The 252151-nt window shown below is 31.9% G+C and overlaps 13 protein-coding genes and 2 non-coding genes across 17 annotated transcripts; 6 read left to right on the forward strand and 9 right to left on the reverse strand.

Annotated features, from left to right (window-relative positions):
- Positions 1-5428: 5428 nt before the first annotated feature.
- Positions 5429-242381, reverse strand: LOC125831618 (E3 ubiquitin-protein ligase BOI-like). 2 transcript variants are annotated; one of them, XM_049510787.1, is made up of 5 exons: positions 242376-242381; positions 6872-6931; positions 6678-6787; positions 6198-6550; positions 5429-6111 (listed from the first exon to the last, which is right to left on the reverse strand). In XM_049510787.1, exons 2-5 carry the CDS (start codon positions 6916-6918, stop codon positions 5590-5592), a joined length of 1032 nt encoding a protein of 343 aa, XP_049366744.1. In that variant the 5' UTR covers positions 6919-6931; positions 242376-242381; the 3' UTR covers positions 5429-5589. The 2 variants fall into 2 exon arrangements, with proteins under 2 accessions (XP_049366744.1, XP_049366743.1); XM_049510786.1 differs by lacking the exon at positions 242376-242381 and adding an exon at positions 139515-139521 and having other exon boundaries at positions 6872-6930.
- On the reverse strand, positions 43941-46076 carry LOC125831603 (cytochrome P450 72A397-like). The gene is made up of 5 exons (XM_049510773.1): positions 45716-46076; positions 45407-45624; positions 45079-45323; positions 44636-44981; positions 43941-44523 (listed from the first exon to the last, which is right to left on the reverse strand). The coding sequence occupies exons 1-5, from the start codon at positions 45987-45989 to the stop codon at positions 44104-44106; spliced, it is 1503 nt and encodes a 500-aa protein (XP_049366730.1). The 5' UTR covers positions 45990-46076; the 3' UTR covers positions 43941-44103.
- On the forward strand, positions 49906-50649 carry LOC125831070 (uncharacterized). Its single transcript, XM_049510262.1, has 2 exons — positions 49906-49978; positions 50192-50649. Exons 1-2 carry the CDS (start codon positions 49906-49908, stop codon positions 50647-50649), a joined length of 531 nt encoding a protein of 176 aa, XP_049366219.1.
- LOC125831602 (cytochrome P450 72A397-like) lies at positions 96760-98881 on the forward strand. The gene is made up of 5 exons (XM_049510772.1): positions 96760-97131; positions 97223-97440; positions 97524-97768; positions 97866-98211; positions 98324-98881. Exons 1-5 carry the CDS (start codon positions 96858-96860, stop codon positions 98741-98743), a joined length of 1503 nt encoding a protein of 500 aa, XP_049366729.1. The 5' UTR covers positions 96760-96857; the 3' UTR covers positions 98744-98881.
- Positions 159808-164654, forward strand: LOC125831593 (two-component response regulator-like APRR2). 2 transcript variants are annotated; one of them, XM_049510761.1, is made up of 12 exons: positions 159808-159937; positions 160332-160527; positions 161064-161143; positions 161286-161352; positions 161612-161658; positions 161747-161824; positions 161920-162465; positions 162717-162857; positions 163183-163458; positions 163585-163653; positions 163795-163872; positions 164270-164501. In XM_049510761.1, the coding sequence occupies exons 2-12, from the start codon at positions 160398-160400 to the stop codon at positions 164435-164437; spliced, it is 1680 nt and encodes a 559-aa protein (XP_049366718.1). In that variant the 5' UTR covers positions 159808-159937; positions 160332-160397; the 3' UTR covers positions 164438-164501. The 2 variants fall into 2 exon arrangements, with proteins under 2 accessions (XP_049366718.1, XP_049366719.1); XM_049510762.1 differs by lacking the exon at positions 159808-159937 and having other exon boundaries at positions 160269-160527; positions 164270-164654.
- Positions 166822-175880, reverse strand: LOC125831612 (ribose-phosphate pyrophosphokinase 1-like). The gene is made up of 8 exons (XM_049510781.1): positions 175746-175880; positions 174573-174749; positions 170548-170796; positions 168911-169054; positions 168663-168827; positions 167876-167945; positions 167530-167611; positions 166822-167013 (listed from the first exon to the last, which is right to left on the reverse strand). Exons 1-8 carry the CDS (start codon positions 175878-175880, stop codon positions 166833-166835), a joined length of 1203 nt encoding a protein of 400 aa, XP_049366738.1. The 3' UTR covers positions 166822-166832.
- Positions 185898-188899, reverse strand: LOC125831648 (tobamovirus multiplication protein 2B). Its single transcript, XM_049510821.1, has 5 exons — positions 188700-188899; positions 187844-187909; positions 187677-187741; positions 186867-186957; positions 185898-186287 (listed from the first exon to the last, which is right to left on the reverse strand). The coding sequence occupies exons 1-5, from the start codon at positions 188838-188840 to the stop codon at positions 186240-186242; spliced, it is 411 nt and encodes a 136-aa protein (XP_049366778.1). The 5' UTR covers positions 188841-188899; the 3' UTR covers positions 185898-186239.
- Positions 192423-193878, reverse strand: LOC125831616 (uncharacterized). Its single transcript, XM_049510783.1, has one exon. It carries the CDS (start codon positions 193795-193797, stop codon positions 192715-192717), a length of 1083 nt encoding a protein of 360 aa, XP_049366740.1. The 5' UTR covers positions 193798-193878; the 3' UTR covers positions 192423-192714.
- On the reverse strand, positions 215822-217682 carry LOC125831642 (glycine cleavage system H protein, mitochondrial-like). The gene is made up of 4 exons (XM_049510813.1): positions 217441-217682; positions 217194-217282; positions 216191-216361; positions 215822-216109 (listed from the first exon to the last, which is right to left on the reverse strand). The coding sequence occupies exons 1-4, from the start codon at positions 217544-217546 to the stop codon at positions 215984-215986; spliced, it is 492 nt and encodes a 163-aa protein (XP_049366770.1). The 5' UTR covers positions 217547-217682; the 3' UTR covers positions 215822-215983.
- Positions 227001-228984, forward strand: LOC125831619 (NAC domain-containing protein 71-like). Its single transcript, XM_049510788.1, has 4 exons — positions 227001-227484; positions 227964-228241; positions 228324-228629; positions 228712-228984. Exons 1-4 carry the CDS (start codon positions 227328-227330, stop codon positions 228982-228984), a joined length of 1014 nt encoding a protein of 337 aa, XP_049366745.1. The 5' UTR covers positions 227001-227327.
- LOC125831632 (uncharacterized) lies at positions 231467-232844 on the reverse strand. The gene is made up of 2 exons (XM_049510803.1): positions 232594-232844; positions 231467-232009 (listed from the first exon to the last, which is right to left on the reverse strand). Exons 1-2 carry the CDS (start codon positions 232775-232777, stop codon positions 231492-231494), a joined length of 702 nt encoding a protein of 233 aa, XP_049366760.1. The 5' UTR covers positions 232778-232844; the 3' UTR covers positions 231467-231491.
- TRNAC-GCA (transfer RNA cysteine (anticodon GCA)) lies at positions 233305-233376 on the forward strand. Its single transcript has one exon. It is a non-coding gene; the product is annotated as a tRNA-Cys (tRNA).
- On the reverse strand, positions 233693-236673 carry LOC125831597 (aluminum-activated malate transporter 12-like). Its single transcript, XM_049510766.1, has 6 exons — positions 236388-236673; positions 235876-236016; positions 235502-235774; positions 235248-235387; positions 235006-235140; positions 233693-234298 (listed from the first exon to the last, which is right to left on the reverse strand). Exons 1-6 carry the CDS (start codon positions 236653-236655, stop codon positions 233693-233695), a joined length of 1563 nt encoding a protein of 520 aa, XP_049366723.1. The 5' UTR covers positions 236656-236673.
- TRNAS-AGA (transfer RNA serine (anticodon AGA)) lies at positions 238420-238501 on the reverse strand. Its single transcript has one exon. It is a non-coding gene; the product is annotated as a tRNA-Ser (tRNA).
- Positions 238818-239380, forward strand: LOC125831650 (late embryogenesis abundant protein 6-like). The gene is made up of 2 exons (XM_049510823.1): positions 238818-238922; positions 239081-239380. Exons 1-2 carry the CDS (start codon positions 238836-238838, stop codon positions 239378-239380), a joined length of 387 nt encoding a protein of 128 aa, XP_049366780.1. The 5' UTR covers positions 238818-238835.
- Positions 242382-252151: the final 9770 nt, after the last annotated feature.

The raw sequence follows: 252151 nt of genomic DNA on the forward strand, positions 1-252151 counted from the left end.
CATAATATTATTATATGATATGACCAATTGGCCTACATAATTAAAAACTAATAAAAAAATATTAAAACTGTAGAGAGAAAATCTCCCCATAAACAAAACTCCTAACTGTCTACATTGTGGATTCTATTGTCGTTCTTGATATGAGAAAAGGATCTTCAATTTATAGATTTCCTAACTTTTCCTCTAAGGAAAGAATAAACCAACTATGAAAGAAAAATATATTTTTCTTTCATGAAAATTAAAAACATTTATGATAATGTTTTATCTTTTAGGAAAAAATAAACTTCAATTAAGTTAAGAAAATCAGGAAAAAACACTAACAAAAACTTGCTATGAAGTTAAATGGCTCCACGTATTTGTAGATTGTTAAAAGGTTAGTGAACAGTGTTGTTCAGCTCAATATCTTGTTACTTATCAATATTTGGTATATCTTGTTAAAACATCAAATATTTGAAATTATCACAAACAATTTATTCTTTCGATAATTCAGTGGCTATGATGAGGTTGGAAGATCTCAACAACTATTTGTCTTTCGTTTTTTTCACGTTTGATTGATTAATTTTTGAATTTTTTCTAGGAAAGTAAGTCCTTAAAAATGAAGAAATTGAACACTTTACATTGATTGTGTGCTTCTCATCCTTCAACACACATCGTTTTCATCTCACCTCTACCCCACATTTTATAGAATTTATTTAGGTTAAATATAAATATTTTTAGGATAATGTTTTTTATTTACAAACACAAAAAATAAGTTAAAAATCCTCTTATAAGAATATTCTTCATAAAAAAGATTGTTCCTTCGTACCGAAAACACCCTTAATCTGGGATGCTTGATGCCCATTTCCTTCTAAATTCTTTAATTACAGATTATGAAACAGTGCATTGATGAGAAAAACGAGTCTGGTTAATAATTCTCTAGATTATAGTATGTTTCAATGTTCATTTTTATTTTTATTTTATTGGTGTATGGGAACTGGAAAAGTTGCAAGATATTGAGCTGAAATGTAGTTACAATCTACAAATACGTGGAGTCTTCATAGCAAGTTTTAACCATGACAAAGAATTATTATTTTTTTAATTAAAGGGAAGGCGGGACTCCCATGCGCCTTACAAGGCGCAGGCTATCAGCGCCCTGTAAGACGCAAGACGGCTGTGCCTGTAAGGCGCATAAAAGTATGCGACTTGTTGACTTTAATCTGATTTGGACGGAGTTAATTTAGGCGTTAAAAATTGTCATTTTGATTCTAAAATCAATTTTATTGCCCTTTTGGAATTTTTGACAATTTTGTTTGCCCTTTTGACTCCGGACTCAATTATATACTCCCTTCGATACAGCCAAAAAAATATATTCTCAAACCATAAATTTAGTAGGCGTTAGGACATGCGATTTCATATCGTGATATGAAAATTATGAGATGAAATCAGTGTTTTGATATGCGATTTCATATTGATTTTATCTCATGATTTCATATCGTGATATGAAATCCCACATTCTCTAAAAAGCATGATTTGGGACTTTTCAAATAAGAAAATTTCCCCACAAGTTTATATTTTGTAAAACAACTTCACATTTATATCTATTCACCATTTATGTATTTCGTATGTAAATAAAATTTATAAATTATTTATTTTTACCAACATAAAAAATTTTAGTACTTCAAATCATTTCCTACTTAACCATTTATATTCACCAAATTTTTTATTTTTTATCAAATTTATTTATCAACCAAATTGAACAACAACTGGCTCAAATCAACAATGTTGGTTCGTCACTTTGTCCTCTCGGTCATATGATCGAGAAATGCAAGTTTAACGTGAGAACATTGTACATACTATGTGGGATGATTATATAAAAGACTAGTACGCTATAACTTAATTATATTTAATTTTATTGAATTAAAATTTGATCAATAGAATGTTGTACTTTTTAGAATAACTCTATGATAGTATATTATGTGATTTTATAAACTTTTACTTATTTGATAAGATTGTATAAAGAATTGAGACAATTTTAATAGTTTCACAACTTATGGGGTTTTTATGTTTATGAGAAAGGATACAACATAAAAAATCTAAATTCCATATTCAAACAAAACTATAATTTCATTTCATAATTTTATATCATGATTTCATATCGCATGGCTAAACGAGCCCTTAGTAAAAATTATGCCTCAAGCATAAGTTCAATAACATGTACAAATTATATTTTTTTCAGATAAGCTTAGTGGTATAAGTTATACTCAAGTTAAAAGAATTTTTGCCCAATTAATCAATTCAGCGACATAAATTATGTTTGAAAGCAAAAAAAAGTTAATCTCCAGACATAACTTAATTTCAAACATTAAATAACTTGGGGATAAATTAATATCTCAAATCAAACATAAAACAAAATTAATTTCAATTTTTTCTTTGAGATTATTATTTTTATCCTAGGTATCAAGCATTTTCTAACTTGGAGTTCCATTAGACAATGTGTTACGCTAACGATGTTAGCATAATAATAATTAGATTCCTAGTTATCCTATAAATTTTAGGAAAAATTGCAGAAATTTCATCTTTTAGTTTACTTATTACTATTATCCCCTATAAGTTTTACAAATCTCCAAAATCCCTCATTTTCTTGCATCAGATTAGTGTATCTCGCTCATCAGATAGTGTATCATGTATAAAATGTACATCCGATTAGTGTATCTCGCGCATCAGATAGTGTATCTTGTATAAAATGTATACCAGATTAGTGTATCATGTATAAAATATAATGTATCTTACTTAACGATTAATGTATCTAGCGCATCAAATTAATGTATCAGTGCTTATATTATTGTATCCGTTTTGAGGGATTTCTGTAATAATAAACTTTTAAGGAAAAGACTATAATTTTACCTTAAAAGTATGTGATTTCTGTAATTTGCCCTAAATTTTAATCAAAGCAGGCCGGCCGTATATATATTGACATTGCTATAATCTTTATTTGGTCCAAATTAATTAGTATTATTCAAGCTAGTTTTCCCCTTCTAAAATGCGTGAACAAGTCACTAACAGTCGTAGAAAGTAAAATTCTAGAGATCTTGTCATGTACCCTGACAATAATTAATATTATTTAAATTTTAATCACTTGCAAAAGAAGGGGAGGGAATTTGTATTTTTTTTAAAAAAATTGAAAAGCAAAAAATACTCTTTGGTGGTAGTTTTTAGATTTCGAGAGTAAAAAAAATAAATGTGACTGTTAATTTTTTCATACGTCTTTTAAATATTTTAAATTTTCAATTAATTATTATAACTATAATACTTTTTATGTAATTTTCAAATATGAAAATTTTATTTTTTAAAAAAATTAAAAGGTTCCATTTCCAAATTTACAGACTCTCAAAATTCGAACGGTAGAGAAAGAAAATAAAATTTTGAAGGTGGGGGCGGGGTGAACAAAAACGTCTAATTAGGTATTTTTATATTTGAACCGGATTCTTTTTTATTATACATGGAGTTGTAAGTCTTTGAAATATCTTTCACCTCAAAATGCATTAAGTTAATTAGCTAGCTTTTATTATTATTTTTTAATTAACTAAGGGAGACGTACAATATATCAGTGGGGATTAGAGACTTTGAGATTTGCATTATTCTAATCTTAGGTCAGCTAATTAATTGCTGACAAAACTATATTAAAATAGTACATATATCTTTTTTGTTTGCTTTGCTTTGGTGCCTATCTCTTGTATATTATACTATAAATAATTTAAAAAACAAGATGGTGGTGGCTGCTATAGTTAACAATATTGACTGGCAAACATGAATTAGGAACTTGTTATCTTCAACTTAATTACGCCCTGTTTGTATATATCTTCCTTAATTTAAGTTCTCTCTTAGCAATAGTGATTCAGCCATCATGTGACCTAATTAATCAGATTGGGATTTCTTTATTTCTTCTTTTACTCATCATATATAAATCTGGTCAAACTTATAATTAAGTAATTTTGTCATTGTCCTAATCTAATGTACCGTTTAGGTTGTACAAAGCATGTGGTTTTAGTTTTAGCTTAGACTTAATAATATGTTAGTCATGTGGTCAAATACGGTGAATAGTGGGATCCGATCCTGAGTAAGCCTTGAAAATCGTAATGCCATTATGCTTTTCAAATCCTCCTAGCTATTATCCTCACGGTACGATTCCTTACTATCCTAACGTGAGGATATATATATAAATGTTGTCATTTTGAGCTCCCTTTATTCTATTTTGAAATTCACAATAATCAGAGGCGTATCTAGAGGGGTTCCGTGGGTTCACGTGAACCCATGGTCTCCTCTCTAGATCATATATATAGTAGTGTTATATTTTTCAAAAAATATTTAAATATTGAGGTGTGAACCCACATTAAAAGTAGCATATAATTATACGATGATGATTGGGTGCACCTTTCTAAGCAAAAATATAAATTTAAATCTTATATCTATCTTACTTTTTTAGTTACACTCCTCCAAGTGGTTTTTCGGACACACTTTTGGCGTTTCAATCATTTTTTCTTTTATTTTTTGCTTTAATCTTTCAAAATTTTCAAGTGTGTTATATTGGAAATTCCTAAACAAAATAGAAATGTAATTGTTTTTTATAATTAAATCAAATGTGGATATTAAAATTAAAACTAGTAGTATTATATTTATTGGACCTATAATTTTGAAAATATAACGGTTCAATGTTAAAAATATAAAGATCAAATCGATTAAATTTATATCTTAAATTCATATTTTCGTAATAGTGCACCCATCCTTCCGAAATCCTCAATAAATTCACATGCAGGATATTTGATCATGTTGTATTGCAATTTGTAGGAGGACAGAATAGAGGATGTGAATAATTCATTTTTCCGATATATGCATGAATATTTTTTCTATATATCAGGAAAATCATATGATAGATCATATTGAATTAAAATAGGATGAAAAAAATGTTAATGTAGGAGCATTATGATTTATGGTTGTAGAGGAAATGAGATCTTTGGCATGTCTTCTTACAATTTGAATTATAAAAATTAGTAATTTTTTCGGATCTTTAATGTGTAAAAATAAAGATGTTCTTGCATGTCCTCTTATACAATTTAAATAGAAAAAGTAATCTTTTTGGATATCTTATATATAAAAATAATGATTATCTCTGGTTAAAAGGTCATAAAACTGAAAAAAAAAAGTTTGTAAAGATTTGGAAAACCATTTCTTCCACTTTTTTTTGTCCCACAAAAGTACTCTATGTTTACTAATTTTTCATAACAGTCTAAAAATGAATTCAAATCATATAAATGGACAAAAAGGAAGGAACAGAAAAGGACAATGCCTCTCCATTTTGAAATGTACATCACATTCACCTCTCCCCAAAAAATATTCAAAAAATAATAAAGATTTGTGTTTTGACTATGGAGCCAAAAGAAAAAGAAGAAGCTTTTGAATAAAGAGATATATAATTTTTTTTTTTTATCTTTTCTTTTATATTCATTTTTTTTTACTTAAAAGTACCATGAATACAATAGTTAATAAATCTTTTTCTTAGTTCATGATATTTGGGCCTGGGCTGCAAATAAATGGGCCAAAGATTGGGCTTTTCTAACACAGGAAGACTTCAACACTCGAGTTTCTAATGGAGAGACAGAGTGGACATGCTTGTACCACAGCGTCACAATCTGTACACACACACAAATGGCGGCACGGCAAAAGCACCACCGACGCAGCTCGCTTCCGGCAAGCCTTGCAACTCGGCCCGGTTGACTCCACGACTCGATCCGGATCGATGTAAGCCGATTCAGCATCCTCAGCTTCGCCGGCGCCGGCGATGTCTCCGTCCGGGAGGTTCGCATTGCACCCTCCGCCGTTCATCATCGCCTGCTGCAGCTGTGCCTGTAGCGTTGCTGCGGTGAATTCCTCCGCTCTAGCCCTTGCCTGCCAGGCTTGCGCCTCTGCACTCAGCTGCGCTGCACGCGCCTCTAACTCAGCGTTGCGCCGAACCGCTTTTCCAACCTCGGCTTCCTTTTCCTTCAGCTGCCGTGCCATTGATTCCTCGGCGGTTTCAATCAGAGCACGATAGTGTGTTCGCCTTTTATCCTCTAATGTCCGTCTTAATTGTTCTCTCTGTTAATACCAAACAGAATTATTATTCATTGTAATACAGCATACAAATAAAAAAAATGCCCTAAAATTTGTGGTACCATTTATACCTGAACATGGAGGAATTGTTCAATTTCATCGCGGTGTTGTTTGATTATAGTAGACATGTCTTCTGTGAATATGGAATAGAAAGCTGATGATTGAGAAGATTGAGGAGAAAGAGAGTGTTGGTTTTGTTGCTGCTGCTGCTTCTGATACTGTTGATGTAATTGGTGTTGCTGATGCTGTTGTTGTAACTGTTCTCCGGAAGCTAAACGGAGGCCGGTGGAGACAACATTTGGTTGCTGCGGATTTGTATGAAGCTGAGTGAGGTCAATCAGCTGCGGCTGAGATTGCATTGACGGATTCATTGCAGTGGTGGTGCTAACTTCTCTTCTTCTCTTACACGCATGATAAGAGCCAGCTGCCATAGCCAAAAACACAGTAATAAGGTTACTCCTCTGTTCCTAACCATTCAATTAATCAATCGCAGTATAAGAATAAGAATAGTTCGGATCGGTCAAAATTAATAATACATCCTCTGTTTTTACCTCCTGGATTGAATAGCATTTGTGTGTGATCAAGAATTGATCCTCCACCAGGTTGAGGTTGCAACGAATAATCATCGTTGCCAAGTGGGTTCTTTCGTTCTTGCACAGCTCTGCAATCAATGAAAAACCTTCATTAAGTTACTAGTAATGAGAAAAAGAAGAAGATAAATTTGAGAGGGAAGGGAGATGTGTACCTGTTAAAGAGGTGAGCGTTAGATGGGTATTGAGCTTGAACAGCCATTGAAGAATGATCAAAACAGAAAGATATGTATATATATATATATATATATAGAAGGGATTTTGATTGGTAAAAGAGAGTGTTGAGAAAGGGAAGGCCTAATTAAGGCAAACACATAAACAGCATGAATGAGAAGAAGATGCCCCAAACTATGGAAATATATCAACAAGTGAAGACAAGTATTCAAAGACAAGAAAGAAACTTTATTTGATTCTCGAGAGAGAAGAATGAATCTTTTTCTTTCTTCTTTTATGTTGGAGAAGAAGAAGCCAACCTTAACCCATTATGAAGAACACCAACATGACCATGCTACACCACACTAAGAAACTTTTTATGTTTTAGTAGTAGTTACCTTTGCTTCACCTAAATGCTTTTTATGGGAGAGAAAAGGAGATGCGATCAAAACGAATGAGTCCAAATGGGAGAGGGAGAGCCCCTCTTATTGTGGTTCCTTGTTTCCTTGCTCTTCTCTTGTTCTTTCGCGTGGGCTTTGTTTCTTTTGGCTTTTCTTTCAACACGGCAAGAGGGACTCTCGTGTTTCTCATCAATCTCCTCCTTTTTCTAATCCTAATATTACACTTGTCTTTTTTACTTTCACTTTTTTTCAAGGTAAAACGCTTTTCATCTTTTCCTCCCAATATTTATGGTATTTTTGTATCATCCATATACTACCGTACTAGTATTAGTTACATGTACTATTGTTTTATAACAATGGACACACATCCTTATAATTGTACATTAAAAAAAAATTAGAATTCTAAGTAAGTAGGTACGATATAGGTATAATCAATCAACATTTATATCTCTAACTTTGGATCTATACAAATAAATATTTAAATTTGTGTAAAATTGAACAAAAAGACACATGTCTAACGTGACATAAATACATCACACAAGATGTGAATTGTTACATAGAATGCATGTGTCTATTAATTTAACTTTATTCAAGTTAAATATTTACTTGTATACGGACATAAATATCAGTTGAAGTCAAGTTAGAAGACACGTTTATGTATTGTAAGGTGATGTGCGGTTCATTGTTGTGCGTGGAGAAGGTTAGGCGCTGCCGCAGGGATTGTTGTGTATGGAGCATGGCCCATGCATCCTCGCCACCTCTCTAGTTTTAAATAGCAAAAAATAAAAAAAATAAAAAATCAATTGAGGTCATTATTACCTCTACTACGATCTCAATTAATTCGAATTCATATTAAGACCCACTCAAGAAGGAAGCACTTTTTATATTTTAAAAAGATTATTTTTTTTATTTGAATTTGAGACTTCTGATGAAAAGGAACTTTGTTTATTTCTAATCCTCTCCCCCTACTAAAATAATCGTAAAAAGGAACCAAGCCTTCAATTTTAGGTTAAGTATATAAAATAAATTGTCTACAATTATATTGGTATATGGACCATTATTTAAAACGAAAAGAGGAGTTGTCCCTTTACATAGAGAAAGGGGATTGGTTTCACTTCCATTAGTAATAAATTTCGATGTGTGTGACGGAGGATCCATGGCTTAAAGCAAGATGCCTCTCTCTATAGATATCTAGTTGTGAAGGCTATGTCACCCTCAACATCATCATACAAAGTTTTGTTCCATTTTCCTCTTTCGTTTCTAGTCGTTATTTGCCAAAGTGGGGTCCATAAAATATTATGATTCTTATATTTGGAACTATGCTATTCGAGTTAATGACCTCCATTACTAATTATAGATTTCTTTTGCCTATTTCTTATCATTGAGATTTGATGGATGAGATTCATCTATTCGTATAACATTTAGTGATACATACATAAGTTAAACATTTCAAATTCAAAAACAAAAAAATATATTCCTATAAAATAAAATAATAAATCAAGACTATTTTATCGAGATTTTTCTTTGAGAGTTATTTTACACTTCCTTATTATCATTTTTCTATTGAAGCAATTATTTATTATCGAGCCGTTGAAAATGAATTTCTTTTTATTTGGAGCGCCACCTCAAAAATGAGTCCTAGAATATGCAAATCAGATTTTAGTCAAATTTCAATATAGATACTAAACCGTGAGTGAAAAATTTTAAAAAGTACATATTTGTTTAGTTTAACTCCTTAAAGTCCAAACAATAAGGCATCCTTGTCTTAAATCCTATGGTAGAGCTGCTCCCGGTTGATAGAATTGAAAAACTCAAAATTTGCTCTAAGGAAACTATTACTTGGTTTTCAAGTTCTTATTTTTATTTTTTTGGGGTCTTCAAGATTCAAGTACTAGTGGTTAAAATTGGTCAAAGTTTTTATAGTTGGACTCTAAAACAAAACTTGACAAGTAAAAGTGAATGCAATAAGTATTTATTTCTTGTCAAAATTCTAGATTAAAAAAAATGATAAATGAGATTCATTTGCTACTGAAAGAATAAAAAGGTAAATAATATTAACTAAAAAAGTAAAAATAAAAATAAAAATTAATGGAAGCAAAGGATTTTGATAGTTTGGAACTTTGAATTCATTAGTATAAAAAATTGTCTAGTACTATTATACTATATATAGACCTACACAATTTCAAAATTTTAGAATTAGCAAATATAATAGACATAATAAGGCTCTATAAGCTATAGTTATAGTTTCGCTAATTGCGTCTCATAACTATAATTTTGTTTGCTATGGAGGTTGCGGTTTGTATATTTATGTCCGTTTGTATATTTCACTTGCGATTATACAAATAGGGTAGGTATATATACAATTTTTATATTTATACATTTAAGAATTTTTCAGAACTTTGTTTGTATATTTCGCTTGCCAATATACAAACAGGGTAATTTATTATGATTTTTTCATAAATAGTATACAAATAGCTAGGGTAAGCATATACAAAATTCTGAATTTATACAATCAAGAATCGAATTATACAAATTCTGAATTTATACAAATCAGAGGAATAAAATTGGAGAAACTGTAGCCGCGAATTACAATTTTCTTAAACGGTAGCTATAGTACCTAATATAGGCTAAATGTTTACTATTATGCATAATTTTCCATTATAATAAATAGAGAATTGTAAAGAGTTTGAGAAAAGATTTTAAATGTGTTTGGATTAGATTAAAAGTTGGTCAAACCTACTTTTAAGTCAGTTTTTTTATTTTTGAAAGGTTTAGCAAATATAAAAAGGGAAGTGCTAAATGACTAGAAAATTAAAAAAACTGTAATATTTATTTTATTTTAAAATAAACAGATCTTTTTCCATTTTTCAGTTAAAATGTATTAAAGTTAAAAGGATAAAAATGATTAAAAAGATAAAATAACATATATAAAATACATTCTGGCCAAATTTTCTGGCCAAAAAGATTTTTCCTAGTATATAATTCTAAATATTTATTCTTCATTTTACTTCATATTTCCCTTCTACTTTTTACAAATACATCTATTTTATTTATAAATCTTTATATTTGTATGTTTACTTTTTTCTTACATTATTTTTGTGTTTTTTATTATATTTTTTTTATATTTAAATGCAGGTGAAGAAGTAATTGAAAAATTGAATATCAATGATCTTAGTCCTGGCAAGTGTTTAGGGATCCAACACAACGAGGATGGTGTTGTCTGACAACTTCAATTTGTTTTGTGCAACGAAATGTTTGTTTAGATAATTGTTCCCATTGGCCTCCTCTTATTTAATTAGTTAATTAAGAAATCCTCTTTTAAGAGTTTTGTTAAACATCTAAATTATGCACCATATATGATATTATTACAATAGTATTTCATTTTATCAATGTTTGTTACAATGCGGCAAGTCGTTATATTTTGCTAGCTCTGAATTTTGAATAATTTCATATCAATTTCTAGTTGATGAAAGTTCTATGAAAAGAGTTACCATTTTCTTTCTTTTTTTCTTCCGTTCGTAATAAATCATAACGTGTGCCCTAATAATCTTTTTAAAATGCATATTTATGCCTTGTATAACAATAATTAGCTCTATTTAATCTCTTTCATTTGCAACAATTAGTTGACCATAAAAAGTATCATAAAATTCTTGTTGATCGATATTTTATTATAATGATATTTATCGTAATAAAATTTATCGCGTATAATAATTCTCAAGATCTTATTTCATGTAAACATATGTTTAAACATATCACGCTTATTCATTTGTGGATGTTCTAGCATCAATTATGTTTGATTCAAACACTACATATATTTATATATGAAATCAGTAATAAAATAGAAAAAATAAATAAATAACCTAATTAGTTAAATTTGAAATCACGCTATATATACAAGAAAATGACAAAAATGATCTCGTATGTTTGAGGATAGATTTTGTGAACCACCGAGTCTTAGTTGTGCTCGAAGCAATTAGGTCGAGGACATGTCTGTTGAGGCATCATGCTTAAAAAATATTTTTTAACACAATATTTGAGGATAGAATCAAAATAGTTTCTTAAAAAAGCATTTAGCAATTTTGTTCTTTAAATTTGTCAAAAGTTTAGTTTTTAACTTCCAACAAATATTTATTAGACTCTACCTCCTACTATTTCCGCACCCTATTTAACTCAGCTTCAAGGTCTCAACATCATCATACAGAGTTTTGCTCCATGTCCTCTTTCGTTTCTAGTCGTTATTTTGCCAAAGTGGGTCCATAAAATATTATGATTCTTATATTTGATATTTTGCTATTCGAGCGCTAATGAGATCTTGAAATTTCAAATTCACAAACAAAAATATATTCCTATAAAATACAACAATAAATCAAGACTATTTTGTTGATTTTTTTTTTGAGAGAGTTATTTTACACCTCATTGTTCTCATTCTTCTATTGAAGCAAATATTTATTACCAAACCCTTGAAAATGTATTCTCTTTTTATTTGAAGCGTCAACTTAAAAATGAATCCCTCACTATGCAAAATTCAAGATTCAAGTACTAGAAGTTGTTAATTTATAAAATAATGCATAAATTACAATTTGCTCTAGGGAAACTTATGTTATTTACTTGAGAAAATGACATAAATAGTCTCTTAACTATAGGAGTATGTCTAAAATAGTCCCTTAACTATATACTTAACGGATTTAGTTCTTTAACTATTCAAAAACTTATCAGCTTTGGTTCCTTAACTATACACTTAGCGGTTTTAGTCTCTTAACTATAAACTTACCGAATTTAGTCCTTTAAGTATTCAAAAACTTATCAGGTTTGGTCTTTGTCCATTTTTAATACAAATAACTTAGGTTTATATTAACGGAATCCATGCCTCGAGAAATTAAATCCTTTAGCAATTTTTTCTGTTGTTTCTCTCTCTCTGCTATTTTTTCTTCAAATTAACCTTATGCGAAGAACCTTAACCTCAACGATTTAAAATAAAATTCACGAGGAAAGAAAATATAAGTCATAAGCTTATTGAACTGAGGATAAAATGAAGCATATTATTGCTACTAAGGACTTGAATATGCTAAACTTTATTATAAAAAAATAATAATTTATTACCCGTTAAATCCAAAGTTTGTACTCCAACGACTTCATTGAACGGAATTTGTTTAATTTTTCAGAAATTTAAATTTATCAAAAAGTAGATTTGCAATTTTTTTTAAATAGATCAATTTTATTTTTCTATTCATTTTATTTTACGTAAAGAAATTTGAGTAAATTAAATAAAATCCGCACTGATTAGCATATTCAAGTGCGAATTTAAGTCATTAACAATAATTATATGCTTAATTTTATCCTCCATTGAATAAAATTAGGACTTATATCTTCTTTCCTCATTAATTTTATTTTGAATCGTTGACGTTATTGTTCTTTTCATAAGAGTGGTTTGAAGGAAAAAGGCTGGGATAGAGAAACAACTTAAAAAATAGGTTAAAGATTTTATTTCACGAAGATTTTCATTAATATAAGCGTAAGCTATTTGTATTAAAAAATGGATAAATATCAAACTTGATAAGTTTTTGAATTCTTAAAGGACTAAAATTGGTAAGTTTATAGTTAAGGGACTAAAACCGATAAGTGTATAGTTAAGGAACCAAATCTGATAAATTTTTAAATAGTTAAAGAACTAAATCCGTTAAGTGTATAGTTAAGGAACCATTTTAGACCTACTCCTATAGTTAAATGACTATTTATGTCATTTTCTCTTATTTACTTGGTCTTCAAGATTATTTTTTTTGGGGTCTTCAAGATTCAAGTACTAGAAGTATTCATCATCAGAAGATGAGATGGGCATACTTCCGACCTAATTGCGTGGTTGTTGGTTGAATAGGATTCACCTTCTCTCGATGTTTGTGTTGGGTCAAACCTTTCTTCCCGTATATTTTCTCCGGTCCTCTTTATATGTCATTCTTATTATAAATAGTTGATCCGTAATATTTGTTATTTTATAAAATTAATGCATAAATTATAATATTCTTCATATTTTACTCATTAGTTGTTAACTTTGAAAATATACATTTGACTAACATAGAAAAACTAAGTGAATAATTAATATTCATTAGTCAAATCAATTAATCAAAATAAATTAATTCATATTCATTGATTGAAAAGTTAACTTAAAAAATATTATATAAGGGTATATCTTCTTTTTATAAAGCAAATGGACTTAAATAGTAAACTTACTTAATTTTTTAATGTACGTGAAATAAAAAATGATGACATATAAATAGGAACAGAGGAGTACTATTTTATCAGTGTATTTTTACTTTTATATTTTGAACTCTATCTGCATTTTATGTGAGGTAGTTTGACTCAACACAGAGTTAAAGAAAGAAAACAAGACTTTTAACACTTGTGCTCTAAATGAATGATACTAGAAATTTGTGTGATTATAAATTATTTCATTAAGGATAAAATTGATATTTTAAAGTTAAATTGTTACTTAATATAAAATGTGTCATTCTCTTTGAGATCGACTAAAAGATAGAAATGCGTCATTTTTTTTAGACTGACTATAAGGGAAAGTAAGTCATAAACTGAACAGAGAGAATATTTAATATTTAATATGAGATATATAATGTATAATAATCTTAAAATAAAGATGAAACATTTTTTTTATCCCGCACTTAATTTGAGGTATTAGATAATTATTAAAGTATTTATCCCATAATTTATACTAAATAATTTTTTCCATAATATGAATTGAACATTTCAAGATTATTAAGTTTTATAGCCCCGGAGAAAATATCCTCTCCCTTTAAATTAAATGGAAAACAAAATATGTATTTCTCCAATATTAATACATATCAAATTAATACATACCCTCCCTCAACATTTTTATTTTACTTTGCTTTTATATTAAAAAAAAATAGATTGTTATTATTTTTTTGCACATTTTAGTGAATTAAGATAAATTTATTATTTTCTTTCATAGCTATATCCTTATGTTATCACTAAATAGTTAGATAAAATAATAAAATTAATTCAATAAAACAAATTCCTAATAAGTACTTTTTAAAAATAAATTATCATATCACTATGAGGCAAGTAAAATGTTGCGAGGGAGTAAATTGTTTACGCTTAATGTTAACCATGATAAAAATCTCGTTTTCTTCGAGGTTACGTTGTTTGTTTTTTCCCCATATATTTTACGGGAGAAGAAGGAAATATAATTGAGCAGCCGTTGTCTTGAGGTGATCGCACTAAATTTTTCTGCTGAATCATATTATTTATTTATTAATAGTAATTTAATGATAAATGATAACAATATTTGTGAATACACGTTATGTACTTTTTTGAATTGGTATATACATTCATTATATTAGTACGTGTACATTTTTACACTAGATCAACTCATGTCTATTCATTTGAATTGTGACATTTTGGTCATATAATATGTTTTATTAGGTGAGAAATTTATTATTTGTTTATTTTGAACCCCCTATTTTGTTTCTGTTTTTTTCATTTTTTTTGTATCTTGTATTTTGTCATTTGGAGCCACTTCCCTATTTCACAAAGACGTGTGACACAGGTTATAATTAGTTGGAAAACTCCATAATAACGTCCCAATCATGCCACATATTTTACGTTGTTATAATTGATGAGAAGAAAGTAAAGAATAACATCATAATATAAGCCAAAGTGCACAAATACTTCATTTAGGGACAACTATATAAGTCTTATCTAGCGTGCGTATAAATTACTAACAGTTTATTCATTTAAAAATGATTTCAAATATGAAGTTCAAGCATGTATGATTGAAGTTCAAGCATGTATGATTGAAGCTAATTCATTTTTGTCAGTACTTTTAAATATAAGCTTGAATTTCAGTCACTTTTCCCCCAAATTTCAGTCATATGTTATTAATTCAATCATTTTATCTAAACTTTATCCAATTTTTTGCCTGAAGTTCATGTACATATGACAAAAGTTCAATTATTTGAATGCACAAATAATTTAACTTAAGTCATATGTATCTTGAAATTTTCTTGATAAATAAACACATATTAAATAACAGTGTCCAAATAAAATACTCGTCAAATTTTTACCATAAATCCTAATAATTAAAGCTCTCCTATATATTGATAAATGAGTTTCTATTTTACTACTCAAATAATAACAAAAGAAAAGAACACACACACAAAAAAAATCATACACTAATCCATTTCATTCATGAATCATTTGCCAACCCCAACCCCCAATTGTCTTTTCCATAGCTTAAACCAAGAAAGAACCGTTGAAGATAACAACAAATTAAATAAATGAAGCATGGGGTTGGAAAAATTTCTCTTTGACAAGACAAAAGGGATGGGAAGAAAGTTTTAGTTGGTATTGCTAATCTAATCTTCAAAACCAAGACTAAAGATAATTAATTAACTTTAATTATTGAAAATGGATGTGACGAAAAAGAAGGAAAGAGAGAAGCCACCACCCCAAAAAATAAAATAAAAAGTAGCTAGAAATGTGAAAGAGAGTTCTCGAATTGGTATCACCAAATAATTTGTCTTTGTTTTTGGTCCCACGATAAAGAGTCGCCTACACATTTTCTTCATAACTAATTAGTAATCCTAATTACTCCACGAGATCCCTCCCTATTTTCATGTGCTGGAAAATTGATGACATGAATCGTGATTGATGTAAATTTGTTTTCGTCTTTAAGAATTTCGTAAATCTCCTTACTAGTATTTGAACGATTGAAATACTATATGAAGGAAATCAATTTATTCAGAAAATAATAAATTAGAATGATTTCTATATTTCTCTCTGTTTTATAGAAAATAACTAGTAACGCCCTAATTTATTTTATTATGAAATCCACTTCTTGACGTTGGAAAATATATTTCAATATAATTTTAGCTATAAATTTTATTTAGACATGAATTAGAATAAACTAACAAATACCAAATTCTAAACAAATTGGTTTGTACAACTTTGAATTGTTCTTCAACATATTTGTTTGATTTAAAAAAAGAATAATATCTTCCTAGATTTAAAAACATTTTAATCTAAAATGTCATGTTATCCTTAATGATAATTTTTAGTCAAATTATTATGACAAGTTTAGAATTATAAATTTCATAAATTCTCTGAAAACACGAATATTATACTATATTTAGAAATTAGAATTACAAGTTAATTTTATCATCTTATTTTTAAAAAAACAATTATGCGTTTGATCAAATTATGTTATATAAATTGAAACGATTTTTTTATTCTCATTATTTATGTACATATATTATTAATAAAATTAGACGATGATGAGTTGAAGCCTCATATACTTTTCTCCCACTCAACTCTTTCAAAATCTTGATTTTTACTCTCTCTTTATCATCAAGGTCAAGACATGCACCCTTTCTTTTTCCATCTCTTTTCTACTTTATTCTCTTTACCGCTTTTCATTCATTTATTTATTTATTTTAAAAAAAGAATTTGTCTCAATGTAATTTGTCTAGCTTTACATTAGATGTTGGAGAATGATGACAAATATCTGTATTCATCGAAATGTCGCTTACACGATGGTGTAAAACAGTTTTGTGGGTGAAAACAATAAAGAAAAAGTCTTTTGTGTAAAAGCTCATCAAGGAGTCAAAAGATCACAAATTGAATCACAATGCACATGCCGCTATCCCTCTCAATTATGTCATTTGTACAACCTCTTACCTAAGTTTTAATTAAAACAAATCGAAATCTCTTTCCTATTTTATTGAATGAATGGAAAAGGGCTTAAAATACCCTTGAAGTATTGAAAATGGTACACAACTATCCCTCATCCACCTATTGGCTCCCAAATACCCTCCCCATCCACCTATTGGCCCACATAAATCCTCCCCATCCACCTTTGGGTCCAATTTTAGCCACTTCATTAACGGAACACCGTTTAAAATAATTAAATAATCTTTTTAATTACGTGGCGCTCAACCATTGGTTGCAATTTAATTATTTAATATAATTTAAACCCACCCATTTTTAACTAAACCCGCCCCAATACTTATTAAACCCACCCGCCCCAATACAAAAAGAACCCAACTAATAAAAAGAACCCTAAAACCTTCGTTCTCAAATTTTCGTATTGTTTTGGGATATTTAAATTTTAATTCTAAAATATTGATTTAATCTAATCAATATAGCTTCAAAGTTTAGCCAAATTGACTACCGAGAAGTGAAAAGTGATACATATTATGGGACAAGAGGAGTAATGATCTATTCTCGTGTTTAAACACCAAGAGTACAGGTTGCATAAATGCCTTTGTTTTACTCCCATGGCTGCCGAACAAGAAAAAATGGAAAACAATATAAAGAGTGGAAAAATAAGTAACTAACATAAGAATTCAATTTTAATTATCTCACGGCATTTCACAGGTGGTGCAGTGTTACATAATGTGGCTAACATGCATGTCCATCCAACTGTAGGACATTTAGCTATAGCAAATTCAGACTATGAAATTGATATTTTTATAAGGGACAATTTAACTGCAGAAAAAGACAACACAATTGATCTAGTAAGCATCAATTACATCTTCTAGAGCTTAACCATGAGGTCCCAAAAGTCCTTGGGTATGAACAGAAATGCAAAACGGGAACATGGAAGAAGGGTTGTGATAGAATGCATGCGTTCACTCTCAGTCAATGGATCAGGTCCCTTGACTCAGCAAGAATAATAATGAAGAGTAAATAATAATAAGAACACAACACAAGCAGTTTACGTGGAAACCTCTTTGCTCAAAGGAGTAAAATCACAACCCGTCACACAGGATTTTCAACTGTTTTCACTAATCTTCCTTAAGCAAAAGGAAACAACAGTTACAATCAACGTGAGAAAAAGTTATTAGTCTCACAACTAAGTAATAACTCTATTACTTGAAGAGCCTAAACAGATGTCACACTGCCCACTAAGCTATCACCTCTAGATAACTTAGGATTCAACTAAACAACACACAAGTTGCCCACTAAACCATCCACTCTAGATGACTTAGACTTTGACTACGCAACAAAATGGATGATGCCCATTAAATCAGTTACCCTTAACCGATTTAGACTTTTCAACCAAAACACAATAGCTGAATCCTTTATAGATTTAGGAACAAATTTACAATGTTCGTGCAGAAGAAATAATCCTAAGACAACTAAGCTTGCAGCTCTATCAGGTCCCTGTTGTTCTTGAGAATGATTCTTCACTTTTGTTAGCCTTTGCAAGAGTTCTTGAGAGTTTTCAAGTTGCAAAAACTAAAGTTATGACTATTGGATATAATCTTTATGAAGGATAGTTACAACCTTCGAAGCCAATGCATTGGCTGAGGTTTCTGCCACTGTTGGAGACTGTGTACCAACCAATTGTACTTTTTCCAGCGTGGCAGTTATGTGTATATTTTTGGCGTATCAGGTCCCTGGGTTTGTCAGATCATCAAAACTACAACTAACATTTTCTCCCTTTTTGATGACGACAAATTATACACATGGTGCCTGCACATTCTTCCCCCTACCAACAACTTTCTACTAGCCTTATTCCCTGTAAGTTCTTCCCCCTGTCAGCCAGACTTTCTACCAGCCTAAGCATCATATTCCCTCATATTCCCTGCAAGTTCTTCCCCCTGTCAACCAGACTTTCTACCAGCCTAAGCACCCAATGATTCCCCATTTTGGCATCATAAAAAAAGAAGTGCAGTAAACCAACAAAACAAGTAAGATTGTTAAGCAAGATCACAGCCAAGGGCAACACCAACAGGGTTATAAAAACAGGAAACAATAGAAATTAGTCACAACAAAATAGGAATCAATTTCATTGCACACAAGTCAACATTTAATACATTTAGTTTAAACTGAAATTGAGAACCTCAGACATTGTCCACATAAAAAGAAATGACACAGGAAGGAACAAAGAGGACTACGAAGAGGGAGGCTGATGGGAGAGGGAGTTGATAACAAGAGTGAACTTGGAATTTGTTGCATCATTATCCTTTATCATTTTCTCTTGGAGAGCACTAATTTTAACAAGGAGCTCCTTATTCTGCTTCTTCAGTTCCTTAACCTCTTCAGTACCAGGTCCCTCAGTTTGAGCTTTGAGCAGTTCAACCTTTAGTAAGGCAATTTCAGCATCTTTGTTGTTCACTTGCACGATCATATTTTCCAGTTCATGCTTCAACTAGTCTTGTTCCATAACCAACTGAGATACCTTGCTCAATGGATTTCCCTTTCCTTCTATACACTCACATTCCACCAGCGTACTTAGAGTGAATGATTGTTTAGCAGTTCCAATTTTACCAGCTCCCACTGGTATGTTCATATGATGAAACACCTTGGTTAAAAAGTAGCCATATCCCATGCCATGTTTGCCCTTGTGGTCAACCACAGTTTTGTACATGTGCTCTAGCATGAGGGCTGGAAGATCAATGGGATCAAATTTGCACAATGACTTCATGATGAACAGATCAGATGCAGAAGCAACAATGCGTTTTTCTGTTCGGGGAAGAAGTACCTTGTTGACAAACTCAAAGATAGCTGGTACTCACCTTTCATGAGTTTCTTTTGAATCCCAGCACGTCGTGTGTTAGGGATTTTAGAGCATTATTTGACAAACTCCACAGTGCAAGTTTTTCCAACGACGGACTTGATCCCTTCTCTCGGTACCCCCAGTACTTGCCCCAACAGTTCCTTAGTCATATGCAAACTTTTGTCCCCTACCCTAGTGTTTTTGCTACCATCCTCCTCAAACTCAATGTTATAGTAAAAGTCGCGTACCTCTTCCTCATGTAAAACGGGTGATTTGGTTTGTACTAAGTGAGTCCACGATTGGATTTCCACAAGATCATACAGAGAATTCATCCCATGCTTGGTGATGATGTCCGGGTCAAACACTCGACCTCCTAAAACCTTCTGGAGACGTAGGTTGTTGACAATTGACTGTGTGCTTTCTCCGGGGTCATCCTCACTTCCCATGGGACCAAGTCCCATTCCAGATGCTGGTTTGATGACAAGAGAGATTTCTCTCTTCCTCTTGTTCTTCCCCTTTTTGGACACAAACCTTTTTGTCACAGATGCTTTAGACTTTCCTTACCCGACCTCTTTACTTGTTTCTCCATCTTCGCTTCAGAACTTTTTCCCACTCATTCATGTTAAGAATCTTCAATCGAGACATCCACCACATAAATATCAGGTATCTTAAAGAGTACATTACCCGATTTTCTTTTCTTGCGCCTTTCTGCAGTCGTTGTTATACTAGATTTCATAGCATCACCCATCAGTTTCTTTGAATCAGATCTAGTAAAATGCCTTCTTTTAGGTGTCTCCTCTGAGACCTTCTCCTTTCCTTTTGTGGATATAGGGACCATTTTCGTTTGAACAATCCATCGGATGGGGCGATTATCCTTATCTGTGTCAATAGAATAGGACAAAGGGTACACACCAAAGTCAGGAATTACACTGGTTGAGAGCCCCCAAGCAAGTCGTCCACAAATTGTCCTCCTTCTTCACTTAGTAACCCTCCTAAGCTTTCATTGGCTAAGCTTTCATTGGCTGCAAGAATATTTGACTTAGACGATTTATTCTCGGGAAAGTCTCCTTCAAATAAGTGGTCTGACAACATAGCAGAATAGTGACCATGTTCGGGTGTTGGGTTATTGAGATCCAAGGGAGAATAGGGGTTAGTAGGACTGGTTTCATCAATGTTGACCAAAGAGATGGTCGACATTTTGGAAGGAGACAGAGCATCGAAAGATGTGTAGAATGTCATTGGGTCTATTTCATTCAGTGAGTCTAGCATTTTCTTTGAAGAAGATGGAGATTAAGACATTTCTTTTGAGAGAGAGATGAAGAGTAACAGAGAAAAAGCGAAAGAGAAGGAGAAATAAGGGTTTTTTGGCGGAAGGCTTTTTAGAGAGAAGGGGATTTGAAATGAGGAGAGATAGAGTGAAGAAAAGTCTTATAAAAAGAACTTGAAACGATGTGTCATGTCCCTGAGTAGACGTGTCGCTTGAACTTAAAGCGATAGGACAATGGTCAGAAGGACCGATGATTGACACGTGAAGATCTCAACGGTTCTCATTCAATCAGTTTAAGCAAAATGTACAGGATGCTAACCTTGAGAAGGACCAGGTCCTCAACTGCAGATGAGATTTGATTCCTGAATGGTTCTGACCATTCTTTGCTTTTGTGATTTTTCCATGAGTGTATACTGCAATAGGTACATAATTGATCTCACTTAAACAATACATTACTAGTAATGAGGATACCTACCCTCCAGATCATAGCCAAAACAAGGATTGGCTGCCTTTGGATAGGATTAGATCAGTGCATATTCATCATTCCCGACTTTAACCTGTTACTCTCAAATTGATCCTTGCTAAGAGCTTTGGTAAAAATATCTGCAATTTGATCTTTTGTCCTGCAATACTGCATGTTGATATTTCCTTTTTCAACATTGTCTCTCAAGAAGTGATATCTGACATCAATGTGCTTTGTTCTTTTGTGCTGAACTGGATTCTTTCCCATGTTGATTGCACTAGTATTGTCACACATGAGAGGAATAGTATGGATATGAACTCCAAAATTTTCAAGTTGTTGCTTGATTCATAGAAGTGGAGCACATCAAGATGCATCAGCTATATATTCTGCCTCAGCTGTTGAAAGAGCTACTGAATTCTATTTCTTGGTACCCCATAAGATAAGTGAGGATCCAAGAAAGTGTGCCATTCAAGCGGTACTCTTCCTGTCAACCTAATATCCTGCAAAATCAGCATTTGCATACCCTACCAGTTCAAGGGAGTCACCAGCTGGATAAAAGAAGACCAGGTCCCTTGTTTTCTTTAGATACATCAGAATCCACTTGGCTGCCTTAAGATGTGATTCCCTGAGACATGCTTGGAATCGTGCACACATTCCTACACTGAAGACAATGTCAGGTCTACTAAATGTTAGATATAACAGTGATCCAATAATCCATCTTCATAAGAAACAAGGTGTTGTATATCTTCCCCCTTTTAAAACCATTCTTCAGTAGGAATTTGGACAACCTTTCATACCAAGCTCTAGGGGATTGTTTCAATCCATATAAGGCCTTGTTCAGTTTGAACACATGATTTGGTAAGTCGGCATTCTCAAATCCATGTGCTGTTTCACATACACCTCCTCCTTCAGGACCCTATTAAAAAAGGCACTTTTGACGTCCATTTGGAAGAGCTTGAATCCCATGAAGGCTACAAAAGCTATAAGAATTCTGATGGCCTCCATCCGAGCAACATGGGCAAATGTTTCATCATAGTCGATCCTTTCCTCTTTATTGTACCCTTCAACAACCAGTCTAGATTTGTTTCTTATTATGAAACCCCCTTCATCAAGCTTGTTTCTGAAAACCCACCTGGTCCCTATGATAGTTCTGTCAGCGGGTTTGGGACCAGGTACCACAAATTACTCCGCTCAAACTGATGTAGCTCTTCTTACATTGAATTGACCCCGTCAGCATCTTTCAGGGCTTCTTTCACATTCATAGGCTCAATAGAAGAGATGAACGTTGAGAATGCAACCAGATTTCTTGATTTGGACCTGGTTTGAGTTCCAGAGTTTAATGGGGAAATGAGATTCTCAAGGGGCTGAGATGAACTGTGCTTCCATCCAGGTTTAGATACCAAAGGTTGGGACTGATTCGTCTGTTCTTCTTCTTCTTCTTCTTCTTTTCTTCTCTTCTTATTCTTCTTCTTCTTCTACTTCTTCTTCATTCTCAGGAGAATGAGTTTCTTCTTGACCTACAACATGAGGCGGACTAGGTCCCTCAGTAGGCTGGACATCTTCATTTATCTTTTCAGATGGACCAAGATCAGTGCTATTGAAATCTTGATTTCCTTCAGCTTCAGGCAAGATAACTTCATTATTCTGGATTTTGAATAGCTCATTAAGATCATCATTGTCCTTCATCTCCAAGCTTTTCAAATCACCATTTTCATCGAAGACCATATGAACACTTTTCTCAATACATAATGTTCTTTTGTTGAAAACCCTGTAAGCTTTGGTTGAGGATGAGTACCCCACAAACACACCTTCATCACTTCTGGGATCAAACTTTCCTAGATAATCCTTGCCATTGTTCAACAAAAAACATTTGCAACCAAAGGTTCTTAGATAACTGAGCTTGGGCTTCTTGTTGTTCAGTAACTCATATGGTGTTTTGTTCAAGAGAGACCTGATCAAACACCTGTTAGTCACATAACACGCAGTGTTGATTGCTTCAGCCCAGAAGTTTTGAGGCAGATTTGACTCGATGAGCATGGTTCTGGCAATATCAACCAGAGTTCTGTTCTTTCTTTCCACCACACCATTTTGCTGAGGAGTTTTGGAAGCTGAGAAGTTATGATTAATACTATTTTCTACACAGAAAACATCAAGCTTAACATTTTTTGAATTCCGTTCCATGGTCAGACCTGATCCCTGTAATCAAGCAATTTAGCTTGCTTTGGATCATTTTGAAGAAAATTATCAGCACATTAGCTGTCTCTGACTCTGATTTGAGAAACATAGTCCACGTGAACCTTGAGTAGTCATCCACTATCACCAGAATATACTTCTTTCCATTTCGACTTTGTATTTTCACAGGCCCACACATATCTATGTGCATCAATTCAAGAACTCTTGAAGAGCTTACTTGTTTCTTTGGTTTGAATGAGGATCTGGTCTGCTTCCCTTTGACACATGCATCACACACTGTGTTATGGCTGAACTTTAATTTTGGCAAAGCATGGACCAGGTCCCTAGAAACCAGCTTGTTCAGTAAAGACGAGCTCACATGACTTAGCCTCCTATGCCATAAGTTGGCATTTGCACTTTGAGCACCCAGGCATGTCTGATCATCTCCATGAACTGTTTCCAGTGCTGCCACATACATGTTTTTCTGTCTTCTGGCCGTTAAGATCACCTTATTGGAAGACAGGCTGGTGACGATGCAATTTTATGATGTGAACTTGACTTCGTTTCCCTTATCACATATCTGAGAAACACTAAGAAGACTATACTTTAACCCACTCATATAATACACATTTTCAATGGAGCTTTCAAGAGATTTTCCAACCCTGCCCACTCTAAGGATAAACCCCTTTTTACCATCGCCAAAAGAGACACCTCCGCCTTGAAGCGCCTTGAGTGAAAGAAAGTTTTTGGTGTTTCCAGTCATGTGCTTTAAGCATCCACTGTCCATGAACTAGCACTGACTTTTGCTTCCTTCACCCACCTGCAACAGAGATCATTTGTTAGACTTGGGAACCCACTTTAATCTGAGTTCCCAAAAGGGTGATAGGGGAGTAATAAGGATGTTTCTTGCCCAATGAGGCAGATTGGTTTTCTTCTTGTTCCAGGTCTTAGACATGGGAGCAGATCCCCCTTTTTGAACCTTTTTCTGTCTAGAATAGACTGAAATTTTTTCTTATGAAGCCTTCCAACTTGGGCAATCCTATTTCAGATGGCCATTTCGACCATAGTGAAGACACAGTAAATTGTTAGAAACAGATACATATTTACTATGAGGATTGTAAGGAGGATTAATGTTCAAACTACCTAATCCCTTTCTGTTGTAGTTGTTTTGACTTGTGATGTTAGAAAGTAGTTTGGTAGAACTGGTCCATTTTAGAGAAGTTTGAAGTTCTTCTTTAAGACGGACTAGGTCCCTCTCAATCTGATCATTTCTTTCCAAGGCTAGAGAAAGTCTGGTCTCAGCCGTATTCAGATTTGCTTCTAGCTCTGCTTGCAAACTAGTGGCCTTTCCTTTTCTTTTCCCAGATTTCTCAATCATTATGCTCAATTGATTTTTAAGTTATAGATTTTCAGCTTCAGAACTGTCAAATGTTCCTCAATGAGCGATATGTGAACAACTGTTACTGTCTTCTCTTCACCAAGAAGATCTAGGCTAATGATCATAGAGTCCATTTCAATAATTAACTCTATGATAGACTCAATCAAAACATTTGCTAGATTTCTCAACCTTCTAACAGAATAAGAGTTCAAGTTTTGTTTAATGTCGAGAAGAGTTACCTTATCTTCATCGTCCTCATCATCTGATTTTTCCATGAGGGCAAACAACCCATCAAACACGTTAGCATCATCTTGAACCGCCAGCATTGATGCGTCATCAGGGCATTCTGACTCTCCTGACTCACTTGAGGAGTCCCCCAAGCAGCAAGAGCTTTCTTCACAACATAGTCTGCTGCAACTTTTCTTGCATTCTTCTCAGGTACCAGGTCCCTCCTCTAATCTTTTTCACCTCCAGGTCTTTGATACTCTTTGTTTTCTACTTTAAGCATTGAGCAATCTCTTATGAAATGACATGTCTTTCCACACTTGTGACAGAGGTCACTTGCAGATGCAGCCCTACGAGGATTCCCTCATTTTCTAAACCCTCTGTACTTTCTTACAACTTTCTGAAATCTCTTGGTCAGATAGGCCATGCCATCCTCTTCACTTGAAGTTTCACCTGGTGTGATTTTGAGAACTAGGGACTTGTCTTTCTTAACTTCCTTCTTTGAAATGTCCTGATTTATATTCATTTCATGGGTCTTGAGGTTTCTAATGAGAGCATTCATTGTCAAAACCTTTAAATCCTTGGCTTCTGTGATAGCATCTACTTTGCTTGCCCAGGACTTAGGAAGTATTCGAAGAACCTACCTAACTTGCTTACTAGTGCTGATAAGCTCACCCAGACTTCGTAGCTCATTGGTTATGGAAGAAAGTTTAGTATGCATTTCATGAATGGTCTCTCCTTCCTTCATGGTGAAGTTTTCATATTGAGTGGTCAGCATGTCCACCTTCGATTCCTTCACCTGTTATGTTCCCTCATGAGCCATCCTTAGACAGTCCCAAATTTTCTTTGCAGACTCACACACAGAAATGCGATTGTACTCTTCAGCACCAATACCACATACTAGCAACTTTTTAGCCTTATAGCTTTTTTCGATCTTCTTTTTGTTTGCCTCATTGTACTGTTGGCGAGTCTTTGGAACAACTTTCGTGATTTCACCATCTTTCACTTTCATGGTTGGAATGAAAGGTCCATCCAGCACTATGTCCCATAACTCGTTGTCCTCAGCCATAAGATAGTCGTGCATCCTTGTTTTCCACCAACAGTAAAACTGACCATTAAAACGAGGAGGTTGTGTTCAAGATTATCCTTCTTCGAGGTTCAGTGGAGCAACCATTCTTTTGCAGAAATATCTCTCTTGGTGTTAACGAGCTAGAGAGTACCCGCTCTGATACCAATTGATAGAATGCATGCGCCCACTCTCAGTCAATGGACCAGCTCTCTTGACTCAACAAGAATAATAATGAAGAGTAAATAATAATAAGAACACAACACAAGCAGTTTATGTGAAAACCTCTTTGCTCAAGGGAGTAAAACCACGACCTGTCACACAAGATTTTCAACTGTTTTCACTAATCTTCCTTAAGCAAAAGCGAACAACAGTTACAATCAACGTGAGAAAATGTTATTAGTCTCACAACCAAGTAATAACTTTATTACTTGAAGAGCCTAAGCAGATGTCACACTGCCCACTAAGCTATCACCTCTAGACAACTTAGGATTCAACTAAGCAACACACAGGTTGCCCACTAAACCACCCACTCTAGATGACTTAGACTTTGACTAAGCAACAAAAGGGATACTGCCCACTAAATTAGTTACCCTTAACCGATTTAGACTTTTCAACCAAAACACAATATCTGAATCCTTTATAGATTTAGGAACAGATTTACAATGTTCGTGCAGAAGAAATAATCCTAAGACAACTAAGCTTGCAGCTCTATCAGGTCTCTGTTGTTCTTGAGGATGATTCTTCACTTTTGTTAGCCTTTGCAAGAGTTCTTGAGAGTTTTCAAGTTGCAAAAACTAAAGTAATGACTATTGGACATAATCTTTATGAAGGATAGTCACAACCTTCGAAGCCAATGCATTAGCTGAGGTTTCTGCCACTTCTGCCACTGTTGGAGATTGTGCACCAACCAATTGTTCTTTTTCCAGCCTGACAGTTATGTGTATATTTTCGTCGTACCAGGTCCCTTTACAAGGTCCATGGGTTTGTCAGATCATCAAAACTACAATTAACAGGTTGATTATTGCATCATTTTGTCCTCTAGGTTCCAATATCCTAGTTTCTATAAATGAGAATGAAAATTTACATGTAAAATATACGTGATTTTTAGGAAAAGGCCAAGTTGGAATGAGGATCATGAGAAATGGAGTGTAAATTTGGGAACGAAGGTTTTAGGGTTCTTTTTTATTAGTTGGGTTCTTTTTGTATTGGGGTGGGTTTAGTTAAAAATGGGTGGGTAATGGGTGAGTTTAAAATTATATTATATAATTAAATTGCAACCAATGATTGAGTGCTACATAATTAAAAGGATTATTTAATTATTTTAAATGGTTCTCCGTTAATGAAGTGGCTAAAATCGGACCCAAAAGTGGATGGGGAGGGTATTTGTGAGCAATAGGTAGTTGGGGAGGGTATTTGAGAGCCAATAGGTGGATGAGGGGTAGTTGTGTACCATTTACAATACTTCGAGGTAGGGATGTATATGACCGGGTTGGTTCGGGTTTTTCAAATATCAAACCAAACCACCACTTGTGTAAAATTTTTAAATTTATAAACCAAATCAAAGTAATAAAATTTGGATTTTTTCGGGTTTTTCAAACACCAAACCAAATCATTGTGTCGAATTTTTAAATTTATAAATCAAACCAAACTAATAAACCTCAGAATTTTTTTCTTCAGAGTTTTGGATTTTTTCGGTAAAGTTTGCATACAAACATATAATTAACTTGTGCTCCAAATATTTCTTTAGTCCAACCAAAATACAATTATCTAAGGTGTTTCTTAAGAAAATAACACAAAATATGAGATGAGTACTAATGACACTAAAATATTCAATAAAAAATAATAATGAAATCATCATATAAAATAAATATTGCAAAGTCATAATGAAAATGATCATAATTTAAAAGTACTAAATCATGCTAAAATAAGTTTAATAAGTATTGGTTACATTACTAAATATTTAAGAAAAATTAAAATTAGATTATGTATTTTAATTTTCTAAATCAATGTAAAACTACAGAACAAATATTCAATATTATTGTCATTCTTAGTGTTGAATTGATTTTCTTTTTGCATTAGTATTAATTTGATTTTGATTTTAAGTTTCATTATGATTATCAACATCTACGAACTATAATCTTTATTGGACCATTCCGAATTCTAAGTTTTAAACTTGAAATAATATATTAAAAGATAAAAACTATGAAATAGTATAAGAAATATTTTAAAATTATATCAAAGTAAATATTTTTATGTATAAAATAAAATTTTAAAATTACATATATAATGTCGAGTTGGTTTTTTTTAGTTAAAATCAAACCAACCCAAATATAGTCGGATTTTTTTTTAATACCAAACCAAGTCAAACCAAATCACTAGTCGGATTTTTTTCGGTTTGACTCGACTTGCGATTTGGTTCGGTTTTGTACACCCTTACTTCGAGGGTATTTTAGGCCCTTTTCCGTTGAATGTGATATGTTCGAAGTGTTTGATTATCACGTCTAAAAATTTAACTTACTATATATATATATCATATTTTTACTATTTAATTATATTTTTAATAAGTTTTTTATATGTGGACATGATACTTTTTCATGAGTAAAAAATATCAAATTTTCTTTTTTTATACATAATATAATGGGTAGTGGTGAGCTTCATCCTTTATCTACTTTGAGTCTCTAATATATGTTGAGAAATGATTTTTGAACGTAACTTAATTCCAAAAATTAGTTCATGAGGATATGATTGTTCAAGGTTATATAAGGAGTCCACTCATGATTCCTTTTTCATTTTCATCCGAAGTGGGACTTTCAACACCCCACCTCATCACGTTCAGAATTGGAGATTTGATGTGTGAGCAATTTATTCTAGGGTCCATCATCAATAAATATTTATTGGATATGAATCATGTTTTTGATACCATATTGAAGTTTGAGGTCATCTCATCTAATAAAAATACTTTAAATGAGATGATCACACGCTTTGACAGAAGTATACGACATACAAAATAAGTGACTGAATTTTTTTATTAACATTATAACTGTTTATTTTCGAGAGAAATGAAAATAGTGAAATATGATTCCCATAAAAGTATCCTTCGAGATCTTTAAAAAGAGTAGTAGGTGATTGAGTAACTTTGAAATTTGAATAACGTACGTACCCGTGAATTTAGTTATTGAAATTTAATTATATTGTGGAGGTAGCCTTTTTTTTTTGGTGGAGGTAGCCATTTAATTCCTTTCAGGTGTATATATACTCCATTCTTTCCTAAGAGTATAATTATTTTAGAATACTGGTTATTTTAGGAAATAAAAATAAAATAAAATCTCCTGATCAAATTTAAATTTATTATTTCCTTCGTTTTATATTATTTGTCCATTTTATAGTCTTTTAGAAATATTTTTATTGTTTACTTAGAAATTTATTCTTTTTAATACACTTTATTTATGTGTCTTATGATCTTATCCATCGATCAATACCAAAATTAATCATGGATGAACTTTTTTGAAACTTTATTATATTTATATTTTTAAAACGATTTTTTTTAACTAATTGTATCTTGATCTTTTTAATTGATAAGTAATTTGAGGCATATATTTTTATTTTTTAATAATGCAGATAAATAATATGGGACTAATTTCTTTGAATTTACTCTACTTATGTGTCCTTATCCTCAATTAAAGTGTCGTAGTCTTCAAGAATAATTACTATTAAGGATAAAATGAGAATTATGATTTTGAATAATTATTTTTAGAAAATCATAAAAAATAATTTGAGACGAAAGGAGTATCAATACTTTAATCTTAATTTAGCCATTCCCACTCCATTTTCCTCAACCTAAATACACTTTTCCAAACTCATTAATTTTCATATATTAACAATTATTTGGTCTAACTTGTTGAAATAGCACCATCCCCATTCCTACCTCCACAACCTACCCACTATCAATGCCTTTCCCTCAAACCAAAAGCAATTTTCAAACCAAACTTTGTTTCCAAAGTAAATGGGATCATTCATCTATTATAATTAATCTTTGCACTTAATTATGTTTCAATCCTTTTCACCAAAATAAAGGAAATTGCTTCAAGGAAAACCCTACCACTAGTTTTAAAAAAAAAGGAAAGGACTTTATTTTCAACACATTTGACATAGATGAGAGATCTACTATATATATAAACCAATCTTATTGATACAAAATACATCAACTTATATGGTGAATCAATCAAATTAATGAAAATATGAATTTATATATCTAGAAGTGGAGTATAAATAGTACTTGTGAGTTGTGAATATATATGTCACAATCCAGACCGTCGCGATTGACACTCACACAAACCCTCCGGTGGGAGAACCATATTACTACAACCCAAACAAATAAATTTTATGAAAACTAAGGCATTTAAAGATACGGAAGCAGGTTTAAATAACTATAAAAATGGAGTCCCCATAAACTCCAAGGTTTTAACAAACAGCTAATCAAACTAATGCGGAAAAACGACCCCTAGAACCTGAAAGTCATTGTACCAAAACTCTACTAACGACAAGTCTAAGAACAAGGGGTGCAACCCCGAAATTAAACAACACCTTAAACAAAAGTCGAAGTCCGAAAATAGTGGACTTAAACAAGAAAGATCCATGGCAGTCTGAAAGAACTGTCTCACCCTTGAATCCGGTCACGCTCAATAATCACCTAGCTGAGGTCTATCAATAGCCACCTGAAGATGCCCTATACTCAACAAAGAAAGAGCAAGTGCAGTATCAGTACACAACCATAGTGTACTAGTAGGATCACACGACTATCCCATTAAGTGCAACATACATAAGTCATTACAACAATATAATAACATGCATACACCGAATATACACAATATCAATATCATTTACGAACAACGAACAATTTCACATTTATCAAGATATACAGTTATGTCAAACCAATGGTCCTCTCATGGAATCCACACCCAAATTGTTAGCATACCGGGACGTGGTACCCGATCTAATATTTATGTCGAAACGTGGCGATCGATCCCATGATTATTCCGGAATGTGGCAATCGATCCAATGTTTATGTCGAAATGTGGCAACCGATCCAAGTTAGTGTGTCGGAACGCAACACCCGATCCATTTAACAAGCCACAATCACAATCACAAGTATATTCTCAAAATCATACAATCAAGTCATGATTCATGGCATTCATCATTCATCTATCCTCATCCACAAGTAGTGTGATCAATAGTGCAACACTCACATACATACACATATTATAATGGAGCAAGAACAAACACATATCACACAATCATGAAATCATAATCATCACCTACCTCGAATCCAAGCTTGAATCCCCTAAGGCACTTGAATCTTCTTTTCCGGATTCTTCTCGCTTGTTCCTGGTCTAAAAATATACAATTAACGCAAGGATCAACATTCAAAGGTCTAATTATCCGGATTATGACAAACCCAATCACCCTAGACCAAATCCAAGATCCTAATACCCAATTTAGGGTTTTTTCCACCATCAGTTTCAGATCAAAACCCTTTCCCCACAATAATTACCTACGAATTTACATTCTACGGATCGAAAAGCGAATTCGGGGACTGAAAACCTTACCTTTAGCCTCAAGAATGGTGGAAAACTGTCAAGAAAACCCCTGGGGTTGTTCCTTAGCTCTCAAAGTCGAAAAGTGCAGAATAAAATGTTTTTGGGGTTTTATTTCCGACTTAAGTCGCGTCTATCCAGCTATGGCGGGACCCATCCCGCTACAACGTCATGCACGGAGACAGAATGCTGGAATTTGAATTCCAAGCCCCCATTTCACAACACACCTTCAACCCTTGACATTCAAAAACCACCCGTTCACTCTAAGATCATTTTCGGGAGTTCTACTCGCCCGAATTCAATTTCGTAAAGTCGTACGGGTTCCTTAACGTCTTAGCTATCCTCACGTAATCAATTTCATTATTACACTTCTCATTCATTACCAAATTTCCCTAGACTCGCCTGACTCCGATTTTGTCCAAATCTAGACTGGGCTAGGAAATTTCAAGTTACTACTCAAAAGTTTTCTGACCTCAATTCTTTCTCCATTGACTTTTTCCTAACAACGGAATCAAGTCGTTACAATATAGAAGTGGAACAAGTACCTTTTTAGCTTATCTTAAATAGACAGATGGATGTAATTACCAAGCATACTAATATAATCAATAATCTTATCCAATCTTTGAAGGATTGATGAGTAAATGGAGGTGCTTAATTAATTAACAAGTTAGATAATGAAGTATTAGTATTGATAAGCACCATCTATTGGACAGCTCGAATGAATTATTGCATAAAATTAACATCACTTGCTTTCTGATTGCTTTATAGGTGTGCTAAGTGTTGTGGCAGGTGGATGATCATCACATCTTAATTTCTATCTCCTATTTTTTTCTCTCGCCAAACTTTCTCTTATATTTATAGGTCAAAAATATATCTAAAGTATCTCAATTTTTTTGAGTTTAATTTCATATCTGAATTATTAGGTGTGCAATATTTTTACCTGATCTATCACCAAATGTTTATCAAAACAACTGAACTATTAGTTGTTCACTTTTCCTATCTGACAGTTCAAGTGTGTGGTGATGAACATTTGATGATAGTTTAACTAGAAATTCACACCTCCAATAATTCAAATATGAAACTAAAAAATAAATAAAAATACTTTAGGTAATTATATTTTTGACTCTTTTAACTCTTCTCATTAGAATTATAAACCAATGTGTCGTCATGACAATAAATAATCAGTATGATTAGGCGCATATGCAAATTTTCTTTTTATAATTATATCATTCTTTCTGATCTAATCAGAAAAGAAAAAGGAAATCAAAACAAAGTCGGATTTTAATTATTTTGGATCCTGTAGAAATTACTGGGGTTCGAGATAAGTTGTATGACCGCACACATCGTGGTAAATTAAGTTGTCACGTTCTATTTATATATGGTTATTATATATTAAGATAAAGAAGAATTAGAGGGAAAATAACTAACACAATATATCTTTTAAAAATCGATATATAAAAAGATAATCAATTTATTAAAAGTCCATATTAAATTAATGTAATACGTATCTTAGTTCTTAACCATAGTACTAAAAGGATAAATTTTGAAAAAGCACTATTACATTTGATTAAAAAAAAGCTATCTCTCCACAATTTTATTGTAGCCTATTTGATTTGTTAGGTTGGAAATTTATTATTTGTATTTGCTTAATTAAAAAAATAAATTGTTATATGTACATGATGAGTCAAAATTATTAGATTCAAATGAATTTATTGTAGGAGAAATTATCTTATTAGACATACATACCCAATTTATATATACTTTTAAATAATTATATATTTTATCATTAATTAAGAGTTTTCTATCATATATTAAGGAAAATACACCTAAATACATGTATTTGTATGTATCTCGTGTTATTCACATAGATTTGAATAGTGTGAAAAGGTCATATACAATTATACATAACTAGCAAAAATTACTTACCAGACATTGTAATTTTTTAGGATGAGGATGGCTTCTGTCACACTTGCGCTATGAATGATAATGCATCTTTTACAGATTTCTTTTAATTTTAAACATTTTTTAAAAAAGCCTTTACAAAAAACATATAAAAAAAATAATGACTTAGCACACGATAAAGCACTAGACATGAAATATCACATTTTTTTGTCAGAATATCCACAGTATTGTCTCAGTCAAAGTAACCTATTCCTCCTCCTTGTTAATTTGCTAATGTAAACATTAATCTAGATAATTAAATAAGTAGTAGGTATTTTAACAATAAGTTCAGAAATTCTGAGCACTCATATCCACCACTCAGATGAACAGTAGAATTTAATAATATCGACCATATTTCCATCACATTCACTTATTTGGAATCACATGGATATCAAAGGCCCAATATGGCTCTTTGACTTCATATTAATAATGGTACCCATGAACATGAAGGGTACTTCAATTAAAAAAAAAAATCGACAAATTTGGAAATCAAATAACCGCGAAAGCTGTCCAAATACTATGATCATAAAAGAAAAATCAGTGGGTCTCCTAAAAAATATTGGAAATTATAGAGAAAAATGTAATGCTTTAGATAAATATTGGAAGCTTATAAATTATGAAGTCCAGAAAAGCAAGGTACATTCTGGGACCAACATTATAAATATCTCAACCAAAGCCAGAGTATGGAGCCTGGAATTATTATTTTATATATATGTAAGTGTAAAATTTCAACAAGTTCAATGAACTTTGATTCATATTCTTAATAATAATGCGCATAGTTAGACTCATTCCTTTTATTTGTTTTTATTAATGATAGACTCTTATATTAATTAGTTTGTCCACACTTCAAATATTGAGTCTTGTTAGTGAAACGATAATATTAGTCCCACATTGATTATAATCGTTTTATTACTCATGAGGTACTGAGGAATAACAAGAGATTTAGATGAAGCGGTTGCACCTATTAATCTTGCACGAGACTTGTATAATTAGTGATGACATCCCTTTCTTCTTAATGAATAAAATAAATGTGTAAGGACCAAATGCACAAACTCATGTCGTGATAAATGCATTTTGACTCTCACAGTTTTCTTGATAATTTGATGTATGATCATTATTGCCTGTTGCATGCATTAAACACAAGGAAACCAATAAATTCTTACACAAAAGACAAGTGAAAAAAAAGGGTACATTATTTTATGCTAGTATTCAATTTTCTAGACTTAATACTTTGGAGCTGCAACCAAGTCAGAGCGTTTGCCCCACTACTGGCCGGTCTAGTCATAATTAGAGAAAAGGTAGTGCAAACTACAAAGGCATAATATATTTTCTTCGTCTCAAAATAGGTATCTATTCATTTTTATTAAATTTGTTTTTGAATAGTTTTTTTTTCTCGCTAAAGCATCACTAATTTTGTGTTTGAGAAAATTTTCTCTATTAAATGAGTAATTTATAATTATAACCAATCCACTGCCATGATCTTGTAACAGGAAGGAAAAAAAAAAAGAGAATCAGAAATTCCCACAAATCCAGGCATTTGCTGGCCTATTCTAATTACATAATAATGTCCTTCTACCTTAGCCTTTTTTGGCCAGCAATATCAATGCTCGTAAAACTAATCAAAGTATATATTAAATATTTTAATTAATAAACATATCGATGTGATTAATAATGTCATCTAGTGGAATGAGTTCGATCATCTAAGCAATTAATTCTATTGGATTGTCGGTTTTGCTGATTAACATTTAGCTATCAGTATTACGTGTGCTAATTTTATTTTTATTTTCTATTTGAACAATTTAAGGTATTATTAGAGAGAAAAAATAATTTTGAATAATTTATAGAATATTCTCCTTGATAGGCACGAGGAATATAAAGAAAAAGTCATGGTTAATGAGTTGCAATGACTATGATGGTGAACCAACCATGAGCTCATGTTTTGTAAATTGTAACCACCCTATCTTTGTTCAAATTTCAAACCATTATTTGATTTTATAAGTTTGAATTCGAGAAGCTATTGCAATTGATTTATTTGATTTAATGGATTCTAAAATCAATTTATTTATACTTATTTAGTATTTTAAAAAATACACCGTCACATTCGAGTGAAAATTATTGAATTGTCCAACTGTGTATATATACTAAATATGGAATCCGTGTCATCACGAACCCAATACATGTTACTGAGTCAGTCTTGATTTGTGTGACGCAATTGAAATTTAGAGAATCATCCAAAAATAATTATGATTTTAAATATTCTAAGTGGTTAATTATTGTAATTTATAATAAATTTTACTTAATTTTTTAAAATAATATATATTACTCTCTATGTCCCAATTTATGTGGCACAAATAGAATTTAAAGAATCGATCAAATTTATATATGTTTTTTCAAATATTTCAAGTGATTAATTATTGTGATTCTAGTGTTTTTTTACGTCATTTTAAAACAATATATGTTACTTTTTATGTCCCAATTTATGTGGTATCGATAGAATTTCAAGTCAATTGAATTTTTTTGATATATCTTTGAAATTTAAATATTTTAAATTATTAATTATCATAATGTATAAGATTGTTTTTACATAATTTTCAAATATTCAAAATATTAGAATTAATTAAAACAAAAATAATATAAAATTATATAAATATCTTTGACTAAAAAGCAGACACATCGATCAAGAGATGCCTGCTTCTAGACTTAGTCGTAAAGCAATAATATGTGTATATGTATAACATATGTTGGTCGAACGGAAGGCCAGCAATGAGTTCGCAGCTGAATTATGTGTGTTATATACCCTAAAAATACACATGCATGTTTTGTTTTTTCAAATCCCAAGAATTTAACCACATGAAATGTGATATTCAATTAAAAATGGGAAGCTCTTAATGAAAAGATTTGATTTTATGTTTAATGAAATGATTGATAGTAACAAAAATAATATTTATAATATATTTTAGACCATAAATTCATAATTCTATGTTTTGTCAAATGCGTACATCATATAAATTAAGTCAAAGAGAGTGTTACTTATTAATATGCATGTATTTGATAGGCGTAGAAAGTAGTCGCTGAGCTACTTCTCACTGAGTTAGTTACGGAGGGACCGTCGAGAGAGATTTGCATGTGTTAGCTAGCCTCATATCTTTCTCAATGTCCGGACATCTATCCAATGCCTTCCTGCTTTTCGGCCTTTCACTTCCCGCTTGAGGAACCGTCTCTGGATGTTCCAGATGTAATTGCTATGTCCCCTCTTTCTGACTCTCTGTGCCTTTATACCATGTCCCCTTGGAAGGCATCTCTATCTTTTTAATCTTCTTTTTGATAGTTACACCATGTTATCCTTCGGCAGACTTATTTACCCATGGCCATTTTCAGCCGGTTTGACGCGACAATTCTTCTTCTTCGACTTTTCTCTGTACTGGGACTGTTTAGAGGTAATTTTGAGTTGCTCAGAGATTGAATAGTTAATATATATTTCATGTATAGTCAGTGTATACTTCAGGTATAGTTAAGCTATATTTAACTTTTCCAGTGTATCATAATAAATAGTCAGTGTATAGTTCATTTATAGATAAACTATACTATATAGTCACTATATACTTTTTATGACTTTTGACAAACATTATTATATAATCTTTGCACACTTTCTATGAGTTTTAGCTATTTTTATATCATTAAAATCATAATAATATTTATTGTAACCTAATTATTTAACGTATATATTTGAAATTAATTACCTTCAAGGAAAAACCAACAAAAATTCTGCTATTTGGTTCCGAAAAAGTTTGCTCCCTCGCAAATTTAGTCGGTAATTTGGTAGCAGTCTGTTGAGCAGGCCCATTTGGTTATTCATTCGACAGACTCAAGCTCAGGCCCAAGTACATGTTTTATTAATTGAGAAAATTTCAGATATAGCGAAGATAATAGATATAATATAGCTATAGTTTAGTAGTTGCGCTCCATATCTATAGTTTCGTAGTTGTGCTCCATATCTATAGTTTCGTTTGCTATGAAGGCTGCAGTTTGTATATTTCGCTTGCAAATATGCAAATGAAAGCTATGGTTTGTATATTTCACTTGTGAATATATAAACACAATAAGTATATACAAATTTTGTATTTTTATATATTTGGAAACTTCTTAGAACTCTGTTTGTATATTTTGTTTGCCAATATACAAACAAAGTAATTTATTATGAATTTGTCATAAATCGCATACAAATAGCTAGGGTAAGCATATAAAACTTCTGAATTTATACACTCAGAAATCGAATTATACGAATTCTAATTTATACAATCAGGGATAAATTATACAAATTCTTGATTTATACAATCATAAAATAGTAGTGAAATTTCGCGAAACTGTAGCCACAAGTTAAAAAATAATCGAAACTATATTATATAATATACTCTAGATGTTTGCTATTTTGTAATTTTCTCATTTAAATTTGGGGAACTCTAGTTTAAGAGCTAATTACTTAGATACACTTTAGTTTGTAATATTACGTATCTTACTAGATTTTGGTGTCTCCAAATACATATATCTCAGATATATGAGATCAAATTTAAGTGTAATTTGTTCTAGATACATTGTATCCAAGTGGATTCGCATAAATCTGGGATACATAGCAAATCTCGCTCGCCTCCCTCTCCCCTCTCCCATGTACTTGATATCCCAAATACATGTGAATCACTCGATACATACAAATACATGTATGTAGTGTGATTCCCATGTATCTGTGATACATACGAATCTTGCTCGCCTCCCTTCCCAATTTCGCTCGTCTCTTTCCCTATTTTTGTGTATCTAGTAGCAAATATACATATATCTAAGTATAAGATACGTACAAAATTCTTAATTAGTGATAAGATACGTAATATTTTAAAAGTTTAAATAATTATAGTATATATGGTAATAAAGTGTCTAATTATATAGTTTGCCATTTAAACTTTAGGTTGATTAGTCGGTTATACTTTAATTTGATCCATGTCCAATGAAAGTTGGAGAATTTACATACTAGAAGTTGATAATGAAAAAGTATAAAATACAACGAACGGCAAATTTAAATATTGAGATCTAATAAGCAAACTGTTCAGTTTTAGATAAAGTTAGGATGGGAAAAAGAGGGAAAAAGTGATACAATAACTGTATGTATCACTATATTCAGAGTATCACACTAAAATGTCATAATTATACTGACGAATGTTTATTTTATTGTATTTGTGTAGATTTAGGTATTCGTATTCTCTTCTATGTATGTATTTTTCATTATATTTCGTCATATGAGAGAGAATATAGTCTACTGAACTTAGCGCATACAAGCAAGTGTGATTGTATTCATTGATACAACGAAATCAAGTGAACATATACAATATGATAGCAATTAAATAGTAGTTATGAATGAATACAAGTGAAATTAGAGTAAATGAATGCAAGTGATACAAGCTGGTAACAATTGATATATAAGAGCGAATAAATACAACTAAAAATAGAATGAATAAACACATGTGATACAAGCCGATAAACAATTAATATAATAAAGTGAATGAATATAACTTAAGTTAGAGCGAGTGAAAATAAGTTATACAATCATTCAAGCAAATGGATATAACTGATACAAATTGGTAATAATTGCGATGGTATGCATGTATACACCTACTGAGTGAACAAATATAAGCTATTAACGAACAAATACATTTGCTATACCAAAATAGTAGGCCACGAATGGTAAATAAATTATAGCTTCTATTGATAATTATTTTCCAAATTATAGTTATTTAAGCAATTTCTCATATAAAGAAAACTTATTCTGAATCTTAGATAGTTTGAGAAGAAAAGACTCCCTCGCGTCATCATGACATTCCTCTCAAATTTCTGAATCAGATAAAAATATTGATTTTCGTTATTTCTATTTAAAAAATTTATTTATTTTATGAGGAATTTAATTTTAAAAATTTGTGGTATTTTTCAACAGGTCATTTTAGAAAGTGAAATTCAGATTCAAACAATTTAAATTTCTTTTAAAACACACCAATTACTTGTGATTTCGAAATAATTCTTCTACATTTATGTTCAAATGTTTTTTCTGATTATAAAAAGTAGAAATTGTTTTGTTGAATTATTGCCGTGAACACTGAATACGTATAATAAATATGACACTACTTCTGCCGGATGGTTTACCAAAGTAAAGACGATAACTAATTATGACAAGTAGGAGCAATTATTTCATAGTGGTAATGAGAGAATAAAGTTGTTACACATAGAAAATAACATGGTATTGAAATGCAGAATTAATAGTAGCAGAATACATCTCAACCTGATTTATTGAACTAGTACTAGTACTTATAATTGAAAGGTCAAAGCTTGTTGAGGATTATCTGAGCACCATACTGAGGCTTCATAACGAGTATTGCCTGAGGGGCATGAACATAGGAAGGAGAGAGCTTAAACCAAAAACGCTGCAGAATTTAAAATAAAATTTTACAATAATGCATTATTTATTATGTAATTGTATTTCATCAATGATTTCACTTTTATTTGAATTGTTTGTTAGTATGTATTATACATAATATTTGTTGTAATTTATTTTATTTAGAATTTTAGAATAAAATATAATTTTATATTTAATGAAAAAATTGAAAAGAACAAAATTTATATTACACGAAGATTATATAGATTATAGGGTAATTATTTGCAAAAAGAAGAAATGATTTATATTATGAAATAAGAAATAAAAATGAAATAGAAATAATAATATAATATTGAGGAGAGAGAAAAAGATTCTTTTTTAGAAAGTAAAATAAAGAATTGGGTTAGAGTTGGTTGTCTGAAAAAATAGAGAACTCTATATTTGAAGAGTAAAATAGAGGGTAGGGTTGGAAATGCCCTGAGTGGAGCTACCTATATATTGAGTTATTGACTAGGACACCATCATTTTTTTCATTTTTGGGCCTCGGCCCAATCCTTGAGGCTAATGGGCCAATAGAGAGTAAGAGAGCGGAAATGACATATATAGACAACTGCTAATAACTATAAGCAACATATAGCCCAACATTAATAAACATTAAATAAACAAATAAAGTATTAGCACAAATTGTCCCAAAACTAATTCGGCTTATTAATGGGCGTTTTCCTCCTCCATTATGAAACTAACGGTTAATGAATATCATAAATTAAGGAGACATGGGTTTTATTTTTTCATGGTATTATAACTCTTGAATTGATAAACATGGTCATTCAATTTCTATGAAATTCACCAATTCCAAATTAGTGTATCCAAAAAATAATAATCAACGCACTTCAATAACAAACAGAGAATGTCATAGTAAAAGTTATTTTGTTTATTCAATGGAAAGGGTGGTTATTACAATAAATATTAATTTCGATTGATTTCAACTCATCTAAATGTTGATATTTTCATCAATTCCTTTGAATTTCATTTAGATTAACAACGATTCAACACCGATATTGATATGCAACACTATGGGATTACACGTATACATCGAATTGGAAAAAATATATTTATTTCAATGGATTCATTTAATTGATATCAAATTATCTAAATGTCGATACTTCTATTAATTTCTTTGAATTTCATTATAAGATTGATGAAGCTTCAATACCAATGTTAACGTAAAACAATATGGGATTGCGAGTATACATAGGATTGGAAGGTGTTACTACAATTATACTAATAGAAAGTCAATTTTATAAGGAAAATGAGATTGTGTCGAGGTATAATTATTCTAAAATAATAGTTATGTATACATTATATATGTATCTTGTAAACTAAATAGTTTGTATAATTATATAATAAGTTTAGTTAACTAATGAATTCAATTAACTCTATTTGTATACATAATCTTTCATTCAAAGAATATTTATGAATTTATTATAATTTTATATTTACACTGTCGATTATGTATACATGAAACTATTTTGAATTCATTTATTTAGAAGTTGTATACATTTATGTATACTGTAACTACAGTATGTATACATTGGCCCGTATTCATTTTTGTATTCATCAGTCCCGTATTTACCTAAAAAATTTGTATATTTGTTTAAATCGAGATTGGTATACATTGATCAAAGTGTATTTACATGGATAGAATTTGAAGTTGTTGGTAGAGATTAAAAAAATCGAGAACATCATACCGTTTTTTTCTACAAAAAAATAATGTGAACCTTTCTTACCTATAGAATTTATACCAAAAAAATAAAATCTAGAATCAAAACTATTGCCCAGAAGAGTTGAAAAACATCAATTCCACAAATCACTAAATTTTCTAATGATTTGGGCAAGAAAACACGTATATATGAAAGAGAATTTATGAGAGAACAATGAATAAATATACAATTATATCTTGCATAATTAAATAGAGCAAATTAAGGAGAAGAAAAGAAAATTAAGGAGAAAAAAAAGAAGAAATTATCGAGATATTTAAAAAAGAGACAACAGAAAGAAAGAACACTACTTTAAAACAATTAACAAAAAAATAAGGAGAGAAAAAAAATAGGAACAGTAAAGCAATAAAATAGGAAATGGTTGAGTGAAAAATCAGATTTTTAATATATATATATATATATTTTGCCAATAAATTAAAAGTGGGCTATTTATTGCTAATTTAGTCTATAAGTTGTCATGTTGTGCCATTTTTTCGAGACGGAGCTATTGGGCATCACTTCTAATGAAGAGAAACTTTCATAATCAACGCTACTATATATTCTAATTACTCAATAAAATGATAGTTTCAACAATTATATAAATTGTCCAAAATTATTTCTAGATACATATATTCAGTGCGTTAGATTTCATGTATCTCAGATACATATGTTGTTAAATTTACATTATTTTTGTCAGTTTAAAATCTCCTATAGCCGAATTCCATAAAATAAGGAGACTAACGATTTTTGAAGATCCTATATGTATCTTAGTTATATAGTTTTTTCATTAATATGAATCTGATTCATAATTTCATAGTTTAAAAAATTGTATTTATATTACCTTTCCCAAGATTTAAACTTGATTAATTTATTGTATTACTTTTTAAAATAATAAACTCAAACTTTAATTTTTACTAAACAAATTATGATTTATAAGACGTAAAAAACTCAAAGCATCATATTTGTGGTTCACAATGATTCTTTTTATAAGTGTTTCACATTTTATTTATGTTTTACAATTTTGTGTATATGTTTGTATCTAGTATCAATTTATATAGTGTATTTAGATACATATATATGATATCAAAGATACACATATTTGGTGTCAAATATACACGGATTCATTTATCAAATAAGTCAACACTCAATGTATATTCGCATAATCAGATACTTAGAAGAAAAAGAAGAAAAGGAAGTATTCTTTAGGATGTAGTAATATTTATTTTAAACAGAATCCGTTGATTTAGATCCACAAAGCATAGTAAACTGTGACAATCAAGAAAAGAAGTATTTTTTAAAACACACAAGCAAAGAGTGATTTTAAAATAATTTATTAAATAGGAGTGACAATGGGTAGGTGTGGATACAGGCGGGGTCGGTTAAAATATATTTCTTCAAAATATAATGTACATTATAAGTTATCTTACTAATTAAACTAAATTTGGTAATTTGAGCTATAATAAATTCAATTTCTATTATATTTACTAGAACAACTTGTTACCAAGCTGCATTTACTAAAACAATTTGTCAACACTTTTTTGTACCTTAAAGTTTTATTATAGAGAATTGTAAAAACAACATGTAATCTAAAATAAATGTTTACATATTTGAGTGAATACTTAATTGCAATTACATATTTGTTGTATGTTTCCATAACCTAACTTTTCAAATGTGCATCCCAATTTTTCCTCACTTGCAAATATTGTATATTGCAAGTCATAAAGGTTCACAATAAGTTGTGGCATATTTTAGTCTAATACGAAGTCAGGTAGGGTGTTGAGGAGTTAGTTCGAAACACATTCTTTTCCTTGATGAAAATCCTGATTCTACCGGATGGTTTACCAAAGTAAAGACGATAACTAATTATGACAAGTAGGAACAATTATTTCATAGTGCTAATGAGAGAATAAAGTTGTTACACATACAAAATAACATGGTATTGAAATGCAGAATTAGCAGCAGAATACAACTCAACCTGATTTATTTAACTAGTACTTATAATTAACCAAACCACCAGCCGGAAAGGTCAAAGCTTGTTGAGGATTATCTGAGCACCATACTGAGGCTTCATAACGAGTATTGCCTGAGGGGCATGAACATAGGAAGGAGAGAGCTTAAACCAAAAACGCTGCAGAATTTGAGATAAAACGAGCTTGGCTTCTGCCATGCCAAAGTTATTACCAATGCACATTCGAGGACCCCAACCAAAGGGGAAATACAAGGGCTCTTTTGCAGCTTTGGATACCCCTTCTGAGAACCTATTTGGATTGAACATCAATGCATCGTCTCCCCATACTTGGGGATCGCGATGTGCTATATATATAGGCACAAATATTTGTACTCCTGCAGGAATTGTCATATCTCCCAATTTAGTGTTCTTTACGGTGCTTCGCATAAGGGTGAGTGCTGGATATAATCTCAACACCTCTTGGAAGATCATGTTCATCTAGTATTAATTAGCACAACACACACACAAATATTAATTAATGACATGTTTATATATAGTACTGATCAGTAGTAAAATTAGGACTCTGTATCATATCATAAAGAGAGCTTACTATTTTTAATTGATTCAAGTCCTCAAACTTTGGTTTGTTTTTTCCAAGGACTTGAAACACTTCATTTCTAGCTTTGTCTTGCCACTCAGGGTGCATACTCAAGGCAACCAATGTCCAAGAGAGCAAAGCTGTGGTTGTATCTTGTCCTGCAAGATAGAATTCCTTACATTCTTCAATTATTTCAGTGGTTGATAGTCCTCCTTTTAAGAGTAACCCTAAAATATCATCACTTTGTGAGACTCCTCTTTGCATAGAGTCTTTTTTCTTCTCTATTATTCCGTTAATCAATGATAACACTTTCTTGTAGATGTATCTTGCTCTTCTGTTTGATGCTGTTGGAAAGAATCTGCATGCGTAGTTAAAATCATATATGCAACATGTATGTGTTATAACATTAATGGATAGTATGTATACATATATATATTTTTGAAGAAATTACTCACCTTAGTAAGGGAAAGAAAAGAGTAAATGGAGAAGCCAAAATAAGATCGCACTGCTCTTTCTGAAGTATGAAAATAGTCCTTCCTTCTTCAATATTGCTACCAAAAGCAGCTCTAGATATAACATCTCCACCTACATTTAGGAATTCATCTGCCACATCCAACTCACAACTTCCACTTTTGCTAACCAATTCCTCCCATCTATTTATCATTTCATCACAACACTCACAAAATGCTGGGTACAACCTCTGTGAGTCACACATAAAAAAAATAGGAAAATGAATGGTCATCCAAAAAGAAGAGATGAAATAATAAGTAGTATAATACATACCTTAATCTTCTCTATATGAAAAGCAGGGTTTAGTATCTTTCTATGGTGGTCCCATTTTTGACCATTGTAACTAGCAAGTCCAGTAACAAACATGTCAATGAAGGCATTGGCTTGAGGCTTCTGAAATTCATTATGTCTGTTCACCACTTCTTTAATTAGCTTTGGATCTGATACTACAATCCGAGGTGTTGGTCCAGCCCACATCACAAATAATCTCTCTGCACCATATATACCTAATTAGTAAAGTTTTAACAAAATATATGGAATGTTAAAGAAATATATATACATGGCATGGCATGGCTGGCTTACCGTAAGTTTTAGAAAGACGAAGAATAAAAGGATTAACCCAAGGAACGATATCATGATTTACTAACGGTGTTTTCTTTGCTTCTCTAGACATTCTCGTCATCTCTTTCAGATTTCCAAACAGAAATTGGTAGGGCAGCCCATGAATACCTTCCTTCTTCAGCTTCTTTTCGATCATCTTTGGCCACCACCATAATGTGTAAAATGATTTTACACAAAAAATCGCTATCAAAATACCAATTGTTGCACCAATTAGTGTTGCAATTGCCATAGCCATAGCCTAGATATTTTCTATCAACTGATGAATTAATAGTGAGAGTATTCTGTTGAGATGTACAAGAACAGAGCAAAGGTTTATTGGACTAAAATTTCCTCTTTGCTTTCTAGTCCTTATATTTGCCAAAGTGGGTCCATCAAATATTATCATATTTGGATCTTTGCTAATCAACCGTATACTCTTTCTCCTAAATTCATCTCATTTTATTTTCTTTTATTCATTTAAAATATATGATACAATATGGTAAGAAGTACAAAAATCACAGAGTTACTCTCTCATCCCTTTTTGCTTGTTTAATTTTAACTTTTTATTTGTCTTTTTCTATTTATTTTTTTTGACAAATCAAAAAAAGATAGCTTTTTTTTCTATTATATCATCAATTTGTTTAAAGAATTAATATTTTTTAAAAGGTAAAATATTTTTAATAAGTAAATTGATTTTGAAATGCAATTGTAAAATGGACTAAATAAAAGGTATCAGGTAAAAAGATAAATAAAATATAGTACTACATAATAAAATAAATGCGTATGACAATGTCATTTACTGACGCAAATACCAAGAAATAAAAGTAACATGCAAATGGACACGTCATGGTAAATTAAGCTGTCCCGTTCTTCTATATTATATAAATATATAAAAATAAAAGAAAATGGTTTGATATATCTTATATTTAGTTGGTGACATGAAAATATTTGTTATTATTTGGTTAGTGAATGGAAAATATTTTTGAGAAAATTTCTCTTATCTTTTATAAGAGAGTAAAATATAATTTTCAGAAAAATAGTTTTTGACATAAAAATCAATCTCAATAATTGATTCGAGATCTGATCCCTAAGATCGATCCAAAATATGACTTTGATGATCGACTATGGATCCAACCCAAATCCTCGATTCTGACTCCCGATCCGAGATCCGACATTGGAAATGAGACTTGACCTCGATCCCAAAACCCGATTTAGTTACTATTCTAGCTCTCGACTTGAGATCCGACATTCAATCTAAAACCCGACCCCAACCTAACACCTGAATTGGGAATGAATCTCGAGGATCGACCCAAAATCCGACCCCAAAATTTGACCGATGACCTGACCCAACTCCGTCTGAGACCTGACATTTAAACTAGGACCCAACACCAACATTCGATTCGATCCGACTTGGGACCTGCCAGTAACTCCCAATCTGAGACACAATATTTGAATTGGGTCCCTACCCCACCCCGACCTCGACACTCAAATCGGACACGACATCGATGATTGATCCAAAATCCAATCCCAAGACCTATTCCAAGGCCTGATTCTGAAACTCGAACTTGGACACAATCGATCAATTCAGATTATGATTCCGACATTCGAATCGTAACTCAACATTCAAATCAGAACTCGATCCTGACACCCGACATCCAATGCAGAACCCAACTTTGAACTGAGTCCCAACTCGACCTCTGATCCAAGATTCAGCTTCAAAATTGGAACTTGACCCCGATTTACAAATCAAGACTTGACCACACGCGACTCGTAACTTGACTTCTAAATTGAGATTTGAATTATTATTTTTTTGGGTGGGGGGTGGGGGTTAGGGTAGAGCAGGGCCGACTCAATAAGATCGGGGGCCTAGAGCCAAACCTTAAAGAGAGGCCCTAATATTTTGAGAAGTATTTTGTTTTCTTAATCTCTTTAATAATTTTATTCTTGACTTCACTCGCCAATAAGTTTAATAATTCACTTTGTATATCATGTCCAAGGTAATGACTATGAATTTCATCATGCTTATTCTTCGAATATGTTCTTGCATAGTTGGATCAAATTTATTAATCATTTCAATTAGGGTTTAAAAATTACCGTTACTTTCTTGATAGATCTTTCCATTTGTTCCCCTAAATGCTAAATTAATTTTCCCAAGAATTTTGATCACGTCAATAATTCTTGACAATATATTTTTTCATTGCACCTTATCTCTATCAATTTGGTCCTGCACTGTTTTATTAATTGTTTTTTTAATGAAATCTCATTTCTAAATCAATACACGAGCTCATATTATTAATAGGCATAATACATAAATGACCCTTAACTTAGTTTCAACAGAAAACTATGCCCTCCAACTTTGAGTGTGCACAAGTAGCCGCTTAAACTTGTATAAAAGTGAACAAGTAGACACACATGTCCTACATGGCATAATACATGTAGGACGCCACGTAGGACACAAAATTTTCGTGTAGGGTTCCATGTAGGATGAATGTATCTATTTGTTCAATTTTATACAAGTCTAAGTGTCTACTTATGCATACCCAAAGTTAAAGGTCATAGTTGTCAGTTGAAGCCACGTTAAGGGTCATGTTTATGTATTATGCCTTATTATTAATAATACGTTCATTCAATTGGATTTGTTCTCTCTCTCTGAGCTAGGCGCACATTAGAGTGCACTAACTTGCACCTCGCCGGAAATGGGACAAGGACGACCACATAAACTTACGCAGAAAGATCGAGCGGAGGAAATACTGCATGTAATCTCTACTAGTTCTAATGGAGGGGAAACACACCAAGCTCCCCTGACTGAGATACAACTGAGCACGCCAAAGGGAATGACGGTAGTGGTTTCAGATATGGACAAAGGAAAACAAGGGAGAGAAGAAGAATGGCCGAAATTACCACATCAACGAGGATTTGGTGGGGGTACACAAAAAACCCTTGTTGAGGTCAATGGAATAGTAAATTGGGGGGAAATGTGGGTAATGCTCAAAGGAAGTTAAATCTTCCAGAGGTAACACCTGAGAAGCCTTGGGTTAATCTATTTTCCACAAATCGATTGGCTACAAGAGGTATGAATCTAAACTATATAGCCCCAATAATTGTTGAGGGGGGGGAGGTAGTACAAATAATGCTTGAAGATGTAGCTGAGGATGATATGAAATGGTCACCTTCGGTGGTTGTTTACTTTGTAGGAGTAACACCATCTATTGGAGCTATGGAAAGGTTTATTATAGAATAAGGGCCTTCTCTACTAAACCAGTGGTGTTATACCATTCTGATGGGTATTTTGTAGTCAGATTTGCAAATGAAGAGGAAAGGGATAAAGTGTTGTGTGCAGGGCCACATTATTTGCTCAAAAGGCCTGTTATAATGAAGCCTTGGTCCCAAAATTTACTTTCAAAGAGGAAATCCTTACCACTATTCCGTTGTGGATAAAACTTCTTAATATTCCCCTTAATTGCTGGAATTCTGTAGTACTAAGCACAATAAGTAGTAGTTTGGGAAAACCACTCTATGCTGATGAATGTATAACTCAAGCAAGTCGAATATCATTTACGAGAATACTTATCGAAATGGATGTGACTAGACCTCTTCCTAAGATGATTAAGATTCGAGATCCTAAGGGAAAGTGTTGGAGCAACAAGTTTGGTATGAGTGGAAACCAATATTTTGTCAAAAATATTTACAAGTGGGTCATTCATGTGTAGACAAGCCAAAAGTAATACCAGCAAAGAGAGGACAAGGACACAGGCAGAGGAAAGAATGGAGGCAAACAACAATAAGAGATAAGAATCAGGAGAAGCAAACAGAAAAACAGTCAAAACCTATTCCTGAAGTGGGAGCACAAAATGAAAAACAAGATCCACAGGAGCAAGATACAGATCATCTAGCAAAAGAGTGACACTACAATCTGCATGAAATGATAATACTGAACAAGGAGAGAGATACATGTTTGAAACTGGGCAACATAATGGAGTAATAGAGGAAGCTAGTATTGAACCTGAACCTCCAAATAAAATATGTTAGTCACCTGGAATATAAGAGGTTTTAATCAGGAGGTGAAGCACAAGGAGATGAGGTTATTTCTGAGGAGGAATAAGGTTAATATGATAGCAATATGTGAACATAAAGTTAAAGAAGATAGAGTCAGTAGTATTATAAATAAAATAATGCCAAGCTGGGAATGGTGCACAAATTCTGCTAACAATGTGAGAGGAAGCATTTGGGTGGTTGGGAATCCAGGTGTAATTAATTTCACTACTGTAGAAATTTCTGCACAACACATTCATGGGCAAGTTGAGATGCAAGGGAGCAAAATGAAATTTTAATTTACAGCAGTGTATGGCCTGCATTCAATCACTGCTAAAATCCATCTATGGACAACAATACATCAGTTGAGCACACACATCACTGATCCATGGTTGATTATGAGAGATTTTAATTCCATTTTTACAGCAAAGGACAGACCTATTGGAAGTCAAGTACAAAGCTCAGAAACTAGAGATTTTCAAGAATGCATCACTGATTGTAATTTAACTGAGTTGGCCACAGTTGGAAGGAAATTATCCTGGACAAATGGACATGTGTTTAGTAGAATTGATAGAGCACTGGTTAATATTGAGTGGGTACTGCATATGCCAATAGTACATGTGTTGGTTATGGATCCATTATTCTCAGATCATTCTCCTCTGAGTATCAATGTGGAGGAGCACAAGGATGCAAAGAAAAGGCCTTTTAAATTTTTCAACTGTTTAGCACAACATCCAGAGTTCAAAAATAAGATCAATGCAAGTTGGCAAATCAAAGGAAGAGGTTTGCAAGGGGTCTGGCAAAATCTGATGAAGGTGAGAAGAGAATTGCAGCAACTAAATCAAAAAGAATACATAGGGTATCAGAAAAGGTTCACAAACTAATAGTTGAGCTGATGGACATGCAAAGTCATATGAGAATTATACCTATTCCTCAATGCATGATTGATAAAGAAAAGGAGCTAAGGACATAGTTGAATAAATGGAGCAGGATTGATGAGGCAATTTATAAACAGAAATCCAGAGTGCAGTGGCTTAAGCTAGGAGATTTAAACACGTCATATTTTTATGCTAGTATGAAAAACAAGAAGTGTAACAACCCAGAATATTTTTGAACTAAGACTCGAACCTTCTTCGTAGTGAGTGAGATTTTACCAAGGAGTTTAAAATTTCTTAAGTGTTAAGGTCACTAGATGTAGCACCTTGAGTTTCAAAAAGAATTAAATTGGAAATAGCAAAATCTGAAATTTTGCAAGTTATGCTTAAGTATGAGTTTTGGGTCGACTTCAAACAACCATAATTCCTAGCTCAGGATGAATTAGGTGTGCTACCAGATACCGTAGCGAAGATCTTTGAATTATATTTCCAACGCTGTGGAGTTTGCTATGTTTCGAGGTTGGATGAGTGAGATATGGCCTTTTGAAGATAGGCTGTCCAGTTAAGGAAGGTTAGCCGAAAGTAGAGAAGGGTATTTTGGTCTTTTCCTTACCCAATCAGATTTAATTCGATTTTAGTAATATTTTAAGGGTCTAATCCTATTAGGTTCAGTTTTATAATCCTAAAATTAGCCTAGGGTTTTAGTTGAGAGTTCAAGAAGAGAAAAGAAGAGAGAAGAGGAGAAAAGAGGAGAGGATCAAGCGTTCGTCGAGATTCTTGCGTGTTGTAGCGGATTTTCGACATGGGTTTGATCCCTAAGAGGTATGTAAGCTTCCATAGTGTTGGGTTCTTTCACCCACACGCCAATCATGATTTATTCAGCGTAATTTCGTTCTTGAAATTTAAAGATTAGAGTTTTTGATGAGTTCTTGATAAGTGTTCTTGAAGTTTCATTAAGTTTTAATGTAAGATACTGCTTGGGTCAACTTTAAACGACCATATCTCTTACAATATTAAGAGTTACGTGAGCCATAACCTATCCAATTAAAGGTAATTGAATCTACTTTCCAACCCCACCAATTTCGAGTCAATCCAATTTCTGAGTAAAAAGTTGTGACTATTTTAGTAACCTATACAGTGCTGTTACGAATTAGCCGACGGGAAAATATTAAAAAGAGTCCTTTTTGCCTTTTACCTCCAAGAAAACCATAAACAAATTTCTTGACTAATAAAAGGCTCAAAACAATCAGATTTTCATCTTCACTAATGAAAATCATAATTCTTGGCCATAGAGATTTCAAGAAAAGAATCTCAAAAAAGGTTTTCTTGATTGTTTACCTTCAAGCTAGGGGTTCAAGGCTTCTAATCAAGTTCTTCTTCAAGATTCTTAAAGATTCTTCAAGAATATTGTTCTTCTAGGTATGTAAGGCTACCATAGTGTTGGACTAGTTCGTCCTCATGCCCTACATCTACTTTTAGATCAGAAAACGAGTAATCTAAGATACTTCCCTAGATTTGAGTATTCTTGAGATAAGTTGATTTTGAGTTCTTGAATTCATGTTTCTTTTAAAAGTTCTATTCCTAATTATCGAATAGCTATATTGTTATTAAGATCCTTCATATCATGAATCATAACTCTTGAATTCATAATTCAAATTCAAGAGAGAGTTAAGAGTAGAGTTCAAGAAAGCCTTTGAGTTCAATTGTGAATCCTTTGAGATCAACTATCGATTTGAACTAAGTTTTGAGGAAGTAAGTCAGAGAATGAGAAGATTCACATACATGCGTTTCATAATGTTATGTAGACCTACGAGTCAAGTCGTTCATGCCCATAAATTCCTCATGAACTCCAGAAGTTGAGTATCTTTGAGAGGAGTAGTATCTTCAAGTTCTAAGTCTTGAGTATTGAGTTCCTAATCCCCTTTGAGATTATATTTCTAAGCATGGGACTATTACATGTTACCCACAAAGTCTTTGAGTTGAATTGTTCATGCCCATAATTCTGCATGAATCCTATAAATCGAGCAGTCTTGAGAAGAGAAGTATCTTTGAGTCCTTAAGTTGAGTCGTTCATGGTTATAATTCCGCATGAACCATCTGAGTTGAGCATTCTTGAAATGAGTAGTATTATTGAAGTTCTTGAGTTCCAAGTATTTGAGTTCTATCTGTGGTTATTGAAAACCTTGCATTGAGTCGTTCATGTCCATCATTCGACACGAACCACATTTTAAGAAGTCTTTTACAAATATTTTACCTTTGTTTTAAGACTTAAGTTTTGAGTTCAGTAAAGAGTGAAGAGTAAAGTTTGAAGTCCTTTTCTTCAAAAGTATATGGGGACTAAGTATTCCCAAAGAGTTTATCAATGTTTTCACATTTAAATAAGAACGGAAACTGAGATTTCCAAAGGGCCTTCGGGCTAGTTTTCAGAAAAGAGTAATAGCTTTCTAAATGAAGCAAGTAGGGAAACTGAGATTTCTAATATAGCCTTTGAGCTAAGTTTTTGAGCAATTATCTCAAATCAGCAGAAAGAAGTATGTTTTTTAAAACATAAGAGCTAGTATATTTTTGGGAGTAGTATTGAGCACCGATATGGGGGAGAGTTCAGACAACTCACAGCCCCCATAAACCATGTAGCCATCATGGGTAGAAAAGGGTCATACTTTTTAGATGAATCCTTTTCACATAGACTAGTGGATCCATTAGTAGTTCAGATCTTATACCTTTGGCCGAGTATAGGATGCGCTGGCAGCGTGAGGTAGATCGATGTATCATCACTATAGCTCTTATGTGATGGTTGTCGATTAGAGAAACTCCCACAGAAGTTATTGTATTTTTATATACATCAGTTTATTGTATTTTTATATACATTTCAGAGTTATGTTGTATCCTTGCATACACACAAATTTGACAGCATGTTTTTAAACAATTTGTTTATTTATATTGCACTTGTTTTAAATTGCTTTATATTGAAATGAGTTCAGTCATATTTAGTTGAGTATTCAAAGTTGAGTATCCAGAGTTGAGTATCCTGAGTCGAATATCATATCTTTGAGTCGAATATCATATCCTTGAGTTGAGTATCTAATCTCGGAGTTGAGTATCTTATCCTTGAGTACTTCTGAGTTGAGTAAGTTTGAGTAGTTTTAAGTACCCTTGAGTATTCCTTGAGTTGAGTAAGTTTGAGAAGAGGTAAGTATGTTTCATTTCTATCAAGTTTCAAGCTTATGTTTATGTTTTAGAATTCCTCTTACATGCTCGTACATTCCACGTACTGAGCCATTTGGCCTGCATCTTCTCATGATGCAGACACAGGTATTCATGATCATCAACAGGAGCTTCGTTGATACATCCGAGAGTTCGAGTTAGCTATGGTGAGCCTCCTTGCTTTCAGAGGATTTCATTTACTTTTCAGTTATATCAGTTGTTAGGATGTCGTGGGTCTTGTCCCGACTTCCATCTTTATCAGTTAGAGGCTTCATAGATAGTCAGTACAGTTGAGAAGTTTGTATCATTTATTTTATTAAATGTTTTAAAGACTAAAGTTGTCGTTTTATGGCGAGTTGTATATATTTTATTATACAGAGTTTTCTTTAGACTTAAAGTTTATATTTAAGTTTTATGAACTTTTATTTTAGTTTTTAAGCTTTGTATGCTTGAATCAATTTTCCTCTTGTAGTCAGCCAGGATGAGGGTTCGCTTGGGGACCAGTAATGGTCTTCGAGTGCCGGCCACGTCCAGGGTGTAGGCTCGGGTCGTGACAGGAAGTCCCAGAATCAAATAACCATGCTTACCAAAAAAGGTGGTACAATCATCAGAGATCCAGAAGAAATTACCAGAGAAGTAGTGAGGTTTTATCAGAACCTGTTAGGACAAGCAAATTCTCTCATGCTAGCCACCCAGCCGACAGTATTAACCCAACCAACAATATTAAGGGATGGACCTGTACTATCTAGATCTAATCAACTGGAACTAATCCAACATTTTACAAAAGAGGATGTTCTGATGGCACTTAAAAGTATTAAGGATAACAAGGCACCAGGTGCAGATGGTTTCAACTCTTATTTTTTCAAGCAAGCTTGGCCTATTATAGGTGAGGAGGTAACTACTGTTGTTCTTCCATTCTTTAGCACTAACCAGATGTATGCTCATATTAACAGGACTTTAGTTACTCTTATTCCTAAAGTACAACATTTTAGCTCCAGTAAAGAATATAGACCTATTTCTTGTTGTACCACAATGTATAAGATCATATCCAAAATGCTCACTCACAGACTACAAGGAGTTATGGACTTTATAGTGGACCCTAGTCAGGTTGCATTTGTACCTGGTAGAATGCTAACAGACAATGTTATCCTAAGTCATGAGTTAATTATGGGATATGGGGGGGAAAGGAATCTCACCTAGGTATATGTTCAAAATTGATATGCAAAAGGCTTATGATTCTTTAGAGTGGCATTTTCTTGAGGAAGTTTTGGTTGGTATATAACTGCTTGATAGGTTTATTACATGGATTATGAAGTGTGTCAGGACAGTCTCTTACTCAATTATGATTAATGGATGCCCCAGTGTTCTATTTCAGGCAAGGAGAGGGGTAAGGCAAAGGTATCATTTATCCCCTTACCTATTTGTTCTGGCTATGAATTATCTTACAAGAATATTAAGATCATTGAGGAACAAGAATGCTTTTAAATTTCATCCGAGATGTCAAAAGCAACAAATATTTCAGTTGAGCTTTGCAGATGATCTTCTCTTATTTAGCAGATGAGACATACCATCAACTACACTTATGTTTGAATGTTTCTAGCAATTCTCCAAAACATCAGGACTCGTAACAAATCAATCTAAAAGTTGTGTGTACTTTGGTGGAGTCCCAAAACCAATTCAACGACAGATACTGCAATACACATGTTTCACTAAATGAGCTCTCCCTTTCAAGTATCTTGGGGTGCCACTCAGTTCAAAGAAGTTTTCTATTAGTCAATGCCAACCTTTAATAGATAAGATATTGGGGAGGATCAACACATAGATAGTAAAGTTTCTTTCATATGTAGGAGGCTCCAGTTGGTACAAAGTGTCTTAACATCAATCCAAGCTTTTTGGTCACATATCTTTCTCATTCCTAAAAAAATCTTACAAACAATAGAAACAATATGTAAGAGATTTTTATGGAAAAGAGATGCACAAAGCAAAGGCAAAACACTCATTGCTGGGACACACTATGCTAGCCTAATGTTGCTGGTGGTTCAAATATAACTACTGTGTATATATGGAACAAAGCAGTTATACTCAAACACCTGTGGAATCTTGCACAAAAAAAGGACAAGTTATGAATTATTTGGGTCCATACATACTATATTAAAGGCAGGAGACCATGGGAAGTAGCAGGGCAGCAAGCTTCTTGGATGGTGAGAAAGATCATGCAAGCAACTCATTGGATTTCTGAGGCTGGAATACCAATGACAGAAATCATGGATGCAGATGATTTCACCATTAAATGTATGTATAAGAAGCTTAGGGGGGATTTCATCAAGGTGCCATGAAGAAGGTTAACATGCAATAATCAAGGGAATCCAAAATGGATCTTCATACTCTACTTGACAATACATAGGAGGTTATATATCATGAATAGGCTGGACAAATGGGGGATACACAGGATCACGTATGTGCACTGTGTAAGTAAGAGCTAGAGACACACTAACATTTTTCTTTCTCATGCACTATGGCTGCTAGGATATGGTGTAAGTTATTACAGTGGTTGTGCATTATCAGGAACACGACATGGTGGACATAAGAAATAGATTGGGCTATTTCACATGCCACAGGAAAAGCAATTCAAGATGAAGTATATAGAATGACCCTCGCAGCAGCAGTATACTATGTCTGGCAAGAGAGGAATTACAGAATTTTCCAAAAGAAAGAAAGAACCACAGAGATGATCACCAGGAGCCACATTCAAGAAATCCACTATAGAAGCAGTATGCAACCGAAGCTGGCTGAGTTCATTCATAATTTCAATTATTATCCATAGAATAGTAGTTTAGTGGTAAGGGTAGTAGCACGAACTCTGAGATTGGGACTATGTCCATATCCAGAATTTCAAAACACTTTGTACATATTGATATATCTGGTAATAAAGCTTACAGTTACCAAAAAAATAATATGTTCATTCTTTACTTCATGGACTTTGAGCTTAACACTAAGATTTATCCACTCATTACTACCTTCACTAGCAAGTTTACTATTACAAATAATAGAAGTTGTGCTAAATAATTTACAACAAGAACAAAAAAAAATGTATTCAAATCTTTCGAGTAGATTAATCATTTTCTTTCATGCTTTTTTCCATTTACCAATTTTTGAATATAGTGTGTTGTAGAAAAATATCGTACGTATTTATCTTGTGAAAAAATTATATCAGTCATTCTAAATGGTCTCTTTGCTACTAATAGATCTCTTAATTTTGTATCTACATTATTTCATTTTTTTTATTTTTTATTTTGTAACTATTTAAATTATTTATGAGTTCTTGATATCGGGAACAATGTCACATTTTCACCAACTTCTTTTAGATTTTCTTCTTGGATATTATTTATCATCTAACTCAATTCTATTGGTTACTTGTTCATTTGAAGAACATCCTCCAATATTTTTTGATTTGATATTTTATTATTTGTTAAAAATTTATCAAGGGCTCTTTTTAAAAATTTATTTAATTCTTCAAGTTTTCTCTTCTTTTTTTTGCAAAATCGGAATCATGTTTTCTAGTTGGCATATTAAAATTGAATAAATTTTAATAATAATTAAAAACAATTTACATATACTTATGAATTAGGAATATCAACAATAACAATTTTTCAAGAAAAACTATAAAACCTCTTACACGTTCTTTTTCCAAATAATTAATATAAATTTTTTAATAATAGGTACAGTGCTTTTTGATAAAAAAAAATTGTCCCCCAAAAAATATGGTGCCCAAGCGATAACTTTAGTGACTTAGTGGTTAAGACGTCCTTGGTTAAAAATGGGGTAAAAAAGAAGAAAATTTTAAAATGTAAAATATTTTTTAAATACAAACTTTTAATTTTTTGTTTTTTTGTTTTTGCGTGTGGAGGGGGGAGGGGGGGCTGGGGCTGTTTTAGGGGTAAAAAAATCTCTTTTTCCTTTCAAAAAAGAAATTTTAAAATATTTAGCTGTTTTTTTTTTTTCTTGGAGGGGAGGGTCGGAATACAAAGGGTCCTTGTGAACACTCTGACATCCATCACTCAGATGAACAGACAGTAGAATTTAATATCAACCATATTTCCAATGGAAATTTTCCATCATATTCACTAGTACTTATTTGGAACCACATGGATATCAAGGACCAATATGGCTCTTCCACCACATATTAATACATTGTAACCATTATGCCAAATGTAATGCTTTTGATATTGGAAGACAAGAGAGATATGTTAATCAAAGCCAGAGGATGGAGCCTAGAAATATCATTTTGATGCATTTTATATAAGTGAAAATTACTAAAATTCAACAATCCAATAAACTTTGATTCATTTTCATAATGATGAACATATAGTCAGACTCATTTCATTTATATTCGTTTTTTCAATAATAGACTCTCGTATTAATTAGCTTCTCTGCATTTCAGATATTTAGATCTTGCTGATGGAACGAGATTAAACCACTCTACCACTCATGAGCTATTAAGGTATATCAGAGATTTAGTTTTATAAAATTCCTTTTTTATTATTTGTTTAATCTTTTGTTGTTGTGTTTAATTTCATTATTTTTTTTCAATTTTCATAATTTATGTGTAAATAAAAATGTAAGTGATGCGGTCAAGTTTAAATAGTTTTTTATATAGCTTGATGATATTGATAAAAAAATATAGGGACATGAAAAAAAAAAAAAGAGGACAAAACTTCTGGATATTGCATATTATTTTAGAGATTATTGTTTGCCTCAACCCAATTGTTGTTGTTTATATGTACCTGTTCCACACATGGTTGGTACGTGTGACCTTGCTGTTCTTTGAGGGTTGTTAATGTCTTGTAAAATTAAATTTATTATTGGATTGTGTTTTAATATTTTAAAAATGTGAATATTGACTTTGTCCATTAAAAATATCACAACATACATATTGTTGTGAAGATTCATCTCCATCGTCATTTTGACTTTGAGACGTTTCATCTTCAATAAAATGTAAAATTATTAACACATAATTTAATATAAATTGAATATTTCAATAATTATTTAAGAAGTCTACTACTTACCGTCCAAAAATTTAATCACCCAATGCCAAATGGTGAATTTTATTCCATGTTATGTTACTAATTCATTTGATTACTATAAATACTAAGAAAATCATTCTCATCACATAAAACTCTTCGTTTTTCATTCCATATTTTCCTTCTTAATTCTCATTATTATAGATTTGCTCCCTTTTCATTGGAAACTCTTTCTCAACAAAAAAAAAAAAAAAAAAGGTCCTTTCTCTTTTCGATTTTTTTTTTTTGGCTTTTGTCATAATTATTAATTTTGTTTAGTATTCTGGTGCAGAAGTTTTATTTATTAGGAAATAAAGAAGAATGACACATATGGCCTTACTTGTGAGGATTTTGTCCAAATTCAAGCTTGAAGTATATGCCATTATTAGCAATATCTTAAATTTTGTTACTCTTATTCTTTGTGGTAAGCTTGTACACAGTTATAATGTAAAAATGTAATTGTTTTATGTTTTTTGATTAAATATCCTATTATAAATTCTAGGAATGATTGTATTAATTTCATGTGGAATTTTATAATTCTTACCGCGTATATTTTGCAAGTTTGTGTGTAGTTATATTGTGAATTGAATGCAATAGTTTTATCTTTTATGAGGTTAAATAATTATATTAATTTGATGTCGAATTTTAACTATTTTATGAATAAATAAACAGAATGATTTTCTACATTCTCCCAAAACAGATGTCATCTTTAGAAAATGTGGGTGTATATTTCATCTCAAAATTATCTATGTATAATATAAAGTTAGGCGATAGCTATAAGATAAAAATCATATACACTATTCTCAATATTATATGCAACTAAAAATTTAATTGAATTGTTTCGTACTTATGATGGTTTTAATAGATATAAGATGAAAATTACGAGATTTGATTGTTTGAACTTTTCCCTTATTTTTACTATTAAATATTCTTGAAGTGAAAGTTCAAAAAAATAATAATTTAAACTCATTATTGAAAACCAACTATCATTTCATATTATATTCTTCACTAATATACTATCTTCTTTGACATGTTAACGAGTAACTAGGCAGATTTACATTTCCAATAGCGTTAGTTTTTTTTTGTACATTTTGGATCGTTTATAAAGGATTAAATAAAATCATATTATCTCTTAGGTTTGCATCATCAAATTTTGACGTTATTTTTTTTTCTTTTCTTCATTATTTTTTTCTCTGAATCCTTATTTAAGTTAATATTATATATTAATTTACATGAGTAATTTCATACACGGTCTTAATGTCTCACACATATTCATTCGGTAAAAAAACATATAGTAATATATATCATCTAAAAAATCATGAAAAAGTTGTAAAATCATGAAAAGATGTATCATTATAATTATGTAAATAATTATTGTTTCTTTTATAAAATTAAATTATAACATTAATTAGGTATTTTTTTTAGAACTGCACCAAGCGCGGACAAGTACACTAGTAACTATATAAAGTAACAAGATTAATTTTGTAAAATAAAATCCTAACTAATAATTTAGTTTTTAATTTACTCTTATTATTAACTATAATAATTCCTCAACGTGCTAAATTTATTACTCTCTTTAATTCTTATTAAGTGAATTGTTGAATTGTTTTTCATAGTTCAAAATAAATAAATTATTCAAAATTCAAAAAAAGTGTTAAAAGTACTTTTTCATATTTACCCTTAATTTATTATGTTCTTAACTACTTTAAAAAATTAAAAGAATAATTTTAAAATAATCATAAAATATTTTTTAATTTATAACTTTAAATATATTTTTTCAAAAGATATATTATACCTCAATCATTCATTTAATATGGATAAAAAAATAAACTAGAAATCATTTATCTAACAAGTGGGTGTGTGGTAGGCAGAGAAAGAGGGGCTAGAACTCTGGAAACGTGATAAAAAGGACTTCAAGAGTCAAGACAAGTACTATATTTGTCTAATAGGTAAAAAAATACTTGAGCACCCTTTCGTCCCAAAAATACTTAGGGAAAATTTGAAAAGTAGTGTTTGGTTATATAACTTGATAAATATATTTGTAAAGTATTTCAAGTTTTTAAATACTAAAAAAAATTTAATATTTGGGCCAAGTTTTAATATTTGAGAATTTTAAAAAATTAAAAAATTACTCCAAACTTCTATTACTTTATAAAAGATACCTATTAGTTATTAATTCCAACTAATACTCCGAAAAAGTTTGATTTCTAATTTGAGAAAAAAGAACAATTTATATTTAATGAGTTATAATTATAATTGAATCAGTGACAAGTTTGAGTATACAATTAATGTATTGTCTTGACTCTTGCCTATGTTGTTATTGTTGATTGTTATCAATTATATTATAAGGTTATTTTTTAACAAAACATATTCATGATAAAATGATAATACAAATTTATGGGTATTTTAATAGTTTTTAGAACTTATAGGCATAAATCATATTTTTTGATATAGTCAAATATTTTTGAAAAAACTTGGAACCAAACACATGATGTAATTTCACCAATTTTTTTGGCCCAAACATTATTTATCAAGAATATTTGGGAACTTAGGGCCAAACGCTAGCTTAGTTGTTTAAGTTTAATTGTTTCGTTTTAAAAATTAAGAGATAATTTTTTAATTTATTTTTATCATTAAATATTATTTATTTCATAAATATAGCCTATAGGTTGAAATTGTCAATTTTATTGTTTACTCGATTAATTTTTATTTGTTCACTAAGTTAATAAATATCTATTTTTTATCTAGTTTTTAAAAAATAAGTGATACTTTATCATTTAATTTATCTTTATTATTAATTATAATCCTCAAAATACTAAATTTATGACTTTCTTTAATCCATATCAAGTAAATTGTTGATTTTTTTTTCATAGTTCAAAATAAAGAAATTATTCAAAATTCAAGAGAATTATTGAATATTTTTTTTATATTTATCCTTTATTTATTGTTGTTTTTAACTATGTTTAATTTTTTTACGAAAATATTTTAAATAAATAAAAAAAGTTCAAAAATATATTATACCTCACAATTCATTTAATATGAATAAAAAATCATTTATCTAATAAGTGAGTGTATGGTAGGTAGAGGGAGGGGGGGCTAGAACTTTAGAAACGTGAAAAAGGTGTTGAGAACTGTCCATAGAAAGATGACAAATGATAGAAAACTTGAAGAAAAATAGATTTAATTTCTTAAATGGTCATCCAAATATTGGAATTTTAAAAAAATATTATTGTCATTTTATTATGGATTAAAATATTACTCAATTATCACTATTCTCCTTTATATATATTTAACATTTCAGAAATCTTTTTCTCTTTTAATTGGCATGTCATATTATTAAAGCCTCATTTTATAATAATAGACTTACTTTATTTATTTAATCAAAATTATAATTTTGTTTTCTATTTTTTTAAAAATAAATAAATTTATTAAGAAGGAATTTACATGCTAAGAAGTCTTTTTCGGTACTTGTTGACATCCAATTTTGACCTTCCACAGTATATATTAATCATCGAGCTTCTTTAAATATAAGCGATTTGAGATAATTGACTTGTATAAAATTCCAAAATATAGTTTATAAATATTCAAAAATCATCTCAAAAGATTTTATTTTAATTAATATTTTGCTAATAAGTTAAGTTAATCAATAGTTTATATTTTGAGTTAATAAGCTTATTTCGTTAGCACTAAGAAGTTCATTAAATAATTTATATAAATTCGTGTTATTTAACTTTTGGCCAGATGCACCAATTAGTTCAATGTGGCTAATTTTTAAACTACTGTGGCTAGATTATTAATTCAATTGGCTATTTCTCATTACCAATCTAACCCATTTTACCCTTTACCTTCATTTAGTTTTGAGACCGTGATTGGGCCGGTCTAATTCCAATTCCACCAACCCTTTTCTTTCCAGCAAATGCCCAGCCCAATTTCACCCCAAAGACCCACCCGACCCACCTTTTTCCAAATACCCGACCCAAACCCAGAAGAGTTCAACGTTCACAAATCACAACACAACACAGAAGAAGAACACGTCTTCACAGCAGCAACGTTCGTAAACGGCATGGCATGCATACGATTGCAATATCAAACGTTCATCAAGCACGAAGAACAACAATTCCAAACAGCAACAGACGTCAATTCTAGCAGCAAAGCTAACGGCGTCAACAAACGATTCCGACTCCAACGTTCACGGCGTGTGCGATGCCTACGAACCCAGAGATGAACGTTCTTTCTTCCTCAAATGGCAAGATAATAGCAGCACGCCTTCAGGCTCTGTCTCGTCTCTTTTCGGCTTTGCTTGAAAATTTACCAACAGCTTTAGCCCCGCCTTGCTTGTCTTGGCCTCCAAATCCTTTTGAGAAAAAAGTTTGAATTCTCTATAAGTTTTCCCCCCAATTTCAATGCCTCCTCCTTTATAATATTCTTACCGTCTTTTATATTTCGACATGACGTTTCCAGCGTCTCAAAGATCAATGTTGCTGCCATTTGTCATTGAATTGTTGGCATATATCCTAATATGTTGTGTATGTGTCCTTTAACAATTTCATTGTCTACTCGTGATGTCGTTTCAATTTTGCTATTTCATGTCTAGTTTCGCTGCTCCTCTATTGTTATTTTTAAGTCTATTTTGCTATTCCTCATCTCTAGTATGCTTGCTTGAATGTCGTTGAATCCGTATTCTTTTGGTTTCACTGTCTCTAAGCATCAAATGTTTCATTCAGTTTTACTACTACTAATGTTTGTCGTTCTTTTCACAATGGAGGCAGAATCTCAAAAGTTAGTTAATAGGGAAATCACATGTTGTCTTTGTTGAGCTTTTAAAAAGTGTGAATGGAAAATGAAGAGTTGCGACTTTTATATAGAGTTGTGACTTAAATGAAAAGTTGCGACTTTTATGAAAAGTAGAACTGTCAAAATGGGCTGGCCCAACCCAACCCAACCCTAACGGGCTAGAGAGTTAAATGGGTTGGGACGGGCTGACCCTTTTAATTAAAGGGCCTATAAAATAGCAGCCCAACCTAGCCCTAAGCGGGCCACGGGTTGGGACGGGTTGGCCCTTCAACCAAAAAATGAACAATATTACTCTCTTAGAAAGAGTATCCATGAGTATTGAACGTTGACGTTTATGAACACGACATCAATACATACAAATTTTCATTTATGAATCACACACTTCGGTGAATACTTAAAAATATACATTTACGATTCACACATTTTGGTGAATACATACAAAAATACATAATAGTCAACGTAAGATTTAGCGGAAAAATGTTGATCATTCCACCATTTCTCTCACAAAAAACTAGCTAGCATAAAAGACTTGATTTTTTATTTTTAAAAATATTTATTGATAAAAACTTTACAAATAAAACGCTACTAAAAATATATATAAAAAATATTTTAAAATATTCATAGCCCACGGGCTGGTCTCTGAGGATTGCGGGTTGGGCCTACGAGGCTAGCAAGCCAAATGAGGCTGGGCTAAAAAGCCTCAATGGGCCAAAAAAATTAGGCCCAACCCCACTTAATTCAAGGGTTGGGTTGGGCCGGCCTAGCGGGCCAAGCTCATTTTGACAGCTTTAATGAAGAGTTGTGATATTTATGAAAAATTGTGAATTTTAGGAAAGGTTGTGATCTTTCCGAAGGGTTGTAACTTTTCAAAGGGTTGTGACCTTTGTGATAAGACACAATAAGCATATGTTCACACTACCCTTTATTGTCTATAAATAGATGAATTTCCTCTCATTTTAAAACAACTACTAATTTTCTAGACTTTTTCTTCTTCTACTACTAAATCTAGTATTCTAAGTGTACTTTACTACCGTTGAGTGGTTCGCTGACACCGTGATTTTAGGTACCGATACACCGGTGAGTAAGATCGTTCTATCATGGGAGGATATATTATCCTCCATTAACGTCGGGTACTTGAGGGGAATAATTTTCTTAAGGGGACACTGTGCATTCAGTGGACTCGATTTTCTTCTTTAAGAAAAATATTTTGTATACTGTTTCTAATCTGTTTCTGATTCTATTTTCTCTAATGTTTTAATTTTCTAGTTTTGAAAATACTCTTTAAACTTTGTTGTTTCTTATCAAGTTTTGCAAAAAAATTGTTCTAAATATCTTAGAAATACAAGATGAACAACAATCTTATCTATTGTTTGTTGCATGCATTAGCTTGCTTTTCTCCCTCTTTTAAATCCATGATTGTCCAACTGCTTAGTGTGTTGTGTTTGAATCAACTCAATGCCTTCATGCTGTGTCTATTTTTTGGTCGAAAATTGCTCACTACTTGTTGTCGAACCTATGATTGCTCCTAAGCTAAATGTGTTTGATTAAATGATGCTGCTATCTTAATTTCACTAATGTCATCTATATTTGTTGTAAACTTGACTTGGATTTCCCTTTACTGTCATCTAAAAACTCACCCCCTCCCCCACCCTGTCTTGTATGCCTCCGTATCCTTAAATACTTTCATATTTTCTTAACTTATTGTGCTTTACTATCCAGTTTGGGACCGAATTGTTGTTGAACAAACCTGCTTTAAGATTGATTAAATCTCATCCAGATTTTCTGCCCTCTCATTCTAATTTCGTATATGTTGGAAGCATGTTTTCTTTGTTGATTTATTCGTGTCTCAGTGAAAGAGGAGTAAGTATTTATAAGTTTTGTATAAGATCTAAGGGCTTAAGTTCATTATTCAGACTCATTTCTTACATTTTGTTCTTATGGAAATTCTGAAACTTTTTATGGCTAAACGTTTTTATAGCTTTTCTCTCGTCTTAGCATTGTCCCTATTTGTCATATTATGGCCCCTAAAAATATATGAAATGGTTTATCATATTAAAAAACAGTCACAGAATAAATAAATAAATAAATAAATCTTTTTTTTAGTATTTTAAAAACTTTTAATTAATAAAAAAATTATTTAATGAAAAGAATGAAGAAAAAATTTCTAGTTTCATATTATAAAAGCTCAAAAGTCAAATCATTTTTTCTTCTTAATCACATTAATTATATTAAAACTAAAAAAAATACTATTTCTTTAACTTCTCTTAATTATTGTATTTAATTCTCCCAATAACATATCTATGTAGTTTGATCGGATACACAATTTTTTTTTAATTTTATGATACTATAAATAAGAGGTACATATATAATAATTTTTTTTATAGTTCTACTATAATAAATGTGCACATGTGATTAACATGTATTTAACTTATAATTATTTAAAGCAAAAATAATTTATCTTAAATTTTTCACATTAAAGAAGGGGTTATCTTTTGAATAGTTATATTATTATCATATATTAATTTTTTTTTAGTGATAACTACAATAATAATTAGCTTAACGTTATAAAACTATTCCACTGTTCTACATTTGTTAGGATGGACAAATATTGATTCAACTCTTGGTATACTTTTCTATAACTTGACACTTAATGTATTCTCGAAAATTTAATATTTTGTTACTCTAAGATAATCTTTATATAATCGAAAAGATAAGTAACACATCAAATTAATAATGACATTATATTTCTTATAAATACATATTTTATTTTTTATTTTATGTTTCTCAATTCTTTTATTTTCTATTGCAAAGTATGATCTCCGATGTCATGTTATTTAATCAACTTAATTTCTTTTTCTTGAGATGTTTTTTCTCAATAGATATTATATAAAAATGAAAGTCAAAATGTGTGATCCTTTAATATTAATAAATCATATGCCATGCAAATACACATTACATTAATCACAATACGGAAATCAAATATCTAAGAAAGTCAAACAAAAAGAAGATCTCACTAACTTCTTAATTTCATGTATAACTATGTTGAAACATAATTCAAGCATTTTTCTTACTTTTATGCGTCACAAATATATTTTAAATTATTTGTATTACAAATCAAGTGATTTATACATAAACAAAGTCATGTAATTTATAATGAATTAAATTTAATGTTACTTTAGTTGAACTAATATTATTGTTATAAAATTCATTGAATTTAATAAGAAACTACGATAATCAATTTACTGAAATTTTCTAGATTAACATTTTATGTTTTTTTTATCAGCAATGTTAAGTGAAAATTATAGTTTGAAAATAACTTTCAAGCTATTTTTTGAACAGACAACATCAAGATCGTGACTCGATTTGTATTTTTTTTTCTTATACACTATTTTATAAAAAATAGTCAATTAACGATATCAATTATTTAAAAAATAAAATTAATTCCGCGCGAATGAGTACACTAGTCTATATATAAAGGAGAAACATAGAAAAGGTGATGTGACACCCTCTATGACCTCCATTTCTATTATTTTTTTCTCATTTTTTGGACATTTTTAAATTTTTCTCCTCATTTTTAATATAATTATTATTTGTTTATAATTCATGTTTTGTTGTAAATATATTATTTCACGACCCAGACCGTCATGATTGACACCCACACTAATCCTCCGGTGGGAGAACTATTACTACAACCCGACTAAGCAACTTAACGAAAACTAGGCATTTAAAGATACAGAAGCATGTTTAAATGCAGAGATTATATAGAGTTCCCATAAACTCCAAAAGTTTAAATAAACTAGTCAAACTAATGCAAAAGAACAACCCCTAGAACTTGAAAGTCATTGTACCAAAACATCTAAAGTGCAACAAGTCTAAGAAAAGGAGGCGCAACCCCGAAACTAAACAAACACCCTAAACAAATAGTCTGACTTCAAAAAGAGTGAACCAAAACATAGAGAACTCATGGCAGCCTAGAAGAACTGGCTCACCCTTGAATTCGAATCGATCACTGGTTTTCTAAACGAGGTCTGTCAATAGCCACCTGAAGATGCCCTGTACTCAACAAAGAAAGAGCAAGTGCAATATCAGTATTTTACTCAAAAATATAAATAAAATAAAAATGACTAAGTTTTGAAAAATCGATTAAACTTATGGTTTAAGAGAAATCGAATTTCCAAAAGAAACAGAGTCGCCACTTAATTTATATTTTTTTAGCAAAAATCAAGAAAAAATTAAGGTTTTCAAAAGACATAAACAGATAAAATCAATTGAAAAAGGGTTCGAGTTCAATGTACATTTCGAGAGGGTGTTAGGCCCTCGAAATGTCCGCTAACTTGCGGTTGACCGGCGATTTGACTAAAATGGCTTTGACTAACTTTTAAAAAAAAAATTTAACTAAGTAAAATAACTCATTTGTTTATTTATTTTATTAATTATTTTTTCAAGGGGAAATAAACTAAAGGAAGATTTTTCTAAAGGGAAATAATTTAAATATTGACAAGACTAATATTAAAATAAGAACTAAATAATAAAATATATATACTTTAATTTGAAAAATAAAAATAAAAATGAAATGACCATCCTTGGTAATTTAATCAAATTAAACCATAAGATAATTAAAGCGTTAGTCAAATAAAATAAATAAGAGAGGAAAATGAAATAATCAAATTTGGGCCTATTACTGCCCAGAAGCATTGGACCAAAGATGCTGATTTTTTGGACCTTAAACCAATTCATGTTTTTGTATACACAAGCTGTATATGAGTGCATACAACTCGTATATCAGCCTCGTTTCATGTATCTTGGGTTGTACCAAATGTATACAACCCGCGTCAACTTCCAGCACTTGTATTTCGAATTTATGCCTAGTATTTCCGCATTCGACCTGTATATCATTGTATATAAAATGTATAAAGTCCATTTTTTGACTTGTTGAGGCTTGCAATCTCCTTTCCAGCCCTGTATTACTATCTTCAAACTGTTTGTCGCCTTCCCTTGCTTCACACATCAGTCCATTGAGACTCGAATTTAAATACGACTTGAGGAAACGCAATTAGGCCTCCATGGCCCATTTGGAATGAAAAGAGGAGAGTAATGGAGTTCAATGAACTCACCCGAAGCCACATGAAAGTAAAGAGAAATAAATTAGCATCTATCCATAAATAATGAAACTTACAAAGAAAGCTTGATCAATCAACAGAAAGAAACCAAAGAAAACAAAAAAAATGACGGCATAGCACCCAATGTATTAACAATATCTTATTAACTATGTAATACATATTCATGCTTCCAAATCAAAAGTTGGCTGACTAAAATCTTCTTGTAGGCATAAATGAGTTATCGGAGAACAAAGATTTGACAAATTTCAACACTTGAAAGACATGGAACTCATTAAGGGAAGCAATAACTACTAATCTAATTTGAACTTGAGAGCACATCTTTCCCAACTAATCCAATCTAAATGCAATCTTCATGTCAAGCATATATACCCCTATATCATAAACTAAGAGGACAAATGTACCTTTGAAGAATGCGATCTTAAAACCCAAAGATCCCGACAAGCTTTTGCCATTATAGCATTGAACCAAGTTCGTAAAAAAGGTATTCATACCCAAGTAAACAAAGAGACAATATTACTTCGAATGATTAACGAGGCAAACTAAGAAACAAAAACAAGCTAGATGAACAACTTTACATCCATACTTCAAGTCAACTAGCTATGAGATTTTGCCTTTTATTTTATGAAGAAAACAATAATGAACAACAACAACAGTAGCAAAGAGAATAAATCCTTTAGGCTTGAAGACAAGGAAGGCAAAAGAACAGAGAGTCGACACTACTCGAGCAAGCACACAAAAAGGAAAAATGGCAAAGCAAACTCAAAACAAAAAGCCAAGAAACCGCAACACTAAAGCAATACGACAAGACTTGGATCAACACTAAAATCGAATCGCTCAAGACAAGATATATAGCACATAAATCTACCCATTTTCATCAACAAACAATAATGACACAACAACACAATAGTGAAACATCTCATAAATAGGATAAGAGGAAGAAAAAACTAAGGAGGAAATGTTACCTTCTTCCGGGCAATGAACGGGACAACTACGAAGATACAGAGACGACTTCCACCACACGAGCACAAGCACGCACCCAAACGTGAATAGCAAACAAAAAATGGACGAAATCTCGAGACCTCTCGCAAGTTTATGCCAAGCGAAAACAGGGGAGTAGATCTTAGACTAGGATTAGTTCTTCCTTACATATCCTATATCTATTTCTTTTTCTCTTAATACCAGTGAATGAAAGCCAATTTTTCTTCAATTTTCTTGCCTTACTTTTTCAACTTTTCTTCCTAATTTTCTCTCCAAATGTTTTATACAAATCTTTGACCAGTAGCTTTGTGTTCCTCTCAAATTCCAACTAAAATCTCCAATCTCTCTCTAACGTTCTCCACCTTTCAATAGTGAATAATAAGTGTTTTATATAGAAGGGAAATTAGGGCAGATTTTTTGGGCTAATTCAAAATTCGAAATTCGAATCTTCTTTTTGGGGTAAGGCTTGAACAACTAAGAATTTGTACCCATTCTCAATGGAAAAAAGGAAGGAGCCGTCCGATTTCTGAAGAAGGACGCTCGAGGATGGAGATTACGACACTTGGAAAATTTGAGTACGAGCGAATAAAAGAGCGAGGGGTGTGGGTCGGGTGGAGTTCTGGATTTTGTATTTCTGGGCTGTTCACGTGGGTTGCTGGAATTCTGGGTTCTCGCGTTGCTGGACTTCTGGGTTTGCTGTTCTTCATTGGTTTCACTAGGAAGAAGACGCGGGGGTCGGGTATGGGTATTGGGTCGTATGCACACTGTATTGCTGGGTATTGTACGTTGTTGTTATTTGGTGGGCTGGGAATGTTTTGGAATTACTGTTGTATTGTTGTATGTTATTGTATGTAATGTATTTGGGATTGGATTGGGTTTGTTTGGTTTGAAAATGTGGGTTGCTGAGAATTGAAGGATGGCCCAAGCTTGTTCTCAAGTGGGTTTAAGGTGAGGTAAGAAAAAGGGTTGGATTGGAATTGAGAATTTGACCCAATCGATTGCAATTATAGCCAATTGAATTTAAGAATTTAGCTAAGTTGAGCTTAATTAGTGATTCAACTAAAAATTAAATAAGATAAACTAATATAAATTAATCAATGATCTTCTTAATGTTAACGAAATAAAACAATTAACTTAACTATAGACTAAATAAATTAAAGTATAAACTATTGTATAACTAAACTAATTAACCAAATATTTAACAAAATCTTTTTGAGACGGTTTTTGAATATTCATAAACTATACTAATTATATACAAATTTATATAAAACATATATATTATATAAAAATTATAAAAAGTGACAAAACTATTTAAAATAACTTGAAAAATATTTTGAATTTTATAAAGTCAATTATTTCAAATCGTTTGGAATTTAAGAAACTCGATGATTAATATATATTGTGGAGGTCCAAAATTGGGTGTCAACAACTGTCCCTCGTTTGACTTGGATTGATGAAAGAAATCTAAGGCAAATGTAATTGACAAATTCAATTTTGACCGACTACATCTTCATCCTTTAGAAAAGTGTTTTTGGTACAGACTTTAGGAATTATGGCCGAACCTTGAAAATGGGTTTCCTACATATTTCGGGATATATGAGAATTCAGACCATTTGTAGTACGATACACTTGATTTGACGCACAGTTTTGAATGAATTCAACGCCATTCCGATATTGAATTATGAAGACACTAGAATGCTTGGGAATAGCTATTAAGAGAGAATGTTGAAATACAACCGAGTTTTTGACACTTATCCCGCCTATATATCCCTCAACTTAGGGAATCAGGCTGCTTGTAGTTCGACTCAATTGGTTGAAAATGAAATCTATTATGCCAAGATAACCTTCGGTTGGGAAGAGTGACAAAATAAGTCGACTATGAAAAAGAGGCTTGCAACCTCTTAGTCATGAATGTGGTGCACTTCACACTCATAATTAATAACTTACACAACCATAATTTCCCAAGCTCTTGTGTATTGCCACTCGGATTGGAAATTTGCTTATGATGAAAACAAAAAAAAAATTTGGATGCAAAACTAAAACCGATAAACTCAAAGAAAAACCCACATGCCTTCTAATAGGGGTGTGGTTTGATTATGGTGGAAGTCGCTCCTCAGCTCGCGTCCTAAGAGTTTGATACTCCTCATCAGACTATATCCCAATTCGCTGCTAAGAAAAAGTTCCACATTGTGTTACATCCCTTTTGATGTCATCCGCACCTGTTGTTTGATTGAGAATTCAGTCTCGCGGATGCTCTTGACAAAGATTGAGATAAAATTCATTAGCGTAAAAATGTAATTCAAATAGACAGATAGCGTCTTCTACCATGTCGACACTTAGTCGCTCTCCTTAAATATTTAACGTCAATTTTTTTATCTTGACGTTAGGCCAATAAAACTTGTATATCATATTTGCAATATAATTTTTCAAATGTACTCTTCCTTTGATATTGAAATAATAAAATATAGACTGATGTAATATGTTGATGACTCTCTTGATGATGTTCTTGCAAATAAAAATAATGATTATTATTCTTCATTGGTAAGATGACAATAATCCATTGGTAGGATGAGCCGATCCATTAATAAGATAATGCTGCTACATGATAGGATGAGGATGATGATAGGATGATGATGTTGCATCGATAAGATGATAATGATGCTTCATCGATAAGATGATGATGTTGATGTTCCATCGATAGGATGATGAATCTCTATTGATAGGATGACGATAATGATAAGATGATGATGCTACTCCATCGATATGATGATGATGTTGATGCTCCATTGATAGGATAATGATTTCTCATTGATAGGATGATGATGATACTTCATCGATAGGATGATGATGATGCTACTCCATCGATAAGATGAGATGATGCTCCATCAATAGGATGATTGATAATGATCCAATGATGGGATACTACTAATGAAGGTCCATTGGTAGGATGATGATAATAAAGAACCGTCGGTAGGATAATGATGATGATGTAGAAGATCCGTCGGTAGGATAATGTTGATCCATTGTTAGGATAATGTTGATGCTCTATTGCTAGGATAATGTTGATCCATTGGTAGGATAATATTGATGATCCATTGGTAGGATAATGTTGATCCATTGGTAGGATAACGAAGATCCATTGGTAGGATAATGATAATGAAAATCCTTCGGTAGGATAATGTTAATGAAAATGAAGATCCGTTTAGAATGACGATGATGTCCCTTTGGGTGATGGTATTATCTCATTTGATAATACCCTAGGAATGTCCATCTGAGTGGTAAAGACGATGTCCCTTTGGGTAGTTCGCATTACCGCGCCTGATATCGACGGGATTCATGAATATTCTTCAAACGTTCTGGATGCTAAAAAATGTAATTTTTGTGTCATCGAAGATTCTTGTATATGTTGAAAGTGATGCTTTCACTTGTTCCTATTTTGAACACTTTGTCTTCGTTGTGACTCATATTTTGCTTGGAATTTAAACGAGGTGTTGTTGCTCGTATTCATAACAAGTTTTCAATTTGGGAAGCTCCTTGCCCTTTTGACTTCTCCATATTCATTGAATGGAGGAATATGATGAACTTGAGGCAATCTTATAGACCTGCATTCACAGAAAAATTGTTAGTTTGTAAAAATAAACTGATTTGTGTTTACTTCTTCAATCGCTTGCTCCTTGTCTTGCTATCTTCAGTTGATCGCTCTGTCTCTTTCTTTTTGATAGACAAGACAAAACATTTTATGCAAAATATTTGAAACATATAGATAAAATCTTTAAGAAAAACGTTTTCAAAAAGCTGTAATTGAAAAAGGTCACTGCCAAGTGTCATGCCACGTCAAGCTTAAATAAGCGTCATTGGTTCGGAACCTTGGTGTGTCCGATAGCTTGTTCTGGAGAATTCAAAAATCCTTTAAAGCTTGGGAAATTTCTGACATGATTCTCTCGAAATCTACTATAATCGAGAAGTTTTGTAGTTGACTTTGAAATTCAAAGGTGTCTGAGATTGCTGCAGTTGACTATGAACTTTAACGATGCCAGAGATCATTTGAAGTTAGCTTTTAAACTTCTAATTTGCTCGAAATATTCAAAATTTGTTACAAAATTCTAGTGATGCTTGAAGGAATTTTTGAGGCCATCCCTAAAAAAATTTGTCCTAGTTAGATGTCTTTGGGTAACTCGAACTGTTGATATATGACTTGCAGATTTTTTGAGACCTTCTCAAAACTTCTGTCCCAGTTGCAACTCGCAATGTATCTTCAATCTTAACTTGTTGGAGAAAATATCTTCCTCTTTAGAATTTTTGAGTCCCTATAAAAAATTATGTCATAGTTTCTATTGTAAAGAAAAATAGAAATCTTATGGGAGATATGACCGAACTGTCGTGGCATCTACGTATCCCGTTGAGGCAGGAATCAGGTCAAACGTAGTTCCCCCCTCGAGGATCAACAAAAATAGGAAAATTTAAATAAGGAAACTACCGAAGCCAACATAGGCCGCCTACGTATCTCATTTTTGAGAATTCAGGTCGAACGTAGTTCAGATACAAATGAAACATTAAAAAGGGATAAAGGGATGACCGAGGCCGACATAGGACGCCTACTTATCTCATTCTTGAGAATTCAGGTCAGACATAGTTCATCACAAATGGATAAATTCTAAGCATAAATGATTACAAGCAAATAAAGACGGTTACAAAGAAATGATATAAAATGAGTCTTCAAACATGTTATCTTTTGACAACATTGAAGTAGATCGATAACTTGTGAGATCCAATGTTCATGCTCAACCGTGTGATGTCATTAGACAAATGTATCGATGTGTTCTCCAAACAAACTGATGAGTTCTTTTTCCTGCGTTTTTGTCAGATAGACACCAATTCTGATTTCTCTTATGCGTTTATCATTTTCTTGATTCACTATTCTGATTTCTACTGAATTTGACTTATCGTGACTTTCGAACTGTCTGAACTCCTCAACTTGGTGTTTGGGTACCATGATTTTCTCATTGTAGTCGTCAAATTCCTCCGCATCTACCCCACTTTGTCCATTCAGTTTGTGACACGACATGCTATTGACAGATTTAAACATATTTTTACTGAAATCATGGATAGATACTGTTAGATAGCAAATATATAGCAAGTAAAACAAATTTTCTCAATAAAGGAGGTTTTCGTTTGAAATAAGAAAATAAGAACTTTGGCCATGACAGTAAATCATTTTGCCGTTTTAAAAAATATTAGCAGGGAGATTTAAATATAGTGAGGCAAAAATAAGTAAGGGATGGGTTTCAAGCCTCATTCGAAACACCATTAATTTTAGAAATAATATAGAAAATTGTCTATGTCTACCAAGACGAGCGAGGAATCGAGAGCGGAGTGGATGTCTAGTTAGGCATTTGCTCATTTGACTCGCTGTCTAGTATGACTGGTGTCTTGATCATCTCTTCAAGCATAACATCACCTTCTCTGAACAAAGTTTTGATTCCTTCCCTTAGACCATTTTGCATTGGAAAAGACTAATAGAAGTTAGGCAATGACTTTGGAAAAGCTTGATCGATCTTCTGTATGTTCTGACCCTCCTTCGGCACTAAAGCAAAAGCTTGATGAGGTGCCATGATCACAAATTTGGATTTCTCTCTTTTGGTTGGAAAGGCTACAACTTTCTCGAGCCTTTCAAAATTCGCTGAGATTATAACTTTCTCCACATTCAAATCCTCTTCGACTTCAATCATATTAATAGTCACCCCTCCATGATTCGGCATGGGGTTACTATTGATGTTAGGAGTGCCAGTCTAAAGAGTGACGACCTTTTGATCTATCAAGTCTTGAATTTTATGTTTCAAGTTGATACAATCCTCAGTAATATGCCCAGCACCTCCTGAATGGTAAGCACAGTGAAGATCGGGTCTATAAAGCTTGGAATTGACATTGATATTTTTTTGATCAATTATCTGTATCAAACCAGCTGATTTCAATCTCTCAAAAAGTTATGTTCGGCTCTCAACCAAAGGAGTGAAGACTCTAGAATGTTTCTTCTCAAGATTTGGGCGAATAGGATAGTAATTATTTCCTGGATGTGAAGGTACTTGACGGTAGTTTGGAGGATTTTGGTGAGTTGGTGGTTGCGTTTGGAAACTTGGGTATTGTGGAGCTCGGTAGTTAGAATGGGTATTTTGGTAGTGCGGGGGTGAAGTTTGGTAACTTGATTGGATATTTGAACTATTAAATGATGGAGCTTGGTAATATGGATGAGTATTTTGGTAATGTGGAGGTGGAATTTAGTAAACATGAGGTGGAATTTGGTAACTCGGTGGTGGAGTTTGATAACCTGATTGGGTATAACAAGCTGGATATGAACTTTGTGGAGCTCAAGGATAACCTTTGTAAGGTGAGGATTTTCTGAGGTGTCCTTTTCCATCAGATGCGCAGGAAATAGAAGACACATACTCTCTCTTCTTTTTCAACAATCCTGAAGATTCAGTTGGGGCGGCAATGGGAGAGATCTTTCCAATTTTAATCCCATCTTTGATAGCCTCACCTACCTTGACTATCTCCGCAAATTTTGCTCCAATGAGCAATATTATCCTGTCATAATACTCTGGCTCTTGAATGCGTATGAACACTTCAACGATCTCCTTCTCAGTCATAGGGGGTCGAACTCGGGCAGCCTCTTTCCTCCACTTATATGCATATTCACGATAGCTTTTAGTGGATTTCAGCTTAATTCTCTCCAAAGAATAGCGATCAGGAACGATCTCCACATTGTAGGCGAACTGTTCTACGAAATCCTTAGCTAGTGCATTCCAGATAGACCATTGCTTTATCTCATGAGAGGTAAACTATTCCAATGTTTCTCCACTTAAACTTCGGCTAAAGAAACGCATTAACAAGGCTCATTCCTTCCAACTCCTACGAGTTGGTCACAGTAGGCTCTCAGGTGCGCCAATGGATTCTCTGTTCCTCCGAAAGTGTCAAATTTTGGCACTTTCAACCCTTCCGGAAGGTCCAGATTCGGATGGATGCACAGATCCTCATAACTCAAACCATCGACTTCAAGAATACAATGCAACTCCTTCATGGCTTTCCTGATCTCTTCTTTCATATTCAACTTGGTTGCCTCTTCCTTTGACCTCCACTCGCTCTCTTGTTCCTCATAGTGATCAAGCTCGGAACGGTTGGCATAGGGTTCATTTGGAATTGGGATTTGAAAAGTAGTCTTTTGAGGCAATGGCGGAGCAATGGAGGGACTCTGGTATTTTGAGTTACTTGGTAATTTTGGGGGAAAGTCTGGGGGTTGGCATATTGATTATGGTGATGGGGAATGTTTGCGAATTGTTGACATTTTGATTTTAAGGGGGAGGGCAAGCTTGCGGGTTGGTATTTTGATGAGAAGGAAAGGTTTGGGGGTTGGTACCTTGAGGAGGATGTGGCACTTGGTAAGAGACGGAGGCCTGAAGGGGATTTGGGGTGGTTGGGTCGATGGTTGAAAGATTCTGAGCGGGATTGGAGGGAGGGTTTTGAACCTGTTCTGCGTTTGAAAGAGGAAAGTAAAGTGGAGGTCTCCCATCTCCTGGAGTAGTAAAAGCAAAAATCGGATTAGACAGATCTTACATTCTCTGCATTTTGACCCTCATCTCGGTAATCTGTTGCATCAACTGCATAATTAATTCATTTTGATCAGTGGCGGCGGGCTGAGCCACGACAACATCAGTCAAGCTAATCTCGTCATTGTTATCACCCATTACTGCCTTTCTTTGTGCTAACTTTGATCGGGGAAGGATTCTTTGGGGTCCTTAGATTTTATGAAATAAGGATGACCTGTCAGCTTATCAACACATATCAGTTCTAAGCACTTGACAGAAGAAAAATTACTCAAAAGGTAAATGTGTTAGTGTCTGAAGGTGATAAATAATGCAAGATATCACACATTGGTGCAAACAGACAACGGTTGCTTCATTTGAAGATAGACTAGTCTACGAATATAGAAAGTATGGCTAATAGATAAAAAAATGTCTATTTAACTTTGGGATTAGTGACAGAAAGATTGACTTCCGTCGAACCATGATTTTTTGCATCTTTCATTGACATACTTCTGATTTTTTATTGAGATGAAATTCAAATCTCATTGCAAGAGTTGAAAAAGATAGAATTTCTCAAAATGGGGACTGAGCCTTGAAAGGCTGCCTACGTATCTCACGAGGGAGAATTCAGGTCCTACGTAGTTCGACCAGCTTGAATCTCCTTCGATTCGAGATAAAGGGTTAACTCTTTTTTTTTTAATATTTATTTATGAAAAAGTAAGATTTGAAAAATGAAGTTTGAATTTTGTTGTGAAACTAAAGACTCAAAGAGTATTTGGACGCACTTTTGATAGTGACTTGATATTTGTGTTTAAAGGGTGCTAGAAGATAACTCGAAGAGGAGTGAGCTAGAGTATCTTCAAATAAAGTAATATAATCACACATGCAGTTATAACACGTAAGCAAATATAGCGCATTCTAAACATATATGTGACTCTTTTATGCCAAGGGTAGGCCTAACGATCTAAAGAATGTATAACGTCATTTGAAACATTCTATTACCCTAAAACCCAATTTTATACAAGTTTTACGAATAAACTGAATGGAGATACATAATAGGGAAAATGGGATACAAAATATCGGTCCCGCGCAGGGGCACAATCCTAATCTATGCTTCTGTGGAAAGTTCCTTCCTTCTTGATTTTTTATCATCTCCGTATGTCCACGCTTTTGTTTGCAATGATAACTTGATACTAAGACTAGGCGTCGGACCGGAACGAAATCACCTGACCGGGATGAACCGGTACCGGATCGGAACGGGATGGGTTGACCGGTACCGGGATGAACCGGACCGGAATTACCGGTACGGATACACGGTTCCGTCCCGTCCCACTATATATCGGGATGGAACCGGAATGGAACGGGATGGGATAAATGGAACGACACATCTAGCTATTTCAAAAAATGATAAAAAAAATTTAGTTATTTTAATTTTTTGAAATACAAAAATATTAATGTTTTATTATTTTTCTAAGTTTAAATTAATAGTTTTGAAATTTATAATGTAGTTTTACTTAAGTTTATTTTAAAGATATTTTTTTTAATCTTTACTTATTAAGTTTGCAAGTTAAGTTTAATAAAGTTTTTTTTTAAAAAAATGTTTTTGAGCTTAGTTTTAAATATTTGAATCTTTTGAAGTATGCAAGTTAAGTTTATAAGTTTTCAAGATTTGAATCTTTTGAAGTTTATAAGTTATTACTTATTAATATGTTATAACTTATAAGTTGTATTTATAACTTGTAATTTAAATAACTTAAGTTTGTAATTTTAAAAAATTAAATAAAAATAAGGATAAAACAATGACACAAAGTCACAAATTAAAAAATATCAATCCAATATTCCAATTAATTTAAATTTGTATTACAAATTACAATTTACAACTATTAGTAGAGTGCATAGTTTACGCAACCACCTTCTAGGAAGGGTTCTATTTTAACTAAGCCTTAAATGTAATACTAATAGTTGTATAGTCCCGTAAATCCTTTCTCTAACTCAGTTATAGATTGACCGTAATCAACTACTGGTCTTGGTAAAGCTCGTTGACGATCTTGCAGTTCCATGCCATCGTCACTACCACATCAAATGACTGAATCTATGAAAAATTCAAATTGAGTATCTAACTTTGGAAGTCTTTGATTTCTCCGCTCAATATTTATCCAATTTCTAAACAACACCGATATCTCCAAACTGTCTCCTGCTAACGAATATTTGTGGTCTCCAATTTGAAATTTTGCCGCGCTGAAAGTTGCCTCCGAAGCAACTGATGATCCTTGAATTGCAAGCACGTCCTTCACCATCCTACTAAGTTTTGGAAATTGAGTTCCACGAGCCCTCCACCAGTTCAATAATTGTGGTATACCTTCATCATTTGTAATATTATCTGAACCCTGTTCAAAATATTTAACAAATTCACATTTATTAGAAAAGTCAAGACCAAGTTTATGTTTCACTCTACCACGGGCACCTACTTGAGGCATAGACATTTGAGGATTTTCAACATTATCTAAGGAACAATTTTTATCATACATTTCTTTAGCAAGTAATTTTATACTATTTTGACATGTTACCAAATCAGGTTTTTCTTCTGGTTTAATATCTAAATTTTGATAAATGCATTCAACTAAAGCTTTTGCACCATATTCTTTATATTCGGGGTTGAAAAGAATTGCAGTTAAATAAATTTGAGGGATAGGAAAAAAATATTTCTTAAATTTTGTAATCATAACTTCAATAGCACTGGTAAATAATTCATTTGTTTTATATTCAGAAAAGATATATGAAATCTCACACATATGTATTAAAATTTCAGAAATAGTAGGATAATACATTCCAGAAAATTTTTTAGTAGCATCATAAAAAGATTTCATAAATATTCTAAGTTCATTTACTTCATCCCAATCACTATCTTAAGTTTAAATTCAGGATAATCATTATGACTATTAAATTGCATAGTAATAGGCTCTTTATATGTATAAGCAACTTCAAGCATTTCATAAAAGGAATTCCATCTAGTTTTACATGCTTCAGAATTTTTCTGAACGGAAAATTTACAAGCATTACAAAGCTCTTTAAATTGATTAATTCTACTACTACTATTCATATGAAAAATATAAAAACAAGCATTATCAACTTTATCACCACTATTTTCAAATAATTTCACACCGTCACTAACAACCAAATTTAATATATGCGCAATACATCTAACATGAAAAACATATTTACTAATAGGACAAAGTCTAGGTTCTAGCATATTAATAACATTTAAATTAGAAGAAGCATTATCTAAAGTAATACTAATGACTTTAACACAAAGACCGAAAAAATCTAAAATTTCCAACACAGTAGTTGCAATATACATTCCAGTTTTTTTTCTTTTGACAAATTTTATAACCAATAATTCTTTTTTGTAAATTCCAATTATAATCAGTCCAATGCGCAATAACAGTTAAATAATCAAAACTATTAGGACTACGACCCATATCAGTGGTAATAGCAACTCTACAATCCATTATTTCAAAATAGGCACGCAAATATTGACAATGTTTTTCTTGAAATTCAAAAATATCTCTTTTTACCATGCTTCTTGATAAACCTTTTAAACTAGGATTATATGTATCATGAATATATGCAATAAAACCCGGATGTTCTCCAAAACTAAAAGGTAAACCACAAACAGCAACCATTTTAGCAAAATTTTCACGATCACAATCCTTATTATAGGTTCGATGTGTAAGAGGACCACTTGGGTTCGAAGTATTTAATTCACCTTGAACCATATTTGACCCTCTAGACGATGTTTCAATGTTAGAATTTTCACAAACATCAAGAGAAGATATATATGCAAACCACTCTTTACTATGCTTATTAATCAAATGTTTTTTTAATCCCCACATTGAACCTCTACTACCACCAGATGTATATTTAAAATGTTGTTTACAAATATTACATATACTAAAAGTTTTTTCTTCATTCAAATAACAAAATTTCCACACATGTGATTTTAAAACACGTTGTAGCTTGGTCTTACCTCTAGTTGGAACAATAGGGGGACGACTAGTTCCAACCGAAGGATTGTCCTCCTGAGGTGAAACTTCAGTACAATTGAGGTCGGGACTAGTCGGTGTATCATCTAAATTTTCTTCATCAATTTCTACCTCTTCATTTTCTTGATAATTACCATAATATCTTTCATAAACCTCTTCGGAAATTATAGGAGTATCCAAATTAATTTCTACAGGACCGGGACGAGAAAAACTAGTTTCTTTCACATGAGTAAATTCATCAGTATTCATTCTAACAAGAGAAAAATTAGATTTAGAAGAACTAGAACCCTTCTTATTTTTTGTAAGCATATTTTATACTCCGTGTACAATACCTTTTTTACCTCCACTTTTTTAGACGACTCCATGATAAAAAATTATAAATTATGAAATACGAAATTTAACAAGAACAAATAAAATATAACAAGAACAACTTACAAATAATAAATACAAAAAATAAATATAAGATTAGAGAGTGAAACGAAGTTACCAAACGGTTGTGTAAAGAACAAATGATTATAATCGAAAATTGAAAAATTGATGTCAAAACTTGAAGTTTGAAGAAGATTCCTACTCCAAAATTCACCAAATGATTGTTGAAATCTTCACAATTACAAAATAATATGATTGAAATTTGAAACTTGAATATTGAAAGTATGAAACTTTGAGAAAGATAGAGAATTGAGAGAAATTGATGATTCTTAATTGTTAAATACTGTAAATACATAAATTGTAATTAAAAATATAAAGAGAGGGAGTATATATAGTTTTTAGAATTTGTGATTATGTGTTAGAATTGGAAAATATAGAATTATAGTCGTTGGAAATATTTCTGTTGGGAGAATGGGGGGCTAGGACAGTGCTTGCCATTGGTTAGTGGGGAGTGGGGATGGGACAGGTCGGCAGGGGCAGGGGGCAGGGGGCAGGGGGCAAGGCCGCAGGGGCAGCAGGCTTTTCAGCCTTTGCTGACCCCTAGGAAGACTTTTCAGCCGTTGGAAATATATATATATATATATATATATATATTATATATATAAAATTAATCGGAACCGGAATAAACTGGGATAAACCGATATCGGTACACCGGTATCAAATAGTGATACCGTTTCATCTCGTGTACCGGCTCACGGTGTCCCGTTCTGTCCCAAATACTATCGGACCAGAACGAACCGGAATGGTACTGGAACGGTACCGGTACAATCCGGTCCGGTGCCCAGTCTTGATCCTTCTTCGACTCGAACAAACTATTAAACTCCCAACCCAAGAGACAATGTTTTGCCAAATGACGTATACATCTTTCGAATTTAAACACATGAGAATGATTGTCTTTTATTGACCAACGGGCCAAATCGACACAAGGTGGGCTTCAAATAGGCCCAACACGCCTTGGGTGTTGGGTCAACTTAGTTCAAAATGCTCTAAATTCAGGATTTGGTTTCGCTCTACACTAGTTTTACATAGAGTGGCTTTGAAAGACCGGGAACCCAAGTGGACGACTTAGGCTGGAACTCACGACAATAATTGGACGCATGACGAACCAATAAATTGTCGATCATTCCGAAAAAATGTTGATTATAAAAAAGTCCTGTTGCGATTCCGCAAAGTCATCCTTTAATATACTATACATATGAGAGAATATGCCATGAAATGCAATGACAGTTATAAAAAAAAATTGAACACGTTTAACATAGATAAACAATTCAATAATAACAATTAGTCAGATAGTCAAATCTAATGGTTAGAACTTAATTAAGTCACCAGCGGAGTCGTCATTTCTGTTTTACTCAAAAATATAAATAAAAGAAAAATGACGAAGTTTTGAAAAATCGATAAACTTATGGTTAAAGAGAAATCGAATTTCCAAAAGTAACAGAGTCGCCACTTAATATTTTTTTTTTAGTAAAAATCAAGAAAAAGCTAAGGTTTTCAAAAGACTTAAATAGATAAAATCAATTGAAAAAGAGTTCGAGTTCAATGTACATTTCGAGAAGGTGTTAGACCCTCGAAATGTCCGCTAACTTGTGGTTGATTGGCGATTTGACTAAAATGACTTTGACTAACTTTTTTTTAAAAAATTTAACTAAGTAAAAGAACTTATTTATTTATTTTATTAATTATTTTTTCAAGGGGAAATAAACTAAATGAGGATTTTTCTAAAGGGAAATAATTTAAGTATTGACAAGACTAATATTAAAATAAGAACTAAATAATAAAATATATATACTTTAATTTGAAAAATAAAAATAAAAATGAAATGACCATCCTTGGTAATTAAATCAAATTAAACCATAAGAAAATTAAATCCCCTAAGAAACTTGATTCTTCCCTACCTCGAACAAAACTTGAATCCCCTAAGAAACTTGATTCTTCCCTTTCCGGATTCTTTCCGCTTGTTCTTGGTGTACAAACAATCAATATAATGTTAGGATCAATAAACAAGACTTAATTACCCTAAATATAATCAACACTATCAACCCTAGATTAAACCCATGATCACAATATCCAAATTAGGGTTTTTCCCACGATCCAAACAGTTCCAAAACCCTTCACCAATAATAATTACCCAAGAAACTGAGTTCTACGGATCAAAAAATGGATTCGGAGAGTGAAAACCTTACCTTTAACCTTAAGAATGGTGGAAAACTGTCAACAAAACACTTGGGGTCGTTCTTGATCTCTCAAAGTCAAAAAGTGTAGAATAAAACATTTTTAGGATTTATTTCCGACCTAAGTCACGTATGTCCCGCTACATCGGTCCTCACCCCGCTGCAGCGGTCCCGCCCTGGAGAGAAAATCCCACCTTAGCGACTTGTACGGAAACAGTGAGAAAATTTAAGAATTCCAAACCCCCATTTCACAACACACCTTCATCACATGACACTAAGAAAATACCAGTTCACGCTAACATCAACTTCGGGAGTTCTACTCTCCCAAATTTGATTCCATAAAGTCGTACGAGTTCCTTAACGTCTTTCATATCTACTTATGTGATAAAATTCATATTTAGATCTCCCATTTGTTACCAGATTTCCCTAGACCTCACTGACTCTGATTTCATTCAAATCTGGACCAGGTTGGGAAATTCCAAGTTACTACTCAAAAGTTTTCTGGCTCCAATTCTTGTCCCATTGGCTTTTCCCTAACGACAGTATCAGGTCGTTACACTACATACCAATTTACCCATCACTAGTCCTTGAGTGATCAACTAGGAAAGACTGGCTGAAGTAAGGGTAGAGTAGTATCTGAATCGTCAAATTACTAGGGATACTTGTATCACATGTCCTTCTCGATTTTCCCAAGTAGCTTTCTCATTCGGACGATGCTTCCATTGAACTTTCACGGACTTTATCTCTTTGGTCCTCAGACCAACCAATTGAATACCTACACATCCTCTCATACAATGCCTTAATGAAGTCATCTCAATAATCGCGTGATAAATATTGTTGTATGTAAACTTAACTTAACGACAAAAGTGATTCCCAACAACCACCAAAGTTGATCATACACACGTCTGCACATGTTATCAAAGACATTGACACAATCATCCGGACGAATCCTTTAGCACTTAAGCATGATAAAATTCAAAATCAGTACTCTCTACGATTAGAAGTGAACTTGAACCAACCAACACACACCCATAATACCCAACAATCATAGTTCTTAACAACATCTCCATCCTACAACATAAATTTCCATGAGCTTAGTCACAAATATTTGGTCTATAGACATTATATACTCATTGAAGGATATGCCCAAGCATACAAACCCTCTAACAGCCCTATCAAAATGATAGATTTAGCAATTGTGATTGTAGATTGCCCTTAAGAATAGTAGAATTGGACCCAATGATCCCCACATTCAACCACACATAATTGTTACATGACTTAGAAGACAAGATAAATATTAAGATTGTCGGACAACCATAATTACACATGGTAGATCTTCTATGAACTCTCATAAGCAAGGTGGTACATGTAGAACCACTGAAATATTTTAACAACTCAAGATAACGCCAAATATGTCATCTGAAATAACCAAGTCTTCCTAATCATCTCACTCAACCAAGAGAACATCGCAGAATTGGTACCCCGGATCCACCCACAAAAGTGAAAGCACAAGTGATCATAGCTAGTGAAACATACTCACCACCGTGTACAAAATGAAATAGATGGTCACATAAGAATTTTACGGAATAACACTAAAGGTTTTCCTTAGAAGAGTCAATACTAGTCATTTCCATTGAGTTGACTGCACATACTCTTCTTCTCATTCCACTGAAGTCCACACTCTCAATACTAACAACCATCATGAACATTCTAACCATTTACTTTACTATAAACCTGTAACACCCCGACTTTTCAAAACTTCTAAATTAACTCATATCTTCGTGGAAAGACAAGTAGGGTGAGTAATAAATTAAAAATGATGTGTTATGTGATATTTTAAGTGTTCAAGTGTTGTATCTCAAGTTTTGATGTTAGGTAAGTGGCAAAATAAAAGTTGGCGAAAGTTACCGTAAATTCCTTTTTAAAGATTTGTCTGAAATTTGAGTCAAATGTCTCGGATGTTTTCTCCCAATCTATTAAGATTTGTGGTTCTCACAAGCTATGAAATCGAAGGTTTACGAGTCTAGTTTCCAATGCATCAAACCGTTCGTTCATACGACTTCAGAATAGAGAGATATTCGCATTTTCGTGGGACTGCGCAAGCAGGCACGTCAGGTGGGGCCCTAAGTCGGTGGAATGTTACATATATCTTCTCCTTCGACATTTTTCTTCATTTTTAAGCTAAAAACCAGAGAAATTAGAGAAACTCATTTCTAGGATCAAGTGAAGTATAGATTTTCTCGACCTAAGTCCTTGACGAAAGTTGTTCTAAGCATTGGGCTAATCATCGTGGTATAATTTGTTTTATCGATTGCGTTGCATATCACACTTTAGTGTTGGGACAGCAGGGGTTTGAATATATTTGAAGGTTTTGAGGTGAATTATGAACCTAAGATCGAGGTAAGACCCTTCTTTCATCGACTTTAGCTTTTATAAGCAGCAAACATCAATTTGCGATGGAAATACATATCTTTTATCATATTGTCATGGTATCTTTTATTTTTGTGTGTTGATTATGGTCCTACCTTGTTGTAGTATCGAGGGAGTTATGAGTTAAAGTCGTTAGGCCACGTGAATTTAGCGAAAAAGGTATGTTAAGGCTATTCTCTTCCTATGTCATGTTTCCTTAAAGCTCAGGAGCAATGTAATTGAGTTGTTATCGTTGTTATACTTGTAGCCATTATTGTTGATTGTTGGCTGCTCGAATGCGTATAATCTTCTCTTATCGGGATTCTTATTTAATAGTAGCATTTGTATGTTGGACACGACTTAGAGGCTATTTGTATAGGTTGCCTATAACTAAATTGCTCACTTTTAGTTGTTGGATTTTTATTGTTGCCTTTGGGCTATTGTGGTTAGCTGCAGGAATGTGATTTATGCCTAGCAGGGTTATGTTCTGCCTACAGGGCTATATGGATGCTTAAAAGGGCTATGAGTTGCCTACGGGGCTAAATTAATGCCTAGAAGGGCTATGAGTTGCCTACAAGGATATATATTGACGCCTAAGAAGGTTATGTGCTTCCTACAGGGCCATGTTGTTGCCTAAGAGGGCTATGAGTTGTCTATAAGCTATGTTGATGCCTAAGAGGGCTATGTGATTGCATGCGGGGATAGGGGACTACCGATAGGGGTATACAGGCTGATTGGCACCTTCCGGGCTTATGGGGGCCTGAGTAGGTGGTCTTGTGTGTTAATTTGTACCTGTCGAGCTTATGGGGGATTGGTTAGGTTGTTGTTTTATTATTTTTGATAAATTTAGATTTAGAAGCAGGTCAGTACAGTTATCTTATCCTTAATTTATTTATCAGATTATTCCAGTATATCATGATACCTCATCATAGTCTATTGCCTTTCATACTCTGTACATTATTTTGTACTGACGCTCCATTGCCTTTGGGGCGCTGCATTCATGCATGCAGGTCCTGACAGACGACCGAGTAGACCTCTTTATCAGCAGGATTGACTTTTATCCGGTTGGTCAACCCCTTTCCTCCGGAGCTGCCAGAGTTAGGAGGTTTGTTACCTTTTGTTGTATATATTCTCATGGGTAGGCTGGGGCCCTGTCCCACCAATCTTTACTACTCTTAGAGGCTTGCAGACTAGTGTGTTGGGTTTATAGCTACGTTATGGCCATGCTGACCTATGTTGTTGGTTTGCTGAAGCTTGTGAGCTGTTTGATGTATTATACTGATATTTACCTGCTTTTAGTTTTGGTATAGATATCATGGTGGCCTCAGCGGCCCAATCAGGACTTCTGTGCTAGTTGACTATTTATTTATATGATTTCTTGGGAGTAGCTATTTCATTTATAGATCAGTTGACAGGGGTCTTACCGGCTGAGGGCTTAATTTTAAGCCGAGATATACTTATTTGTTTTCTTGACTGTTTGTGGCTGCCATGCGCTACTAGCAAATGGTTCAGCAGGGTCGGCTCAAGCCTGAGTTCTGGCATTAGGAGCCAGTTGCGCCCTTGAATCTGGGGCGTGACAAAACCTATACTTTTAAATGAAAACCTTTCTTAGGTACTTAACAATCAACAGTAATAATTTTTTTGACTCAACCCAGGTGTAAGTCCTTTCAAATGCTCAATACCGGATACAATTGATCGTTTCCCATATTGTTAATTCATATATTGACAAAATATATCACCACATGTAAACTTATACTGAAAATTATGAATTGTAAATTCAGCCATATAACACAATCTCATTTTCTATCAACATTAGCTTGTACCTTGAAGATTTTTATGAATTCATAGATCTTCGCTTATTAATGACCGCATCTCCATCGATTTTACAATATCCTTCGCTAAAAATTCCATCGTACTCATTACTAAACTCAAAAATAAAACCAAAGCATTTATCATCACCCTCGAGCTAATGTCTGTACACTCTTTTCTCAAGTCTTTTTCCATAGTTTTTAACCAATCTGATGAACCCGTGACACTATTACCATAGCCACAACAAAACGAATGAATCACGCGTCTCTGAACCCAATTATCTACCCCTCTGAAGATACCTCTTTCGCCTTTGCAATCAAATAAAATATTCTTGCTCTCGCCTTTCTCTAAAGGCTGTACTACACCCCACTATTTTTCTTCATCACGACTCTAGCTCTTTTAAATTCTATGTGAGTGGTGTCCCACCATCTCTTAAAACTTTCCATACAACCACGTTACTCACCAAATATTAGAAAACCACAACCTTAGATACTCGCAAGTTGTAATTACTATACCAATAATTTTATTATATAGTTGCATCCTGTCACAATCCATCACGAACTCGTATTACCATTACGTTCAGTCAGCCTTGACTATTACTATGAAGTCAACCTTTTCATCAACACGACGCCTCAAACTCAGGTAAACTCATCAAATTCAAAGGACTAACCCAATTTTATACGCATTTTCTTACTAAAATACTTCAATTCCCTTCACCCAAGTATACTCAATGGAACTTTTCTTATCCATAAGCTTGTCATTCCGGTATCAATCCACCTCTTTTATGGCTTAAGATAAAATCACCAGTCCTGATACTACCATCCTTCTTCTTAACAAACAAGACAGGAGCACTCCACTGGGAAGCACTAGGACGGATGAAACTTTTATCAAGAAGCTCCTGAATTTGAGCCTTAAGCACTCTTAATTCTACTAGAGCTATGCGATAAGAAGGAATGGAAATGGGGCAAGTGTCCATTTCCAAGTCAATGCAAAAATCTATATCTCTATCTGGAAGCATACCATGCAAATCAGTAGGAAACACTTCTCTAAATTTTGACACCACATGAATAGACTCAATAGAGGGAGACTCAACCCAATATCCTGAATATGAGCTAAATAAGACAAAACAACCCTGCCCCACCAGTTTTCCAGCCCGCATGAAAGATATGATCTTAGCTGGCTTAGGCTTGTACACCTCTTCCCACTCTAACATTTCCCTACTCGGGATCTCTAGAGTTACCGACTTAGTATTACAATTAAGCCCGATATAATAGGGGTACAACCAAGTTATGCCTAAGATTATATCAAGTCAGTCATATCCAACAAAACCAAATCAGCCCAAGCCTAAAAATCTAGAAACACACAGGAAAAACACGATACACATGGGTGACTATGACAGACTCTCCAAATGGGGTGGAAACATGGATGGGGCATAAGTACATAACAAACCGCATCAAATCACAAAGCAAACTGATCTGACACATATAAATAAGTAGAACCCGAATTCAAACAAACAGTAGCCATTTGGTCACAGATAAGAATAGTACATGTGATCATTGCATCTGACGCCTCAACCTTGGTCTTGCTCGGAAAGGCATAAAACTGAGCCATGTCATCTCGATGGGCAACCTTTTTGCCTGACTGCACTGCTCCTCCACCTACATTACCATTACCCCGGCCTCCACGGCCTTGCTGATTTCATCCTCATATGCCTAGGTTTTCCACAATTGTAACACACATAATGACTTAACCAAGTAAGCATTATTGCTATTGTAGTAGTCGTATCATGACTCTCTTTGATATACAATCAATCCAGGAAATCATAGTATAACTTCTAACCTCAATTGGCATAACTGAATTCCATCATTCACTAAACAAACCATACATGTTATGACAATAATACTAAATGCATTTTCCAAAGTAATGGTGTTCATTATCTAGTTGTCCCTTACCAAAAATTCTTGAATGTTGTCACATATAAACTTGAATCTGCAAACCCTTCACAAGTGACGATAGTAGCTAGCGAGCCCCACAAAACTCTTAATTTTAGTCACAGACCTAGGCCGAACCCAATTCTTAACCGCTTCAATCTTTTGGAGATCTACCATTACACCTTCTTTTGAAACTACATGCCCCAAAAGGCAATCAAAGTCAACAAAAATTCACACTTAGAAAATTTTGCATACAACTTTTGTTTTCTAAGAACACCTAGAACAATACGAAGATGGTCGGTATGTTCTTCCTCACTTTTTGAATACACCAAAATATCATCAATAAAAACTATAACAAACGAATCAAGAAATGGTTTGAACACACCATTTATCAAACTCATAAAAGTTGCAGGCGCATTTGTCAATCCAAACGACATAACTAGGAACTCGTAGTGCCCATAACGGGTTCTAAACGCCGTCTTGGGCACATTCTCATGCCTAATCTTTAACTGATGGTAACCAAACATTAGATAAATCTTAGGGAAACCTGATGCACCTTGCAATTGGTCAAAAGATCATCTATTCGAGGCAATGGGTACTTGTTTCAAATGGTGACCCTATTCAATTGTCAGTAATTTATACACATCCTCACTTGCTAGTGATGGTGTTACCACTTTTGTTACTCTAGTTCAGACCATAGATTGAAGGAGGAAATATATCAATTTGTATCACCCAGATACCAATTGGATTCAAGCCATAGCACGAAGGAGTAAAAAGAAGTGAGTTTTTCCAAAAGTCATATAGCCTCTCAAAGAAAAGTATGGATGTCTTCGTACCGTCCGCGAGACTCTACTAGACTCGTTTGAAACACTGAGATCAACGAACCTAGGGCTATGATACCAACTTTGTCATGACCCAGACCGTCGTGATTGACACCCACACTAACCCTTTGGTGGGATAACTATTACTATAACCCGACTAAGCAACTTAACGAAAACTAGGCATTTAAAGATATGGAAACTGGTTTAAATGCAGAGATTATATAGAATTCCCATAAACTCCAAAGTGTTAAATAAACTAACCAAACTAATGCGGAAGAATAACCCCTAGAACCTGAAAGTCATTGTACCAAAACATCTAAAGTGCAACAAGTCTAAGAAAAAGGGGAGCAGCCCCGAAACTAAACAAACACCCTAAACAAATAGTCTTAGTCCGAAAAGAGTGGACCAAACCATAGAGAACTCATGGCATCCTGGAAGAACTGGCTCACCCTTGAATTCGAATCGATTACTGGTCTTCTAAACGAGGTCTGTCAGTAGCCGCCTGAAGATGCCCTGTACTCAACAAAGAAAGAGCAAGTGCAGTATCAGTACATAATCACAGTGTACTGGTAGGATCACGTGGCTATCCCAATAAGTGAAACACATACAAGTAACCACAACATTATAAAACAGGCATATACCAAACATATACATTATTAGACATCTTTTCAGGATCAAAGTAACATTCCACGTTCTCAGTAATACACATTGGTTATCATTTTAGAGCATTAAACAATCTTTCAACCTCAATCATCATTAGATATGAACGTAATTATCACAAGTAGATACACAACACAATTCAATGGTCCTCTCACGGAACCCAATTTAATGGTCCTCTCACGGAATCCAATTCAATGCTCCTTTCATGGAACCCATACCCAAACTGTTAGTGTACCGATACGTGGTATCCGATCCAAGTTAGTGTGCCAGACGTGACACCTCATCCCATATATGCGTCGAAACATGGCACCCAATCCAAGTAGTATGTTAGAACGTAACACTGTTACCATATATGCGCCGGAACGTGGCACCCGATCCAAGTTAGTATGTTGGAACGTAACTGTAACACCTAGAAAACTAGTAGGTGAAACTAGAGCCTTACGTGAGAGTTTTAGAGTTTGATGTGTGGATTATAGTCGTAAATAACTCCCGGTACTTAAAATAAATATTTTTGGGTTAAGGCGTCAAGGTACGACTCCTCAAGGACCAATCAAAGATCCTTGAGGAGGACCCTAAAGCCTAACCCCAAAACTGCCCAAAAAGGGCCACCTACGGCCAATAAGTGGACCCACGCCCCGTGGATGGGTGTCGTGGATCATGAGCCAATTTGAGGAGCTGAAGATCATGAACCACTGACCTGCAGGACGCCTCATGGACCCATCCACGGTCCATGGGTCATAGGTGTGGGTCATGCTTGTAGACTGGCTCAATTCGGCCAAGTGTGGTATTTTTATGTAAATTCCTAATTAAGTTAGTTTAATGTATGATCGTTTTATATTGTTTTAATAGACTTATAGGACTTTTTAAGTCATTAACCACCTCATACACCTCATAAATCCCAAGACCCCAAATCATAATCAACTTTCCCCCAAATAATTTTCTCTCTAGAATTTCAAAGAAGAAGAAGAAGAAGGTGGAGTCTAGGGTTGAAGGAGCAGTCTTTTCTACTCAATTTCGTGGAGATTCTTTATCTAGGTATGGTAGGTTTTATCTATGGGTAGCCTTAACCCATAGAGTCCCTTCAAAACTCAATTTCACAACTTGAAATTCCCTAAAAAAGCTAGGGATTTCACTCAAAGTCATGGATTCCCTTTCAAAAATGATTTCAATTATTTAATTGTTTTATATTATGATCAAATTGATGAATTTCTACTATTTTAAGATGAATTCTTCAAGAATCCACGAATTCCCCTAAATTCTCAAATTGGATCTTAAGTGTGAGTATTGATTGATGTTAGTAGAATGTTATAGAATTATGATCGTTATTAATTGATTGCTTGAATCATGTTATTATCCATGCCTAATGTAGTAAATCTAAGTGTGTTGATTGAATGTGATCCATGCTCTTTGGAGGGCAAATTATGAGAATTTTGTATAATCATGATGCTTATGTACATGCTTTGTGAATACTTTGGAAGTAAGGCTTTCTTTGCCTAAATGAATCGGTAGGCCAATGACATCCCTTTCATGTGTGAATAAAAGTGATCTTGATTGATATATCTTGAATCGATAAGCCAAGGGCATCCCTTTCTTGTGTAACTAAAATTTATCTTGACTTAATGAACCTTGAATCGGTAGGTCAATGACATCCCTTTCATGAATGACTAATGAAGTATTCTAAGGCTTTGACTTGAATTGGTAGACCAATGGTATCCCTTTCATGATGAGTCAATGAACTATTACAATGATGAACCTTGAATCAATAGACCAATGGTACCCCTTTCATGAGGATTCAATGAGCTATTCTAATGATGTACCTTGAATGGGTAGGCTAATGGCATCCCTTTCATGTGTAATAATGTCAAAAGAAAATTAACTACTCCATGGAAATTTAATGTTTAGCACCGAGTGGATATTGTGATGTGGAAGCTCTCCTTATGTTAGGCCGGGTTTCTAGTAACAACCTCATTATCCCATAACTATGTGCCCACATAGGTTATTAGCTAGTGGATCCATCTAAGCTAAAATGTTATCAGTCCTACATTAGGCAAGTAGACCAACTATTTTCGGTGTGTGACATGACACCATATTCCATGATTTGCTTATATGATCTATGTCAGTTAGGGCTTATTACCATTATGAACAAGAATGTGAGTTATGTACTATGGTTACTCAAGAAGTTGTATGAAGTGTGGGTGGGGGTATAGGACTTCATCCATGTATTGCACAAGTAGATTTTGAGAGTAGTCATGGTGTGTTCCTCAATATATAATGACTTATGAAATGATGAATGCTTAACCATTATGTGTAATAATACTCACACCTCCACCATCTTATCATTTATCTTCCACACCCTTTAATCTTTCCCACATTCTCAAAAATTAATATCGTGTTTATTGCTATCTTTTTGTATGTCTCTTATAACAATATCAATAGAGGTCTTGAGGATGTGTTATGCACACTTGAAGATTTGAAAACACTTGAATTTACTTGGATGAATAAGAAAATTCTCTCGTCTCTCTACATTTCTTGTCTATTTTCTCACTTATATTATTACTCTTTTTAGTTTTGTTTTACTACATCTTTTCATTCTTGAAAAGTTAAAATGTTATATATAATGGTATTTACCTTCGCAAAATACATGCTTGTAGGCCTATCTTAAGATACTTGTATGCCTACCTTCATATCTTTTGATATATTTTGTCTTCTTTATATATTTTATTCATAAATTTATTTTAGATTAATTTTATTTCAATATTCATTGATCTCTTTGTATAATAATCAAAGATTGAGGTTTGACGTATATCATATTCGTTCTAAGGAATAAAATTCTTCAAATAAACCAAAAATATCATGTAGTGACACAAAGAAAAGTTCAGTTGTTATGCATTTTTTGCTTTAGTATATTATAAATCAAAAATATTAGTAGTGACACAAAGAGAAATTAAGTTGTAGTGCATTTTTAGCTTTAGTATGATATATAATTGTAAAAGTCATTTAATTTTTATATATATTTTAATGAATGCAAATTCTTAATTAAATTCTTAAAAATTAGATGATATGATCACAAAAAATATCTAAAAGAAAAATACTTGAATCATCTACCTATAGATTTTATCGTTTGCCTGCAAATAATTTCCTTAATTCAATATAGTACATTTTCACTGAAAGACTAAAAGTGCTTAAGAAAATTAATTATTAGAAATAAAAAAAATATATACACAAGAAAAGGAAAAAAAAAATCACCACAAATATATGACACTCACATTTCAACTAATTAAATATCTAGAAGAATCATAGTTCGATATAAAATTCAATTGAGAGAAAAAAGAGAGAAACAAAATTTCATGCACATGAGTTTCCTTAGTTCATGGTATTTAAATATGATTATAGAAATTGTTAGAATAGTTATATTTTGTAAGACTTAAATGTTTTTTCATTGCTCCATACTCATTAAGATATGTAATGTTTCTATTGCCTTTGGAAGGAAAAAATTAAGCGTTAATGAAACATATATATCTTGCCCATTAGCCTTTTCTATAAATTCTCAAATAGATTAAAAATATTATTTTCTTTTTAGTATTACTTTATGCATTTAAGAATCTTTAAAACTTAAAAAACTTTGTAACTTGATTAAAAAAATTGAATACCATTATATAACCTACTCACCAAATGAATATCAACATTTCACAAATTTTTTTTATTTAGTAGAAAAACGGATGGAACTTAGTTTTGTGTTTAAGTGAATAAACAATGAGATGTGTTTTTAAAGAAATTTCCTAATATCATGTTTTCATTTAATTATTTCTTTAGTAGCAAAGACTAATTAAATAGATAGTAACTTAGTGACAAAATATATAGTCAAATGTCTGTTAACAAGCTATTTTTATACATATTTTTTCATATTTACTTAAAACAAAATATAGATAATGTTTTTATGTAACTTTTGGTTTAAAAGTCTCTTTCTCTCCTAGTTGGCATATCATTAAAGCCTTAATTTTTTTTTAATAATAGACTTATTTAATTCACTTAACCAAAATTATTGTTTTTTCTCAAAATTCGATGACATATTTTTTTTTTAATTTATTACATTTACAAAACGATATAGTAAAATTATCTTTTTTTTAATTAATCCCTAAATAGTGTGTCAAGTCAATATTTCCTCCGTTCACTTTTACTTGTTCAATTTAAACTTTACAAATTTTTAAAAAACAAATAATTGATATATATTTTATCATAAAATTCATATTAATTGACAATTAGTATTAGATTTTAAAAAATAATTTAAAAATAAATAATTAATGTTAATAATAAAATATAAAAATATAATTTTATTTTTTTGATATACTAAAAGAGATAATAAAAATAATAATTTATTTTTAAAATAATAAATATCTAAAAATAAAACGGAAAAAATATTAGACATATAAAAATAGACTGAGTGAGTATCATAGATCTACCAAGCAGTGTGGTAGGTGGAGAGTGGGGCGTAGAACTCTAGAAAAATGAAAACTTCAAGGAATTAAAAACCTTGTTAGTTATTTAATGATTCATTCCGCTAATAGCTCCACATTTGACGTATCTAATGGTAAGAAAATAATAATTGATATCGTGAGTTTATCATTTATTACTATTAATTTATAGAGTTTCAAATATATTTTACTCGGTATTTTTTAAAGACAATAACTCAATGTTAATAAATTGAGGGTATAATATAGAATTTTTTTTGTCTTTCTTTGATTTGTAAAAAATGTCAAGTAAAAAGGGAAATCAAGTTAGAAATATTTGACAAATAAATAGGGACGAGGGAGTAGTCATTAAGGATAAAATATACATTTTATAATTAAATTGTTATTTAATATAGAAATGTGTCTTTTTTTTTTTAACTAACTATAAAAAAAGTAAGTCAGGAACAGATGGAATAATAGTTGGTGTAGCTCTTTTTTTCCCATTACTTGGGTTCCTAATCCCACTTAATAAATGTCAGCTTAGTTTCAGTATACAACATGTGCCTATCATTTTTTTAAATGTGTTGAATAAAATCCCTTTTTTTGCCGATAAATACATGTCTCCTCTAGTGTTCTTCAGTGACCTCTCCCAGTAGTCTCACTTTCACTATTCATTCATCACTTGATAGAAACCTTTGCTCTGCTCTTGTACATCTCAACCTCACTATTCATTCATCAGTTGATAGAAAATATCTAGGCTATGGCTATGGCAATTGGAACACTAATTGGTGCAACAATTGGTATTTTGATAGCGATTTTTTGTGTAAAATCGTTTTACACATTATGGTGGTGGCCAAAGATGATCGAAAAGAAGCTGAAGAAGGAAGGTATTCATGGGCTGCCCTACCAATTTCTGTTTGGAAATCTGAAAGAGATGACGAGAATGTCTAGAGAAGCAAAGAAAACACCGTTAGTAAATCATGATATCGTTCCTTGGGTTAATCCTTTTATTCTTCGTCTTTCTAAAACTTACGGTAAGCCAGCCATGCCATGCCATGTATATATATTTCTTTAACATTCCATATATTTTGTTAAAACTTTACTAATTAGGTATATATGGTGCAGAGAGATTATTTGTGATGTGGGCTGGACCAACACCTCGGATTGTAGTATCAGATCCAAAGCTAATTAAAGAAGTGGTGAACAGACATAATGAATTTCAGAAGCCTCAAGCCAATGCCTTCATTGACATGTTTGTTACTGGACTTGCTAGTTACAATGGTCAAAAATGGGACCACCATAGAAAGATACTAAACCCTGCTTTTCATATAGAGAAGATTAAGGTATGTATTATACTACTTATTATTTCATCTCTTCTTTTTGGATGACCATTCATTTTCCTATTTTTTTTATGTGTGACTCACAGAGGTTGTACCCAGCATTTTGTGAGTGTTGTGATGAAATGATAAATAGATGGGAGGAATTGGTTAGCAAAAGTGGAAGTTGTGAGTTGGATGTGGCAGATGAATTCCTAAATGTAGGTGGAGATGTTATATCTAGAGCTGCTTTTGGTAGCAATATTGAAGAAGGAAGGACTATTTTCATACTTCAGAAAGAGCAGTGCGATCTTATTTTGGCTTCTCCATTTACTCTTTTCTTTCCCTTACTAAGGTGAGTAATTTCTTCAAAAATATATATATGTATACATACTATCCATTAATGTTATAACACATACATGTTGCATATATGATTTTAACTACGCATGCAGATTCTTTCCAACAGCATCAAACAGAAGAGCAAGATACATCTACAAGAAAGTGTTATCATTGATTAACGGAATAATAGAGAAGAAAAAAGACTCTATGCAAAGAGGAGTCTCACAAAGTGATGATATTTTAGGGTTACTCTTAAAAGGAGGACTATCAACCACTGAAATAATTGAAGAATGTAAGGAATTCTATCTTGCAGGACAAGATACAACCACAGCTTTGCTCTCTTGGACATTGGTTGCCTTGAGTATGCACCCTGAGTGGCAAGACAAAGCTAGAAATGAAGTGTTTCAAGTCCTTGGAAAAAACAAACCAAAGTTTGAGGACTTGAATCAATTAAAAATAGTAAGCTCTCTTTATGATATGATACAGAGTCCTAATTTTACTACTGATCAGTACTATATATAAACATGTCATTAATTAATATTTGTGTGTGTGTTGTGCTAATTAATACTAGATGAACATGATCTTCCAAGAGGTGTTGAGATTATATCCAGCACTCACCCTTATGCGAAGCACCGTAAAGAACACTAAATTGGGAGATATGACAATTCCTGCAGGAGTACAAATATTTGTGCCTATATATATAGCACATCGCGATCCCCAAGTATGGGGAGACGATGCATTGATGTTCAATCCAAATAGGTTCTCAGAAGGGGTATCCAAAGCTGCAAAAGAGCCCTTGTATTTCCCCTTTGGTTGGGGTCCTCGAATGTGCATTGGTAATAACTTTGGCATGGCAGAAGCCAAGCTCGTTTTATCTCAAATTCTGCAGCGTTTTTGGTTTAAGCTCTCTCCTTCCTATGTTCATGCCCCTCAGGCAATACTTGTTATGAAGCCTCAGTATGGTGCTCAGATAATCCTCAACAAGCTTTGACCTTTCAATTATAAGTACTAGTACTAGTTCAATAAATCAGGTTGAGATGTATTCTGCTGCTATTAATTCTGCATTTCAATACCATGTTATTTTCTATGTGTAACAACTTTATTCTCTCATTACCACTATGAAATTATTCTGTTCCTACTTGTCATAATTAGTTTTCGTCTTTTAACTACTATATTTTTAACCATATAGAAATAGTGTCACTTTCCACCGAATGTCTTTCGGACGAACTCCTCAACACCCTACCTGACTTCGTATTAGACTAAAATATGCCACAACAACTTATGACTTGCAATACACAATATTTGCAAGTGAGGAAAAATTGGGATGAACATTTGAAAAGTTAGGTTATGGAAACATACAACAAATATGTAATTGCAATTAAGTATGACTCAAATATGTAAACATTTATTTTAGATTAGATGTTGTTTTTACAATTCTCTATAATAAAACTTTAAGGTACAAAAAAGTGTTAACAAATTGTTTTAGTAAATACAGTTTGGTAACAATTTGTTCTAGTAAATATAATAGAAATTGAATAAATTATGTCTCAAATTACCAAATTTAGTTTAATTAGTAAGATAACTTATAATGTGCATTATATTTTGAAGAAATATATTTTAACTGACCCTGCCTGTATCCACACCTACCCATTGTCACTCCTATTATATTTCTACTATATAGAAACGTGAAAGAGCAGGACAACCACAACTATATTTGTTGTACCTTACGCAACAATGATTAGACAAATATGTACTCTCCGTAATTTTAACCAAAAGTGAGGGTATTTATGTCTTTTAAATATGTTCTTTCTTCTCATCTGCTTCTCGATCATTCTCGGCTCTATTTTTCTCTCTCCTTACACTTCATTTTCCAGATCAAACAAGGAGTTTCTCAAATAGTACATCATGTTTTAAAACACCCGCTCCGAGTTCATCAGTAAAAATTTCAGCCTTTGATAGAGGTTTTCCACATTGTTAACCGATAATTCTTCTGATACAGTTATCTAAAGTTCAATTTCATCCTCGAAATGTCATACCAAATCAAATCTACAGCTTTCGTTCTCTGAGCCTTAAGTCCTCAAATTGAAGGGAGTAACTAAAAATGAGCCTGCATACTCATTATTTGAGATACTCAAGGTCCATTTATGTTGAAGTGAAGAAATTGTGGATTTGTTATACTACAACTAAGGTACGCTCGCATGCATGATGATGCCCATAATTTTTTTCGTTTGCAATGGTAATTAAATTCCATTGTTCCGTTGTGGATTTGTTATATGTTGAATTGACGAAATTGTGGATTTGTTATACTGCAAGTAGCCTTTTTAACCTGCAAAGTTGTCCTTTTTTACTTTCATGTTCTTAATTGATTTTAAGATGCCCTCTTCTTCTTTTTTCCTGTTTTTTTAAGCTACAACTAACGGGAGTTATGCCTTAACTTACCGATCCTAATCAAATTTTTAAGATACCTCAAATTAAGGGAGTTAATAAAAATTCAATCTTGCAAGTCCTACAATTTTTATTTTATGTTAATAGAAATGTAGGTTGTTATTTCACATGTATATAATATTATTAGGTTATCAAATTAATAAACAAGAATTTTATTTGGCACCTCCCTTGAAAAACATGCTATATTGATGATTTTGTATATTTCTTCCTGTGGATACTATTGAAAAGGTGTATGGCAGATACATGACGCTACGATTCATAAGAAAATCTTCTTGCATTGGCAATTGTTATAATTTTTTTCTTACTACTTATATTCTTTATTCATATGGATTAGTGACAGTGGGAAACAACATTGCGTACACTTACCCTCTCCAGACCCTCTTTGTGCCACTATACATGGTATGTTGTTGTTTTAATAGTGCTAATGGGATTTTTTTTGGAAGAAGCAAGGTCTGTCAGGTTTTCGTTTTAAGTCATATAAGTTTGTTCTGTATTCTAGAATATTAAGACCAAACTATCTTACTTTCTTTTGCGATCTTGAGGTCAATTACCTAAGCATATGTGAAGTAAGATCAAACACATCATAATCAATCACACAAGATTGCATTCAATAAAGATTTAGTTTCTCGATGATTGTAGTGTCTGGGCCACTTGTGTGCACCTCAAACTAATTTCATGAAATACTTGTTATATCCCTTCAGCACAAGTTACCGAGTTACTCTTATAATTATCAAGATTTAAATTGTTTTCTCAATAACCAAATAAGCTCTCCAGATGATTAGTTTATTTTTAAAATAATGATCTCTATGTGAAATTTATTGATAAAAATGTCTCATTGAGGTCTAAACCACAAGAAGCTTATGTGAGCAGTAGGCATGTATTTGTGAATTTGATGTTTTTCAAAGTGACAATAAAGTAAAACACTTTTTATTGAAGAGAAGAAGGGCAAAGGCCCTCACAGGAATGAATTAGAGACATTTACAAAATTAATATTTCGAATGATATGGTTATGACTCAAGTAGAAGGCTGACTGGTGGATCTTTGATCTCTGCCTTATTCATGGCGAATTGAGAATGAAAGGATCATGTTATTGTCAATGGCTTGATACATATTCAGAGTAAACATAAAAATTTCTTAATAACTTGAATCCACAGCCTTTTTGTTATTTATTTTGGTAAGTTGATCGAGAGGGAAGGTACCTGAAGGCTAATATTTGTAATTTCTATGTTCTACCTATTGATTTAGAATTGTATCTATGTGTCACAAAATCACTGACTGATATAAGAACATGATAAAAAGAGGATAATAACAGAGAGGATAAAACTTGCCTTTGAATTGAAAAATGAAAGAAACGCGTAGAGGTTGATAAAAATTGACCATATTAATATTGAAGGAAGCTTGAGATCTTGACATCTGACCTTACCGAGGAAAACTAATCACATGTATGGGATTTACTCGAAGTATTTTAGATTTGTAAGAAAATATGCTTTTCTTAATTCCTATAGTTGCTTGTGTAGCATTGTTACTTGCAGGAAATACCTAGAATATGTAGTAAATGAATTATGTTTCTATTTCAGAAAAAGTATTCTTTCAAGTTTCAATTATTTGGTGATGGTTTTAGTCCTATATAGTCCTGTTGGACTGTTTTAGTTTCAAAAAAGTTTGAAAATGCTTTCATAGCAAAAAATATTTTATCTTTGTGTTGTTTACTCTGTACTTTAAACTCAAAAGAAATACAAAGTTCTTCCAGTAGTCTGCAAGATACATTAGGGCAGAAATCTTTTGCTTTCAACCTAAGTTGCTCAGATTTGGGTGAGGGTGTTCGATACCGATGTGAATTTAGAGGTCAGATTCATCATGATTCTTATTTCATGATATGAGGGTACATATCCAAGTACTGATACTTAGATTATGATCTGGGGTAGAAATGTGGTGGTTGAAATAACTTTCTTCTATTTGAATAAATCAAATACTAGGTAAACTCTATAAGCTTCTATTTATTTCAACATGACATTTTTTCTATATACATTCTCACAAACGTAGTAATTTCCTGTCTTGATGACGTTATCTGACAGGTCTTGATGTTTTCGTGAAGACCACGAATAAAGGAGACTGATAATGACTAGCGGGGCTATCCCTTGAAGTAAATACATTACATGGTAGTACCAAGCAAGCAATTGGTATGTAATAGACACATCCTCTTTCTGTTGTTTTTTGTAATAAGTTTTTATTAACTATGCCTCTGAAATTGAAGATAAGATTTTGAACATGAATTTGGTATTCCACATTCTAATTTTGTGGTGCTGGTGGTTTTGGATTAGCTTGTTATTACTCTATGTGGATGAATTTACCTCATAAACATACTAATAATCTTGAGTTTGTACTGCCTGATTTTCAAGAAGCTGGAAAATTTCATGTTACACAATTATCACTTAGTCTTGTTATAGCTGATGGGAATAATACTTATTCAGTTTTTCAGATGAAAAATCTCACTTTGAAAAAACTGAGATGGGGTTGAATAATACAGTTGAGGAGTTTGAAAATAATGGATTGATGTATTTTAGAAGGAAGTTATGTATACCTGTTTGGGCAATAGGATCAATACTTTTTCAAGAAAATGATACTCCTAGGAAAGAACCAGGAATTCCTTTAGTAAAATGTCTACCAAAGATTTGTTGCAGTGTAGAGACAGTAAGAAAATGTCAACTTGTCTATTATGCCTACAATTACAAGAAAGTAGACGAACGAGGGTTCAAGGTGAGTGTTTTACCTCCGTTAAGTTTTTTATGTTTACTTTGAATATATAATATGTGCTAGAGTATATATATGTGCTTTAAGGATAATAACTACTGATAAGAGAAGGCTTAAGCTAAAGAAATATCTTGCATCTTATGGCAAAATGACACAGTTTCATAGTTTTGAGTTCTGACTATAAGGCCGGAGAGGAAAGAGCTGTAAGAAAGAACTAGAAAAACTAAAGTGAAAACAAGTCATTCAGAAGCTCTCACTTCGGTCATGGAGGTACTTTTATTTTGAAAAGCTTCTTGAACTTTTAGTAATTTTGAAAATTTTCAGTTCACTTTTGTTATTTTTCTAAATATTATTACACTTCTGCACATATGCCTTAAAGTACATGTGTTTTATTGTAGTACAAATGAAAATTGAAGCAGTAATTCTGTTTTTCATCTGGCAATGAATTTGTAAACTCCTCTATGAGGAGGTCACTTTGTAGTATGGGCTGAGCTAAGCAAATTACAAATCGAATTACCACTGAAATCTATGAGCCAATTTCAGAAAATGAATGTCATCTTATGACAGCTGAGTATGAATTTATAATCAAGCTTATATCACTTTTTGATTTGCAGCTCGCTCTCTTGCAATTTCTCGTCTAGCTCCCTCTACTTGATCTCAAATTCTACCAGGGAGTATCTTCAATTGAGCATAAGATAAATTCTAATGACGTATTTATTGTGGCATTTGTACTTCGAAAACTTTTATGTAATTGTAAAAATAGTTTAACAATATTATCATACCTTATCCCCTTTTTATTGTACAACTACAATATTTATTATGATAATCAAACTACAAAAGAGAAGTCGTAATCGTTCTTTCAGAATGATACACGTTGGGTCCGTGCATAGCACGGGCATTTCATATCTAGCATATATATATATAATTTAACAAAACAAGTATTTTTCGTAGCGGAATTGGTAACTGGGGAATTCATTGAAGTGGTAGTGTGGTAGATGGTAGTGTGATAGGTGAGTAACTTATTTTCAAGATTTTATTATAATATATTTTTACTAAGTGTCTTAATTTTGATATCTCTTTAATATTACTTTTAGGTAGTACTAAATTCATGGTAATATGTAATAATATTTATTGTAATATTCTTCTGATAATTGTTTTAATCTGAACATTTCATTAATATTATTTATGATATATTCTAGATATAACATATCTTCGGTTCTTTGGTACATATATAAATTTTCCTTCATTAATTGTTCTAATAGTTTTATATCTTCCATAGCTTCTATCCAATATTGTAAATATTCGTAATTCATTTTAATCTGAATTTATTTCTAAATCGTACCATTCTATTCTTTCATTATCTAAATATGGATCTTGTAAATCTATTTCATACCATTCTTGATTCAATATATTTTCTGATTCGTAATCATTAAATATTTTTTCCCATATAATTCTTCTTAATTCAATTATTTTTATATCTTTAAGTATATATAAGATTAAAGTTTCGTAGTTTTTTATCATTTCGTCATGCATATATGTAATCATGTTCTTTATTATGCAGATTTTTCAATTATTCCTTCCTATCATATTCATAATCGATTAAATTCATATTAGATTATTATGAACTAGATTATCTGTTTATCATGTTTTCCTGTCACTACTAGCATCGTACTTTAGCGGATACTTCCTTCTTATCAGCGCCTCAACTTTGTTTACTCCCCTAAACGGCTTCCCTCGCCTACCGGTTTCAACATTAGGATGGCATAGTATAGAAGTTTTCTCCCTGTTTCCAGTGTGCTAATAAACTAGAAATCATGATTCAAATAATTCTAATACATAATAACTAACATAAATTTATTCAATCATACATATGATATTCAGGAATATATGAAATTAGTTCCGCATATTTTTTGAACAAAATACCTTTGCCTCTTGCTTAGCCATGCTATCTGAAATATCTGACTGGATTTCAGATTTATCCATTAACTTTTTAAGTAATTAGTATCTTAAAAGAGAGAGTGTTTATAAGAAAGTTTTTATTAAGTTAGGCAATGCCTGCCTTATAACATTTACATCCGATTCCTTATATAGACATACAAACTTACTATTCTAAATACTTATCCTAACACGTTTTTTACACCTGTCCACTACTATTTACTACTATTCATGACTACTATTCATGAATAGTTCCTATTTTATCTTATTAAGACTTATTTACACCTAACTTTTACACTTGTCTAATATGTGCACATGCATGCTTTCTACTTTACGACTTTTGTTTACAATCTACACTATCTACATTTGTCATTACTTGATGACAAAAAGACCCATACCTACTTTCATATCTACCTTATCCTTGCATATCTTGACAACTTTACATAACTTTACATTATTACATATCTACATTATTACATATCTTCTTTCCGTTCTTATCTTTGACATAACTTTTTCCACTCTTGTCTTCTTTCTTCTTCGTTAATTATTCCAGCTGGACATCTGGAATTATATTATCTTCTCCGTTGCACTTTGAACATATATGGTCCGGATATTTATGACCAATTAGTTTACAATATCTGGTTAATAATTCTGCTGAAATAAATCCTTCTTTTAATGCTCGTGTCGTAGGTCGTTCTTCTGGCTTAAGTAATGATAAAATCCATCTCTGGACTTCATCCATATCTGCTTTCCTTAGCTCTCTTGAATTGGAATAAATCATTAACTGGTCTCTTGCATAGTAGCTCCATATAGCATTTCCATTTAAATAATTATTCGCTAGCTCTTGTATGATAGTTGATATACCAATTATTCTTTTGTTGGCATAAAAACTTGGTATCTCTATTTTGCATATCTCTTCTTGTTGTCCGATGTCTTCGGGTATAATCATATCTTTAGTCAGTCCTATCTTGATAACCTGTATCGGAGGCTTTATTTCCTCATATAATATCTCCGCTGGTGCCGTATAGAATTTTATATAAAATAAATTTCCTTTCGTAACTCTTTTGTATGTGATAAATGCTTTGTATAGTTCTGGTATTCCACTAACTTCTTCTCCGTCATATGTATATACAGTATTTAGTAATCCATAGTTATAACATGTCCTTACTAAGTTGGCATTAGTTTTTGGTTGTGCAATTAATTTATTATAACCTTGCAATCTTTGGGTTAAATAATCTTGGTTTGGTTCTTTTGTAGTTGATCTGGGGTTGCGGTTTAAATAGGTTTGAATTTTGTGGATGTTTTCAATATAGGTTCGTGTGATGTAATTATATGTCTTTTTCTCATTTTGATTTTGTAAACTATCTGCGTATGTAGATGTTTGTGGTTCTATGGATACATATCTAGGTGTCCTCTGGGTAAATGGTTTTGCAAATAGCTGGTTTAAGTTAGCATTTTTATGTTGTTTATCGCTAACTTGTTTACTTGTACCTGCAGCTGTATTTAAACAAACGTTATGGGTTTTAAGGAGTTTCCCATCGTCTCCTTTTAGCTCTGGGTTTTTTCCGTCTTCCGGTCGACGTAGCTCCGCATTTTTATAGTCATGCTGCTGACTAGCTTTAGACTTCAATTATCTTCATTAGTCTTTAGCTTTTGTATCTCGTTGTCCATACTATCCACTTTTATACAAAGTGTAGTTATGGCTTTGAGTAGTTTTTCAATTGTATCTTCTTCCTCAGTCTCAGTCTGAGTAGCTTTGTCTTGATAAGTAATCTGCAATAACATTCTTATCAGTTTTTATTACTTCAATTGTAAATGTAAAATTTAATATATTTAATACCAATCTCCTTATTTCTTTTGTTGTTACCGAATCTTGTATTTTTCTTGTTAGCCACCATTTTACTTGTGTATTATCTGTCCTTATAATAAATTTGTTATATACAATATATGGTTCAAATGATAATAAACACTTATACACTGAATATAATTCTTTTCTATTTATTTCCCATTTTATTTCTGTATTATTAAATGTTCCTGAATAATACCTGCAATGATGTTCTATCGTAGTGTCATCATACCTGTATTTTAATATTCCTCCATAACTTTTTTCACTCGCATCTGATTCTATTATATAAGTAAATTTTTTGTTTTCATCTGGAAAATATAACTTAGGTAAGTTTTTACATAATAATTTTACCTTTTGTATTTGTACTTGGTCTTTTTTATCAAACTGGTATTCTATATCTTTCTTTAATTTTTGTTGTAATGGTTTTAAATTCTCTGCTAATTTTGGTATGTATTCTCTTACTTGATTTACTAGTCCTAAGAATGATTGTAATTTCTTTTTTGTGTCTAGTTGTTCATTTGAGTTAATTATTTTTTGTACTATATGTGTTTGCATTTTTATTCCGTTTTTATCAATTTGTATTCCTAAGAATTCTATTTGATTTTTCATTATATCAGCTTTCTTTTTACTTAGACTTATACCTGAATATTCTATTATGTGTATAAATTTTTCTAGTAATCTTATATGTTCATCTTGTGTTTTGGAATATAATAATATATCATCAATGTACACTACACAATTTTCTATTTGTTTAAAGTAATTGTCCATAAAGTGTTGATATCTACCTGGTGCGTTTTTATATCCAAATGGTAATACATTCCATTCATAAAATCCTTGTGGTACAGTGAATGCTGTTAGTTTTTTAGATTCTTCTTCTAGTTTTAAGTGATAAAATCCTGATTTACAATCAAATTTGCTAAAATAATTATATCCTTGTATTTGTCTTATCTTTAGTATTTTATTTGGTATTGGATAATTATATGTTTTAGTTTTTGCATTTAAATTTCTATAATCAATAACCATTCTACTTTTTCCTCTTTTTTGTTCACTATGTTTATTTACGATAAATGCCGGGCTTGTATGCTTACTATTGCTTTCTTGTATATATCCTTTTTCTATAATTCATCTATATGTATCTTAAACTCGGTTAAATCATTAAAATTATACTTTAATGGTTTTTGGGTTATTATACTGTTATTATCAATTAGCTCAATTTTTACTTTTGTTTTATGTTTTTCCCATCCTTGTAAAGGATCCTCACTATATAATAATTCTAACTTATCTTGAATTATTTTTACTTTATCTATAGAGAATATAATTAATTCTATTTTAGGGTCTTCTTCTTTTATATTTTCTAATTTTTGTGTAATTTTTTCACTTCCTTTTATCCATTCTGTTGTTTTTCGTTTTTTATTATTTACTCTTTTTGCTCCTATTTTTTGTTTACACGGTGTTGTAAACCACCAGTGTGTTTTTGTTATTACATGTGGGTATAATTTTTCTAAAAATGGCATTCCTAATAGCATATCTTTTGTAGTTAATTCAAAGTTATATATTTCTTCTATAGTTAACATTTTATCCCATATTTGTACTTTTATATTTTTTGCCTTATATGTGATCATGCTTCCTTCATTATTAAATCCTGTTACTACTATCGGTGTTTTTAATTTTTCCCACTTATCTTCTGGTAAACAATTGTATTTACATATATTAGCTTCTGCTCCCGTATCTATCATTGGTGTATAATATCGGTTGTAATATCCTTCTATTATTATCTTTGCAAGTATATATATTTTCATATTTTTATCATACCAAAGTCCTTTTTATTATTACTCTTTTATTTTCATAATTTATTGTTAACTGTTTGTCTTCTAGATTATATGGTTTTACTTGTTCCAACCATTTTATTCCTAAAATGATATTTTCATTTCCTTGATATATTTTGAATTTTATTACTATTGGTACTCCTCCGATGATTATTTCCTTTTCCGTAGTTTCTTCGGTATACATTAATGCTTTTGGTAGTTCGGAGCATGATTGTTCAATAGTTATTATTTCATCTTCCGTTACTAATTCTCTTGTAATATAGTTTTCTTCTCGTCCTGTATCTATTAGTATTAAATATTTTCGTTGTTCCATTATTCCGGTTATGTAGTAATGATATGGTTTTATATCTTCTTCTATTGATTTTTGTGGGGTTTTATCTATTCTCCTTGAGGTACTCATTTTTGATGATGTTTGGGGTATCTCATCGTTTATTCTTTTCGATGTGCTTAGTCTTTCTTTTACTATTTCTAAATCTTCTTCTATATCAATTTCATTATAACTATAATCGTTTTTATCTATGACTGTAACTATTCTTTCAAAGGGATCTTCTATTTTTATTTTATCTATTTTATTTTTTGCTGTTATTTTGTGTTTTGTTGTTAGAACATATAAGTTTTTACATCTAGCTGTAAATATTTTACTTCCTGGGGCTAGTTCTATTCCTGACATTCTCCAATATAATACTAATGATTTATCTATATTTCTGTCATTTATTGCTACTGAGTAATTAGCACTTATTATAAATTTAAATTTTTGGTATATGAGGTTACCTCTTACTGCACTTATTACACTTTTTTCTATGGGTTGTATAATTCTATCATCCGCTAAGTATATTTCTATGGGCGTATCTATTCCTTCTCTAAAACATGCTTTTATTAATATTTCTGTTCCTCCTAAATGTACATATTTAATTGGATTTTTAGCCTTAATATCTTGTATTTCTTTATTTATTATTCGTTTATTTATTATTGGTATTTTGGCCTTTCCTTTAGTATATTTGCAATCTATGATATGTTCTCTTTGACTTACTACATAATATTCTTCTTTTTGTCGTTTAAACCAGTTTCTTACTGTTGGTATTTCGAATATTTTTGCTACGCTTAGGTCTAATTCTTTTCCTTTTATTTGTTCAAATATACTATTATCAAATATTATTTTTTGTTCTAAATATTCTTCGTCTTGATGCTTTTCTTTATTTATTGTTTGTATATCTGCTTCAGTCATTTGTTATATTATAGGATTCATTATCTGATTCTATTTCTATGTCATTATCTATTTCATTTTCCGATAATTCATATATACTATCATTGCTTTCTAATTCATAATCTACATATTCTATTTGTGTATATTTTTCATCGTCTATTATTATTTCTGATATTTGTTTTTTCTTTGGGTTCTTAGGTAATTTACAATCTCTAGCTATATGTCCTAATTTTCCACAATTATAACAAGTACATTCCGTTAGTTTTCTTTTTGGTCTATATGGTCTTTTGGTTTTGTAATTTTTTACGTAGTACCTTCTTCTTGGTTTTTTATATTTGTATTTTGATCTATATTTTTTAGTATATTTCTTTCTATTTTTATAATACCTATCCGTACAACCAAATTGGGGTGCTGTTTTATTTTTGCAACATGCTAAGTTTTTTACTAATATTTTTTCCATCTTTATTACTTCTTTATGTTTTTCACATAGTTCCATAAACCATCGTTGCAAGAATTTTATTCTAGCTCCTAAGGTATCTGTTAATTCTGCTTCATTCCAACTTTTTATTACTTTTGAATTAAAAGGTTCTGGTAATTTTGTAAAATATAATTTTCTTATTTCTTTACTTTCTTCTATGCTATATGTTCCTTTATAATAATATTCTCTAAATGCACATGTATATTCATCTATGTAACACATATTACATATTGCTAATTTTGTCATTAGATTTCGATTTATGATTTTTTCTTTATTTTGTTCTTCTACCTCTGTTGTCATACTGCTAAATTCGTTTCTTATAGCTATTTCATATTTATATAGTATTTCCATGGTTGTAGTGGCTATTCCACCATCAAATTTTTTATTATTTCTTAAAGTTGTTAAGCTTTCATTTGTTAAATTTTGTAGCCATAATTTTACTGTTCCAATAAGTGTTCTTTCTATGTATCCTGGTGCCTCTGCTATTACTATCTTGTTATCTATTAATTGTTTTGATATGTATCCTACCCATAATTGGATTGTTTTATTTATGTCTGCTACACAGTCTAAATCTAAAAATTCATGTTGTCCAGTTATTGGTTTAGGCGTCCATTTTTTATTTAATCTTTTATCCCATGTAGTTTTTTCTTTATCATATTGTTCATAATTTTCATTATAATATTTTGGATTAAAATTTTTTGGGTTTTTCACTCCTGATGTGCTAGGTTTTTCGCCTATTTCTACGTCTTCTGTATTTACTTCTAAATTCTTTGTATTATCTATGTTTGCTAAAAGTTCTGTATATGTTTCGCTTGTTTCCGAATGTTGTTCTAGATCATCATCGTTTATTTCATCAATTCTTATTTCGGGTAGATTATCTTGGTTATTTTCTTCTTTTTCTCCTAATTCATCTCGTAATTGCAATTTTTCTTTAAATTCAATTATCTCATTTTTTAATTTCGTTTTTTGTTCTTTTTTTTTTTTGTTTAATTTCATACATTTCTTTTAATATTGCTAGCTCTTTTTCTAGCTCTATTATTTTAGTATTTTTTACTTCTTCTAATTGTTGTACTTCCTTTTTTGCTTGTTGTTTTATTTTTTCAATTTCCGTTCTTCTATCTATTTCTTCATTTTCTTTTGTTATTCTTACCATAGCAGTTAGACTATCTTCTAGTTTTACCGTTTCTTTTTCTAACATTAAACTTATATTGTCACCTATTTTCTTATATCTTCTTCCTAGATTAGAAAATATTATCTTTATTTTTAATCCGTCATAATTTTCATATGTTTTTTCATCTATTGCGTATTCTTCTTTATTCATTTATAAATTATGTTGTAGTTTATATTCTAAGTTATTTATTTGTATTTCTAGATAAAAAATAGTCTTTCTTTGTGCTACTATAGATTTGTGACAAATTCCTGCAAATATATTACTATTAAGTCTATTTTGCCTATGTTTTAATTCTTGTCGTTTTTCTATAATTACTTCATTAAGTTTTTGTCTATATTCACTATTCTTGTTATTCATTGTATTTTTAAGTATTTAATATATTTATATTCTATTTTAGATATATTATTTATTAATTGATCTAATTTTTCATTATCAGTCTTTGTGATATTAAGTTGTTTATATTCCGGATATAATTTATTTAATTTTCTTCTTATTTTTCTTAATTTTCTAAAAATCAATAGAAGAAGATATAAAACCATATCATTACTACATAACCGGAATAATGGAACAACGAAAATATTTAATACTAATAGATACAGGACGAGAAGAAAACTATATTACAAGAGAATTAGTAACGGAAGATGAAATAATAACTATTGAACAATCATGCTCCGAACTACCAAAAGCATTAATGTATACCGAAGAAACTACGGAAAAGGAAATAATCATCGGAGGAGTACCAATAGTAATAAAATTCAAAATATATCAAGGAAATTTACTCTTTGTTTGTGTGTTTTAAAAAATACTTCTTCTTTTCTTGATTGTCACAGTTTACTCTGCTTTTTGGATCTAAATCAACGGACCTTCTGGTTTAAAATAAATATTAATAACACCCTAAAAGAATACTTCCTTTTCTTCTTTTTTCTTCTAAATATCTAATTATGCGCATATACATCGAGTGTTGACTTATTTGATAAATGAATCCGTGTATATTTGATACTAAATATGTGTATCTTTGATATCATATATATGTATCTAAATACACTATATAAAATTAATATTGAATACACTATATAAATTGATACTAGATACAAACATATACACAAAATTATAAAACATAAATAAAATGTGAAACACATATAAAAAGAATCATTGTGAACCACAAATATGATGCTTTGAGTTTTTTACGTCTTATAAATCATAATTTGTTTAGTAAAAATTAAAGTTTGAGTTTATTATTTTAAAAAGTAATACAATAAAATTAATCAAGTTTAAATCTTGGGAAAGGTAATATAAATACAAAATTTTTAACTATGAAATTATGAATCAGATTCATATTAATGAAAAAACTATATAACTAAGATACATATAGGATCTTCAAAAATCGTTAGTCTCCTTATTTTATGGAATTCGGCTACAGGAGATTTTAAACTGACAAAAATAATGTAAATTTAACAACATATGTATCTGAGATACATGAAATCTAACGCACTGAATATATGTACCTAGAAATAATTTTGGACAATTTATATAATTGTTGAAACTATCATTTTATTGAGAAATTAGAATATATAGTAGTGTTGATTATGAAACTTTCTCTTCATTAGAAGTGATGCCCAATAGCTCCGTCTCGAAAAATGGCACAACATGACAATTTATAGACTAAATTAGCAATAAATAGCCCACTTTTAATTTATTGACAAAAAAAAATAAAAAAAATAAATATATATATATATATATATATATATATATATATATATATATATATATATTTGACATCCAAAAGCCACGTTTGTTGAAAAGCTTTTAAAAAATCTGATTTTTCTCTCACCCATTTCCTATTTTATTGCTTTATTGTTCCTATTTTTTTTCTCTCCTTATTTTTTTGTTAATTGTTTTAAAGTAGTGTTCTTTTTTTTTTTGTCTCTTTTTTAAATATCTCGATAACTTCTTCTTTTTTTTCTCCTTATTTTCTTTTCTTCTCCTTAATTTTCTTTTCTTCTCCTTAATTTGCTCTATTTAATTATGCAAGATATAATTGTATATTTATTCATTGTTCTCTCGTAAATTCTCTTTCATATATACGTGTTTTCTTGCCCAAATCATTAGAAAATTTAGTGATTTGTGGAATTGATGTTTTTCAACTCTTCTGGGCAATAGTTTTGATTCTAGATTTTATTTTTTTGGTATAAATTCTATAGGTAAGAAAGGTTCACATAATTTTTTTTGTAGAAAAAAACGATATGATGTTCTCGATCTTTTTAATCTCTACCAACAACTTTAAATTCTATCCATGTAAATATGCTTTGATCAATGTATACAAATCTCGATTTAAACAAATATACAATTTTTTTAGGTAAATACGGGACTGATGAATACAAAAATGAATACGGGCCAATGTATACATTCATAAATATTCTTTGAATGAAAGATTATGTATACAAATAGAGTTAATTGAATTCATTAGTTAACTAAACTTATTATATAATTATACAAACTATTTAGTTTACAAGATACATATATAATGTATACATAACCATTATTTTAGAATAATTATACCTCGACACAATCTCATTTTCCTTATAAAATTGACTTTCTATTAGTATAATTGTAGTAACACACTCTCCAATCCTGTGTATATTCGCAATCCCATATTGTTTTACGTTAACATTGGTATTGAAGCTTCATCAATCTTATAATGAAATTCAAAGAAATTAATAGAAGTATCAACATTTAGATAATTTGATATCAATTAAATGGATCCATTGAAATAAATATATTTTTTCCAATTCGATGTATACGTGTAATCCCATAGTGTTGCATATCAATATCGGTGTTGAATCGTTATTAATCTAAATGAAATTCAAAGAAATTGATGAAAATATCAACATTTAGATGAGTTGAAATCAATCGAAATCAATATTCATTGTAATAACCACCCTTTCCATTGAATAAACAAAATAACTTTTACTATGGGATTCTCTGTTTGTTATTGAAGTGCGCTGATTATTATTTTTTTGGATACACTAATTTGGAATTGGTGAATTTCATAGAAATTGAATGACCATGCTTATCAATTCAAGAGTTATAATACCATAAAAAAAATAAAACCCATGTCTCCTTAATTTATGATATTCATTAACCGTTAGTTTCATAATGGAGGAGGAAAACGCCCATTAATAAGCCGAATTAGTTTTGGGACAATTTGTGCTAATACTTTATTTGTTTATTTAATGTTTATTAATGTTGGGCTGTATGTTGCTTATATTAGCAGTTGTCTATATATGTCATTTCCGCTCTCTTACTCTCTATTGGCCCATTAGCCTCAAGGATTGGGCCGAGGCCCAAAAATGAAAAAAATGATGGTGTCCAAGTCAATAACTCAATATATAGGTAGCTCCACTCAGGGCATTTCCAACCCTACCCTCTATTTTACTCTTCAAATATAGAGTTCTCTATTTTTTCAGACAACCAACTCTAACCCAATTCTTTATTTTACTCTCTAAAAAAGAATCTTTTTCTCTCTCCTCAATATTATATTATTATTTCTATTTCATTTTTATTTCTTATTTCATAATATAAATCATTTCTTCTTTTTGCAAATAATTACCCTATAATCTATATAATCTTCGTGTAATATAAATTTTGTTCTTTTCAATTTTTTCATTAAATATAAAATTATATTTTATTCTAAATTTCTAAATAAAATAAATTACAAGAAATATTATGTATAATACATACTAACAAACAATTCAAATCAAAGTGAAATCATTGATGAAATACAATTACATAATAAATAATGCATTATTGTAAAATTTTATTTTAAATTTTACATAAATACTCTACTTTCACGACTATTACGTTGCTCCCATAATGCTCTATTAATGCATTACGGAGTTCGAAATGAGCATTTTTTTTTTATGTGTAGCTAAAAATTGTTTAAATTAGCAATTTCATCTTGTATCCAATTATTTCGTGTACAAATTTACTTTCCCTATTCCATTTTGAACTATTGCAAAAAGTATTTTCATGCTCATTAAAAAGTGTAGTTAATAATTTATCACTATAACATAAAAGTAGATTGTTTGAATTATCATGTAGATTTTGTGTATTCTTCATAGTGAAAAATAATTATAATTATAAATTAAATATTTAAAGTGACAATTTTTTTAAAATAAATAAATAAATAAATTATTAATTCGGGATGAAAATAGTATACTTATCAATAGTATGTTTTTTAGATGTTATATTACTTAGAAAATAATTCAACTATTAAAGACTTAATTAATAGTCTCATATAATGTAAATAATATTAAAATAATTTGAAATTACATATTTAAATTGATTTTTTTAAAAATAAAATAGAAAATTATAATTCGGATAAAAATAGTAACTTGTTAATAATATATTTTTAGATGTTATATGGAAAATTAATTACAAATAATAAAAACTTAATTAATGATACGGTAGAAATAATATTAAAATAATCAAAAAGTGAAATAGAGAGGTGAATAGTAGTTCTCCAAATTTGAAGAACTACTATTCACCTCTCTATAAATGAAGGATAGAGAGTAATATGGAGGGGGGTTGGAGAGCCCATTCTCTAGTTTACTCTCTAAATATAGAGAATAGAGAGTAAAATAGAGGTGGGTTGGAGATGGTCTCAAACCTTAAAAGAATTATGTTTAATAAAAGCGTTCCACCTATGAATATTGTTACGCGTGTCAACTAATACATAATCTTATAGAAATATCTATCCTTTGGTCTTTTTATTCTTTTTTCAGGCCACATTCTTTTTTATTTCTTTCATGTCTTTAAGCCACAAAATTCCAACGTTTTCTCGATGACAACCACTCAATTGATCTAATCACGGAATATGGTCGGATTAACCGAATGATCACTAATTTGGATTCTCAAATCTTGAATCGATCTCAACTGACATTATTTTCGATTCTTGATAGATGTTCTTTTCTATCCTCTAATACGCTAGATCATCTTCCGACTATGTATATCTTCGAGCCTCAAATTTCCATCATTTTCCCCGATGACAACCATTCGATTGATTAGTAACGGAATATGGTTGGATTAACCGAATGATCACCAATTTGGATTCTCAAATGTTGGATCGATCTTAACTGACATTCTTCTAAATTCTTGATAGATGTTCTTTTCTATCCTCTAATATGCCAAATCACCTTCTGACTATATGGGGAAAATTTTAACCTTTATAAACTGATCTTCAATATTGCATTTTGTTTTAGCATATAATTTTGAATTCTTAATCAAAAAGGAATAAATGTAGTCCGATCTAAATTTTTAGACCTTGGATCATTCAATAGGCTATGAAGGTATTTCGTCAAATGAGCAGACAAATAATACTCAGCAAAGTAAAAGAAATTATACTGATTTTTTTAGTTACGTACTAAGAAATTATACAAGTGCATACAACAAATTAAAACTAAACAAAAATAGAACGAATTGAATTATGATCCACAAGTTAGCATATTTTATCTCAATCTATTTCAGTTCCTCCATTTATTAACACAGTTCATTTTAACTTGCTCAAACTCAACGTCGAAGACTCCCACAGTACCAAAAAAGGGCCCATCGTCAATTATAAGGATGACTTATCACCAACTTTTATTGACCCTTAAAGTTTGTAGTATGGGTATATAGTACATAGCCCTAGCCTAAATGGGCCATCATTTCTACACCATCAGACAACCTAAGTTTTGATTTGGACATTAGAATCTTGGCTTAATTGGGTTTGAGAGTTTTCAATCCAAAGTCTTTCTTGTTTTTTCTTAGCTACTTAATTCACACAAAAGAGGAGTATGTTAACTAGTTAGGCAGTTAATTAACAGCATGAGTACAGGTCACATTACACAATACACAAAAGTTTATCTCCCACATGACCGTGACAAAAAGGAGAGTCAAATTGTGACATTTGATTAAGAGGGGCTTTACATTGATTTTAAAGTTGATCAAATCTACTTGCAAGTTAGTTTTTGAGTTCTGGAGCGTTTGATAAATATAACAAAATAATTTAAAATAAGTCAAAAATGACTTAAAAAAAATTTAAAATAACTTAAAATAAGTCTAAAACCAAAAATAAGTATCTCCCTACTTTTTATTTTTTGACTTAAAAATCATTTAAGTTTGACTTTTTCTTTTTAACTTAAAAACTACTTTTTAAAAACCAATCCAAACGAGCTCTAAGTCAGAACTAGTGAGAGGCATGCTTCAACCCTAGGAAATTTGGAAGGATGATTCTTAGGGCTCGTTTGGCCATGTGATATGAAATCATGATTAGGAATCATGAGATGAAGTTGAAGTTTTGTTTGGACATGCGATATGAAATTTTTGTGTTGTATATTTTCTCATAAACATAAGAATCCATAAGTTGTAAAACTATTAAAATAACCCCAATTGTTTATTCAATCTTATCAAATAAACAAAAAATTATAAAATCGCATAATAAATTATTACAAAGCTATTTGTTCTCTGCTTAATTAATTGTTTCATCTAACTTTAATTCAATAAAAAAATTGAACATAAATTGTAGTGTACTAGTTTTTAATATAATCCTCCCACATAGTATGACCAATCTTCTCACGTTGAACTTGCATTTCTCGATCATATGACCGAGAAGACGAGCCAACATTGTTACTTTGACCATTTGTTGCTCAATATCATTTGCAACTATATTTTCATGCTCATAGACCAATATATTTCATCACTAATTTTGGTATTCTCGCAAATGATTATGTAACACTCTACAAGTTATGACAATTTTCACTTGTATGGCAATATCATATGGTTCATGCCTTGTTTCACTTGTATGCAATTACACATTTTCAGTACATTAATTCTGTGCTAAAATCAAACATATTGAAAGTAGTGATTATCAAACAAATATCACCAATTTTGTTCTTTTTTCATATTAAATTGCATTTTCATATGTAGCCAAAAGAGAAGTTTTTTTTATTATCAAAAACCAAAAAATTATTACTCCCTCCGTTCTTATTTATATTCACCAAATCAATTCTTACTTTATCATTTATATTCACCAAATTTAAAGCAATAATAAATTTTATGTTGGTGAGAATAATAAATTTTAAAAAGTAATGATGTGATTATTAATTTTATTTACATATGAAATAAATGGTTAGTAGATATAAATGTTGACTATTTTAACAAAATATTAACTGGTGGGTCAACTTTTGTATTTAAAAATCCCAAATCATGATATGAAATTCTCAAATCATGATTTTTGGAGAATATGGTATTCCATCTCATGATATGAAATCATGAGATGGAATCACATATCCAAATGTTGATTCCATCTCACGATTTCATATCGTAATATGGTATCGCATGGCCAAACGCCTAGTTAGTGTGGCCCAAAGCAGTGATACAATGATACAACATATACACTTTTTGGCGTATGAAAGAGTCCTCTAAAGGAAGAGAAAAGATTCAGAAAAAGTCTCATTAGCTACCCTAGAAATGTTCTTATCTTCTTTACTTTAGAATTTTTATGGGAGAAGACTTTCAACCTTCTTCTCACATGTATTTTTCTATCCCTTTGTATTCACACATGTACTCAACCCCTACTTTGGTGATTTGGCTAAAAGGAAATGAACATGACCAATCTTAATCCATTTTCCTTTAATTATTTTTGTATATAAATTCTACTGTTAACCAAAATAACGATTTTTTAGATAAACAACTTCTATAAAGGTGTTTGGGGTAAGTTTTCAAGCCTAACATGCACATAAAAAATTACCAATTTCTAGAGATCAGTGATAAAAAGATCAATTAGTCCTAAAATGGATTGACAAATCTTTTTCTTGGTAAAACAAGTTAGTTCAATCTTAAATAATGATGGAAGATTAAAAAAAAAAGATTTGACACTGCTTGGGTAGAAATTTGACAAGAAAATAAAGAAAGATCTTTGAGTGTTGAGAAATACAAATTATTACGCTTCAACTCATCAATTATGTACCCAACAAGATCCAATTTTTGTTTGGTTGCCTTATGAACAAGTTAAAGATTTATGCTCAACGAAAAGTGATTCATCGTACATTATTCTTCCACCTTTCTCTTTAAAGAAAAAAAAACAGTGTTGTTTATATATACCTTTTGTATCCAAGGTGAATATTCAAGAGTTCTCTCGTCGATCTTTTTCTTTTTTTGTGTCACATTTGATATTCAATCTATTTATTAAAATCCAATTATACTAAGATTTATGTTGAAAAATTTCATAGTGAAAGTAAAATGTTCCTAACAAATGCGACTTCATAATTCATACCTAGGATTCAAAGCTAGAATTTTTAATTAATAATAAAAAAATATTTAACTAACATTCTATCATAATTAGGATAAAAGAGCATTTAACAATCCACCGTAATCCTTGTGCCCTTAGGTTAATAATTTTCAATCATTCCAACTATCTAAAGGGAAAAAGGATAGGAGTATAGTACTTAATAATCAAGTACTACTTTGAATTTCTTGGTCTAAAAAACATGTGATGGTCTTGCCAATATTGGGAAGTGACCTTTGCAAATTGCAACAACTAATTAGATAGCAAGAAAAGAAAGTATTAAAAGTATAAATAAATATATTCGGCACGATATTTTTTGGCACGAAATGACAAGATCTTATTTTTTTGAGAGTAAGTTTGTAATGAAAGGGGGCTGGCAAGTATGTTACTGTAAATTCATTTTTCACCCAAAATGCCCTTTAAAGTTAAATCACTAAGAAAAAAATGTCTTAAATCACTAGATGGTTTCAAAAAATTACCCAATAATTTTTTCTTTCAAATAAAAAACACAGCCCAAGAAAACATTTATTTATATTCACTTCAATATTCTATTCACTCTCTTTATTCCAATATTTTGATCTTTCATTGTTGTTTATTCTTCCATTCTTCTTCCTTTTTAACATCCCACTATTTTCATTCATAAATTCATCTCATGGGCAAGTATGTCTATGTTATTTTTCAGGGGAAAAACAAGATATATTCATTAAATTTCAAAAAATATTATTTTAATTAATATTTATTAATTTATTGAATAATTAATACCTCTATAAAATAATAATATTTTAAAATTTCAATAATACAATTTTATTTACTGTAATTATATTCCACGTTGAGTATAGTATTACTAGTTTTCTCGAAATTCAAAACATTTAATGAATTCATTATTTTTGGGTTAAATTAATTTTTTTATAATATTTTCTTAAGATTATTAATTGTAGGGATAAAATGAGAAAAAATAATTTATTTTATCTTAATCTCTCTCTCTCTATATATGTATATAGGAGAAACATAAACAAGGTGATGTGGCACCTCTCTATGATCTTCATTAGCATTTATCTTTTTTGAATCTTTTTTTCTTATTTTCTCATTTATATTCTGCAACGACCGGGTTCCGTCGTTATAGAAAAGCAAATGGGGAAAAAAATTGGGTCGAAAAACTTTTTCATAGTAACTTGAAATTTCTCAACCTAGTCCAGATTTGGACGAAATCGGAGTCGTTGAGGTGTAGGGAAATATGGTAGCAATCGGGTGATTTAATTATGATTTTGATTACATGAGTAGTTAGATAAGTCGTTAAGGAATCCGTACGACTATACGAAATTGAATTTGGGCGAGTAAAACACTCAAAATCGATCTATGCGTGAAGGGGATTTTTTGAGTGTCATTGGTTAGAGGTGTGTTGTGAAATGGGGGTCTTGGAATTATTAAAATAGCTCACTGTTTCGTGCAAGCCGTTTGGTGCTGGATTTTGTCGCTCTGGCGGAGCTGCTGTAGAGGGGTGAGGGCAACTGTGGTGAGCCAGACGCGACTTAAAGTTGTAAACAAACCCCATAACGACTTTTATTCTGCACTTTTCAACTTAGAGAGCTAGGAGACGACCCTATACGAGTTCTTGACCCTTTTTCACCATTCTCAAGGCTAAAGGTAAGCTTTTAACTCCCCGAATCCATTTTTTGATCCGTAAAACGTAATCTAATGGGTAAATATCGATGGGGGAGAGTTTTGATCTAGAATTTATGATGGAAACAACCCTAATTGGGATAATTGGGATCATGGGTATGATCTAGGGTTGTTAGAATTGTTAGTAATCTGGGTAATTACTGATTGTTTATTGATTCCTGTATTATATTGATTGTTTGTAGACCAAGAACAAGCGAAACGAATCCGGAAAGGGAAGGATTAAGTTTTTTTGGGTTTCAAGCTTGTTTCGAGATAGGTGATGATTGTGATTCTATGATTGTGTGATGTATGTTTGTTCTTGCTTCATTATGATACATGTATGTATATGAATGTTGCATTATTGATCACACTTGTTGTAAATGAGATAGATGAATGATGGTTACCTTGAAATCATGACTTTGTTGTATGATCTTGAGGATATACTTGTGATTGTGATTGTGGTGTGTTGAATGGATCGGTTGCCACATTCCGGCATAACTAACTTGGATCGATTGCCACGTTCCGGCATAATCATGGGATCGATTGCCACGTTCTGGTATAATCATTGGATCGGGTACCACGTTCCGGTGTGCTAACTGTTTGGGTTTGGGTTTCATGAGTGGACCAATGACTTGTCATAATTGTGTATTTTGAGAAATGTGAAGTTGTTTGTTGTTCATAAATATTAATGATATTGTATATGTTCGATATATGCATGTGATTATAATGTTGTATTGACTTGCTTATGTTACACTTAGTGGGATAGCCGCGTGATCCTACCAGTACATTGTGGTTGTGTACTGATACTGCACTTGCTCTTATTTTTGTTGAGTACAGGGCATCTTCCGGCGGCTATTGACAGACCTTGCTTAGAAGATCAGTGATCGTTCGAATTTAAGGGTGAGTCAATTCTTTCGGGCTGTCATGGATTCTCTTTCGTCTATGTCCACATTTCAGACTTAGACTTTTCTAGTTAGTTATTAGTGCATTAGTTTGGGGTTGTATCCCTTCTTGTTTAAACTTGTTGAACTTTAGATGTTTTGGTACATTGATTTTCAGATTCTAGGTGTATTTACCGCATTGTTTAGTTGTTAGATCTTTTGGAAGTTTATGGGAGCTTTAGTCTTTAGCTATTTAACTTGCTTCCGTAACTTAAATGTTTTAGTTTTTGGTTTAGTTGCTTGGTTTGGGTTGTAGTAGTGGTTATCTCGCCGGAAGGTTAGTGTGGTGTCAATTACGACGATTTGAATCGTGAAATATTCTCTGGAAAAAAAAAACTCAATCAACTCTCTTCATTATGTTAAGTATGCTTAAATAAAATGCAATAACTAATAAAAATAATACGTGGGTAATTAATGAAAAGATCACAAATAGTTATGCATAACAATTTTGGAAAATCATGCATAATTTTTCATTTAATTACAATCTCATTACTATTGTCTTTATGATTATTTAAATGTATTATCAGTTATAGGAAACCTTTAATTTATTCCCAGTTTTTCACCTATTACTATTTCCCACTAAAATATAGTACTTTCTCTGTCCCTAATTACTTGTCTATTTTTTCTTTTTTATTTGTCCTTAATTATTTATCCATTTTGACAAATCAAGAAAGAACAATTTTTTTTACCTATTATACCCTCAATTAATTACTTTGAAAAAGGTAGAACATTTTGAAAAACTTAAAATTTTAATTCACCCACTTCATAATTAACAAGGGTAAAATAATAAAGTCACTATGTCAATTATCATTTTCTTAATAAGTGTGTCAATTCAAAAGTAGACAAGTAATTAGGGACAGAGAAAGTAATTAAATTCTCACCGTTTCTCACTTATTACTATTTTGTCTGTGGAAATTTTTTATTAGGATATGGTGATAATGAAATGGATTTAATAGGTCACTAATTCACAATATCTTAATATTGAAAAGATTCACAATATACTCTATGATTGAAAAATATATATTTGTCTATGTTGATATTGTTGAGTTAATTGTTCTAACTTTATTAACTAAATGTAATGCAAAGAGAAATACAAAATACGTTTTAAAGGAGAATATATATCCGTTTCAAAAATAAAAGTGGTGTAATAGCCTTTAATGCCATTAACCTTGACAATCCGTTTATAAAAATTAAACTCTCCTACTTGCAATTCCTTCTCTTGCAATCTTATATAAGAAGTGGTTTTGGTGAACACAAGAGACAACACATGCAACATAAACCAAAAAGAAGAGAAATTGTTTTCCTCCTTTCTTTTCTTAGCTTATTCTTAGAATGTTTTTGGGCAATTAGTTTTGGACAATCTCCAAACTTTCAGCCATGAGTGCACGTGTTTGAGAGTAATTATGAAACCTTGGGGAGCGACCAGCTACTAGAATTTGCACCAGATCGGGCCGAAATCGCTTTCAAGGCAATGATTTGCCACAACCCAATGTTTGTAATAAGTTATTTACTACTTTACAATTCTAATCCAATAACAATAATGTAGAATTTTTTCCCAACAGATATGATAACATAGTTTGATATCATTGTATACAATCAAAACGTTATACATTGAGTTTCACTATTTTAGGTTAGCTTTTGAGATTTTAGAGGGCAGGTATATTTATTAGAGCAATAGACATTATAGCACAATAGCAATTTTATAAGGTTGGATCTTTAAGAATTTAAGGACAAAAAAATGAAATTCCTATTTTATCTTTTCAGAATTCAAAACGTTGCATTTTGCCCATATTTTAATGAGTTAAACATTATAACAAAAGATGTAGTAAGTTAAAAATAATAAATTGTCATCTTCTATTAATATCTTAATAAACAAAAAGAAAATTTCTTTCGGAAATGCTAATTAAGTTTAGGTCAATGTTATGAGTGTTGTTGTGCTTTTAATAAGAATGTATGAATAGCTTGGGCTCAATTATGATCGAGGAAGTTAATTCACACAATATATATATATATATTACTCCCAACAAAGTGGCAGGAGATGTCCCACTAGCACCTAGTGCCAAAAATCTTGGTTAACAGGATTTATGAAAGAATGCAAAATGTGGAGAAATCCATAGATGATAAAAGCAAAAAGCTATTCAAAATTCGTGATGAATTAGCCAGCTTGTCCGAACAAGCAAGATAAAAACCAAACTTTTTATTTCATAATATTAATATCACACACAAACCATATATATCTTACATATACTAAGACATATAGAAAATATTTTTCCCTAACGGGAGAAGCTACTACTCACTCTTTAAGGTACCTAACATTTTTCTCTAGAGGGTGGTTTTCTAAGAAAATGTAGTATGCCTTTTAGAGTGTTTTTCCGCTCCTTTTATAGATACAAGGAGGGACTAATTATTACATTCTTGTTTTGCAGGGACTTCCTTCAAAACTTTGTAATTTCTTTTTTCGTCCTTCAATCATCGTTGTGAAGATGCTGATGGCCGACCTGATGTGATGTCTCTTTTTGACTAAAGAGATAAAGAGATAAGATTCCCTTTTGTCTCTTTCTTCATGACGTAACTGCTTACGTCTTTTGTTTTAGTTTTGTCTAACCGTCTACATCTTTGCTTTTACAGTTGTCTGACTTTTATTCTTCATCTTCTGAAGATGTATGTTTATGGTCTAGAAACTTGCAAGCAAGCTTCCATGTCTCTTTCGTTGCTTTAAGTCTGTAAAGCTCGATATCAAGGATTTTTTCCTTTAATGTTTTTGATTTGGGTTTTCCTTTTGTCATTAAAACCCAATCATGATCATGGTCTATGACTTTAAAATTTTCATTGTAAAAACATTTGACAATGAATATAATGCTTTAATTACCAAAGCTCGTTTTGTTTGTATCCATTTTTTGTTTAGGTGTGGGAGTTTTTATCTACACCTATTGCTTTAATATTAAAGTCGTTTAATTTTTTCACCGTGATGTAGTTAATCGTTGGAAAATATGTTAGCAAATCTTTGCTTTCCATTGAGATACTGAAGAATCTGCAATAGACTCCATCTCCCTGTGCATAGTTTCTTACTGAATTTTTCAGTTGTTCTGGCAACTTGGATATTTCCTGTAAGTCCGATTTAGCATAAACTCGGTCTAAGTATCCAAATTCAAATAATTGAGCTATAAAGCCCGGAGATCCGTTTGGGAATATCGAAATTCTTGGAAACATACTAGTTGTTCCTAAAACTCCGAATGTTTCTCCACTTTCTTCAGGGAGGTTATAAATATATCTTGTAAATGCAAAATATTCTTCTTCCTTTGGATTTTGTTTTTCAACCTGAAAAGATGAAAAAACTTTTGTTCAGACGGAACCTTGTTAGAGCTACTTTCTGGTTTCCCAGAGATAATTTTTTCAACTTTCGTTGATGATGTGCTTTTCTCTTCTTTCGAAGAATTAGCATCTTTTAGTTTTCCTTGGCTTTTACCTTTGTCCTTAGACTTTGGTATCGACATATCCATGCTTACCGATGAAATGTTTTTGGCACTAGGTGCTAGTGGGACATCTCCTGCCACTTTGTTGAGAGTAATAATCCCTTTTGGACACATGTCCAAATGTTCACACAAGAGTAAAAATTCACTCATATTTTCATCTTGTTCAGTATTGAGTTGTTGTATCCCATACTGCATCATTCTTGCTTGTTCAGACAAGCTGGCTAATTCATCACGAATTTTGAATAGCTTTTTGCTTTTATCATCTATGGATTTCTCCACATTTTGCATTCTTTCATAAATCCTGTTAACCAAGATTTGAGTGTGATTGTCCATATTGGACGTTTCTTGATAAGAAATCTGCAAAAGAATTGTCAATTCCTTTAATATGTTCTATTTTGAAAGAATAAAATGACAACAAAACCTGCCATCGATGCAATCTCCTGTACTGAGGTACTGACGGGAGTTTGTTAAATATCAAGCCTGATACTTGAGTATTGTCAGTTCTGATAGTAAATTGTTTAGGTAAAAGAAAGGTAGAAATTTTTCTTATTCCCCTAACAATGCCTAATAGTTCTTTTTCATTTGTTGAATATCTTACCTCGGCCTCGTTAAATGTACCGCTGGTATATCTATAGATTTCGTTTAAATTTGTTTGCAATAATGCTCCCCAATGATAATCAGAGGCATCTGTTTGTAAGATTAGATTATCCTTCTCATTGGGTAACCTAAGTTTTGGTAATTTGAAGAATTCTTCTTTTAAATTTTTAACACATTGAGTGTGTTCCTCAGTCCATCCTAGTCGATTGGATTTTCTTATCAATTTCTGCAGTATATTCCTCTTCTTAGCTAAGTCTGGAATAAATTCACCTGTATAATTTAGACATCCTAGAAATTTTTGTATTTCCTGCTTAGTTGTTAATTTATCAGGAAATTCTACAATTTTCTTTGAAATGTGTGTTTGGAGCTTGATTCCATTTTTCGAAATAATCATTCCTAAGAATTCTATTTCATTTTTATTTATATCTGCCTTTTTCTGGCTTAAGATGATTCCATTTTTCAAACATATTTTTGAAAATTCTTTTAGGTGAGTCAAATGTTCTTGATATATTTTAGAACATATTAATATATCGTCTATGTAGACAATTAGGAATTCTTTTTCAGAAAATATTGTATCGTCCATCTTTCTTTGAAAGATTTGTGGGACATATTTTAATCCAAACGGCATGAATATCCATTCATAGTGACCATTAGGAGTGCTAAATGTTGTTAAGGGTATAGCTTTTTCTCCTAGTTTTATTTGCCAAAATCCGCTTTTGCAGTCAAATATAGAAAAATAAGTTTTCCCTTTTGCTAAGTTGATTAAATTGTTTTTGTTGGGGATAAAATATCCGTCAAAAACACAATTTTTATTTAATTCTTTGTAATTTATAACCATTCTAGCTTTTCCTCTTTTTATCTCGGCGTGGTTTCTTACCATGAATGTCGGGCTGCTGTGGGGACTTTTGCTAGGTCTAATTAATTTTAAGTCAATTAATTCCTTTATTTGAGTTTTAAACTCAATTTTATCTTCTTCATTGTAGAGCATTGGTCTTACTCTAATTATGACACTTGGGTCGTTAAGAGTTAGATTAGCCCTTTCTTGATTCTTTTCCCATTTTTCTAAGGGATTTTCACCATATGATTTTTGTAAATTTTCCTTTATCCATTTTAGGTTGAGGCATTTATAAGAAATTCTTCGTAGGTGTTCTAGATATTTTCTTTTATAATTTCCTTCTTCTTTTTTCAAGAGTATAAGGATTTTGTTTTCTTGGGACTTTGATAAAATGTCCACAAGATGTTTTGAGGCTTATCATATATAAAGTTTGATGATAATCCTGAAATTGTTGTAAAAAATCATTTCCTAATAATATATATGTTTCCAGTTTATCATAGGCAAATAATTTATTTATAGAGACAATTTTAGATCCTAAAATTATTTCGACTTTTTCTTTTGACTGTGATAGCCTTTCTTTATTACCTGTGATTCCTATCATAGATATGTTATTTTTATTGGTATCCCAATCTTTTATTAAGAAAGATTTTGTTAAACTAGCTTCAGATCCATTGTCAATTTGACAACATGTTGTTAATTTAGTATCATAGAGTGTTATTTCTATGAACATTGATACCCTAAAGGATGTTTCTTTGGGCATTTCTACATTTTTGGTACGAAACAAGTTTCATTTTTATAGCTTATTTCCATTCCTTCTTTTCCTATGTTATAGTCATTTAGACTAATAAGGAATAGGTTTCCTAAAATATGATTATTATCACATTCGTGATTAGTAATATAACAAGGTACTGTTATCTTGATTGTATCTAATTGTATTGGTAATTCTACCATTTTTTTTTACAGTTATAACTGTTACCTTCAAAAGTTTTGATGTATAAGGTATTCCTTCATATATTGGTAAATCTTCTAGGATAACTCCATTGACATGATTGGCTGTAGCACCTGTTTGTATAAGTATTTCTGTTTTATCCATTCTGATCCATTGAAGATTCTTCCTAGGATTTTAGAACTATGGGATGTTTCAAGAGTTCTTTTGGTATATCTATTAGACAAGTTTTTCTTTATGGAATTCCTTCCATATTCTATAGAAAGTCTTGGATTATTTATAGAACTTCCTATTTTTTGTGTTTTTTCAAATCGAATTTCATATTCTTCTGGAATTTGCGCATGCTGAATTTCTGCTTCTATAATTCTTGCAATTCCTACACATTCTTGATCTATTTCGATCATTCCTTTGTTTTTATAAGCATTTTCATAATTGGAGTTTGTGACCGTATATAGAACCTGATAATAAATGCTCATAATATGATTACCTGGTTTAAATAGGTCATTTCTTTTAACCTGAAAATGTAAGCTTAATGCATCATTAAAATCTGCATCTTCAAGAGATATACTATACTTTGGATAGTATGTGAATAGAAGTTTGGTGCATGCTAGATTACCTTCTACTATACCAAGTTTTCCTTCTCTTGCATTTATGAATCTTTCATCTGAAAGATTTACAACAATAGGGTAATTAATCCCTTCTTTAAAAGTCGATTTGACTAGTATTTGGATTCCTCCTAAATGTACATAATTCATCTTTTATCTTTTCTTTTCAGGAATTTTTCTAAGGATCTGTTCGATCATTGGTTTTGTTAACAGGTTTAATTTATGTCTTCCTGTTGTTTGGGTAATTTTTATTACCTTTCCTGTTTCCTGATATTCATGATAGGAAATTTTATTTCTTGCAAACATTATTTGCATTTTATTGAATAAGTTATCCTCAGTTCTGAGGTTTAATTTTAATCCTTGGATTTTCTTAAATAATTCTCCATCAAAGGTTGCTTTTAAGGCATATCCTCTTTGATCTTCTTTAGTTTCTAAAATTTGAACTGACTTTTCTTCTTCTTTTTGTATTTCTTTATTATTCATATTCTTCTGAGCTAGATGAACATTCTTCGTATATTTCTTCATAGAAATCGTCACATTTTATTGATGTTATAGATTCTAAATCTGAATCAATTTCTATTTTGTCTATTCTAGATATTTTTACTCTTTTCTTGTTACATTCGTAACTTTTATGTCCTTCTTCGCCACAGTTATAACATTTGCATTTTTCTGTTGGCTTAGTTCTTTTGAAATTATTTTTCTTTTTATAGTACCTTCTTTTAGGTATATAGTTTTGTTTAGAAATATTTTTTCTTTTTATTAATCCTTTTTTTAGCTTTCTTCTTTTCTTATAAGTTTTGTCATTGCATCCCCATTGGGTTGCTGCATTTGTATCCAAACAATAAATTTTGGTATTAATTCTTTTGGCCTTTCTTTGTATGTTATGTGCCATACAAAGTTGTCCTAACCTATTATTTAGAAAGGATATTCTTTGTCCAAGAGTATCTTTTTCTTTACTTTTTTTGTCGTATTCTTCTCTGAAGTATTTGGCCCAAAAGCCTGGTAATTTTTTATAATATTTTTCAAGATAAGGTAACATTTCCTTACTACTATTAATTATTTTGTAATAATATTCTTCGAAGTCACAAGTGTATTCTTGAATATAACTCATTTTACAAATTTGCAATTTTTCTAGTTGCTCTTTAGCAATTATTCTCATTTTATCTCTATTCTTGGTGGTTGATCCTTCGCCACCTAAGAATTCATTTCCTATGTATTGGACTAGATTTTTTATTCCCTCTTGAAGAGATATTCTTAATCCTTCTATAGTATTATTTTTGATGATTACTTTTGCATCATCTGTTAATTCTGTGTATCAGTTGCTTATTTTTCCTGTGAAAGTATTTATCATTATGATGTATTTTTCTTTGTTTGTATAATTTACTCATTTTCCCATAAGGAAGAAAAGATATATGTTTTGAGACCATATGTCTAGGTCTATCTCTGGTTCTCTTTTACAATTTAGATCCAAGAATTGGGTTGTTCCTACATCTCCTGTTTGGAGTCTGTTAGGCATGTATTTTGCTTTATTTTTATTGTGGTATTGACTGCTGAAGTCTTTATTCATTTTTGCTTTGGGTGCAAAATTTTCTTTTATATTTTCTTCAAAGATTTCTTCTTTTACGGAGTTTTCTCCTATTTCAAACCTTCCTTAAGGTCCTCCTGTATCACCTTTGTTCATAAGAACTTTTAGTTTTTGATCTGAAAGATCAAGGTCTTGTAAAGCAAAAACTAGTTCGTCTAGTTCATTCATGTTTTTCAAGGTCTTCTATTTGTTTTATATATGTTTTTGTTTCTAGATTTTCTAGAGTTTCTTCTTCATTAGATTGCTTTAATTCTTTATTTCTTTGTTTTTTCAAAAAGTTTTGAATGAGTTTTTCATCAAAACTTCCCTTTTGATATGAACTTTTGTTTGCCGATTTCTCAACTAAGAGATCGTTTATAATTTTTTGACTTATTCTTTTGTCAAATTTTCCAATTTTTTCTATTATGTTTGTTATTCTTCCTGGAATGTTTTCTTTTAGAGATATAATTTATATTTCTATTAGCTTTAATCTTAGAGCTATTTGTTTATGACTTTCTATTAAGTCATGTAATAAATCTATTACTTCTTTTATACTCATTTTATTTAGAGAAGTAATAATCAGATGTACTCATACTATCTCTTACTACTTCTTCTATATCAAATAGTATATATTCCATTGGAAATTTTTCTTTGAATAATTCATGATCTATATGTTTTATTTAAAAATATAAGTAAAAGGAAAAATGACTGAGTTTTCAAAAAATCGATTAAACTTATAGTTTAAGAGAAATCGAATTTCCGAAATAACAGAGTCGCCACTTAATTTTTAGTAAAAAAATACAAGATTTTTCAAAAGACTTAAACAGATAAAATCAATTGAAAAAGGGTTCGAGTTCAAATGTACATTTCGAGAAGGTGTTAGGCCCTCGGAATGCCCGCTAACTTGCGGTTGACCGACGATTTGACTAAAAATGATTTTGACTAATTTTGAAATTTTAATTAAGTAAATGAACTTCTAACGACTTTGACTAATTTTAAAATTTTAACTAAGTAAAGAACTCAATTTATTTTAACTAATTTTATTGAGATTCTAACCAAGTAAAAAAACACTCATCTATTTAAACCAACTTTTTGAAATTTTAACTTGGTAAGAAGAACTCATTTATTTTGACTTTTTTATTTATTACTACTACTATTTTTATCATTTTTATTCATCTTGAGGGGAAATGAACTAAAGGGAAATTTTCTAAAGGGGGATAGTTTAAATGACATGACTAATAAAAATACAGAGCAAGATACAAGTATTTTAATTGGGACGTGTTAAAAGTTGGAATGGCTATCCGTGGGAATTTAATTAAATTAAACCATAATCAAGTAAAGTTAGTCAAATAATACAATAGGTAAAGAGCGGAGGGAAGAAATATTAATTGGGCCTTTGACCCAAACTTGTGAACCTGTCCTAACACTAAAAATGACCCAAAACATGAATTTGGGCCTATTTGATTATAATTTTGCTGCTGGGCCGTTTTTGGACCCATTTTCGCTCCCAAACGCCTGTGTATACAGCAAAGGTATATCATTGTATATGGGTCGTATTCAGGCACGTTTGTGTGTATATTGGGATGTATACCTAGTATATTCAGTCTATTTTGACCCCTGCAACCTGTATTTTATTTTTTGAACCTGTATATTGGTATTTTTGCCATGTATATCAGTGTATACGGCTGTATACAGCCTGCTTTTAGCTTTCCAGAGCACATTTCTGATTTCCAGCCCCTGTAGTCAAGCTATTGATCGGCATTCCTTGTGTCATACATCAGTCCATTGGGACTCAGATTCAAATGAGGCTCGAGGAAATGCAATTAGGCCTCAATGGCCCATTTGGAATGGAAAAGAAAAGGAGGCAGTGGAGCTCGAGGAACGCACTCAAGATCACATGAAACAGCAAAAAGAAAAAGATTAATGCATATTTGTAACAAAGGAAACTTAGGACTAAAACGTAATCAATAAATGAGCAAAACATACTGATAACAATACCACTTGACAATTAATAAACACCGTATTATATACTTATTAAAACCATACGTCCAAATCAATAACCAACTAACTAAACCTTTTCCATAAGCATAAATGGGTCATTGGAAGATAATTTTAGTACTAGTTCCAACGTTTAAGAGAAACAGAGACTTGTTGGCAAATGAACAACCAAATTCAACTTGAAAACAATAATTTCCCAAGGCAATATAACTACCGATCTAAATAAATAAAAATAAGACAAAGAATGAGAAGTGAAACAAATGCAACCCACATCTTAAACTAAGGGGGAGGGGCAAGAATATGCTTGCAAGAAACACTATTCAAAGACTCACAGACTCAACAAAATTATAATTACTTGTGACATGAATCAGATTATTAAATGAGGAAAAGGCTATGAATAAGTTAAAGCAAAACGGGCAAAGTAAATACTCTTCTGAAAGCTAACAGAGGCGACTTGAAGAGAAATGATTCGAAACAAAATGATAACTATAGATGCAAAGAAATTGAGGCAGGTGACATCAAAGAATTCAAACAGTAAGTAATCGTAGACTAAACATGGAAGATTTGATCAAAACAAAGCTTAAACTAAATCAATAACACATTCTATCAGCAGGATGGATAACAATTAACTATATTCAGGTGCTAAAACGACAACTCGGTAGCGACATCAAAGGAATCTGCGAGCGAACAGTAGCAACATAATCGAAATCGAAAGCCTCAAACAATGGAAACACGAAATGAAGAGGAATTTAACAAAGGGAAAATGGTATTACCTTTTTCCGAGCAGCTGAACCGGGACAGCTACGAGTAGAGAGTGAGCAACAACTTCAAGACCACACCGAGATTCCGGCAAGCTTTGCAAGCGGCGACCACTAAAAGCAAAAATCTCGTCGATAGCTACTGATTTGTATATGTATTCTTATAGTTAATATTATTATTATTTTTTAACAAACTCAAAATCTCTCCCCCTTTCACAATGAATAAAGAGGAATATATAGAAGAAAACTAGGGTTCAGATTTTGGGGGGAAACGGATAGATTTCGGATAGGAGGGGACCAATTCAAAATTCAAATTTCCAAAACCCTTTCACCAATTTGGGCAAACACCCTTTTTTTGAAATTTGCCCCATTTCGGAAAAGGAAAAGGGAGATGGACGATTGGGATCGATCCCCTTGTCCTGACGAGCAACGTGAATCCATCTCAAAATGAGCAAGGACGGGTTTCGCAGCTACAGCAGGTGTTTTTTGCTGGACTCGTACTGCTGGACAGAGGAGGAAGAAGCCGTGAAGTTGTTGTTGTCATTTCTGTGAGCGTCTGGACTCCTGTGAAGTTCTGGAATTAGTGTTGTTGATGGGTTTAATCGCTGGAAAGGAGAAGTGGGCTGGGTCGGGGATTATTGGGTTGGGTTGGCTGGGAATTGGGCTGGCAATTAAGGGAAATAAGGAGGGAAAAGGTTGCTGGGAATAGGGTCGGCTGGCACTATTGTTTATAAGTTGTTGTTGTATTATTATTGTATGGGTATGAGAGTGGGCTGCTGCTAGAAAATTGCACTAAAATGGGTTGGAAATCTGGCCCAATTTCGAGTCTCAAGTAATTGGAACTTAAGCTAGGAATGACTATCTTTGCAAATTGCGAAATAACTATTGAATTATCATCGCAACCAAATTGAGTTGAAATTGTAGCCAAATTGAATTAAATATTTAGCCGAATGAGTTTAGTTGGTAATTCGGCTAAAATTAACAAGGCGAATTAATAGAAATTAATTAATGAGTTTCTTAACCTTAACGAAATAAAATAATTAACTTAATTATAACATAATTAATTTAAATATAAACGACTAAAAAACCAAATGTTTAAACAAAACTAAAATACTTTTGAGACAATTTTCGAACATTCATAAAATATACTAATTAGACACATAATTATATAATAATTAACTTAATTGTAAATTAACTAATTAACTCAAAATTGTAAACTATTAAATAACTAAACAAACTAACCAAATATTTAATTAAACAAAATATTTTGAGACAATTTTTGAATATTTATAAAGTTCAGAAGTATACCCATATTATTTTAAAATTATAAAAATTGACAAACCATTTAAAACTTACTTGAAAAATATTTTGAATTTTATAAAGTCAATTATTTTAAATCGTTTGAAAATTAAGAAACTCAGAAATTAATTATTATTGAGGAGGGTCAAAATTGGGTGTCAACACTATATATTGTTCATAAACTATTTCTTCTATTATTTTTTCTTTTAGATCTTTGTTTAAATGTTTGATTACCATTAGTCTAGTTACCAAGGTTTTTTCATTTAAATATCATATAGGTCTAATACTATTTTATTTTGATTGGCTCTGATGCCAATAAGATCGTGTTGTCTATGACAGGGTGTGTGGAATTGAAAGCAAATTATGCGGTGTAAAGAACACGTCTTTTTAATATGCCTTGTGCATTTTTGTATTCAAAATATTCTTGTATTCTAAGCATTTTCATCTTATAATCTTTGTCCGAGACAGGGATTTGAAGGAGGTCAAAGGCCTAGAAACAATTTCACACCAATTGGAGAGTCTTACATAAGTTTATTTAACAAGTTGAAACATTTGAAGATAATAGAGCCCATTCCTCAAAATTATGTGGATCCACACGCAAAGGGTTTCAATCCTACAGCACGATGTGCATACCATTCTGATGTTCCAGGGCACAGTATTGAAGATTGTCGTAATTTTAAAAAAAAGGTGGAAGAGATGATTCAAACAAAGATGATTGTGGTTCAAAATGATGACCCCCCAAATGTTACTAAGAATCATCTACCGGCGCATAGTGATGTACACTTTATCGAGATGATATGTGATTACAAAGAATATGACAATTTTGAAGAAAAGACAATTGAAATTGGTAAAACTTTTACGAAGGCTAACGTGCAAAGCAGTGGCTAAGAAGTTCAACTTAGTGATTGAGAGACACTCTTCTTTTCTCTAAAAAGAGTGTATAGATAGTTTATTTTGTCATCATTTCTGCTATGCAATCATTTTTATTTTTAGTAAGTCAAATCTTTCTATCATTTCTCTTATGCGTTTGTTTGTTGAGTCTTATCGTAGTTTGAGTTATTATAGAGTTGTGACCTAAATTTAGTTTGTTGTCTTGTCACCAAGTTTTTCTTTAAATCTTTAATATAGTCTTTATTCTGTGTCACTTTGATCCGTTCTATTTGACATTCCACATATACATCTCTTTTCAGTTCAATTTTGTGACATGATATGCGATATGATTTGGTCAGATCTTAAGATTATATCTAATCATAAAATAAATACATCAAAGAAATTTTATTTTTTTGAGGAAATGAATAAAAGACTTAGACACCTTGATACTTCCTTTGGTATCAAAAAAAAAAAAAAAAAAAAAATAAAATCATTTAACTTGACATGTCATTTGTTGTCAAGAAGGTATTACTCAAATGGAGATTCTCAACTGAAAAACATGTAACAAAATGATATACATATGTTGCAAAGAAATATTGTATGAATTTCACTTCACATCTTAAAGGAAATTGCTTGCATTTGACATTTTTAATAATTGATATGACGAAGGCATTTCATTCTACTATCCAAACACCGTGTAATCATTTGCTATTCCTTTTGAGCCTTAATTTTATTTTTCTTTCATACCCCTCTTTTGGAATTAAAAAAAAAAAAGTCAAGAAAAGAGAAAAGTGAAAAAGAAGAAAAAAAGAGAGAGAGAAAAGAAAAGTTAGAGTGAAAAATAAAAATAAAAATCCAATAACAACAAAAAACAAACTTCTTGAACTATGTTTGACCTGATTCTTGCTTTGACAAGATACGTAGGGAACCTTATTTTGAGGTTCGGTCCAAACAAAAAAAAAGTCTAGAAAGTCCTCATCACAATAACTGGGGAAAAAATAATAATAATAATAATTATTATTATTATTATTTTATTTTATTTTTGTAAAAAGAGTCGATTTCAAAAGTTGTAAGTCTTAACCCTGTTACGCAGTATCTTTGAGCTTTCATGCCAATTCTTTCATTTTAACCCTGTCCAAAGGCCACGTTACAATCCAAATAAAGACCTTCTGATCAATTTTTAACAATGACAAGTCAATCAAGCTTTCAGTGTTGATTATATAAGGAAAAATATTATGCCACTCGCATAGAGAGTGAAAAATGAGGAAATCTTATCGATGAAAATCCTCAAAATCCTATAGGGATCATTTGAGTCGAGAGAAAGTAAAAAATGAGAGAGTCTTATTGGTGAAAACCCTCAGGGCACCGTAAGACGATAGTGAGTGAGAAATAATAAAAAAAAACAGACCTGTTAGTGAAAACCTTTCGAGGCACCACCAGTCAAGTGTTAGTCATAAATCTAGTGCAAAAGTTGAATATATAAGTCTGACTTCAAAGTTGAAAGTTTGACAAAGATAAAGTTTAGATTGATTGGACAGACCAGACCATTTAATCCAAAATCCATGTCATGATCATTAGAATTGACTATCACTATCAATTGAATCCATTTATTTTTTTTATTTTTTTTTCTTCTTAAAATGATCAAATATTATCTCTTCTTATTTTGCGTCTCGCTCAATTCAATCTTGAGATAGTCTTCATTAAGCTGGCAGAAAATGATTTCAAAATTACTACCATCTCTTCAATTGCACAAAACAAAGCTTGATTAGCCCATCAATCGTGACATGATTCAATAAATAGTGATATGCATAGTAACTTGTCAGCAATTGACAATTTTTGAATACAAGGTTCAATTATTGTTGGAGGGTGAAAACAGTATAACAAATTTGAAGTTGGAAGTTCTGAACAACTAGAGATGTTTTCAAGATTATCAAGGTGAGCTGACTAGCCAACGAAAGCAGTCAATCTCAAGCTAAAATTAGCTTCAAACATGGCAACAACAGGAGCAACTATCCTCAAAGTCAATGCCACAACTCGACCACCATTAAAAAAAAAACCAAACATAAATTTTCTTTTGTTTCTTTTCTAAAACAGGGAAATATTCCTTACGTAAAAGATATCTTGAAGACTCAAATTTGTTAATATTATTGCAAGAAAAAGAAAAAAATAAAAAATTATTGCATTATTTCTCCTATGATAAATGTTTTCTAGTGTGAGACAATTATTTTCATTTTTTTTTATTTTTTTTATTTCTTTACTAGGATAAACATTTCCTAATATAAGACATTTAAAAACTAAAAAAAAAAAAGGGATAAAATATTGTGGTGATTTTATTTGATGATTCTGTTAATTGAGATCTTCCTAAGTACTGAGATTTAGTTTAGCAGGACCCTCCTACATAATGAGATTTAGATTAGCAGGGCTCTCCTACATAATGGGATTAGCAGGACCCTCCTACATAATTAGATTAGCAGGACCTTCCTCAATAATGGGATTAGCAGGATCCTCCTACATAATGGGATTTAGATTAGCAGGACCCTCCTACATAATGGGATTAGCAGGACCCTCCCACATAATGGGATTAGCAGGACCCTCCCACATAATGGGATTAGCAGGACCCTCCTACATAATGGGATTTAGATTAGCAGGACCCTCCTACATAATGGGATTTAGATTAGCAGGACCCTCCTACATAATGAGATTTAGATTAGCAGGACCATCCTACATAATGGATTAGCAGGATCCTCCTACATAATGGGATTAGCAGGACCCTCCTACATAATGAGATTTAGATTAGCAGGACCCTCCTACATAATGGGATTAGCAGGACCCTCCTACATATAATGAGATTTAGATTAGCAGGACCCTCCTACATAATGGGATTAGCAGGACCCTCTTACATAGTAGGATTTAGTTATTTTCTCCTAGATAAACACTTTTTACTCGGAGACATTATTTTTTTTCTCTCCTAGGATAAACGCTTCCTAGTCTGAGTTTATTTTTAATTTACATTTGTTAATAACTCACAAAATTTTTCCAGTGAAAACTGGGGCAAATTTTTTGTTTATTTCTTTTGTTTGTGATGGTTTTCAGGTTTCTTCAAGCGAAACATGGATTTGAAATTCAAGAAAAAAGTTTCAACTTTTTTCAGAATGATCAATCCCATGATAGCCAGAATTAGCTTCTTCAATGCATATAGCAGCCTGACTTCCTGACACCTATTTCTATTCAGCTTCTAATCAAGAAAACATACAGTCATTCAAGAACATATTCAAATTGTCATTTTGAAGAGTGTCAAAAGCTCACTCTAGGCGGCAAGTTAAGCCTCAATCCAATTCAAGATCAAGATACTCACCCAAAAATCAAGGTGATATCTGAAAGTCAAGACTCAAGAGGAGCTGTATAGATAGGAGATTGTACTGTAATTTTCCTTTTGACTATTAGCTTTCATTAGTTTTATGCAAGGATAGGAACCGCGACTTGGAGCCTCGATGGAACCTCACTTAACTTTCAACTCTTCATCTCATCTCTTTGAATTACACGTGACCTGATTCCCTTATAACCCGGTATATGCAGGATGTCCAAAAACCAAGACTCGATCGCACAAATTTTTTCTTCATATACAAGTCCGGTCAAAATTTGTCACGTTATCTACTTCTTTGTCTGAAAACTCTCCGTGTTTCCAGTGAAAGAGGGGCAAACTGTAGACACGTAATTTTTGACCGAACTTAAGTTTAACACCATTTTTAGAGCTTAAATATTTTATAAATCTAAATTAAATATTTTTACTTTTATCTTATTTTATTAAGTTTATTTTAAAGATTTGAAAACAACAAAAAGAGAATTACTTTTTAAGGTAAGTTTTATTTTTCACTTGTTTAAAAAAGAAATGAAAACTTACAAAAAATATGTATTCTTTTAATTTAGATTTTACTAAATAAGCCAATGTTTTTTAATTATGTTTTTAGATTGACTATTTAACTTTTTAGTTCAAACTAACTAATTTAAATTTTTATATATATTTAATTTATAAAATAAAAAATAGCCTAAACTACCCATTACCCCCTAAACCTCTACCCATTTCACTCACACTCACCCCACAATCCCACATTAATCCATCACTCCCCTCAACCACACACACGTACCACACACTACTAAACATCAACAACACACCCCTTCAACCTATATACTGACCAACATACACAACAGAAAAGAGGACGCAAAAACCAAAAAAAAAACACAAGAAAGAAAAACACACACAGCAACACAAACGTACAGGAAAAAAGAAACAAGAAAAAACACAATCTGCACATACAAAAAATACAAAAAATACACATCCTTGTTTTATTCTTCTTTTAAAAATTCACCAACACATTCACATATTTTCTTCCTTATCCATTTTTTTCATATCAACACAAACACATATACCATCACAAACAACCTACAAAAGTTGTGGGTGTTCTAATCGAGCTTCGGTTAAGATTTTGCGGTATTCAACTTTACTTTATCTTCTTTTTTAATTTATTCATGGAATTTGATGTAATTATTATGATAAGTTTTCTTACACTTATATTTTATTCATAATTTGATTAAAATGAAGAATGTGTTAAGTGTTATATCTCTTTAATGAATGAAAGTAACTTTATTGGTGGTTATTTTTATTTATCTATTTTTGTTCATTAGTTGTGATGTCTTAAAATGAATGGGTCATGATGTTGTTCTTTTCTTGATTTCGATGCTAATAATGATAAAGTACGAATTATTGGGTTTACAAAATTATTGTTGTTTTATTTATTAAATAAAGAATGAAATTTATTTTAGCAATTCGTCATTGTTTTGTTGGATTAATAAAAAAGTACAATATGAGTATGCCTAATTTCGCCATTAACTTCAAGATAAAAATAAAATAAAAATATAATATGTGTAGGCCTAATTTTAACATTAACTTTAAGGGTGAATAAAAATAAAAGAATATAAGATAATCCAAAATTTATATTGTATCCTAGAAGTTTAGATTTGTTTAATTTTATTTGATTTTATTTAATATTTTCTTATAACATTAGATGGGTTTTAGGCATGTAAACAAAAAAAAAAAATTGTTTCAATTAAGAATGTGGTTACACACCTTTTTTGAAACACTTAAAAGAAATTCAAGGATGTGGTGACACACCTTGATAAAATTATTCTAATATATATTTTAACATGTGGATTAATTTAATTAAAAGTATCATCAATAAATATAATAATGAAATGAGAAGATTAGTTGTCTAGAATTCAAAAAAAATAAGAGTAAGTACTTTTAATACTAGATGAGTTTTATGCACGTTAAAAAATATCTGTAAAAAATTAAGAATGCGGTTGCGCATCTTTTTTGAGACATTGAAAAAAAAAAAACTCAAGGATGCGGTGACGCACCTTGTCCAAAAATATAATAACTTTCATTAATTTAAAATAAGATCACTTATAGATAAAATTAGGTGATGCACTCGAGAGAAGAAAACAACTATGTTCATAAGCTATTTATATGTCAAAAGTCGAGAATGCAGTTATGCATCCGATTTGAGACCAAATAAAAGTTCAACAATAAAAATGCAAACAAGTCATGACCTGAAAATAATATATCCACAGATGATTTAAAGTAGGTAGAAGTCAATAAAAGCGACCGTGCTAGAACCACGGGACTCGAGGGATGCCTAATACCTTCTCCTCGGTCAACAGAATTCCTTACCCGAATTTCTAGTTCGCAAACCATATAAAGAGTCATTTCCTTTTGATTAAGGGTTAAACAAAAGGTGACTTGGAACACCATAACTCAATTCCAAGTGGCGACTCTGAAATGAAAATAAAATAATCCTTAAATCAATACCGTCACTTAAATTGGAAAAACCCTTCCGCCGCCGTGGAGCACGAAAAGGGGTGTGACAGTATTGAGATTAATATAGGCATAATGCATAAACATGACCCTTAACTTGATTTCAACGGACAAGTATGATCAACAACTTTGAGTGTGCACAAGTAGACACTTAAACTTGTATAAAATTGAATAAATAGACACATATACATGGCATAATATATGTAGGACACCACGTATGACACAAAATTTTCATGTGGGCCATGTATGATGAATGTGTTTATTTGTTCAACAAGTTTAAGTGTCTACTTGTGCACACTCAAAGTTAGAGGGCATAGTTATCCGTTGAAGCAAAGTTAAGGGTCATGTTTATGTATTATCCCTATAATATTTATGTACAAGTAAAAGTAGTAAATTACTAGTCTAATGGGTTATCAGTTTACCCAATAACTCAATATTAAAAATCAATATCGAACTGATAACCCAATAATTTTAAACTCTTTTATCAGTTCGATTTATCGGTTAGTTCGATTTTTCACACCCTAATGGTAATACTTCAATCTCACAACGAATTCTCCAACTTGAGGAGTACTTTTTAAACAGAGAAGTTAATGTGGTGACCAATAAGAAGGAAGCCTACGTTATTCGCCATTTAACTGTCAAATACCAAGCTATGAGAATAGTTTGTGTGGTTAACAAAGATAACATAATGAATCGTATGATACGAAACATTATGAAGAGGGCTAATAAAGTTGGTAGAATGATCTGATGGGTTGAAGGAGTGGATTGTGTTGAAGGAGGTTCTTTCTAGTATTTTTTTTTTGTAAAGTTCGTAGAGTGATCTGGAAGTTTCTTTTGTTGAAAGAGGGAGTATTTGCTACTGGAGTGATCTGAAGTGTTTCTTTCTACTATTTTTTTTTTGTTTTTGTGTATTCAAGGGGATATAAGAAGGTGAATGAAGAGCAGTATCAGTATCAAAAAAACTGTAGAAAATATTTTCTGAAAAAATATTTTTCAGCGTTTAGTTTGTGAATGAAAAATATTTTTAATCAACTATCTTTTTTTACTAAAAAGTAGAAAATAGTTTTTGATCGGAAATCAACCTCGATAATCTATCTAGGATACGACCCTGACAAGCGAACTTGGACACAACCCCAACGACACATCTGAAATTCGACCATAAGATCTGACCTAGAACATGACCCCGGCTTTTGACCCGAGACCCGATATTCGAATTGAGACCAGATATCCGATTTAGGTCCTGGCCCCGACACCCAAACTTGAACATGATCCATCAATCCGAATTTTGACTTTGACACTCAAGTCGAGACTCGACTTTCTAATCATGATCTGACCCCAACTCAAGTCGAGACTCAAGGCTGGTAGGTGTTTGAGGTAGGTGAGGGCTAAAAAAATGAATATTTAATTATTATTTTATCAAAAATAAACTTTTAATTTTTTTTGTAGGAAGCGGAGGTAGGGATAGTCAGAGGTTGAATGGAGTAAAAAATTAAAAATTAAATTAAATTTGAACTATTTTTTAAAAATAAAATTTTAAGTTGTCTATTATTGACTATTCTAATTATTGGAATCCATTTTGTTATAATTATATAATTTCTATTTGTACGAACAAATCAATCATAAAACTTAAAATTATATCGAGAGATAAGATGTGTAATGAAGGCTAAAATCTGAATGAGAGATAAAATGAGTGAAATTAAGGGGAAGTAAAGATATTGGAAGTCTAAAATAAAAGTTAAAGATGGTTTTGTTTTTTGAATCGAAATTTAGATGGTTTTGAAGCCAAAAGGGCATTATAGTCGTTAAGTTCAATCGTGTTATTTGTGCCAAAAAAGTATCGTGCGAAATAGCACTACTATTTTTTTACCCATTCTCATTCGTGAATAATAGCACTCCATGCTTGGCCAAATATGACAAAAACTTTCTATATATTGATTGAATAATTGATAGGATCCTTGAAAATTACTGAATGTTTTATAAATTCAAATGATTAGAAATGAGAGTGGGGTTTCCACTAATTCAAAAAGAGAAATTAAAAGGTACAGATAAGGCTTTAATCTATCATCAATTAGGACAATTTTGGTTTTTGACTCTCCAAAAACTGATAAAATCCAAAGGAGAAAAAGACTAATCAATGTCAGACTTTTCCAATATTTTATTTTCTATATTGGAAGATGAAATTGTAATTAAAAATATATATAGTGTTAGGACTATTTAGCTTGTAAAATGAAAAAGAAATAATGTTATACGAAATTAACTTCCGATTTCATTATTCTAACATTTTTTTACGAACCAACAAAGTTTGTTTAAATAATTGAGCAATTCTATCATCTGTCGATAGATTAAGATTCTTTTACGAACCAACAAAGTTTATTTAAATAGTTAAGCAATTCTATCATCAATCAATAGATTAAGAGTTTGAATCATTTCTATATCTACCTCATTATTGAGATTAGCCAACTATTTTTCCCTTCGTTTACAAACATAAATAATTATAGAATTATGTAAAATATCATACTATTACTTATCAATCACTTTCAAGCTTTAGGAGTTCTATAATAAAAAATAGTCAACAACACGAAAATCATTTCCCCAAAGTTTGAAAAACTTGGTCATTTTATTTGGAAGTACAATAAGATAAAAAGGACGAATATAGATATAGATAGAAAGAAATTATCAAAGATTATTATATGAAGAGATAAATATGATCTTTAATTCGCTTGTCAATCAAAATTTTCAAATTTAAGCTTAAGAAATGTTTTTTTCTTATTAACAAGTGCTTTAATTTCTTTTTTCTGATATAAATTTAAATTAATCAAAATTCAAAATTATTACTATCAAATATAACATAAAAAAGATATAGATATATAGATTTTTTTTTTTCTCAGATCGCGTTGGAAGTACGTCTCTGATCAAACATGTCATCTGCAAATTTGTTGTAGGATTTTTGGAAAAAGACATTTTGACAAATTTATTCCAAAACTTGTGATGATTAAATGTGGCACGTATGCATATTATATTTTTGTGGCGTTGGCATTTACTTTTTTGAGATAGCTAGAAAACAAGGAGTTGTACAATGGAAACCCTCAAACAGTACGATTTTGTTTCATTCTTCAAAAACTTATTACTCAAACCTCGTTTTAATTTATCTATCTTATTTTTTGGATCTGTTTAAAATAAATATTTATCTTTTTTTAATAATTGATTAATTTTAATTTTTTACATAACATATTAAAATTATAAAATTATAAAATATTTTTGATACATTTCACATATCTTTAGTTACGATTACTATGAGATTCAAAAATCTTTTTTAACGTTTTAAATTTTATGACAAATCAAAATTAGACAAACAAATTAAAACATAAAAAATATTATATTCTTTTTGTGACATTGAGATAGATGTTGTAAAAAAGTCTAACGACTAAATAAAACATGTTTGAATAATTGCATGTTCTAACCAAGAAAAATACTACTGTATTTTTCATTTTATATGACGATAAAAAAAATCACATATAAAATGAAACATGAGGCGTTTGAAAAGTTTTTCTTGGGAAAAAAGTATTGTTGCCCTCTCACACTGATGTTGGAAAAAATAGTTATTTTATTTATCATAATTTACATGATATCTTTTTAATTAGACGGTGTTCAAAGAGTAAATAAAAAATCTAAAGTTAATGTAATTATTTTTTAAAAACTAAATTTAATTAGATTGATTTAATATTATAAAATTTAAAATTTAAATATATTAAAAAAGGATACAAAAATTATAAATGTACAATAATTTGTTATTATTGTCATGTCAATGTACGATAAAAAAATATATTATAAAATATTGATCAAAGTTCGTATAATTTAAATTTCAACGAAAAATAAAGTGACATAAATGGATATGAATAGAGTATATGGTAAGTTGTAATTTTTTAACATTAGTAGATAACGTCGGAGGTGGTACCTCCAATTAAATTTTGTAAATTGGATTATACCTATTGAAGATTCTAGAAGCTGCTAGAATCAAGTTAGTTACAAATTCTGTTAGGTTGTTATGTAACCAACTCTATGTAGCACGTGAAAGGTGTGATCTGTAGGTGGTCTATAAAAGGATGAATTCCTTCATTATAATAGTTTTAACACTTTGATAATAAAAATTCTTTTCTTCTGCAACAGAGCTATTCATACATTCATATCCATGGAAGAACAAACTTCCATGGATTCAATAGCACAGTAACAAATTCACATGGTATCAGAGCAGCGACATTGGGATTTAATCTCGAGCTGCGTATTGGTTTCACGATTAGATCACACTACATAAATTTTGGTTATGGGAGATCAAACAGCCTCTGTTATGGCAGATCTAACAGTGGCTTCTCTTGAACACTCTCATCCTCTCTACCTTCATGCATCAGATACGCCAGGTACAACTTTGATTGCAATCAAACTCACAGGCCCAGCTAACTATGGATTGTGGAGTAGGTCGTTACGACTTGCGCTACTGGTTAAGAATAAACTATGCTTTGTAGATGGAACTTGTCTAAAGAGTTCGTACAAAGGGGATCTAGCAACTCAGTGGGAAAGATGTAATGTTGTGGTGCTCTCATAAATCAGTAGCACTGTGGCTCATGAATTACTCACAACAATTGTTTATGCCTCAAATGCCAAGCGTGTATGGGACGACTTCAAGGAAAGGTTTGACAAATCTTATCTCACTAGAGTGTATCAGATATGGGCAGAAGTTTCTTCTCTAAAACAAGGAACTGACTCTGTTACAACATATTATTCGAAATTGAGGGATCTATGGGATGAATTAGATGTCTTAGTACCAGCTCCTCTGTGTAATTGTGATGAGGCTAAGCCATATATTGAACACTTAAGTCAGCAGAGGTTGTTAATGTTCCTCATGGGCCTCAATAAATCATATAGCCATGTTAGAAGTGATATCTTGCTTAAAGTAGATGTTCCTACTGTTAATCAGGCGTATGCCACTGTAATACAGGAAGAAAGTCAGAGGTTACTAGGTGTTATGGATGTCAACAAGGAACCTCTAACAATGATGGTTAACAGGAAACAAGGTTTTAAGGGAATGAAGCTCCTTGATACTGTTTGTGAGCATTGTGGTTACAAAAATCATCTCACTAAAGATTGCTATAGGGTCGTTGGATATCCTACAGAGTTCAAAAGCAAGAGGAAGCAGGGACAAGGAGATGTTTATGGTAACAACACAGGATTCAAAGGTTATGGTGATTCTCACAATAATAACAATGGAAATGGTCACAGGTTCAACAACTTCAACCACAATCAGCATGTTGATTAAGGATTCAAATCCTATGCAAACCATGTTGCTGCTGATAGACAGAATATTGAGCTCACTGAGGAGGAATACAATCATGTGAGGAATCTCTGGCATAGCAACACCAGTTGTGCAGGTGCTGAGGATAACAATGATTGCAAGGCAAATCTGGCAGGTAATGTGTCTTTATCATCTGATGCTTATGATCATCATTGGATAATTGATTTGGGTACCACTCACCACATTACATCCTGTAAACAAATGCTAGCTGAATTCAGTAGTCTAAGTGATCAGAAGTCCAATACTTTCCAGCTTCCTATAGGAAATAGAGCTCATATTATGAACACTGGGAATACTGTTATTATGGGTTGTTAGAAGGTGACGAATGTATTACATGTACCTGACTTCAAGTTTAACTTGTTGTCAGTTGCAAGGTTGACTAATGATCTGCTGTGTAGTATCAGTTTCTTTCCTAATTTTTGTGTGATGCAGGCTCTCTCAAATGGCAAGATGATTGGGATTGGTAGAGAACATAATGGATTATACTTGTTAAATAATTCAGTTAAAGTTGTAGTCAATGCTACCATAAGAGATAACAATACTACTACGTCGTTGTGGCATTTCAGACTTGGTCATCCTTCTCTTGCTGCTATGCAACATATTTCAGCTATCAAGGACAACTTGACTCATTTACCATGTTGTCATACATGTCCTCAAGCAAAACAAAGTAGACCTGCCTTTCATGATAGTATTCATAGTTCTAGCACTATTTTCCAATTAATTCATGTAGATGTATGGTCCTTATAAGACTCCCACTTATGATAGGAAATAATATTTTGTTACCATTATAGATGATTACAGTAGGTTTACATGGGCCTGCTTGATTCAGTCTAAAATTGAAGTGACTCTGTACTCAAAGATTTTTTGTTAATGATAAACACTCAGTTTGGCCTGAAGGTGAAGGTGTTGAGATTTGATAATGGGACAGAGTTTATGAATTCAAAATGTCATGAGTTGTTTGGTTCTCTTGGCATTGTGCATCAAAATTATTGTGCCTACACACCCCAACAAAATGGGGTAGTAGAAAGAAAGCACTGTCACATACTAAACACTGCCAGAGCCCTCAGAATCCATGCTAACATTCCTATTTCTTATTGGGGACATTGTGTAAAGGTTGCAGTCCACTTGATAAACAGAACACCCTCGCTAGTATTGCAGAAGAAATCTCCACATGAAATGCTCTATGGTACCGCACCACAACTGGACCACTTGAAAGTGTTTGGTTGCCTTTGTTTTATGTCTATACTTTCTAGGTCTGATAACTTTGGTGCTAGAGCAAAGAAAAGAGTTTTCATGGGGTATGCAGAAACACAAAAGAGATATAGAGTGCTGGATTTGGAGTCAAATTCCTTCCAGGTCAGCAGGGATGTCACATTTATAGAAGACCAGTTTCCTTTCAAGACAAGCTTGACTTCTTAACATTTTGAAGCAACTGATTCATCTTGGTTGTAGACATTTAGTGCTGATGAACATGTTCATTTGCCTCATGCTGATACATGAGATATTCTACATGTTATTGATACAAGAGATATTATGCTTGATGTTCCAAATGAAGCTACAAATCATCTAGCTGCTGAAGAAGTTAGTATACCAAATAAGGCATTAACTGATGAAACATCCAGTGAAGCTACTCATGCTGTTGTGACCACTGCACCTCCACATGCCAGACCAAACAGGTTTATCAGACCTCTCATTTGGCATAAATATTATCTGGTTCCCAAGTCCTAAAAGCTAGCTCATAAGACCTTCCTGACAGCATTGTCATCAGTATATGAACCTCATACTTTCAAGGTGGCATCTGAAAGTAAAGAATGGATTTTGGCTATGCAAGATGAAATCACTGCCTTAGAGAAAAATGGAACTTGGACTGTGGTTGATCTCCCACCTGGAAAGAAGGCCATTGGGTCCAAATGGGTATATAAAGTTTAAGCTTCAAGCTAATGGACAGGTTGAAAGGTACAAGGCAAGATTGATTGCTAAAGGTTATAGTCAACATGAGGGCTTAGACTACCATGAAACCTTCTTACCTGTAGCAAAAATGGTCACAGTTAGAACCACCATTAGTGTGGCAGCCTCTCAAGATTGGCCAATCTATCAAATGGATGTGCATAATGCATTTTTGCAAGGAGATCTTAATGAGGATGTCTATATGGAAATGCCACAAGGTTTTCAAAAACAAGGGGAATATAAGGTGTGCAAGTTGCTTAAATCTTTGTATGAATTGAAGCAAGCATCAAGACAATGGAACCAAAAACTCACAGAAGTTATTTTAGCTACTGGTTACTCTCAAAGTTCATATGATCACTCTCTTTTCACAAAAAAAGAATGGACATGATATATATGTAATCCTCATTTATGTAGATGATTTGTTATTAACAGGAAATAGCAGCAAGTTGATACAGGAGCTGAAAGACTCACTTCACAGCAAGTTTAAAATAAAGGATCTTGGTGATCTCAAATTCTTTCTAGGCATTGAAATTATAAGGTCCAAGTCTGGTATATTACTCAATCAAAGAAAGTATGCTCTTTAATTGATTGCAGACACTAGTCTTAGTGGTGCAAAACCAGTAAACACACATTTGGAGGCAAATGTGAAGCTGACTACTGTGAAGTATGATGAATTAATTGGAGATAATATTGATCTTATACACAGAGACATCACAGCCTATCAAAGGCTGGTTGGGATACTCTTATAACTTACCATTACCAGACCTGACATTAGCTTTGCAGTCCATGTCCTGTCACAATTCATGCAGCATCCTAAGAAGTCGCATTAGGAAGCAGCCATGAGGGTGATTAGATACATCAAAAGTAGTCCTGGTCAAGGCATACTGATGAGCAGCAAAAAGAGTCTGCAACTTGAAGCATTTTGTGATGCAGATTGGGCTGCTTATCCCAACTCAAGAAGGTCTGTGACTGGATATCTGATTAAGCTAAGAGATTCACTCATATCTTGGAAATCAAAGAAGCAACACACAGTGAGCAGGAGTTCTGCAGAGGCTGAGTACAGGAGCATGGCTGGTGTGGTTGCTGAGGTTACTTGGCTAATTGGTCTGCTGAAGGAACTGAATATGAATGTCACTACTCCTGTCAAGCTATACTGTGACAGCAAAGCAGCACTTCAGATAGCTGCCAATCCAAGCATATTGAAATTGACTGCCATTTTATAAGGGAAAGGATCAAGAATGAACTGATACTACCTACATACATTAACACTAAGCAGCAACCAGCAAACATACTAACAAAAGGCCTAGGAGCGGCTATGCATCATATGTTGTTATCCAAGCTTGGAGTCTTCAACATATACTCAGACTAAAGCTTGAGGGGGAATATTGAAGATTCTAGAAGCTACTAGAATCAAGTTAGTTACAAATTATGTTAGGTTGTTATGTAACCAACTCTATGTAGCATGTGAAAGGTGTGATCTGTAGGTGGTCTATAAAAGGATGAATTCCTTCATTATTGTAGTTTTAACACTTTGATAATAAAAATACTTTTCTTCCGCAACAGAGCTATTCATACATTCATATCCATGGAAGAACAAGCTTCCATGGATTCAATAGCACAGTAACAAATTCACAATACCGTTTAACGGAAAGCTTATAAAATTTAGTATAATACTACTTCCTAGTTATGAATGGTAACATAATTAATTTGACATCATCCTTATGTAATGCTTGAGTCGCCCTGTCAAGGCCCAAGATAAATTGAGTAAGACTGTTCATTTTGTAAGATTGTGTCAATTTTGATTTTTAACTATCGTAATTTTGTTTATAATTTTTAACCGAGTGTGATAAATTCATTACGATTGAGTACTGACAAAAAAATTAGTATTAATAGTAGGTTCAATTTTTACGATAAAAAACTCTAATTTCAAACAGATTTATTCATCAGTGATGAAGACTAGAATCACAAGTGAGCATTTAGGTCAATACATCTCCAACTTATTTTTTTGAAAGATGGATAAAACAATTGAGCTAGCTACTTATACCTATTTGGTCCGATGAAAATATTTCTTCATTTTGATGTGTAAAATTGTCGAAACAAAACTATGTTATATAATACAATTTAATTCGTTCCCTACTAAATAATACTTCTTCTTTTTCTATAGTATCTTAAATAACTTATTTTCCTAATTAAACCTAAAATGTAAAAAAGAGGGTGAAGTCCTTTGTTTCTTATAGTAGTAACTAAATTGGGTTGCTTCTTCCTTCCCTTTTGAAAATATAATTATTTAGAATTTAGCAAGACAAGTTCTAAATGTTGAGATTTTGACGTAACAGTTGAAGTATCAAAGCAAAGATAGACTAGAGAGAGGGATATATATATATAGAGCATGTAAGATAAATGTATATCATGGTGTAATTGTTGTGGTCACTAAATTAATTTTTCTAACCTCCAAACTTGACATTTATTAATATATTTTAATATGATCTGAAGGGAAGAGGGCATTCATCTGGGTAAGGTTGACTAAAATTTATTGAATTCGAACTTGCAAAATCATATATCTTTCGAACTAACAAACTCATATCGTTTTGACATTTAGCTTTAAAGTGAACTTTTTGCTCCGAACTTATCAATATGCAATTACTTTTTAAGCAATTTCAATGTTAACTATATATTTTTAAGGAATATTTAGCCATATCGTTCTTTATTAGTATTGTGACAAGCTTGAATAAGTACTTCCTCACAAGTCACAATAACATGCATGTAAGCCTTTTGTGTTGAGGAAAAATTATTGGTTTATTTATATGGTAATTACTTCATGAATTAATTTTTAAATTCAATTAGATTAAATATTTACGGGAGGACATCAAGTCATCATAATCCATAAATCAAGTGAATCACTTCATTTGAAAAAAAAAAAAAGTCTAATTTATGCAATTACGTTCCATCACGTGATCGACAACATGCAAAGTAAATAATGGTAGTTTAGTGTCTTTTCACTATTGAGGAAAATATTGTTTAACTTTTTAATACACTTTAAAATTATATATATTCGGAGCTTCCTATTTTCCGTGCTTTTTCAAAACGAATTTCATATTCATCTGGAATTTGTGCCGGTTGAATTTCTGATATATATATAATGGGCTCATCAGTCAGTTATTACACTTATCTACCACTTCTGGATATGACCCTTCATTATGTATATCAGTTTAATATTTTTTCCGATCTATTATAGTTTTTGTGCTTATTAAAAAGTCTAAAATAGTTGTTATTTTTTAAAAAAAATATAATTAATTATTTGCTTTTATCTCTATTTTTATACTTAATAAATATGAAAAGAGATTGATTTGATGAAAGACTATCTAGATTGAGATTAAAAAAATAATTTAATTAAATTACTCTTTTAGTTTTTTTTTTTTTTTTTGGAACGTGCGAAAAAATGTGACAAGTAGATTGGATGGAGTACTTGCATTAACTCTTCTTTAATTATTTCAGTGACACGAGTGTGTAGTAAATTATTTTCTTAAAAAATAATACGAAGTAGCTTCATTGATAGGGTAAATATGACAAATAACACATAATACGTACTATACCAATAATGTAAAAAAAAAATTGTATCATCATCATCTTATGGGAGAATGATTTTCTAACTTTTTACATATTTTTAAAGAAAGATTTTCATTTTTATACGTAAAAAAATTTAAATATTGTTTTCTTATATTCAAATAATAAAAAAACAAGAGATTTCATTTTATTGGAATGATTTATATAGTTTAAATTCGTGCACGGATCCGGCTCCTCTCCATTTTCCCCAAGTTCTAGCTTGGATTGGAGACACATGTCATAGTTTAGAATTAATGATTGAGATCTAATTAATTAAAGTAAAGTCCTAACCATAGTTATTTAATTCTATATTTTGTTTCTTAAATATTTTTGCAATCCATTATATTTTCCCTAAATATATTATAAAAAAATTATTTACTGTCCTGCATACGTATTTAAAACTTTTACTAAATATTTTATTTTATTTTGAAAAAAATTATAATACAATTAAACGTTTTTAATATTATAATAGAGTATTAAGAGCTATAGTGTCTATATATAGAGTAGTATGGACTCTATTTAGGGAGAACGAAAGAATTTAAAGTTGAGTGACAAAATTTATTTTACTCTTAAAATTAAAAGAAAAAATGTCAGGTCACAATTTTAATTTTTATATTTGGCAAATATTATTTGAGAAATGTAAAACGTTAGGGGAAAAAAGTAAAATATCAGCAAAAATATTCAAGTAATTAAAAAAATAAATTCTTTTAATTATATTTAGGAAAAATATAATGTAAATCTAAAATTGTTGGATTGCAAAAATATTTAAAAAGCAAATATATGAAAGTAAATAACTACGGTTAGGACTTTGCTTTAATTAATTAGATCTCAATCATTAATTTTAAACTATGACATATGTCTCCAATCTAAGCTAAAACTTGGAAAAAATGGAGAAAAGAGAAATGGAGAAGAGTCGAATCCGTTTAAATCAATATTTAAACTCTTCCCAATCCCTTCAGAACCAGTTGGAATAAAAGTGTAGGACCTACACGAGGCAATTCAGAAGTGAATGTATTATTAGTTAGTTGTATCAAATTAAATAAAAATGCAGATGACATGAAAAGTTATACGTACATCATCAACATAATAAATACAACAACGTCAAGGACGACTGAATTTACATATTGATTTAAATAACCTACTCTATGTAGGTTAGCAACAAATAAATGTGAAAAGAAAAAGAAAAAAATTGGATTAACTTTTTTTTTTCCATTCGATATTCGTAATTATTTATTAGTATTAGAATCCGCTAATTCATATTAGGGCTGCGTAGGACTCACTTGAGGGGAATTGCCATCTACCTAAAAAAAATCAAATCAAAAACTCGATATCGAGACCTTTAATTAAGAAAGAAATAGTCTCATCTACTATATAATATCCTTTTATGGTGAGTTAACTTCGAGAAAAGGCTTAAAATAGTCCATTATCTTTAAGTTTAGACTTAAAATAGTCCTATTTCTCTTTAGTGGAGCATTAATAATCCTGATTCTTTAATAATATGATGCATTTTCAGTCTCCATCCTAACCACCGTGAGTTTTTTAACGGAGCAATAGGTGCATCTCCTCAATTGAAAACTAAAATCTGAACTCAATCAGACTAAATAACGTATAACCATTCATTCACAAGGTTCTAATGCATATTATTTTGATATTTTGATACCAAAAAATATAATCTGTTTGGAGCATCATACAATTTCGTTATGGTTAAGCTGCAGACGGTCATCCTTAAAAGATAAATATGTCAACTTATTGTGGTCTCCTCCATGACATTCTGAAGCTGTCCTCTGTCCATGACATAGCTGCAATCCCTTTGGACAAACAATAAAGAATCACAGCACCTTTGTCCATGATTTTTTTAAGGATATCGATTTTTTTTTGGTTATCAAAATACCAAAAAAGTATATATTAGCACCTTGTGAATGAATGGTTATATTTTATTTGGTCTGATTGATTTCAGATTTTAGTTTTCAATTGAGGCGCAGGTGCATAACCTACTACTCTGTCAAAAAACTCACGTTGGTTAAGATGGAGACTGAAAATGCACCACTCTATTAAAGAATCAGGATTATTAATGCTCCACTAAAAAGAAATAAGACTATTTTAAGTCTAAACTCAAAGATAATAGACTATTTTAAGCCTTTTCTTCTTAGTTAAAAAACTACACTACTAGATACAAGGTTTTTTCCACCACAAATCAATAAAAAAATTATATGATGTACATAATTTTTTCACTCATTTTCCAGCGAACCAACTGTCAGAGTACACAATTTATGTATGCAGCAGAAGCATAGTACATGATCACGAATTACATAATAACATATAATATAAATCAAGAAAAAACAAAATTCATAATTCACTAACCTGTTAAAGATTTTGCATAACTCGTTCCAGAACTCCGACCTTCTACTATTACTCCTTCGTTAATTCTTTTCCAATCAGTAGTTTGTATGGGCAAATATTTTCATAAAAGATTGATCTCTTTCTTTCGGGAAGTCCCCTTTTTTATCCTCAAATTTTTACAGAAAAGTTTTTGGGGACATAACTTTCATTAGCTATTAGGAGAAATTAAGGACAATTAAAACTCATAAAAGCAAAAACGTTTTGATTCCTTTTATTTAAGAAAAATCATTTTAAAATCAAAATTTAACTTATTTAAAACATCTGATTTTATTCCTTTATAGAAGACCAGTAAAAATTACTCTTCCGAAACATATCTTTTCCTTTTCATAACTGGTTAATTAGTCCGACGTAGTAGAAACCGTAGACTAATTAACTGAGGCTTTTAATTATAATATTAATTAGTAAAAGAATGAATTAATCATATTGTAATAATTTGCAAATTATTCCACTAAAAACGGTAATTGCATTCCTCGATTTAATTTCAAAATCTACCATTACATCTTATTTAACTCCTGATGTTAGAATTACTGACACCAATCAATTAAATTAAATTTTCTAAATAATTTAATTTATTGATTAATTTAATTCTTTATTATTATTATACTTAACTTATTTCACTTGACGGATATTAATCCACTTTCAGGTTTTTCGCGTGAAAACTGATAAGTATTCATAAAGGGGTATCGTCTATCTCAAGTCCGAGACATGGTTCTATCAACTAATTATTATTTCACTAAGGTGATTTGTCATTACCCAAACTATAAGGAATATATTGACTCATAATAGAGTCTCATATTTTAATAGATTAAAATAATAACTCAAACTATATAGATCATAATAATTATATCAAGATCAAGAGTATAAGTATACGTAATGGACTAGAGAAGTTGTTTAAAATATTCAGAACATAAACGAACATCTCTAATTGGTCCGTTCAATACACACGGAATGTAGTAGCACAAGAAGTTAGAATTTAAGCATTTCCATGATTAAGATCGAATTATATTTAATCTTGTGCTACAATATAATCATCAAGATGTTTGTCTAACTACATCTTTGATTGTGAACATTTAATTTATAACTTTTAAGAACCATCTTCCGCGTATAAATTAAATAACTCCATACACAAAAATTGTCTACTGTATAAGTAATGGACACACATATTAACACAATGATCTATTTAAATAAAGACTTTATTATATTAACTAAAATAAAATAAATAGCATTTACAAGGAATTAGATAAAATACTTTAACTCAATCACATGGTTAATAGTATATCCCATCACCAACTCATTAAAAGATGCATGATGGAAGGTTTTCATTGAAACATTGAAAAACTTCCTAATTTTTTCATGTGAAAACATTATTATTTTTTATTTTATCACTAATTTAATTAAAATATTCATAAGAATAATCACTAAACATCAATTAAAATATTGTAGTAATTTTTTTAGTAGTACTAGTGCAACAACATTTGTTTAATTAGTCGCCTCTTTATTTTCTTACTTGTTCACCTCATGTTTTCTTGCTAATTCAAGAGAGAAATTAATACATGCTCAAGTAACTCTTGCATAACTAAGTCATTGATATATGTTTGAAAAACTCTCTTAGTTTAACAAATGGGAAATACAAATTAATCCTAAAATCCACAAATAAAAGTATAATTATTATTTTTTGGTAGTACTTCCAATAATTTATTTATTTATTGTAATAAAAAATTCATTCCTTAGTTGGTGAGTGGTCCACTATTTATTCGCATCACTTTTAATTACGACAAGGAGAACTCATAAAAATATTTTGGTCAAAAGTTTGGCTAATTACTTCTTCTTCCCATATTAGTTTTCAATGTTATTAAAAAATAGTTGTCTCAAAATATTTATAAAATTTTAAAATAAATTAGTTTTTATTTAATTCTTGAAATGAATTATTTTTTTGAAAGTAAATAATATTGCTTACATTGGAAACATTTAAGGATAAATTAGTAAAATGTATTTTTTATATATAATTTATTTAAAAGCGTATAAAAAAATTATGACAATTAATATGAGACGGAGGAATTAACAAGGCCATGAAGCACATTATATCATGTTATGATTTTTTTCCCAATGAACCCTTATGATTCTACTAACCTCAATTAGTTTCTAGTTTCATTATGAAATCTTTGATAACTAATCAAAATCAATCAGAATAAAACTGCTCTGACAATATGGCTTAACAATATTAATTTTTCTTCCCATTTTTGGTACAAAAGACAAAAAGTACTATTTGAAATCCATATCTTAAAAAAGAATGATGAAACACTTTTTGCTCGAAAATTTGAGTATAAATAGAAAATACAAATATATCAAAAATTTAAGTAGAAGAAAATACCTAATTCCTTCTTAAGTAAGCTTATAGTACAACTGTACAAGAATTTGTTTTTTTAGTTTTTAAGCTTAAATTGAATGATAAGACTTTAATGAGTTTATTTACATATACCTACTTTCTTTAATCATTCACTAATATCTGCGTCATAAAAAAAGAAAAGCAACAAGGGTCACTAGATTTTATTAAGTAGAAAATTAAAAAAAAACATAATGTCAGATCAGTCAGAATATTTAATCTGACGTCATTAATTAATTAAGTTTAAAATAAAAAGGTACAATATTATAATCATCTAAAAAGTTTTGTAGCTTTTGAACCATGCTTATATAATACTCCCTCCGTCCCTTTTTAGTTGTCCACTTTAGAAATGGCACACAGATTAAGGCAACAATGATTAGCACAGTGAAGTTACAATTTTACCCTTATGACAACTTTTCACTTCAAAATTACAACCACTTATTTGAATTAAAGTGAAATAAATTGGAGGGAAACAACATACACTTTTACAATTTTCAAGAAGTGTAAATAAGGGTATAATAGGAAAAAATTTGTTGTCCTTTCTTGATTTGTCAAAATAGACAACTAAATAGGGACAACTAAAAAAGGAAATATGGACAAGTAAATAGGGACGGAGGGAGTAAGTAACACCAACTGTTTGTCCTCCTCAAAAGTTAATTATGAGCACAGTATTGTTAATGAGTTATATAAACAATAAGAAAATAATGACTGAAAAAGCTTCATATGATCATAAGTGGGAAGTTTATTAAAGTGTTGCATTATATATTGAGTTAAAAAAGGTGTCCTTCATGAGATTTTGGAGGCAATAACAATGGCATTATTATTCACTAAACACCCCAAAAGTGAAGTGCAATCTTTTAAAAGGTTATGAGAGAAAGGCTGATAGTAAGACTATCTCTTTCCTATTCTATTTTACTTTCCATTCTCTATATTTGGATAGTAAAATAGAGAGTGTCTTCTCCAAATACTCTCTATTTTACATCTACTCTTCAATTATAGAGAGTTGAATAATAGTTCTCCAAATTTGGAAAACTACTATTCATACACTCTATTTGACTTTTTGAATATTATATTGTTATTTCTATAATTTTGTAATTAACATATTATTTTTCATATAAATATATTAATTAAATTTCTAATATTCATAACTCTTTTTAAATGTAATATAATATTTTTAAAAATATATTATTTAATATATACTACTTTCATCCCAAATTAATAATATTTCAATTTAAAAAAAAAATTGTCACTTTAAGTGAATATTATTTGATAGTTTTATTAATTTTCACGATGAAGAATGCACAAAATTTAAATAAAAAAATGAAAATTTTAATTTAAAAATACAATACATAACATAATAATTTAAATACAAGATAACAATACAATACATAATAATTTTACAAAGCACAATAATAATTTAATTAACCGGTAAGTCATTTCCAAATTTAACAATATTCGAAAAAACCAAGAAAATTTGTAGTTGTGATTGCGGTTGTGCTTGTTGATTTTTTTTTCAATTATTCGTAGTGGTTCTTTACAAATAAAATATAAATCTTTATTATATAAAGAATTTGAAAAAAATAAAATTTTATATTACATGACAATTATATAGGATGATTAATTGGAAAAAGGAAGAAACCATTTAAAATAAAAATAATAATATAATATTGAGGAGAGAGAATAAAATTCTTTTTTAGAGAATAAAATAGAGAATTGGTAAACATAGAACTCTATATTTGAAGAATAAAACAAAGAATAGGATTGGAGATGCCCTAGTGTTGACCATAAATCGTGAGCACTTTCTTTTCCCTTTTTTTATATTTTTATTTTATCTATTTACTCTAATGAAAAAAAGAAAAGAATGAACACACTCATGTTTACACCACGCGTAGCACAAATTTGGGTGTGTTGGGTATGAACGAAAATAAGTTGTAGGTTTTTTACTTTTTTTAAAAAAATTATTTGATATATAATTAAAAAAAATTATTTGATATATAATTAAAAAATATTATCCAAAAAATATTTATATACTTTAAACAAATACCATAAGAAGTGAAGGTATAAGTATGAGGGTTATAGGGATGGGTGAAAATGAGGTATGTTCAGAGTAGAGACGATACAATGAGAGGAAAGGGGTATACGTGTGGGATGGAGGATGAAGGTTATGGGAAAGGGGTAAAGATAAGGTGTGTTTAGATTAAAGGCGAATTTAGAATTTAACGTTTGTGAGTTTCCACCCATTTGAAAGGCCTACATCTTGACCAAGGTATCTGAACACTTGATCAAGAGAATAGCTAAGCTTAAAAGATTCATTTTCTATGACTTGAACAAACAACACACTTTGTTAGTAGATCCCCAAGTCATTTTTGTTAAATATTTATTGGATTTTTCATTACAAGTACAAAATTCACCTGATTTAGAAATGGATTCAGAATTTAAACGGCATAAATTGCTCTATTATACTTTTAAACTAATGGATTCAATCTTCACCGATAAGATGAAAGTTCAGATGATAGACCAATTCAGCTGCTTGCTAGATTGGGCCATGTGTTAAGTCAAACAGAATGGTAGGGTAGTATAAAGTTATTGACGAATGGTGAAGTAGCCATTTTTGTATAGTGTGGTCCGCAATAGCAGAAAACAACGATTCAGACAAGTCAGGCATCTCTACTTTTTTTTTTTTTTTTTACCGTGGTTTCCGGGCGTCGCTTTGCGAACCCGACTAGCTGTATCCACCGGGTTCCGCTGTTTCAAGGCGGGTCCACCACGGTTAGTTCCACGGGGCCCTGGAGACGCGGCCGGTTTGTAATGCCTCCAGTGGCCCTGCTGGGGCTCGAACCGGCGACCTGAAGGACTTTGTCCCAGGCCTTTACCAGCTGAGCTACCCCTCAGGGTTAGCATCTCTACTTAAATCTCTCTTCTCTCTTCTTCATTACACTCTTTTTCAGGCTTACTGTCACCCATTCTTTCTTCTCTCTCTCTCTCTCTTAAATTTCCGGCTACATACTCTCTAGTATCTGCAATATCTACAATCAATAATACCATACAAATCAACAAACAAACAATATTACTAAGAACTTTCCTTTTCAGTTTGCACTTCTCTGAGGTATTGAAAAATGTATATATAATAACTAGTACTACTTGTGAATTCTGTTTTCTTTTCTTTTTTGTTATATGCATTTTCTCAAAAGTAGTACATATTCACCATGCATCAAAGGGTATGAAAAAAAACTACTTCTTTCAATTTTCCTCTTTTCTTGATATCAAGTAATTTGTCTTTGGATTGTGACATTTGTGTATTCACATGGTCTTTCTCTATTGTCTTTTTTCTGTTTATATTTGAAGATCTATCTCAATTCTTACATGGGGTTTTGTGTTTTTTGTTTTTATATGCTGCTGCAGCATGTCCTCTATCTTTCATTTTTTTCTTGAAAAAATCTTGTGACTAACTAAAAAGTGTACAGGTTTTTGGTGATTAATGAATTTGTTCATGTGTGCAGATGCTGAGAAGTGAGCATCATAATTAGAGGCTTGTTTGGGTGCCTGAAAAGGATGCCAATTCAGAAATGGTTTGCACTGAGAATGAATTATTGGAGTGGAAAGATTTCCCAAAAGGACTCAGAGTCCTCCTTCTTGATAAAGACTCCAATTTTGCCTCTCAAATGAGATCAAGGCTTCAACAAATGGACTATATAGGTAATTTTTTTATTTTTTTTTAGTTTTGATCTCTACTTCAAGCTTTATAGGTTTCACATCCAATTGCTTTTGCATTTATTACCAAAGGAGGGTGAAATACAGTGATCTGTAACTATCCATCTTTCTATTTTTGTGAATAAGAGCAATAAGGGGCTTTGTGAGTTGTACTTATCTTTTGATGGAAATTAAGGCCAGAAATTAGCTTTTTGTTTCAAATTTTCCATTTACTTCTTTAACTACTAAAAGAGAAGGTAATTAATAGAACTGCCTCTTATAGTATAGTACTAGCTTAGCAACTGGTGAAATACTAAACTATACAAAATTAAGTGTTGAAGCTATAAATCGCCTTGGAGTTATCAGTGTGATTGATTTAGCTTGTAGCAACTCCTAGAGGCCTCATCTTATTTATCCCCAACAATGTTTTAGAGGCAAAGACTGAGCTTCTAAAAGTACATCTCGAGTCGATCATAGGGCCTTAAGTTGATCTTCCTAAAAGTTCATTTTCATACATGTGACAATCATTCATGTCCTTGCAGTTCACACATTCTGCAATGAGAATGAGGCTTTGTCTGCAATCTCAAGCAAGTCGGAAGTATTCCATGTTGCCATTGTAGAGGTATATATATCTTTGTGTCCTGACGAAAGTTATAAGCTATTTCATTATCAATTCTCACTTTGTAGTGATTTATTACCAGAAAGTTAACCAAGGCTAATGTTCTGTTTACCCTTTATGATTTGTGTCTGTCTATTGTCACCAGGTAAGTGCTGGCAACAGCGATGGAGGATTCAAATTTCTCGAAAGTGCTAAAGATCTACCAACTATAAGTAAGTGCTTCTGTATTGTAATTAGGCGCATTCTCGGTGGTGCTAAACTCCTAATCTTGTTTTCTTGGAATTGATACTTGCTTTACTAAGTTGGATCTAGCGTTAACTTCATTCCTTTATCTGGATTCATAAAATGATATTGTGAAAAGCACGAACTTATCTCTGCTAAGAAACATCATAGAAACAGTAGAACTTGGTAATCTTGCTTGTTAAGTGAAATATTTCTGATAGAACTTCTTTATCCTATCTTTTTTTCCAGTGGTGTCAGATATTCACTCTATTAACATCATGATGAAGTGTATAGCGGTAAGATCTATTTTCATTTGATACAACTTTGTAAATAAGTAAAATATTGTGGAATTATACCAATTCTTTATATACTTTTTTCTTGCAGCTCGGTGCAGTTGAGTTCCTTCAGAAACCATTATCAGATGATAAACTGAGAAATATATGGCAGCATGTAGTTCACAAGGTTTTTTACCGAAACTACACTGGGTTAAATATGTTCTTTTAGATTGTGGAGCTTATTATATGTAGAGGATATCTGACTTTTATTAATCGAAACAGGCATTTCATTCTGGAGGAAAGAATGTCTCTGAGTCACTTAAGCCGGTTAAAGAATCTCTTTTGTCCATGCTAGAGCTCCAACCAGTAAAGCGCGAAGCAGATAATGAGAATACTAATGAAGCTGAACCCTTGACCTCTGTGGTGGAAAACCAAAAAACATCATCATCCTGCTGCGATAAATATCCAGCTCCTTCAACCCCACAACAGAAACAAGGAGTAAGGTTAGTGGATGATGGTGATCTCCAAGATCATACTATCTTGTCAAATGAACAAGATAGTGGGGTGCATGAAGGGGACACAAAATCTGTCGAAACTACTTGTTGCGATTCTGTTGCTGAGACTACTGTCTTGGCAGATTCTTCCGAGCGACTAGGAGAGGCTATCACAAAGGAGGAGCATGATTCTGCTGCTGATCAAAATATGGAGGATCCTATTGCTACTTGTTCACGAAGTAATGACAATGGCAGTGCTTGTTCTGCTGACCCGAACAAAGCTTATGGTCTCCATAGTTCAAGTGGGACAAAAGCTAATAAGAAGAAAATGAAGGTAAGATCGAACAACTGCTGACTAGTTGATAGTTACTTTGGATTTTGTTCTTAACTTGCAAATGTTAGATGAGATTTTGATGTCTTAAACAATAAGTAGAATTTGATATTTGGCAATCAGAATAGGCTTTAAGCACAGTTGCCTTGTGCTTTTTAGCATTATATGTAGTTAACTCAGCATAGATTAAAGAATCATGAATTTTTCGAATCACATGCTTGTGGGAGTAAGCTTTCGTCTCTCCTAAAATCCAGGTAGACTGGACACCTGAACTACACAAGAAATTTGTTAAAGCAGTCGAGAAAATTGGTATAGATCAAGCCATTCCTTCTCGAATACTAGAGCTGATGAAAGTAGAAGGCCTGACGAGACATAATATAGCTAGCCATCTCCAGGTTTGTTGAGTTTTGTTCTGCTCTTTCATAATTTACTAGTACTCTTGTCTTTCAATTGAAGTTATTACGATACATGAAAATGAATGCAAAAAAAAAAAACAAATCCTGCCTGCTAGATAGAAAGGAGCATGATATCTAACCTCATAATGCAGTAAATTTAATAAGGAACAACAAACCTTACCCTACCTCATAGAGACAGAGAGATTGTTTCTGACAGACCCTTAGCTAAAATAAAGCCTAGGGTGACATTGTAAAGCAAGTTGTGCAAACACAAACAGACTATTATATTGCTCAGTTTAAGAACATCATCCCTTTCTTCATGCAGAAATTCAGGATGCAGCGGAGGCAAATTTTGCCAAAGGAGGACGAAAAAAGATGGCCTCGTCCTCAACCTAGAGATTCAGTACAGAGGACCTATTATCCACATAAACCTGTCATGGCCTTCCCAAACTATCATTCTAACCATGCGCCGACAGCTGGTCAATTCTATCCTGCCTGGATACCACCAGGAGGTTACCCGAATGGTGCACATATGTGGGGTTCGCCTTATTATCCTGGATGGCAACCACCTGAGACATGGCACTGGAATCCTCAACCAGGGGTACTATTAATGTCCTTAAAACTAATGAACTATTTCATTTTTTAGCTGAAACTACCTACATTAAGTGTTTCGATAAATTCTGAACTCAAGGACTTGTAAAACTCTGTGTTATTTGATTACTTGCAGCTGTACGCTGATGTATGGGGTTGCCCCGTTACGCCTCCATCTCTAGGATCATGTACGCCATACCCTCAGGTAAATTCGTTGGTGTTACGATCTACTTTGAACGTTCACATTCAATTCAGCAACATATATTGGCTAGCTGTTGTATGTGAATGCACAATTATATTGGACCATGTTCATAAATCATAACTGTACATTTGTTGTATAATGCAGAATGCATCTGGATTTCACAGGGCTGAGGGAATACAGAATAGATATAGCATAATAGAGAAATCAGCTGATCTTCACCCGGTAAGTTTGTCACACTTAATGTTTAATTTTACTTCGTTAAATCACTTAATCATGATAACATGATATAATTTGACGTAACATCGAATGCAAATGTTACTTTGCGCTGATTCTTCAAAATACACTACAAATTAAACTTTTGACATAGTAGTGCTGAATATTTTCACACTATGTAAAAGTTTTCATTTTCTACTTTTTTTAATTATTCAAATTTATGGATGCAAGGGCGGATCTAGCATGTTGCATTTCATGGCAATTAAGCTTTTGCTCAAATTCTATGTATATATTAAAATATTTAACCGTGAAGGGTCGTTTTTGAATTCATAAACTTTAAATTCTTCATTGGATCATTTTTTATTTTAAATTTTTTTCTCTAAAATGTTAATGTGGGGTTTTGCAGGCAGAGGAGGTGATAGATAAAGTAGTGAAGGAGGCAATAAACAAGCCATGGTTGCCTCTACCCTTGGGCCTAAAACCTCCTTCAACGGAGAGTGTTCTCGACGCACTTTCTAAACAAGGCATCTCCACCGTCCCTCCACGCCACCGCCGCTCTCATCGCCCCTACTGACATGCCGGTTGCTCACCGGGAGTCCCACACACGGAGGCGCGTGTTTCAACGCTCTACCCATGCGCGTGGCGATTGACTTCACCCGACACAGAAGAAAAAAAGTAGATCCTTTAACTGATCCGATAAAGGTCTTGCTCGTGTGCTGTCCCTTACTGCTGTGTGGCACAGAATCAGCCACGTGGTTGGGTTTGATTGAGCGAAAATGTTTCGTTTTTTTATATGTTCCTTCCGTCTCAAATTATCTATCGTATTTCCTTTTTACACGTTTTTAAAAATATTTAATAATTTAACTTTTTAAAATTATAAATATAATTTTTCTTCATTAATTATTTATTCTATTCAAATAAAGATAAATAATTTGAAGCGGAAGTAGCGGGGCATATTGAAAAATAGGTTCTCCTTTTTAGCTCGATTTGTGACATTATTGATTGCCTTTTGATTTCAGAATAATGGGTTGGGTTATTTATGGTAAGTGGTGTTGTGGGGCTATTATATTCGGGGATTACAATAATTTGGAAAGAAAAGAAAACCATTAAATTTGAATTTGAACAACATTTTATCCATCACAAAAAAAGTAAATTCTACTCCCTCCGTCCCATTTTATGTGGCAACATTTGACCGGGTACGGAGTTTAAGAAATAAATGAAGACTTTGAAATGTTTACCAAATTGCCCTTTTATAAAGTAGACTCAATTTCTCTTTCCTCATAAATGTATTGGAGTATTATTTTAAGATTAAGTGGGACCAACAAGGATAAAAAAGGAATTGTACCTTTAAATACTTTCCTTATAAGGAAATGTGACATTCTTTTTGGGACTGACCAAAAAGGAAATGTTGCCACATAAAATGGGACGGAGGGAGTATTATTGAGTGCTAAAAAGGGAAGGGAGGTTGAGTGGGTGGGTGATGAGGAATAATGAGAAAATTGTGATGAAGAGAATTATTTACTTTAAAAGGGATAGTACGTTTTCAAATAACTTAATTCATGCATAGTTAAATAACTTAATATATGCATTCTTATTTCAAATTTATTTGGCATGTGTCAAAAAATAAAGTTAATTTTTTAAAATGACATAGATTTATCTAATAAAGTTTTTAGAATAGCCTAGTGTAGTATCTAAGAAATGTGTAGATATCCTAGATAATTAGATATTTATAGTAAAATATAGAAATATCTAGATACGCCATTAAGCATTTATAATACAATCCAAGAGCAACTCAAATTAACTAGTCTTTTTCCATAACTAAGTTCTTTTATCCAAAATACAAATTTTCCTTTCTAGCTTCCTCTTCTTAAGTTGAATTTTTCGATCTTAGTTAACGATCTAGGGCTAGTAGAAGGTTTTCCCAATTATACTTTTCTATAAAATAATATTCTTCCATTTCATTTCTATATAAGTAAATTTTGAGTGAATCAATAAACCACCAATTTGCAGGTGATAGCTCAGGGTTCTAATGGAAGGAAACTATAGAAAGTTAGAAACTTGACAAGTTTGATTATCCAAATACTGTTCACTAAAGGAAAAAGTCTTTTTTTTCTTCCTTTTCTGTAGCATAATAATTTGCTTGTGACTGATAAGTCTGCCACTTTGTTGAAGAAAAGTGTAACAAATCTAAGTCGGTCCACTGTAACAGGATATGTTTATAATTGTTATAAGTCAAAAGAATTGGGCCCAGGATGACAAGAATTTGTCACAGTGTGGTTGGAATAATTCAACATTTTAATGTTTCTCCAGTTTCAAAATCTTACGAAATAAAAGTATATTCAAATCTCGTTACAAAAACTATACTAATATCTTCTACTTGTATATCGGATATAACATAAATAAAAAATTTATTTAAAAAAAATCAAAATTTTGCGGTAAATAAAAGATACTTTCCTAAAAAGTCATGTATATATCTAACACAACACTAAAAAAACAAATTGAAAATAGAGGGATAAATTATTTTTTTAAAAGAAAATAACATAATATCTAAATTATTATTTGAAGGGGGTGGGGGCGATTAAGTAAAAAAAAAATTAAATACTTTTATAAAAGAAATTTAAATGAAAAAATAAAATAAAAAATGAGGGGGTGGGGGATACGGTGAAGAGGAAATGGTGGAGTGGGGTAAGAAAAATATTTTACCGTTTTAATTTTTAAATTATGATGAGTTGGACGATCCTTACTTCATAATCTAATATTTTACGCACCATCTACCTACCTACACATGAAGATAAACATGTATTGATTGCACATACTATTAACATCATTCTTCCAGCATTTGCCTATCTGATCCAATTTTTTTTGCATATCTACCTTAACCCTTGTAATTCTGAAAATATAAATAGTTTCTATTTGGCTACATACATAGGAAAACAAGGCTGGAAAAACTCTATAACTTATATTCCTGGCTACTGAAAAATGCTGCTTACGGAACGATCACCATGTACACGCCAAATTGTTTCACCAAGAAGGTTTGCAACTGAGAGAACAGTCAGCTGGGGGAAGTAGTGTCTGTCCATCACAGGAATTGTGTTTGTCGTGATAACCTCTTCAAATAAGCCACTTGACAACAATTCAATTGCAGGGGGGCTGTCATCACAAAATATCAGCACTTTAGCCAACAGCAAATGAAATATGCATAATGACTAAATTGTGCGATAAATGAGTATAGGTGCCTAATGGAAAAAAAGAGCAATAGCATTTGCATCAAATAGACAGAAAAGAGCCATGTCAAGTCTTTGTCTTGACAACAAACTTATACAACAAGTCTAATACAAGACAACTCCTATGATATCCAATTTCAATGAGCCAGAATTTTACTCGTAAATGGACATGTCTATATCCACAAGTTATTCTCTTGTATTAACTAATGTTGTTCAAACTCCACAACACATGTTGATGGAAGCTCAGTCCAATTAACCCTGGTTCATGAACTACTAAAGAATAGAACAATTTGCACGCAGGAAGAGTTCAATTGCACGTTAAAGAAAAAACAAAAAATCAAGTGTGTAATAAAGAACCCATACCAAGATACAGTGTAACTGAAAGCTTATTCCAAAATATATAAAGATTTTTCCATGTTTGTATGATGCACAGAAATGTTACCTAAAAACACCATGTGTACAGCATGCATAGATTTCCCGTGCTCCCTCCTCGTGCAAAAGTTCTGCACCTTTGCAAATAGTCCCTACGATCCATCAGCAAGATGTTAATATTCAAAACTGATCTCCTCAGAAAGAAAGAAAAAAAGGGAGCTGACCAAGGACTACAGAAACATAAGGAAATTTAATAAAAACTGGGAATGGAAGTTCTTATTGAGACACTTCATAATCTAAGACAGATTTACGCGTAACGAAAAAACTGGATGCTCTCTTTGAAAAGGGAGAGAAAAAAACAGAAATCTCCAGTTTATGGCTTGCCATGAGTATCTGATATATATAATCAAGCTCACCTGCTGTGTCAATGATGTCATCAACCATGACAGCAACCTTTCCTTTAACATCACCAATCAGGTTCATAACCTGCGGGCAACAACAAAAGATGGAATCAATGACAAATAAAATGGCGTGAAACGCAACCCAAAAATAAAAAAGTGAAACTGATCTTAGAACCTAGAACTTATTGCTTTGCGAAATACTATAAAACTCTTGGTATTGTTCTTTTATATTCATGGATTATGAGCATGTCTGGTTTTCTGCCTCTTTTTAAGTAGAAGATTTATTCATGAAGGTGATAGTGATAAAATACAAATAATAATTTAGGAGATGATTCACCACATGAGCAAACCATATCTGAAAAGATAGACCAAAATAGAGGGGGAAGCTATACAAAAACTGTAGACAGACGCACACAAAACAAGAACACCACTGTACCATAATTATTTGGTGTCATGATCTCACTAAGCATTTGGCCTAGATCAAGTCATCTGCCAGAGATCTATGAAGAAGCAGCCGTTACATGGTCAAAGAGGATGATGCAATCTCGTTTATTTTTATCTCCACAATTTATTCTCTGAAGATTTAATTTAGTTTCTTTGCATACATGAGATGACTCTATCAATATAATGAAGAAATAATAGAGCCCATGTTAGATAGACAGGAGGATATACACAAGACAGAAAATTTCGCTCAATGGATAGAAAAGAATCATTTCATCTACTTCATGTATCTATGAGTAAAAGCCAATAGGAGATAAAACTGTGTCAAGTGTGAAATCAAAAACTTTATCTCTGAAACTACCTCAGCAAGATTGTGCTCCTGGCGTCTTTTGTCGACAATGGCTAAAGGTGCATCCAATTTTTTTGCAAAAGCACGTGCTCTAGCAACTCCCCCAACATCAGGAGAGACCACCACCAGATCATTGGAACTAATCTTCTTGCTAGCAAGGTAATCCGTGATAACAGGCTAGCATGTACAAAGAACGGAAACTGCCAATCAGCTAAGTAAATTTGCAGTTCTTAATGTTTCTGACACACTTAATAGATTACCTGACATTGTAAATGGTCCACTGGAATGTCAAAATAACCCATGGATTGCCCAGAGTGAAGATCACAAGCTATAACACGATCTGCACCTGCTTCTGTTATAACGTTCCCGACCAATTTGGCAGCAATGGATTGACGATTTTGTGTCTGAAAAGATATAAAATATGATAAATTAACATGTACTTAAGAATGTCCTTATATTATTACTTGTTTCTTTGTGTTAAAGACAGAAGTTGGAAATATCGTTTTTCTCATTCTTTTGGTAAATATTCTCATCAATTAATAACTCTTTGGAATTAACCAGGGAAATCCTGACTGACAAGAAAAGTGAAGACGAAAAAAGCATAAATAGGACAGAAGAATCCAAGCTAAATGTAGTTAAGTGCAGCACCGCCCAAGATGTCAGCAAAGAGCATAATATACTGATCAACTATGCTTCAATCGCAAATTAGTTGGGATAAGTCAGATGAATCCTTTGTACTCATTACGCTTTATTCAGATACATCCCATTCCAACTCCAAATCATTTACTTTTTAAGATGAATTAGGAGCATTATAAAAAAGACAACAACTAGACATTCTTTAACTCTCATATTTATTCTTATACATGGATATACAAGTCTCAACCAGCATAAACAGACTCTGATACCATGTAAAAGTATTATTGAATTGTGTGTTCTATACTATTACACCTGGCCCTACTATATATTGGAACACTACGTTGGATACTGTTTGGATATGTTTAGGACTTCAGATTCCTAGTTTGAGTAGTTTGTTTATGATTATATTTCAGAATGCATTGTTTAGTTAGGATACTTTAGAAGTGCTCAGTTAGGAGCCTTCTTAATTCTTGTAACCCTAGATTTTACATCATTTCTCTAGGTGTTTATATCAGGGCTCTATAGGCTGTAACGAGACCGATCCAATTTTTCTTCTCCATACCAATCACCATCGATGGTCAACAACGGCAACAATCTCAGAGTTGTCAATGTTGACAGCACAACCGGTACCAACATCATTATTCAATTAAATTTTGCTTAGGGGTGGTCACAACTTCACCACCTGTAAAGATCAATTTTCCATGCTATGTATGGCTACAACCTCATTAACATCTCGACAGGACCACTCCAGCCCCTAGAAGCACTATCACCCTTGGGATACTTTATTAGTGTTCAGTTAGGAGTCTTCTTAATTCTTGTAACTCTATTTAAACAGCTCATGCTTAATAATAAACAGATTTTACATCACTTCTGAGTGTTTATACTATACACTATAATTCTTTTCCATGTAGGACAGTATATACAATCCTAGTCCTTTTCTAACATTAACATTTAACAAATGCTGAAATACTGTAAGTTGACAACAAAGAGCCAAGCTTTCATCTCAACTTGCTGGTGTTGCCTATATGAATTATTTGCTTCAACTGCATCTTGTTCTTAGTTAAACCCGCAATGACTTTGATATATTGTACAGTAGTTTTTTGGAGACAACGTTACTCACTATCTTAAATTTATCCAGTCTCCTTTTATCATTTTCATTAACATATTATCACTCATCCCTATGAACTTGTGCTGTCAACTTGTGAATAATCAAAAAATATGAAAACTAAAAACACAAAATTTGGACAGCAGATAAACTTGCCTTCCTATCAGCTCTGGCATATCCAAAATATGGAATCACAGCAGTGATATTTTTGGCTGAAGCCCTTCGGCATGCATCTATCATCACCAAAAGCTCCATAAGGTTTTCATTGGCTGGAGGGCAAGTGGGCTGAATCAAGAAAACATCACATCCTCGAACACTTTCTTGCAACTGGATATAAATTTCACCATCAGCAAAGCGCTTGATGGTGATCTTCTCCAGTTCATGCCCCATGTTCCAAGCAATTTCCTAAGGAATAAAGAAAAAGAACTGCATGTCAAGAAAAAAGGCATAACTTAAAAGATGACAGAAATTCAATGGATTTCACAGCTTGAATAACAATTTATGTAGCAACTGATTATTTTTTCTGATGATAGTAGTGTCCAAGCCAGCTTACACGCAACCTAAACTATTGCATCAGGCACCTGCTACCTCCAACCAGCCTAAGCAACCTTGACTATTCCTGTTTACTTTTTGTAATTCAATCACCTTGATATATAGGAGTTCAGGAAATTAGGACCGAAAAGAAGGGTGTGCTGGAGGCAGAGGCGGACTTACACCATAATGAAGAGGTGCATGGGAACCCATAAGTTTAGCTCTAACTATGGATTATTATGTAGATATATGTTAGAAATATTTTATACACAATAAGTGGGCACCCGTTATCAGATAAAGGTGGACTAATCGTATATGAGGTCTTCTAAATCCTTTTTATTTGCAATCAATCCTCTATTGAGTCTTTTTACAGTATTCCATCTCCCCATTGCATGGAAGCTTTTTTCTTTCTCTTTTCTTTCCTATTTAGGTAGTTTACTTCATTTCCCATATAATCTTTAAAGACTGCTTCATGAGAAAAGAAATTAAAGCCAAAATGTCCACCCTGAAACATAAACCATACACCAATTGCTATAAATAATAATAAGAAACTATATCAACGAGCAGCTTCGCTATACTTAAGGAATTAAATTCATTACACTATTCGCCATTCTATTTCTATACTTAAGGAATTAAATTCAATATAGTATTCACACTTCAATTTTTTTTGTAAGGTTTCCTTTCTTTTCAGACACTACTTTAATCATTCTTCATCATTGTGTGATCCAGTCCATAGATCTCTTTCATATGGTTATCTTGGAAATTTCTATCTTTTACTTATGTCACTGATGATATTGGTAGGTATTCTAACACTATATAAATAGGGCAGCTCTCCCTCAGTTGGAAGATATCACAGACAGAGAAGCAGCACAGCAGTGTCAGAGCACAGATCACAGCAGTGTAAGGAAATAGTCAGTGAGAAAATAGAGAGTTGTATTGTAGCAAGGTGGAAAATCAAAAGAGGATTCGTTTTTTTTGTGTAGTGGTCTTTGAGTATTTTACTCGGGACTACAAAGTATAAAATTCTTTGCTCTAGTGAGATCAATTGTTCCTCTTGAGTCGTGGCTTTTCCCATAGTTTAAAAAGATTTTCCACATAATTTTTTATGACCATGGTGTCCGGGCCAGTTCTTGCGCACCTCGACTAATTCCACAGTATACCTGCCACCTCCCACCGGCAATAGGTACCAGAAAACTCTGTCCACTAAGGCTAGAACATATGAGAAGAATCACCTAGTGTTTTTTGCCACATTAAAATTCTTGGCGTTCTACTTAACTAAATATTATGTAGCTTGACTTAAAATTTCCACACCCATTCATCGTTTATTTTTTTGTTAAGATGTCCCACATCGGAGGGACGAGAATTTGGTCTCCTTATATGGACTTGGACAAACCTCCCCTCATGAGCTAGCTTTTTGGGTTGAGTCAGGCCCGGGTGTCATATCTTTACACGGTATCAGAACTAGACCCCCAATATGTTGTTCACCAATGTTGGGCCCTCATTTAGAAGTGTTCATGTTCCAGTTGAGGTCTGGGCGTACGGGGGAGTGTTAAGAAGTCCCCATCAAAGGGATGAGACTTTGATCTCCTTATATGGACTTGGACAAACCTCCCCTCATGAGCTAGCTTTTGGGGTTGAGTTAGACTCAGGTGTCATATCTTTACAATATCTACCTCTTCAAAGTTTGAACACCCTTCGCTAGAATCCTGGCAACACCACTGATCTTTACAGTTGAAGGAGGCACCAACATAATGGTACAAAAAGTACTCATTTATGAAAATATACACATAAGAATTCACTGATAATAATTTCATCATTTTGTTGTTGTAAGTGAATGACACGTTAATTGTAAGACAAGATAGGAAACTAATAGAACAAGAAACCAAATTGAAGGGAGATTTGTCCAAACGTTTGATGTGAAAGATTTGAGTCCAGCACGACAAATTCTAGGAATGATATAGATCGAGCTAGGACAAATTAAAGGTTGTGACTTCTGACAGGCTCAAAAGAAGTACATCGAACGTGTATATGAACGCTTCAACACAAAAAGTGCTAGGCCAGTTACCACACTTCTTGCTAGTTATATGAAGTTAAGCAAGAAGACATGACCTACAACAAATAAGGAGAAAGAAAGCATGTCCAAATACTCCTCAATTGGTAGGGTATTGTTATCAAATTTCTTGAGAACCCTAGAAAAGAATACTAGAAAGTTGTAAAATGGATACTCAGGTATTTGAAAGGAATCTCACATGAATGCTTTTATTTTAGGAAACCAAATCTAATCTTGAAGAGCTATACAGATGTCGATAGGTCCAGAGATCTTAATAATACAAAATCCATCATTGGATATTTGTTTACTTTTTCAAGGAGCTATAATACTATATCATGGTAGTCTAAGTTGCAGAATTGTGCCTCACTTTGAAAAACTACAGCAGAGTGCATCATTTCTACTGAAGCAGGCAACCAGATGACATGGCTCAAGCGATTACTTCAAGAACTCGAATTGCACCAAACGGAGTATGTTATCTATTCTGACGGTTGAAGTGTAGTAAACTTAAACAAGACCTTCATGTATAATGCAAAAGAAGAAAAAACGACGTCAAATATCATTGAATTTAGGTCAAGAAAATTCACACAAGTGAGAATCCCACAAATACATTGACTGAGGTGATACTGAGAGACAAGTTTGAGCTATGCAAAGAACTTTTCGGCATGAACACAATCTTACAAATTAGTGATATCTCCTTCAAGTGGAGGGGGAGAATTGTGGGGTTCAGCCCATGATCCTAGACAGAAAGTCTTCCTTCCTTTGGCATAAAAAGTCCGGCCAATGAATCTGCAGCAAATGAGATTTGGACAACCGGCCAATAAATCTCTTTATATTGCAACATTTTCAATTTCAATCTTTGTTTATGCCACTTATGACATCGGTATGGTACTCCTAACACTACAAAGTATAAACAGGACAGCTTTTCCTCAGTTGGAAGATACCACAAACAAAGACAGGCAACATAGCAGTTACAGAGAGCAAATTATACAGAGTGAAAGAAAATAGTGAGGTGGAATAATTAGAAGAAGATTCTTCCTTTTAATTCTTTGAATGTGTATTGTTCTATGAATAGTTACTTGGGACTATAAAGTGTAAAAAAAATTACTATAGTAATATCAGTTGCTCATTTTTAGTCATTGTGTTTTTCCTTTATTTTAAAAAAAAAATTCCACGTAAAAATATTTGTACTTATTTCTCTATTTTATTCCCATTATTTGACTATTAACATTATGTGGGTACTCACAGAGTCCCAACAATCATTAGTAATATATTATAAGTGAAATTACATGCATTGTTAAACATGATATATGAAATTCTTTGGGCGTGGAAGAGGTTGGAGTACTTATACTAAACTGTTAAAGACACCAACATATCAAGTTAGAATCCTAGAACGTAAATGTCTAACCTTTCATCTTTCGAAATTTACAGAGAACATAAGAGGATCCGACAGTCATTCAAGAGAAAAGGGATATGGTACACAAAAGTAAAGCTCACGGTCACAAAAGATAGCAGGAAAACCTCAGGGACATTCAAGACAATTTAGTTTATGGAAGTACTTATAACTAGGCATCCCCAAGTCCTCATATACAGAAGTATTTACCTCAGAAAGTGAAGGATTCGCAGTTCCAGAAAATAACTTCAGTTTGGGATTCAGCTTGGTATTATCTCTGTTAACTGCATTCTCTAAGCATTTGGCTTGCAAGAACGTTGGAAGTATCACATCATTAATGATTGGCACAGTAGGCTTCTCATTCACTGGTTCATTGATTTCACAATTCTAAGACAAAAAAATAGGCAAGCATTAATAAAATAAACAACTTTGCAAAAGCTCAAAAGACATTGAACCAACCAAGTAGGGCCTCTCATAGAGCTTAAATTCATGAAACTGGCTCCAAAAGTAAATGAACCAGATATGAAAAAATTATGCAGAATTAGGATAAAGAATCCATTTTTCCTGGAAAAACATAACCTATATAGAAAAACACCGACCGTTACTGTTTCCTAGAAGAACATAACCTACATAGAAATGACATGAACAAAAGAGAAGGAAAAAAAAATATACATATACCTCTTGTCTCTTACTCCAAAACAGGTAATAACTCTAAACATTTCAGTAAAAACTTTTACTCCAAGAATGGCAACATTCAGATACAAAATCATTGAAATCTAACTATTACTTTAGTACATCATAATTTTCTATAAAAATTTCATGCAAGTAACAGTAAAATCATAAATTTTTTAGGTAGATGTGTTTCTATACTTCAAAAAAAAAAAAACTCTTCAAGTAGTGAGACTGATAGTACACAATTGAGAATTGCTCAAGTCGTTCAGCACTTCCACCATCCATCATCAGATAGTTCAAGGGTTCGAGTGTAGGTGAGAACACTATTAATCCTTCCGATATATATATATATATATATATATATATCTTTTGGAAAAGAATGAGTAAAGCAGAAAACTGAAACATTTTACAAAAATAAAAGGTGGTGAAAATTGCATGTTATGCAATCCAACTCATTCGTCATAAACATGAAAAAAAAATTGTCAAAAAAGGGGCAAAAACATGGCGTTACTTGATTTCATTACATCCCCTCCATCTAAATTAATTCAACTGAATTTGGTTCTTAAAATTCTGCTTTTTCATAGCAATGAAAAAGAAGTACATATATGAATTCACCAACTGAATCGTTCAATCTTCACCACTGCAAAGCCCGATAGGGCCAAGGATGGATTCATCAGCGATTTTTTTTTCCATATAATTAAAAGTACTTACAATGACGGAGTTGGGAGGCCGGGTTCGTTTGAGAGCAAGGCTTGTGCGATAGAGAGAGGAGGAAGAAGAAAAGGAAGAGATGAGAGTATTTTTTTTAGCAGAAGAAAAAGAGGAGAGCAGAGTGAAGGAAGCCATCAAAATCAGAAGAGAAGAAGGCAGAGTGACCCGCCCGAGTTTCCTCTTCCCCTATTTATATGTGGGGCTTTTCGGTTTTGTGTCAGCGGGATTTTGTTTGCTAGGTCACACAATGACAAACACGCAGGTGTCAAAATAGGGTCATAAAAAGGATTTTGACTAAATTTTATTTTTTATTCTAATCTAATATATTTAATTTTTAACTAATTGAGAATTTGAGATGTTTTTTTATTCTAGTTTGGAATTATTTTGATGTAATAAATCAATAATATAAGTTTTTCCTAAAATGCGAATAATTAAGTAGGTTAACATTTGATAATTATGAGAAAAGGATTTAAAATGTCGGTAACGTATTGAAAATGGCTTAATTTTTTTTCCGTATTGAACATCAATTGATCTTAACATTAATTTTCAAGTTAAAGATATTTTTTCTTTTAATGGATTATGAAATGACGCGTGTGTGACTTTAATTCAATAAACGACATTGATTTATTGATTCATGTGTTTTAATCATAAATAATTCGACTCTGTGTAAACCTAAAAACGATTTTGAGTTCAACAATAGTGAAGTGATTTCACCATGCTAGCAATAATTGAATTTAACAACTAACTTACTTCAAAAGTTCAACAATAGATACGTAAGTACTACTTATTTAATTTAAATTCCATATATGTCACACAAACCAACAAACTAGTACTCCATTTGTTTCAAGTTATGTAACACAAATTTGAAGTTAAACTTTTTAATTTTAATCATGAATTTGAACTTGAAAATTTTAAGTCATTTAAAATAAATTCACATATTTGATAATTATATAAAAAATATTATAAGTCATGATAAAAGACAATTCAAAATTTGAAATATTTTTCATAAATTAAAATGAAAGAAGTAATCATTATTATAAATTTATAAATACAAATAGCCAAAAAAAAATCAAAAAAATACGTATTTCAATTAATTAAAGTTTATACATATTTAATTAAATCAAGAAAATCATAATTTTCTAATAACTAAGCACCAAAAAAAAAACTATAAACCAAAAATTTTCACGTGATATTGCCCACCAAAATAGCATGTTTTTCTTTTTTTGGAGTATTACGTGTTGTATCGCCGCATCCCTATATGATCTCTGTCCTTTACTGAGAAAATATCATTACTCTCTCTGCTTCAGTTTTACTTGTTTTGTACTAAAAACGTTTTTCACTTTTAACTTATAATATTAAATTAATGTAATTATTATAATAAAATGTTTATATTTATTATTATTTTTCTGGAGACTTGAAATTTTTTAAAACTAATAAATAAAAATGAAAGAAAGGAGAAAGTAAGTTTGTAACTAACTATGTGGTTGTGGGACTGATATGGAGTCATCTCTTTCCCCAAATTCCATTTTTGTGAAATAAACAATATACTTTGGCGGGCCCAATTTTCAAATGTTCCACAACAAACAGTGACTTGCAGTTTGTGAGAGAATAATTGTTGGTCAAAAAAGGAAAAAAAAGGTACCCATTTGCAAATAAAAATCTTATACTAAAAATAAATCCTTTTTTTTATATTTTAATAAATTTGAGTTTCTTAAATAATTTTCGTTCAATACTATTCTTATTATTAAATAATTATAGAAAATACTAGTTGTCAAATTAAGATTTTTAAAACATAATCAATAGAGTTAATTTAATAAAATAAATCTCTAATATATTTCTTAATCAAGTTAACATGACCAAGTAAAATGAAAAGAACAGAGTATTAATTACTATTTTTTCTATTATTTTTACTTGTTCATTATTCTAGAAATAGATGATCATTTTTGTTTATTCAATTTAGAAAATTAAGAAATAAATATCACTTTATTTCTAATTTATTTTTATTATTAATTATAGTTATTTTGTAATGTATTGAATTTATTATATTAAAAAATAATATAATAAAATTATAATTTTATTTTATTACTTTTTAAGATGTGTATCGAGTTAATATTGAACAAATAAACATAAACAAAAAAGATACTATTAGAATTTGATGGCTTTTTTTTTAATAAATAAAGGTGGTCTAAGGAACAATTTACGTTAACCTCCACTAATCTATTCGATTCCTCCAACTTCTCACCAGTCCCCATCATAAAATTGGACCAGTCTTACATCACAAATACTCTTTTTATTTATGAGTATCAAATTAGTGAATTAGATTAAATTTGAATGGACAAAAAATAAATTGAGTTAAAATGGATTGAATTGTAATTTATTCATATAAATATGGATAAGAATGAATTTGGTCAAATATGATTTGGATAAAATAGTTTTAATTTATTTTTTTCCTTTCTTAATTCTTTTTCTTTTTTTGCTATTTTACTTATGCATATCTATTTCTTTTTCTGGTATTTGAAATATATTTTAAAAGTATGTCTATGAATTATGATATGATAAATGCATAATTAGATTTACGCAATCAAATTGATTAAATACACTCAATAAGATTAAATTAAAAGAACATTATACTCATAAAACTTCATAAACGAAAAACAATTTCATATAAACTCATGAAAAATATATATATCACATATATTGTTAAATTAGGTCTTAGGCCTAACTCACACCCCAAAAGCTAGCTCAAAGGAAGGAGGATTGCCCAAACCTTATAAGGAGTCCACCCATCTATTAACCACCGATGTGAGACTTTTGTCATTCTTTAACACCCCACATTCACGCCCAGTGCTTAGCATCTGGTGTGTGAGCAATTTTGATTTTGGGGTCCCCAACATCGGGTGAGACGGTCCCTGCTCTGATACCATGTTAAATTAGGTCTTAGACCTAACTCACACCCCATAAGCTAGCTCAAAGGGATGAGGATTACCCAAGCCTTATAAGGAGTCCACCCATCTCATTAACCACCGATGTGGACTTTTGTCATTCTTTAACATATATGAAATTTAATTTCAGACATGTTCAAGAGATCACAAGTTCAAATTGTGAAAAGAGTCTCTTGTAGAAATGCATGATAATATAGTGTACAATAAACTCTTATAGTCTGGTCCTTCTATGATCCCGCACATAGCACAATACTAAAAAAAGGATCCAATTCGACCTCTAAAACTGACTTCAACTTATAATTTGATCATAAAATCAAACTGATCTCTGGAGAATGGTTTTAAAAGGTTTTTTTTTTTTAGAGAAAAACTAACCTCAAAAGATGTTTGTTTCCAAAAAAAATTTTGAAAAAGTTCGACCTTATGAGGTCGATTTCAAAACAATAAAATGCATTATCCAAGGTTCGACCCCCACTTCTATGTGGTAGAATGCATTTTTATCACTAGACAATGAATGCTTATTGATTAAAGACTATAGTTTTTATTTATACTTTTTAAACATATATTTTGGTGGAAAAATTAACCTAAAGAAGTTGATTCTGTAAAAGAATAATTCTTTTGCAAGAGCCGATCTTCGGAGTTTGTTTTTGCAAAAGAATTAAAAGAAAAAACCGACCTCAGGAGATTAGTATTACAATTTTACTTCTTTTCTTAAAAAAATGACTCTCATGGTCGATTTGCATTTTTCAGTTTTTGGCGTTAAAAAATAGACTTTCAGAGGTTAAATTGCATTTTTCAGATTTTTTGTGTTAAAAAAATCAACAGGAGATCTCTTTTTTTAAAAATAAATATTTTTTAAATAAAATTCCGACCGTGCAAGGTCAATGTTTTCCGACCTCTAGTTACAGTGGATTTTAGGTAAATATTTAGTATTGACAAAAGCTTAGTGCATCAGACTGCCTTTTTTCAATTTCAATCTTATCCATATCCAAAAAAAAAATTAAAACACCAAAAGAAATATAATAAGACATTACTACCCCATTCATCACGAATACTGAATAACTTTGTTCAGTAATATTTAGTTGTCAAAATTGATTAATCAATAAATGAAATTGGCATTCTATAAGAAAATTGATAAACTTGGGTCCAAACTCAATTCTTCAAATCTTGTAAAAACTCAAAAACTTCTCAAAGCATTACCCATTTCAAAATCTACATAAAACACAGTTTCTGCAAAATCCAAGAAGAAAAAAACCCGAATATTGTTACCTATAGTATTGTATTGTCTTCATTAACAATCTTAAATTTGCAATTGCTTTTATTGTTAAAAAAAGAAAACCACTCCAAGATTTCATGGATGGAACACTAAATCAAGTGTCAAGCTGGAATTTCAGTGCTAAGAACTTTTTTCTGCTTGATCCTACAGTAGTATGCAATCTTCTGTCTCAATGATGTCAGGATTTCAATACTCCTACTGACAAAATCAACAGCATAGGCTGGAAAACATCAGGCTTCCTCCATTGACGGAGGTTTGAAGCTCACGAGAAAATATTCAGAGAGAGAGAAAGTGGAAAGATATTATTGAGAATCAAAAACTGAAAATAAACAATACAGGGTATTGTGTATATATATATACACATTGTTCAACTAACCAACTTGATCTGACACAATAACAAACTTAACCAACTGATTTTGTGAACTCAACTAATTCTATGAACTCTAAAGCTAAATGTGATGAATTAAACTAATTACAAACTAATTGAAACTAATTGTAATCTCATCACCCCCCTCAAGTTGGAGGTGAGCTAAACACAGACAACTTGCCCAAAAGTGTAGCATGCTTAACACCAGTTAAGGCTTTGGTGAAAACATCTGCCAATTGAGAGCCTGTAGGAATGTGTCGAAGTGTGATCAGGCCTTGTTGGAGCTTGGTTCTGACAAAGTGACAGTCGACCTCTATGTGCTTAGTTCTCTCATGAAAAACTGGGTTCTTAGCTATGTGAACTGCTGCCTGACTATCATAGAAAACAGGTATAGGCAAAGAACAGTGCACTGTCATCTCATCAAGCAACCTTTCAAGCCATACCAATTCACCCACTACTTGTCTCACAGCTCTGTACTCAGCTTCTGCAGAAGATAAAGAGACTGTGGCATGTTTCTTGGACTTCCAACTAATGGGACTATCACCCATGAGGACCAGGTAACCACTAACTGACTTCCTTGAATCAGGACAAGTAGCCTAATTGGAATCACAAAAAGCATTGACAGTGAGGTCAGGTTTAGTGGAAACAAAAACTCCTAAAGTAGGATCTTGTTTGAGATATCTTAGGGCATGGTAAGCAGCCTTCAAATGAGGTTCTCTGGGTGACTGCATGAACTGGCTGAGGTGCTGGACACTATATGTTATATCCATTCTTGTGTTGGAGAGAAAATTGAGCTTGCCAACCAACTTTCGATAGTGAGTAGGACCCAATAATAACGTGCCTTCTGTGGCTTTTAGTTTTTCAACCGGATCAAGTGGTGAAGTAGTGGTCTTGCAGTCAAGTAAATCGAACTCCTTCAGGAGGTCAAGAGTAAACTTTCTTTGTGAAATGAGGACACCATCAGGTCTATATAGTATTTCCAATCCCATAAAATAATGTAGTTTCCCCAAGTCCTTTATTCTAAATTGATCATGCAAGAAAGCCTCCAAAGAGGCAATTTCCTCAAAGTCAGTCCCAGTCAAGATGATATCGTCAACATATACAACAACAAATACTAGTGAGCACCCTTTCTTCTTATAAAAGAGTGAATAGTCACTGTTTGAATGAGTGTACCCCTTTGAGCAGAGGCTGCTAGCTAATTTGTCATACCACTGCCTGCTAACTTGTTTCAACCCATACAATGACTTCTTCAATTTGCAGACCATGGCTTTACTATCTATTGCAAGTCCTTGTGGCAATGTCATGAAGACCTTCTCATTCAAGTCACCATGAAGGAAGGCATTATTAACATCTAACTGATACAAGTCCTAACCTTTCTTAACAGCTAAGGAAATAAGAGTCCTTACAGTAGTCATTTTCACTACAGGTGAAAAGGTCTCATTGTAGTCTATGTCAGCCTGTTGTGTGTATCCTTTCACTACCAATCTTGCCTTGAATCTCTCTATACTTCCATCTGCCTTGTATTTAATTTTATACACCCATTTGCACCCAATGGCATGCTTGCCTTTAGGCAAAGGGACCAGTTCCCATGTGTTATTTGCATACAAAGCATCAAATTCTTGTGTCATTGCCATTTGCCATGCAGGGTTTAGGATTGCTTCTTCATAAGAGGAAGGTTCACTGTCATGTGAAATGGTATGAACTAGTTGCTGACTCTTGGGACATAGGGAGGTTAAACAGACATAGTCATGATTAGACATAAATGAGGTGAGGGAATGTAGTGGAGCAGAGGTATCAGTGTTAGAAGTGGAAGGATGCAGTTTAGGCAAGGTGTAATTATATTCTTTTAGGTAGGTGGGGGTGTGAATGGACCTAGTTGTCCTTCTAGGTTTTTGTGAAGCAGCACTATGTGAGAGTGTGGGAGCAATTTCAGGCTGTGTACATGGATTCAGTGTAGTTTCAGTATCATTATTATTAGTGGACACATGATCATGAGTAACTCTTAGTGATGCATGAGAATTCAACACTTCATCATGAACAAAAGTATTATTTGTACCAGGTACACTGGGCAATTTATCAGAATGATGGACAAGTGAATTTATGACGGAATTAAAACTTGAATTGACAGGAGCAGTAACAAAAGGAAAAATAGTTTCATGAAAAAGAACATCCCTAGACATATGAATTCTTTTGGTAGCCAAGTCTAGGACCTTGTAACCTTTTGTATTGTAGGGATATCCAACAAAAATGTGTGGTGTGGTTCTTGGTTCAAATTTATCCTTGTGGCTTTTCAAGGTGGTTGGAAAACAAAGGCATCCAAAGCTTCAAAGGTGGGAATAGGTTGGCCTTTTTTTATACAGTAACTCATATGGGGATTTGTTATGTAACAACTTTGTGGGCAGTCTATTGATGAGATATGTAGCAGTGAGGACACATTCTCCCCAATATCTTACATGTAATTTTGATTGGAACAAGAATGCCCTTGCTGTTTCAAGAAGATATTTATGTTTCCTTTCTACTACACCATTCTGTTAAGGTGTATAAGGGCAGGATTTTTGGTGTATGATGCCTTTTTCTTGGAAAAAATAAGTTGCTTCTGCATTTGTGAACTCCAAGCCATTATCAGATCTGATGGCTTTAAGTTTAGTTTGGAATTGAGTTTCTATGAGAGTTACAAAGGCTTTTACAGTTTGTAATGCATTGCTTTTACACCTAAGTAATTGTGTCCAAGTAGACCTGCTATTAACATCTACCATAGTGAGGAAGTAATGATAACCATTATGAGTGGGCACATGATATGGTCCCCATAGGTCAATGTGAAGTAGTTCAAATACCTTGGTGGTTGTGGTAGTGCTGTCAGGGAAGGGCATTCTGGTTTGTCTAGCCATAGGGCATATGGCACAAGTAAAAGGCTGTTTGTTTGAAAAATGTATTGGTATGGTAGAGATACCTCTCATCTTTACAAAAGGCACATGTCCAAGTCTAGTATGCCACAAGAATTCACTACCTTGAGCATGAGTATGAACAGAATTAACAGCAAAGGAAGGAAAACTATTAACAGACCTTGAAGGAAAACCAACAGTACAAACTTCTTTATTAGAAACATGAGAACATTTTACATTGGATGGTGCTGAAGTTTGACATTCAGTCCCAGTTAAGACTTGCTTATTTTGAACTGAAGAAAGAACATGCTGGTAATTGGAAAAACAATCAGTAGAACAACAAATGACATGAGATAAACCACCAGAAGTTGGTCCACAACTGTTGCATTTTGGACAGAAAAAATACAGTCCATTCCTAGCTCTACCAAGTGCCAGAGGGCTCTTCAGAGAAGGGCCCTACAATAGACAAGAAAAGCTGTCAAAACTGATTGTTCCTTTGAGCTGGAGTGCCAAACAATGAACTGAAATTAAGTTGAATTTGAAACTAGGTATGAATAAAACTTTGTACAGAGTTAAAGTTGAACTCAAACAAACATCACCAATTTCAATTACTTTGACCTTGTATCCATTTGGTAAGGTGATCAAGGAGGGATAAGGTAGTGTCCTAAGGTTAGTGATGGCATTTTTGGTGTAAGTCATGTGATGTGATGCTCATGAATCTATGATCCAAGAATTAACAGCTAATCTAGCACATTTACATGACAAATTACCTATCTCAGTAATTGAAGAATAACAAAGCCAATATACATGCTAGGTTCACTGCTCCGCTAAGCATATCTCTTGAGCCATCAGTCCCATTTCCAGCCTGCAGAGATCCTAGGAGGTTGAGTAGCTGCTCATATTGACCTTTGGACAGATTCACTGGTATTTGCTTCCTTGACTCATCAGGTACCTCATTTCGGTTCATGTCTTCCTCAGAACTGTACACATTTGCTGCAGACCCTGAGCTTCTTCCTTTGGAAGGTCTAGAATTGGATGGGTAACCATAAAGTTTGTAGCACCTATCCTTGGTATGTCCAGTACGTTTGCAAAAGTCACAAAATAAATTTGATATGTTACTAGTGCTAGAGTTGCCTCTGAAAATAGTGTTGGGATTGCAGCTGCTAGCACCTCCTTTTGAGGAGGTGTAGCTGGTCCTAAAACCTTTGGATCCTGCAGCAACATTAGATGAAACAGAGGCATTCAATAAAGTGGATTCCAAAACAGTGTGATTGTGAGGCTTGACTTCCCTTTGTCTTTCCTCTTGTGATAATATGGCAAAAGCTTGTGCCATGCTAGGCAATGTAGACATCATGAGAATGCTTCCTCTCACAACAGTGTACATTTCATTCAAGCCCATCAAAAAATGCACCAATCTCCTATCCTGTTCAGCTTGGTGCATTTTGGCTTTACCACCACAAACACACACACAGCTACATTGAGAGTGAACATCAAGAGTGCTCATTTCCTCCCATAATTTCTTCATCTTCGTGTAATAACCAGTGACATCCAAGGTCCCTTGTACAAGATCATTGATCTCCTTTTGCAACTGATAGAGTTTACAACCATTAGTCTGGTCATATCTATCTTCCAGTTCATCCCAAAGTTCCTTGGCATTGTTAACATATTGTAAACTGTCGCGCAGATCAGGTGATAGGGAATTAAGGATCCATGAAGTCACCATATCATCACACCTCTCCCACTGCATGAAAGAAGGATCTGTAGAAGTCGGCTTAACAACTTTGCCAGTGATGAAACCAGTCTTACTTTTAACAGATAGGGCCCTGAGAACAACTCGTCTCCAAGATCTGTACCCAGTTCCGTCAAAAACAGCTGGTAATAATGTTGAACATGCATTCTCAGAAGGATGCAAGTAGAGTGGACTACCGAAATCCAATTGAGCAGGAACAACAGGTGCATCTCCCATGGATGAAGATTGGAGAGTAATTGGGAACAATCCGAGAAGTGTGAAGTAAGAAGGAAACGAGAAAGAAGAACAAATAGCAGGGGAACAAAAAATCACAAAATCCCTAAATCATAGTCGTGAAATCGAACTGAGAATCGAAGGATACGCAATACTCACGAAACAATGTGGATGCAGAAAGTAGGAATCATCCCCTGTGCTTTGATACCATGACAAAATCAACAGCATAGGCTGGAAAACATCAGGCTTCCTCCATTGATGGAGGTTTGAAGCTCACGAGAAAATATTCAGAGAGAGAGAAAGTGGAAAGATATTATTGAGAATCAAAAACTGAAAATAAACAATACAGGGTATTGTGTATATATATACACATTGTTCAACTAACCAACTTGATCTGACACAATAACAAACTTAACCAACTGATTTTGTGAACTCAACTAATTCTATGAACTCTAAAGCTAAATGTGATGAATTAAACTAATTACAAACTAATTGAAACTAATTGTAATCTCATCACCTACGAATAGCCGAGTTGACACAAACCTGACTTGGACATCACCGTTATAAAAATAAAATATAAATGTAGCAATTCCAATGCGAACCATGACGAGGAAACCTGCATCTAGAGATTACAACAAGGAATCATAGATTACAAGTAAGAGAAGCCATTCTAGAGATTAGAGAAGAATCAAGAAATGACAAGAACTAAAGAAACCACTAGCGTCTAGTTAATTATTCTTTCTTATATGAACATCTGTAGTATCAAGAATATACATGAGCAAATATCGAATGTGGCTTCCTCCCTCAGCCCCCGACTGCAGATAATTAGTGCTTACAGTATAAAAAAAAAAGAAGTGAGAGTTGGCTTAAAGGCAAGAAAATTTCAGTTCAACTCTAGGATTAGATTCTATTACACACAATTATAGCTCTAAGTTAAAACCAAACTATCGCTGTAGTTGAAGCATTAAGGGTTCTTTTGCTAACCAGTGAACGATATCAATCAATTCTGTATTTATATCAAATACTTCAGTATCAGGATAACCTTGCCCAGTATTCTGCGATTCATCCTAAGGAAGGTTAGCTGGCTTTGGAGGTTGCTCTACTGATCCAGTCTCCTGAAAAGTTAGGTGGGACAGATAAGTTAGTCACCGTTCTAGTTCTAAATAAATCATCTAAAGAGGATATGCTTAAGAGACAATGTCTGAAGCAGCTTAAACAGAACATAGAAAAAAAGAATCAAACAGAACCACTCTGCATAATGATATCTGAAAAACTAATAAATTCCCCAGAAAGTTCTCCAAATGCACAGGAAAGAAAGTTCTGTCACTGAAAATGTATTGTCATGCACTGATCATTAAAAAAGTACAGTCATGCAATTGGGTAGTAAGGAATATTGTCACAACCAGTAAAGAAAGAATTTGAAAGCAATCGAGCTGATGAACTTTTGCACCTTTTGTCATAAATTCATAACTAAGAGGTGCCAGTAATTGTCTAAAGAGACTAAACTAAACGTTAGGGTCGCTGCAACTATCCATGTTCTCTCTAGGAAGTTTTCCAACCGTAAGGCAACTACACAAACCCCATAAATATATGAATGATTGACAATCCAACGAGAGAGGGATAATAACCTCATGGGATATTTTTCCATTTCGGGTGTGGGGGATGGGAGGTGGGGTAGGAGAGTTTTGTAATACCTGTTGAATATCTTGAGCCCTGGATAAGGTCTTGAGCTGGCAGTTTTCTATGTTTGAGAGCAGCTGCATTACAGTTTTCAGCTGAGGAACACTGCAATCATTAACTTTGACATGAGAGCAGTTGAAAAAGGAGTAGTCAAGACAGCTGAATCCCGGAAGAATAATTCCTCTATCACAAAGGAAGCAATTTCCATTGCAATTATCAAAGTAAGATCACACTAGCATAAAACAAGACTGGTAGCTGTTCATCTATTGTCAAGCTTACAAAAACTCTATCCTAATTCTTTGCTTTATTAATCACAAACTTTAATGGTCAAACTTGTGAAAATCCACGCAAGTTTAGAGTCGTTAATCAAAAGAAAATTATAAGTCACGTCTTCATGCCTAACTTGAAAAAATAACGTGCTATGCAACTCTACAGCCTAGAAACACTTAGTTATATGAAGATCACACTCTCTTTTACACACGATCCAAATCTTTCCTCCTATTTCCTTTCTCTTGCTCTACAAAGAGAGCTGATCAATGTATAATTTCTCATTAGAGCATGTCTACCTAGTTCCATACCCTGAAACAACCTTCTTTTTTCTGAAGTAAAGGCAGGATATACATTTTAGTGGAAGATAATTTTCAGCGTGTAACGAGATAGATGACCAGCATCCCAACAAAAATCATTCTCGGATCATATAAGCATTGACGCATTCCAAACATCAAGTTGCATATTACAAGCTCACTTTGAGAGAAAAAAGTTAATTACAAGGTAATTTCATCAACCATTAGTTTGTAAAACCAAAAATGCGTGAAAGGGCTAACCTTTGTAACCCGTTGTCCATATGAGCATCCAATGACGAAATCACCCGAGGCAGCTGCTCCAATACCTGCAACGAGCAAAATCAAAGCAATAAAATTAGGATTGAGGCTTCCTCCAGGGTCACCTTAATTGAAATTCATAACTTATAACTATAGGAGGACCTGCATACCAGCTCAGTATTCTTGATAGTAGATGTCTTGGCAAAAAGACTCTTTGGTAGCTTCATCAGTTCCGCCTGAAGCATATCGAGAAATGTGTCAGCAATACATGAAGTACACGTTAAATCCATAGTGGCCCTAACGTATACTTCGTGTATTTTTTACCCAATATAAAAAAAGTAACGTACATGTTAAGGCTACTAAGTATCTAAACATTCTTAAGCCAGAACCTTGTGCACAAAGCTTTAAAAAGACACTCCCTACATAACTGTCTATATAAAGGCATTTAACTGAGCACGGAGTTTACAACAGTAATTTAACATAAGAAACTATAAAAGTAGTTGATAAGTTAGTTGACGATTGAAGTATTAAAAGCTATAAGTATTTGTGGAATGATATCACACATTACGGAATGTCTCGAAATGGAGAGAGCTGTCATATAAATTAAAATGGACGAGGCAATACAATAGATATCCAAGTATGCATTGATACATAGAGTAAAGGCGGAAGTGATTCGACAAAGATCCCTAATTAGCAGCTTATTGCCTTGAAGGTCACTCATAATTTGCTATTGTTGTTAACAATAGAAACTGAAGAAATCTCTTTTTGTGGTTCCCCCACTACCAATCAATCACACTTCAGCCAAGAACTTCCTGCAAAGTAATAAACCCCAATTGCGAAAAGTCTAATCTTTGTTCTATGTGGAGCTGTATTCAGCATTTAAGGCATACCCATGAAGAGAATTTAGCTATTAGAAGAGAATCAAGTACACCAATTGCTACAAGAGCATAAGCAAACAACTGGGAAATTAATTTTAAGATGAATTGATCTAGAAAAAAAATAAGGAAGGAAAGAGAGAAGAGGTGCCTGAGATGGGGAAGACTGAAGCATGAGATGAAGGAGATTGGAAGTAGACTGTATAGACTGTGTAATTTGATCAGCCACCATCGTTTTCGCTGTCCCATCTCTGCTACTGCCGCCCTTGACCGTCGACGTCGGCGTTGCCATCAAAATTTTCTCGGTGGGTATAGAGTGTCTGACTCTTGAGTTCGCCTGAATTCACAAAAAATAAAATAAAAAAACAATTTTTTTCCCTTTCCTATTTATGTGTTTCTCACGTTTTTTGTTTATTTTACTCCTAATAATTCTAATTCACTAAACTGTTCACTTTTAGATTTTAATTTGATATTTTCTCTGATATACTAACTTTTTAATCTACTCACGGGTTTACAAGAATTCAGTTTGCTCATAATTTGTATATGTATTTAAAAAAAATTATGAAATTTTAAGCTTCAAATCTTGAATTTGATTCTATTTTTAATCACTATTGAAATTTCTTCTTTCCGTAAAAAATTAATATGCAAAGCATATGAGAGAGTGGAGTACTGGATTCTCGTCTAACGGGAGTGTTCAAGGGAAAATTAAACAAATACGCCAAACGAAAACTCGAATTTATTTTTGGTTTGGATTGATATGGTATTCAATTATCCATAAGTTGGCAATATTTAGTTTGATTTGAATATATTATACGTACCCTTAAACTTGAGCACCAAAAGATTCAAGTGCACAAGACAAAGAAAGTAACAACATACAAGTAATTATACCTGGTGATTTTTATCAACAAAGATTTTAAAAAAAATGGTGTTTTACGTTTTGTTTGTTCCAACTTCCAACTTGTTTATAGGACTTGTCGGCATTCAAAATTTTAAGTTTCTGGGACACACATAAGTGTATATCGAAAACGAAAAAGTTGTCAAAATTAGAACTGATAAATTTATATCACTATTTAATAGTTTAAGAACAGATGTTGAGAAAATGGTCTAAACCCTCCCCAACCTATACCAGAAATCCCAACTACACACTTCAGCTTTACGAGTATCCTATTACCCAGCTGAACTTTATATTTCTCTATTTTATACACACCTTTGGGGGTTTAGACCATTTTCTCACAGATGTTAATCAGTTTGGTTTCTTTTAAGCAAGAATTGAACCATGAATACGCGATTTCATGATCAAAGAGAGTCTTTCCGAGCAAGCCTCACTTAGCAATTCACATAAAACTCATTTAGTCACTACATCTCAGAAGTGCCCAATAAATGTTGGAAAGGGTTTTCTGGCACAGAAATAAGTAGGCATGGATTATCCCTGTTGCAAAGCCATAATAAGGAAAGCATCCGGCACCCATGCATTGCAAGAAATTCAAGATGTCAATAAACTATGAGAGACTCGTAAAACTGATCAACTTGCAATCATCTCTAATTTAACGATCTTTTACTAATCTCTAATCTGTCAGATCTTAAATGATGAATTTTCCTACTGGTATTATAAGATTATGGTTTCAAAGGTCATAAAGTTATATATTGGTACATCCTTCAAAGCAGTGATTGACCCTTCCTAGATGACTAGATAAATACACCATTTTCTACAGCCACAGCAAAAGACAGATATACTCACATCCACACGTAAACCATCTTAGCACATGGACATAGGGAATGAGAGCCTTGTGTCAGATACAAAGAGGATAAAGGTTGAAGAGGCTGCCGATAATTGAAAAAGAGAAACACGGTGCAATTGAGCGGCATGATGCCTCCCTCATGTAGAATAGAGAAGCATATCCAGATAGTACATAATGTTGATATACTTTCACAAAGAGTATCATAGCAACAATAGTGCAATACTTGTATCCAAGAAAATATGTGGCTGCCAAATCCTAAAGTTAGACAAGGTAAACGTTCCAAAGTTCCAAGTTAAGTTGCTTGGGCTTGTCGAATAAGGATTCTCACGATAACTGAAGTATACAGAAATTTCCTGAAATTAGGTTCATCATCAAAAGGGTAAGCCCAGCAGCCACATCACACCCCTTGAGGTACAACCCTTTCTCAGGCCCTGCGTGAATGCAAGATGCTTCGTGCACCAATCCATCCTTTCATGCTGATCAAATTACAGATTTAGGAGCATTACTTCCAAGCTATACACAAAAAAACAAGTATCTGTAGTACAATCCTGCCAAACTTAAGAAAAGCATTCAGGAGGAGAAAAGGTAGCAACAGAGCCCCTAGACAAAATCTATTAGGGTGCCAGATTAGCTTTCAAAATAGGTCAGACAATTGGGAACTGTGTGTTCCCAAAGCAATTCAAAAGAATATGATTAGACTTCCTTTTTCTGGTAGAGGAAGTGGATAAAAATGAGGAAGAGGAAATATACAGAATTCTGAAAGAACACTTCCAAGCCCCCAACAAACTGCCAAGTCTGACCTGTTGTAATGCCAATCTTTATCCAGCCCTTTTTAGCTCTAAGAAATCTGCAATTTCTTCCTCAAAACCAATCCCCCCATAGAGGATCAATCCCCTTTGCCCCACCATTTGTAGATAGATGAAGAAAAAGGTCCAGTATATTTGATTATTTTTTTTAAAAAAAAAGAAGTAATTGGAAATTGAGTTGTGTTTAGACATGCATTTAACTTGAAAAGAAGTTGATACTTTGTGAATAGAAAAAAAAAATCACTTGAAAAACTTGTCAAAACCATTTTTTCAAACTTGAAACTTCAAATGTATAACCAGACGGTTTTTTGAATAAAAATATGTATGGACACACAGGTGCTTAGGAGTCTTTCATCTTTTAAAAAAAATGCAGCCATGAGTGCTAAATTTAAATAAAGTAAACACTTTACTCCACAGTACTCAGTACTGACTGTTGAGCATTGGTATTTGGATAGTCTTAAAGATCATTCTTGCAATCTTTGCACATCTGAAACTCCCGTTACTCATAATAATGAGTCATATTTTTCTCAATGAGCCATCATATATGCACTACATATCAACCGTGACAATTATTTGAGAGGGACTTCCCGGCGCGAATCCAGATATAGTCCGGCTCCAATGTGGGTACCGGACACCGGGTGGGAAATTTAAAAAAAAAAAGACAATTATTTGAGAGGGGAATTTGGTGCCACTAGTGAAGATTGGTTGCTCAGTAGGGTGGAGATGTACTCATGTAATTAGCTAAGGGATGCTCCAGACGGCTGACCACGGTTACTTGAGACTTCGGATGGAGTTTAGCACCTGCCCATTCACAGAGCAAGGGAAGGGGAAAGTCGAAAAGGATTAAAAGGAGGAAGCTAGTAGCGGCTAAGGGGAATGAAGTACCACATAAAGACCATTTTTACCAAAAACAACCTGCTATGAAGTATCTTTGTTGCATTAACATAGTACATATAAGCCAGAAATGAAACTCCTAATCTTCTTTGCTATTGAAAGGGCAAGGTGTTACTTTTTGTTGATAGAAACATAAACATGATGAAAGCTTTATGTAACTGATAAACTGAATGATCAAAGAAGCAAATCACAGTCATCCCTATTTATTCTTTGAACAAATCATAGTCATCTCTATTTATTACAAAATGAGAAAAGAGATACTATCTGCATTTCGCAGAGAAATTACTTAAATGCAAGGTAAGGAAACATTAATTATAATGTAAGATTGCTCTCCAGTAAGGAATAAAAGAAAATGAAGCTCAACATTTTCTATTGTGTTCCTCATTCTCCTGTCCGATTCTGAAATAGAACTATAGTGCAAAGAACAAGTTTCAGTTGCAAAGCAATTGAAATCTATAAACTATTCCAAACACTACTTGAACAATAATTTCCCAGTTAGATAAAGGAATAAAGATAAGCTAACATTAGAATGCTCGCGAGGGAGGACCTGAAGCCTTCTCTATAGTCTGGAGAAGTAAAACTTCAAATTCTTCATCAATCTAACCCTCCTTAAGGAGATAGGTATCACACTTATGTTACAGCAAGCTCATTCATATATACATTGCATACTAAGAAAGGAAGTATTCTTTAACTATTTACTCGAGGTAATTAGCAGACAGTTCGAACCTCAAGATGAAGAAGCAGCCCTAATAGCTTTCTGCAACTCACTCTCAACATCACTAGCTCGATTCCCGTTGGAGGAGTTCTTCTTCACCTCTTTCTTCGGATTCTCTCCCCCACTATTCCTCTTATTCCTCCACTGCTCAAATCCCCCTGAATTCTCAATCACCTGCACACCTACAAACTCTGCCTCACCAACACCCTTCCTAACACCATTCCCCATCTTCATTTCCTCCAACCTATGTTTCATCTCTCTATTCTCTCTCTGCAGCATCTCCAACTCGTTTTTCATCCAAAAACACATACCTTTCAGCAACTCCGTTTCTCCCGAATTCTCATCCTTCTTCTCCTTCACCTCCTTAACTTCCTCAACTCTCTTAATCCCGATCTTATTCACACTTAAAAACGGCATCCTGCTTCCCAAATCCTTGGGGAAATTCACACCCCAACGGCAATCCATCATAACCTTATTAGTCAAAGGCATTTCCGTCTTCGCCATTACAGCAATCCCCTTAAAGACAGAATCTTTCGCATAATCCTCCATCGAGAATTCCTTAAAACTCGATGGCCTCTCCAAAGGAACAAAACCAAATGAATTCCCATCACCATTCTGCTTACCCACAGCACTAGAACTAGAATTCAGATCAGAAGTAGTGCTTTTACGAAGCGAAAAGGAACCCAATTGGGGTTTGAAGAGAAGGGTAAAAGTGGGATTTTGATTAGAATTCAAAGGGGAGAAGGAAAAGTTAGCAGAAATGACTAAAGGTGAGTTCTTGGGAGACCCAAAAACCCCAATTCCAGATTTGAGCGTCAGAGTTAAAGGAGGGGCGATTGGGGTGGTGGAGCTGGGAGTGGTGGGGGTTGATGCAGTGGAGTAGGCGAGTTTAAGGGTAGGTCCAGAAGGGAAATTGGTGGCAAGAGAAAGCGAGAGATCAGAAGGGTGGTGGGTGGTGGTGGAAAAGCAAGAAAGGAAAGGAAGATTGAAAATGGAAATGGGGATTTTGGCACGGAGGAGAAGTGGGTGAGTTTGTGATTGTTTTTGGTGATTCTGGGTTTGAGATTGCTCTTGGAGTTTCAGTGAGAGCTTCATCGTTTTCTCTCTGTAGGTAAAATGGAAGCTTTTCGTTTATGGGGGGATACTTGCCTTACCAAGATTGTGAAGCAGAGAAGCTCTGGTAAAAAGCTGAGTCTGTAGATGCTATGTTGACGGGATGTTGATTGGGCTTTAAACATTGGGCCTAAAGCTAATTTTGAGCAAGAAATGGCAAATGGGACTTCTACAAAGATATACCGAAATGAGAGAAACTACACACACATATAATCACTATCGTATATATTAACCCTGAGGGGTAGCTCAGCTGGTAAAGGCCTGAGGACAAAGTCCTTCAGGTCGCCAGTTAGAGCCCCAACAGGGCCACTGGAGGCATTACAAATCGGCCGCGTCTTCAGGGCCCCGTGGAACTAACCGTGGTGCACCCGCCTTGAAACAGCGGGACCCGGTGGGTACAGCTAGTCGGGTTTGCAAAGCGACACCCGGAAACCACGGTTAAAAAAAAAAAAAAAAACTATCGTATATATTATTAGTATTTATCCTTTCAAAACATTACGTATATTATCACTAATTAAAAAAATTCTACCATATATAAAGAAAATGTAACGACATGTTTCCGTCATTATAGAAAAACCAATGGGAAAAAATTTTGGGCCGGAAAACTTTTTGGTAGTAACTTGAGAATTCCTAGCCTAGTCCAGATTTGGATGAAATTGGAGTCAGTGAGGTCTAGGAAGATCTGGTAGTGAATGAGATATCTAATAATGGATTTGATTACATGAGTGGATAGCTAAGAGGTTAAGGAATCCGTACGACTTTACGGAATCGAATTCGAGCGAGTAGAACTCCCGAAACTGATCTTAGCGTGAGCGGGTAGTTTCTGAGTGTCATGAGATGAAGGTGTGTTGTGAAATGGGGATTTGAAACTCTTAATTCGACTCTCTGTTTCCGTGCAAGCCGCCAGGGCTGAATTATTCCCGCCAGGGCGGGGCAACTGTAGCAGGAGACAAACGTGACTTAAGTCGAAAATAAACCCCAAAAACGTCATTATTCTTCAGACTTCGTTCTTAAGAGTTAGGAGACGACCCTAGGCTATTTCTTGATTGTTTTCCACTGCTTTTGGTGCAAAAGGTAAGATTCTTACTCCCCTAATCCATTTTCGATTCGTAGAACTTAGATTATTGGTTATTAATTATTGGGGGAGGGTGTTTGGACTGAATTGGATGGTGGAAAAAAGCCTAGTTGCACCTTAGGATCATGGGTTTGGTTTTGGGTTATTGAGTTTGTTATAATCCGGATAATTAGACCTTCGTTTATTGATCCTCGCATTATATTAATTGTTCGTAGACCAAGAAAAAGCGAAAAGAATTCGGAATGGAAGGATCAAGTTTCTTAGGAAGGTTCAAACTTTGTTCAAGGTAGGTGATGATTGTGATTTCGTATTTGTGTGATGTGTGTTAGTAATTGCTCCATTATAATGCATGTATGTATGCGAATATTGCACTATTGATCACACTAATCATAAATGAGTATGAACGAATGATTGTATGTCATGAATCAACACTTGATTGTATGATTATAAGAATGTACATTGTTATTGTGACTGTGGCTTGTTGAATGGAACGAGTGTCACGTTCCGACACACTAACTGGGATTGGATGTCACGTACCAACATACATATTGAAACGGGTGTCACGATCTGGCACACTAACAGTTTGGGTATGGGTTCCATGAGAGGACTATTGACTTGTCATATAAATGTATTATTGAGAATGTGGAATTGTACATTGATCTTGAATTTATGACTAATATTGTATATGTTCGGTGTATGCCTGTTTTATTATGTTGTGATTACTTGTATATGTTTCACTTATTGGAATAACCGCGTGATCCTACCAGTACACTGTGGTTGTGTACTGATACTGCACTTGCTCTTTCTTTGTTGAGTATAGGGTATCTTCAGGCAGCTATTGACAAACCTCGTCTAGGAGATCAGTGATCCATCGAATTCAAGGGTGAGCCAGTTTTTCCAGGCTGCCATGATTCTCGTTATGTTTAGTCCATTTCTATTTGGACTGAGACTAGTACTTTAGATATTCTTATGTTTAGTTTGGGGATGCACCCATTTTCTTAGACTTGTCGTTAGTAGGTGTTTTGGTACATTGACTTTCAGGTTCTAAGCATTATTTCCGCAATTGTTTTGTTAGACTTTCGGAGTTTATGGGAACTCTTTATTTTTCCTTTAGACATTTAAACCTGTTTCCGTATCTTTAAATACTTAGTTTTCGTTAGTTTGGGTAATTGGGTTGTAGTAACGCTTCTCCCACCGGAGGGTTAGTGTGGGTGCCAATCACGACGGTCTGGGTCGTGACAGAAAAATACATCTAGATACATGTATTTTTGCTATCATATACACTAAAATAGAGAGAGAGCTGAGCGGGATGAAAAGGGAAGCGCGCGAGATTTGTTATGTATCTCAGATACATGCGAATCACACTAGATACATGTATCTGTATGTATTTTGTGTGATTCACATGTATCTGGGATATCAGATACACAAGAGACTGATGAACAAGATTTGTTATGCATCTCAAATACCAGTGAATCCACTTGGATACAGTGTATCCATAACAGATTACACCTAATTTTGACTCCATGTATCTCAAGATACATATATCTGGATGTATTTGTACATATCTGGACACACTATCTAATAAAATTCGTAGTATTGCAAATTAGAGTCTAACTAAGTAGTTAGCTTCTAAATTGACCGTGGGATTTATGTAAGTTTCTTAAATAAATTCATGTTAATCGTAACTAACAATACTATTTCCCGGAAAATCTTGAAGCTTAAATGATTGAGTACCTGCATTTTTTTTATCTTATTTGTGAGAGTTAGATTTCCTAGTGGCCTAATCTCCTCCTCATTTTTCCTCCCCTACCCCTGATCTATATATATAAATATATAACATTCAACAAATTCCACAAGATTAGAGATTTTGAAATTTATTTTATTTTTAAGTTTCTCTTTCACACAAATCCTAGATCGATGTGAAAATGGTCCGACTTTTGCTATAAAAAAATAAAATGGTTATGTATGTCAGTTATTTTCTTCACCGGAGTTTTCTTCTTCGTCGGAGTTCTCTTCCGTGGCTTTGCTTTTACAATTTCTTCTCTTTATATATACATTTGTATGTATAACATTTTGTGTCATATGTATGTAACTGTATGTGCAGAGTGATATACACACGAAATACAAATGACATAGACACAACATACGTTGATATATTACTTGTATCCGTGTAATAAAAGTAGGTTTTCTTTTGCAAAAATTTAACTATGACATACAAGTTGAAATATCTCGTGTAATTTGATATCCAAGGGGAAGTTTATTCAAAATGTGAAAATAATATAATAATAATAATACAAATTTGAAATAAAATATTCATGAAATCACATATCCAAATTAAACAACATCGATGTTTTCAAGAATTGAATTTCCTCGAATGTGTCAATCTAAAGAACAGAGTACTTTATTTTTGTTTTTCACCCATGTTTGATACCCATTATAGAATTTGAATTTATACCAATTTTTTTTTTTTTTTTGGTAATTATGAAAATTTTATTACCAAAGTGAGAACTCACGCTCAAGTAACTAAAAACAATCAGTCACTGGACATAGTCCCAGTTCTGAGTGAGCATCCTTACTCCTTTACTACCTATCTTAACTCTAGCAAGGATAGAAATTAAGCTTGGACAAAACTCTAGCTAATTTAGGCTTCTTGAAAACACAGTAGTATATATCTTGGATTATCAATCTCACAATTGTAGACAACGTTCATTTCTTTCCTTGAAATATGACTTGGTTCCGCTCCTGATATATGTTAGGGTTTTGCCCTGATTTTCTTACCATAATTTAAGATTTATTTATCCTTAAAGAAAAAACAAAACATTACTATAAATGTTTTTACTTATTTATATTTGATTTATTCTCTCCTTTTAGGACTCCTTTTCTAGTAGGAAAGGTTTTAGGACTCTATAAATATAGGTTTGTTTCTTCTAACACAACACAAGAGAATCCACAATGTAGTCGTTTAAGAGTTTTGTTTATGGGGAGATTTAATCTCTCAACAGTTTTAATATTTTTCTTTATATTAGTTTTGATATAATAATTATTTTGATTTTTAGTATAAGTTTTTGTTAACTGATTTATCAATCATATGATTTGCAAATTGCAAGCTTCCGCATGACGCCCTAATCACCCTTCATAACCCAACAAGTGGTATCAGAGCACATGGTTCAATGATCCAATGGTTCAATAACCCAGGTTCATCGAGGTTGAAGATAGGCTCAAGATGGTTTCAAATCAATTTGTAATCAACGTGATGATAATGAAGATTTTTGTGTTACTACATGTGGAGAAAATTTTCAAATATATTTTTAACAATATCCTGCTGCTCCATCCTTTGAAACAAAATCAATTTTCAACTCATGCTTATTTTATAGCATGGGCTCCAACTTTCAACCCCTGCAAACTTTAATGCTCGGGCTCCACTTTTAACTCATGTATCTTTACTTTTAACGCATGAGCTCCACTTTTAACTCATGCATATTACTTTTAACGCATGAGCTCCACTTTCAACTCATGCATATTACTTTTAACGCAAGAGCTCCACTTTCAACCCTATTCATCACTTTTAACACAGGGCTCCAATTTTTAACTCATATAAATTTTTAAATCATGGTAAGCAGCAGTGATACATGAAAATTGTGAAGAACAAGATTATCAAGCATACGAAGAAGGCGAATCAAGTTTTGTCAAGAAAATCCAGCCAAAAGGGGAGATTTGTTAGGGTTTTGCCCTGATTTTCTTACCATAATTTAAGATTTATTTATCCTTAAAGAAAAAACAAAACATTACTATAAATGTTTTTACTTTTCTTGAAAGGAAAATATAATATTATTTTATATTTGATTTATTCTCTCCTTTTAGGACTCCTTTTCTAGTAGGAAAGGTTTTAAGACTCTATAAATATAGGTTTGTTTCTTCTAACACAACACAAGAGAATCCACAATGTAGTCGTTTAAGAGTTTTGTTTATGGGGAGATTTATTCTCTCTAAAGTTTCAATGTTTTTCTTTATATTAGTTTTGATATAATAATTATTTTGATTTTTAGTATAAGTTTTTGTTAACTGATTTATCAATCATATGATTTGCAAATTGCAAGCTTCCGCATGACGTCCTACTCACCCTTCATAACCCAACAATATATACATCCAGCTAAGGCCATTCGATAAATGATAGAGTGAGTTCCATTTGTTCCATCCATACACGCTCCGTTGGCCAGTCCCAACTAGGTCTTATGATTCCCTGCCATTTTAGTAGTTGTCTTGTCCCCATATATCAGTTGCTACTGGACAGAGAAAGAATAGATGCCCTACAGTTTCATCAGCTCCTTCGCACAGTAGTATATACCAAAAATATTTAATTTAACTTAATTCGCATTAGAAAATTTGATTTGAAGGATAAAATACTCCTCGTAAAAGAAAAATCAAGTGAACTTAAAACTTCTTTTTTTAAGGGTAGAAGGATATTTTTCTGATCCACCACAACCTTTAGTAGGGCAATATTAATTTGACTACCCTCTCTCTAAAATATTGTAGTAATAGTTATTTTAACATATAATTTGTTATAAGTTATTTAGTATTTTAGAAAAACAAAAAATATTTATGATTACTTTTCTTTTCAAACTTTAGTGGTATGTTAATTAATGAAACATATAACAGAGAGATAACATGACATATATTTTTGGGGAAAATAAGCAAATACCTCATAAAAGTAAAATAATTACAAACATATACTTCTTTATATTTATATTCCACTAAATAATTACACTATATATCTCCCAATGAATTTCGCTTAACTGATATTAAATAAGTATCATATATACTGTATTGGTATCATTAAGGTTTCTTGTTTAGAAATTACTCATTAGTCAATGATACTATAAGAGTATATATAGTCATATGGTACCATTGACTAATGAGTACTCTTATAGTATCATTGACTAATGAGTAATTTCTGAACAAGAAACATTAATGATACAAATGTTGTATATATATATATATTGATTTAGTATCAGTTAAGCGAAATTATCAGTCTTAATGATGCCAATATAATATATGATATTGATTTAGTATCAGTTAAGCGAAAATTACCAGTCTTAATGAAGGAGGGTACCAACTGTAATTATTTGGATACATTATTAGTAATTAAGATATTTAATTAAAATATGACTTAGAGCTTGTTTGACATTGCTACTAAAACACGACTTATTTTTAGAAATACTTTTTTTAAATGGCTTTTCAAAAAAATGCTATTGAAAAAAAAACAATTTGTGTTTGACTAATTCATTTGAAAAATGTTTTTCATAAGCAAATTGTATTTGACTGATCTTTTTTAAAAAATATTTTTTGAGAATCAAATTACGAAAAAGGACAACTATTAATATACTTTTAAAATTAAGATTATTTTATAGAAAGAAACTATTTTAAATATCTATTATAAAAAAGTTAATTAACTTTTATCTTTATTAAAATAAAATCTACATATTTAAATTTCCAATCACTATCATACCTTTTTTTGGAGGGTTGAAATCTTTAATTGTTATTTTTCCTCCTTTTTCTAATCTTACAAAAATATTGTTATTATCTTTTTTCTAGTTCTGTAAAATTATACGTGAAATAATATGTAAACTATAAAATAATAATATATAAACGTAATATAAATAATAAATTTATCATATAAAAATAAAAAATAAAAATTTTAAATGAATTTTAACCAAAATTATGAGATATGTTAATTAATTTATAAGAGATATCTTGTTATATATATATATATATATGAAAGGGATATTTTAGTCTTGAGAAAAAATATTTTTTGTTTTTGCTGCAGAAATTTTTAGCTTCATCCCAAAAACAGAAAAACTGCTTCTGCTTCTATTTAAAAACACTTTTACATATTTGCTAAACGCATAACTTTTCAACAAAAGTGTTTTTCTCTCAAAATAAGTGATTCTGGCCTTCCAATAACAATGTCAAGCAGACTCTTAATTTGGATGTCTAAATGAAATATATTGACAAATTTAAGAGGCCTGATTGTTGTAAAGTCATTGCTAAGTCATTGCAACCCTAAGAGCATCTCCAACCCTACACTCTATTTTACTCTCTAAATATAGAGTTTTTTTATTTTTTTCAGACAATCAACTCCAACTCAATTCTCTATTTTACTCTCTAAAAAAGAATCATTTTCTCTCTCCTCAATATTATAGCATTATTACTATTTCACTTTCTTATTTCATAATATGAATCCGTTCTTTCTTCTTTTTTTCCCTCAAAATAATCACCTTATATGATTTTCATGTAATATAATATAATTTAATTTTTCAAATTCTTTATCTAATTATTTATTCTAAAATTTTAAAGAACAACTACGAATAATTGAGAAAAGAAATCAACAAGCAAAACCGCAATTACAAGCACAATAATTCTTTGGATCATACACTAATTTTTTTCGAATATTGTTAAATCTGAAAACAACCTACCGGATTACTAAATTATTGTTTTTATTTTTAAAATTATTATGTTATGTATTGTATTATTATCTTGTATTTAAATTATTATGTTATAAATTGTATTTTTATAAATTTTCATTGTCACGCCCCGAGCCTACACCCTGGGCGGAACTGACACTCGAGAACCATTGCTGGCCCCAAGCGAACCATTGGCCTGGCTTACTTACTCAGCGAAAGACTTTTAAGCATTAAGAAGAGAATCCAAATGCAAGATAACTCAGCTGTCTCAAACTAAACTCATTATGTTTTAGAAATAAACACCTAACTTAGCCAAAATGGCAACTCAAAACTGAACATAAGTCAATAACAAGATAAAGACAAATGAACTAACTGACTGTTTATCTATGAAGCCTCTAATAATTGAGATGGATGTTGGGACAAGACCCACGACATCCTAATGAACTAAATATTGAAAAGCAATAAAAAGGGATCCTTCGAAAGCAATGAGGCTCACCAACAAACTCTGGAGATCAACTAGAATCAACGATGCGCTGGATGCTGGTCCTGGTTACCTGTGTCTGTATCATAAAAAGATGCAGGCCAAATGGCATCAGTATTTGAATGTACGTATATGCGACGGGAATTCTAAAACAAGACATAAGCTTGAAAGGAACTGAAGAACTTACCTGGCTCAACTCAACTCAACTTAAATGAATTCATTTCAATATAAAGCAGTTTAAAACAGGTGCAATATAAAGAAAAGTTGTTTTAAACATGGATATCAATTCTATGTATTTTGAAAATACAATAATACTCTGTATGTATGCAAAAATACAATTATAACTCTAAAATGTATGTAAAAATACAATTAAACTATGTATATAAGAATACTATTACTTCTGTGGGAGTTTCTCTAATCGACAACCATCATTTAATAGCTATTGTGATGATACAACGTTTTGCCTCACACTGCCAGAGTTGTCATATACCTTGCCGAGGGTATAGAACCTGACTACTAAGTGGATCCACTGGTCTATGCTAAAAAACACTAAGGAATATCTAAAAAGTATGACCCTTTTCTACCCATGATGACTACATGGTTTATGGGGGCTGTGAGTTGTCTGAACTCTCCCCCATATCGGTGCTCAATACTCACTTCAAGAAAACATACTTATTGCTACGAAATCTAAGCTATGAATTTGAAAATCATAGCTATTACTTAGTAATAGCCATAACAATTCAAATTTCGTGGCTATCTAAAAAAACCATCAAATTTCTTAGCCACAAATATTAAGTTGACAAAGCTAAATCCTTATATTTGCTATAATTGCTAACAATCGTGGCAATAATTATCAAAATAGCTATAATTTTACTGCTACAATCAAATTTAATAGCTATTATAATCTTTTTGCTACGCAATAAAAGTAATTGTAGCAATAGTAACCTTTTAGACATAATAAGTTATTTGAAACAAAATACTGTAGCTAAATAAATAATTTTGCTTCAAGTTAAAAAAAGACGGGACAATAGTTAAATGAAATAGTCTTACACTTTTTGCTATAGTAAAATTTTGTAACTAATTATTATTTTTGCCACAAATTTAAATTTACCGTAGCAGTAATAACCTTTTAGCCACAAAAACTTATTTGAAGAAATATTTGTAGCTAAATAACTAATTTAGCTTCAAGTTATAAAATATTATGGAAATAATTAAATGAAATAATCATGATTTTCTTATATAATAAAAGCTTATATCTAATTATTAATTTTTACCACGAGTTTGAAGTTATCGTAATAATAATAACCTTGTAGCCACAATAAATTATTTTTAAAAAAATTATAGCTAAATATTTTTTTTCAAGTTATAAAAGTTGTCGCATATGAAAAATATTATCATATATTTTTTGCTGTAGTAAAATTTTATAGTTAATTATTAAAACAATTCACGATCATGTTGAAACTTGTTGAAGCACTAGTAACCTTTTATCCATAAGAAGTAATTTAAAATAAAATTTTATAACTAAATAAATATTATGTTTTGAGTATCAAAATAGTGTTGCCATAATTAACTTAATAGTTATAATTACTTCTCAAGACAAAATGATACAACAATGTAAGAACAATTGAGGTGATACATTTTATCTGAAATGAGGTGAAGCGTACATATGTTGTGTTGAGAATTCATGTTATACGACTCAGACCTCTTCTATCGAATAATGCATTTATCGAGCTAGCTTAATTAGAGATTTAATCTTTCAATCAATTTAATTTTACAAGATCTTAATTTTTAATTTATAAATATAATTTAAATAAATTGAAGTTATGAAAAATTTAGAAATTATGTCTAATTAATTTGATGTAATTGTACTTTTTTTATATAAAAAATATGTATAATCAATTTACACTTTATTAAATAGTGTCATATTTTATTCAAATATGCAACATGAATTATTCTGGAATCTAGATAGATAAATCAATTGTCAATTGTTAATTGAATATAATTAATACACAAAAAGTGATATTGACATTCAATTCTTTTTTAATTTTCTATTATTAGCAAAATATAAATTATTTTTGAATTTATTATTTTAATCTTAACATCTTAATCCATTAATATTGTGTGTTTTAATCAAAACTATAAAACTACAATTTAAAATTCACATCTCTATTTAAACTAGGTAATGTTGCCCGTGCTAAGCACGGGCACAGGCCCAATAATATAAATGGTATGTTTTGGGGTTAATAATGGAGATTTTGAAGCTATTGTTTGCGTGGATAAAGGAATAAGTTTTTTTATCACAAACTTGTACTTTCTTTGACGCTATTCAAGGCACAATAAGACTACCCACATACAACATTTTTGAAATATTTTATGTTGTCAATTATCATGATTTATAGAATTAGATTCACTTAAAGAATGAGTGGAATTTTTTGTATTTTTTTTTTCAAAACATATTTTATGTTGTCAATTATCATGATTTATAGTATTTTTACGCATTTTTTAAATATAAAAAGCCCAAAAAAAAAATAAGACAAATAAATTAAAATGGACCCAATATATGTTATTTTTGTTGTCTCAATTTATGTTACACAAATAAAATTTGGAAAGTCATCCAAATTTTAATTTTTTTTTAAAAAATGTTTTAAGTTATTAATTATTGTGATTTATAATATTTTGATGTAACTTTCAAATAACCAACATTACTGGTCACTTTGTCCTAATTTATGTGATATGGATAAAATTACAGAATTAACCTTTTTAAAACGTCTTTCAGATATTTTAAGTTATTAATTATTATTATTTATAATACTTTTTTGGTAATTTTAAAATGATATGTGTTATTTTTTCTGTCCCAATATATGTGAGCCTGAAAGAATTCTGAGAGTGAACCTATTTTATTATATAGCTTCTAAATATTTCAAATTGGTAATTATTGTAATTTTTAATGTTTTTTAAGTCATTTGTAAATGATATATGTTGCTTCCTTTGTCCCATTTTATATAGTATAAATAAAATTGCCGAAACCAACTAAATTTTTAATATATTTTTAAAAATATTTTAAATTATTAATTATTGCGATTTATAATATTAAAAAAAAAAGGTACAAAACTTGTATCAGCCTAAAAAATGACCACGATAATTGAAGCCTACAGAAAGCAATATGGTTGTACGTAATTTTTAAATACTTAATATATATTACTCCACTTGTCTCAATGTATGTAGCATTGATAAAATTTCAAGATTCAATCAAATGTTGTTAATTGTTAAGATTTATAATACATTTTACATAGTTTTCAATGATTTCACATTAAACAATACATATTACTACTTTTGTCTCATTTTATGTGACATTGATAGATTAATTTTAAGAATCAGTCAATTTATTTTTTATGTTTTTTTAATAAATATTTTAAGTGGTCAAAATCACGATTTATTGTATTTTATACATAATTTTTAACGATAGATTAATTTCAAGAATTAATCGAATTTTTTATATGTATTTATTTTTGAAATATTTTATGTTGTCAATTATCATGATCTATAGTATTTTTACGCAATTTTAAAATATAAAAAAAAATTAAGACAAATAAATTAAAATGGACTCAATATATGTTATTTTTGTTGTCTCAATTTATGTGACACAAATGAAATTTGAAGAGTCATCCAAATTTGCATTTAAAAAAAAAGAAGTTCTAAGTTATTAATTATTGTGATTTATAATATTTTTATGTAACTTTCAAATAACTTACATTGTTGGTCACTTTGTCCTAATTTATGTGATATAGATAAACTTACAAAATTAACCCTTTTAAAATGTCTTTCAAATATTTTAAGTTGTTAATTATTATTATTTATAATACTTTTTTGGTAATTTTGAAATGATATATGTTGTTTTCTGTCCCAATATATGTGACCCGGATAGAATTTTGAGAGTCAACCTATTTTATTATATAACTTTTAAATATTAAATATTTTAAGTCATTTGTAAATGATTTATTATATTATATTATTATATATTATATTATATTATATATATATTATATTTATTTCTACTATATAATAAAAGGGAGTTTATTATGATATTATATATTATATAAACTCCCTTTTATTATATAGTTGAAAAATAAAAATATATTATATATATTATATAGTAGAAAAAATGATTTATGATATTATATATTATATATTATATAGGGAGTTTATGAGTGGACATCACAATGTCCCATCATAAACTCCCTCTTATATAAAAATAGAATTTTTGGTAATTTTGAAATGATATATGTTATTTTTTCTGTCCCAATATATGTGACCCGGATAGAATTTTGAGAGTCAACCTATTTTATTATATATCTTTTAAATATTAAATATTTTAAGTCATTTGTAAATGATTTATTATATTATATTATATATATATTATATTTATTTCTACTATATAATAAAAGGGAGTTTATTATGATATTATATATTATATAAACTCTCTTTTATTATATAGTAGAAAAATAAAAATATATTATATATATTATATAGTAGAAAAAATGATTTATTATATTATATATTATATATTATATAGGGAGTTTATGATTGGACATCACAATGTCCCATCATAAACTCCCTCTTATATAATAATAGAATTATTATATTATATTATTATATATATATATATTATATTTATTTCTACTATTTAATAAAAGAGAGTTTATTATGATATTATATATTATATAAACTCCCTTTTATTATATAGTAGAAAAATAAAAATATATTATATATATTATATAGTAGAAAAAATGATTTATTATATTATATATTATATATTATATATAGGGAGTTTATGATTGGACATCACAATGTCCCATCATAAACTCCCTCTTATATAATAATAGAATTCAAACTGAAAGAACCAAATGTTGTGGAAGTATAGTTTCACTATTAGTTGAACAATTTAACTTGAATTTGACTTCACATGTATAAGAAAATTGAATTGAGTTTCTTTTTTTCTTTTGATAATTCTATTTTAAAATAATTTTCAAATTTGAATTGTATGGCAATTAACAATTGCCATCCAATTCTATTAAATAGCTTAAACATATTTTCTGATATTAACAATTTTATTTTATTTTAAAATATTATATTTTTAACTTGACATTCTTATGAGTATATCATTTTAAATTTTTATACAATATATAACAATAATAAAATACTCACTATAGTACTATAATATCAAATTTTAAGAAAGTAGAGTATAAGCAAAACTTTCTACAGTATATGAGATCTGGAGATACTAAAGTGTACACAAATTTATCCCTCTCTCAGATATAGAGAAAATTATTCTGAATCCATATAATTTTTTATATTTTTAAAGCAAACTAAAAACAGTAATTGAGAATTAAGAATGATCATAAATTTGAATAAACACTATTTTCTCTGTTCCATATTAGTTGTTTATTTTTTCCTAGACACGATCTTAAAAAAATCATAAATAAAAAGGATAAAAATAACAATAATAAATAATAAGAAGGATAATTTTACTACTTTACCCAATAATTTTTTTTTATCTGAAACTTTACAAACTTGCTTACACTTTTAAAAATAATAAAATGTAAGAAAATTGAGAAATTGTAATTAATTATATCTTGATTTCATAAATTGACAATTAATGTCGGACAACTATTTTTATTAATGTGTACAACTAATCTGAGTTAATGGTCTCTCTGAAACAGCTCTCTACCTTCACGAGATAGTGGTAAAGTCTTGGTACACGCTATTTTTCTTAGAATTTACTTATTAGATTTCACTAAAGATATTATTATTGTTCTTATTGGACAACTAATATGAGACATATGAAGTATAATTTAATAATTTATTTTGAAAAGGAGAATAGATGACAAAATTAAATAATTAATAAAAGACCAAAGAAAATATATTTTAGAATAATATTTATTTCATATAAATAATTGATTTTTTCCATTGACTAAAAGCAAAGTATAAATTTGTTATTACTAGTGTTGTTGTTGTTATTATTATTATTATTATTATTATTATTATTATTATTATTTATTGTTATTTTCATGAAATAATTTTTGTTGTTATATATATATATATATAAAATAAATTGTATTTGTTAATTTTGTAATTGTAATAGAATTTGTAAAATAAAAAAAGCAAAAATTATACATATACAATAAGAAATAATAACTAAGTAAAGAAAAAATCTACCCCCAAAAATCTCTCCCAGCAGTCCCTTCCCCTTCCCTCCAAAAATTTAAAATTGCAAAAGATCAAACCCCCCCCCCCCCCCCCCAAATTTTAAAATTTAATTAACAAATACCTAGACTTCCTTTCCCCTCTTCCCATATAGTTCTTGTTCGCCCCCTCCCCTCACCCTTTCTTATCTCAGTTTTTTGATCAATTTTTTTTTTATGTTTTGCTAATTTCTCTTTTGTAGGTATTACATAGCATTCTCCAAGCAGATGAGATAAGTTTTTACAATACGAGTTGTTTTGATTTATTCAATTGTATGTTCTAAATTTTCTATTATGTATAGGTTTAAGCAAAGATTGAACCACAAATAATTTATCATACACAATTATATTTTGTATTTTGCAAGAGATTGTTGTCATGATTTGAATTGATAAATATCGTATTAGATTGTATATTTTAATAAATATAAGGTAATTTTCTGACTAGGTATGAATTTTATAATTGATACTAAATTTTGAGATCTATATCTACATATTTTAAGAAGTTTAAAAGTTACAAGTTTGTTTACTTCTTGGTTTTCTTTGTATTAGTTTTTGGTTTTTATTTGCTAAACTTTTTTGTAAAAAGATTATCCTCAAGATATTTTTTTTCCTCTTTGCAATTTCAAATCATTATTTTCTTGGTGCTAAGTTACTTTGCCATTATTGATAGGTATATTTATGGAACAAGAGCATATAAATGATACATTGGGATCGATGTTGAACAACTAAGATGCATACAATTTGAAGATTGTGGAAAGAGAGATAGGGGAAGACTATATGCTTCCTTGGATTCAAACAAGATGGTGTCTTACAAGAATTGTATATTGTGACTATTCTCAAAATTATAGAATGAAATTATATGTACTTGAGAATTATTTTGGAATCTCAAAAATGTATTTGTGGTTACATTATGTAACTTTTTTGACCAACATCCTTTCATTCATAGTATTTAAATTGTTGAAATCTATTTTTTTTAGCTAAATTATAAAAATTCTTGTGATTAATAATGCTTATGACAGTATTCTTCAATTTGTAACAATGAATATTTATAGTTATGGCTAAATCTATATGTATTCATAAAAAAATAGGGCAATACATTTTCATTTTTCACAGCAAATTTAAAATATTAGCTATAATTTATGTATGGCATGACAAAAAAATTAAATTCTTAGCTTCGTGAAAAATATTTGTAGCAAATACTTTAATTTTATAGCTATAGATTTTCTAATTTGTAGCTAAATACAAGTACTATTGCCACAAGATTAAAGATATAAAATAGCCACAAATTTTAAAGTTTCAAAGCAAATAAATTAAGTCATTTGCTATAATAGAATGCATTGTGTCTACAATATAAAAATTGCTATAGATCTAATTTGTTGTGGCAAAAGTGTAAAATTATTTGCTACAAGTATATATTTCGTAGTAAGATTTTTTACTATCATAGCTATAACATAATTTTTTTTGTCGCTATAAGTATTAGTCCTTAGCCACAGACCATGTAAAGTTTGTAGCAAACTTTTAGCCACCCTACATCTTGCTACGGATGATACAATTTTTTTTTAGGGCTAAAGTGTTTAGCTATGGAAAATTTCATATTTAGCTACAATGTGTTTTGTAGTGTTAAGTGCATTTTCTTGTAGTGACTACTCCCAAAATTTGATACTAGCTCTTATGTTTAAAAACATACTTCTTTTTGTGATTTGAGATAATTGCTCAAAAATTTAGCTCAAATGCTATCTTGGAAATCAAAGTTTCCCCTCTTGCTTAATTGTGAAAGCGTTTACTTTTTTTTCTTTCTGAAAACTAGCTCAAAGGCTTTTTGGAAATCAAGGTTTCCTTTTCTTGTTTAAATGTGAAAATATTTTAAACTCTTTGGGATTACATAGTCCCCATATACTCTTTGAAGAAATGAACTTCATTCTGTACTCTTTACTCAACTTGAACTTTAAGTTTTAAAACAAAGGTAAAAGCATTTGCAAAAGACTTTTTGAAAGGACTCTAAGAACTTTCTAGATTTGGCTTTTAACTTTCCTTGAATTTGAATTTATGGATTCAAGGTTATGATTCATGTTTCTGGATGATTTCTAGATGTTTAAAAATCATTTAGAGTAGTTAGAATCAATAGGAAGTGTTAGTACACTTTAGAAGGACTTAAACGGGCTAGACAACGAAAAACGGGTGGGGGCAGACAACCCCGGCGCGTCCCTGGCGCGCCGCGCCATCCCCTAAGTTACTGGGCTTGTTTCTGGTGCACTGCAGGCGCGCAACCTCAGCCTCTCTGGTGCAGATGGGGCGCGCCGCGCCAGCCCCTAAGTTACTGGGGCTCGTTTCTGGCGCACTGCAGGCGCGCCGCCTCAGCCTCTCTGGTGCAGATAGGGCGCGCCGCTCCAGACCCTTCCCAGGTGAATCTGACGAATTTTTCTTCTCAATTTCAGACCTTAATTCGATTAAACCCAATTTCTTTTCTCAATATCTTCTTAGATTCAAATACCCAAAACATGTACACTAGAATCTAACTCGAAACAACTTTTAACATCGCTACTACATCTCAAGAAAACCCATCAATCCCATATAAGTTCAAGAATGAAAACAATTCAAGAACACAACTCAAGAACATCAAATTCTCAATCTTTTTGGACAAAAATCACGCTGAATTAAACATGTTTGGCGGTGGGTGAACTAACCCAACGCTATGTGATCTCACATACCTCGTTGGATTGAATCCTTGTCGAAATCCACAATCAAACTTGAACATCTTGCCTTTTCTCCTTCTTTCTCCTTTTTTCTCCTTTCTCCAAGTCCTAGCGTAGATTTTCAATTTTCTAAACTGACCAAATTCTGATTTGAGCCCAATTAAACTCCTAAAAATGGATTAAAATAATTGGGTAAGGAAAAGACTAAAATATCCTTCCAAAATTCGGTTTTAGACTTTCTTTATTTGAACAACCTAACTTCAAATGGTCATATCTCACTCATACGAACTCAGAATCGCGCAAACTCGACGGCGTTGGAAAGATTATTTCAAGATATTTCCTACTATATCTAAAAACACACCTAATTCATCCTGAGCTAGGAGTTATGGTCGTTTGAAGTTGACCAAAAATCCAACTTAACATACTTAACAAATTTTCTAAATTTTTATTTTCTTTCCAAAAATGACTATTTCCACTTTTTAACTTCTTTCTAGTTCTTTCTAGTTACTGGGTGTTAAATTCATCTTATCATTTAAATTTTTTGTATTCTTCATAGTAAAAATTAATAATAATATCAAATTATCACTTAAAGTGACGAAAATTGAAAATAAAATATTTGAAATATTGCTAATTCGAAATGAAAGTAGTATATATTAAGCAGGCATTTGGCCATGCGATATCATATCACGATATGGTGTCGTGAGATGAAATCAGCGTTTGGACATGCGATTTTACGCTGATTTCATCTCATGATTTCATATCATGAGAGGTGATATCATATTCTCCAAAAACCATGATATGGAATCACCATGCGATTTCATATCATGATTTGAGATATTTTAATACAATAATTGATCCATGAGTTTATATTTTGTTAAAACAACCCCACATTTATATCTACTAACCATTTGTTTCATATGTAAATAAAATTTATAATCACATCATTACTTTTTAAAATTTATTATTCTCACCAATATAAGATTTATTATCACTTTAAATTTGGTCAATATAAATGATAAAGTAGAAATTCATTTGGTGAATATAAATGAGAACAAAGGGAGTAATACTTTTTTGATTTTTCATAATAAAAAAAAAGGTCTTAATCTTATGACTAAGCATAATATTGATAAAAGACAATTTTCATTGGCGGTGCCGCACTTTCTTAATCTTAGTATTTGCAAAATGTTCGTTCACATGACTGAAGGATATCAAGTCCAATTGATTGAGGACTTAGGAAAATTTGATCAATTAGTTATTAATATTTAGTCAAGTGGACTAGTTATAATTTTTTTGATTAAATTTTATTAGAAGTGTTTTTTGACTCAAACTTGTAGTAACTTTTTAAAATTTCGTTATTCAATAATATTTAACTATTGATTTTTCTTGTAAATAGTTAGAAGTTAGTGATGTTTGTTAATTTTTATCTTAGTGCATTTAACTTCTAAGTTAATATTTACTCACTAATGTATGTTTTTTTTCTACTTTATAGGTTATTTGTAAGAGTAGTTGAGAGATATGAACATATCAAGTACAATTTATGTTCAATTTTTTTAATTAAATTAAAGTTAGATGAAACAATTATTTAACTGAAGAACAAATAACTTTGTAATAATTTATTATGCGATTTTATAATTTTTGTTTATTTGATAAGATTGAATAAACAATTGGGGCTATTTTAATAGTTTTACAACTTATGGGATGTTTATGTTTATGAGAAAATATACAACACAAAAATTTCATATCGCATGTCCAAACAAACCTTCAATTTCATCTCATGATTCCATATCATGATACCATATCATGATTTCATATCATGATACCATATCGCATGGCCAAACGGGTATATTAAATAATATATTTTTAAAAATATTGTATTACATTTAAAAAAAATTACAAATATTAGAAATTTAATTAATAGCAGTATAAGAAAATAATATGTTAATTACAAAACAATAGAAATAATATTAAAATAATGAAAAAAGTGAAATAGAGAATAGAGAGCTTTCTAGAGTATGGTTGAAGATCCAATTCTCTATTTTACTCTCCAAATATAGAGAATGAAGAGTAAAATATAGTGAGGTTGGAGATGGTCTTAGCCTCTCTTTTTTTCTAATTCAAGATCACTAAAATCTTTGACTGGTCTGTTTTCAAATTTGGCATAAGAAGTTACAAGAAATATTTGTAAACTAAATATACAAAAGAGTTATTGCTGAGTAATTGCACTTATCCCTTTTTTTTTCCTAATTCAAGATCACTGTAATCTTTGACTGATCTGTTTCTAAATTTAGCATATTAGTAAAATATTGCTTTTAAATTATTTGGAAAAGAAGGTGGAAAATGCTTAATGAGGTGAATTTGTATAATTATAAGAGATGACATATTTGATATGGTTAATTTAATTACTTAATAGACGGAGGAATACACATACACGCAAAAAAAATCAATATTTGAACGAAAAATATCTAATTTAAACACTTTATTAAGAAAAGATATTCAATTGAAATATAATTTGAATATATAAATGGAATATATTGACAAATTTAAGGAGCCTCATTATTGTAAAGTTGACCAATAATAAAGATGTTGACCAATAATAAAATATCTTGACCAATCCTACTAACACAATTTGAAAAAAAATTAAACAGAATCCCAAGTATACGAGTTATAATAACTATAAATAGAGACTCATATCTATCTCCCATCAACTTCATTTCTACTTGCAAATCATGCCTCATCATCTACCATCGCGCCATTGTCGACATTCAATCTCATCCTGCTCCACCATCACCACCTCCAATGCCTCAACCATAATATTCAATAGCACCATTCCCAATATTGTTAATCAAACACCTCAATTGTAGTTGGGAATAGGGCTTTGTGGCCATTTACGATGTTTAATTTCCATATTTACAACAACCAAGAAATATTAATGAACATTATTCAAGACCCCGTGTACCTGACTCAAATTATAATAGAAGGAATGAAGCCGGGATAGAGGCTTGCGACAACCACGTGAATTTTCCAGGGGAAATTCATATGGTTATCATTGGTTTTTATCCCCAACCTCATTTCTTCCGTTAAAATTTGAGCAGATACATAGGATCGTGGATGTCCATAATTATCTATGGGCTATTGTTCATATGGAAACTAAATGTCAGTGAATGGCCGGAGAGCCCCATCTCCAACTACGAGTGGGGTGTGTGGATTTATTTTGAATAGACAGAGTAGCCTGTTAAGCCTATCGATTCAAGCAAGTCCGACTAGTTTAGGCGCCACATTCCAGACTTCTAAAAGCAGGTGGTTTTAAGTCCAGAGCCCTATTCTGATTACTTTGATAATGACAAACATTGTTAAAACTGTGAAGATCGACCAGAATCACCAATACAACTGATACATGCCACATGGATCATGATGGAAATACTTAAAATGAACAAACTTGTTTTCAACCTTTTTTTTGACAATCGTGTCCCTTAAGGACTAGGAGTCCTAAGCCATGTAGTGAAGGGAGAAGTCTTTGATGCCAAGCAAGAGAAAAGAGTACAACTAGTAACATAGCAGGGTTCTGAAGTAAAAAGACAATCTATATATATATTAACCAGTGTTTAAAGAGTATTCTTAGGATATAGAGTCGATAATAGAATAGATACTTAGTAAGAAAAAAAAAATAGATACTTAGTGGTAGGTAATCGTTATTGTATTTAATTGGTGAGGAAGTGTGAATCGTAAAAGAAGAGAGTTTATCTTCTTTGAGAATTGTCTAATAGTTAGAGTTAATTATTACATTGTGGTACTTAGGGATGGCACGGTATGGTATATACTGAATTACCATACTATAACATAATTTTTATACCATAGTTTTGGTATGGTACTATGGCATATGATATATATTTTAAATTTTTTTGGTATTTGTTATGGTATTTGATATTTAAAAAATAACATACCAAAGTATATAGATACATAAATAACATATATTTATTATTAAAATACTATCAAATATGCAACCTTGTATTAGTATACACTATTGAAACTTTGACGGCTCTATTTTGATTATACACTATTGAAACTTTGACCGCTCTATTTTGATTGAAATGTATTTTAAATGTAATTGATTAACAAAAGGAGTTGTTTGTACTTTCTGTTGAATATATATTTATATATGTGTAATGTGTTAGTATGCTACAATTGAGACCTTTTTTGAATTGTCGAAGTAATAATACTCTATTTTCCGATAAGAGTTTAGCATGGTAAAGTTTTTCTGCATTGCTTCGAGTAGATTGTTTTCTATTCATATTCAAACTCATTTAATCAAATTTGACTAGAGAGGATATATTTCTTACCGGAGGAACAAGAGGATTTTGTAAAGAGAAGATCGTCATCTCAAACAACGCTAACCCTCAATGAGATCAGACAAATGAAACCAAGCCTGGGCAGTATCTTCCTTTTGGAGATGGACACAGGTTTTGTCCGGGTGCAGACTTGAAATTTCAGTTCTCCTCCATTATTTTCTCATCAACTACAGGTAAATGTGTATTTGTATTTTTCAAACATCCGCGTATACTAATGCAGATAATGTTGCAAGTTTTACTTCATCCAGAAATAATAGTGATCGATTAATGATAGGATGAAAAAGAGCTTGTCAAGGACTCATGCATGTTTAATCATTTGAAACTGAGATCAACAAAGTGTTCATGAGATGATAAATGAGACATAGTCAGAGTTTTGACATGTAGGCTTGAGCAGCTTAACACAGAGAGCAAGGTGCAATAGTTTCCAACGATTAGGCATACTGACAATTGCCTAGCAAGAATTAGGAAGCTGTCTGCAGAAAATGTGTGAAGACTATTGATTCTTGGCACTTGAAAGTCACTACAGATCGATCATTTACATAACTAAATGAATAATTTAACCATTCTAATGGTCTTTTATTTTTATATGAAGCAATGATATTGTAGTTTCTCCCACAATTATCTTGAATGCTTCACATGTATTTTCAGTGAAGATCGATACATAATTGTCTAAGAAAGAATTGGAAGATGAAATTAAGAGGACAAAGATGGTCTTAATAACGGAAGATTGAATTATAAAACTGCATAGGCAAAGATGCCGATAATGCTTGAACAATTTTATACATTGACTGGGAAATTTTATAGCAATATCAACTTTAAGCACATGACGAGTTAGTCCAAGATGAATTAAGCATCACCTTAATTCATGTGTTAATGACTATCCTCTTCTTCACAGAATTTTGTGTACTCTTTCGATCCCATCAAAGATTCTAATTCTGATGGGCTGCTTGGCTTCACTTTAATCATCCATCCATCTCCATATGGGCTCGAATTTATCTTGATAGTACAAAAATGACATTCAACCAGCTAGAAAATGAAAATAACAATTGAACTCTATCAACTAATGACATTTCTTACCAAGCCGGGCGTTTCAGAAAGCTTTGTGTTGACCTCAACAATCTCGCCAGAGATAGGACAATTAATGTCACTGGTGGCTTTGACACTTTCAACAGCTCCAAAGCTGCTTCCTTGGGAAACAGAACCACCAACATCTGGCAAATCCACAAACACAACTTCTCCAAGATGGTCCTGTAGTAAACATTCAAATGTTCGAAAATCATAGACTATCCGCATGTCTTTACTGATCTGTTTTGTATACACATTATACAGGAATTTGTTTCTGGTATACGAAATCCAACATTCATTTTTTTTTAAAAGTGCATCACAAATACCCAAAGTTCGTCACATTTTTCTTGTATAAATTCATGGGCAAGCATAAGTAACATAGCTTTTATTGCCATTATACCATACATGTATAATTCAATAGTTGATTTATTCAGATTAGCATTCACACTCTCCTAGAGCACTTCTAAAAAGATGCAAATTTTCAATCGACGTTTCCAATTGTGTTATCTAAACACGGGTCGTATATAAAATTTTCATTGGAAAGTTCGTTAGAAATGTTTCGACTGAGAGACAAACGGGTCGTATAGCTTTTATCCTTGGGAGATCACCAATAGAAATAAACAATGATATCATTTTAACAGTATTTCATTGGAGAAAATAAATCCCCCCCACCCCCCCCCAATTTAAAAAATGAATGTCTCTTTCCCTTTTTGACAACTCTTTAATTTCAACTTTCCTCAACATGTTCAAGACTACAAGATAAAACAACATTTCAGTACATTCTACCCTATCTTTAGTTTAATACCACAAAATTCAAAAGTTTCTTTACTTTCTTAATCTCCATGGCAAATCAAAACCAGACAAACAAATTGAAACAAAACTTAGATACACCAACAATATAAAGGAACTTTTACAGTCTTAGGTCAACTAAAATATACTAACAGAAGTACAAATATTTTTTTCACATCAGTGTATATAAGCTAAATCCAAAATGGAATATAAGCAGAAGACTCACCTGAGCATGATCAGTGATGCCAACTGTGGCCACTGAACCCTCATGCTTCACCCATTCATGTGAAGATGCATACTTCAGCCCATCAATTACTGTAAACACAACATATATATGAAGTAATTAATAAAGGTGAAGAAGAAAATCGCAAATTAGGAATCTCAATAGCTCAATTGGTTGACATTTCCCCAATTTTGAAAACAAAAAAGCAAAAAAAACTCTGCAAATGAGAATTTAGAGAAAAATGGATTACCGGTTGAAAAACATCTAGAGATAGAAAAGGAAGGGGCAATTATGTTGTTGGTTGTGGAGATTCTTAGTGCGTTGGCTGTTGAAGAAGCCCACATTCTCAGAGCCATAATTTTTTCTATCTTCACAAGTTAAGAATTGAAGAATAAGAAAGAAGTATTATAGTAGTTGCTTTATCTTGGATGAACGGTGGAAAATACAAGCCTCATCCTAAGAACTCAGCTCTCTCACCAAGTGCTTTATATCACTTTATTTACCATTACCAATTTATCATTACCTAGATTAAAAAATTGAGCAAACTTGATAGTAATCAAATCCATGAAATTTATGTTATTTGGTTAAATTTTAAAAGTTGATTAAATTAATTTAATTTTACTTTTAATTAAAAATTGATCCAAATCGAACTATAAGGAGCCCTAATTCTACTTAAAAGTATGCTTAAAAGAGGTCCACATTTTGACTTCAATTTTGTAATTCAAATTTAAAATCCATTAATAAGTGAAGATCTATTCTTGTTGTTATAAAAGTGGCTAGATTTGTACTTATTGGCTGAACTTTTTTTTATATGTATGTGGACTTTTTATTAGAAAATTACTAGAAGATTGAAAATTAAAATAGTTTACATATAATCAAAAATACAGATCGTAATAAGCCATTGTCTTCTAAACAATTTTGTCTTGATAAAGATCTAAATCGTTGTATCGCTCTCTAAGGTTATACAATTACTTTCAAATGTATTCACTTATGATTGGAAGTTTGAAGTTCTCACAAATCGATTGGTCAGAAAAATAAAGAAGAAGAAGAACTTTGAAAAAATAATAGAGGAATTTCTCTATTTTGACAAGTGAAATCTGAACCTGTATATATGTAGGCGAATAATAAAGTTTGGATGGTAAAAGTCTTTTAATTTGACGAAATGTACCTTGATTAACTTTAATTCCAACAAATGAATCTATCTGATTTGGAGGATATAAACATTGACTAACTTTAATTTTCAAAGACCGAACATGATTAATTTGATCAGAGAATAAATCTTTGACTTTGCATTACTACTCAAAATACCAACAATTCACCACAAATACAAAGACAAAAAAAAATTAGGAATAATCTCTGGGAAAAAGTAAGGAACATATATCAATTTTATTTATTTTCATTGACACATAGTGAATGAGGCAACACAAAACTAAATACACACAAATTGTACTCTTGAACTAAAAGGATATACATTGAGATCCCTATAACATATACAATCATCCTTAATTTTACACAAACAAACTCTGAAACACTATCAAATTACTTTGATTGTCATACACATCTTGGATCTCATAGGTGTTTAGAAAAATGACACAAATTTTTCACTAAAGGAGACCACACTTTTACACTCACGTAAATGACTCCATAAAGTCACTTACAAATACATACTCTAATGACTGAAAGTTTTTTGTTCGCACAAACCAATTGTCTAAAGAACAAACAGAGAAAAAGAAAGAAATTTATCTATATTGACAAGAGAAATCAAAACAAGTATACAAAGGTAGATGACAATGTCCGAATAGTAAAGGTTTTTTTAATTTGGGGGAATGTACTTTGACTAACTTTAATTTCATAGAACGAACCTAGTTAATTCAGGAGAATAAATCTTGACAAACTTTAATTTTCAGAGAATGAACCTGATTAATTCGGGAGAATGAATCTTTGATTTTACATTACCATCCAGTAACTAAAGTAAAAAATATATAAATCTGTGTTAAGAGCTAATTACACCATAACCTTATTCTTTGCCAAATTTAAAAAATTTCTTAAATTTATAAGATCTTGGATACATCAAGAAAACCTGCGGATACATAACTCACATATTACGAATGATATATTACTTAATGAGAGGGGATAGAGATGTATCTGAGAAAGGAGATGTACCCGAGAGAGGATATGGATGTATCTGAGAGGATAGAGATGTATTCGAGAGAGAATTTTTGTAATTTTTTTTAAATGATAGAAAATTTAAGAAATTATAATAAAATAGTGAGGTATGTGTATTTATGTAATTTATCCTCAACTAAAATACTAGGGGAACTTTCACATATAGCCACTCAAAAATAGTCTAATTACTCTCCATAGCTATAGTTTGATAATTACAATTCGTAGGTACATGTTATATGAAGGAGAGAGGCGAGCGAGACTGGGAGAGAGAGGAGAGAGGTGAGAGAGAGGGGGCAAAGAGTGGGAGAAAGGTGAATTGTATATGTATATAGGTTAGATAATTGTATATTATACATATGTATTTGTATATATGGCAAGCGAGATTGGGAGAGGGAGGAGAAGGGTGAGCGAGATTGGGAGAGGGAGGAGAGAGGTGAGCGAGAGAGGGCAGAGAGTGGGAGATAGGTGAATTGTATATGTATATAGGTTAGATAATTGTATATTATACATATGCATTTGTATATAGGGCAAGCGAGATTGGGAGAGGGAGGAGAGAGGCGAGTGAGAGAGGGCAGAGAGTGGGAGAGAGGTGAATTGTATATGTATATAGGTTAGATAATTGTATATTATACAAATGTATTTATATATTCTGACGAATTATACATATACAAACGTGGCTAATTAAACAAACTCGAAGTCAGCTCGCGTAATTAATGTATAATGTTAGTCGTGAGTGGTAATTATAGCAAACTATATCTATGATGAGTAATTAAGTAGTATAAATTTGCTTAACCGCGTAATTTTCCCAAAATACTAACACTTTTTACAAGGAAAAAGGGCCAGTTTTCCTTTCAATTATGAGAAATGGTCGAAATGTACTACTTGAAGATCAGGTTACTTCACCACTATTTCTCACTCCCGCGACACTCACAAAAAATTTATACAAAAATTACACCTTTTAAACGATCTCTCACATCTTTATCGTTATCACTTTCTTTAATCACCATTTTAATATATATACGCATAAAATCAGAATTTGACGATATATATACTTTTTCAAAATAATTTAGTACAAAATTGAGTGTTGGAGAATATATATGATGTGGCTGTTTGAACAACAGGGATGACAATTGAATCAGAGTGGAGCAAGACAAATTCTTAACGGGGCAAGGCAGGGAAGATTTAAGAGAAAATTATAGTTCACGGCCATCTAGTTTACAAAATATATATGTATACAATGTATAGATATTGTATACTTTATATTAATATACATATATATACTTATAATATACATAACATATACACATTTAGATAGCGGCAATTAGGTGTTAATATAGTCACGATTGTTCCACGGGTAAATTTAGCAGATTAGTCTCTTACGTGTTCGGTGTTCCTTTTATGTCTTCGACGATGGGAAAAGAAATATTTTGTAAACAAAAAAGAGGTTGAACATCCTATATTTATTACGCGATCTTGAATTTTTATAATTTTTATTCACTAAATAGTTTAATTTATAGATTCATTTAATCAATGTTGTTACAAATGAAAATTAGTATAATAAGAAGACAAACTATTGACTAAGAATTTAACATTTGGTTTATATTTAAAATTTGTCTTTCTAAGATGAATCTGGAGTATTAGTTTACATATTCCAAGCTTGATTTGACACCTAAGCAATTAATTATTTCATATTTCAAATAGTTATTTTCTAGGAAACTCTATGATGATTTGTTCAAAAGTCACATTTTTACAGCACAGAGTGAGATCTCGAACATATTATTCTACGGTTTTGTTAAAATTGAACATATTATTCTACGGTTTCTTATATAAAAAAAAACACGTCTAATAGGTACTATTGATAAAAGCTTTTTAAAAAAAATATATATAATAAATTCTGGTAATATTGAATAAACTATCACAAAAGTACTATAACTTGGAAAAAGGTTACAACAACCCAACCACAACCTCCAACTAATTATTTCACCATTCACTGCCACTTCGAGTCTAATTAAAAATACTAGAGAAGAATAAAATTAAAAAGTGCATAAACAGGACAGAACAGGACGATGACTTAATAAAATAGACTAAAGATAGGGCAAACGTTTGAAAAAATTGTAAACAGGACAAAATATTACCGTTCAAAATCTTAACGGATTAAGATTTGCCTTACTTGCCCAATTGTCACCACTAAGTACAACTATATCTAGATAACTAGGGACCATTATATATTTTAAGTCGGACAATAGATTGTCAACATTTTGATAAGTTCAGCCATGAAATAATTACTAGGAAACAGGAGTAATTAAGAAAGAAGAGAAAAAAGAAAAATTGAGGTGACATGTGGCTAATCTAATGAAATGGGTGGACTAATCAGAAATCCTAAATATCCGGCAGATGCATGTTCAATTGTATAATCATATGATTTGATGACTTAATTATCGAGGATAAAGAAGGCTAGTCAAGAATTATATATATATAATCATGATTTGATGACTTAATGAGGACAAATAAAAAACGCGCTTAAGTACATCACATTAATTTGAATCTCCCCATGAAAATTGAATCATAACGAGTAGGGGTGTACAAAATCGAACCGAAAATCAAATCAAACCGCAACCCAAAAAAAAACCCAACTAGTGGTTTGGTTTAACTTGGTTTGGTTTTGAAAAAAAAAGCCCGACTATATTTGGGTTGGTTTGGTTTTAACTAAAAAAAACCAATCCGAGACCAAACCAACCCGACATTATATATATAATTTTAAAATTTTATTTTATACATAAAAATATTTACTTTGATATAATTTTAAAATATTTCTTATACTTTTTCATAGTTTTTATCTTTTAATATATTATTTCAAGTTTGAAACTTAGAATTATGAATGGACCAATAAAAATTATAGTCCACAAATGTTGATAATTATAATAAAGCTTAAATCAAAATCAAATTAATACTAATGCAAAAAGAAAATCAATTCAACACTAAGAATGACAATAATATTGAATATTTGTTCTTTCATTTTACATTGGTTTAGACAATTAAAATACATAATCTAATTTTAATTTCCTTTAATATTTAGTCATGTAACTAATACTTATTAAACTTAGTTTTAGCATGATTTAGTACTTTTAAATTATGATCATTTTCATTATGACTTGTTAATTTGCAATATTTGTTTTACGCGATTTCATTATTATTATTTTTGTTGGATAATTTAGTGTCATTAATCATATCATATTGTGTTATATTTTTAAGAAACATCTTAGATAGTTGTATTTTGGTAGAACTAAAGAAATATTTGAAGTATAAGTAAATTATATGTTTGTATGAATACTTTATCGGAAAAATCCGAAATAACCCGAAAAACCCGAAAAAACCCGAGGTTGAAAAACCCCAGTTTTATTGGTTTGGTTTGGTTTATAAATTTAAAAATCCGACACAAATGGTTTGGTTTGATATTTGAAAAACCCGAACCAACCCGGCCATGTACACCCCTAATAACGAGTAGAGTTTTGCTTCAAAAGTGCGATCATTTGTTTATCCTTTTAATAGTTAAAAGGCAATGCGCTATTATGAAAATGTGGATTCAAGATATAAATTTGACCGATTCGATCTTTAGATTTTTCTCATTAAATCCTTAATTTTTTTAAAATTATATTAATTAAAACGCTGAAAATGATATCAATAACCAATTAGAAAGGTGTTATTGAATTACTCAATTAATATTTTTTTTTAAAAAAACAAACAAACAAACAAGATATGTGGAGTATAATATTAAATTTCTAATCTCACTTAGAAAGGCCATGTATCCAATCATCATCGCATTGAGTGATATTGACCATGGATTTATACATCTATGTTTTTTTTATAAAAAAAAATATAACATTACTATATATAATCTAAGAAGGAAGCACATGAACCCGAGAAATCCTAGATACAGTTAAAGGGTCCTTTAATTTATTTGGATAACTATTCGTATTTCTAGTTGAATAGTGTTTCGTGGTTCTTCCTGTTCCTGATTATTGCAAATTCCGTGAAGACATTAATCCTGAAAATATGATTATGATTTAACGCATCAATTTATACATACTTTAATTATAACTTGCTTGGTGCGTCCATTACTCATTTAATTATTTGAAATTAATTAGCAGTCATCTTTCTCTAATTTGTAACAGTAAAATTAGGGGTGTTCACGATTTGGATAAAAACCGATCCAAACCGAAAAACTAAATTAAATTGATAAAATAAAACCGATTTTATTTGGGTTTAGTTTTAGATTTTTTAAAATCGGTAGTATTTGATTTGATTATGATTTTATTCGAAAAAATTGAAGAAATAACTGAACCGAACCGATGAATTATATACATATATTTTATTAATATACATACTTAATATATTGTTTTTATAAACAATTTTAAAGATCTTATATATGTTTTCAATAAAATTTCTTTATACTTTACTTATTGAAAGCAAGAATGCCCAAGCCGAAAACATTTATCTTATTGATTTCATGTAATATGAGTGTCTATGACAATTCTTTGTGGGACTGAAAATGTTATTGTCTCTTCCTTCTTGGTCAATATAATGAATTTTAAAGTTTTATTGATAGTAAATTCAGTGATTGAAAGTTCGGTAATTTAAGTCATTCTAACTATTTTTTATTTTGAATGGATTGTTGTCACTTTTTTCACATTTTGAATGAATTGTTTCTTTTAGTTATGTGTATGGTTAATAACCGAACCAAACCAAACCGAAACCGATAACCACCAAACCGGTAAATGTATATTATATTTAGTTTGGTTTGGTTTTGATAATTTTAAAACCGATTAAGTTGGTTTGGTTTTGATTTTGACCAATAACCAATCCAAACCAACCCGTGAACACCCCTAAGTAAAATCACTTAATTATATCTATGACACTTCTTTCTTTTTCTTTTTATAAATATATTTACGATTAAGAAATTAAAGTGTGTGACTCAAACCCCAGCCTACCGATTGAGATTCGAGATGCTCAATCACTCAACCAAACCTCAAATAATTATGTGTCTATATCAAAGAAACTTTTCTTTTATTTTTTGCATCGATCGACATGCAATTTCGATCAGTTGAAGAAAAAGGTATGATCATCATATGGCTTGTTTGGTTGTAAGTCTGCTTCTTTAATATTCTCTGTGTACGTACATGGCTGCAGCCTTAATTTCCAATATATGTGCCTTTTTCAGAAACGAATAACAAGAAAATATTCCTAACTTGCCAAACTCAGTTCTTGTACATTACTTTTCTTCAAATTATGGAACTAATAATATGTAAAGTAAAGAAGAGTTTACTCTCACTTGAGCTATAACGGTTTCTAATTAATGGTGAATTACTCCTCCCGTTTTCATTTTACTTAGCCCCTATACAAAAATAAATGTCTAATTTTTATCCATCTTAGCAAATCGAGAGAATTTTATAGTACTTTTTTTCATATTATTATCCTTAATACTTATTAAATAACTATATAGAGTAACGGTAACCAAATTTAGAGTTTTAAAATATTATGATAGATCATATTTAGTAAAATACACCTCTAATTAAAAAGTTAACGAATATGTCAAATAATATGATACGGAAGAAATGGCAAACTGGAGCGTAATATGAGTTTAATTTATTTGAAACTAACGCGTATTACGTAATGTGAGTATACGTTGTACTTTTTTTTAGAAGACAGGCTGAGAACATCTCTGACATGTCTCTCCTATCTTTCTTTTTTTTTGGTCAGTGTGAAAAGGATTAAAGCAAGTAAATCTTATGAGATCACATGATTAATTAATCTCAGAATCTTGTAACTCTTTCTTGAGGATAATGAGAGTAGGGACCATACTATAAAAGGTTACATATTAAAATAACACACAGCAAAAACCATCAGGATGGTTCAGACTTCAGATTAAAGCTCCCGCTATATGTAGGTTCTGGAGAAGAGTCGGATCACAATGATCTATATACATAGTCTTACCTTGTATTTTTGCAAGAGGTTATTTTTCACATCTTGAATTTATAACCTCATAATCACACGACAACAACTTTACAAGTTACGTCAAGACTTCCTTTATTAATATCAATACTAATTATGGGGAATATAATCCGCTTCTACTATGAGAACTCAAAGCTAGTCTTTTTTAAAGTTTCATTTCACATTTTATCATTTCCTTGCAACTGCAACATCATCTCAACTTTGTATAATTAATATCAAAACCTTAGTCTACCTTTTCAGCCCATGTACACATAGGAGTCGTTTGGTTGACGGATATGGATAATAATTCTAAGATAAAATGTGAAATTATATTATATAATATATTCCACCGTTACTACTTGCATGATTATTTGTAAGTTACTTCAACAAACTACTTGTAAGCTGCTTGCAAAGGCTTTATAAGCTACGTGAGGAAATTAGTTGCAGGGCAGTTGTTTGTAAGTTTCTTCAAGAAGACGTGTTTCCACTTTGGTCATTACACTAAAATGTGAATAATGTATCTACTGTATTGTATGTATTGTTTAAATAAATATAATGTTTGGATATATTGTATCGTTTTCTGTCATAATATAACGTTATATATTCATAAGTTAGATGATAAACCTATCACAAATTGTAAGGTACAAGGTAGAGCTACTATGAAAAGATAGGGTAAATAATAAAATAAGCAAAGACAAAGGAGAAGAATATATTAAGGTAACAATGCGATCACATCTTTGTTATTACTTAGCGATAAATTTAAATAATATAATACAATAAAATTCAAATAACAATTAAAACAAACATTATATTTAAACTAATATTATTATACAATATAATACAATACAATACCACGGTTAACAACTATCTAAACAAGGTGTAAGGTCATAAGGAGCACTTCTTTCCGAAGACTGGGCCATAGGATGAAAAAATGAGAGTCCCCATTAAATCAACCAAAAAGTGGTTTTGTCCGACTCATGATGATGTGGATGGTAAGACTCTTGACCAAAGTATATGGATGAATACTTTATAGGTTAATTCAGATTTAAGCTTTACCGGTTTAATATTGAATTCATTATACTTTTTAAATTATATATAGGTTCATATATACCTGCTAATTATCGTAACTTTAGTATACTTTCACTTTTTTACGCATAAATTGATGTTCCGATTAATTTGAATTCACACTAAATATTATTTCCTCTATTTTATTTTATATGATATATTTTCTCTTCATTCCATCTCAAAAAGAATGTTATTTTACTATAATTGGAAACAATTTAATTTTTAAATTCTTTTTTTACCCTTAATGAAATGATTTATAATTACATAAATATTCAAGAACACAATTTTTTTTTAAAAAAAATTGTTTAAATCATGCCAAGTTAAATGGTACCACATAAAATGAGACAGAAATAGTAAACTTGACTTTAGTATGAATCAAGACAAACAAACTGAAACACGGAGTACCTGGTTTTAGTGTGAATATGGTTCTGATTTTGGTGGGGTAAGCCTAGACAAGCTACATATCTTTCGGTTTTCATATTAATATTTTTGCAACTTTTTGTTTCTCCATAGCCTATAAAAGCTCATTGATGCTGCTCCCTTTTTACTCTACAAAAACTTCTCATCCCTCTTTAGCTGGCCTCTGTTTTTAGACTGTGATCACTCAAATTTAGCAACTTCTGAACTATTTAGGATTGGTATTACTAGAAAAAAAAACCTTTTTTTATGTTTTGACAAACCATATAGTGACATTTTTTGCCTTGTAGGATTGAAAGGCAGTTTTGAACCCTTTTTTTTTTCCTGGAAGATGATTGAATTGTCCCAGGGATATTACATCTTATGTAAACTTACAAAATTCAGTGTAGCCAAAAGTTTTTATTTTTGGATATTTCAAATTTTCAATAGGTACATTTGAACACTTAGCTAAATTTCATATTGTAATTTGTGTGTAGTTAGCACTTGGAAATATTTACTTATATGGCAGGAATATCATTACCTCCCGGATTTCGTTTCCATCCAACTGATCAGGAATTGGTTGGATATTACCTGAAAAGGAAAACTGATGAACTTGAAATTGAGTTGGAAGTTATTCCAGTAATAAACTTGTACAAATTTGACCCATGGGACCTTCCAGGTATACATTCTTGATCACCCCTTTTTCTCTTGAAAAAACTTATCTAAGCATTGACAAATAACCTCACATAGATTGCATTAGGTAGACTGTCTACATTCACATACTAGGGGTGCGGTGCTTCCCCATATCCTGTGTAAAACTGAGATGCTTTGTGCATCGGGCTGCCCTTTTCATGGTGGACATGTCATTGTCTTCATGTTGTTGGAGCAAAAAGCTAAGAAATTGTGCTTTTGTTGTTTTCATGACAATTTGAACTGAAAATGAGTTGTTGCTTTATAGCTTATCTATTCTTTTTGTCTTGTCACAAGATGGAGTGCTCTGTGGGGCATCTCTATTTTCACACACATGCCCTACCCACATATCAAAAAGAAAAAGACAAACATGTCTAAAAGCATCTGGTTTCGGCTGATTCATACTTCTTGCTTATTCTGAACTTGGTATTTTGGGATATTGATAATAATCATGTCTTTGAGATGCAGAGAAATCTTTCTTGCCGAAACGTGATATGGAGTGGTACTTCTTCTGCTCTCGGGACAAGAAGTACCCGAATGGCTCGCGAACAAATCGAGCCACTAATTCTGGATACTGGAAAGCCACAGGGAAAGACAAGAAAGTTGTATGTAAGCCTGCAGTTGTAGGATACAGGAAGACACTAGTTTTTTACCGCGGAAGAGCTCCTCTTGGGGATAGAACTGATTGGGTAATGCATGAATATCGTCTCTGTGATGATGTTTCACAAGGCACTCATAGTTTCCAGGTAGTTGACAAATCTCAACATGAAGTTTTACAAACAAAAAATATCATGACCATAATATAAGTACTAATTTAAATTTCTTCAGGGTCCTTTTGCTCTTTGTCGTGTCATCAAGAGAAAGGACAACATTTCATCGAAGACGAGTGATGTTCATGGAGCTACAGTCTTTAAACAGCCTGAATGCAGTTCAAGTATCGAAGGTTTTACCTCAACGGTAGCCTTAAATGAACCCCTTGTCCTTTCTGATGACATGCCAACTCCAGCTACATACGTGTCCGGTAACAGCAACTATTCAACTCCTATTAATTCTCCCTATAAGACAACACAAGTAGAGGACTATGACTCTGCAAACCTCTGGATGTCTCAGAATAGGGTTCTTGATCCTTCAAAGGTATTGATGTTGTTCCTTTTTCTATGCATTGGTTCATTTTTTTCTGTGAACTTCATACTAATATTTTGGTGGCTGGATATAGGAATGCCCTCAAGGAAGAAGTATATCTGGAAACTATCCCCATGTGTTCTCAAACTCAACTTCATGGCAGCCAAGTGATCAATATGACTTCACATCAAGTTCATCTTTCCTGAATTTTAGAGGGGAAGTTGAACTTTCTGGTGATCTCAGTGGCTATGGCAATGTATCTCCCTTCTCAGTCCATGGAAGCTACATGGAGTTCTATGGCAATGAGGATATTTCATTTAAAGGTTATAACCAGAACGACTTATTGGGCAATCCAAATCTCTTCTGATGAACATTCGGGAACAGGATTTTGGGAAATTTTAATGGTGTATGGTCACATGAAGATAATATAAGTAGTCTGATGTAAAAATCTACTAAGAATAGGTAAATGCAACTAAATGTGCTACTGAAATAATCTAAAGTTGTTCTCTGAGACAACAGCTTTTTAATGTCTGTCTTAGAGTCATTCGATCTTATTACATCATCTTCGAGTTAGTTTCATAAGTTTAAATCTAGCTGGTGTTTTGTCATTGAAGTATGAGATACCAAGTGGTGATTGTTTTTCAATGATCTCACAGGAAAATGGTAAAGTTAGTAGCTGAATCTCTTAGATAGAATTAAGCCTCCATTACCTTCCTGATATGTATCAATGTTCTCATTCTGATCAATTCCATGTATGAATTTGTTATCAAGAAACAAAATTTAGGTGTGTTATTGACCATCAACTCTTATATATTTATATAAACATGTTACGGAAGTACTGATGTTCATCAGCAGAACTTCCTTTCTAGCATCTATTGATTCATCCCTTAAGCAACTATTGGTTGCATTATTCAAAGCTATTGAACTGTTTAAGCATATGTGACCAAGATTTAAGGGAAAAAACATTGTTTGAAGCTCTAAAAGGGTGAGTTGCCTGCTTATAACTGGATAACTAGCTAACCAAATGCACCTTGAGATTCATATGCCCAACTTGCTAAATTGTAGTTTGATAATGGCCTTGATAGCATCACTTGTACTCATAGGTATATGGATGAGATGCAAATTTAGACAAAATATGTATAGTCACTAATTTGGACTTTGTTTTGACTTCAACTGAGAAATTACTAGTGAGAAGCCCCAGGTACCAGGCAAACTGCTTCCATTCTTGGCTAAATTATTTTGCCAACATTCATCAGCTGATTTATTACAGGCAGAGTTTAGACTCAAGTGATCTCCTAAAAGATACACTTCCTCAACTTATTTGCATTATAAAGACTATATCTTGATACGATTGTGACAGTACCAACTTCCAAGTAATCATGATCAAGAATCTATAGCAAATGACATAGATGATATTGCTTTAGGGAACACAAAAGTAACTCACAAGCAAAGGATACAAGAAAGCAAGTTAGTAAAACGTTTGTTGAACTTTGTATCATTTTCTTAGGCACAACAAAATAAAATCTAGCAAGACGGCAAATGCAAACGAAGAGGTAATGAGCAGTTGCCCACATATTGGGAAATTGAAGGTCTATTTCCACACCAGATGTGTCAGTAACACCTTCAGGGGTGTTGATGAAACCCATTTTTCATAAGGCACCCCTTATCTGAAACCCACTGGCCTGACTAATCACACTGTTCTTTGACTAATAGAGAGGAAGGTAAAAGTTTTCAGTCATATTCAGTACGTGCTCATGACAGTAATTCATATATAATGATATTCTCAAGATTAAACAGTAATTATTTCTTGCCTCGGAAACATCTGATGCTGGAAGGAATCAAGGTAACTTAACTGATGAAGTTGATAAACCAATCAAGAAGAAATACAAAAGCAAGCCACATAAAAGTGAGAATCAATCAATTGCTACTTTATACCTCCTTGAACTCAACTTCAAAAGATGTCCTCCAAACTATTCCTCCTAACATTAACAAAGCTTTAGAAAAGTGTAATCAAAAGATCAGAAGCCATTAACTCAAAAAGAGAAAGAAAGATAGGTACACTAACTGATTAACCATTCGTCTTTCCCGCCCCCTATTAGTTCAGACATAATACCATAGGTAGATAGCTAGAGAGGAATCAACGAAGCGTGTCGCCCCTTTATCATTAAGCAAATAGTCTCTCAATAAATCTAGATCTCCTTTTTGGACTCATCTATGTTTTCTTTAATGTACTCTTCTATGTTTTCTTTAATGTACTCTTTTTGGCCCGTGCTTTAAAATAATGCTCCACTAGTTGGTCCCATTGAAGAATGATGGCAATATAATTATTTACAGTAAATAGTAAACATCTCCATCAGTAGCAAACTGGGAACATAGCAAACCAAAAGAACACATATCTCCAAATTAGCTACTGACTTAGCTGCTAGTTCACAGCAGGGGTGAATATAGACCATTTCTATCTGTATAGAGTCACTCAATTCATTCTTGAGTTGAATAACTTGAGAAATTAAATTTGGGAGAAACACAGAACAGAGAATCTATTGCAGCCATCTCTGTACAAAAAATGTGAAATTTACATTGCTACATCTTATGACCTGGTATATAAAGGTAGCATGGTGCACAAAGCATTCCGCGTTCATGCAGGGATCAGGGAAGGGCTACAGTCAAAGGGTCAGTGGCTGATTCCATCGCTCGAATCTGTGACCTATAGGTCACACAAGGACAACTTTACCATTGCTCCAAGGATTCCCTTCATTTTATGACCTAGTATATTAATTCATATTTTTCTAGTCACTTCCATCACTAAGACTTTTAATTAGTTTTGACATCCATTTTTGCCAAAAAGACCGAAAACTTCATGGAAAACAAGAAGAATCAATATAAGCTAGCAATTTGAGGACTACAAAACACAAGAACTTCATCAATAACAGCCTTAGACTCATCTCCAAACAATGATTCTTTACCATCAGGCCTTTTAGCATAAGAAAGTCCCAATCTTGACTTAGCTTGCCTTAAATCACCAACCCCAGAATTCGTATCAGGTCCAGCAAATCCACCCATGACAGGAGCCAATGGAGGACCAATGAGCAATCCATCAGCACCAAACTGTGGACCTCCTCTAGCATAATCAAATAGAGCAGCACCACTTCCCCCTACTTTAGGCAACATTATTGGTTTTTCAACATCTTCATCCCAATAAAAGAGAAATGCATCAAAAGTGTCGTAATAATCATCTGTGCTTCTGTAGCCTTCTGGATTAAATGCTCCAAACTTAAAGGCCTTTGTTGTGTAACCAATGATCACACATGGTCCTTTGAAATCAGATCTGTTATGGAATTCAGTTGCACTAAATCCATCCACTGATGCCTTATAGCAGCATTTCAGTTCCCTTCCTGCATATCGATCATCACCCAAAATAAAAATTAAAGAACATACATAAGCTCTTGTCAGTGGAAGATCTAACAATAGGATCGCGAATTCAACAGAACTCAATGTTTTGATGTCAAACACTATATATATTAACTTGATGGACTCAACCATTACAATTCTTAATACTGAACTCACTATAATATCTATTTTCCATGCCAACAATACTGAACTTGGATGAACCAGCAGCATTCAGGCAACATCCACCACTATTAATATAAATGTACGAGCACACCAAAATTAAGTATAGATAGTATTAGATACAAGGACAGAGCTAGAGAGAAAGCTACAAGTTCGACATAACTCAATAGCTTTAGTAGAAATCTTGTATTTGCGTTAAGAAATTCACTTAATATGTATAAATAACTTATCCGGAACCCAATAAGGTACTTTTTTTTAGAATTCATAACATATAATAAACTCAAAACATTGGTTCCACCTTTGGTTAGATATATATTTCAAGAATCCACAACGTCTAAATTCTGGATCCGCCTCTGAGTGTTGTTTTTTTTCATTTCTTTATCATGTAAAAGAGAAGGAAAAGAAGTACCTTTCAAGAATGTTTTGGTGAGGAGGGAAGGAGGAAAAGGGAGATCAAGATCATGATATGTAAATTGTGGCTTATCATCAGTCTTGTTATTTTTCCCAAAATTCCAGTTAAATAAGCTTCTTGTACAACATTTATTAAAATAAGGAGTGGATATAGAATTTAGTATTGCTATGGAACAACTCATGGCTGAAGCAGAGTGACCACTCTCCTTCCCTCACTTCTATTTCTCTTCATACATAATCTTATCCTCACACTATACGAAATTTGAAACTTGTGTGCCTCTACCTTTTAACTTATAAATTAATTCATTATATCAGATAATAAAAACATTGTCATTTTAAAAAAAAAAATGAAATCTTTTTATTTTTCTAGTACTTTTATGTTAGTTTTACATCATGATCTTATTTTTAAATAACATACATTTTCCTTCTTAGTCGGCTTAAAAAAGAATGACTCTTTTTCTTTTCTGACAACACTTTAATATAGCGTGACATGTTTAAGGCAAAAGATTAAAGGACATTTTGATACATTTGACATAACTTTAATTTAAAATCACAAGATTAAAAAGTCTTATTATTCAAATTCCGTATGAAGTCAAACTAAGTCATTCTTTTTGAAACGGTGGAGTGTTACTTATTTCCAGTTTCAGTCCAAATATCTTTCAACTTAAGTTTATAATTTTTAGTAGTTAAATCGATAAACAACATCAAGGGGTCCATAGCTCAGTGGTAGAGCATTTGACTGCAGATCAAGAGGTCACCGGTTCGAACCCGGTTGGGCCCTTCTGCCTATCTTTATTATTTTTAGGAAATTATGATTCTCTTCTCTAATGTCTTTTTTTTTTTCTTTTTCCGATCTCTTTGTTGCTATTCAAATTAGGTAGGGAATATCGTATCACCTACTTGAGCATAAGATTAACAACTCATCACATGTAGTCATGTACATAATTTAATTTTGAACATGGTATATAAAATTGTAAGTAAGTAGTATATCATTTATAATGAAAATAATTAAATACGTATAAAATATCCTCATCACTAACTAATGTATATATATCATTTGACTACTGAAAAAACGTAGCCACTAAAGTCTAGAGTACTCAATCTGCTGCTGTATGGGAGGAGGGGAACTCACTTTCCACTCTAGGATTATTATCACAACTTACATTAATAACCACATCATCATGACTAAATTCCTTAAATTGAGCTACCTTTCCCAATTCTACAACTTGTTCAATAACAAGATCAAGTCTTGCAACTGTCTCAACTAACAAAGATGCAAAGGCTGCAAATGGCAGGGCCTCCAAAAATTCCAAGCTAGTAATGCCATTCTTGCTTAATGTGGGCCTCAAAATCTTTTTATCACCCTCTTTCAACACATGGCTAAGTCCAAGACGAGCAGGATCGTCATTATTTACACTTGGTAAAGAGAGTAAAAAATCTTTACCAGATTTTTGCCTAGTGGCTAATGTTGCTAAGGCTAATAGTATGTTTGTATTACTATTAGTGCTAAGAAAGAGTCTTGGTTGGGATTTTAATACGTCGATGAGGTCTTGTAAGGCTTCATGGACATGGTTAGATGGGATTTCTGGGCAGTATTTACGACGATTTCGTATGCTATCCCCTAGTTCCTTTAGCGTCTTTGTCATTTCTCTGGCAAGTCGATTGCATGGATCTTTGAATAGTACTCGAACTGATTGAGGAGTCTACAAAAATAGTTATCAAGAAACACATTTAATTAAGAAAGTAACAAAAAAATTACATTTAATTTAATCTAGAGATCTAACACGTTAGATATATATAATTTAACATGTATATATAATTTTAATATAGAGGGATCTGGTGTACATAGAGTGTATGCAACATTTTAGGTAGAAAATTTTTTCCAATGTATTTCTAAATCTAGAAAACAATTTATTGCATAAAAAACTCTTTAGATTTCTAGGTAGCTAGATTCTAACTGTTTGTATGTTTAGCCTTCTTCAGAAGCTAGTAGCATCACACATTGCTCTTGTTGACTTAGTGAGCACAAAGATTAGGCATCACATGTAACATGTTGTACTTGTTGACTTAAAGAACACAAAATTTAAACAGATTTCTAAATGTGGCAACTTTTTTGTTGAGGTATTCTCTAGAGCTAAAAGGATATATAATTTTTTAAATTAATAGGTCTATCTGATTTACGAGAATAGTTTTGACTGGTCTTGAATTTTTAACCCTACTTACATCTTATGTGCAAAACACCAAATTGAACAAGTTTTGACTTCTGATCTTGAACGTTTCTCCATAAGGCAAGTAGGGGTCAAACAAGACCACACATTTTCAAGATCATTGGGTACACACGATTTTCTAGCACTAGAAGCCTAAAGAGATGGCGCACCCCCAACCCCACAAAATAATAATAATTAATTACCTTAATTTCAGTTTGCAGGCATCCATGTAGAGCTACTATTGTGTATCCAAAATGGCGAAGAACAGTCCCCAATTTAACATATTGCTGCCAGGAACAACTTCTTAAATATCTTGGCTCCCAGCTTGCATATAGTGCCTAATCCAATTCACATTTGATTTAATTTTCTAATTTGATTAATTCTAATAACTACATTAAATAGTACAAGACTCAGATAATTAATTAATTCTGGATATATAGCTTACCAAAGTTTCATCAGATGATTTGGAATCTAAAACAGCCTTGTAACCTTTGTAAATGGGATCCTCCATTTCCATTGAATAGTTTCTCACTTTTTCCTCTTGCTGATTAATAATACCGTCGCTAAAATACTCGTTAATGCAAACTGCAAGGTTTAATTAGTTGAAAAATCTCATCAATCTTCTATGTTACATGAATATTTAAGTTGATAATTATAGAAAATTTATTGTGTTTGTTCCATCTAATAAATTTTCCCTACCTTCTATTGATTTTGCTAAGCCTTCGAACTTGGCAACAGTCGATAAATGGAGGTCTTCTCCTGACCAAATTGGAAATATAAATAGGCTCATGAGGAGACAGATACCACATCCAATGGCTATGGTGTAAAATCGCTCATGCGCGATCTTCAACACGCTATCAACACGATAGCTTGACACTGTGATCAAGTTGAACGTCAAGAGGAATATCACCACACCATAGTCGTAATTTTTCTTTATGTGAGAGAAAAATCTCATGTATGTAGTCACGGCTCCTGAAGAATAGAAATAAAAATAATGTATCCACTACTTTTATTCAATTGAAAATTAATCATAAAATAAATAAATGATAATTGAATAAGTGAAAGCTTATTACCAACTAGAAAAACTGCGGTCCCAATGAAAGCAGCATGAAATATGTGGCCAGATTCATTGGCAATACGTTCGATCAAGAAAGCCAATAATCCTGCTAATAGTGTCCCTAGTCCTCTATTCAGCCCTTTATATAATGTTGCCCCTATATATCCAAAAAATTACAAAATAAATTACATAAATAAAAAACACTTGTCCATTCATATACTTAAACAACAATATGGAAATTTAAAATATGAGCACTTCAATCTCAAACAAGTTAAAATCGATTTAAAGAATCCTCACCGTCCATATTTTCCTCTTAAATTCAATCCAAGCCATCATCACACGAAACAAAAATAAAAAGTACTTCAATTTCTATCAGATTATCTTTACCTCATGTTGTAGCATGCTACATGTCTAAAGATTTACTTGTAAATATGTTTGACTGACCTGATAGTATAAAAATTCTTTACACTGACGATATAAATTAAAAAACTTCTAGAGAGATCTAGCATAAGATCTAAAGCACATTACCTGTTGTGAATTCAAGAACAACCACCACAGTCATGACAGCCCAAATAGCATTTTCTCCGATGCCTTTGAACAATGGCTCCATTAAATATAACAAGGAGACCAATGACAAGGAGATTCCAACTTTTAGTGAGTGAATAACCCTTCTTTTATCTTCTTTCCCTACTTTCCAAATTTTTCTACATGTTAATCTTCCCAACCTCTTTATTTTCTCCACAACATCACCATTATTCAAGCAGAAAGAATTATTTTTTCCACTCATAACCTCCATTTCATAAAGATGAACCACTAGCTATGCTGCAGGAATTTTGGGAATATCTTGTACCACCCCACCTTTATTTATATATGGAAAGAAGGGTATATGTTACTTTATATAGAAGGTGGATTAACAGGCTTCCTAATAAAGTCAAAAAAAGAGAAGCAAAATGAATTTGGTGGAAAGATAAGTTTACCTACTTAGAGTTAGTTTGGCAGTATCTATTAGAGGAAATAATACATCTAATATGTATTCGTTTTGGTATTATTAATCTCTTATTTGATATGTAATTTGTCAATCTATATATAACTAATTACACCCTTTTTGATATTACCCTATGTATAATTAATAGATAGCATTAGCAATATAAGAGTTTTTACTATAGGCATGGTTAGAGACACAAACACCTTTACAACTCTAGAAGCGGATATTTTTGTAAATAAATATTTATTTTAAAATTATGCACGGCATGTTATTTTTATCAGACTTGACCAAACATTTAATAAGAAATAATGTCGACATAACTAATTTTTGCATTACTAACCTCCTGCCCAATATTACTAATACACTACAATATTCAACACTGTTCTTATACAATATCCTACCAAACGATTGATGTTGGTAAAAGAAACACCAAACTAATAATTAACCTTCATAATGTAATATGAGATCAAATGATTATGAAGAATGAGAGGTCCATTTGGAAGACGTAGGATAGTTGAATTAAGTCAAAAGAAACCAAAACTACTTGGACTAATACGCCAGCTAATCTATAAACCAGCTAATTAAATTATGAAGGTACGTGTCAAAATAAGCAAGTACAGGCGGTGCCTCTGTTGGTAAACCAAACTAATTTGGTGTGTTGCGCTCTAATAATTTCAATGGGTTCAAATTGCAGGGGACACCCCAATTCAAGTTATTTCACGCCATTCATAGGATTCAATGAATAATGAAATTCAATTCTATTATATATAAAATATGATGAATATGTTTTTATAAATATTACTCCTTTCATCACATATTATTTGCCCTTTTCTTTTCAGATCCCTTAAAAAAAATCATAAATGAATAAGATATTCTTACTAAATTTAAGTCTATCCAATTTTAACATTTAAGAAAAACTATCTCACAAATTTTTTAGCGCCACAATATATTACTTTCGTTATATATACGGTACTTGGTTTTTCATTCACCAAAAAAAAAAAAAAAATTGTCTTCACAAACTAAATTTCTGCCAATTTAAAATCAATATTTAGATAAGTTGTTTTAGGAAGAGAAAACATTGTAAAACATAAAAATAGAATTTCAAGCATCTAGATATTAGATAAAAAGTATTGATAGAACGTTTTAAAAAAGGTGGTACTTTTAGCTTTGACGCACTCCTTAAGAAATTGCTCATTTCTACAAAAACATAATTTTACTGACCTATCTTCATAAATAACTTCAAAAATATGTAGCTATTTACAAGTAGTTTATTGCTTGTGTCTTTTAATTTGGGCACCCCCTTAAAATATTGTTCATTCCTATCTCCTAGAAAGCGAAATGTAATTTTACTTGCTTATCATCATAAATACTTGAAAAATATATAATTTTCTAATAGTTTATTGGTTATGTAAACATCTCTTTATACACAGGAAAAAATCCACATCATGATTTTCTAATCCTTCATTAAATTTTCTTAATTTTATGTCATTTTTACGAAAAAAATATTTTTAAAAAGCCGTGAATAATCAAAGTAAAAGTACGAAAAATTAGAAATAGGAAAAAAAAAAAAAAAGACGTGGTCGGCAGGATTCGAACCTGCGCGGGCAAAGCCCACATGATTTCTAGTCATGCCCGATAACCACTCCGGCACGACCACTTGATGATGTTAATTAATGAAGATAATATATTAATGAGTTTACATAAACATGGGCACACGTAATTAGATATATTTCATATAAATCCTAGCGATTTAAATATTATTGAATAAAAAAATTAAATGTATTAAAATGACTTTGCAGGGCGATGTGGCAGCTTACAAGACTTGGGAGTTGGCATGACAGACACGTAGCAGCACTCGTAGAGAGTCCAACCGCCTTTCTGTAGCTAGAAAGCTTCTTTACGCACCGTATTTATAATTTCGCTGCAATGAACATCTTCAATATATATTCAGTTAATGAATTACTAAATTCCAATCAAGTACAAAGAAGAAAATGCACTCAGTAAAGGAGAAAGTAAGCAACGCAGCTGCCGCTGGTAAAGAGCACGTTGATATTCTCAAAGCCAAAGCCGAAGAAAAGGTCACAATAATATATACTCCAACCTACTCTATTATTTACTTGTTTAATAGATCAAATAATTTGTTTAAAATCTACTGAACTTGAATTATATCTAGAAAGTAACTCAAAATTCTGGATCCGATTCCGCGTAAAATATTCGCCGTGTTAATTAATAACAGGCAGAGAAAGCAGTAGCAAGGACAAGGGAAGAGAAAAGAATAGCAGAAGAGGTGAGAAAAGCAAAAGAAGCAGAAGCAAAGATGGAGCTGCATCAAGCGAAAGCACGTCATGCAGCGGAGACGCTGCAATCGAAGCAATCTCATCTTATAGGGCCTCACGGCCACCATCACGGTACTCATACGGTTGGTGTTCATCAAGGCCAGCAAAATCCAGTGGTCGGTAGTACCATTCCAACTACTGGTACCGTTGCTCCAACCTATCCTCTTGGAGGTTACCCTCCTTCGCATGGCCATATCTAAATTGGAGACATATATTTAGCAGCATCCTGTAATAGTTGCTTGTTGATTAGTGTGTAATTTCAGTTGTTTTCTTTGTAATGATTGCTTTTGGAATAAATGGAGGAAGGCCCTTTCGTTTTTTAGCTAGCTATTAGCTCCATTGATAAGAATATGACTTACGGGTGTGTTTGTTAGGAAGAAAATGTTTTCTTGGAAAACAAGTTGATTTTTGATTTATTTTCTCATGTTTGGTTAATGAGTAGAAAATATTTTTCGAAATTTTTTTTTAGTGTTTGATTTATGAATGAAAAATGTTTTTGAATTTTTTTTTTTTTTACTAGAGTAGAAAATAATTGTTGAAATTGAAAATATTTTTTAAAAACAAACTTAACTTTTTTTTGGGGCTGGGGCTGGGCTGGTAGAGGGTGGGTGGGGGGTCGAGGGTAGGGGTGAAAAATTGAAATTTTGAAGTAAAAAATACTTTTTAAAACAAACTTAAAACTTTTTTGGGGGTGGGGGGCTGGTAGGAGGTGGGTGGGGGGTGGGGGGCTGGTAGGGCGTGGATGGGGGGTCGAGGGTAGGGGTGAAAAATTGAAATTAAAGTTAAAAATATTTTTTAAAAACAAACTTAATTTTTTTTTGGGGGTGGGGGTGCTGGTAGGGCGGAGGGGGTCGAGGGTAGGGGTGAAAAAAATGAAATTTTGATGTCGAAAATATTTTTTAAAAACAAACTTAATTTTTTTTTTTGGGGGGCTGGTACGGGGTGGGTGGGTGCGTGGGGGTGGGGGATCGAGGGTGGGGTGAAAAAAATGAAATTTTGAAGTCGAAAATATTTTTCTAAAAACAAACTTAAAATTTTTTTGGGGAGTGGGGGGCTGGTAGGGTGGGAGGGTCGAGGGTAGGGGTGAAAAAAATGAAATTTTGAAGTCGAAAATATTTTTTGAAAACAAACTTAAATTTTTTTTTGGGGAGTAGGGGGGCTGATGGGGTGGGTGGAGGCTGGGTAGAGGGTCGAGGTTAAGGGTGAAAAAATAAATAAAAAAATTAAAAAAATAAACTTAAATTTTTTTTTTTGAAGGGGGTGGGATAGGGGGCTGGGGGGCGAGGGTAGGAGGTGGTGGTGTAAAAAAATAAAAAATTGAAATTAGAAATATCTTTTAAAAACAACTTTTAATATTTTTTTGGGAGGGGTGGTGGTAGGGGGTAGGGGTAGGGGTGAGGGTGGGGTAAAAATATTGAATTTAAAAACAAACTTTAAATTATTTTTTTTGGGGGTGGTTGGAGGCGCTGGTTTGAGGATAGAGACCAAATAAATTGATTTTTTCAACACTTTTTTTTTTTAATTGAAAGTTGGAAGAGAGTTTTGGAAAATGTTTTCCTTAAGTTTTGAAGGGAAGTCATTTTCCTTAAATTTGAGGAAAATGAGTTGATTTGGAAAATATTTTCCAAAACATTTAACCCAACCAAACATGAGAAAATTGGTTAGGGAATTTTCTAACCAATTTCCCTTGCACATGTTAGGGAATTTTTTTTTTACTATAATGAAATCAGTTGTGACCCTCGTCTAGTCAGGACCGTCTCAATAAAATTTGGAATATTATTGAGAGAGTTAAAAAAGAAAGTTAGTTAGAAGTACCTTCAAGAAGTTAGTTAGAAGGACTTTCAAGAAGTTAGTTACAAAAGGTTAAGTAAGTTAGTTAGTCAATAACAAGTTGTATAAATACAGGTCATTAGGCGTTGTGAATGTCATTCAATAATAATCAAGATCTTCATCTTCTTAAATCATTTTGCCTTCTATTTTGTATAACTTCATGGTATCAGAGTTGGTGATAAAAGTCTAAAGAAGTCATCTGTGTATTACGTCTGATCATAATATGAAGAATTTTGTTTCATCTGGAGAATTCTGTTCGTCATGAAGATCAGAATCTGGAGAATTTTGTTTCATCTAGAGAATTATGTTTGTCTTGATAAGTCTGTTTAGCTTCTGGAAATCAATCTAAAGAAGAAGAAAGATTACAAACATGACTCAAGGGGTAACTGGTGGACAGACAACTGGAACAGTAGTGTTGGTGGAATTTCTGGAAATCCAAGATCCATTCCAGCTATGTCGATGAGTCAAGGGGTTGATTATAATCATCCTCTGTTCTTGAGTCTTGCTGATATCAGCAGCGTGAATCTGATCTCATTCCAACTTATAGGTATCAAGAAATATACCTTGTGGAGTAGGTAAATTAGGTTGGCATTACTTGGAAGAAACAAAATTGGTTTGGTAGATGGATCTTGTAAACAAGATGATGTGAGTGCAGAACTAAGAGGTCAGTGGGGGAGGGTTAATGCCATCGTTCTCTCATGGCTTCTAAATTCAGTGTCTAAAAGTTTGTTAGGAGGAGTCGCATTTGCATCATCAGCTTAGAGTGTGTGGAATGACTTAAAAGAAAGATTTGATCATTTAGATGGATCAAGAACCTTCAGTCTACACAAAGAAATAGCAATATTACAATAGGGCACTGATTCTGTGTCAGCATATTTTACAAAGCTTAAAACCCTGTGGGATGAATTTGAGGCCTTGGTGCCACCTCCTGGATGTAATTGTGAAAAAGCAAGAGGGTTTGTGGATCATCTAAATAGACAAAAGTTGTATCAGTTTTTGATGGGACTGAATGAGTCGTTTGGACAGGCTAGAAGTCAGATCTTGTTGATGAGTCCCATTCTTCCAGTGAATCAAGCATATGCTATGATAGTAAGTGATGAATGTCAAAAGATGACATCTAGTAGGTTGAGTACATGGTTAAGTTTTATAAGTGGTTCTGGAGTGGATCCTCTGGCAATGTATTCAAGAACTGGAGGAGGTCCTAGTGCACAAGGGTTTAACAAATTCAAGAAGAATTTTTTAGTTGTGTGTGACTTTTGCAGATGCAAGGGACACACTAAGCATCAATGTTATAAGCTCAAGTCTAAAAGAAAAGTGAGTAATAGTACATGAAATGAAGCGTATATGGTTGGAAATGAATTTAACAACACAAGAAAGGGTGGTTATGAGAATGTGTCTGATGAAGTATCTTTCAACTATGGAAATAATACTATTGTGCCTGTGAAGAACCATATGAGCAACATAGAGGAATGTTCAAATCAGTTGCAAGGGTGCAATTTCACTAAAGATCTGTATCATCAAATTCTGCAAATGCTAAAGCAGAATCAAGGATGTGGGTAAAAAACAGAAGATATAACTCATGCTCATGAAACTCAGGTCAATACTGCAGGTAAAGCCTTGTTGGTTTCTAAAAATAACCAGGTCGGGATCATAGATACATGAGCATCTAATCATATGGTGTCAAATATAAATATGCTTACTGATGAGTCTATTGTTAAGATCAAAGAGCCAAAACCTGTATACTTACCAACTGGAGAAGTATCATATGTGTCTCATACATGGTTATGTCACATATCTTCAAGAAGTGTGATTACAAATGTGTATCACATACCAGAATTTAAATACAATTCACTATCAGTATGTAAGGTAACCAAGGAGTTGAATTGTTCAGTTACTTTCTACCCATATTTTTGTGTGTTTCAGGAGCTTTGCACTGGCAAGGTGAGGGAAGTTGGTAAAGAAGATGATGGCTTATACTTGCTACTAAGGAACTTGACACAAGATCAGTTAAAGCACAAGTCATTTACTGTACCTGTTAAAAGCTAGAGATACAAAATTATAGCAAAAGAAGTGAATGTATGGCACAAGAGGCTAGGACATGGAGCAACACATATTTTGAGTAAAGTTTTTCCTGTTAATTCAGGAGTAGTGAATAAAGTGCTAAGTGAGTGTACAGTCTGTCCTTGTGCAAAACAAACCAGGAATGTGTTTCCAATTAGTAGTATTAAAAGTAGTCAAATTTTTGATTTGATTCATTTGGATGTGTGGGGTCCATACAAACAAACAACTTTTGATGGTAACAAGTTCTTTCTTACAGTTGTTGATGATTTCTCATGGATGACTTGGTTATTTTTGTTAAAAAGTAAAGCAGATGTGTGTGTAGCCTTAGATTATTTTCTGAGATTTGTTAAGACACAATTTGATAAAATGGTAAGGATGGTAAGGTCTGACAATGGAACTGAATTTATGAACTCTGTGTGTGCTACTTTGTTTAAGGAAAGAGGTATAGTTTATCAGAGATCATGTCCACAACAAAATGGAGTTGCTGAAAGGAAGCATAGGCATCTCTTAGAGGTAACTAGGGCTCTAAGGTTTCAGGGTCAAATTCCTTTAACTTATTGGGTCAGTGTGTTCTTGCAGCTGCTTACTTGATAAATAGGATACCTAGCAGAGTTCTGAGAGGTAAATCTCCATATGAAAGGATGTATGGGAGTAAGCCTATGCTATCTCATCTAAGAGTATTAAGTTGTTTGTGCTATGCTAAGGTGTTAACTGAGAGTGATAAAGTAGCATCCAGAACAAAGGCTGCAGTACATATGGGTTACTCAGAAACACAGAAAGGTTATATCTTGTTAGATTTGACATCCAGTAGTATTTTTGTGAGTAGAGATGTTATATTCAGAGAGTCAATCTTTCCTTTCATAACTTTTGTAGATGAAAGGAGATAAGATCCATTTGTTAATAACTTAGATAGTGACATGCTGAACACAAGATGGAAGTCTGTAAATGATGAAATGATTGACAAAGAAAGGGTTGATCATAGGTGTTTACAAGAAGTTCAATGTGATAAAGAAGTAAACATCAATTTGACTGATAATAGTGAACAAGATACAGTGGAAGAGACAGTTCAAGGTCATGGTTCTGTACCTCAAGATTCTCAACCAGTGGTGAATAGAAGATCTACAAGAGGAGTTCATCCACCAGTTTGGATGAAAGATTTTGTGTCTCTAAATATGAGTACACAAGTGAAGTATCCTATAGATGAGTGTGTTGCATACAATCACTTGTCTAAACATTATCAAAACTTCGTTGCTGCAACTTCTGTGCTAACAGAACCTACTTCCTTTGCTGAGGCCAATAAAGATCCCAAGTGGATTGAAGCAATGCAAGTTGAAATCCAGGCATTACAGGACAACAACACTTGGAAACTAGTGGAGTTGCCTAAATGGAAGATTGCTATTGGATGTAGGTGGATTTATAAGATTAAATACAAGTCTACTGAAGAAGTAGAAAGGTTTAAAACAAGGTTTGTAGCCAAGGGCTACAGCCAAAAGGAGGGTATAAATTATAAAGAAACATTTTCCCCTGGGGTGAAAATGGTCACAGTAAGAACCATATTATCCTTAGCTGTGTCAAAGGGGTGGCATATATATCAAATGAATGTATACAATGCATTTCTAAATGGGATTTAGAGGATGAAATATATATGTCTATGCCTCAAGGGTTTTCCAGTCAAGGGGAGAATAAGAACAAGGTATGCAGGCTGGAAAAGTCATTGTATGGGCTTAAACAAGCACCAAGACAATGGAACCAAAAGTTTGCAGAAGTTCTACTCAAGCTGTGTTTCAGTCAGAGTCAACATGATCACTCTTTATTTACAAGAAGGACCACCGAAGGAACTACAATAATTTTGGTGTATGTTGATGATGTCTTAGTAACAGGAAGTAGCTTGAAGCTAGTGGAGGAAACAAAAAGGTCCTTACAACAAAGTTTTAAGATGAAGGATCTAGCAGAGTTGAATTCTTTCTTAGAATAGAGTTTGTACGGTCAAACAGTGGAGTTGTCATGCATCAAAGAAAGTATGTACTTCAACTTATTTCCGAAGTTGGTTTATCAGGAGCAAAGATTGCTGGAACACCTATGGATGTAAATGTAAAGTTAACTTTAAAATAATATGATGATCAAACTGGACAAAATCAGGAGGAACCTCTAACAGATCAAAGTGCCTATAAAATACTGATTGGGAAGCTGCTATATTTAAATATGACAAGACCTGACATTTCTTTTAGTGTTTAAAACTTGAGCCAGTTCCTACATCAACCAAAGAAATCTCATATGGATGCAACCCTTAGAGTAGTTAAATACATTAAAAGGTAGCCAGGACAAGGTATATTACTATCTAGTAAGTGTAGTAATGAAATTACAGCTTATTGTGATGCAGATTGGGCAGCCTGCCCTATTACAAGGAAGTCTCTGTTACAGGCTATGTGATTAAACTTGGAGAGTATGTGGTCTCTTGGAAAGCTAAGAAGCAAACCATTGTGTCAAGGAGCTCAGCATAAGCTGAGTACATGAGCTTAGTTTCTACTGTAGCAGAGTTAGTTTGGTTGGTTGGAATGTTGAAAGAGTTAAAGACTGAAGTTCAGTTACCAGTTCAAGTATATAGTAACAACAAGTCTGCTATTCAATTGGCTTCTAACCCAGTCTATCATGAACGTACTAAACACATTGAGATTGATTGTCATTTCATCAGGGAAAAACTTCAACAAGGACTGATCAATTGATTACTTGTGTGTCAACACAAAATCAGCCAGCTGATATGCTAACCAAAGGCCTCAACAAGCCTCAACATGCCTATCTACTATCCAAGCTAGGGGTCTTAGACATATTTGTACCATCTAGCTTGAAGGGGAGTATTGCGAGAGTTAAAAAAGAAAGTTAGTTAGAAGTACCTTCAAGAAGTTAGTTAGAAGGACTTTCAAGAAGTTAGTTACAAAAGGTTAGGTAAGTTAGTTAGTCAAAAACAAGTTGTATAAATACAGGTCATTAGGCGTTGTAAATGTCATTCAATAATAATCAAGATCTTCATCTTCTTAAATCAGTTTGCCTTCTATTTTGTATAACTTCAAATATTAAAGCTTTTGAAGCTTTAATTTTTTTAGTTTATATATACTCTATAAAATTGAATAAAAAATATTAACATATTTAATATAATTTTATAAGTTCGGTTTATTTATCAAGGTTAGGATATATGTAATTTTTATGGTGGACTTTAGGGAGAATGGAGAAAAACTTATTATGAATCTTCTGAAGTAAAAAATTAATATGAATCTTATGAAGTAAGAAGGTTAATATAAATTTATAATTAATATAATATAAAATTTAAATATTAGAAAGTTAACTTTAATAACCTCCACCTTTGTTTTTGGCTTCGAGATATCCCTATTCCCCTTTTCCACCTTTTGATCTTAGATGTACTGTTAACCCTATTTTAAAATATACATTTTTATTAATTTAAATTCTTAATATTTCTTATCCCAAAATTTAAATCTATAAAAAAAAAATGTAAAAAAATTGTGTAAACAATAAAAATCATAAAAACATAGTAAAATTATTATTCTTCATTTTGCACAATAAACTCTTTATTTTATTTTACATTTTATACACTATTATTTTATATTTAATTTATGGAATGATTTTTAAAACCGTCATTGGGAGAATAGGACATTCCATGTGTACACGATTTGGCACCAGAATTTGGGAGGGTATGAAACGTAAAATATAATGAAGTATTATTCTACTTTATATGTTATTATTATATAATATAAATAAACTTGCAACTTGGCCAAAATTATTATTGTATGTTATTTATTAAAAAGTGAATTTAAAAAATATCAAATATTAATATAATTAAATTTTAACATGATAAATTGAATATAATTTAGAAATAAATTCAAATAAATTAAAAAATCATTCAATAAATTAAAACATAAAATAATAGTGTATTAAACGTAAAATAAAACAAGAATTTATTGCGTAAAAATAAAGAATAAAAAATTTAGTGTGTTATTTTAATAATAAGAAGAAGAATTTTGAGGATTTTATGATTTTAGTTTTACACAATATTTACTTATTTATTTTATAGATTTAAATATTTTGGGATAAGCAAATATTAAGAATTTAAATTAATAAAAAAAAAATTAAAGTTGGGGTTGAGAGTATATCTAAATCAAAAGGGGGAAGGAGGGATATCTTTAAATAAAAAATAAAGGTGGAGGATATTTTTTTTACCAATATGAGGGTATTATTAAATCAATTCTCATAGACTAGATGTATTCTTTTCCCTTAAATAAATATATTTATTTTTTTAATGGAGAAAGTTCAATCATTTGAGAAACTTCAATATATTCAATACCAAGATAACTACTAATAGAATAACAAAAATAATACTAAGATAACTACTAATGGAATAACAAAAATAGTAAAACGAAATGAAAAGGTAAATATAGTAACAATATGGATGCTCTTATGTTAAGAGCATATTTGACAATGCTGCAGGAAGGTCAAAAATATTATTATTTTTTTAAAAATAAGGTGTTTGGCAAATCAATAAAATTGCTTCTAAATAGAAGTATAGAAACAGTTTTTTTGTTGTCGGAAAGTAGCTAAATTTTTTTGTTTTTTAAAAAAAGCAGAAGCAGAAAATTAGTTTTTACGAGGCCAAAATATCCATTCTATATTTACATAATTCCATATATATCCTTTATTAATTAAATTGCATATATCATATCTTGGTAAAAGTTTCATTTAGAAATTTTATTTTTATATAATATTATTTTATTATTTTACGTTTATTATCATCTTTATATTTGATATTTTTAATTATATTTAAATCATCATATTAATATTTAATTTTTATTTATTTATCTATGTATAATATTGGTTGAAAAATTGAATATGTACATTTTAATTCAATAAAAATAAAAGTTTGCTTAAATTTTTTATAATAGGTATTTAAAATATTTTTTTATATAAAATAATCTTCATATTAAAAGTACATTGATACTTGTCCTTTTCTTTAATTTGATACCTAAAGGCACTTTTAATTTGCTTATCAAAAGCAATTTTCAAATGAATTAGTCAAACATAAATTGTTTTTTTTTTAAAAAAGAAATTTTTTTAAAAATTAGTTTAAAAAAATACTTCAAAAAATAAGCAGGTTTTAGCAGCAATCTCAAACATGCTCTAATTATTAGGAGATAAATAAGGTAATAAATAAACATACTACAATTTTTTAAATAATTTAGTTTTTAATTATTATAATATATTTTTTATTAAATAAGATAAATTTTTATTATATGTTTCTATTAAAAAAATTCAAATTTGATTTATTGATAGTGATCAATCGAATTGACACGTGTGCCATATGTATGTATACATGTAGTCGCTCTTTCGATCATGGGGGTATTAAAGCTCAAGGCATTGATGTGTTGTCGATGATATCTGTAAAGGCTTCTTTAGAATTTGGACTTGATAAAGTTGGTATCAACTATCAAGAATATTTTATTAAAATATGATTGTTTCTAGTAGTTATTTTTTCATTGATGTATTGCCAATCACATAAGGGAGTCTATATGGACATTTAAGAACAATTACCAACATTCATTCACTTTCTAAATCACATAAATGAATTGAGGATGGATCATCAAATTCTTTGAAATGTAATTGTATACTTCAAGTAATTCTCTTGCATATATAACTATTGATTTGACTGAAAAATTAAACATGGTAGATGAAAATGAATGAACAAAATTATAAAAATATATGAGCAATTTTTTTTTAAAAATTACAAGAAATTATCTAAGATTGAGAAAATACGATTAAGAAAGAGAAACGATATATTTTAAAATGCAAAGTTTGATTTGGTAAAGTGATTTTATGAGAGAAATCACTGAGTGTTATAATATGAAAGAGAAAGTGTGATTTGTATAAAACTAAATATAACTCAAATATAAGGCAAGTACAAATTAATTACTTTGGTGCTTACCCACCCGTGATAGTCATTTTCACTACACAAGTAGTAATAATTTTTGGGTTGAAAAAGCTCGACGATTCAAATGAATCTATAGTCATTTAAAATTTATTAAATATAAATTTATTAAATGATTTGGATTATATTAAATTCGCAAAGATATTAGTCCATATAAATATTATGGATTAATATAATTGAGTTAATTATTTAAATTCAATAAATATGTATTTAATTAAATCCCGCTCCATAAAGTCCATATGACATGTCACTTAAATCTGATTGGGCGAAGGGAGTCCTATTCCAATCACAACTCATATATTCTTAAAACTATAAATAGGAGTCCTCGTAATTCAGAAAAGGAACGAAGAATTCTAAACAAAAGCTAGAGAAAGCTCGTGGATCAAAAGCCACAAATTTCTCTACAAGCTATAAGTTTAAGAATTCAAGAACTCTAGAGTTCAAGAATTCAAGTGTTCAAGTTTAAGAATTGAAGATTTGAAGAAGTCAAGATCAAGATAATGTTCAAGTTCAAGAACGATCAAGATCAAGACCGCCGGATTCAAGATCAAGCTGGAAGCCCTTGGATTCAACTAGAAGTCAAGATCAAGATAAAGTTCAAGTTCAAGAACGATCAAGATCAAGACCGCCGGATTCAAGATCAAGCTCGAAGCCCTTGGATTCAACTAGAAGTCAAGATCAAGATAAAGTTCAAGTTCAAGAACGATCAAGATTAAGACCGCCGGATTCAAGATCAAGCTCGAAGCCCTTGGATTCAACTAGAAGTCAAGATCAAGATAAAATTCAAGTTCAAGAACGATCAAGATCAAGACCACCAGATTCAAGATCAAGCTCGAAGCCCTTGAAATCAACTAGAAGTCAAGATCAAGATCAAGATCAAGATCAAGAGAAAGTTCAAGTTCAAGTTCAAGTTCAAGATCAAGATTAAGTTCAAGTTAAAGTCAAATTCAAGATTAAGCTTACGAACCCTTGAATTTATATTTGAAAAGGTGAATTCAGAGAAATCATAGAGATTGTAACACTCACACTTTAAATCAATAAAACGATTGTTACGATACTTTTCCATTCTTGATTATTATTATTTCGACGCGAATTTTATTGTCTACAAAATCATTCTTCTGGTCACTCTTCGCTTTCCACCGCGAAACTATTCACGACACATCGCCCCATCGCTTCGCATGCGGAAAGACAATGAAGTTCAGTTCATGAGACCGCAACGCAACGGAGTGGCCGCAACGTAGCGAAGTGGATGAGATGTGACACTTTCTAGATCTAGTTGGTTTATAATTAAATGAAACTATAAATATGTTTATTAATTTACAAGTAGATTTTATTCTAGTTCGTTTGAATTTAAACGGACAAGTAATAGCGTGATTGATTATTTTATTGTAATTAAAATGCATTTTTTATGTAATGGATTCATAAAGATAATGTATTCAATTTCTTTTTTTATATATAAGGTGTTAGTTTAATATAATTGAAATGTTTTCTAAAAAAACTTAAAATCTTAATTTTTTACTATAGATGTATATGTAAGTCAAACTCAACCAAGCTATATCATTAATTTATCTACCATAAAACACAAAATTAAACCTAAAAATACCAACCTATCCTGAATATTACTATGATAATAATATAATATTTTTTAAAATTAAAAACTAAAATTACCAAATCAAAATTCAAATGTCGTAAAACTAATAGAAGTAATTTAAGAGTTAAACGAAACATTATATTACTTGTGCACCAAATAAACATAGTCTAAAATATTTGACCATGCGATACCCTATCACAATATGAAATCGTAAGATGGAATTAGCGTTTAGACATGCGGTTTCACGATATCATGAGATGGAATACCATATTTTTCAAAAATCATGATACGGAAATTTCATATCATGATTTGAGATTTTTTAATTATAAAAATTGACCCCCAAGTTTATTTTTTGTTAAAACAACCCCACATTATATCTACTAAACATTTATTTCATATGTAAACAAAATTAAGGGAAAAGGTTCTAAAAAATACTCCAACTTTGGTAGAAATTGTTATTACGACATCAAACTTTATGGAGAACTGTCACGATCCGAGCCTACGCCCCGGACGTGACACGGCGTATAAGACTCCGAAGAGCCTCATACAAGATTCATAGCATTCATAACATAAGACATATGAAATAGTGAGGAATTTAAAAATCTTTTAATCCATACAATTGAAAACATCATTTAAAACAACGGAAGTCTACTAGTCTCACATGGCCATCTAAAAATAATATTTGAATCAAAAGTAGGGTCACGACCCTTTACAATAGAAGTCTAAAAATAGTCTATTACAATGAAAGACATGAAACATCAAAAATACTTGTCCTCGGATCCATGAAGACATACCACAAGCCTTGGAAGAACTCAATCCAAGCTTCAACTAGAAGAATTCAACTCACTTGCCGGAACCTACACTTTGTAGAAAAATAGAAATATGGGTTAACAAATTTAATGTACTAAGTAAGATAGACATGCAAAAACTATGCTTAAAACACACATTTTGATTGAAAACCATGCATATGCCAATTTTGAGAAAATATCATGAACATAAGTATAAGAGGCATAAGATACAACATAGTCAACATACAAGTTATTTCATCACATTAGAACATTCACCTCAAGTAACTCTCAAGATATACTTTGTGCAATGTATGAATAGCGTCCCATACCACCATCCACACTAAGTACCACTTTAAGGCCACTAAAAGTGAACTTACCATTCTTCCTTTTCATCTTTAGACAATACTTATACATAAGGAACATAAACATTTCATAAATCACGACAAGGAAAGTAACTCATAATACCATCCAAGTAAAGCATGCATCATTACATTAAACATTTAAGTCAACATTCTTTAATAGCTTCATTAAGAGCACATTCATTCATTAGTCATTAAGACATTGGAGAACTCGCTATAGCCCCCTCAAAGCCTACTCGTGCAATGCATGAATGACATCACATACTACCACCCACACTTCATAGAACATCTTGAGTAACCATAGTGCACATCTCACATGATGAGATAAGCATTAACCGACAGACCATGAGAGC

This window comes from Solanum verrucosum, unplaced genomic scaffold (genome assembly GCF_900185275.1).
Source record: "Solanum verrucosum unplaced genomic scaffold, falcon-dt-bn FXZP01000049.1, whole genome shotgun sequence".
Classification (NCBI taxonomy): domain Eukaryota; kingdom Viridiplantae; phylum Streptophyta; class Magnoliopsida; order Solanales; family Solanaceae; genus Solanum; species Solanum verrucosum.

Excerpts from the sequence above, each read along its gene's own strand:
- LOC125831618 (XM_049510787.1), bottom strand. The coding sequence starts at position 6,918 with ATGGCTGTTCAAGCTCAATACCCATCTAACGCTCACCTCTTTAACAG. Across the intron at positions 6,551-6,677 it reads AATGCTATTCAATCCAGGAG|CTGGCTCTTATCATGCGTGT; the intron begins GTAAAAACAGAG and ends TGGCTATGGCAG. Across the intron at positions 6,112-6,197 it reads AACAATTCCTCCATGTTCAG|AGAGAACAATTAAGACGGAC; the intron begins GTATAAATGGTA and ends TGGTATTAACAG.
- LOC125831603 (XM_049510773.1), bottom strand. The coding sequence starts at position 45,989 with ATGGCTATGGCAATTGCAACACTAATTGGTGCAACAATTGGTATTTTG. Across the intron at positions 45,625-45,715 it reads TCGTCTTTCTAAAACTTACG|AGAGATTATTTGTGATGTGG; the intron begins GTAAGCCAGCCA and ends TATATGGTGCAG. Across the intron at positions 44,524-44,635 it reads ACTTGAATCAATTAAAAATA|ATGAACATGATCTTCCAAGA; the intron begins GTAAGCTCTCTT and ends AATTAATACTAG.
- LOC125831070 (XM_049510262.1), top strand. The coding sequence starts at position 49,906 with ATGCCAAGCTGGGAATGGTGCACAAATTCTGCTAACAATGTGAGAGGA. Across the intron at positions 49,979-50,191 it reads TTGGGTGGTTGGGAATCCAG|CAAAGGACAGACCTATTGGA; the intron begins GTGTAATTAATT and ends CCATTTTTACAG.
- LOC125831602 (XM_049510772.1), top strand. The coding sequence starts at position 96,858 with ATGGCTATGGCAATTGGAACACTAATTGGTGCAACAATTGGTATTTTG. Across the intron at positions 97,769-97,865 it reads CTTTTCTTTCCCTTACTAAG|ATTCTTTCCAACAGCATCAA; the intron begins GTGAGTAATTTC and ends CTACGCATGCAG. Across the intron at positions 98,212-98,323 it reads ACTTGAATCAATTAAAAATA|ATGAACATGATCTTCCAAGA; the intron begins GTAAGCTCTCTT and ends AATTAATACTAG.
- LOC125831593 (XM_049510761.1), top strand. The coding sequence starts at position 160,398 with ATGGTTTGCACTGAGAATGAATTATTGGAGTGGAAAGATTTCCCAAAA. Across the intron at positions 163,459-163,584 it reads ACTGGAATCCTCAACCAGGG|CTGTACGCTGATGTATGGGG; the intron begins GTACTATTAATG and ends GATTACTTGCAG. Across the intron at positions 163,873-164,269 it reads AATCAGCTGATCTTCACCCG|GCAGAGGAGGTGATAGATAA; the intron begins GTAAGTTTGTCA and ends GGGGTTTTGCAG.
- LOC125831612 (XM_049510781.1), bottom strand. The coding sequence starts at position 175,880 with ATGGCTTCCTTCACTCTGCTCTCCTCTTTTTCTTCTGCTAAAAAAAAT. Across the intron at positions 168,828-168,910 it reads TGGACCATTTACAATGTCAG|CCTGTTATCACGGATTACCT; the intron begins GTAATCTATTAA and ends TGTACATGCTAG. Across the intron at positions 167,014-167,529 it reads TGTACACATGGTGTTTTTAG|CCCCCCTGCAATTGAATTGT; the intron begins GTAACATTTCTG and ends TTGTGATGACAG.
- LOC125831648 (XM_049510821.1), bottom strand. The coding sequence starts at position 188,840 with ATGGCAACGCCGACGTCGACGGTCAAGGGCGGCAGTAGCAGAGATGGG. Across the intron at positions 186,958-187,676 it reads ATGGACAACGGGTTACAAAG|TGTTCCTCAGCTGAAAACTG; the intron begins GTTAGCCCTTTC and ends TAATGATTGCAG. Across the intron at positions 186,288-186,866 it reads GGGCTCAAGATATTCAACAG|GAGACTGGATCAGTAGAGCA; the intron begins GTATTACAAAAC and ends CTAACTTTTCAG.
- LOC125831616 (XM_049510783.1), bottom strand. The coding sequence starts at position 193,797 with ATGAAGCTCTCACTGAAACTCCAAGAGCAATCTCAAACCCAGAATCAC.
- LOC125831642 (XM_049510813.1), bottom strand. The coding sequence starts at position 217,546 with ATGGCTCTGAGAATGTGGGCTTCTTCAACAGCCAACGCACTAAGAATC. Across the intron at positions 217,283-217,440 it reads CTCTAGATGTTTTTCAACCG|TAATTGATGGGCTGAAGTAT; the intron begins GTAATCCATTTT and ends TTGTGTTTACAG. Across the intron at positions 216,110-216,190 it reads TTTCTGAAACGCCCGGCTTG|ATAAATTCGAGCCCATATGG; the intron begins GTAAGAAATGTC and ends TGTACTATCAAG.
- LOC125831619 (XM_049510788.1), top strand. The coding sequence starts at position 227,328 with ATGGCAGGAATATCATTACCTCCCGGATTTCGTTTCCATCCAACTGAT. Across the intron at positions 228,242-228,323 it reads AAGGCACTCATAGTTTCCAG|GGTCCTTTTGCTCTTTGTCG; the intron begins GTAGTTGACAAA and ends AAATTTCTTCAG. Across the intron at positions 228,630-228,711 it reads GGGTTCTTGATCCTTCAAAG|GAATGCCCTCAAGGAAGAAG; the intron begins GTATTGATGTTG and ends GGCTGGATATAG.
- LOC125831632 (XM_049510803.1), bottom strand. The coding sequence starts at position 232,777 with ATGAGTTGTTCCATAGCAATACTAAATTCTATATCCACTCCTTATTTT. Across the intron at positions 232,010-232,593 it reads CACCAAAACATTCTTGAAAG|GAAGGGAACTGAAATGCTGC; the intron begins GTACTTCTTTTC and ends ATCGATATGCAG.
- LOC125831597 (XM_049510766.1), bottom strand. The coding sequence starts at position 236,655 with ATGGAGGTTATGAGTGGAAAAAATAATTCTTTCTGCTTGAATAATGGT. Across the intron at positions 236,017-236,387 it reads TGTTCTTGAATTCACAACAG|GGGCAACATTATATAAAGGG; the intron begins GTAATGTGCTTT and ends TTGGATATATAG. Across the intron at positions 235,775-235,875 it reads GACCGCAGTTTTTCTAGTTG|GAGCCGTGACTACATACATG; the intron begins GTAATAAGCTTT and ends TCTATTCTTCAG.
- LOC125831650 (XM_049510823.1), top strand. The coding sequence starts at position 238,836 with ATGCACTCAGTAAAGGAGAAAGTAAGCAACGCAGCTGCCGCTGGTAAA. Across the intron at positions 238,923-239,080 it reads AAGCCAAAGCCGAAGAAAAG|GCAGAGAAAGCAGTAGCAAG; the intron begins GTCACAATAATA and ends AATTAATAACAG.